Source organism: Mauremys mutica, chromosome 3 (assembly GCF_020497125.1).
Source record: "Mauremys mutica isolate MM-2020 ecotype Southern chromosome 3, ASM2049712v1, whole genome shotgun sequence".
NCBI lineage: Eukaryota > Metazoa > Chordata > Testudines > Geoemydidae > Mauremys > Mauremys mutica.
This window is the reverse complement of record NC_059074.1, coordinates 66,116,876-66,405,233: the sequence shown is the minus strand read 5'-3', so window position 1 is coordinate 66,405,233 and position 288,358 is coordinate 66,116,876. Positions and strand designations below refer to the sequence as shown.

Below are 288,358 nucleotides of genomic sequence, written 5' to 3'. Positions count from 1 at the left end.
AGGCTTCAAGTGACATATTTGCTCTGCTTAATCTCACTTACTCATATTGTATCATATTAAAACTAATTGTTTTTCACATTTTATTATTAAAATGTGCCATGTGCCAAAGGTTGCCGATCCCTGATCTAACACATAATCATAATAATCCTTCCAGTAGTCTCTATCTTGGGCATGTAGTTTTAGGGCCTACTCTGCAGCAGTTAATCCCTCTCAAAGTTCCTGGATCTGTGTATTCTCCACAGATTAAGGGCTGTTATAAAGGGGATGGTGATCAATTGTTCTACATGTCCACTGAAGGTAGAACAAGTAGTAATGGATGTGACCTGCAGTAGGGGAGATTTAGATTAGATATTAGGAAAAACTTTCTAACAATGAGGGTAATTAGCTCTGGAATAGGCTGCCAAGGGCAGTTGTAGCATCCATATCACTGGAGGTTTTTAAGAACAGGTTGGACGAATGCCTGTCAGCGATGGTCTAGGTTTATTTGGTCCTGCCTCAGTGCAAGGGGCTGGACTTGATGACCTCTCAAGTTCCCTGCTAGCCTTACATTTCTACGAGTCTATGAATCAGTGTATACCTTTAAAATAGTAATGTACTTAGTTTGAAGGACACAGGAGGGCCCTTCCCTTGTCTAGGGTTAAGCCTCATCTCCTACTGAGAATTTGTTTCACGCATCCTCAGTGGGGAGCGCAGCAGTGGGAAAGAGGTTGTAGCTGCTGCCTGAACATAACAGGCTGTTACTACCCATAGCAGCAGTTCTAAGGGCAGGTCTACACTAAGGGCGGGGGTCAAACTAGGGTACGCAAGTTCAGCTACGTGAATAGCGTAGCTGAACTCGAAGTACCCTAGTTCGAACTACTTACCCGTCCAGACGCCGCGGGATCGAAGTCCGCGGCTCCAAGGTCGACTCCGCCACCGCCTTTTGCAGTGGTGGAGTACCGGAGTCGACCGCGGCGCTTCCGGAGTTCGAACTATCGCATCTAGATCAGACGCGATAGTTCGAACTCCGAGAAGTCGAACTCACCGCGTCGACCCGGACGGTAAGTGTAGACTAGCCCTAAGACTTGCACAGGTTTGGAAGTACTCTGTGGGCGTGAGCAGGAGAGAAGCACCATGTCTCTCCAGGATAGATATGGGCCTGGTGGTAAGAAGGCAGAAGGGAAGTACTGCTGAGGAGTTCGGTGGCCATGCAGTGAAGCCGACACAGGGCAATCAACTGCTACTTTAGCGAGTCTCCTGCCTGACTTTAATCCCCTCCTGATTTTCCAGAGCAGTAGAAGGTGCTGCACTTGCAGTAAAACCCACACTCTATCTAGATATTAATCTCTCCACACTTCCAAATAACAGACTTGAAAGCATAAGAATTAGATTCTGAACACTGCACTGTTGGTAGAAAATAGATCCACTCACTGACCATTGTAACCCTAATTTAGAAAAAGCTTTGCATTACAGCTTCAGTCTGTTCTGTTTTCTCTCTCCCTGTCCTCACCTCTCTCGTTTTTGGCCAGAATACTCCATTCCTGCATAAAAAAATAACCAAAGCTGGAAAAAATGAAATTAAAATTATATTTTTAAACTTGCATAAGCAGAAACATCTGTGAGAAAGCAGGAGAAGAACTTATGAAGCAGCAAACTATGATCTGCATTTACAGGGATGAGAGACAGGGCCAACGCTGCATAAAAATCCCTTCAGACCAGCACACATCAACAGTCTAATGTGGACACCTCTGCACCAGTGTTTCCACCAACCCCCTTCGCAGCCCCTTCTGGACTCATATGGGCTTTGTCAAAGTGTAGAAATTGTATGTGCCTAAATTGGTATCCCCAAGATCAGTTCAAGGAAGGCACGGATACTTTACTACCACATAGCCAGTGATCTGGCAGACTGCAGCAGCTGCATTTCACAGCATAATAGAAATCAGAGCTAGAAAAGACCCGTAAGGTCATCCAATTCATTCCCCTGCCAATAGTTCCCCTTCGGTACATTAATTTGTTCATTGTCCTATCTAGTTCTAAATCCCCAAAACGGGGTATAGATCATTTCCACATCACACACCAAGTACATCTACACTGCATGCGTCTTTCAGTGGCATATAGCGAGCAATACTCATATAGCCCCTTAGCCTGGGTATAAATAGTGCAGACTGAGACAGAGTAAAGACATGCCTGAAGGGTGGGGGTATGTAAGCGAGTACATAGCTGAGCCCAAGCCATGCTTCTCCATCTAAACTGCTATTTTTAGCTGTGTAGTGGCCTGTTGCTGGAGCCTTTTCCCTACAGCAGGGAAAGACTTCAGCAGTGCAGAAAGACTCTGGCAGGGAGAGGCAACAGAAAGGCTGAGCCTTTCTCCATGGCCTCCCCTCTGCCAGAGCCTTTCACTGACATGTGTAGCTACACACCACAGTATGGATGCAGCCTGCTTTTTACTATGGCAGGCAGCCACGCCGCCAGTGGTATATAATGTAGCTGTAGCCTTATAGTTAGGAAGATCTTATCATTGGGAAGTTTTCCTATTCAAATGTCAACCCCTTATTCCTAGCTGTAACACTTTGGTGTCACCCGACTTCCTTTATAGTATTATATCTTCCAAACTCTCCTTAGTCATCTTAGTCACGCTACAATAGAGCCATGCTATCTTCATAAATCAATCCTCCCTGCCCTCTAATCATTTATTGCTGTCCTTTAAAAATTCCTCCAGTGTGTGACTACCTGAGAGCTCCAGAAATGAATCCAGCTGGGGTCACCAAAGGTCTGTGACACGATCTCTCTGCATACGTAATGTGATGTCTCTTCATCAGCTGTTCTTGCTGCCATATCACATTAGAAATGCAGTAGGAATTAGTCTACTACAAAGCCTCTTTCAGCAGTAACACTTTCCAGATTTTTCCCTTCCACACCATACCATTTTTAAATGAAGAATTGTACGTATTTAACTGAAGTTTTTAAATTCTATCATGAACAGTTGAACGCTCTCTTTCCCATTGCTTATTACTTCCTCATTGTCGCTGATCACATTTGCCTTTATTATTTTAAAACACAGGGTATGATGTGATGCAGTGACAGCAATCAACTTTCTTGATGACTTAAAAAGCTTTATAGTAAAACATTATAATAAAAATATCAGAGGGGTAGCTATTTAGTCTGGATCTGTAAAAGCAGCAAAGAGTCCTGTGGCACCTTATAGACTAACAGAGGTATTGGAGCATGAGCTTTCGTGGGTGCATGCATCCGACGAAGTGGGTATTCACCCATGAAAGCTCATGCTCCAATATGTCTGTTAGTCTATAAGGTGCCACAGGACTCTTTGCTGTTATTATAATAAAAGTCACCCATTGCCAGGCAGGCCAGCTGCCATCACCACACCAAAACCACCAGTAACAAGAGAACCTTTCCAAAACGAAAAGCAAAGCACATGAACAAGTGGAAACAGTAAAACCACATACAAGACAGAAACCTCCTACCACTGCATGTCACCTGGCCTCCTTTCTTCTTCCCTTCTTTCTCCATTTGCCATGTACTTGATGCTGGGGAAAAAAGGGTGGAAGAATCCACAGGAGAGGGGGAATCAAGAAGGAGGACTGCATGGGACTAAATTGTCCTGCCCAACCACTCATGGGGCCCAATTGCATTGGCCTTCCCACCATGGAGTTTTCCAGGCTGTTTCTGGATTGCATCCCAGGGTATGGCACAGGGGACTCAGGCTGTGATGTGGGTGAGGCAGCAGGAGCTGCTTCTCTTGCAGCAATTATTGATACCAGTCACTCAAACAGTTCTGTCTGCTGAGCTCTGCCCTCCTCCCTTAGCTGCCATTCCTGCTCCAGGAACTGCAAAGCAAGTGCGGGCTACCGCACTGAAACCCTGTCCTCAAGCTGTGCAGCCAGCCTCAGCCTTTCCTCTTGGCTCCCAGCAAGCCTGTTCTCTAGCTGGAAGTCCCTCTGGTTTTGGTACTAGCACCTGCTTATTGGCCCTGGATAGAATTTTGGCCATGAGTTCATCACGGAAATGCTTCCTTCTGGAACAATCCGTGAAGGTGCATTGGGCCAGGCTTGTACTGCCCTGTGGCTGAGCTGCAGAGGCTGCAGCCAGTAGAGGTGGAGGGGCCTGCAACAAGATACAGAGGGTTATTGTCTCAAATAGCCCAGTGCAGAAGCACAGAAAAAAATCCTTGTGGAATTTCAAGGACACCAAATATTACTTTTCCAAACTGAATTTCAGTATACTATGAGAGGGATGCCTCAGTTCCCAGAAGCACCTTGGACACCTGGTTAATCTTAGTGAAAGAAGTGCAGGCACAATGGTTAGTTAAAATTGCAAAGTTGTCTTTTTGATTTTAGAAAACTGCAGAACTACTTGGGTTTGTGTGTGTGTGTGGGGGGGTGTTATCAGTGGCTGATACAAAAAAAAGCTACAAAGGCTTTTTCTGTCATCTCAAGTCATCTCAGGTCTTCCATATTTTGGAGGACATAATAGTTCTTTTGGTGCCCAATTGGCAAAGAGAGATGTTATTCCAAGCTGCTGATAGGAAACCTGCAATTTATGCAACCAAAATATTCAAATGTATAGCGACTGAATAGCACATCTGTGAGCAGAGTGGGCTGGTTAGCCTCTGAGGTGACCCTGGAAAATACATTCCTACAATGTGACTACCTATTTGGAGCTCCTGCAAACTCTTCCTGAAGCAGCTATTGGCACCCGGGATTAGGTCAGAATTCATGAGGGAATCAACAGAATGCCGCGTTAGCTTCCACATGGCTTAGCCTCTTATGGCTACATGCAAACATGCAGAACTCCACAGCCTTCCTCTTTTCTCCACCCCAGCACATTTCTGGACAACATTTCAAATTCCAGTCATTATTTGGGACAAATGATTTTTTCACCTGTGGATGGCGTGAACTATATTTAATTGAAGTGGACTAGATTTGTTAATGGAGCACATTTCCACTTCTCCCTCACTGTTTCCAGGTGGCTCAATGGAGCACTGAGTGTTTACAGTGTTTAGATTTTCATGCATGGCAATGTAAAGTTATTTTTAAGGAACAGGAATGGCCCTAGCAAAAAGTGTGCCTTTCCAGTAAAAATAGACTTTAAAAGGTGTCCTTTACTGTTTGCATTTCCCAGTCGCCATTTTGAATTCCACGTGGAAGGGGGAGGATTGAGAGGGAGGATGCCAAGGTGCCAGCATACAGTCCTCCACACTGCTAGCTGAGGAGTGTCATAATTTTTGCATTGGTTCATAGAGTGGAAATCCCTCTCATTACTGTATTAATAAACATTACAATGGAGACAGAAATCTACCTGGTTCAGGGGCAGTTTCTGTCCCATCTGTGTCTGCTGCAGGCTCTGCAGTAGCCTGTTTCTCAGGGGGAGCATCAAACAGCTCCTCCAAGTATGGACCCAGAATGTGCTGGTGTTCCTGTTCCAAACCCTGCTCTGGAACCGCTTTCAGCAACAGAGTGATTTCATTGTTCTCACTTGGTGCCTGCTACTGGTTGCCATATTTCCTCATGCTGGACTCTGGGGCCAACAGGGCACCATCCCATCTGACCAGATCATAATGCATCACTGTTGGCTCTGTGCTGGGTGCAGTGCCCAGCACCTGGTCAAACTCCTCGTAAAATGGACATGACGTTGGTGAGTTGCCCGAGGTGCAGTTCTGGTCCCTGGTTTTCCAGTACTCAATCCTGAGCAGCTTAATCTTCTCCCTGCGCTGGTCACTGATCCAGTAAATTTGCAAAGCTGCCAGCTTCTTTTCTATTTGCTGGTTTGTGTGGTTGTTCCTGGCACTCTTACTGACGTCCACAGTTTTGCTGGCCTCACAGCAGAGAGTCACCAAAATCTGACTGTGCTCCCATGGCCATGAAACATCATGATTTGCAAAGGGCTTGTTCTGTTCAGTCCCCATTGCAAACAGAGAAGGCTCGCTGAGGGTGTGTTTGCAGCAAAGTGGTCAGAAGACAATGAAAGAGTTAACGCTGATTCACTGAGCTGCTGCTGTATGCCAAGGGGGTTTGCTTCCATTTTCACTGGAGTTGACTGGTGATTCTTGGGATAGAGAGGACAAAGGAAGTTGGCCAATGGGATACTTTTGGTGGACTCTCAGGACCCAAATTTACACTACAAAGCTTGAACCCTGGGTAACAGCTTGACTCAGGCTTGGACCCTCTAGCCCTGCAGGACCAAGCCTGAGAAATTTGTGTGTAGATGGTATGGGGGATATAGGCTCAAGCCTGAGTCTGAGCCTGGGTTTCTATTGCGGTGTAGATGTACCCTAAGGGACTTAGGAGCCTAAGAGGCAGCTTTTTAAAGGTATTTAGGTGCCTAGCTTTTAATGAAATCAGGTGGAGTTACGCACCTAAATTCCTTTTAAAAATCTGGCCCTTGCTCAAGTCAGCAAGCATTCAGGACCCAGGTGCTAGGACCCACAGGGCAGGCGAAGGCCAAGTCCCACAGACTCAGGTTCAAGGCCTTGTCATTTTGCAGTGTGGATGCAACTCAAGCCGCGGACCTGAATCAGAAGGTCTGCATAATAGCGTATGGACACGTTTCCAGGTTTACAGAACAGTGCAGATGCTCAAGCACAGACTTGGAAACACCAGGTCCACAACCGCACGACCCACAGACCTGAATCTAAAATGCAGTGGAGACATACCTTTAGGTGCCTCCGTGTTACTGACAGTCATTTGGGTTTAATCAAATTTAGGCTTCCAAAATCCAGATTGCAATCAGTGGGAATTTCCCAGAATTCTTCAAGATATCTACCAACTTTATATTAACTTCCTTTCCCTAGCATCCTATTCCCTGCTTGTTTTCTTTGTCTGGGCCACAGCTGTATCAGGACATGTTCCTCACTCTGAAGTCACCAATGAGCATTAGTAACTTCTGTTTACTCTTTCAGTGCTTTGGTCTTGGTCACTGGTCAGACTGCAGAGCTCCATAGGGCCTTTTGTATCAAGGGTTAAATGGCTCTGTGCACATTTCCCTTCTGCCCAGTTTCTCTTCTTCCTTTGCGCCACATTCTTTCATCTCCCTGTTCATTTTCCACCTGTCCAACTGGGAGTAACAGTTGTCAGAAGGTAGGTTGCATCCTTTTGGTCATTATGCTTTGTCTCACTCAGCGACTTCAGCTGCCTTTCAAGCCATCCATTCTTTCCTCCAAATGGAAAATATTTTTCACTTATACATATGTTGCCCTCCTCATCTTCATCAGAAGCAGAAAAGTCACCCATGTTTCACATAATACTGTCTTGGATCCTTCAGTAGCCATTGTTTATAGCAACTGTTGCTTCTTACCTCCAGATCTCTCTTCACTTTTTGGAATCTATTAGGGTCAGGCCACTGTGGGTATGTCTACATTGCAGTTATACACTCAAGTGTGGCCTGTGCCAGCTGACTCGAGCTCATGGGAGTCAGGCTGCAGGATCCCAGAACTCCGGCTCCAACCTGAACCCAAACATCTGCATCTCAGTTTTATAGCCCTGCCGCCTGACCCCCCATGAGGGCCAGTCACGGGTGTTTAATTGCAGTGCGGACATACGCTGTATTACCTCAGGAATTCTCTAGCCCACAGTTCCCTATTCACTGCTAGGCTAACTTTCCAGTTGTCCTAGATTTAAGGACTCCTACCTCAACTAGTCACTAGATATTTACCACTCAGCGGCTAATTCCCAGAGAAGCCAAACTGTTTGGTTGGACTTATTCAAAGTGCCGTACTTAGTGGCTGCTTCCCCTTTGAGCTAGAGTCCTGGTGATTTTTTTCATCCACAACTTTGTGATTCCAGCCTGTCACAAATGTAACATGCTAGGTGCCCGTCCATCCAAACAAACAAACAAAAAGGATCCAAGTCACATTCTGTCACTCCTCCCTGCTGGAGTCAGGGAAGGGGTTACTACAGCTCTAGAGGATTGGGAGAGGGAGGGATAAGACTAGGATTCATATCAGAGCTCATTTGTATGAGCATATTCCTCCCACCCTGAGAAGCATTGCAACTCCTAACTATGAAGCTATTTCCCCTTTCCACTATTTCACCCTGGCTTGATTGTCCCCAGAATTGATTGACCCAATGTACTGCCAGTTTATGCACCCTGTTCTCTGTTGCTCTGTAGTAAAGTTAAAATGCTAAATAAATCTTTTGACAGCTAATAAAAACACCAACCGAGGCTCTGAACATTGAGGTTTTTCATTTACCTCATAACTTTCCTGGCTCTTTTCCCATGCTTTTTTCTACACCTCTTTTAAACTAAGTTCTTTTATACGGCTCAGTTAGTGAAAATTTCCCCTCCCAGGGACTATTCAGGTTTTCAATCAGTTGGGCTAACTGGCAAGAGTTTTTTAACACATTCCTTATTTATAACTGATAACAGTTTGTTAGAACAACACCCAAAACCTTTAAAAAATCATTGGTCTTTCAAATCTTTTTTAAAAAAATACTATACTGTAAAGAGGAAAGAAGATTCCAGGTACAAGAGAGCACCCTCTCAGAATAACCTCTTCCCTAAACCGATGAACTGTTACCCAGCCTTGGGGATGCTTGCTGGCAATAGTATTCTTGCCGGTAAGTTAAAGAAGTATGGGCTGGATGAATGGACTATAAGGTGGATAGAAAGCTGGCTAGATCATTGGGCTTAATGGCTAGTGATCAATGGATCCATGTCTAGTTGGCAGCCGGTATCAAGCGGAGTGCCCAAAGGGTCGGTCCTGGGGCCGGTTTTGTTCAACATCTTCATTAATGATCTGGAGGATGGTGTGGACTGCACTCTCAGCAAGTTTGCAGATGACACTAAACTGGGAGGAGTGGTAGATATGCTGGAGGGCAGGGATAGAATACAGAGGGACCTAGACAAATTAGAGGATTGGGCCAAAAGAAATCTGATGAGGTTCAACAAGGATGAGTGCAAAGTCCTGCACTTAGGACGGAAGAATCCCGTGCACCGCTACAGAATAGGAACCGAATGACTAGACAGCAGTTCTGCAGAAAAGGACCTAGGGGTTACAGTGAACGAGAAGCTGAATATGAGTCAACAGCGTGCCCTTGTTGTCAAGAAGGCTAACAGCATTTTGGGCTGTATAAGTTGGGGCATTGCCAGCAGATGGAGGGATGTGATCATTCCGCTCTATTTGACATTGGTGAGGCCTCATCTGGAGTACTGTGTCCAGTTTTGGGCCCCACGCTACAAGAAGGATGTGGAAAAATTGGAAAGATTCCAGTGGAGGGCAACAAAATGATTAGGGGGCTGGAGCACATGACTTATGAGGAGAGGCTGAGGGAACTGGGATTGTTTAGTCTGCAGAAGAGAAGAATGAGGGAGAATTTGATAGCTGCTTTCAACTACCTGAAAGGAGATCCAAAGAGGATGGATCTAGACTATTCTCAGTGGTAGCAGATGACAGAACAAGGAGTAATGGTCTCAAGTTGCAGTGGGGGAGGTTTAGGTTGGATATTAGGAAAAACTTTTTCACTAGGAGAGTGGTGAAGCACTAGAATGGGTTATCTAGGGAGGTAGTAGAATCTCCTTCCTTAGAGATTTTTAAGGTCAGGCTTGACAAAGCCTGACTGGGATGATTTAGTTGGGGATTGGTCCTGCTTTGAGCAGGGGGTTGGACTAGATGACCTCCTGAGGTCCCTTCCAACCTTGATATTCTATGATTCTATGCTTCTGAAACATAACATTTGCCACAGCAGATATGGAATGGCAAATAAATTGCGGATGGGGATTGGAAGGTTCCTCCAGTCATTTCCCTGTCTATATTCAGGATTTTTTAATTTAAAGTTGAGATGAGTAGACAAGTGGCTTTCTCACAACCAAAACCATCAAAGATAGCAGTGGGTCTGGTATTGGAACAACAGGCTACAAGAACATGGCGTGTCTGACTTTTTCAAAGTTTCCTTTGCTCTTTTATTGAAATACTCTCTTTTTCACAATCTGATTGATGGGATTCTAAAAAAGCCTGGGTGGAAAAATTCAGATCTAAATCTACACCCAAACTGATGGGCATTCAGACACAGTGAGTGGTTTTGATTGGCGCTCATATCTAGAAAATACAGCAGATAACCTGCACAAAAGAAGTTTCTCACACCCACTGCCCGCCAAAATGATAAACTGTATCATCTGAGTTTAGAGATTTTCCATTAATCCCCTCCTTACACCATTCTACTGGTTGGCCTACAGCACGTTATTGTAGCTATTAAGATGTGGAAATAAATACTCATGTTGTTGTTGGGATAAAAAAAACTTGTTAAATGTTCAAATGTGCAAACATTAAGCCATTTAGACACAGCTTCTATAAAAATGTATTTAAAGGGATCATGGAATAGCTTAAGGTTATAGGTAAGGGTGTGGCAGGGTGCTAAAATATATTTAAGCAAGAGGCAAAATGTTGTGACTAACAAACCCTGCAGTGTCCTTAATGGAGCTCTCAGCTCAGCTCTTCTATAACCATTTTGTCATTCCTCTTTGCAGTCTTTGCTATTTGAAAAAGTGTACCATGTTGGATGATTTTAAAGGCAAAACCACAGCAATGAAGCAGTGCATTCTGGGAATGTTTGGGTGTCTTTTTCTTTGTTTCGTTTTTTTAACAGAATGAAAGGCACACCAAATGCACATTCCACTGAGTGTTTCACTGAATTCTGTGGGGGACGAATAGCAAGTGTGTACATAACCACACACATATGTATGTAGAAATTTACAAGCTACAATATCCAGACATCATGAGGCTCTGCTAATAATTTTCTTAACTTTGCCCAGACTGTAGCTACATTTATGATCTGGAGATTTATTGATTTTAGTTATTTTATCCCTCCCATAATAGGAAACTACCCCTTGGACCATTGACCTACACTCGTTATAAATATATTTTAGTTCGCTCTCATCATAACAGTATTCCTAGGAGTCAGGCATCTGAGGTGTTGTTATGAGGTGGTGTAAGGAAGATGACTATAATGGGGTTTTAAAATCATAGACTTTAAGGTCAGAAGGGACCATTATGATCGTCTAGTCTGACCTCCTGCACAACGCAGGCCACAGAATCTTATCCACGCACTCCTGTATCAAACCCCTAACCTATGTCTGAGCTATTGAAGTCTTCAAATCGTGGTTTAAAGACTGCAAGGTGCAGAGAATCCTCCAGCAAGGGATCCATGCCCCACACTGCAGAGGAAGGCGAAAAACCCCCAGGGCCTCTGCTAATCTGCCCTGGAGGAAAATTCCTTTCCGGCCCCAAATATGGCGATCAGCTAAACCCTGAGCTTGTGAGCAAGACTCACCAGCCAGACATCCAGGAAAGATTCAGATCCTACCCCATCTAACATCCCATCACAGGCCATTGGGCATATTTACCGCTAATAGTCAAAGATCAATTAATTGCCAAAATTAGGCTATCCCATCATACCATCCCCTCTATAAACTTATCAAGCTTAGTCTTGAAGCCAGATATGTCTTTTGCCCCCACTGCTCCCCTTGGAAGGCTGTTCCAGAACTTCACTCCTCTGATGGTTAGAAATCTTCATCTAATTTCAAGTCTAAACTTCCCTATGGCCAGTTTATATCCATTTGTTCTTGTGTCCACATTGGTACTGAGCTTAAATAATTCCTCTCCCTCCCTGGTATTTATTCCTCTGATATATTTATAGAGTGCAATCGTATCTCCCCTCAGCCTTCTTTTGGTTAGGCTAAACAAGCCAAGCAATTTGAGTCTCCTTTCATAAGACAGGTTTTCCATTACTCGGATCATCCTAGTAGCTCTTCTCTGTACCTGTTCCAGTTTGAATTCATCCTTCTTAACCATGGGAGACCAGAACTGCACACAGTATTCCAGATGAGGTCTCACCAGTGCCTTATATAATGGTACTAACACCTCCTTATCTCTACTGGAAAAACCTCGCCTGATGCATCCCAAGACCACATTAGCTTTTTTCATTGCCATATCACATTGGTAGCTCATAGTCATCCTGTGATCAACCAATACTCTGAGGTCCTTCTCCTCCTCTGTTACTTACAAGTGATGCGTCCCCCAGTTTATAACAAAAATTCTTGTTATTAATCCCTAAATGCATAACCTTGCACTTTTCACTATTAAATTTCATCCTATTACTATTACTCCAGTTTACAAGGTCATCCAGATCTTCCTGTATGGATATCCCAGTCCTTCTCTGTATTGGCAATACCTCCCAGCTTTGTGTCATCCACAAACTTTATTAGCACATTCCCACTTTTTGTGCCAAGGTCAGTAATAAAAAGATTAAATAATATTGGTCCCAAAACTGATCCCTGAGGAACTTTCCTCCAGCCTGACAGTTCACCTTTCAGTACGACCCGTTATAGTCTCCCCTTTAACCAGTTCCTTATCCACCTTTCAATTTTCATATTGATCCCCAACTTTTCCAATTTAGCTAATAATTCCCCACGTGGAACCATATCAAATGCCTTACTGAAATCGAGGTAAATTAGATCCACTGTGTGTCCTTTGTCTAAAAAATCTGTTACCTTCTCAAAGAAGGAGATCAGGTTGGTTTGGCACGATCTACCTTTTGTAAAACCGTGTTGTATTTTGTCCCAATTACCATTGACCTCAATGTCCTTAACTACTTTCTCCTTCAAAATTTTTTCCAAGACCTTGCATACAACAGATGTAGTTACCCGGATCACTTTTTTTTCCTTTCTTAAAAATAGGAACTATGTTAACAGTTCTCCAGTCATACGCTACAACTCCTGAGTTTACAGATTCATTAAAAATTCTTGCTAATAGGCTTGCAATTTCATGTGCCAGTTCCTTTAATATTCTTGGATGAAGATTATCTGGGCCCCCGATTTAGTCCCATTAAGCTGTTCGAGTTTGGCTTCTATCTCGGATGTGGTAATATCTACCTCCATATCCTCATTCCCTTTTGTCATCCTACCATTATCCCTAAGCTCCTCATTAGCCTCATTAAAGACTGAGGGAAAGTATTTGTTTAGATCAGTGTTTCCCAAACTTGGGACGCTACTTGTGTAGGGAAAGCCCCTGACAGGCCGGGCCGGTTTGTTTACCTGCCACGTCTGCAGGTCCAGCCGATCGCGGCTCCCGCTGGCTGTGGTTCACTGCTCCAGGCCAATGGGAGCTGCTGGAAGCGGCGCGGGCCGAGGGACGTACTGGCCGCTGGTTCCAGCAGCTCCCGTTGGCCTGGAGCAGCGAACCGCGGCCAGTGGGAGCCACGATTGGCTGGATCTGCGGACACAGCAAGGTAAACAAACCAGCCCAACCCACCAAGGGCTTTCCCTACACAAGAGGCATCTCAAGTTTGGGAATCACTGGTTTAGATATTGGGCCATGCCTAGATTGTCCTTAACCTCCACTCCATCCTCAGTGGTTAGCAGTCCCACTTCTTCTTTCATTGTTTTCTTCTTCTTTATATGGCTATAGAACCTTTTATTATTGGTTTTAATTCCTTTTGCAAGGTCCAACTCTACATGACTTTTGGCCTTTCTCACTTTATCCCTACATGTTCTGACCTCAGTAAGGTAGCTTTCCTTGCTGATCACTCCCATCTTCCACTCCTTCTAGGCTTTCTGCTTTTTCTTAATCACCCTTCTGAGATGCTTGCTCATGGTCTACAATTCCTGCCTATGAATTTTTTTTCCCTTTCTTGGGATGCAGGCTTCTGAGGTTTCTGCAACTTTGACTTGAAGTAATTCCAGGCCTCCTCCACCTTTAGATCCACAAGTTCTTCAGTCCTATCCACTTCCCTAACTAATTGCCTTAATTTTTTAAAGTTAGCCCTTTTGAAATCAAAAACCCTAGTCCCAGATCTATTTTTGTTTATCTTTCCATTTAACTCTTCATAATATGAGATTTCACCCCTCCGCCCATTAAACACTGGCATAATTAGATACAGCATAATGCCATCCCCAACCATGCACAAAGCATGTGGTGTCACTCAGAGTCCCAGGCTTTAGGGTCGCTGATATGTCAGCACCCAGCTACAACATCCACCCCACACTGCTCACTCCACCACCACCATCTTTAAAGATGAATTTGGGAGTTCATTTCTCTTCAGTGGCCCCATTATGACCCGAACCCTCCATAGCAGACCAAAACCTCTCCATATTCCTATTGACTGACAAGGGTCCTACACCCATCTCAGTTATTGCACATTCCCTACCCGTAGAATGTGCTACATTGGCTACTGAACTCTGCCTGGGGTAGAACATATCTTACTTCATACAGATTCCCACAAAACACTGAAAACCAATAAAACTGTCCATCAGTACAATACTATCTTGTAATAGATTTATTTGTCTTGCTTATGGTTGGTTCTGGGGTAGCTACATCCATTTAAATTATGCCACCTCCTGCATTTGGTCTTTTAAATATTTTATTCTTTTAAACATTTAATTGTGTTTTATTGATACTTCTTCAAGCAGCTGGAGCATGTTGGTGAAAGGGAGTTCTTTATAAATAAAGTTATCATTATTCATTATCACTATAAAAACTTAGGACTAGGTGTGAACTAACACAGGAATTTAAGAAATATGTGCTTTAGAAAGACCCGACAGCTTAGCAAGCTGAGAGAATAAAAGCAAACAATATTATTTTTATATTACTCTAGCTATAGAAAATGACTGTAGGAAAAGACTTAAGGTTTAGATCAAGAAATTCCTTTTACCTTTTCTCACAATACAAAGCAATTAAATCAATGAAATTAAAAACAAGCCAATTTCATAAATTTCAAAGCCAGAAGGGTCCATTGTGATCATGTAATCTGGCCTTCTTTATAACACAGGCCATAGGCCTTCCCCAAAACAATTCCTAGAGCAGAGCTTTTAGAAAAACATCCAAATGTGATTTTAAAATTGTCAGTGGTGGAGAATCTACCATGACCCTTTTTTACGCCTTCTTTTCAGTCTGAATTTCTCTAGCTTCAACTTCCAGCCACTGGATCATGTTATACCTTTGTCTGCTAGACTGAAGAGCCCATGGTTAAATATGTGTTCCCAGTGTAGATAGTTACAGACGGTAATGAAGACATCTCATCACCTTCTCTTTGTGAAGCTAAATAGATTGAGCTCTTTGAGTCTATCACTATGAGGCATGTTTTCTAATCCTTTAATCACTCTCATGGCTCTTCTCTGAACATTCTCCAGTTTATCAACATCCATCTTGAATTGTGGGCTCCAGAACTGGACACAGTGTTCCATTGGCAGTCACCAAATACAGAGATAAAATAATCGCTCTACTCCTACTCAAGATTCCATTGTTTATGCATCTGAGGATCCTGATAAGAGAGAGACTTTCTCACATAATTTATAATTAGGCTGTGGAACTTCTTACTACCACGTATCACTGAGGCCACTGAGCTTAGCAGGATTCAAAAAAAGTTTGGACACTTATCTAGATAATAAAAATATACATAAATATAATTATAAAGATTGAAAAATAAAGCAGAGTTCCAGAAGGATATGTGTGTGTGTATATATATGTGGGATCGAATGGGAATTAGGAAGAAATTGTCCTTGGGCTTGGTTATCCCAAAACTACCTACTGCAAGGTTTCTTCTTCTTCTGAGGCAGCTCGTACTGACCATTGTCAGAGACTGGATTAGATGGACCATCGGTATAATTCCAGTATGATCGTTCCTTCAGTGATTTGCAGTTACTGGGGTCCAGATTTTTACCACTGTTGCTCATTCTGTGCAATACTTTACTCTGTAAGTAGGCTCCAGGCCCCAAATCCTCAAAGACACCCATGATGAGGTGTTCATGTTGGGAAAGAGTTAATATGGGCCTGAGAGGCCTATTAACCTTCCTGCTCACCCCTGGAGGGTGGCCCAGTCTAGTTAGAAATAATGTTCAGATGGGGGAGAGCAGGGCTGGTCTCTATAAAGAGCTGGGTGAGCCCAGTTAGGAAGAGGAAATGAGGTTGAGAGTTCCCTCTCTCTGGGAAGCAATCTGAAAGAAGGCTGAGAAGGAATGCAGACCAGACCTGACCAGACAGCCTTCTTCAGAGGTCTTCTGGAAGCCTGACTCTGTGGCACCAGAAGGGTCAGCACTGAGAAAAGTGCTCTGGACAGAGGGGCAGAATAGTCTTACAGTAGGATTTGGCCAGAGGACAGTGGGGGGGAAACTGAGGCACATCTGCTGTAACTCCATATCTGGTCACAAGTGGGTGTTTTGGAAAGTAACTTTGCCATAAGTGGGCCTTCTCCAGGAGCTACTGAAACTCCCTATGAGAAAAAGAGGGATCTGGGAAAAGATGGAGCCAAAAGAGGCAGATGTCGTCTTTAGAAGAGCTCTGTTTACTTTCCCAAGTTGGGGTAGAGGAGTCACAGACACTAGAGGTCCTGTTCCAGTTGCAAGAGGCAGCCAAACAGTCAAAACAGATCCAGGCCATCCTCCTGCAGCTCCTGAAACATAAAGGAAGCTTGTGGGAGGTGCAGTTGGAGCTGTAAAGGCAACTTTCCGTATTGGAGAGGACAGAAAAAAAGCCCACTGGAAAGCATGAGAAAAGAATTACTCAGCAGACACAGATAGTGAGTAAAATAACTATATCAGAGGTCTGAGGTCCAGCCCAGAGTACGCTTGCCCCAGCCCTATGTGAGCTGTGATACAAAGACTTATTCTGGAGAGGCAGATCATGGGAGAACCCACAGATGCTCAGCCTGTTGCCGAACTATGGACAGGGACTATGTCATTTCTTTGTGGAAAAGTAGGGCATTTAACAAGGTATTGCCCTCAGCAGACAATGAGCTGCAGCCAGACAAAGGACCAGGGTTCCAGCAATTGGAAAGAAAAGGAGCAGTGGTCTTATAGCACCCCTGTAGTGGAGATCAGTCAGAAAGATGTGACAGTGGGGATGGTGGACCTCACAGATATGCAATGGATTCACCTCAGTAGGAGACTGGAGGGGACAGGAAGGGAGGAGTATGACTCCTGTGACAAACCCTGCTGAAGTTGGGGTACAGATGGAGGTGAAAACAATTCACTGGGAGAGTACACAGTCAGAGTCCCTAATGGAAATAGGTGATCTGGGGACAACTGTTGACACCCACGAGTGGTCTGAAGTTCAAGCAAAGAGCTGTGTGAAAGGCACCAGCAGCATAAGTGGCAGGAGGGACAAAGGAAATTGACTGAAGTGATGGAGACACAAAATCGTTGGGAGAAGGTGGTGAGCAAAGCTTGCTGATGGCCCAGCTAGAGAAGAAGCAAAGGCCTAAAGAAAAGTCCAAGTTGAGGAGTGTTTTTGGAAGATGAGAAGGTCGGACTTCATTTGCAGTTGGAAGATGCCCAGCAAGAAAGCAATGCAGAGAGATAGGCAGTTAGTGTATCTAGAGAATATTCTGTATTCCCCACCCCCTAGACAGAAAGGCCCCAGTGCTAGGTGAAGTTCAGTCTTGTTCACCCCCACACATGCTGAGAAAGGGTTAGTATGGGCCTGAGAGGCCAATTAACCTGCCTGCTTGCCCCTGGAGGGTGGGCCAGGCCTAATTAGAAATAAAGACCAGCTGGGGGAAAGCAGAGTCTAGCTCCATAAACAGTGGGATGAGCCCAGCTGTGGGGAGGAGAACCTGAGAAGAGGCAGAGTGGTCCCTGTCCCTGCGGCAAGATCTACACAACAGACTTATATTGGTATAACTACGCTGCTCAGGGGTGTGAAAAACGCACACCCCTAAGCAATGTAATTGTACCAACCTACCCGCCAGTGTAGACTGTGCTGTGTCAACGAGAGGGCTTCTCCTGTCAACATAGTTACCACTTCTCAAGGAGGTGGATTAACTACGCCAATGGGAGAAGCTCTCTTGTTGGCATAAGAGTGTCTTCACTTAAGTGCTACGGCAACGCAGCTGTGCTGATGCAACATTTTAAGTGCAGACCTGCCCTGAGAAAGCGGCCTGTAGTAGCACGGCTAAGAAGGAGCGCAGAGGCTACTCCAGGGGTGAGCTGGAAGCCTGGATGGAGGCAGGGGCCCTGAGGGAGCTGTAGCCTGTCTGAACCCTGAGTGAGGGAAGGAGTGTGCCAGCCCGTGGGCTGTGGGACTGAGCAAGGCACAGAAGCCTTTGGTTAGCCAGGAGGCCAGTATAGAGCAGCAGAGGCATGCCTGGGATGTTGTGGCTGCCAGCGGAGCACAGCCGGGCTGAAGCTCTGGTTTTGTTTACATTGCTGTGGGGCTTTGGGTAAAGGACTTTGCAAAATGATCTGGCTGAAGGGCCATAGGACAGTGTGGCGGGGAACTGAGACACAGCTACCACAATGCCAACTCTGGCCACAGAGATGGTCTGTGGTGTCGGCTTTGCCATAGCGCTTAATTCCCAGTGATTTCAATGGGAATTAGGTGCCTAGGATCTGAGCCACTGTGATGAAAGATGACAGAACCTGGCCTTTTAGAATGAATTGCACATTTACAGAAACTCTGGATCTGCTGGATTGTATATTTGTTGATCTATCTAGATTGTAAGCTCCTCAGAATGGGGACCTGTGGTATATACAACCATGATTCTGTTTTCTTTGTACTACACCTTTAAATGTGGGAAGTGTGACTGCCCGTCTGCCAGTGGCAGGGTTTGGAGAGGGTTCGAGTTAGAGAAACTTAAAGAGAACCATGCTGAACTGTCACTCAGGCGGAGATTTTCTATTCATTCTTTCTTTGCTGCTGTCTATAATCAAAACCAAAAATATATGTTTTATTTTTTATGTATGGATAACCTAATAGGACTATGTCTTCTTTTATATCTTGTACATCTCTGAGTAGCCTACTAACGCTTAAATAACTCACAGCTTTCGCTCTTGCGGCTGACAGTTCCATTGTCTCAGGGAATGAATGCAGTAACTGGGAGTAGTCATGACTGTACAGTATCAGACAGTTTGAGCTAGTTCCATGGACAGCTTTGAAGTGCCAGGAGTGAAACCTTGAACTTGACCAGCTATTCATTGAGTAGCACATGTAAGGAGTGCACCACTCGGGTGATTTGTCCTCAGAAGCCTGGGTTGATCACTAAGCTAGATATTGCACTTTGAACCAACTGAAGCCTTTTTTTTTTTTAAACCTGGAGACTTCATCTCTAAGCACATTGCATTGCATTGCAATAATTGAGGTCATGAATAAGTGGGCCCCTGTCTCAAGATCGGAGTGTGACAGAATGTCTCTGAGTTGATCATAGCCAAATTTAGGGTCCAGTACTGTGAGGTGCTGAGCAGAAGTTAATGGGAATTAAGGGGACCCAAACACTTACAGGATCAAGTCCTGTCTAGGTAATGTGAGTTTTGCATCATTTCCATATTGTGAAGTAATTGAGACTGTGTAATTAACTGACATTGCTTCATATTATTACTGGAGTTAGATTACCAAAGTTAAAAGGAATATCACCATTGATTGTAAGCCCCTAGGCAAGGGCTGTCTTTTTGTTCTGTGTTTGTCCACAATGGGGTCCTGGTCCATAACTGGGGCTCTTAGGTGCAAAGGTAATAATTACAACAACAACAGCCACATAAAATAGGAGAGAATGAATTAGATAAACATTATTCACAGACTGCAGTGACTGGGCATCAATTCAGTGCAATTATGGTCTAAAAACCAAAGCACAGAACTAGTTTGAATTATGTGACATAATTCTGAGAGAGAGATGAAAAACCCTCATTTCAAACTGGGACAGCAGAGATTTTGTACATGCTCTCAAGGGGGAGGGATAGCTCAGTGGTTTGACCATTGGCCTGCTAAACCCAGGGTTGTAAGCTCAATCCTTGAGGGGCCATTTGGGGATTGGTCTTGCTTTGAGCAGGGGGTTGGACTAGATGATCTCCTGAGGTCCCTTCCAATCCTAATAATAATCTATGAAATGAAAAGCTAACATATCTATGTAATTAAACCAAGTAGTCCCTGTACTTCCTCCTTGGAAAGTCACATATACAACAGGGTTTGCAAATTACTGTAATTCCAAAGCTAGGAAGATTTAATCCAAAATGGATTTTTAGAGTACAAATCACTTCATTTGATTCTGCTTTAAAAGTCTGTCTGTACTTGGCAATGTTATTGTTATTTCCAAATCGAGACCCGTGGAATTTCTGTAATGTTAGTAAAAACATATCTGAAGATTGACATTTCAGAATTATTTCATCATCCTTTGGGTCTTGTTTGTATGGGAAATAACTTTTGTCTGAGCCAATTACAGTATGGTTAATGGTTAAATATATTAAGAGCAGTAACCGAAATCTGACATTCCATTGTTCACAAACTTCCAAAAACACATCAACTTTTTTACTTGGAAAGCCCAAAAGAGGTTTGAGAAAATATTTTAAAGAGACGTCCATTTACATTTGGTAAAAGCTGATTTGGAGCCAAACCAAAGATTAGAAGAAATAGTTCCAAGTTTTCTTCCTGTTGTAACAAAGGAAAATAAATGTGTTTAAAATACTGTAGGAGAGTTTTAAGTTTATATTGTCTTTTGTATAAACCTTGCCACTGAATATGTAAAAATATCCCTGTAATGTGTAAGGCAGTAAAACAAAAAGGCCACTCAATTAAACTGAAACATTAAGGGCAAAGCTGTGGCTTCCTGCACTCCATGCAATGGAAAGTGAGGTTCCTGAGCTGTAGCAACTAAGCAAAAGCAGCCTGAGGGCCTTGCCTGCACTACTTCACAAAGAGGCACTCAGCATCTGCCCATACTAGCCCCCATGAGTGTCCTCAGCCCCAGATATCAGCAGGCAGACAGAGGAAAGGCTGGTCTGGACACATCCCATTGTGGTCTACTGATCACTGCCCATTGCCAGGCCTCAGCCTTGTGCTCAAGAGAGCACTAGGTCTTTATTGTGGCCACAGCATACCCAACTATTGAATGGAGAAAAAGATTGTCTCTTCTTTTCTTTTAACACACGCTTGCAAGTGAAGCTAGAATGTGGATCTTAATATGAAATCCACTGTTGAAGAGACAAAGGGAGGATCAATTGCTGCTAAAGCTCCTGAGAGGGCAGCTGTAATGTACAGAAGCAATGGTAAAAAAACCAGACATCTTTTTTCCTTCCTTTACCCCTCCATATTCTCAGGGCCGGCTCTAGATATTTTGCCGTCCCAAGCAAAAAAAATTTGCTGCCTCCCCCCGCTTTTTTTGGCTTTTACACGTTTGCACTTTGCAATGTTTTGTTTTGATTTGTTTTTGACTGGCGGCACTGACGGTGTTATTGGCCACTCGGGGCTTCCTTCCCGGCCCTGGTAAGATCTCGGTGGCTTTCTCGTTGTTCCTCGGGGGTCTTGGGCTGTAGGCCGGGCTGGCTCCGGGCACCAGCAAAGGAAGCAGGTGCCTGGGGTGGCCAATAGAAAGGGGTGGCAGTCTGTGTTTTCTTGGAGCGGCACGTCTGGTCTGCGGCAGGAATTCGGCTCTTCCATGGCACTTCAGCGGCACCTCAACTCCGCTTCAGTCTTTGGCAGTAATTTGGCAGTGAGTCCTTCACTCCGTCTCGTCCTTTTCGGCGGCACTTCGGCAGTAGCTCAATCGGGGGGGGGGTTGTTGGTTTTTTTTCGCCTCTTGGGTCGGCAAAAAAGCTGGAGCCAGCCCTGGCTTTAGGAACATGAAGTCGCTCTTGGTGGACTGCGAGGTCAGGCAGACTTTGTAGCAGTAGGCTGGAGGGTCACTGCCGTAGGAGAGCTGGGGCTTGATGTTGGAATTTTTGAAGACGTTGGCCAGAATGCCGCCCCTGGAAATGTGCCGCCCCTAGCACGTGCTTGCTTTGCTGGTGCCTAGAGCCAGTCCTGCATATTCTGGCTGTGGAAGAGTTGTGCTTGTTGTAGGTAGCATTGTCATCTCTCATAATTTTATTGCAAGTCTCATGATATCTGGTGGCTTTGTTAGCACCCCAGCTGCTGGAATCAGGTTATTACTTGAAAATCTCAGCTATTTTTTTATTTTAAAAAAAGTAGATGTCTAGCCCTCACAGCTGCAGATAAAAGCTTGAAACGGTAAACCCCAAATAGTCTAGCTACAGAACTTTCCAATGTGAAGGGCCACGTTCCTGGATCTGTATGCTGAGCTTACCCCAGCCCTCCAGCGCAGAGACACCAGATTGAGAGCTTCACTGACAGTGGAGAAGTAAACCTGGCAAACTGGAGTAATAGAAATGGGATGAAATTTAATAGTGCAAAGTGCCAGGACATGCATTTAGGGACTAACAACAAGAATTTTTGCTATAAGCTGGGGATGTATCAGTTGAAAGTGACAGAGAAGGAGAAAAACCTGGGTGTATTTGTTGATCAAAGGATGACTATGAGTTGCCAATGTGATGCAGATGTGAAAAAGGCTAATGCAGTCCTAAGATGCATCAGGTGCAAGGGCAGATCTAGGGATTTTGCCGCCCCAAGCACGGCAGGCAGGCTGCCTCCGGTTTGCCTGCTGGAGTCCACCGAAGCCGCAGGACCAGCGGACCCTCCGCAGGCACGCCGCCGGAGGCAGCCTGCCTGCCACCCTCGCAGCGCCGGCAGAGCGCCCCCCCCCACGGCTTGCCATCCTAAGCACGCGCTTGGCGTGCTGGGGCCTGGAGCCGCCCCTGATCAGGTGAGATGTTTCCAGTAGAGAGAGGGAAGTGTTAATATCATTATTCAAGGTACTGGTGAGACCTCACCTGGAATATTGTGTATAATTCCAGTTTTCCATGTTTAAGAAAGATTAATTGAAACTGGAACGGATGCAGAGAAGGGCTACTAGGATAATCCGAGGAATGGAAAATCTGCCATAGGAGAGCAGAATCAAAGAGTTTAGCTTGTTTAGCCTAATCAAAAGAAGGCTGAGTGGAGATATGATTGCTTTCTATAAATACATCGGAGGGATAAGTACCAGGGAGAAAGAGGAGTTATTTAAGTTGAGCATCAATGCTGACACAAGAAGAAATGGATATAAAATGGCTATCCACAAATTTAGGCTTGAAATATGATGAAGTTTTCTAACCATCAGAGGAGTGAAGTTCTGGAACAGCCTTCCAAGGGGAGCGGTGGAGGCAAAATACCTAACTGGCTTCAAGACTGAGCTTGATACATTTATAGAGGGGATGTTATGATGAGACTGCCTACAATGGCATGTAGCCGATCTGTGACTGCTAGCAGCAAATATCACCAATGACTGGTGATGGGACACTGGATGGGGAGAGCTCTGAGTTACTGGGGTGAATTCTTTCCCAGGTGCCTGGCTGTTGGGTCTTGCCCACATGCTCAGGGTCTAACTGATTACCATATTTGGGGTTGGGAAGGAATTTTTCCCTGGATCAGATTGGCAGAGACCCTGAGAGTTTTTTGCCTTCCTCTGCAGCATGGGGTATGGGTCACTTGGAGGTTTAAACTTGTATAAATTGTGGATTCTCTGTAACTTGAAGTCTTTAAACCATGATCTGAGGACTTCAGTAACTCAGCCACAGGTTAGTGTCTATTACAGGAGTGGGTGACTCAGGTTCTATGGCCTGTGATGTGAAGGAGGTCAGACTATATGATCATGATGGTCCCTTCTGACCTTAAAGTCTATGAGTCTATGTGAGTGGCGATCATGCCCTGGAGGCTTGCAACACCAGATTGCTAGCAGTCAGTCAGAATCAAATTTGGAGCTGGAATATCCACAGTGGGGGCCATTGTCATCTAAGGGTACAAGGTCATTAAACCTATCCTGCTGCACCAGACTGTGGCTCTTGACAATGTGCAGCAAATAGTAGATGGATTTGAAGCAATGGGGTTCCCAAACTGCAATGGGGCAGTGGATGGTACAGATATCCCTATTCTGCTATTTGAGAACACTTCACCACTGAGAACACCAACAGAAAGAGGTACATGGCCATGCAAGCATCAGTGGATCGCCAGAGATGTTTCACTGATATTGGTGTGAGCTGGTCAAAGAAGGTATGCAATGCTTGCTTCTTTAAGAACACAGGAATTGTCTAAAAGCTGCAAGCAGGGACATTCTTCCCTGACTGGTTCATTCCCACTGGTGATCTTGAAATTCCAGTAGTGATATTGGGGGATCTATACCTGGCTCCCCTGGCTTGGAAAGACATACACTGTTCACCTTGAGAGCACCAAAAAAGATTCAGCTACTGACTCAGCAGGTGCCGGATGACTGTTGAATGTGCTTTTAGTAGATTAAAAGGTTGCCTAGACTGGATCTAAACAAGGCAAACATTCCCATTGTGATAGTTACATGTTGATATCTGCTCGGGGAAAGGGGAAAGGCTACTGGCAGGGTGGAGGAGCAAGGTGGTCTGTCCGTCTGCTGAATTTAAACAGCCAGACACAAGGGCTATTGGAAGAACCAACTATGGTGCTATATGGCTGAGAGATGCCTTAAAAGAATATTTTAACAATCAACTATAGTAGGGTTGTGTATACTTTTTTAAACTGCTGTGCCTTCATGTGTATAGAGCTTAAATATGGGTGGCTTATTCACTCCTGTTATGACAATTGTAATGTGCCAATGGTGTTTGGTCTAAACGAATAGAAATTTATTTCCCATTTCTTTGCACACAATAAAGTTAAAGTGCAAATACAGAAGTTAATAACATTTTAGCAATGCTGTAGAAGGATGACCCATATTTAAAAAAAACCCAAAACAATAAACACATATTTACATATTAAAAACGTAACACAATGTTTCATGTTACAAAACGTGTAGTGCATTGTGCTTGGTGGCTGATCCCCTGGTTATCTCAGGTCAGTGTAGTTGTAGTCATGGTTCTACTCATTTTCACCTGGCATGGAGTGGTTGGGGTAAGAGTTTGTGCCATGCTGAGGAGTACAGGGAGCAGCAACCATGGAGTTTTCCATAGATTGGAAAGACTGCTGTGGCAAGAGTCTTTGGGCACATAGCTGGATAATGCTCTACAATGTCTGCATTTGCCTGAGCAAATCCACAATGTCCTGGTGCATTTCTCGCTGCACCTCTTGGCTCCTCTGCTTCTCCTGCAGCAACCACTTTCTCCATTCTTAGTCCTTCACCCTGGTCTCGGATAGTCAGGCCCTCCAATCCTTTGTTGATAGGCAGCAGCTGTAGAGAATTGGAAGATCTTACAGAACATATCCTCCCTGGTACGCTTCTTTCTTCGCCTGATCATGGTCAGATGTTCAGCAGGTGTGGAGGGGGCACCTCTCAAGGCCACCCCAGCAGAGGTTGCTGATTATGGTAGACAGAGACACTGGTCGAGTTGCAGTCACAATGGAAAAAGGAAGGGATTTTTGAGACTTATCTTACATTAGTCCAAAAAATACCTCTAATAAGAAAAGTTAATTGTCACTTTAGCTTTGGAGCACCTCTCTGCAGCTCAGGCCATGGTGAGTATGGCCTGGTAGGGTGGTGGTCTGTTGCATGGAAGTGTTAAACACTGAGTGCCCCGGGTATGAGCATAGACAGAGTGTCATGAATATTGGCAATGTTTTCACAGGCAGTGGTGATCTTGGCTGCTGTTTCACTCCGGAGGGTAACAAAGGCACAGGATGCAACTGTTGCTGTAGTCCTGAAGCTGCCTGGGATGCGAGCAGAAGTCATTAGAGTGGCATGGGAAAGTCTCCTATCACAGGGGAAGAAACAAGGCTGCCATTCCTAGAAATATTTGGGAGAAGGTTGCAGAATGCCTCCATGGAAGCTTCAAGATTGTCCAAGGGATAAAAGAAACATCCCCGTTCAGCTAAATAAAGTACTGGGCATGGGGAGAATTGTTGTGATCATAGAATCTCAGGGTTGGAAGGGACCTCAGGAGGTCATCTAGTCCAACCCCCTGCTCAAAGCAGGACCAAACCCAACTAAGTCATCCCAGCCAGGGCTTTGTCAAGCCTGACCTTAAAAACCTCTAAGGAAGGAGATTCCACCACCTCCCTAGGTAACCCATTCCAGTTCTTCACCACCCTACTAGTGAAAAAGTTTTTCCTAATATCCAACCTAAACCTCCCCCTCTGCAACTTGAGACCATTACTCCTTGTTCTTAACCTGTCTGCTCATTCCGTTTGGGGCACCTGCCATTGGCCAGTGTCAGAGGACAGGATACTGGGCTTGATGGACCTTTGGTCTGACCCAGGATGGCCATTCTTATGTTCTTATGATCAGTAAGTGGCATGTGACTTGCAATGTGGAGAACTTAAGATGGTAAACACTAGTTAATTAGCGACAAAGAGTCCTGTGGCACCTTATAGACTAACAGAAGTATTGGAGCATAAGCTTTCGTGGGTGAATACCCACTTTGTCAGACACATGTGGTGGTCCACCACATACATGCATCTGACGAAGTGGGTATTCACCCACGAAAGCTTATGCTCCAATACTTCTGTTAGTCTATAAGGTGCCACAGGACTCTTTGTCACTTTTTACAGATCCAGACTAACACAGCTACCCCTCTGATATTTGAGACTACTTAATTAGTGCAGTGGAGAAATCTATGCAAGGGCTACAGTGCAGTAAAGATGCATTAGAGAACAAATCCAGGGCCATCTGTTTCTGTTTTGCCAGCACACTCAGTTGGAGATCACAAGCATTCCCATGAGCATTGATTAACTGGACATCTGGCAATAAAAAACGTGACTGTTAAAAATATGATAACAATAGAGGAATTACAAAAATATATATATAAAGTGATTTCATTGTTGAAATCTCTATCAAGGCAGGCAACTTGGTCAATAAAGTTGATTTAGAAAAATATTCCTTTCCTAAATTTTTCTTTACTATGTGTTCTGATATGTAGGTAGCTAGGTACTTCAGTGCAATGGAAGACTTTTTATCTTACCTCTTGACCTGTTCTCAGAAGGCAATCAAAACAAATTAAAGCATTTACAAGGGGATGAAAGGCATTAAGGCAAGACTGAAGCTTTGATTAATTTTCTGTTTTAAAGAAATGAACATATTCTTGCCATATGTTATCAGACCATAGAACATCTACAACATAGAAGCAGAGCTAAAAAATCAGAGCATCTTAAACTATTGGCAAAATAAGGCATATGTATTGCATGATAATAATAATTTGCACAAGTGAAATGTTGCTCTCACTGAAAGTTAGTGGAGTTACTCCTGATTTACAGTGATGTAACTGAGAGCAGAATTTGATCACAGAATTTTAATCAGCAAATAACTCAGCCTATTTACAGCTACTGTTTGCCATGGAGTTGAACTCTAATGAGTAAGCCACTCTAAGCCCCAATTGACCCATGAGTTTAACTTTCTGCTCGGCTGTTGGGTGTGAAATTGGCTGTCTTGCTACTTTATGTTCAATTTATCTCATTGCTTTAGACTGCTCTCACAGAGGCCCTACTCACGTTGTGGCTGAGTGCTCTACACTGTGTTGCTTTCACTTCAAAGTAGTTAATATTTGATGACAAAAAGCGAGGCAGCTGGTGTACAAGAAATGTTGGGAGTGGTTGGCTTTGTTAAGAAATAGACCTCCTCCACTAGCTTGGTGCTTTGTATATGCATATGTTGGTATGCACTATAAATATATAGAGCATGTAAATAGAAGCCAGGAAGCAAAACATTATGGGTCACATCCTCACCAGGTGTAAATTGAAATGGTTTCATTGATATCAGCACAGCAATGCTGACTTAAACCAGCTGAGGATGTGGCCTTACACATCTCCAGGACAGACCTAGGAGTCCAGTGTCCGCTTCAGTGGCCATTAGTCTTCCTAACGAGAAAAGAATCTGTTTTGATTTTATTTTCAAGGGGATCCTAAGAATGAGGGCTGCTAAAAATTGATGATTATCTTCTGTTCGGGAGCAGATGGTGTCCAATGGAAAGGGGATAAATTTCACTCTCCAGTAGAGAAGAAGGCTGATTCTTGAGAGGAGTATTTGCATATAGTTAGTGGTGATTTCCTTATTTTCTTTCTTTTCTTATGTCAAAGGTCCTGTCTACATTGAGTATAGAAATTATATTAGCAAGAACCATGTTTAAATCTATGTTGCTTGCCTCATCCATCACTCCTAAGCAATAGTAGAGGCAACCACTACAGGTCTTTACAAACTTCTGATAAGTTGTGCTTCTTAGCAGTCCTCGGCCATGAAATAGTGAGTCGCCAGGCCCTGGAGACTCATCAGTCAGACCCTTTGGTATATGCTGAAATGAGATGCAGCTTTCAAAAATGAGCAGGAAAAGGACTGCTCTTTTTCCTTGCTTTTTAGTCTCTTCTGGGTCCTTTTCCTCTGAATGATCTGTGCCCACCTAGAATTGCCAGATATTTTGAAAGGAAGGAGAAACAAGAGATATCTACCCTAGAATTAACACCCTCTGTCCAGTACAACTGTCACCTTATCCAGTCGCAGTTGATGACACACAGTTTGGCTGTTGGTGTATTTCAGCATTCTGTGCTGAAGACACAACTGACTTTTAGCTAACATAGGTTGATCATCCTCTCTACATCATAATGTGTAGTGAATCACTTAAAGACAGTATATGCATACAGGCCCCAAGATTCATGCATAAAGCACAGAGTCTATGTAAAGTATTTATTTTTCCCCTTTATCCCTAACCTTCAGATGCGTAGGGCATCCACCAGTTTCCACCATTTATTTCGGTCTAGTACTGATCTGTTCAGGCTTTCGAGTGTCATGTTGCTGGATCTGGTTTCTTTCTTTACTGTTCTCCATGCTTTTTCTCTAGGTTGGCCTCATTGTCTCTTTCCAGGTAGTGTCCATTTTATCATTTGCCATGGAAGTCATGTTGGTGGCATCCTTAAAGCATGTCTTAAATATATCCCTTGTTGCCTTCTTACAATATTTGATGCTTTAGATTGGTTTTCTCTATTTAGGATTGCTGATGTTGCAAGAAACTCTTTCCAATGGACTCTGAAGATCTTCTGCAGGCACTTATTTTGGAATGAACTGATCTTCTTATAAATTTCTGTTGTGGATTTCCACAACTCTGGTACATAAAGAGGACGGACACGCCAGTGTTAAAAATTCATAACTTTATTTCAGTGCCAATCATGCTATTTTTCCAAATCTTTTCAGGTTTATGAAAGTTGTTTGCTGCTTTTGATAGTCATTGCTTGACATCTAGCATGGTGTCAACATCATTGCACTTATCACTCCCTAGATAGGTAAAATGACTTACTACTTCTAGTGTTCTTTCATCCATTCTGATGGTTACTTTGAGGACATTGATAGCCATATATTTTGTTTTCCCCTTTTGATGAATAAAACAATTTGTTTTGCTGTATCTGCCAAAAGCTGGGTCTTCTCTTACATTAAACATAAAATTCCTTCTGTGGTTACTTTCCTCATGACATAGTCAATGTCCACTGCAAACAATAGTGGGGACTTAATATAACCTTGCATTATGCTAGTTGTCACTGCAAACCATTGGCTGATGTTGTCACCATCTCTGACTGCACATTCGGCATTATCATATAGATCCTAAATTATTCTTATTATTTTTACTGGTACTTCATAATATGCCATAATTGTCCAAAGACTGTCTCTGTGTACACTGTTAAAAGACTTCTAGAAATCTAGAAAATGTATCACAAGGCACTTGCCACTCCATGCCTTGTTCTGTAATACATCTGAGAACAACAATATGGTCTGCACATGATCTCAGTGGTCTAAAACCTGCTAATTTCCAAGTTGAAAATCTATTTGTTTCTTGATAAATTCCAGATTGATTTTGCACAAGATTTTCACAGGCACTGAGTTTAATTGCGGATGGTAAGGTCCCCTTTCTTTGGCAATTTTACTATATGGCCTCTTTCACTCGGTTTGGTTCTTCACTGCATACACTCTCCAAAAACACAAGGAAATCCTGGAGGGCTGTTTCATCACTTGCTTTAAGCATTTCTCCAGTAATGTTATCCTTTCCAGGGGCTTTCTCTTTGTTGAGTTTACTGATGGCTTTTCTAACTTCTTCCATCATAGTATCTCTTAAATCAATTTCAAGCTCTAGTGGTAGGTCTTCATCGCTTATTTCTAGTAATTGTCTTGGGCTTGGTCTGTTTAAAACAGCCTGAAAATGTTCTGTCTGTCTTTTCCTTTGTACTAAGAGTATTTCCTCCTGTACTAAGAGTATTTCCATTTACATCTTTAATAGGGTTTCCTGTACTGCTGAAGTTTCCTATTAGCTGTTTGATTCTTATACAAGATTGTAAGGTTACTTCTTTGGCTAACATTTTCATCCTCTTGAAACTTTCTAACAATATATGCCTTTTTTATCTCTGCTGGCACTCCTTTTTTACCTCCCTGTATACAAAACTGTATTCTTCTTGCCACTTGCCTGTCTTTTCACATCTTAGCATTCATGAGTTTTTGCTTTACACTTTACCCAAGTAAAATTGCTAATCTGTTCTTCCCTTTTAGTTCTAATAACAACAAAGTCTGTCTTTGCACTTTCTAGATAGCGCTATCTGATGTTTTCCCACAGAGTAGCAATGTCTTGATTTTCTTCAGTTAACTCCATTATAACACAGAACCTATTCTTCAGTTCAAGCAGAAAAGTGCTTTTTGCGTTGGGGTCTCTTAATTGTGCACGGTTGCTCCACAGTTTTCTTGTAACCTTCTTCATCCTCTCTAACTTGATCTTCAGTTTAGCAATACAGAGGTTATGGTCACTGCCCATATCTGCTCCCAGTAAGCACATACATCAGCCAAAAAGCTGCAAAACTTTTGTGAGTTGCAGAAGTGACCAACCTGTTCTTTTTTTAATAGTACCCTCTGGGAAATTCCATGTCACTTCATGGAATTCTTTGAGGGAATTATTGTTCCACCTATCAGTAGACTGTTTACACTGCACATTTCTACTCATTCATCATTTTGGTTCATGTAGAAAAAAAACCCTGCCACAATTGCCCATAATTTACCAAAACCCATCATAGTTACTTCCAACTTCTGCATTAAAATTACCCATAGTCTCTATGATACAATGTTTTGGAACCTTGGTTAACCCATCTTGTAATAAATCATAAAAAGCATCTTTTTCTTCATCTGACTTTCATTGGTTGGTGCGTTGCATTGTTTGATTGTTAGTTTGAAGAATCTAGTCTGAATGTGAGCTCTAATAATTCTGTCATTGACTAATTCCCAACTCAGTCCGTGCCTGCTCTACTTCATTCGACATTGGGGTTGCTATGTTAGCTTCATGTCTACCATCCTCACTCCCGAAGTAGATGATGGTCTTATTTGTTTCTCTAATGTGTAGTTTGTTCAAACCTGGCCATCTACACTCATTGATTCCAAGGACAGCAAGACCCATTTCTTTAATTACTTGAGCAATTTTTGTAGCTTTGTACATTGTTCTCACATTCCCAAATAAGATTTTCATTATTGATTTGGCCTAGAACAAAGGACTTTTCAGGAAATGGGCTTTCTTATGGGTTTGACCAATGCCCATCATCTTCTTTCACATGATGTTGATCTCTTGTTTGAGGCTGTTGCATACCAGTATGGCTCCTGGTGTCTGTTTCTGTAGTAAGTTTATTTTTACATGGCAGGGTTACCAGTCCCAGGCACACAACCTTAGGTCCACAATTCCTTATCCATTATTTGGAGCTGTCCACATGTGAATGGTCCCCAACCTGCTATCCAGGGTAATGCACTGGTCATTTTGGATGTCCCAGGTAGGTAGATTATTCTTTTGGTATGCTTTATATTCTGTGTTTGCTGTAACTGTATTCAGTGGTATCTCTGCTTTTGCAACAGGGCAAATATAACTCAGACCTTTTGGCTGGTTGCAGCTGTAAGCCCAATGGCCTGAAGCTTTAGAGGGTAAGGAGTGCTCTGCTTCCATTACTTGGTGAGCAGGGGGAAGAACAGCCACAGAGCTCCTTCATCTGCAAAAGCTATTTACCCAGAACTCCAGAGGGACAGAAGCTCCTGTGGAGAAGGAACTTTGTGACATAATCTATTGCTAAACGGGGAAGTATGGTTACAAAGAGTTAATTTTGCATAAGCTTTTTATGCAGAATTTTTCCAGTAACATTTTGAGAGACACCAGAACTGAACACAAATTCAGAACTGGTTTGATAGTGGAACTGAATTGAGAGGGTGGAGGGGTGGGGATGGGCTCCTATTTTGTGGCAAGGACTCTGCTCTAAGGTCCTCAATGCTACTGGTTTTACACTTCTGAGGATCCTATGCTATTGGGAGTGCTCTTGGACTGGAGGCAACTCTAGAGAGCTCCTCAATGGGGTGCAATGTAGAGAAGGCTTTTGCTGAAGATGCAAAGGCCAGCAGCAGGATTGACTGCGCTCTGGTCCAGCCTCCCCTACCCAGCCATTAAATGAAATCATAATATCTGGGTTAGGTGTTGGAGCCTCAGGAGAGGACCAGGCAGCACTTCTCAAGGGACTTGAAACAGGCCTGCCTGAGTGCACCTCAAGACTCTGGGATTATGCTGCCCACTGACACTAAACAGTGAGTGGGTTTTAGCAGATGGAGAAGTGATGCGATAGACATATTTGCCTATTGGACATTCGCACCCGCAGCTCGGGAACTAAGTTGACCTATTCCTGCCAAATTCCTGACCTATTCCTGACTGTTTTATTTATCATGTATATCAAGGGCATTGTTGTGTTTTCCCAAGCCAATGCTGTTCCCTTCCCCACCTCCATACAAAGTTTTCCTTGTTTCACACATAGTTTCAATGCTTGTGAGTGAGGGCAGTGTTTCCTGTTAAAGGCACCCAGGGAAGATATTTAGAGATCTCAGAAATGCTGGTGGGGACTCAAGCAGGCAGCGTGTGTTACTTTTACGATGGTTCCCCAGCTATTTGAACCTGCCCCTTTTTGCTTTCAACAACACCTGACAGAAGGGTTACACAGAGGTTTTTTTTTTTAATTGTCAGCTATAATTTGAGATATTGCTACATCTACTTATTGTTTTATCGGGGATTACTGCTGCTGCCAGTCCACAAAGATTAGCCACTCTGCTGGAGTACTAGAGGAGGGTCAAGAGCAGAGTAAAAGCTCTAACAACCGTTGGGGATAGGGTGATGCGGACAGACCAGGTGTCAGCTCATGCCTAGGCCCCTCAGCTTCACTACAGTGCTGTAACTAGGTATTTTAGCTCCTGGGACAAGCAAGCATATTTGTGCCCCCTACTAGAGCCCTGCATGGGACTATTTTTGTAATCCTGTCCCACCCCACAAACCCACTCCCACCTGCTCCCACATTGTTTATTGAATGTTTATCCCACTCCTGTTATTATAGCAGCAGGTCCTTTGGGGACCTGCAGGATCCCAGTCCTGCTGCGGGGCTCTACCCCCTACCATTTTTTTCGTACACACCATTTTTACACACACACCTACCCAGCTTCGAGCCCTGGGAGGCTGCCCCACTCACCCTATCCCAGTTACAGCCCTGCCTCTCTGAACACTGACAAATGCATAGCTAGAAACCAGTCTGGCTCACCTGTGTGCTAGAGTTATAAGAATGAATTTAGTGTTTGGACTTTATGAAATGCTTGTGAGATGCTGCATGCATTAATCTCACTTATAATATTTTATCACATGCTATAAGGTAATATTTAAGTGTTTTGCTCTGTAACTATAAAAGTGTTTGCTCTAAAACTCTAAACCCCCACTGTCAGGATATACTAGATCGCCACAAGAGAATAGGTGCTGGAATTGGGGGTGTTGCCATACCCCCCTGGCTTGAAGTGTCTTTCATCATATACAGGGTTCACAGTTTGGTTCAATGGCTCTCAGCACACCCCATTATACAAATTGTTCCACCACCCCTGCATATCTCCTGCCCAACAAAAGAAGGCCTGTAGACATTAGAGAAGCCATTGCAAAATATCAGTGGACAAAAGACTTTGTTGACTACTCCTCCCACACCCATGAAGTGGAGACGTACACAAACTCTCACCCTGTCAGCTTAAGCTCTGTGGGAAGGAGATAAAAATCTCTGTCAAGAAAAATGATCATTAAGCTACTTGGAATTTGCAGGGGGTAATATTTCTCAGCATAAGCAAGGATCCCCAAGCTGCTTAGCTTGGGTTATCCCTAAAGGAAATATAGAGCCTGCACATTACAGCAGCTTCTAACGGTCTTAGGTTTCAAAAGATGAAACTCATTTGTATATATGTATCTTTATGTGCTTTAACTTTGTAAATAACTCTCATTTATTTTTCCTAATTAATAAACCTTTAGTTAGTTTATTATAGGATTGAACACAAACATTGTCTTCGATATGAGAGCTGAGGTACACTTGACCTGAAGTAAGTGACCGGTCCTTTGGAACTGGGAGTAACTTTAATATTATTGTGATTTTGGTTGTAGGGACCATCTATCACAAGGCAAGCTTACCTAGGTGGCAAGAAAGACCAGAGTACCCAAAGGGACTGTCTGTAACTCAATGTTAACACGGTTATAATGCTTGAGGAGTTAACATTTGATACCTGGTTGTTGAAATCTAAGCATAGAACACCCAACTAATTTGGGGTTTGTGTGCTGCTTCTCAGCAGACTGCACTGAGGTTCGTAGTCATGGTCAAGAGCCACACCAGACAGCTTATCACTATGATCATGTCTCCCTTTAGTGGCTGCTCCAGTAACAATAACTGTCTCCTACTTACAGCTAAGCACTTTAGCTCTAGTGTTAGAGGCTTAAGTTTTGGTGATGAAGGTCCTAGGTTTGATCCCTGCTGATAAACACAGTGTGTCTTCAGCCACATTATAGGAAGGTTCCTCACTTCAGCAGTCAATAATGGTGCTTACTTGTGCCTCAAGAACATTCGTTTCCTACTGGAGATAGTGGTTTGACAGAATAGCCACTCAACGACCATTTTGAAGCTTGGGGGTGTTTTTGACCTGTTGTTCTGACTACAGAGTCCCTTAGCCTCACCAGGATGCTGTAAACAGAGGTAAACAGACACCCTTCTCATTCCTCTCTGGCTTCTCTGCGGGGTTGAAGTTCCCACATCTTTTTTAGTACTGTGTTCCCACATCTTTGTAGTACTGAGATTTGGATCAAGGTCCTTAGTCTTCCTGCAGCTGTAACAACATCAGTAATGTAGTGGTCAATTCTGTCACACAAGGATTATGAAATTCATTGACAAATGTTCCTGAATTGCATGTCAGTTCTGAAGCACTACCGAATGGGAAAACAGTTTTATTCCAAAAAGAGTTAAAAAAACATTCAGTATGTGACAGACATTTGTTCTCTTTTATTGCTGTAGGAACAAACTGCAGTTATATTTATATTTCTGTTGTCATTGGGTTATTTGATTGGATTATTTGTTGTGATTGACAGGTCTCTTATTTTCAATTTATTTTTATAATATTGCCAAGGGAGCACAGTGTGTGAGATAGTGCTCTTTTATTGTAAAGTAGTAAAATCTGAAAGAAGACATAAAATAAATGGCTGGTAGGAGATGGAACAGGGGTACTTAAAATGTTGTTAAATTTGGTTTTAGATTTGGATTAAGAATCTCACTTGGTGTGTGGGTGTTTGTTTGTTTGTTTGTTTTGTTTGAAGTCTTCCCATTGACTTCAGTAGGCTTTGGATCAGGTCCTCGGGATTCCAGAATCTTGCGCTTAATTTGTTAAATTTTTCAGAAGCTAGTGGTAAAATCCCAGTAACAATAATAATCCAGCTACAGTAGTTTGTATCAAGCACTAACAGCTATATAGACATCAAAATGCTTTGCTAAAAATGCTAGAAAAATAAAGCCAAATCTGGCTCACTTGTTTCACTAAATGAGCAAGGAGACCAGGACTTGTTCCACAGTCATCCAGATGCCTACTTCACATGAGCTTTGTTATTTGTGCTGAACATAAACTCAACTGCTTTGAAATAGCCCTTCTAATTTTTCCAAATAGAAAGTGCAACAACAGCATGCTGTTACATATACATTAGGGGGTTGGGTCCCTCCCACTTTCCCAGTGAGGATCCTGAAAGAAAAATTAGAACCACTCTTCCCAATATCCTATGTGCATTGAATACTATACCTACCACGAGTAATATCTCCATCCCATCATAGTCAGGCTTGGAGCTGCTACCGACACTACCTCTCCTCCACCCCCATTTATTATGGATCGTCTTTATAAATCTTGTTGCAAATGTTCCTTCTTATAGAGCTAAATAGTTACAGCATTGCTCAGTATACTGCAAATGCTTAACTAAATCTATTTGTCTCTGATCAGTAACTTCACAAAGCACCATTGTAATTCATATGCTCTGCTGAAACCTTCCCCTATACTATTTACATCTGTGATTTAGAGTGTCAAACCGTTAATCAGCTAGCATGCTTGAGATAAAACAAGCAGATTATTTTGATACCTTCAATAATATATTAAAAGTGAAATGTGATACTTAAGCGGTTGAGGTCTCCGCACAGGCAATTATGCAAGGAGTTCCCTGTAAAAGTAATCTGGGAAGCTGAAAAAAAGTGAGTTCTTCCCAGATGTAGTCTTAGCAATGGTCCATAATACATGACATCAATGAGTTAAACTAAGGAAACTCATAAAGGCCAACATCTCAGTTTTAAGTTTCAGATGAGTTTTTTTGCTTATGCCCACCGCAGGAAATGAATATTGCATTCATAAATTGTTTTTCTTATCCAGGAGATGAACCTTAACATTTTCATTCAGCCCTGGAGTATTAGATTTCTTTAACACTTTGCCACATTGGAATATGTTTTCCATCTGAATGTGATGATGCAATATCTGAAGAAAAAAGTTGGCCAAGTGGCATTCCATAACAAGCAATAAAAGTTTATGATGCACATAGTATGATGATTGGCACAATATGAATTGAATGCTTCCTTATGGATAATATTTGATAAGATATAGCATGTGTAGCTATCATAACATTTCAATCAAGTCACGATTGCTACTTTAAACAGTATTTATTTTATTGTCTCCATAATGGATTTTACAGTGCCAAAAATTGGTCCAACTTCACTAGAAAGATGAAAAAGCTGCATATTCCCTTGTGCTTTAATTTCCCACTGAAATCCTTTCCCTTATATTTTCTTTCTTATTTTTTTTCCTAACCTAGCTCTCTTGCCATGAGCTGTTGACATATGATTTGTTGAAAGTCAAAGCTAGTGGACACCAATGGTTTATTTCCCCTCCTCTCCCCTTCTTCCATCCCCCCTCCCTCACTGCATGGCATTATTTTTGCATAGCTGCTTTTACAAGGTTAATTAAACTATAATGGGGAAATCATTCACGGACAATGTCCTTTTCCAGTCTCCAGATTTTATAAACCTCACACCTGTTTTTCTTAGGTTTTTGTGAAACATCAGCCTATAAATCTTCCTGTATTTCCCAGTATAGTTTCTTATGAAAAAAGCTTTTTTTCCTCCATTTGCCCAACTGTTTTCAATACTTGCAGTCAGGCCTGAAGTTGTCAATCAAGGAACAGCTTATCAGTCTGAGCTTTTTCTTTTCAAGCTTATACTCAGTGACTTTTGAGACTTGTCAACACCCAGTTGATTTTAGTCCTAACAATAAAGTCACACTCTATCTCCCACCTAGTAGCTTTAGATTAAATTCTGATGTCATATACGTCATATTTACATAGTTAAAACTCATAACAAAGCAACCCACAGGCAATAGGATGTAATAACCATGCAACAGAGCCATTTCCTGTCCCCTTTTTTCTCTCACACTATGTTTTGTGCAGTTTATTGGATGTGAATGTTTTGAAAATGAAAATCGTCTGGGAGAAAACTGCTAGCCAGGCGTGAGGTTTAGAAGAATTCAGCTAAAAGAATATATAGAGTTGTAAATGCTTGGCCACCTCTGGTATTGTAAAATAGAAAGTCTTTCAATATTCCTTTCATTTCCACAAGAAGAATAGATGGGAGGTCACAATTATGTGCTACAACTGCTGATTTTTAATATATGTAATTCTGCTCATACTAAAGGAAAACAATTAACTTGGAGTCAGAAAGCCTTAAACACCAAAAGCATTACAGATTTCATTTTAAAGCGTAAAGGACTACTTCAAATTCAGTTCAAAGTAAACTTTAACCATGGGCTATGTTTAAAAGACAAATCCACCATGGCACTCTAAACAACCAATTTAGGCAAGTTAAACTTTTTTATGGCAGCCTGAGAAATAGCTCCATTAAAAGTAACAAAAATGGAAACCGCTGTCTTTCTCTCTCCATTCTTAAACCACAGTTGCAGCAAGAGATTATGTTTTATCTAAAAACACCAAGAGGAAAATAAGCCTTTAATGGGAGAACATTGTGTAATGTAATGTGGGTACTTTTTGCAAACTGGCTATTTAAACTGAGATGGAATTAAATCCGTTCCTTAATTTGGTTAGTACTGAGCCCAAGTAAAGCTGAAATAAATATTATAAATTGCTTGGAAATTGATTTGGAGGATTTTTTTATTGTCATTTTGGAAAATGGAATCCAGTCAGCAAGTAAGGACAAATATAGGGCAAGATTCACTGAGTCTGGCAGGGGGAGTTAATTTACACTTCCCTGCACCAACAGGGACTCTTTGCATTTGAAGCATACTGGCTGCCTCAACTTGGTGTTTCCAGTAAGGGAAAGCAGCTTTAATTCCTGCCAGGACCTGTAAAGGAACCCTGCTTATGGAGGTTGTTATGTGGTTAGCTGAATCAGCATATCCCCGTTTCGGCCTTTGATTATTATTATTTCCTTTACTGTGGTGCCTAAGAGCCTCAGTCATAGACCAGGACCCCATTGCATTAGGCACTGGTCAAACACAGGACAAAGATGGTCCCTGCCCCAAAGAGTTTACAATTTAAGTATGAGACAAGACAATTGACGGATACAGACAACCAGGGGAGTAATCAGTGACACAGTATTGGTCACCAGGATAGACAGTGGTCTCTGCACACCTGCAGCCTAACCATTGTCAAGTTTTTTGTAGGCATCATGGGAAAGGATGGATCCATTTCTTAGATGTTCTGCTAGGGAAGCAGTGAGACATCTAATGCTGAGGGAGGCACTCCAGGAGACCATGCAGCTGCTGGAAGTATGTGAACAGGGAGTTCTGGAATGCATGGGTCTGCTTGCTTTGCACAAGTAGGAGCTGGAAGAGGACCAGCATCAGATGCCACACACAAGGAGGCTGCATTGAGCTTAGCCCAGATGTTTGGCCTGCAACCTGCTCCTCCAAATCCTGCTACTCCCATTCCTGCTGCTGGTGTTGCTACATCAGCTGCGCTGGCTGGTGCTGCAAGGGCTGAAACAGAGAGATCCCAGGACGAACCACTTTCCCATGGAAATGGGAGAATAAGTTTGTTTAGGTTCAGTTTTTTTCCAGTTTTGTTTAGTAAATAATGTGCTTTTTTCAAAGTTAGCCATCTTTAAAGCATCAGAGTTATAGTTTCATGCTTAAAGCTGTAGCTTAAATTATTCCAAATCATTTGAAACAAATGTTAGACGGGGGGAGGCAGAGTAGGTGTGTATCACTATGTATCATAGTTCCAGCCCCAAATCACCCTTGAGCTGCTCATACAGCAATGGGTTGCATTGGCAGGCCCAACAATGGTAAACCTGGAGATATCCCTCTGCCAAATGATGAATCATGCTGGAGGTTGTGCTGTTCATATAAAAGCACAGAGAGCTTGTATTTAACAATTAAATTATCTTTATTTAAAGCTTACATAACTTTAACCTAACAGCCACCAGAGCAGTTGCTGATTGCAGCCTGCAGCTCTGAGCTCCACCTTCCAAAATGGAGGATGACCTTCTGAGCTGTGCTGCCCCATCCCACCTTCTTATACAACCATCCAGTTAGCTCATGAGCAGTGCTGTTGAGCCCAGCATCCACAGACCTTCCACCTCTGAACTGCTACTGTGGCTGCCATTCTCTATGAACAGCCCGGTGCCTTCTGGCTTTCGGCTCAAGAGTCTATTAAATACAGTCAGCCACTGTGTTGCTGTTATTATTTGTATTATTTAGGGCCTTTTAGGCCCAACCAAGACTGGGGCCTCACTGTGCTACAAACCTGGTAGGAGACAGTCCCTACCTCAAAGAGTTAATAATCTAAACATAAGACAGAAAGGATGGAAGGCAAAACAGAGGAACAGAGAGGTAAAGTGACTCACCCAATCTCACACCATAGGTCAGTGTCCTGAGTCCAACCTCATGCCACATCCCCTGGTCTGCACAGCCTCTCCTGTCACTTAGTTGTTCCTTCCAAGGTTTGTCTGCATCTGCGTCATGCAGGAGGGATAAACTCTTGGTATTTTAAACATATGTAACTATAATTTGGAACATATGTAGCCAAAATATGTTCATGTGTCTGCTGGAGTGATGATTGCCTCAGCATGCACCCACATGTTGTGTACCAGGGCTACATCTGTCTCGCCTGGTTGCTTGCAGTGACTTTTTCACCATTGAGGTAACTTTCCTCCTCCAATAAGCCCATGAATGAAATGTTCTGGCTCATGCGAGCATTATCCCCACCGATGAATGAGCCTTCTCATGTTGTGAGGATGTCACACTCACGGTCCGATTTCAGAGTTGCTGAGTACTCCCGACGACAGCTGAGTGAATAACTGATGTTTTTGCTCATTGGCCAAACTGAAAACATTGATTTGTTTTGAACTGACATGGAATTGTTTTGATTTTTCGCCAAACGAAAAACCCCAAAATGATTGTTTGTCAAACTAAATATTTCAAACGTCAAACATTGTTTCAGATCCATGTTTTGTTTTGACACTTGACGGGGGGGGAGCAATCCAAAATTATTGTCTAATTCAATCCAAATTCACAAATCATTTTGGGGCCCCAAAAATGCATTTTTCAGTGCAAATTATATTTGCTGGGGGGGAAAATCACTTAACTTTACTCACAATTTGCACTGAAGTTAGTGGGAACTAAAGGAGTTTTGAAAATCAGGCTAAGAAGCCTTGTTAGTGGTCAGTTGGATGGTGAGAAGTGCAAGTGGCTGTCCTTCTGGGCCTGAATGGAGCCATGCTGGTAATACCTTAGCTGGCAGCCCTCTGCTCATGGACCCAATCGAACAATCTGACGTGTGAAACTCCACCACATACCCACCACTTGCTTCTGCTAGTGGCATAGGGGTTGATTCTGTAACTGAAGCTCTCAAAGAACATGTGTAATACAAGATTGGATGAAGTGGGCCGAGATCTTTTAGGACATGCCGAGAATAATTCCCACCTTTGTCAAGATCATGAGTAAGTCCTTCACAACTAGGCCGAAGTAGCGCACAAAGTAGGATATGTGTGGGAATATATGTGTCATGCACTTCCTTTCTCATAGTTTTGTCCACTGTGTAAGATGACAAATCCAGATGAGAGAACATCTGTCAATGTCAGTAGCCATTTCTTCCAGTACATCGATGGCAGTAGGTTGCTTCTCAGATCCACATGTGCACAATGTGGTATGCTGAGGCATGATGCTTAAACTGCTCTTGCTGCTAATGCTGACCCAGTGTGTACTAATGGGTATGTAATCAGTGGCTGGAACCCTGGCACACACGTCTCGGGTCAAGCGTACCATCCCTATCTCACAGCTATCAAAGGTATTTTATACTTCAGCCTTCACTGTTTGGCAAAACTTTGGCATAATTTATTTTTGGGAGTGCTGTGGGGGGATATGATTTGGCATTTGCCACTCTGGAGCAACAATAACCAACAGTTCCTGGAAACCACCACCCTCCATACAGAAACAATCAGCATATATGAACAGTCAGCATTCAAAAAAAGATACTTGGCGTGTGCAAAGAAGTGGTTTGGGCCTCTCACAGTCTTCTCAACAAGGATCGGTTGCAGCAGGACATCACTGGGTCTTACAGAACACTGTGCATGGCAGTGGTGCTGCTGGGTCTACTGCTGTGCCTCACCCCTGGCTGCACTTGTCCTGACATGGTGCTGAGAAGCCATGTTGCTGCTTACCATGTTATTGCTGAGTGGATCTGGTCAAAAAACGGGAGGATTTTAGGAATTATTTTTACTGTGATTTCTTTTGCTGTTAAAATGTTGAATTTCAAAAGTGTCAACCATCACGCTTCTTGGGTCCATCCCTTGCTATGACCATGTCTCCACAGGCAGTGCTGCAAGCCAAATCCATAGTTCCTGTAGCATTCTATAGCTGCAGACTGGAAAGCCTGAGGCAGCTTCACTGCAATTTGAGAACTGAAGATTTTACTGAATGAATGTAACAATGAATCATACAATCAGTACTTCACCCTCATTGCTATTTCTTTTCATATTAAATCCAATTAATGTTGTGCTATTCTTACATTTTCAGTTTTCAGTGTATTGGAAAGACAGTTCAAAATGGATAAGAAAAAGCCCAGTTGTAGATAGAGATAAAAAAATTACACTATCCTATTAAATCTTTCATAATTTTATATTGTACCAATCTGACACAATATTGCCCGAAATCAAAAGGCTAGATCTACTCAGCTAAGTGATTAGGATAAGTAACTTTGACTTCATTGTAATTTCCATGATACCACTATGCCCATGTCACTGCCACTGCTTTTTGAGGAGTCTCACTCACCAGTGAGGTTTGGAACCGCTGCCATCCATCTGGCTGTTTGGACAAATATGTCCATGTTGATCTCCTTTCTGCATTATTTGACAATGATCACTTTTGGGTTACAACAGAGTTGTGTAACTGTCCTTTATCCAAACCTCAAAGCAGGCCAAACAAACTGGGAAAATCATTACAAGCCAAAAACCTGGGCCCAAGCTGTTGAATATTCACTCAGTTTGGAGAAAATGTGGGACAAATTTCAATCTAGCCTGCACTGATTTATTATCTCTGGAAGAAACCTTTGGAAACTTGCTTGTTTTGTGTGGTTCTGACCCTCAACCCAGAGAGAACTAAGCCATTTCAGCTGAATGAACCCAAAACTCAAATCAAAGCTCAGATGTTACCCACACAAACATAGAGCAGAAAAATGTGTTTTGAAGAATCCTAATTCATTAAACCTCACCTAGTTTCTATTTTCGACAAAAAGTATTTTTATCAAGGGATCTATTCTGCTGCCATTGATATCAGTGGCAAAACTGATATTGATTTCTGGCTCCAAGCCTTCTCTGATCAATATTTGTTTATGATCACCATAGTGTAAATAGTCATCTCACAGTACATCTCCAATGAATCTCAAAGCATATTTCTCCACAAATAATAGATTTCTCCCGACAAGGGAGCCTTTAATCTAAGGGCTATTGGGGTTGCAACTAAAAAGACAGAATGACCATGTCATGAATCTATCCTTGGCAGAGCACCCCCTTTCAGACCAATGCGGGGAGCACAAAGGCTTGGGTCAATTTACCTTCACCCCAGTGGGCACTGTGGGGATGTGTCCTTCTAGTAGGTTGGTGCTCAGTCCTCTGGCTGAGGCCTCCTGGCTGTTTCTTCCCCTCTCAGGGTCCCATGTGATGCAAACAAAAGTCTGCAGTCAGCAAATAAGGTTTTAATAAAACCACAAAGGAAAAGACAGAAGAGAAAACTTATAGGCAGCTTTGGTCAAGATATAGGCCTCTTAATTCAGCAGGCCTTGGAAGCTTGCTTCACAATCCTCTTCAGAGTTCACTGGGTGGCCAATACAAGTCTCGGTCCCCTTCTTAGCTCAGAGGATCCGTGCCCTCCTTCAGTGAAGGCAGGGGCTCTGATGGCTGTTAATCTGTCTGTCCGTTTCTTTCTTTCTCTCTCTCTCTTTCTCTCTCTCTCTCTCATTCCTGGGAAGCACAACAGCCTTTCCCTTCCCAGAGTTGCCCTCATCTGTGTGGAGTTCCCTCATTTTAACTCCTTCTCTGGTCCTGACATGATTTGCAGGTGTAGAGGGGTGCAGCCACATTAGCCCACAGCACCTCCTTAACCCCTTCAGTGCTGATGCAGGATTCATATACCCATCACAGACCACCCAGGGTTCATAGTTACTTGAATGGTTCAGACAAAGTAGTTTTTCATAATGTTAAATTACGGAGAGCAGAAAAGTGATAGGCTATTTGTACTATCAATGTGAAAACTGAAAAACCAGCTGCTAAATGTGATATTTTTTGAACTCCTGTCCATTGCAATTTTTATACCAGGTCCTGGTAATTAATTATGATCTCTAAGTGATTTTTTTTTAGTCAGAAAAAGTTTTGGGCATCTAGGCTATAAACAATTGTTCTCATTACTACATTCATATTTGCATGCATACTTAGCTTCCCCGTTTTGCTTAAGTAATAATTCATTTTAAAGAATAATACATTTTTACCATGAGGCTGATGCAGATGTATTATGGAAAAATTAATATTAGCGGAAAAACTGCAGGAACAGGGGCAGCTAATACTGAATTTTTTTTTCAGATGGCCAGGTTACAGATGACAGACAAGGGTATAGAATGTTGTTTCCTTAGAGGTTTAAATTGTAATATTCAGCAAAGCAAACATATTTTAACCTTTTGAGCCACAACAAATTCCCTTGACTGAAAACTACATTTTTATTTATAAATCTGTGATGGATAGGAGCAAAGACATGGTTTGTTTTGTTGGGTTTTTCTTAACTTCAGTATAAATGGACAAACCCTTTACATAACTAGAGGAGACGGTCATAATACCACTGTGATCATGTGAAAAGAAAAGTCACTTGGCGAGACACCCTTGTAGCTGACAATAGAATTAAGATATTTGTCTTCAGAATGGGGGCCATTGCATTAAATTAAGAGGTGACAAATTCAAAATTGATAAAGAATTTCTTTTTCACACAATGCAAAATTAGACTGTGGGACTCTTGATACAGGATGTCATTGAGGCTAAGACCTTAACAACATTAAAAAATGGATTAGATGTTTATATGGGTAACAAGAATATCCAGAATTACAATACTTAATGCTAACAAAAGGAGTATTATAGGAAAGATAAAACCTCATGTTTTAGAATTCAAACTATTCTCTATGAGGAATTAGGAAGAGACCTTCATGGGGTTCAGACTATTCCAAATCTGTCTACTATGGAGTTTTTTGCTCCTTCATCTGAAACATCAATTGTTGGCCACTGTCAGAGACAGGGTAGTGGATTAGATGGGCCACAGGTCTGGTCCAGTCTGGCAATTCCTAAGTGTTAATACAATTAATTACAGTGTTTTGGTAACAGGACTGCAGGAATTAAAACAAGAAGGAAGATTATACTAAGTGTCAACAAAGCAACTGAAAATATCATAATATTAAGGGTTCTACAACGAATCAGATTCTGATACCCTGACTCCTGCTGACTAGAACCTTACTCCACAAGTAGTTCCATTGGTTTCAATAAGACTAATTATGATATAAAGTGCTATTGAATGTGATGATCACCCAAAATCAAATTTTGATTCTTATGGGTCAGTCCAAAATTAAATGTTTTCAAAGTAACAGAGTAAATGTGTAAAGTAAGATTATTTTAAAATTCCACCATAATAATATCTAAATTCTATTTCCAAGTTTAAAATGAACAAGTGAATAGATGTAAGTTCATATTTTCAATTAAGCCCCTGAAGTTTAGAAATTTCATTAATTAAAAACAATTCCTTGTTTCAGTATACAACATAAAACACCCACAGACCACAGGAAATCACTAGGCTAATTCATCTCGACCTTTCACCTCTCACACATTCTAACATTCTGCTTTCTTCCTTCTGTCCATCTGCTTTAATCATTAGCAAAATCCTTTTGCAACAGCTCTAGCAAGTAAAGTCAGCTGTCATCAGAGCATATTTAAACTCTGACTGTTAGTTTCCACTGAATCAGCTGTATGCCCACAGGTCTCATTAAGTACAGGGAAGGGCAGTAAGGCAGTTTTCAAAAAGCTCTGGGGGAAATAAACTTTTCTATATAAAAGGATGGTCCAGAGAGTACTTTGACCAATTTTTGTCTTTTTCTGAATTTTCAGGTAGCTTTCAGACTGAAATGTAGGAGACATAGAAAATAGTGAACAAAAAATGTGCTAAACATAGATCTAAGGAAAGTGAGTTTCTGTTGTGGTAAGTATTCAAGTACCAAAATATACTACAGTGGGGGAGGAGAAATGAAGTACAATTCTTGTTAGTGTCTTTATCGAGTAAGAATGAATGAAGACTGCTGCAGAAGACCCAGACAGAGGCTGATTTATGCTTAGGAAATTAATCCACCATTCATAACATTCTTGGCTTCCCACAGAGAAAGATCTGAAGGAGAGTCAGGTCAGGTGAATCTCATTGGTAAAGAGGTTATGAAAAGTTGCAATGCCTTGTTTTGAAGAAGCAAGTGCAGACTTAATTAGTCAAACAAAATGAAGATCCCGTTCTACCTTCCACACAAAGTTTACATGCTTGAACTACTTCAGAGGGAGGATGGTGTATGTAGCTTAAAGATGCAACTGAAATGACTGAGCCAGGCCAAGAAGCAATTGATATGAGCTAACCAGACAATCTGAAGGGATATCAGGGCACTTAAGATTCCATTGTCTGAGCAGAAGGATTGGCTTTGGAATGGGCTGTTAAATGCCTTTCATTCTCATAGCCATCGTACTATATATACTGCCTAGACTAATAAATCAATCATAATGTACGATGTTCTCTCAGAGGCTAAAACCTAGCACATTGACAGAACAAACACAAATCAAATACTGATGCGCTGATCCTGTGCAGTCACTGTAAAATCTATCAACCAGATTCTAAGCTTTTGTTAATCAGCATAGCTCCATTGATTTTGGTGGAGCTTCATTGATTTATACTAGCTGAGATCTGGTCCTATATTCAGTTAAAATAGAGAAGTAAGCAGGTCATATACTGAACTACTGCAAAAGGGAGCAAAAGACTAAGCAATGATAACTCATGTTACTGCTATAGGGTTTTCAAGTTATCGCCTGATGGATTGAATAATATTTTAAATTGCCTGAATATTTTACTTATGAGTGCATGGTGAGGTTACAAACCTACAGAGGAAATTACCTTGAGTTTTAGAAAATAAGGTACATTCCTCTCAGGGCAGTAACCTGATCAGCTTACCCTGACTATATGCCCTATCTAAGATAATAAAAAAGTAAGACTATTTTAATATAGCTGTATCACTGACATTATGTCAGTCCTCTGATGTATGCCACTAAACTGCTGACAACCCCCATAATAAAAAGACTTCTATAGGTATGTCAGCACTGCAGTGTAAACCCAGGGTTCAAATTCAGGCTCAAGCCTAATCCTCTTTCTGTCTACACAGAAATTGTGCTACCCTATGGTCCCAAGACTCCATGGGAGTGGAGGATCTGACCCTGATTCAAGCCAGGGCCCAGGGTTCAAAACCTATTGTTTTGCTGTGTAGATACAACTTCACTGGACTCGTGCTCTGGGAATCCACCAAAAATATCCCACAATCCCATGTGCCGACTTACTTGGTCCTCTGGAGAGTCAAGTTTGGTGAAGAGTAAAGCTTTCCCACACTACATGACAAACAAAGGGCTAAAACAGCCACATTTTGAGAGGGAACCAGGAAGTTTGGGATACAGGGGGTTGGACTGAGCCCCAGAAAATGCAGCGTAGATGCCAGAGCCCTAGACTGAGACCCAAGGTTCAGCAATGCCTAACCTGGGGTTACAAATGAGTGTAGATACTCAAGCACTAGGTTAACAAACCCAGGTTCTGCTAACTCATGTTCTGCAAACCCTGGGCTTACACTGCAGTGTAGAAATACCCTCTGTGAATCGCGACTGACATAGCCTACAGAACTTAGTGCTGCAGTGAGACATATTTGATCCCTCAAGGTGCATGTGCACCTCTCCTCATATCACAGTAACAGCTCTACCAACCCGTTCCAACTAATTCCACCACCATTCAGTACAGCCAGACCTTACACCATGGGTGCAGCTGGATTGCATGCAGATCACTACGTAGAACACAACACAAACAATGGCACACTGCCTTAGTCATTCTTCATGTCTACTTATGATAGCACCACTTATTGCACCATTCCCACTGGATATTGCCAGCTCCAGGGGGCAGAGTTAGGGTTGTGTTAAAGGATGTTGTGTATCTTAACTCTGTATTTCTAGGTTTACAGAGGTTTGAGCATAGCTGAACACATCATTCTGAAAAGGCACGAAGCACCACTGGGCAATCTTAACAAAGTTTTTGGACGATTAATATATTGAGAATGCCAGTCTCCAAGACTAGTGAATCAACACCTATAACGGGTTAAGTTCACGTACAAACAATGTACAGAATCATTTATTTGATAGTTCAATAGCCTGTTGGTATGTTTACCAACTAGAGGTAGATGTACCTCAAAATTTTGCACAGGGAAAACAGTGTCCAAGAAGAGCAAGCAAGCAGGCCCTGGGAATTAAAATAACTATAATTTATAATTAAAATAATTATAAAACTTCACAAGCTGGGTGCAATAAGAGAGTTTTGAAATTTCTATCTTATATCAAATTGCTCTAATAAAAGTCAAAGTTGTGCATAGAAATGTCTATGGCCCTTATGTAGGAAAAGTTTATAACTCTAATGGGAGCCATGGCAGACCAGCATGTTAGTAACTAGAGAACAAAGAGAAAAGCAGTAATATGTTAATTACCTCTCCTGTATTTTCTTGATTGTCACCCTGGATGTGGCTCCAGTAAAACATGTGTGTGCATGCTACAGATGTTCCATGATGAGTAAAAGGCATGAAGACTGGCAATGTGTGAGAGAGAAACAGATATTGTTAATTATAAAAATTCAATATGTGTCCATCCAGAAATAGACATTACCTTTTTATGTTCTAAGTGACTGATTCAGATTCATCATTTCAGGAGAGAGACAAGGGAAAGGAAAGAGAGAGCTGTCTGAAGCTGAACTGTTCTGTGGGGGAAGGCTTGATACCAGTCAGCTTTGTGTTCTTGGGGAACCAAGGTGCAGGATCCAGCCTGTCTGACTTATGAAAGACACCCCCCCACACACCAGCCTCTGCTTAAACCAAAACCCATCAGAGAAAAGACTTGCAGAGAGCAATGAAGGGCGGTGGGAGACACACCTAGACCCCTCCTGACAAGGGTGACAAAATTAAGACATCTCCATTAGCATGCAAAATGGAGAGCAGAGACAACTCCCCTAGCCTCATCTGCATGAGAGATGGGACAGGGACACATCTCAGTTTGCATACAGAATGGAAAACAGAGAACTGCACTGAACTCTGGGACCAGAAAAAGCAAGGAAGTACTGCATCATGGGAATCTCTGCTCCAGATATTAATGAACCTATGCCTGCACACACCCAGCTCAGCAATTATCAGATCAATTCTAGTAATGAATCCTTGATTGATACCCAAAATACTGAAGCAGACTAGTTGCATTGTGAGCTTCCTGGAAGAAAACACCACCCATAGCCAAAAGTGATCAGCTCCTATTGTGTAGCCTAAAGAAAACCCTTGAGTCATCAGCTTACCTATAAACAAATCTAGTGGTCTCCCTTAAACCACTGTATTTTCTCTACAAAAGTCCCTACTCACACTCCAGTCAGTGTTCTGATGCTTAGATCCAGACTATGCATCAGTTCCACTGGGACTCCATATTCTCCTGAATGATCATGCTGGGGGACTCTGCCTGTCTCCTGCCCTCAGGACCCTGAGCTACCACCATCACCTGGGAACCCCGACCAGTTCAAGCTTCAGGGAACAGTGAGATCCCCTTCTCTTTCTCTCTCTCTCTCTGTTTCCCTTTCTACCTTAGGTATTAACCTTTAATAATGTATGTTATGTTGGTTTAGGCTCTCCTTGTGTAGTTATCACTATTATTCAATAAATACATTTTATGATTAAGTTGGTTGCTTCTCTCTCTCTTGCTGAACTTTACTCTTTTGTTTTTTAGCTTCCCCCATTCACTCTACAGCAACGCTTCTTTTACCTAAGGGTACGTCTACACTACGGGACTATTCCGGATTTGCATAAACCGGTTTTGTAAAACAGATTTTATAAAATCGAGTGCGCGCGGCCACACTAAACACATTAAATCGGTGGTGTGCGTCCACGGTTCGAGGCTAGTGTCGATTTCTGGAGCGTTGCATTGTGGGTAGCTATTCCGTAGCTATCCCATAGTTCCCTCAGCCTCCCCCGCCCCTTGGAACTTCCGGGTTGAGATCCCAGTGCCTGATGGGGCAAAAATCATTGTCGCAGGTGGTTCTGGGTAAATGTCGTCAGTCACTCCTTCCTCTGGGAAAGCAACGGCAGACAAGCATTTCGCGGCTTTTTTCCCTGGATTGCCCTGGCAGATGCCATAGCATGGCAATCATTGAGCCTGTTTTGCCTTTTGTGAGTGTCACCGTATGTGTAATAGATACCGCTCACAGAGGCGATTCAGCAGCGCTACACATAAGCATGCTTTTGCTTTTGCATGATAGCAGAGATGGTTACTAACCATACTGCATCATCTACCATACCATAAATTGGTAATAAGATGGTCATGGTTACCAGTCCTTTTGCACTGTGCCATTTGCTGCTGTCATAAGTGCCCCTGGCCAATCAGCCAGGGGCGCAAAAGCCAAAATTGGGAATGACTCCCTGAGTCAATCCCTTCTTTTTGGTATCTAAAAATAGAATCAGTCTTGCCTAGAATATGGGCAAGTGTACTAGAGAGCCACTGTATCATAGAGCCAGAGCGCACAGCTGCTCTGTGTCAGATCCCACAGAAATTATGAGCTGTATGCTATTCACAGGGGGTGCTCCTGCAACAACCCCACCTGTTGATTCCGTTCTTCCCCCAGCCTTCCTGGGCTACCATAGCATTGCACCCCCACTTGTGTGATGAATTAATAAAGAATGCAGGAATAAGACACAGTGACTTGTTAGTGAGAAATGAGTGGAAGGCAGCTTCCAGCTGCTATGATAGTCCAGACAGGACAGTAAGGAGTGTGGAGAAGAGGAGCCCAGCATCCCTCTGCTAGTCCAGGGGCAATTGAATCTTTTCTTTACACATGAAGGGTGGGGGCTGATGGAGCTCAGCCCCCTGTTGCTATTATGAGGATGGTTACCAGCCATACTGCACCATCTACAAGGAAAAATTAGGGCCAGGCGCCCTTGATTGACCTCACTGATGCTAGTTGGCATGGTTACCAGCCCTTTTGCACTGCCCCATGTGCCAATAGACTGATGACAAGGACGGGTATCAGTCGTATTGCACCATCAGCCACCCATGGCGGGGGAGGGGGGAGTGAGGATGTTAGTGTTGACGGCTGCAGCATCGCGTCTATCTGCAGCATTCAGTAAAGATAGGGTGACATGTAAAAGAGTCAAGAGAGGATTGTTTTCCCTTTCACTTCTGGGGGTCGGTGGGGGGGTGCGTAAATTGCCGAGCTATGCCCTGACCCACCGCGGACACATTGTTTGACCCTAGAAGCATTTGGAGCTCAGCCAAGAATGCAAATGCTTTTCGGAGACTGCAGGAACTGTGGGATAGCTTGAGTCCTCCAGTCCATGAGCGTCCATTTGATTCTTTGGCTTTCCGTTACGCTTGTCACGCAGCAGTGCGCTGAGCCCCTGCTATGGCGTCTGTCTGGAGATTTTAAAAAAATGATTTTGAATTTCGTCTTCTGTAACGGAGCGCTGATAGAACAGATTTGCCTGCCCTTACAGCGATCACGTCCGCATGGTCCATGCGGGAGCTCTTTCTTTATTTTGATTTTTAACTGCATCGCCACACGTGCTGATCAGAGCTCCATGCTGGGCAAACAGGAAATATTCAAAAGTTCGCGGGGCTTTTCCTGTCTACCTGGCCACTGCATCCGAGTTCAGATTGCTGTCCAGAGCGGTCAGTGGTGCACTGTGGGATACCGCCCGGAGGCCAATACCGTCGATCAGCGGCCACACTAACCCTAATCCGATATGGTAATACCGATACTAGCGCTACTCCTCTCGTTAGGGAGGAGTACAGAAACCGGTTTAAAGAGCCATTAAAATCGATATAAGGTGCCTCCTAGTGTGGACGGTTGTGGCGTTAAATCGGTTTTACGCTCCTAAAACCGATTTAAACGCCTAGTGTAGACCAGGCTTAAGTTAAAGATCCCTGCAGCACCCAAAATACTGTGGGGTTTGCTCATCAAGTAGGTGACTGTCAGTATAATTGTGGTGTGAGAGTGGGGATAGGGTAACGGCTTGAAAGTGCAGCTTGACCCAGTCCATGGACTGGGGCTGGGGGAGGTATAGCTCAGTGGTTTGAGCATTGGCATGCTAAACCCAGGGTTGTGAGTTCAATCCTTGAGGGGGCCATTTAGGGAACTGGGGTAAAAATCTGTCTGGGGAGTGGTCCTGCTTTGAGCAGGGGGTTGGACTAGATGACCTTCCAACCCTAATCTTCCACGATTCTATGGAGCCCAGGGGCATATGGGGTGGGGGAGCTTGAAAGTGCTGCTTCATCCAGCCCAGTGAGTCCAGAGACATATAAGAGGTCAGCTTGACAGTGCTGATTGACCCAGTCTGCTCAGACTTGCTCTGTTAATGTGTGTGGAGAAACCCAGCCCTAGGGAACCTAAGTCCTGCAGGATAGCTCCATTGGGAGGGCACTTGCATAAGAGAGGAGTAGAGCTCCATATGAAAACACACGTTACACAAGCAGTACATTGATAGAATTACAGAACCCCCACCCCCCAAAGAGTAACCCTAATAAATGAGCATACCCCAAAGTAACGGGCAAATCTGGTAACAGGCTCTTCTAGTAACAATAGTGGGATTGTTTCCAAAGTTAGCAAAAGCAGCTCAGGTAATATGCCAGGGCAAAGTAGATGTCCACAGATTTTTCCCTGGTCTTCAGTTGGAACTCTTGTCCAGGCTCTGAAATCTGTGACATCGGTGCTGAGGAATACAAGAAGGGCTTAAATGTCCAGGCCCTTATTTGAAGACAATGGACATGGTATCCTTTTCTGTGATCTGTGACTTACTGCCCAATGAAAGGAGTAACAGTGCCAAAATAAATCTTTGCAATATTCCAGTCCCATGGAATATTTTGCAGATTGTCCAGAACCGTCTTTGTCTCCCAGATGAGCTGAGATTTTATTCTGTTCCTGTTTTCCCCAAAGTCATTCACTTTTGCACTCATTGTCCTTATTAAACCATTTAGGGCCTAGGAGGGTTTCTTTCCTTCTGTCTTTATTGCTTAGATGTTTATTAGAAAGTGTAAACACACAACAGTAAATGTTTTAATTCTTTTCCATCTTCCACCTCCTCTGGGTGATTGTCTTACTAAAGGTGCTAACTTTGAAACCAATTCATTTTCAGACACTTAGGCTTTGGCTACACTTACACTTCAAAGCGCTGCCGCGGCAGCACTTTGAAGCGCTAAGTGTAGTCAAAGCGCCAGCGCTGGGAGAAAGCTCTCCCAGCGCTGTCCGTACTCCACCTCCCTGTGGGGAATAACGGACAGCGCTGGGAGCGCGGCTCCCAGCGCTGGGGCTTTGACCACACTGGCGCTTTGCAGCGCCGCAATTTGCAGCACTGGAGAGGGTGTGTTTTCACACCCTGCTGCAGCGCTGCAAATTTGTAAGTGTAGCCAAGCCCTAAGGCCTGGTCTACACTACCATTTTAGGTTGAATTTAGCAGTGTTACCTCGATTTAACCCTGGACCCGTCCACACAATGAAGCCCTTTTTTTGGACTTAAAGGGCTCTTTAAATCAATTTCTGTACTCCACCTCCGACCAGGGGATTAGTGCTGAAATCGGCCTTGCTGGGTCGAATTTGGGGTAGTGTGGACGCAATTCAACGGTATTGGCCTCTGGGAGCTATCCCAGAGTGCTCCATAGTGACCACTCTGGACAGCTTCTCTCAACTCAGATGCACTGGCCAGGTAAACAGGAAAAGGCCTGCGAACTTTTGAATTTTATTTCCTATTTGGCCAGTGTGGCGAGCTGATCAGCACAAGTGATCCTACAGAGCTCATCAGCAGAGGTGACCATGGAGTCCCAGAATCGCAAAAGAGCTGCAGCATGGATCGAACGGGAGGTACGGGATCTGATTGCTGTATGAAGAGATGAATCCGTGCTAGCTGAACTCTGTTCCAGTAAACGAAATGCCAAAATATTTGAAAAAGTCTCCAAGGGCATGAAGGACAGAGGCTATAACAGGGACTCACGGCAGTGCCACATGAAAATTAAAGAGCTCAGGCAAGCCTACCAAAAAAACAGAGAGGCAAATAGCCACTCGGGGTCACAGCCCCAAACATGCCACTTCTATGATAAGCTGCATGCCATTCTAGGGGGTGCAGCCACCAGTACCCCAACCCTGTGCTTTGACTCGGTCAATGGAGTAGGACGCAACACAGAAGTGGGTTTTGGGGATGAGGAAGATGATGAGGAGGAGGTTGAAGATAGCTCACAGCAAGGAAGCAGAGAAACCGGTTTCCCCAACAGCCAGGATCTGTTTCTCACCCTGGACCTAGAGCCAGTAACCCCCAAGCCCACCCAAGGCAGGCTCCTAGATAGAGAAGGGACCTCTAGTGAGTGTACCTTTGTAAATATTAGACATGGTTTAAAAGCAAGCTTGTTTAATGATTAATTTGCCCTGGCATTCACAGCCAGTACAGCTACTGGAAAAGTCTGTTAACGTGTCTGAGGATGAAGTGGAAATCCTCCAGGGACATCTCCATAAAGCTCTCCTGGATGTACTCCCAAAGCCTTTGCAAAAGGTTTCTGGGGAAGGCAGCCTTATTCTGTCCTCCATGGTAGGACACTTTACCACGCCAGGCCAGTAGCATGTAGTCTGGAATCATTGCATTCAAACAACATCTGTTCCTTATCTCTCTGTGTTATCCTCAGAAGAGTGATATCATTCATGGTCACCTGGTTGAAATAGGGTGATTTTATTAAGAGGACATTCAGAGGTGCCCGTTTCTGCTGGGCTGTTTGCCTGTGGTTGAACAGAAATGTTCCCTGCTGTTAGCCATGCAGTGGGAGGAGGGGTGAAGCAATCATCCCAGAGAATTGTGTGTGGCAGGGAGGGGTTAGTTGAGTTTGTGCTGTATGCTAACTTGCAAACCTCAGCCCAACCTTTTAAATTGCCAACCTATTTTAAATGGTCAACCCAATGGCCACTTGGTGTGGGAAATGAGGTCACTGCTGTCTGAAACCATTCCCACATGTCATGAAGGTTAAAGAAGCCAAAAGACTGTAGCTTACCATGGCTGCTTGCAAGCCGAATTCTGTTGCCCAGCCCTGCGTGAGTGATCTCTCACACCAAACTGGCAGGCCCTCCCTCAATAAGAGGCAAAATGCAACCTTGTAATGAAAGCACATGTGCTATGTAATGTTAACAGCAAGGTTTACCATGAAAGAGTGTACCCATTGTTCTATAAAATGTGTCTTTTTAACTATCACTCTCCCTTATTTTTTCCTCCATCAGCTGCATATGTTTCTCCTTCGCAGAGGCTAGAGAAGATTAGACGGCGAGAAAAACGCACTCGGAATGAAATGTTCTCTGAGCTCCTGCTGTCCTCCCACACTGACAGTGCACAACAGAATGCGTGGAGCCAGACAATGTCAGAGTGCAGGAAAGCACAATATGAACATGAGGAGAGGTGGCGGGCTAAAGACAGTAAGTGATGGGCTAAAGAGAGTAAGTAGCAGGCTGAAGATGATAGGTGGCGTCAGCTTGCTGACAGAAGGCAGGAGTCAATGCTCAGGCTACTGGAGCATCAAACTCATATGCTCCAGCATATGATTGAGCTGCAGGAAAGGCAGCAAGAGCACAGACCACCACTACAGCCCTCCTCCCCAGGTTCCATAGCCTCCTCACCCAGACAGCCAAGAATGCGGTGGGGGGACCTCCGGCCACCCAGCCACTCCACCCCAAAGGATTGCCCAAGCAACAGAGGGCTGGCCTTCAATAAGTTTTAAAGTTTTAAAGTGCAGTGTGGCCTTGTCCTTCCCTTCTCCCCCACCCCACCCGGGCTACCTTGGCAGTTATCCCTCTATTTGTGTGATGAATTGATAAAGAATGCATGAATGTGAACCAACAATGACTTTATTGCCTCTGCAAGCTGTGATCAAAGGGGAAAGGAGAGAGTAGCTAGCTTACAGGGAAGTAGAGTGAATCAATGGGGGATGGGGTTTCATCAAGGAGAAACAAACAGAACTTTCACACCGTAGCCTGGCCAGTCATGAAACTGGTTTTCAAAGCTTTTCTGATGCACACCGTGCCTTCCTGTACTCTTCTAACCCCCATGGTGTCTGGCTGCACTTAATCAGCGGGCAGGCGATTTGCCTCAACCTCCCACCCCGCCATAAATGTCTCCCCCTTACTTTTACAGATATTGTGGCGCGCACAGCAAGCAGTAATAACAATGGGAATATTGGTTTCGCTGAGGTCTATCTGAGTCAGTAAACTGCGCCAGCACGTTTTTAAATGTCCAAATGCACATTCTACCACCATTCTGCACTTGCTCAGCCTGTAGTTGAACAGCTCCTGACTACTGTCCAGGCTGCCTGTGTATGGCTTCATGAACCATGGCATTAAGGGGTAGGCTGGGTCCCCAAGGATAACTATAGGCATTTCAACATCCCCAGTGGTTATTTTCTGGTCTGGGAAGAAAGTCCCTTCCTGCAGCTTTTGAAACAGCCCAGAGTTCCTGAAGATGTGAGCGTCATGTACCTTTCCCAACCATCCCACATTGATGTTGGTGAAATGTCCCTTGTGATCTACCAGGGCTTCCAGCACCATTGAAAAGTACCCTTTTCGGTTTATGTACTTGCTGGCTTTGCATCAAGGAGAAACACAAACAACTGTCACACAGAATGGCCCCCTCAAGGATTGAACTCAAAACCTTGGGTTTAGCAAGCCATTGATTTCATGGAGGGAGGGCAGGAGGGGGAAGCAAATGAATACAAAACAAATCTGGTCAATTTCTTGTTTTGATCCACTCCATCTCTCTTCTACATCTTAGGCTAGCAGCAGACGGTGCAGTACGACTGCTAGCCATTGTCATCTCCTGGCTGCTTGCCGGAAGACGGTGTAGTACGATTGCTAGCCATCGTCATCTCCTGAGTGCTCGGCGGAAGGTGGGAATGACCTCGCTGAGTCACTCCCATGTCTGCCCAGGCACCCCTGATGGACCTCACCAAGGCTGGCTAAAAGAGCATCCAGAAATACAAGGACAATGGCTACCAGTTGTAATGCCCCATCTGCTGCCAAAAGGCAATGAGCTGCTGTTGTGTAGCAATGCAGTTCCATATCTGCCAGCACCCAGGAGACATATGGTGATGGTGAGCTGAGCGGGCTCCATGCTTGCCATGGTATGGCATCTGCTCAGGTAACCCAGGAAAAAAGGCGTGAAACGATTGTCTGCCGTTGCTTTCACTGAGGGAAGGAGGGAGGGAGGGAGGGAGGGAGAGGGGGGCCTGACGACATGTACCCAGAACCACCCGTGACACTGTTTTTGCCCCATCAGGCATTGAGATTTCAACCAAGAATTACAATGGGCGGCGGAGACTGCAGGAGCTATGGGATAGCTACCCACAACTACCCACAGTGCAACACTCCAGAATTCGACACTAGCCTCTGTACTGTGGGCGCAGTCCACTGAGTTAATGCACTTAGAGCATTTTGTGTAGGGACACACACAATCAACTGTATAAAAATGATTTCTAAAAAACCGACTTCTATAAATTTGACCTAATTTCATAGTCTAGACATACCTTTAGGGTGTGTCTGCAGAGCAGCTGGGAGGGATAATTCCCAGATTTGGTAGACATACACATGCTAGCTCTGCTCAGGCTTGCATGTAAAAGTAGCATTGTGGTTGAAGCAGCACAGGTGGTGGCTCGGGCTAGCTGCCTGAGTGTAACCCCATTCAAGATCCTAGGTACATACTAAAGCAGCTAGGCTGAGCCACTGCCTAAGATGCTGTGGCCCCATTGCTATTTTTAGCACACTAGCTCAAGCAGAGCTAGTGCGTGTACATCTGCCAGAGCTGCGAATTACACATCTCAGCTGCTGTCTAGACTTGGCCTTAAATCCATTATTTACAGGTATCAGTTCATTTCTTACATGCCTAAACTTGATTCAGGAATGAAATGTTACTCTATCCTTTATGGTCTTCATCATCACAGAAACTGAATGCATCCAAGGTACTCATGTTAACTCTTCACATCATACCTAGCATAGAGTCTTTCCCAGTGGATAGGAAACATAGAGGCAGAGGTGAAAGTAAGCCGGTCCGGTCCGGTAAGGCGTACCGGCAAGAGCCAGTATGCCATGCTGGACCGCACCGGCTTCCACGGCACGGATTGAAAGGGCTCCGGCGGCTGGGCTGGGGCCGGGATTTAAAGGGCTCAGAGCTCCCCACGGCTGTGGGCAGCCCAGAGTCCTTTAAATCCCGGCCGCGGCTGAGATTTAAAGGGCTCAGAGCTCCCCGCCGCTGCAAGCAGCCCAGAGCCCTTTGAATCCTGGCCACGGCTCCGGTGGCTGGGATGGAGCCAGGATTTAAAGGGCTCAGAGCTCCCCTGGGCTGCTGGCAGCCCAGAGCCCTTTGAATCCCGGCCACGGCTCCGGTGGCTGGGATGGAGCCAGGATTTAAAGGGCTCAGAGCTCCCCTGGGCTGCTGGCAGCCCAGAGCCCTTTGAATCCCGGCCACGACTCTGGCGGCCGGGATGGAGCCAGGATTTAAAGGGCTCGGGGCTCCCCTCAGCGGCAGGAGCTCTGGGCCCTTTAAATCCCTGCCCCAGCCCCGCAAAGCTCGGGGTTCCCTCCAGCGGCCAGAGCTCCAGGCCCTTTAATTTGCCCCTGAGCCCTGGGGGGCTCCCAGCCACCTCTTCAGCTGGGAGCTCCTGGCTGATTTAAAGGCCCTGGGTCTCCCAGCCACAGCTGGTGCCCCAGGGCCTTTAAATCTTGAGAGGCCACGCCTCTTCTGGATGAGGCCACCCCCCCCTCAGGACTCCGGCAGTACCGATAAGTCCTGTAAGTTACTTTCACTCCTGCATAGAGGAGAGGCCAAACCATCTAATTTGCATTTTTATTTTTGTGGGATAATGCCTTTAGTGATTAGAGACTGCATGAATGTAAATTTGAGATATAAAACAGGTCAGTTTAACAGAGTAATTTAAACAAAGTGCTAAAAAGAGGATCACTCAACTTTTCTGATTTCCCCTCTTCCCATCTCACCATAAATGGATATTAACTTCCATAAATGGACATTCTCATATTCTTTTGATAAATATTTCTTAAAATATGCAGAACCACCAGGACTCTTTTCTTCAAGGATTATGGAGAGGCCTTTTGCGAATTCCCATTAATTGTACTCCACCAAGGCTAGAGGATAACCAAATGGCAACATTTCTCTGTCAACGCAGTTCTCTTACAATGACACTCAAAAAGTGTTGATCTTTACTAGAGAATAAAATGTAATATGAGGAAAAAATATCTAAATGGTGATCCATTTCCTAGATAATTCTCCCATATGTTTCTTTGCAATGGCATATGTGTTTTGGGAGGCAGCCAATGTTAGAAATATTATAACCTTCCTAAAGCAAAGTTCAGTTAGGCTTTGCTAGAATACAGTTGTGACAGCCACCTTTCACCCACTCAAATCTATGTCATTAGGAGAGTAGGGCTCAGTCTACCCCACCAACTTAGGTTGGTAAAAGTATATCACTCAGGGGTGTAGAAAATCCACACCCCGAGCAACATAGTTATACCAACCTAACCCCTGACGTAGACAGCGCTTTGTCAACAGGAGAACTTCTCCTGTTGCCATAGCTACCGTCTCTTGGGGAGGTTGAGTATCTATACTGACAGGTCTCCCATCAGTGTAGGCAATATCTTCACTAAGTGCTAGAGTGGCGCAGTTGCAGAACTGTGCCAGTGCAGAACTGTAAGTACAGAAAAGACCTGACACATATTTTGCCCCAGACCACAGTCTCCTGGCCTTACCCCAGCAGTGGAAGCATGTTGGGGGCAGGAGAGGTTGTGACCACAGCCTGCTATGCTCTGATGATCCCTTGGGCTGCCCTAAATTACAACAGGGGCCAAATTAGCCCCTAGCATCCCTAGAGATTAGGAAGAGCGTAAAGAGGCTGGAAAATCACTAGTATCCCCCAACTTGGTGCACTAGATACTGTCTCATTGCACCTGAGGATCTGGTCCCAGTTTTGTAGATTGTCACTTGTTTTTTAAACCCTTTATAATTTCAAAAGTCTCTGCTTGGTCACCTCAAGTATTCTGCTTTGCCAGTGAGAACAAATCTAACTCCTTTAACCCTTCCTTATCATGTGTATTCTTGAGACCAAGCATGCTGTGGATTGCTGTGTGCTGCATTGTTACAAAAGGACAATTATATCTCTTTCCTGCGATATGGTGACCAATACTATATAAACAAGTATTTCCAATAGGTACAAACACATTATGCGAATAACAGCAGGCCAGACCATCCCAGTGTGCAAATAAAAAAATCCACCCAACACTCTAACAACATTTTCCTTATGTTGCAGTGTGGAAGGGAGCAAAATGAGGCAGAAAAGCCCAAAAATATGCAGAAAGAGGAAGGAGCACCTCTTTAATTTCACTGTGGACTCTAAGTCCACAGAAACTGCTTTACATGCTCTATTCTAAAAAGGTTCCTATCATGCTCATCACTGTAGTATCTGAGCATTTTCCAGTAGTTCATTAAGTGATGAGGTCACATCTTCCACATGTGGTTTGCTTTCTCATCCTCTTCACCAGGGAAGAAGTGTGTGTGCAGTGAAGTGCTTTGTTTTGGTAGGGTTTTTTTTTATGTACATACTGCTGTGTGTTCATGTTGGAGAAGGTAAGGTCAAAGAAGTGCACCTTGCACTTGGAGCAGAAGGTGGTGAGGTTTGTGATGGTCCTTAGTTCCACTGGGAGTTTGTTTCACATTCTGGGACTGCCCCCAAGAAAGCTTTGTCACTACACAGAGGGACTTTGTTCCTCTGCCATAATAAGGGTAGAGTTGTCGACCTATGGTCTTCATCCTAGAGCATGAGGTGTTCTTTTAGATACCCTGGGCCCAGGCCATTGAGAGCATTGAAGATCAAAGACACTGAATTTGACTCAATATTCTATGGGAAGCCAGTGTAAGGCGCGGAGGACAGATCTGATGTGCTCACGGCAGCCTATGCTGGTGATGAGACATGCTGTAGTAGTTGGAATTTCCTAAGGGCTGATGGCTTCAGCCAAGGTATATTGCATTGCTATAGTCCAGATGGAAGGTGATAAAGACATGAATAATGGGGGCCAGCTCATCCCATCCTATTGGATGATGGAGTCTCTTAGTCAACTGGAGATGGTAAAAAACATTGCTCACAGATGCTGTCATGTTAGAGATTAGTGTCAGCAAGGAATTAAGAAACATTTTGGACTAAATTGTGCACCTTCAACCAAGGAAGACATCTCTGTGACTGCAAACTTTTCAAAATAGTTTCTTCTGCTCATCAGCATCGCCTCTGCCTTGCTCAAGTTCTGCTTCAACCAGCTCTTCCTCATCCCTGAGATGATCTTGTCCAAGCTGTGGGTCAGCTTGATAGCAGTATTGTGCATGCAATTAGAGCTTTGTGTGGGCTGGTGTAGACATAGAGACCACCTTTCTGCATTGTATTCCCTTCTGTGCCACACAAATTTCTACTAGAAAACCATGTTAAATTGCTGGTTGAACCAAACAATAACTGTTTTTGATGCCTGCAACCCATCTCAAGCAGGGGAGACTGTGAAGGCACGAGGGGAGAGGAAGTGTCAGTTTGCTGTTAGGAGGAGGAGTACAATGATTATTTTGGAAGGGATGGCCCTTATCCAGGAAATTATAGGGTCCAGGTCAGTTTGGACAGATTTCTTTACAGACCCCCCAGAATCTTCTGAGTTCCACCATCCATGGCCCTTCCTCTTTCTACACAGATCATAACTTCCTGCAGACCTTTCACCCTAAGATTTTGGGGCACACATTTTACCCTATAGAAGGGATGCATATGACCCTAAGATAGGCAGAAAAGTGTTTGGTTGAGAGGAAATTAGGCAACATCATACACTCAGTTAGGCACCCCATTACTTGTGGGCATGGCAAAGTTAAAGTGCCTAATTCCCTATAAAGTGCCAAGTGTGCGGCAGAGCCTAGACAGACAAACACTAGGATATGTAGAGGGACCAACAAGGGCCAGGTCAGTAGGCCACATTCCCCCAGCAGAGCAGCAGGGCAATCCCCTTTCATCTGCAATCATACAGAAGGACCAGTGAATTACTTGGCCACAGGTCACCTTGATATCCTGGGAATCAGAGCTTGGGCCAAAGTGCCAGAATCTGCATTTCACATCCTCCTCTGGCTCCCCATTCTCCATTGCATCAAATTTAAACTTCTGAGGTAACATTTTCAAAAGTGACTTGGACACTGTTTCATTGAAAGTCAGTCGGGTTTAGGCACTTTTGAAAATATATTCTGAGTCAAAATGTTATTTAGTAAGACCTTATGTATAACTTACACACAGGCTTTAACAACAGATATTTCCTATTCCCCTGGTTTCTACTCTTCCAGTTAATGAGGAGTTAACATTTCCAGTTCATGGCCCTGTGTGAATTAGGAGTAGGTGACTTACTAAAATTTCCTTCTATCCCAAATTAATTTATGAGTTTTCAACCATAATGACTTAGGTGATGACTTTTGACTTAGTGAAAAGAAAACCCAGCAAAGTGGGGGGTGGGGTTAAGAAACTTCTAGAACTCTTCAAAATGTTCCAGAGGTTTGGTGACTTTTTAGAGCATAATTTAGAAAAACTGCTTTTCTTCCACTAACCCCCACAAAAAGAAAAAGAAATATCTGTCACAGAAGGATCAAAAGGATAAGAAATATTATCTGTGGTTAAGGCACTGGCCTGGAGATCTGCTTCCACTCTCATCTCTTTCACAGACCTCCTGTGTGACCTAGGGCAAGTCATTTCCAAGGTCTCAGTTCCCCCCTCAGTAAAATTGGAATAATGATACTTTCTATCTCCCATCCTTTGCCTGCCTCATCTATTTAAACTGCTACCTCTTCAGAGCTTGGTCTGTCTCTTACTATGTGTCCGTACAGGACTGGGCACAACAAGATCCTGTTCTCAGTTGGCACCTTTAGGTACTATTGAATTCAAACAGATAATATTTTTTTTTAAATGTCTACAAGCCTTTGAATTCTTTAACTCATTAAGTCCTAAAAGAATTTTAATTACTGTACTTGTTCCATGTACTTCCATCACTAATCAAAATGACTTAACTGAGAATGCTTAGCAAGAAAATCTGTTTTTAGAATAACAAGAGGAGTAAATTAATGGATGACATTATGACAGTCAGCTGCATTGTACTGACTTTAGTGAGCTATGATCCTGACCCCTGTACTTCAGAAGCTTAACTGAAGACCACAAACCAGATCCACAGATGGTGTGAAATTAAGTAGTTCAGTTAACTACAGTTGAGCTACAACAATTTACCTAGAGGATCTGGCCCAACATTTCTACTCAAGATGATGTGGCTCTCTATTGTTTACACTTGCAAGTGGTTTGTAAGAAGCAGAAAAGTACATGCATTGTATAATGACTAATCATCTTATTTACATTCATATCATACTGCCACTTGGTGAACTGGTCATCTAGCTGCCAAGGAGTTCTCTGGCAGAGTACTTTTAGAAGTGAAAATAGGAAATGAGTGAAAAAAACATTAATAAACCTTTTAAATGATTTACAATGTTTTACCCTGGAAACAGGAACTATAATTATATGAAAGGAGATTGCAGAACATATGAAAAGAATGGGTTTGCACAACTAGCTTTGAGAAAATGGCACCTTCCTCTTGATTTCTGGCATTTATTGTCTATGTACACTGCCAAACATAAAACAGGATCTTGCGCTTTCACATAGTGTTTAACCTGCTTTGTCAGTTCTGCCATCCTTCCCTCCATCTAGTGAATTTCCTTTGAAAATATATTTGCCAACCTGATATCTCATCAGTTTATTTGAATTCATGCACAAATCATGGACAAATTTATGCACACTCACTCTTCCCACTGGCTCAGCCTCTGTCCCTCATTCCCTTGTCATTTAACCTTTGTTTTAAATGTTTTTCAATTTCTGCTTGTGCTGTAGGTTTTGCTTATTAATTGACCCCAGCAGGTCTGTCATGAATTTGGTACTGGTGTATTTCAGTGTCCTGTGGCAAAGGTAAAATCATATTAAGGGGAACTGGAAAGATTATATTTTAAAAGGGAAAGAACGAAAGAAAGCGATTTAGGAGCTCAGAGTAGTAACAAAATACAAGTATGAAGACTGTGTCTATAAATGTTTGGACTAATTGGAAAGTCATGGGACTTACGCTTCTAAGTCACCTAGGTGTATTTGGAAATGTTACTCTACATGTAACAATAGCTGTAGCACTACAGTTGTAACATGGGAAGTGTGAGATGTAAGACTCACTTTAGTGGAATGTGAGGAACAAGGACAGGGATAAGTCAGGATTCTGAATTGCCGTCCTGCAGATTTTTTTGAGAGGATGTGATAACACCTACTGTAAGTAGACAGAATTTCAAGATTTTTCTGCCCAAGAGAGCACAGCATCTCATTTATAAATCACGCTGCAGTTTTCTAGCTCCTTTTTTTATTATTTTTACATCCAAGCATATATATATCAAATATGCCATAAAACAGAATAAAAATCTGCAGCAAGTAACTCAATATGGTTTAGAATCACAATTCTGACATATGAGTAAGGATATAATGGAACTTAATTTACATTCTGTTACTAAAAGAATTACATGCCATTTTCAAAGGGAAATGTATTTTTTACTGAAGAAAGGAGACTCTGTCTCTTGGATTTGGTAGTATTTATGCTTCTAAGATGATGAGACTCTGCCAATATATAATTGCATAGTATAACCCATTTATTTTTTTCTCATAATGCCACAACATGCTCTGCTCCTCTTCTGGAAAAATTGACTGCCTCTATATTTCACGATATTCTGGGGAATACAAAGTGAACTCTTTTATGGAGTTAGACAGAGGAGCATTGGAACAGTATGTACAGGAAGTCACTGCATGACCACTGGGGATACTTAGAAATGCAAAAAACTTGCTTTTCCACATCTACTATCGTCCTATCTAAGAAGTAATTTCCCAATAATAGAATAAGATATATGGATAGTCTGACCTTTTTTTTTTTTGTAGAGACACACTGCAGCTGAATATTTCCTGTACTGACCTGGATCCAATAGCATAGAACCTAATAAATCAGTTAATAAATATCTCAGTTAACTAACATATTAAAAGATGCTTTAAAGATTTTAAGTTTTTTCACATATCATACTCCAGCTTTTCTAAAAACAGAAATTTGAAACATTTAAAAAGTCTCCTCCTTTATTGATTTTTTAATTCTTTTTTTCCTTGAAAACTACCTATCTCAGGGCAGTCATGATCTTAAAAAGTGTTTTTCTCTTTATATGAGTGTTCTGAGACAATGCGTGTGGCACACACAAGCAATCTGTAATCCATAGTCCTTCCCCTTGCTCGCTGAGAACAGAAGCTGAATCTCTTGTTGTGGCAGGTGTGCTGCTAAAAAATACTATCCCTAGAACAAAGATTTGATCTGTTTAATGCATCTAATGCTATTTAGTTATTCAGAGTTCTGTTCAGTTAAGATCTCCCCTTCCCTGACCCCCAAATATGGAATATTGTTCTGTGAGTTGACATGAGGCTCCAAATCTTCATCAATGGTCCGTAAATTACACTGCAGTGGCTCCATGGAACTTGGAATCTAGACTATCACTCCACTCCTTTATGTATGGAGACTCCATCCACATACCCCAGTAATTGTTGCATTTGGAATATGCCCAACTCTTCTGATGCTGCAAGGGTTCTTTCTCCATGATATTGTTGCACAGTGGAAACGTACAGGCTGCTGTGAAGCTGCTCAGTCCAGGAATATCTTTCCATTAAAAATGTGAAAAAATCAAAGAAGTTCTTTGAGGGTACAGTGTCATTTTCCTAATACAGAAGGAGCTCAGATAGGTAAAATTGAAATTTTCATTCTAACCCAGTGGTTCTCAAACTTTCTTTTTCGCGGACCACTTGAAAAGGGGTCTCGGCGGACCACTTAATGATCTTTCCAAATGTTGTTTGTACCATTAGCTAATATATTGTAAAGCGTTTTGGATAAAAGTGCTATATAAAAAAACCCTTAATAATAACTAACATTTTTGTTCTACAAATAAAAGCACACAACTCATATTTTAATATCAGTAGTCTTACCATTCTAATGTGATAGATGTGCCCTCTCTCCCCCGCCGTGGCAGCTCCTGAGCTGGGGCTGGGAAGGAGGGGGGGTCTTGCCTGCTCTTCCCCACCGCAGCAGCCCACAAGCTAGGGCTTGGAAGAAGCGGGGTCTCTCCCCTGCCACAGCAGACACAGAGCAGAGCCTGGCAGCCACAGCCCTGGAGCTGAAGAAAGTCACCTCTTTCTTCGGTTGCTGCAGCCCTGCACATCCCAAATTCCCCCCACCCCCTCTCCTCACCCCACTGCCCCCCCCACCTACCCCATAATCCCCCCAAGGCCACCACCTCACCTTATATGTGTGTCTTCTCCAGGGTCCAGGCACCTAATTAGTGAAGCCATGCCTATGCGGCTCCACTAATTAGATAGGTGGCCCTTCATTTTCTCATGTGCGGCCACCCAAGCATGCACCTTAGAGAGAACTATCCGCGGACCACCTAAATGAGCTCACTGACCATTCTAACCATAGTCTATCGATCTTTGCTAGCCATGAATCGGGTGGATGTTCCATGGGTGCAAGGACAGTTAATTCAGCTGGATATCAAGAAAATATTCTAATACTAGGAGAGACTCAACTTGAGTAATTTTTACTAGTCTAATTCATTTTATACGCAACAAATATGGTGACACATTTTATGAAAAAAGTCATAACTTCATTCTTGGCCATTTTGCAACTGATGAATTTTAGGTTTTGTGTGAATCTTTTGTAAAATAACCAGTTTCACATACAAAAGTCCAAAAATTCAGAATTTTGAATGTCAATCTTTGTCTAAACAAACCTCTGAGTTAAAAAAAAATTGGGGTCTTCGCTCCAATACAGGACTATTTTTGAGTGAAATGGACCCATTTCTGTGAGAAATGGTCCAGCTTTCAAGTACAAAACTAAGATTTCAAAATAATTTCACAAATGGAAATTCCAAACAAAATGTGAAAAAACCTCAAATTTCCAGAGTTCTGACTTTTTCTGAACACACTTCTCAAGCTACGCCTTCTGTCTGAGTTTGGTAATTCAATACCTACACACTAATGCTAAGCACACGAGCTAACCATAGTTTATTTGATGAGTTTAGCCATTTTTTCTAATCAAAAGTCTTCTATAAATAATGATTTAACAAATGTGCTCATTCTCATTAATTCAATGAATGCTTTGGGGTGACTACATTTTGTCCCATAGATTGATTACAGACTGTTCATTATAAGTATTCATTGCTGACAATCTGATATTTGAGCTGAGTGACTGGTCACCATGATTAGGGTGACCAGATGTCCTGATTTTATAGAGACAGTCCTGATTTTTAGGTCTTTTTCTTATACAGGGTCCTATTACCCCCCACCCCCTGTCCCGATTTTTCACATTTGCTGTCTGGTCACCCTACCAGTGAGGTAGCAGTACACCAAGCCCAGGTCCAGCAAAGCACTTAAAAACATGCTTAACTTTAAATTGCAAAGGAGTGCTATTGGCTTTACCAGGGCTACTCAGTGCTTTAAGTTAAATATGTTCTTAGGTTCTTTGCTGGATCAGAGCTTTGCCACAAGGAGCAGATGTAAAAACAGCTTCTCAGTTTTTATTCTAGAATAATCTCAACAAAAAGACAGAGCTGTTTCAGACACCAGGCTGGAGATGCCTTTCAACCAGATCCTGTGATCTCGAAAAGATAGGAATTCAATCCCATCCCATCTTTCGTTACGATGGCCTGTTCCCTACCAAAACTCCCCAGTGCAGAATCTCTGTCTGTTAGGAACTTTGTGCGGCATGCTTTAAATTCGGCAAAATTAAGTAGCTATAATCCTAAATTAGTCATTTTGCAACTGGCTTGATCCTGCAAACTGTTATGTACATAACATAAGTTATCCTTATATGCAGCCAATTAAATCTTGCAAACATGTATGCTTCTGAGTAGTCCTTGAATTCAGTGAGGATATGTTTGTTATTAAAGGTTTTCAGGTTCAAGCCCATGGACCCAATCCTCCTAACATATATGGGAATTCAGCTCAACTACTGGAGGTTTGGGACATGATTACTTAGTGCCCAGTTGGAGAAAAAATACCTTTAAAATCTGTATGTAGTTAACCTACCACTGTTCACCTGCCCTCTAAGTAGCTTTTCACTTGTAACCTCTAAAATTTTTGCTTTCTCAGTGATAGATCTACGACCGCTGTAGATTTCACTTGCCTTAAAATTATCCAAAACACACACACTAAATTTTAATTACCAAGCAACATAAGTAAGGATGGCCCAGTGTTACATTTTGTTAAATCATCTAGAATGAAGTTGTTCTTTCTTATTCCAGTCTGAAGCCTACAGAGTATATAGATCTATAACATTATTTAGTCCGACTATAAAAATACTTTTCAAAGTAAATATATATTTGTTTTAAACTAGGTTTGTCTATAGAGGACTACTGAGGATTGATTGGGATAAAAAAGAAATTATGTACGTTAAAGGTGTCACATGTACAGAAAGACTTTGAATGTCTTTTTCTTTTAAGTCCACACAAAACACATCCTCTTGCTTAATCCTGTGTGTCCAGGGAACAAAAAGCCACTTCACACAGTCTGGCTCATTTGGATAATGCAATATCCAAAGGAATTATGTCTGGGGAAATGCTCTGATTTGCAGTTGTTTGAAGGTAGAACAAGTTAATAGTGTCACTGGGAAAGATAATCTGAGGAATTTTAGATGTAAACAGTGGCTTCCATGCCCCTGGCTTAGTGGACATCTGATGTTACACCTTGTTATTTTTTAGTTGTTTAAAAAAAAGTCTGTACTTTATAAAGACTCTTTCAGTCATGGGCATCATTAGGAATGGATACTGTGAGCAAAAGACTCCTCACTTCCATCAGGAAACTGAGTTTTACCAAAGAATCGTATATTCTATGAATTGCAGCTACTTTTTAGTAGATGCTGTTAAATTACAGTATCGGCCTAATTTGACAGACTAGCCTTATTTCAATGTGTATGAGGGTTTACATAGCAATGATAGCTACAAATAAGACAAAGTCCCTGCTCCAAATAGAGTACAATCTGGGCCCCTGGTCCTGACTCATGTGCTTAACTTTACACACTGTGAGTAGTCTCATTGACTTCAAAACCCCACTGAAATGAATGAGCTTCTGCATGAATACAGACTTCTCCCTGAGTAGGGCAGAAACAGGGTCTAGATGGACCACATATACACAAGGGCTGGGAAGCAATGAAAAACATTGTTTTACCTCATTAGTTCCATGAGTTTTGTTTTGTTTGGGATTTTTTTGAAATATATTTTCCTCTGAATTGTAAATGCTTCTTGGATGGGAAGACTGGGGTATATAGGCCTTTTAGGAAAGGGTATTTTAAGGCAGGACTTGAAGATGGAGAATACAGAGGTGTGGCAGACCCATTCCCTCTAGCCAGGGGTGGCCAACCTGAGCCTGAGAAGGAGCCAGAATTTACCAATGTACATTGCCAAAGAGCCACAATAATACGTCAGAACCCCACCCCACCATCAGCTCCCCACTCGGCTCCCAATGCCTCCTGCCCACCGATCAGCGCCTCCCCTCCCTCCCCGCACCTCCCGATCATCTGTTTCCTGGCATGCAGGAGGCTTGTGGGGGGGAAGAGGGAGGAATGAGGGCATGGCAGGATCAGGGAAGAGGGCGGGAAGGGGTGGAATGGGGGCAGGGCCTGTGGCAGAGCCACGGGTTGAGCAGTGAGCACCCCCCAGCACAGTGGAAAGTTGGCACCTGTACCTCCAGCCCCGGAGTTGGTGCCTATACAAGAGGCCGCATATTAACTTCTGAAGAGCCGCATGTGGCTTCAGAGTCACAGGTTGGCCACCCCTGCTCTAGGCATAAGGGAACACATAGGAGGTTTGACGTGAGCTTTTTAAAAAGCAGAAAAATATATAAATTGACTATGTTGTTCAGTTAATTTCTTCTGGCCAAATAGTGATTCAATAAGATATGTGAGAGTATGTATTTAGTCAGCTGCAGTTAGAGCCTAATTTATGTTTGTATTCATCCTGACTGTTATAGTTATATCCTTGTGTAGCTAATTATATGGCCTCTTAATTTTTATTTTATTTTATTTTTGGTTAGCACCAGGATAAACAGAACTTGTATTGGATTGTCTCAATATGGTAAAATGCCTCAAACATTTGAGAACATGCGGAGTCAGAATTTTAAAAACAAAATTAGTTTATAAACAAGAAACTCTGCATACCTTACCTCCCAACCTCTGCTGGCTTTGTACATCAGCAAACAACCAAATATGAACCCTTATCCAGAAAAATTACACCACAGCTGAGTTCAACATGCACGTTAACTTGCTCTAATGAGACTAAAGTGTATCGGTAATGCAGCTTTCTAAAATAAATCATCCAGATAATCAAGGTATAAATATGTCATCCTCGATTTCAGGTATATGCATCTATATCACACAGTGTCAGTATGACCTTCTATTTGCAAATATACATCATGTAGTTGGTTTGAAAAATACTCAGAAAAGCAATGGCAGATTAAAAGAAAAATGCGGTGAAGCAGAGAGGAGTTGTTTTGGGACTCTGAAGTTCTTTCTTTCTTTCTTTCCTTTATCCTACATCTCCTCTCAGTAACAGGCTTTTCTGTACTCATGTTGATAGCAGCTTCAAATTGTGCTACTCTACTGCTGGCTTCCTCCTTCCACTTCCCATCCATACACATACACTGTGCATACCCACACCCCATGGTGTCTAGCAATGCCAGCAAATATTCAGTGGCTTGGCTTGGGCTGCCCACCCAAAAGGAGAAAAGCGATTGAAATATTCCCTATAGACTTTTCCTTGAGCGCTGAGCTCAGGAAGCTTTCTGCTCACAAAAGGCATTGCTGGCACCAGGAGTCAAGCAACAGTCTTAAGAGCAGGGGCTCTACACTGTAGCCCAAACACAACTTATTATAATCCCTTGCTGCCTTCTGTGCTTATATAATACAGGCCTTCTTGAGTTACAAGACACTTTGAAGATCTCACCTTCTCCCATTACTTGTCTTTTACATAAAATGTCCACAGATGTGAGTCTGCTAGTGTGTCTGAGAACTGTGGTTAATAATTTATAAACCAATACTTCCTATCGGGTATATTGTTTAAAATACTTATGTATGCCAGAGGGAGCAGGCTGTCTCGCTACAGGAGCACCCCCTACTGATTATTCTAAAGAGCAACCTTAATAGCAGCTCTGAAAGGAAAAGATTGAGTCCAGAGATAAGGTGTCAATTAGAAGCTTCTGGAGGAGGAAGAGAGAGACTATAAGGAAGCTTCTCCTGAATGGCAGCAGCTTTCAGGAAGTGGGATGAGCCCATGTGGGTCACTCTAAGTAAGCCTGGCTGGGAAGGAATACCATCATGAGGGAAAGTACAGAACAACTGGCTTTCATGGGGCAGGAGGGTCATTTAAAATATCTGCTCTTTCTCTAACTGATGACTTAAAAATACAGTTCTAAACCAGGGGTGGCCAAACTTTTTGGCCTGAGGACCACATCTGGGTTAGAAATTGTATGGCAGGCCATGAATGCTCACGAAATTGGGGTTGGAGTGTGGAAGGATGTACGGGCTCTGGGCTGGGGGTGCAGGTTCTGGGGTGGGGTCAGAAATGAGGAGTTCAGGGTGCAAGAGGGGGCTCCAGGCTTGGGCAGGAGGGATGGGGTGTGAGGGGGTTGGGGTTCAGGAGGGTGCTCCAGGCTGGGACCGAGGGGTTTGGAGGACAGAAGTGGGATTAGGGCTGGGACAGGGGGTTGGGGCTTTGAGGGGGTGGCTCAGGGGTGCAGGCTGTAGGCGGCACTTACCTCAAGCAGCTCCCAGAAGCAGCAGCATGTCATCCCTCCCCGCCCAGCTCCTAAGTGGAGGCGCAGCCAGGTGGCTCTGCTGCATGCTGCCCCATCTGCAGGCACCTCCCCTCCAGTTCTCATTGGCCGAATTCCCAGCCAATGAGAGCTGCAGGGGCAGCACTTGGGGTAGGGGCAGCATGTGGAGTGGAGCACCCTGGATTCCCCTATGTATAGGAGCCAGAGGAGGGATATGCTGCTGCTTCCAGGAGCCATGTGGAGCAGCCCCCGACCCTGCTCCCCAGCTGGAGCACCGGAGCAGGGCAAGCCCCAGACCCCACTCCCCAGTGTGAGCTCGAGGGCTGGATTAAAATGGCTGGTGGGCCGGATGTGGCCCGCGGGCCATAGTTTGCCCACCCCTTTCTAGACTATCAAAACTAAATAACTTTTTTCACAGCAAAGCCAAGATATAACAGAACCTAATAGAAACATACTCATTTATAATCATGTAAAACACCGCTTAGTAAGCCACTGACAGAGCCTTGTATGGCATCCCTACCTTTGGTTTGTGTTCCAGCAATTACTCTAAAAAGACTCTTGAGCCATAGGCTAAAGGAAGTGGTCTAGACAGCTACACTCTAAGACTATCCCATTGCATGTGATTGAGTTTGCCCTGTACATCTAAGTCACAAAGAAAAAGGATGGTTTCAGAGGGCCACAAGGTAGGATGTAGGCAATTATATTTGTGCTAGGGATGGTGACACTGTACATCTGGGAATGACATTAGGTACCAGCTAGTCAGCAGTCCAGGAAACAGGGAGCCAATTCTATGCTGACAGGAATATTCACTAGATAGGTCTTCTCCATTTCTGACTGCCGTCTGTGATTCTATCTTGTGGAGCTTGAACTTTTGCTAATGGTGAGAAACGTGGTACAGTCACTTCATGTAGGAAGGTATCAGCCATATCATCAGACCAATAATTAATTTGGCATCATCAGCAATGTCTGCTCAGGAGAGACACAGGAATGGAAACATCAGTGTTGTAGCTCAAAAATATCATGGGGGGGAAGTTTTCACAATTCTTCAATTTTACCTATGCATCAATTCTTCACTTTTATGACCTTTAAAATAGATCAATTCCACTCTAAACCTGTTAAAAATAATACCCACATATCTGCAGGGTGGCAGTTGCCTCTGTATTGAAATAGTCCCTGAAATTAATTAATTATATACATTTCATGATTAATTCAAGAACCTAGTACACTTTTGAACCAGGCCCAAAATTCATTAGGTGCTAGAAATGCTTCAAGAATACTTTCCAAGAACCCATGCATCAGCTCCCTACTGAATCTCGTTTGTGATTAGGCTGATTCTTTCTCAGAAATGAGATTGTAAGAACAAAATCCTGGACAACAGATTGAATGCCTTTACTAACCAACATTTTGTAAAGGTTATTTGCCACAGGTACTTTGACACTTAGGTTAGAGGGACAGGTTTGAAAACTGCCCCCAGGGATGTCCACATCAGCTAAAAAGCAGAGGTGAAACTGCTGAGTACAATTTAAATGACTGGTAGATAGGATCAGTCAGAAACTTTAGATGGCCATTTTAGAGTCCCTGTGTTTCATATTCGTTATAGAGGGTTGCAGGCTGACTTAGTATTGTTCTTCCTGTCCTACCCAGGCATTGGCGGTCCTTTTCCCAGGCACTCCAGATCTCAGGGCAGTCATTCCTCCCTTTTTTTCTGTCAGCTGAGAAAGTGCTGATACTTAATGCCAGGTATTATTTCCTACTTTTCTCATCAATGTAGAGGTTACTGGTTAATTAATAATAGGGTACTGTACAATCTGGACAGTTGATTGGATATTTTGAAGCTGCTGTGTTTATTGTCATCAGTGGAGAGGACCAATGTAGATTCCTTGACGCACATATCCCAGGTTCTCACATAAGGTATTTGCTGACTATCTTCTGTACTTTGTAATTCCAAGACTACTCTGAGGATTTCTATAATCTTTTTCAGATTATTATCAGACATAGTGTTTATGTTGCTAACCTGCAGTCTATGTAGTTGGGACAAATTCAGAGCCGATGTGTACAGTGGTATAAGAGAGACTCCCTTATGCTCACTTAGACTCTACTTCGGGGTGATACAATACTTACACTGAATGCAGGCCTGAATTGATTAAAGTATGTTCTATTAAACAAAGAGCTGCAGTTTATGAGAACATTGTGTTTGCCATACTAGAACAGATCTAATCCCTTATGTGACTTTGCCAGTGCTTGATGTTTCAAAAGTACCATAATGCACCAGCTCTGCTCCACTCTTCACTCCATTTGCCGTCCCGTGGGCTGCTCCAACCATCCCGCAAACTGTCCACTCTGCCAGCCACTTAGCAATATATCCTCAGGCTCCCCCACTAGTTAACACACCACTCAGCTCTTAGTAATTGTAGCTCTTTAGTGCTGGTACCCCACTGGCCTAAAGTGAATTCAGCACAGCAGTCTGTAACTAGACTCTTAATGGAATTAAAATTAGCACTGTTATTCAACAGTGGAGAGAGGAGGAGGTACAATTGGTGTTTCAGGCCCTCAAAAGGCACCTACACCACCAGGTACTCATACCTATCGCCGGCCTTTCTATTCACTGGGTTTTGGAACCCATGTCCCTTGTCTAGCGAGTGCTACTTTGTTGATGGCGAGTCCCTCTATCATAAAACAGTTCCACTGGCCTTGATTCACATAATCAGGGTAACAACGTTTTATTCTTCCTGCCCCAATAACAGAGAAACTGGGGATCCTACAGCAGCCAAAATGACCATTTGGGTGGCTGTGGGCTCATGCTAGGCGGAGTGGGTGTACCTATGCAAACCAGACCAGCCTCTGAAGTTCTTTTGCACAACTCACCACAATTCACCACCAGATGTCAGGGTAGAGCTCATCCTGACTCCACTAAGGCCTGGTCTACACTGGGGGGGGGGGGTCGAACTAAGGTACGCAACTTCAGCTACGCGAATAGCGTAGCTGAAGTCGAACTACCTTAGTTCGAACTACTTACCCATCCTCACAGCATGGGATCGAAGTCCATGGCTCCCCCGTCGACTCCGCCACCGCCGTTCGCGGTGGTGGAGTTCCAGAGTCGACGGGAGCACGTTCGGAGTTCGATATATCGCGTCTAGATGAGACGTGATATATCGAACTCCAAGAAGTCGATTGCTACCCGCCGATCCAGCGGGTAGTATGGACGTACCCTTACACTTATCATAGCCGATGTAACAGCAATTGGCACCACACGCTCCTTTTTCACAGCTAACTAAGGAAACTTGCCTTTTTCCTCTTCTCGATGCCTTTTATCTTTTTCTTTTCAAATTTCTAATTTTTTCTCCTTTTAAATATGGAACTGGGGTTTACTTCCAAGGCACAATCTTTCCTTTTGTTCCTCCTGGATTGTTCATCTAACAGTACTCCATACTCAGGTCAGCAACTAAATGCTGCAATCTGGACCGTATACAATATGAACATAGTTGGGGTGAAGTGTGTTTAAAATGTATCACATTTCTGTTTTCTCTTTGACTGAGAAATAACTCCAGTAGTAATCTTGGCTTGGGTTTGTTCTCCTAATTGCACACATGCTCTGCATGCGTGATGAATTACACCATGTTCTTTTATGTTCTATGGCCTGGGTCCTACAGCAGGTCAAACGAGATTATTACAATGATCTCTTCTTTCCTTGGAATCTATGATTCTGTGTGGCTGCTTTTTTAAAACTATGGGCTGATCAGACTTCCAGTGAAGTCAATCGGGGTGTTGCCATTGACTTCAAAAGAAACGGGGGCTCCTTTCTGACAGGTGCAGAGCATTTGCATCTCCCATTGTTTTCATTTTGAGCTGTAGGTGCCCAGAACCTTCTGGATCAAGCCCTGTATTTGCTTCAGTTCTTGGATCAGAAATTCTTACTGAACAAAAGCGATGGTTTCATTCTGGAGGTATTTTCTTGATATCCACACTATGAGTAATGGGTCATTGGTGCACTTTTATACGGCATGTTGAAACTGTAGTGCTTGTTACAATGAAGTGTCTACATTGTTTGAACTTCCTGACTCATTCAGTTTATATCTATGGAGAATAAGGTTTATGATATGAGATATGGTAGCCCCCTTACCTAGGAACAACAGCCAGGAAGAGGATACATTTCAAAGTTCTTTTATTTAAGAAGAGGATTAAAACACTGAGTGCCAAGATTTTTCTTTTATATCTAAATCCACTCATTTTCGATTTTTTTAGGTCAGGCACCCCTGAGGTATGTGTTTAGGAAACTGCATTGTGAACTTGTCTTGCACTGAAAAATGAAACAGATCTTCAAAATCCCATGAGTAAAGGGTGCACATAGTTTCTCAAGAATAAGCCCTTTGTGTCTTTATTATTTTTACAACGAGTTTTAATGACCCAAAACATGTGTGCGCTTTTCTGAATCCTTGCATTCAAAAACTAAAATTTGACTGCAAAATATATTAAGACTTGGATAGAGGAAGTTATGCCATGTGTGGTATTTTTTTTCCTAGGACAATCTCTGTTTTCAAAGCTGATTTTGGGCCATATTAAAAGGCCAAGTTCCAAAAAGACAAAAGGGGTAATATTTTTTTTAAATAAATCCTAGCCCTAGACATCAGTGCTACAAAAGTCATCCTTACCAGATGGCTAACATAGACAAGGGAAAATAGCCAACTTGATTTCAAAGCTAAGAGTGATTTGTAAAATGAATGATAGAAACTATTTCAGATTCATTATTTTAAGCAGGGGAACTCGTGTTTAGCTTATGGGTCTGGTTTGAATAAAAGTTTGTCTTTCTTGAATAAAAGTCATATGTGATTCCAGGCAGTGGCCTGGACCATTTGCTAATACTAATTGTTGTTGGTTGAAAGTAAGGTAGAATATTGTTAAAGTCTTCCCTGGCAGTAACTTGATCTGTGGAAATGTACTTTACAGGAACTGTGATGAGGTTTTCAGCTGGCAGCAGCTTATGATAATATGGTCACATGACTACATCTCCCCTTTAATAATGGAATAAAAGTTTGCATGATACAATTTTTCTAGTTTGTGATGGCAAGAAATGCATATGCTCACATTTAATTTATTTTCCACATCAATCTGACAATAACAAAATCAAAAGAGATATACACTTCCATGAACATTTTACATTTTAAAAAAATAATAGTTGATGATGTGGCTAGTTTGAAATAATATTAGTAAAATATATGTCAGCAGTAAGATTGGCAAGTTAGAAAATGACCAAGTGAGGCCAGATGTACTGCCTAAGGTCTAATATGAAGTACCAGCATACACAAATTACAACAGCTTACCTCAGCACATTTTTACCAGAAACCTAATACTTTGTTTATCGTTAAGAAATAAATGTAAATTCACATATTTTTACTCTGATTATACAGTATAGTGTATGTATATATATATATATATATATATTAGCCTCTGTATTCTGGCCACGTTCAAACTGAATTATATGCCCTCTGCCTACCTATACTCACTATGTATCATGGCTACATTTTTCTTTAACCTATCTCATAAACTACAGACCAGCGTTGCTGTGCACTGTTAAACACTTGCCACATTCCCCCAGAGTTAACTGTATTTCAGTGATGGTGAAATGATTCAAAGGATCCTGTGGCACCTTATAGACTAACTGACGTTTTGCAGCATGAGCTTTCGTGGGTGAATACCCACTTCTTCGGATGCAAGTGAAATGATTGTCTGCAGATTGCAGTGTAAACTTTGTGAACCACTTTGAGATCAGGGACTATATAAATGTAAACATTTATTACAATGCTGCTGTTGTAGGTTTCATTACCTTTCCTCTTAAAGGGTCCAGGTAGACCAAACTAGAATTGAGGGTCTAATAACTCTCTTCTTATTTTGATGCTATTCTTTCTTCTCCATCTTGCAAAATGTTCCAGAGTTTTATAAGGAAAGTTCAATCCCAGTGTCATTTGGTTGGTGTTAATACACTTAATACATTACTAGCTAGCTATCACCCAACAGGAAGAAGTTCAGCCTGGAATTTCCATTTGGTAAATCACACATTTATTTTCATTGCATAGCCAATCAGCATCAGAGTGTTTTGCTATAGATTTGTCATGCTAAATTAGATGGAACATATTCTTTAGAATATTATTTGTATTGTTTCACATCTGGTTTATAATATTTCCTATGCTATTGTCAACATAATTACCCAGTCATTTCCTTACATGATGTGCTTGATGCCCGACCCCTATTGCCCTGTGGAAAATAGTCTGTTTATAAGTTCAAGAAGATGACATTGGGTAAATTCGGTCCTTGGGAAACCATGAAAATGCCTTCTGTAGTTTTAAACACTGCTTAGTTTAATGTCTATATTATGTGCAACTATTCACAGAGGTACTCATTACCTAATGTAAATAATTTTTAAATGGCCTTCCACCAGCTCAAACTAAACATAGCAAAAACTGAGATTCTTTGGGAAGGAATTGTGGGGAAGAGAGATTGATAAAGCTCTTTATTTCCTTAATATCTCAGTACCCAAGTATGGTGTTGCTAGATCCAGTATTGCATGCTGGGAGTTGTAGTCTTTGAGTTTAGAAAAAACTAGCAGGAAGCACAGTGCATGTGGTTGAATGACACAGCAGGGTGGGGCTGTTGCTGCTCCAGCAGCTTCTGGAGCTTCATGATTACTGTCTTAATGAAAAAACATGCTGGATTTCACCATGAAAACTATAAGCAATGAGGTGACAAAATTTGCAAATGATACAAAACTACTCAAGATAGTTAAGTCCAAAGCAAACTGCGAAGCGTTACAAAGGGATCTCACAAAACTGTGTGGCTGGGGGCAACAAAATGGCAGATGAAATTCAATGTTGATAAATGCAAAGTAATGCACATTGGAAAGCATAATCCCAACTATACATACAACATGTCGGGGTCTAAATTAGCCATTACCATTCAAGCAAGAGGTCTTGGAGTCATTGTGGATAGTTCTCCGAAAACATCCACACAATGTGCAGCAGCAGTCAAAAAATCGAACAGAATGTTGGGAATCATCAAGAAAGGGATAGATAATAAGACAGAAAATATCATATTGCCTCTATATAAATCCATGGTATGCCCACATCTTGAATACTGCATGTAGATGTGGTTGCCCCATCTCAAAAAATATATATTGGAATTGGAAAAGGTTCAGAAAAGGGCAACAAAAATTATTAGTGGTATGGAATAGCTTCCATATGAGGAGATATTAATAAGACTCGGACTTTTAAGATTGGAAAAGAGACATCTAAGAGTGGGATACGATAGAGGTCTAAAAAGTCTTGACTGGTGTGGAGAAAGTAAATAAGGAAGTGTTATTTACTCTTCATAACACAAGAACTCGAGGTCCCCAAATAAAATTAATAGTCAGCAGGTTTAAAACAAACAAAAGGAAGTATTTCTTCACACAGCGCACAATCAGCCCATGGAACTCTTTGCCAGAGGATGTTGTGAAGGCCCAGATTATAATAAGGTTCAAAAAAGAACTAAATACATTCATGGAGGATATGTCCATCAATGGCTATTAGCTAGGATGGGCAGGGATGGTGTCCCGTGCCTCTGTTCACTAGAAGCTCAGAAGGGTGACAGAATGGATCACTTGATGATTACCTGTTCTGTTCATTCCTTCTGAAGCACCTGGCATTTCTCACTGTCAGAAGACAGGATACTGGACTAGATGGACCTTTGATCTGACCCAGTATGGCTGTTCTTATGTTTTCATTGCTCATATAGACAGGGGGCAAAAGCCGCCCTGGGAAGTCACAATATCAAAAGTTAAAATGTGCATCTCAGCCCTGCCATCCCCTGGGCCAGCTTCTACTTTTTCACATTTGTTAATAACTATCTCTCTTGTGATGAGAATAACCGTTAGATGAATACATACCTAACAGCAAATACTTTTAATCTCCTTTCAGTGATGACTCATTGAAATAAGAGGAGTGGGGAAGAATATAAAAAACAGAGACATCAGTTTTTCTTTCTTGTCTGAGCACTGCATCCCTGTGCCATGTAAATCTCTCCATGGATAATCATGAAATCATACACATTCTGTTTGAGTGGATCTCAAAGGGAGCAGAGATGGGGGGCCTCAGGGAGCTGGCTATGGTCCCCTGATTTAAAGTCACCTGGCTTTGGTGCATGGTAGAGCTGCTCCTGTGTAGTGCTAACTTTTACCACTGACATAATGTTCTTCATAGACTGTACAATAGTGGAGAAATGGGCATAGCAGAATTCCATTCTGCCCTATCCCTGGCACATCTCCTCTTTCCCCTTACACCAAAGGAGGTAGAGAGGGTGGGTGGCAGGTGGTGAAGGAGGTAGCTACATCCTCTTCATGACCTTTATGCTGGTAGAGAGTTTCCCTGCATGGGGGAATTTTCTCCTGGCCACCTCCAGCCACTGTAAGGCTGCTTTGCAAGCTTAGGAGGTGCAAAGTGGCCTCAGCAGAGTGGAGAAACAACTCAGCAGAGTGGAGAAACAGACCCAATGAATCCAGTTGTTCACATCTGATTAACAGAATTTTGGGGCACAGTGGGCTAAAATGCAGAAGTACATTGAAAATATATAGGGTGAGAGTCCCACACTCTCCATCCCTCTCTGAACCTGTATGCCAGGTAAAGGGGCCAACACAGTATAAAGTGGCTCTAAATCGAGCTCTGGTTTAGCGGGGCTGTGATGGGGTGAACTAGGTCATGAGGCCCACTGCAGGAGTACTTGTGGCCCTGCGACACACCGCCCCAGAAAAGGGCAGTAGAGAGGTCCTCCAAGCTGCCTAGAGCGACTGTGTGGGAAGCAGCCAATCAGGGCCCAGCAGGTTAGTATAAGAAGAGCTGCAGGGCCAGACTGAGAGTAGTTCCTTACTAGAGCTGGAGGAGAGTGGATGGTGCTCTAGGCTGGCTGCTGGGATTCCACAAAGACAAGGCCCTGAGATAAGGGTGAATAATGTGTGGGAGCCATAGGGAAGTAGCCCAGGGAATTATAGCAGCAATGTGGTTTATTTAAAGGGACATTGTGGATGGCTGCTATCTATAGGGTCCCTGGGCTGGGACCTGAAGTAGTGGGTGGGCCTGCCCACCCTCCCCCAGCCACTGGGAAAATGGTCTGGACTTTGAGGCACCCCAGAAAGGGACTGAACTGTAGTGGCCCAGCTGAAGAGCTGGGGCCAGAAAGGCCCTGTAAGGGACAAAGACATTGCCTCCAGGGAAGGAGCCCTGGGGTTCTGCTCTATTCCAGAGCAGGGACAAACAAAGACATTACAGAGGGCACCTGTTGGACTTGTATCCTGAACGGGGTTTGTGTTGCTTTTATCTCACAGACAGACACTGTATAACTTGGCTGGAGGGCTGAGTCAGCGAAGATGCACCACAAACAGGTAGAGAGAGAGTGCAGGCACACATACTCAGCCAGGGGGACTTGTGAGAGGTGAGTGCAACCCCTTTACAGGGGCATACTGAGGGTGTGGCTGCAGGTGTTAGTGGCAAGGCTGCAGAATGCAGCACTGTGGAGATTCTGGGCAGCACTGATGCCAAAAAGCAACTGGGGGCAGACTGCTGTAACTTCAGACCCTAGGGCTCTCTAGGTTATTCTAGAGGCCACTCTAGCCCCCAAAGCAGTCTAGAACCAGGAGAGCACCAAGGTAAATTAAAGCCTCCTTAACTTATCTCACCAATAGCAACAATATTAATCTTCAAACAGTGATTCACTGTGAATCCTGCTCAGACTTTGGCCTTTGCCAAGAATATGTTTGTCTTAAATATCTGGGCAAACTTTTAAAATGATTTCACAAAATACATACAAGTTGGAGGTAATGGAATTCTTCAATCAGTTCTTCAGTTATAATCGGTGTGTATTTTAAGTAGAACTAAAATGTGGCCCAAAACAAGTTCTCAGATAGTGTTTTTTGTTTAATAGAAATAACAGCTGATATAGTAAAGGGTATGATTCAGTGTTGTATTCTCTTCCTGTACCTTATATACAAACGTCATTAAGTTGGCTCTCATCAAATTCCAACTCTCCGTTGAAGTTTCAATTGTTGATATTCATAACTAAATCAAAGAGACTAAGTCCTTGAGCTTATCTACTAAATGTGTTGGCTCTGAGAGCTTTTTACAGAATTAGGTCAGCCTACCACTTATCTTAGTACCTCCTGCAAATACTCCTGTTCGCAACACGTTGTACACACCACTGGAATTTCAGAGGCCATCATAGTATATATTAAAACCATTCTAATCTGGTGCTTTCACACTTTGCTACTCAGTAACAGCTCATGCTGATTCCAGTCACCAAGTTCATAATCTCCATAGCACATTAGCTTAAAAAAAAAATCCGTTTCCATTCTATCTTATCCGCAACATGTGCAAATGTTACCTCATCCATCCTTGCACTGGCTCCAGAGATTAACCCAAAAACCGACACGATAAATGTGTAGTATAAAAAATAGTCCGTTTCCTCAAAGTTGATTGTCAGTTTTGTTTGAAACTTCAGCAGAGGGTATGACATTGCTACCAGAAACTGTCATATTTTTAAATTCCATTTCATTTCCAAGGGCTAGAGCCAAATATGATATAATTTGTTGTAATACCTCAACACTTATCTGAAGTGTGAGACTTTCAATTTTTTTTAAAACAATGTTTTCATTTGTTATAACAACTCCCAGGGTAAGTAGGAAAATATATTTTCCTGGAAACCACCATGACACAGAATTTAACCTTTGGATTATGTAAAGTATTATCCAGTCTCTTTAATTGAAGAGATGACACTTGAAGGAGCATATTGGGCATGAACAGGTTTCTTTTAGTGCAGGGACCTAATGTTTAAGGACAGAACTTTTATCTGGAATATTTTATCTCAAATAAAAAGCAAACCCAAGAGTAATGTTTTCCTCACTCCCATATTAATGTTGTGCATGATAGGCACAGCTCTGCACTGGGAGAGAGACCCAAAAGGGACAGCAACTCAGAGAGGCACAATACTTCCCCGCCACCCCCGCCTCTGTTTAGAGGGAATGCACCCTCCCTTTGGGTGGACAGCACAATGGAAGGCAGTTAGGCAACTCAGACTCCAGTTTCTCTTACCTTGCATGAGGTGAAGGAAGAGGTGCAGAGGAGGAATGGGTCGTGCACACTTCTTTCCTTGGACAATTAGCAGCTGGCTACATTCTGGCCTATTAGGGGAACATCTCATGTCCTTTTGTGCTAAAAACCATGACAAGGGGTCAAAGAGTCCAGGAATGCTCCTCTCAGGAAAGAAGGAGTGAGGGTTATAGAGGAGGCATGAGATTTGATCCAATGCCCTTTGAAGTCAATGGAATGACTTTTATTGAACTCACTGGAGTTACTCAGTTTGTACAAATGTAATTTTGAGCACAATTTGACTCCTGGTTAGTGGGATTCCTAGGGATGAAGGACACTGTCTAATGAAAAATAGCATGAATCCTTTGCCTAATTTACAGGAAAAACTCCATGTATGCAATATTAATCAGAAATGACACATTATTTTTAGTGAAACAGTTTGTCCTTACTAATCCAGTATTATTGTTACACACATGTTCAATCATAGGACACACATGCTTGTAAAGCTGATTTATTGTCTAACTAAGAATGAAAATCATCCTCCCCCAGTACCACTCACCATCTGCAGGGACTAATGTCCCTTAAAAAAGTCCCTTGTGTAATTAAATGTCAGACTCATTGGTATACGGTCAAAAACAGGACTGCCAGCTGGTCAAAAGGAGCAAAAGGCAAACAGGTTTTAGTTTATATGCTACAGTACTCTGTTTGTTTTCATTAAACACTCTTACTGGTTTTAAACATCTGCATTTGTTAACTTGTTTAGTTCTTTTCTACGTAAAGAGTACAAACAATGCCATATGTGCTCACTGCTGGTATTTCTGCTCTTCATGCTGACATTTACCTAAATGGCTAGGTTTACATTTGCCAACTCAGTGGATCTGAATCACTATGAAATTTGAAATATTCAAGGTATTACACTGACAAATAAAAGAGGAAAAGTGCATGGGACGCATGAATGGCCTAGGAGAATCTTTACTAAATCTTGTGTAACACAATGTAACAACAACCAGATGTGATGTTAGTCAGCTGAAGCAAATTTTCTACATTTAGGTATATGTCACTAGATGAGACACAGAATCCCACTGCTCTCTCTCTTACAGGGGCAGCTCTATGTATTTTGCCGCCCCAAGCATGGCAGTTAGGCAACCTTTGGCCGCGCGCCTGTGGGAGGTCCGCTGGTCCCGCACCTTCGGTGTACCCGCCGCCAAATTGCTGCCGAAGCCGCAGAACTGGTGGACCTCCCACAGGTATGCTGCCAAAGGCTGCCTGACTGCTGCCCTCACAGCGGCCGGCAGGCCGCCTCCTGCAGCTTGCCACCCCAGGCATGCGCTTGGTGCGCTGGTGCCTGGAGCCGCCCCTGCGCTCTTATACTTAGATTTTTGTTTGTTTGTTTGTTTGTTTGTTACTGGAGTTAGGAGAAGCATGTGTAACAGTATGTATTATTTAGTACCTCAGCACTGCATGTACAATAATATGATAGCAGTATGTACAAGTACACAGTGAACCTAGTTACTGTGAACCTGCTTGTTCTAACTATAGTAACCACAAAAAAATAGAAGCAACAAGTTCTTAGTTTGCATCTACAAAGCAAATGGGGGACATGCAATCTAGATTAAATTACTATAAAGCAGGTGCACAACTGGTTGAAAGACCATACTGAAGAAGTAGCTCTCAGTGGTTTCCTGTCAGGCCATGGGTCATATTTAGAGGGCTCCTGCAGGGAGTTGTCCTGGATCTGGTATTAGTCAATATTTGCGTTAATGACTTTGATAATAGAGTGAAGAGCATGCTTATAAAATTTGCAGTTGACACCAACTTGTGAGGGGTTACAAGCACTTTGGAGGACAGGATTAGAAGCCAAAATCACCTGAACAAACTGGAGAATTGGTCTTCAATAAACAGGCTGAAATTCAATAAAGACAAGTGCAAAGTACTAAACTTAGGAAGAAAAAAATCAAATGCAGACCTATAAAATGGGGCATAACTGACTAGGTGGCAGTACTGGTGAAAAGGATCTCAGGGTTATAGTGGATCACATATTGAATATGACTCCACAAATAGATGCAGTTGTGAAAAAGGCTAATATCATTCTGCTGTGTGTAAACAGGAGTATCCTATGTAAGACATGGGAGGTAACTGGTCCCATTCCACTTGGCAGTGGTGAGGCCTCAGCTGGAGTACTGTGTCCAATATTGGGTGTCATATTTTAAGAAATATGTATATAAATTGGAGAAAGTTCAGAGGAGAGCAATACAAATGGTAAAAGATTTAGAAAACCTCACCTACAAAGACAGGTTAAAAAAACCTGGGCTGTTTAGTGTTGAGAAAAGACAGCTGAGGGGGGACTTGATAACAGTTTTCAAATATGTTAATGACTGTTATAAAAAGGATCAATTGTTCTTCATGTCCACTGAAGGTAGGACAAGAAGTAATGGTCTTGAATCTGAAGCAGGCAGGTTTAGGTTAGATAATAAGAAAGATTTTCCTACTATAAGGATAGTTAAGTACTCAAATAGGTTTTCAAGGGAAGTTAGACAGTCTCCCTTGATGGGATTTCTATAACGTGTTCTTAATAAACACCTGTCATTATATTTTAGCAGCACTTTTTCCTAATTTCAGTGCTCATTATTCTTGCAAATGAAGTACCATAAATGTGTTAGGGGCTGATTCACAAAACAGCTGTATTAGCATTTGCCCTGCAACTTGTGCAGTCATTTACACTAATGTTGAATGAGTGCGCAATACTATAACATCAGAATGCCCTTTGTGCTGGTGTAAATGACTCTAGAAGGTGCAAAGCAATGCTGAATTGGGCCCACAGTTGCTTTCCTGGGAAAATTAGAGCCAGATTCTGGCTGTGCTTGTGTTAAATGCACAGTAAGAGTGTGTGTGTGTGTGTGTGTGTGTGTGTGTGTGTTGGGGAAGAAGTACTGGACACAGACACAATCCTGTGTCCCTGGACACTGGGTTTAGGGAATGTTATTGATGCCAATTGTCCTAGACATCCCAAAGGAGATGGGCTGGGACAGAGGGTGAAGCCTGGTCTTGGCCCTGTTGGCACCTGCTAGAGGCTAGAGTCCAGTGCTAAGAGGATCACACATTATACCTTTTCAAAGGGTATAGTAGATAACACCTCAAAGCCACTCCTGGAAGCATTCTACCTGCCTCTGTCCCTCCTGAAACTCTGCAACATTATCAACCTCCCACAGAACACTATTCTTGCCACCATGGATGTCTCCTTCCTATAAACCAACATCCCTCACCATGACGGCATCACTGTCTGTCTCAGCTATCTACAAGACAATGGACAACACTCAAATATCCACCCAAAATACATTGCTAAACTCATCCATTTCATCTTCACCCATAACAATTCTACATTCAACAACAAACTCCTTGTCCAAACCATGAAAATAGCCTTGGCTACTAGGCTGGCTCCTCAATATGCCAACCTCTTCATGACCTACCTCGAGGAAGAATTTCTGTACAAAACTAATGATACTCCTAAGATACATTAATGATATCTTCATCCTCTGGATGGATGACTTAAACTCCCTCATAGATTTCCACCACAATTTCAGCCACCACCACCCATCCATCAAATTCTCTCTAGAACTCTCCCACACCAACATCAACTTCCTGGACACCATGATCAGCTTTGATAATGAAATCCTACAGACAACTATATACAAGAAACCCATGGATCACCAAATGTACCTCTACAGATCCAGTAACCACACCAAGAAATCTGATATCTACAGCTAGGCCTTCAGATACCACAGAATATGCTCTGAGGAGAAAGTCCAAGCTACACACCGTAACACACTTAAAATTGCCTTCACCAAATAAGGACTCTGTCAGAGAAAAGATCTCATCATGGAACAGGCCACTCAAATATCCCAGGAGAACCTGTTTCAATACAGGAAAAAAACCTCTGACAGTACACCTCTAGTTGTCACCTACTACCCCACTCTGGAACCTATACAGGGTAGCATTAAACAATTGCAACCCATACTCAGTGGGGACCACATATGGAAATATTTATTTCCTGAACCCTCTCTTCTGGCCTTCAAACAACCCCCCAACTTTACCAAACTCATCATTAGAAGCAACCTCCTCACAGACCAGGACATGATAACTCAAAGCAGCACCAGATCCTGCCATAATAACAGATGCAAAACCTGTAGACAGACATAGCTCCACTGCTACAATGATCAATACCCCCCCACAACACACCTTGCCTATGCATGCCTGTCATAAAGTGTGGTGTACCTCATCCAGTGCCAGGGGCAGCTCCAGGCCTCAGCACGCCAAGCGTGTGCTGGGGCCGGCATGCCGCGGGGGGCGCTCTGCCGGTCACCGGGAGGGTGGCAGGCGGCTCCGGTGGACCTCCCGCAGGCATGCCTGCGGAGGGTCCGCTGGTCCCGTGGCTTCGGTGGAGCATCCGCAGGCACACCTGTGGGAGGTCCACCGGAGCCGCGGGACCGGCGACCGGCAGAGCGCCCCCCCACGGCATGCCGCCGTGCTTGGGGCGGCAAAATGGCTAGAGCCGCCCCTATCCAGTGCACTGAATGCCCCAATAACAACTGTCTGGCTTCACACATATAATCACTATGCTCTCGAATGAATTCACACAGAAAAATAATAAAAGACAAAAAAAACCACCACATCATCCGTGGGTGAACACTTTTGATAAAACAATCACTCCATTAGACCTCTCAATCGTCATCCTCAAGGGAAAAAACCTTCAAAAGATTAACCTGGGAGATTACATTTATAAGTTTGCTAGTATGTGTCTGTACTACAAAATTATGTTGATGTAAAACCACCACAATAAGTAAAGTGGTGTTCAAGTCCACACTATGCTCCTTCTGTCGGTGCATCCTCACCAGGAGTGATTCTATCAACTTAATTGTATGGGACACTGACAACTGGAGCTCCCCTGTCAAGGGCTGACAGCCTGAGCCTCACAGCTGGAGCCCTCCTGCCCCAGGGCTGACAGCCAACAGGCAATGTAAGTAATGCAGAGTCTACATGGATGCTGCATCACTCTAACTACATTGACTAAAGTGCTCCACCTCTCATGGAAGTGGAGTTAAGTCAGTGTAGTGAGTGTGTTACATTGGTTGAAGCTACATTACAGTGTAGACACTTACAGAATCAGGTTGACATAAGTTGCCTTATGTTGACCTAACTCTGTAGTGTAGACCAGGTGCTAGACACTAAAAATCATGGTCTTAATAAAGACACTGGATTTATGGCTTATTACAATAATCTGTAACTCCCTAGCTTCCCTTTTTTTTGTCTTATGACTATAGGAGTGTTAATGGGCTATTTCACCTTGAATGGTCCCTTAGAATACGTGTTAACTACTTATGCTAAAAAATCTGTTCCACCTGGTATTTAACTTTGACACTCTGAGACCTGGTCTACACTACAGAGTTAGGCTGACGTAAGACAGCTTACGTCAACCTAACTCTGTAAGCATCTACACTAAAATGTCGCTCCACTGTTGTAAGTTACCAACTAAACCTACTTAATAACTCCACCTCCATGAGAGGCATAGTACTTTAGTCAATGTAATTAGGGTGATGCAGTGTCAGTGTAGACACTGCGTTGCTTACATCACCTGTTGCTACCTTTCAGAAGCCATCCCACAATGTCCCACACTGAACTATGGGCAAGTCTACTTTACAAAATTATGTCGACCTAAGTTACATCAACATACAGCCATAGCAGTAATTAAATCGCTTTTGTGTGTCCACATTATGCTCTTTGTGTTAGCGGTGCACATCCTCACCAGGAACGTTTGCACCAGTTTAACTGTCTGTGTGGGGCATTATGGGATGGCTTCTAAAAGGCAGCAAGAGTCAATGTAAGCAACACAGTGTTTACACTGATGTAGTTAGGTCAATGCAGCGGCAACCTTATATGTCTACACTACAAAATTATGTTGACCTAAGTGCCTTTCCCAGACCTGAAGAGCTCTGTGTAGTTCAAAAGCTTGTCTCTTTCATCAACAGAAGTTGGTCCAATAAAAGATACTACCACACCCACCTTGTCACTGCTCCAGAAACATCCTTCCAGCTTCTGGCCTCTGTCATCAGACTGTCTCTGCCAACTGCTGCTGGAACAGTATACCTTGGCATCCCACTTAGAGTGTGTGTGGTTTTAAAAGCCACAGTACCAGAGCAGCACTTAGTCTGTACCTTCTAATAAGCTTCAGGACTGTAATACATTCCATTAAAATGTGGCTATAGACATTTGAAAACTTATAAATACAGTGAATATAGTCTGGCCTCAACTTTGAAGCCCTTAACTAAGTCCTTATTCGGGCAACCCTCTGCTAAATAAAGCCTGAATGATGACATTAGGACAGATACCTCATAGCAGTGCACATACAGTAATGCAATATCTTGTTGACATATACCTATAATATATTGAGTTTTGGCTTGGTACACTTCCCCTAGGAGGAGCTAGTAGGGATAAACTGTACCACTCAGTTTGTAGAAAGGTCGCCAGACAGACCACTTGCACCTTCTTCTGTCCCCCTGCCTGCAGCACCCATGTTGCACCACCCTCTACATTAACTTGAACTTTCTTCTGACTCTTCAGCAAATGACCAACACCAACTTAAACTCATGTAAACATTGGCAAGTAGGTGTAAGTCAGTCTAAGTGAATGCAAAGGCCAGGTTGTTAAAGGTCTTTAGAGAGATGCCTAGGCTCTTTTGAAAATCCCACTAGTTGTCTATCTGCATTTTTAGGTGTTTAAATACCTTTAAAAATCTGGACCCAAGGCTCTTCAGAGCAGGGATTGGCTTCCTATGTGTTTGTGCACACAGTGTAATAGTGGGCAGGAGCCTAATGGGGCCTTTGGGTACAACTGCAAAACAATGACATATGGAGTTTAATTTACGCAGCCTTACACATCCCACCTGAATTTGGCCCATTGTCTGTGTTAAGAAATACAGAAAAAAGGTATTTTTTGTCTGATTATATTCTAAGCTAGATATCATGAAACTGGCAATATCCAGTCACCATTTAACTTTCCAAAGGCTGTTTCTGTGTGTGTGTGTGTGTACATCACACATGTGATGTATGTTCATGGACCTGAGTCTCATTGTAAATGTTATATACTCACACTTTAAGACCTTTTACGTGGCTAGAGCAGTATGAAGGGATCTGAGTATAAATGAGCATCTGGCGCATGAGATTTTCAAACCACATCACACATTAGGGGCATAAGCAGCAATAGCTTCTCATTGTAAATTGTACCTGCTATTGTAATTTATCTATTGGGATCAAACATTCGTTGGCAGCACTTTCCGCAAGATCCGGTTGCAGCATCTATATCAGCATCAAGCAAAATCAAACATGGCTTGTGAACAGAGGTTTAGTGATAGATAAATCATTTGGAGAGCTCTAGAGAAACAACTCTTCACACACACCAGTGTTATGGTATGTTTCTTTATTTCTCTTCCAGCTTTTTTTTTAATTTGATTCACAGTGTTCTGGTGACATGTGTTTTTCCTTATTCAGCCATTTGGAATACAGGTGTACAACTGTGTTTTTGATGGAGTGTTGCTATTCTGGAGTGCTCCATCCAAAACACAATCCCACACATGTAATGCAAACCGCTGAAGATGAGTCAGACATCTTCTCATTGCTGTGATAATTAGACATCTTTTCATACTAAGTTGCATGGTCTTTATTATTAGTTGCAGATGCAGAATTTAAGCAATATTCCTGAAACGTATGAGGCCTCAGTGCTGATTTTTTCCCCCTGAACTTTAAGGAAGTTCTGATTAAAAAATCCAAGCACTATATGAACTCTAACTATGCCAAATCAAATTTTGTTAGGTTGCAAAGTACCCTTAGTGCTTAAGTAATTTTACTACACATTAAAAACACTATAGATACAGATATATTCCAAAGCAATAGTTAAATAATCTATTAAGGAAATATAAGAGCTAAAAGAGAGAGATCATCAAATTTAAGGTATTCATTTAACTGCCACTTCCAGTTTTACTAATCCGCACTGGCTACACAGCTAAAATTTTTGTTTCTTTGAAAATGTTTCAGTTTATTATCACATTAGGGAAAATGACCACTTTCCAAAAGCCTGAAACAACAAAGAACTCCACTAGGTTTTAAAGTCTTAATCTAGGTATTATTTTCAAGACACACGCCGAGGGAAAGGCAGACTTCACAGGTCTTAGCATACGCTGTCTGAACCTTGTCTCTGCCAGTGTTTATTTCTTGAACCTTAGGAGCTAAGAGGTGATTAGTGGGAGAGATGGGGAGAGAAAGAGAAGACACAGGAGAGCAGATGTCATACTCTTTTGAGCCCCGGCTTTATAGCCTTGTTTAGTGCTTTAACAGCAGATTTCTTGGTGGCATTTTTGGCACTAATGTGGGTGACAGCCTGATGTCAAATGTTCAGCTGCTGAAAATCTCTAAGTAATGACAGGTCATCTCCCTGTCGTAGGAACTATTGTTAGAAGATTTTTTGACAGACCATATCTGAGAGTCTTGTACTAATTTCTTATCCTGTATTTTGTTTGCTTTTGTTTTCCATGCACAAACAGCGCACATAGACTTGGAGGCTGGGTGACCTTTATGGCAGGTTAAGGAAAACAACAAATAGAGAACAAATGTAAGGGCCTGATTCTTGGTGCCAACAAGTTTGCTTTGCCAGCTGGTATTGAGGAATCTCAGTGTGGCATAGAGCTGTCATGTGTAGGGTGACCTTATTTCCCTATGCTGAATACGGACACTTGGTAAAATTACTGATATTCAAGCGAGTTCAATGCCAATCAATCATACAAATATTCAAATTATCATCAAGTTGACTGAGTCCCTGTTAAAAAGAAATACTGTGTAGTTGGATCCTTTTTATTTACCTTCTTATCTTTAAGGCTTTAGGGTTCACACGGGGAGGGATCACACACACTCCTGTATACCCCTGTCTCACATGGGTGGGACCAAGTGACCTGGCCCTCCCTGCCTGGCACTCTCTGCCCTCCATGCCTGGCTAGGCCCCTGGAACGGACCCCCTTCTCCTGGTACTTGGCACCACATCTTCCTGAGGTAACACGTGTGTGTGGGGGGGGTGCACACAGGGTCACATGCTCCCTCCCCATATTTCTGCCAGGGTTCACAACAGAATGTGGCCAGCAGCAGCCTTTCGGCCCTGTATGGGAGAGAAGGGATGGGAGCTGCTTCTAGCTGCAGGGGAAGAGGGTGGGGAATGGGATTACCTGGCTTGTGTCTTTGCAGAACTCATCTCCTTCCCAGCCCACTGCTCCCATGTGGCTGGGAGCAGCTTGTCCCTTCCTGCCTGCACAGTGTCAAAAGGCAGCTAATACCACCAGGCTGCTGCTGATCACCAGCATAACCCAGCCACCTCCTGTCCCCCAGCTACAGGGCAGGCAGGAAAGGGTTAAGCCCTAAGGATTCATTGTGCACCAGGGCCCAGGGAATTTGACTGCAGGGGCTTCAGGGAACCCAGCCAGAGAGGTGGCTCAGCAGCAAAGGGTGCCTAGGGGACGGAGCAGCCCCACGCTCCCTGGAGGCAGTACCCAGGGCTGGGGGCGGGGGATGAGTGAAGAGGGTGAACAGTCTGGAAATAGCTTCCCTCCTCTTGCAGCTCCAGAGCTTAGCTAAGAGGCTTCCCTGTGCCAGTGCTGCATGGGGCTTTGGCACACGCAGGGCCCCAGGCAGGACGGCCTTGGAATTTCCCAGGGTGCTGGCCCAGCCAGAGGCAGTGGGGAAAGGAAGGAGCCTGGCAGACAGGCTGTTGGTGAGCTCAGTGCTCCAACCAGGTGTGGGTTCTCCACACAGCGCTGGGAGCAGGACGTGTTCCGCCAGGAGGGATATAAAGGAGCGGGGGGAGGGGGCAACGGAGCAAAGCAGGGAGAGAACAGCAAGAGGGAAAGCAGGTAAAGGGCCAGTGGGTAGGCAGCAGAGGTGACATGTAACCAGCTGCCACCTGCCCACACTCACCAGCCACCACAGCTCACAGCCAGTGCCAGCTGGAAATGGGATGGGGGCAGGGCACTGCTGGCCAGGAGCCAGCACGCAGCGGGAGCTGTGCTGATGGACCAGAAGTGGGAGTGGCCAGTCCCACGCACTGCACGTTCACCCTGCCACCAGCCTTGCCCACCCACCCCCATCATCAGCCACTGGAGCCCCCACTCACTGCTGGTAGGCAGGCAGCTGGCAAGCAGAAAGGCCCACCAGTACTGATGGGGCAGGGGAGACAGAATATAAGGACAATTTGCCCATTTTTAAGAAAAAGTCAGAACACTGGAAGGAGGACTTAAATATGGGACTGTCCCTTTAAAAATGAGACATCTGGTTACACTAGTCATGGATCTGGGAGGGTAGAGGCAGTACAGGCAGCCCTGAGGCTGTTCTAACTTACATCAGATGGTTGAACCAGCCCTTGGCAGTCCTGGGGATCAGGGAGCAGAGCACACAGCTGGCCTACAGCCACTGTTGACTCCCCCAGCTTCCAGTTCTGTACCAAATGCAGTTCTGCTAGACCTGAGGGACTGGGACCTAAATCTTCATGAGAGAGAAGGCAAAGAATGTTACTTATAATGTAACAGCTACCTTCAGCTGATTAAAAGCTATTGCTCCCCAACAGAGAGACAGGGAATCTCCCAACATTTCAGGCTGCATTGCACAAAAACAGACTCATAATAGCTCTCCTGTATTTACATAACTTCACACCTCCAGGTTTCCTGCTGTTGCACAAAAACCCCAGTAAAGTGCAGTCAGTTTGGGGAGGCACAATCCTTCTTCCAGCTTACAGAAGTCTGCCCACTGCACCTATCTAGTCTTTCCCACTAGCTAAGCCTTGCTTAATCCCTACTGTATTTAGACTGGGAATCTACCAACTTGGATCAGCCTGAAGAATTGGGGCATATATTTGTAACTGTTTCATTTTGATTTTGCATGTACAGATTTCTTTCCCCTCTCTACTTTGCAGGCCCAATCCTGTATCCCTTGTCCAGGAATTCAAGATTGAACCCAATAATACAGTTTAAACATACACACATGCGCGTGTGCACACACACACACACAAAGCAGATGAAGTTATAGTGAAATTATAATGAGGCAAAAGTTTGAATGAAAAAAGTAATCAGAATTTTCTGCTCAAGTTCTTTCACACTGATGACTGCTTTCATCTTAAAATACCAGAGAAATAACAATAACAAAACATTTTGTTCACAGAGATACTATTTATAATAGACATGAAAGGAGGAAAACTGCAGAATAGATTATTGGTAAGAAGTTAAGTCAGGCTTCTGGCATATACACTGATATCCTTTCCAAAAACTTTTTGTAAAAATCTAGCATAGCATATGGCAAAGCAAATAATGCATTAGCAAGGTGACTACCTTTAAATCCCAAAAATTATTCTATCCAATTGTAACTCTATACAGTGAAATTAACAAAAAATCAGTTTTGTAGCTACAGCAGGCTTTTTTCCCAGAAATCTGGGGTGAAATCCTGGCCTCACTGAAGTCAATAGCAAAGCTCCCATTGGCTCCAGTCATGCCAGGATTTCAAACCTGAACTCTGGTGCTCAGATTCCACGTCCTCTACACCAAACTGTAGTACAAATGACACTATATTCATTAAAAGTCACTGGTTAGGCACAAGAGACCATTTCCTGAAGGGTGCTAAACATCCTCAACTCCCATTGGCTTCAATTACAATGATAAATATTCTACAAAGAATTATAAAAAGAATAAAAGCATGAACTTTATCGCTTAGAGCATTTGTAGATGGCATCTGAGGCCTTTCAAGCCCACTTTGTCCAGCAGCCAGTTACTACCATTGTATTTGTGTGAGGGCATAGCCCTTAACCCTTGGGACACATATGTGAATCCATATTAGGATTAGGACATGACAATTGGAACAAACTAAATACGGTATAATGTTAACAGGTGCAAATACACATTATTTATATACATCTGTATGCACCATAATTCTTTATATCTATTCCAAGGAAGATATGCCTGGAATTAAGGGAGAGGCACCACAATGAGCAGGTATAGCAATGGTTTGAGTGAATACTTACAAAACACCATGATAGTGGGTTGTGGTCCCTAAACTGTGCTGGAAATGCTTAGCTGCAGTTTTTAAACATGAAATGGTTCAGCCCTCTAATGGAGACAAATCGCAACACTGTGGATGTGTTAAACTGGCTTTGAAAACATTTTTACTAGATATAAGGCTAGGATGGACAGATTCTTCATGTCTCCTCACTTTGATGGAGCTTGCGACCTAAAAGAACTATTTGGAAAAGAAATGAAAAGAAAAGAGAATTTGTTGACCAGGTGGGTATTCCAAGTTCTCCCAGTTTTAATACCAGCTCATCTTTTTTAAATCAAACCCTGAAGACCTCCTAGTTGTACTAAACATAACACCTTATGTGTTATTCAACAAGTGGAATTAAAATATGACAAAATGTTATCCTTGGTAACATTTTGTGGGGGAAAACTACTGGGTAATCCTGAAGTAACGTGATTTTTAAATGAGAGATTCTATAATTATGTGATTTGGACATAATCTGGATTTTTTTATTCTGTTCCTGAAACAGTAAGTGCACTGGCCTTTCTAATGTCAAGCAACTAAGTTACTGAGGCAGTGATAGCTACAGAAAAACAATGTTCCCCTCAATAAGCTTTTTAAGATAAACACACATTCATGTGCTGTTTATTGTACTTTAAAAATACAAAAAAATAGTTGAGTGCAAAGCAAATTCTTCAAACTGCATTTGGAGAGTGACCTAAGATGTGGGAAAGTTGTCTATTGCTTATGTTATTTTTTTCACCCACTTTTGAGTGCTTTGAGGCTACATTTCCCCTGAGTTCTGACAGATATTGCCACCCACCTTAGTTCTTCCTGCCTCTGCCCTTATAGAACCTCTTTGTTGTTTTATCTAATCAGATTCAGAGGCCCTGCTATAGTTGGCTCTTTCAGACTGTTCAAAGCGATTATATTTCTTATTTCCCAGGCTACAGAAGAACTAAAAATAACCAAGTGAAAATTTGAAATGCAAACCAAGTATTTCTGCCAGCGTTGGGAGATGTCAGGATTAACAAAAAATTGTACAGCTCTAATTTTGGTATTAACATATTTAATTTTTACTCATTATTACTTGTGATCCTTCTGCTCTATGTGGTTAATATCTTTTCCAAGTCACATACATGCATTCACATACACAAAAATATTTACCGCAATACTTTTCTCTGACGTTCTTCATACAAAGGAGAAAATGATTTATAGCCGAGGCTCATGGTAAGAAGGAAACTTTAAAAAATGTGTAACTGAGGAATCATCTTGGACAATGAGACTCTATGGTCCCAGTCCTCTGGACTGCGCTGATTCCGCCTGCAAGTTGCTGAGCATTCTAACAGAGAAACAAGGAGCTGCAAGGTGAGGTGATAAAAGTGAGATGATGAGCCAGATCCATGTTAGCCTTTCCTGACTCCAAAGGGACTACTCCTGAGAGGAAACCAGGATTTGGCCAAGGTTTGCCCAAGCTGAGAGCTCTTAACAGAGAGATCTTGCTCCACTAATTGGAGTTACCAGTAGACCAAGCTTGTAGGCATGACAGCCTGAACCCAGTGGACAATGAGCCAATGGAGGTTCAGAGTACTCAGCACCTTGTAGGAGTGGCTCCTAAAGTTGTAGCTCAGTCCATGGGACATTAGTATGAGTCACAGTCTAGACCAGTTATTTTAAGCCCCCAGCATAATCTTAAATACCATGCAGAATTTAATTATTAACTAGGGCAGTGATTGAACAAGGGAGAAAGGAGGTAGTGAGGGAATGGGAGAGATACTAAATTCAATGGAGCTACAAAATTTATACTACCTAAGAATTTGGCCCTTGGTGTTTGGAGGGTCTTGAAGATTCTGGCTTATCATTTATTATTTGTAGATCACTATAAGGTCTACAGTGAAACAAAAATGAGAACTTTTTTAAAAAATGTGTCATTGCATTTTTAAGCTGAAAACAAGATCTAGTTTTAAGATGTCACAAAGAAAATATTGCTATTTAACTGTTAGATGATTTTTCTCATCTTATAAAATTTCTTCCATACAGCTACAGCAAATTTTGTTTTCTATACAACTTGTACTTGTATGGCAAGCTCTTTCTTTTTCTGATGCATACACTATGGTATTTTTGCTGCACAGTCATGTAAGGAAGTGTTATTACAGTGGGCATGAACAGAAAATAAGTTTAAAGAAAGTTCTTAATTCAGCACTGTTTGTTTACTTTTCATCCAGTATGAAATTGTTAACCTTTAAAAAAAAACACAACTAAGAATATAGCTAAATATTTATTATCATAATCTCCTATTTCACATATTTGCAAGTTCAGTACTGAAATACTATCTAATCTGATGCCTCAGCCAAAGTAGATGCAGCAGACTCTTTTTATTTGAACTTTTTTCCATACAAAATTAGAAGTATGGATATTTTATACTTTTTATTGTATATTCAATAGTTTGACACTGTTATTATACTAATATATGAAGCCATACACTTAAGCTATCTTGAGAAAAAGTATTTATAAAAAAGAAGCCATCACTGAACTACATGGGTGAAAGCCTGGCTTTGATGAAATCAATGGGAGCTTTGCCATTGCCATCGGTGGGGCCAGAATTTCATCCTATTAATTGGTACTCACTCCTGCCAAGGTGTATATCACAGTGGATAGAGAGCAACTCTATTTTCTTAGAACCCTCAGGCATATTTTCTTGGCAGTAGCTCATCTTCATGGCTACCCCTGCTCTCTGTTTTTGTTAAATACTGCAGTTACGTGCCCTTGAGAATGTGGCTGCAACTGGTTGCAGTTAGAAGGAAATGAAAATCGTTTAAATGGCGAGTGTGCACATCATTAGTATTCATGCCATTTAAACACCTAAGCCAGAGCATATCTTTTCTCTCATCTCCATCATCATGTGTGCTCATTTCCATAGGGGCTCAGAGGTTTCCATAGTGCTGAGCCCAACGAACATTTCTCCACACTATGTGGGAGTCTCTCTGAACAGATATTAAGCAGAGAAGTTAACTTCATTGCTTCAGCTTGCAACACTGTTCAGCAGCCTATAGCACTGTAAGCTTGTATAGTTGATTGCTAATGAAATAACTCTCACTGCCAGCACATCCCTTGGCCCACACCACTTCCCGCAGCCCCCATTGGCCTGGAATGGCGAACCGCAGCCAGTTAGAGCTGCGATCGGCCAAATGTGTGGACGCTGCAGGTAAACAAACCTTCCCAGCCCGCCAGCAGATTTCCCTGGCGGGCCACGTGCCAAAGGTTGCCGATCCCTGCCATATACTGTCCTACCTTGGCTTGCACATTTCCCATGACTATCAACAGCAGTTGTGCATGTAGATGAAATGCTATAAATGGCCCTACATATGCAACTGGAAATATAACACCCATGTGTAGATAAAGAGCTGTTGCACCTCTCGCAAAGTGAAAGTCCCCTCCACACCCCTGGGAGTTCAGTGTGAACTGCAGAAGACCATATAGTCCAATATTTGTCTGCTCCCTCTAATTTTAACTACAGTTTATACTTGTATAAAACAATCTGGGATATTTGGCATAATGGGCCCTTTGTTAGCATAGGATTTATACCTGAGATTAAATAGGAAATGAGAGAAATGAGTGATAGTGGTAAAATATTAATTAGTTTCTCACTTCTTGGTATATGGTATTAGTGCTCTTTGAAGAAAACTGCCTTAGAAAATCTTTTTGTTTCAAGAGTTTTCAGCAGAGAGGACCAGAATGCATCTGTGTGAATAATGTGTATTTGTATTCTTAACTGACCTTTGTTATATTTTACCATTTACTATATATTGGTATAAAAATTCCTAAAGCAACATGACTCTCACAACAAACACAATTGACAGCCCTTAGGCTGGACAGCATATGCAAGCACAGACTGCTATTGTTCTGAAGCTATTTGAGAGTCAGTGGTCAAGGAGACAGGGGTCATTAATTTCTCTGCATATTTTAAACATTTGCAGATATGTGCTAAAATATATTTAAAACAAAGTAACCAAAATTTGAAGCAGAAATGTTGGAAAGGTTTTAGAAAGGGTTTTTTTGTGAATGCAAGAAGGGGTTGCTTGTTCTTGTCACTACTGGCACCAAAAAATGTACTGTCTTTTGTTTTTTGCTAAATATTAGCAGTTTAATTCTTCAAGTGATATGTCTCTCATATCCTTGACTAACAGCTCTTTGGTTAGAAATGGCCATCACGTTAGTCCCAAAAGTCGACTTGAATGGAAGCCACGAGAGTCTCTGCAGAGACCTGAAATGGCAACTGAATGAAAAACTGTGCACTAAATTCCATTTTGGCTGAGTATTCCATCCACAGGCTCCAGCACAGCTTCTGGAATAAAGGAACAAAAAGAACAGTAAACTTTCTGTACTTAGAAGAACTGCCAACAATGGAATGAAAAACAAAGCTAAAGTCCTGTATCTCTGTTCCTGCTGCTCAGTTCCAGCGTCCGGCTTCAGGCAGCCTAGATAACAAGATTTGCCAAAGGACCACCAACTCTGTCCCTGATGAAACAAGCAGAGATAGATGGAGCGGCTTTCAGAGGTGACATCAGAGCATCTATGCCAAAACCCATCTATTTACAATTCTCAGATGCCGCCTCTGAACACTGCCTGCTTTTTATTCATTTGCCAATAGTCTTCCTGCAGTGCCTGCCCTCCCTTACACCTATACTTAGCAGCAGGATGTCTCAGACAGTAAGTCTCAGAAAGCCCAAGCAAATCTGTGACCTCAGGCAGCTCCGCTGGTTCCCAGCCATGATCTTTTTGGGTCAGTGTAAGCCCTGTAGAGTTTCTCAGTGAAGTACTACAGTCTTCTTTAACTAAAAAGTGTGGAAGTTGGTAGGCTAGACATCTGAACCTTTTTCATGCATTTTACAAATGCACTTTAGTACTTGTTTGTTTTTTTAAATCCAATGTTGTCTAAGATAAGGGATAATTGCCAGAAGCCCAGTAGTGCATTTATGAGCTATACTCTAATGATACAAATAGCTAGGTGCATGATGGACATCTTCAATCAAAACCAGATTTCAGTTTACCGCTGAGGACCACATTCACCCCAGCAGTACAGGGAGCACTGCCCTAAGCTGGGGGAATAGATTCCATACTCCCATGAAGGACAGTTGTATAAAACCTGATTATTTTGTAATTATGCAGGACTCAAGTCAGGGACATCATTTCAGAAACATTGGAGGGAGATGGGCAAAGGTGTATCAGCATACAGAACATATGTGATTACATCTGCAAAGTTGTGGAGGGGGGAGTGGAGCATGTAGACCTATGAAAAGTCTGGGTTATGGGGCGAGGAACCAAAGTCTAGAGGGGGCAACTTCACCCCAGGGTCAGGTTTCACGCGCACTGAATAAAAGAAGCAGTAACAGTCACTTAAGCATACCAAACTGTTATATTTTCAAAAGATTTTAAATTAGCACTTTGCTAACAGATTCAAGTTATATTATGTAAAAGAAGCAAAGAGTCCTGTGGTACCTTATAGACTAACAGACGTTTTGGAGCATGAGCTTTCCTGGGTGAATACCCACTTTGTCGGATGTTATATTACTGCTCAGTTATAACAATTGTATACTCTTGTTAAAGGGGCAGTTTTAGCAGCAAAGCAAAGGAAAAAGCCCATTTTCAGTTTTTATATAGTCAGCTTTTTGTAAGGAAAAGTTTGTAAAACACACTAGCTAGTACATGCTGGAAAAAATAACCCGGTGTAACGATCTGAAACGGGGTAAGTAAATGAAATGCTGCACCGGTGACGGCTCGCTAACGTTGTGCCTGTTGTTCTGTTTGTTTGGCTGTTGCGTGTGTGTGTGTGTGTGGGGGGGGGGGGTTGTGACTGATCTGTCACTACTCATTGGGGAGTTGGGGGCGGGGCGCGCGCGGTAACCCGGCGGCACCGGCGGGACGCCAGCCAGCGGATCAGCCGGCGAACACCTGTAGCGCAAGCGGCTGCGATTAACTCCGGGGCCGGGCCGCGCGCTGCCGCAGTCCCCGCGTGCCCCTCCCGCCCCCAGATCGCTGTAGCCGGGCAGCCCTGGCGTCCGGCGCGGCAGTCGAGGGGGGTGGGAGCGGGGCGGGTCCGCACGGCCCATGGCTGTGATCCCCGCTCCCTTCTCCTCTCTGCTGGGGCGGCGGCGCCGCGCTCCTCCCTGCGGCAGGGGGCGCTGTTCCCCGTTCCCCCTCGCTCAATCCCTCCACTCCGCCTGTGGCTCTAGGCACACGCAGGTCACATGACGCCCTCACGGGAGGGGGGACTGGATCACGTGACCCACTAAACTCGCGGCAGCCCCCTCGTTCAGCCCGGTTAGCGGAGCACGGGGAGGCGAGAGGCGCCGATGCCCCCACAGGGCGGCAGGGCAGGGGCACGTTTGCCTCGGTAGCAATGGCAGCCGCGGCACCTGCTTCCTCACGTGATCCTCTACAGGTCCGAGGAAGACGTCATGTGACTACTGCCGCTGAGCCTGGCCGTTGGGCGCGGGAGCTACGGTGGCCGAGCTGAGCTAGGTCTGTTACCTAGGTAACCTAGTTCCGGCGCCTGAGACAAACCTGCCGGTTTTTCAAGGGAAGCGGCCGCCGGCGGTTCGGCCCGGCTTAGGTAGGTGGCCGGCCGGAGGCAGCGCCCTCTGGGCGCCCAGCAACAGAGCTCCAGCTGCCACTGACAGACGTGTCCGCGCGGCGCTTGCGGGAGCCCGAGGCCGCTCCGGCGTGCACCTGCCCTGGGAAACCGGGAGACCTGCTGCCTGAAACGCCGCTGCCCTGCCCCGGCCCAGGGGGAGAGAGGCGCCCGCCTGCCCAGGGGAGCGTGCGGCTAAGATAAGCTACCCCGCCTTTCCTGATGCTGTGGGCCTCGTGCCTTCTGGGCGGGCTGAGGCCTAGGCATCCATTCGCCGGGAGACTGGGAGTTTCTCCTGCTGAGCTCTTGGGCCCTGTTGGGATGTGTATAAAGGCTGTAGCTCGACCCACCTTGCTGGGTTGGAACCTTTTAAAAAGCGAAATAAATAGGTACGGGCAGATTTAGACTAAAGGGACACTGCCCCCCCCCCAGACTAAATTTCGTGCGTTTGAAAAGCGACCTCCCCACTTGTGCCATCTGTTAAGAGCCCTCCTGATCACTTGAAACTGAATAGATTTTAAACATCCCATTCACCTATTACCATTGCTGCTGTTTACTTCCTGCAGTTTATTCAGCTGAGGCATTGGAAATGGACTGTGCAGTTCATGGCTTTCAAATGTTAGTTCACTGATGTTGAGTTTGGATTTCAGGAATGTGTGAATTCAAACACAAAACAGCATAAAGTACAAGTTATGCAAATGTTTCTATTAGGTCTTATAAAAATATAAAAACAGGTTCTATCTGTTTGAAGATTTTGACTCCTTTGGTGATATTTTTGGATTAATAGTAACATAAACATGTGCCAAGTACATCCCCAAGGCAGTGAAATAAACAAACAAACAAAAAAAGTTCTGTTTTGAGCAGGGGATTGGACTAGATAATCTTCTGAGGTCTCTTCCAACCCTGATATTCTATGATTCTGTGATCACAGCTTCAAATCCCAACAGGGTTAAGTCAGTTTTCCATCATTCCTGGGAAGATAAACTTGAGTTCCATGTACTCTTTGTGTGTCTTTAATATGAGATATTAGAAATATTATGGCATTTGCCATGAGAAAAAGGCTTTTAACAATCCTCTAGTCAAAGTTTCCCCTTCCTGCAATGATGCAGTATGCTGCCAGACAACCACCCTCCATTCCAGAAATGGCTACGTTTTGTGATATTGTGTGTGTATGTATTGTTTGCAGAGCACTTTGGGATCCTTCTACATTAAAGTCATAAATATAAGGTGATTTCTTATTAAGGGTGAAATTTGCCTAAAGTTTATTAAGGAAGTGAGGGCTTGATTTTAGTTAATAACTGGCATTACCTGTGGGCAAATGGATGTTAACTGATTTTAAAAAAACTTCTTGAAAAATCAAACATCAGATGAAATTGTATAAGATGCAATGTAAATATTTATAAGAAATGTGTGCGTATATATGTATGTAATGCACATGAAACTACGGTAACATGTAAGACGATCAGGACTCATTTTTCTTAGCAAGCTTGCAAATAAATATTCTCCACTTAAGCAGTTGGCATAGCTAGTAACATGAAAATGTCACAGCTCACAAGACTCTTTGTTGTAAAAATATAAAATCATACTGGATTATGTGTGTCATGAGAGGTAACATTCTTAATCCTCTTACTGTGTTTTTTTAAGACTCTTTCCAAGTGCTTACATAAGGGTATCTTATTTAATTCAAAGACTGGGCAGTCTTTGCAGTAGTTTTCTTTAGTACTGCCAAAGTGTTGGGTAGTCTTTGGATGAAGTAAGAGTTAAAGCAGGAAACAGTTATCAGAACTCGCCTGTCAAAATCAGTTTACTAGTTAGGTGAGAGTTCTGTGTTCTGAAAAGGATCTATACTTGAAAAAGTTCATATTTAATAGTAAAACCTTATCTGAAAATCCTTAATCTTTGAATTTATTATATCACTTCTCACTCTGAAGGATCCCAGAGTACTTCGAAACTATGTATGGCACCACTATAAAACAGCCACTTTGAGTCTGCAGGGTGATATCTAAAAGCTGCATAATGTTGAGAGGCTGGGGAATATTTGCTGTCAAAAACCAACACAAATCCTCCATTCACAAAAAGCACTATTGACTTTTCAGTGTGAATGCAGAACAGACAGAATTTCCGTCTATAAGAGCTAACCTGAAAGACTTCCACGGATTACATTATTTATTTGTTATGCTCTAGCAGTGTGCTCAGTGCTGGACACACTATAAAGAAATTCTTCCTGCCCTAGAGCGTTCACAATTTTGGAAAACAAACATAGACAGCAATTAAAATACGTCAAACACTGTGCAAGTATACATGGTATAGATGCAAACTGATGTTTATGGTGTTTTTCTCCCCTTTCATTATAAATGAAACATTTCCTTCCTGATAACGTTGGTGGAAGAGCTACATTTTGAGGAGGAATATGAAGGATGAGAAGATGTTCCTATTTATTAACCTCACAAGGTTTAAGGGCTAAATCAGTCCTGTTGGTATTTAAGTCTGTGGTTTTAGGCAATCTAGGCAATTCAGATGTGGTGCTGTGACCTTCGTTTGCAGTAAATACAGTATTTAGGAGAAATGAGGTATAGTTTAGTCTTGGTAGACACCAAGGCTGTTTATGATTTCAAAAGCACTGCCTCATTAACTGCATTTTTATTTTTAATTTTAGTATTTTCCAGTAATTGAACTGTTTTGGAAGTTAAGTTGGAGCTGCTGACTATGGCTCATCGGTTTTCAAAAGCAGAACTAGATGAGCAGTTTGAACAGTTTCTGAAGGAGGTATGTTTACCTTTTTACATTTTACTATGAAATTGATTATATTTTTTTTTACTCCATTAAAATGTGTGTTAGAGCAGGAGAGACATGACAGATTTTATGATATGATTAATTGTGATTACATTATTCAAGGTATTAAATTTGAGAGCCACGCTCAGCACTAGTAGAAGATGTTTAAAATTGATCTTCTTGATTTAAAATACATGGAATGAGACCAATAGCAACTTTTCCATATGCGTATAAAATTGCAATTTGCATTTAAAACTACTTTCATCTGGTATTTTTCCTATATTATTTTTAAATATATAATTTCACTTAAAAACTGCTTTAAATTCTAATAAAATTATTGCTATAAAATAAACCTGACAAAAGGGGAGCCAACTATAGTGGTTTGAAAGCTTTAGGCTGAAGGGTTTTATCACTGCTGATGCCCAGTGTTTAGCGAAGGGTCACATCTAGCCAAAAGTATCCAGATTTTCCAGACTTCTGGTTCTGACAAATCAAAACACCATAAATCTCCAGCTCTGCATTTCTTTTACTGGAGCTATATTATGTAGTCTGTTACTTTCCCAGCATATGAATGAGAACAAATTGTCTTAGGGTCAGTCCAGATAAGATGGAAATGGTGCTCGTTAGTAGTGGGGAAACATCTGGAGGATTTGGCAGGGGTTGTATGCTCTGTTTGTTGAGGTATGCCTGTCTATTGTCAAAGCAATTCATAATTTCTCAGTATTTTACTAGATCCATCATTGCTTCTGGTTAGCAGCTCTGAGTGTTCTTTGGCTAGCCAAGCAATTGTGGTCTCTTCTTTCTGATGCAGATCTTGCTACAGTTTCCATTCATTTTTCTCTTCTACTTCACTACTATTGTATGTGTTGAGCACTCTTGAAGGACACTTGGAAGCTGTAACTAATGGAAAATGTTTTTTCCTGCCTTTTAAGCAGGGAAGACTGTGAGCTCATTTTACCGTTGCTCTCCAGTGTCTTCCAGTTTGTTTCTGAGAATAGTTCAATCTTTTGTTTGCCCTAATTAAGGCCTCGAATGGTCTGGATGTGGCTATCTTAGAGATTGTCCATATTTTTCCCTATTGCCTCTTTTGGTAATTGAGATCTACTGGGGTGCAATTAGGGTTGATCTCTTAGGCTCTGGTGGCTGGATTCAGGGCTTGCGACTTTGGAACTCCCTCTGTGGTTTATTGACATTTTAGTGTGGTGTACATAAGAGCATGATGTGAGCCACACTTACTTAATCAGGCCCTTTTCTGACTAGGGGTGCAGCCATGGTACATGGGGTGTACGTGATGTAAGACAATGGGCACCAAGTAAAATGATACATAATATGTTAATATTTTAAACGTTCATGTAAGTAATTAAACTACATGGCAGAGTTGCACTAGTCAGGAGGCTCCTTCTTGGTAGCTCTGAAGCTTTTGATTTTCAGAGGCTGGTTTCTATCTCTGCCTGGAGTATGCAGGTAGGGGGAATCCCTACAGCCCTAGGGATTGAACAGCGTTGTATAGAGAGATTGGGAAACCAAAACGGCATTTTTGAACTTAAGGTACTCCATCAGCTTTAAAGGCCAAATTCTGCTGATTCTGACAGTGTGAATAAATAGTTACTACACTGCTGTTTTTAGTAGTGTTTTGTTATGGTGAATGGTGGGGAAAAAAACAAACATCATTCTGGGATTTATTAGCAGGAGTATTGTAAGCAAGACACGAGAAATAATTCTTCCGCTCTACACCGTGTTATTTACGCCTCAACTTGAAGTATTGTGTCCAGTTCTGGGCACCACATTTCAGGAAAGATGTGGACAAATTGAATAAAGTTCAGAGAAGAGCAACAAAAATTATCAAAGGTCTGGAAAATATGACCTATGAGGGAAGATTGAAAATAATTGGGTTTAGTCTGGAGGAGAGAAGACTCTGACAAGTTTTCAAGCACATAAAAGATTGTTACAAGGAGGGGTGAGAAAAATTGTTCTCCTTAACCTCTGAGGATAGGACAAGATGCAATGGGCTTAAATTGCAGCAATAGCAGGTTAAGTTGGACATTAGAAAAAACTTCCTGTCAGAGTGGTTAAGCACTGAAATAAATTGTCTAAGGAAGTTGTGGAATCTCCATCATTAGAGATCTTTAAAAGCAGGTTAGACAAACACCTGTCAGGGATGGTCTAGATAATACTTAGCCCTGCCTTGAGTGCCTTCCAGTCCTACGATTCTATGATTCTGTGTTTTACTGAAGAAGTATGGTGGTTTGCTTTTGCTTTTTCAGAAGCTGATAGTTGTGGCTGGAGTTAAGGCTGTTTTGTTGGGAGGCAGAGGCATATATGCTGAGTGAAAGAATGTGGAGAAGACAAAATCATAATTGCAAGGGTTGTGTGAGCACAAAATTTGTAATTTCGTCTTTTTTTTATTATGGTGTTGCATGCCCTTGAGCAGCTTTAACTGGCTATCAGTGAAGTCTTTGGGGGAGATTTTTCAAAATTTTAAAGAAATTGTAGTTATTCAAATGGATTGCTACCAGTGGTTATATATGTATTCTCTTGCATATATTGTCACTTGCCCCATACAGTCCAGTTCCCTGTGCAGGTTCCTCTGCACAGTTGTATTAATTCTCCATGTCCTACTGTAGAAACTTGTTTTCACTCCCGTAGCCTCCTATAAACAGGCTAGGTTGCCCCATACACCTCCGTGTCCAAGTCCTGCCTCGTTCCATGCCCCCACAGAGTTTTCCTCCTCAGTGTGCTTCCCTCATCCACCGCATCCCTAGTTCCTGTCAAGCCTCTCCCTGCACATTGAGAAAACTGACTTGCGCTGTATCAGTGATCCTTACCGAGATTTCTGTGTGTCACACAATATGGAGAGTGTTCCCATGCTCAGCACTCCAGTTGCTTTGCTTAAGGCTTCATGACAACTGCAAGTGGAGCTCTAAAGAGCCATAGCTTGATTTTTTTGCTGCTCTACAGTGATAATCAGGGCAGCTGAAAAGAGAGATTGATTCAGAAAGGGAGGTTTATTCACTTAATTGGAGAACCTGCAGAGTAATGTTTGAAAGACTAATACTACATATTGAGAGAATCCTGATCCTTTTAGAAGATTGTGTGTATAAAATGGTGTGTGTAATACAAGCTTGTGCTAAAAAAATAATTAAAGAAGCCTAATGTAAAAATTTCAAGAAAACAATACTTTGATGTATAGCATTAAATGACTGGTACACTCTTACTCTGTGAAGTGTTAAATGCTAAGGATCTGATCCTGCAGGCACTTCTGCATTTGCTTAATTTTACTGCTGTGTGTAGTCCCATTGACAATGGACTGCTTCATAGTAGTAAGTTAAGCAAGTGTTTAAATGATTACAGGATTGGTGTCCAAATTCCTAAAGAATTGGTCTGACTTTATGCATGTTTTTTAAATTAATCTTTTTTTAGCTGTCTGCTAACTATTAATAAGTACCATTATCGTTTAGTGGGAAATAAAATAATTGATTCTGCTTGACGACTCTACCTTCTCAGTATTTTTGAGAGGCAACATTAAGTTTATTTAGCCATCAAAACTAGTATTGAGAATTCACTGTTCAGAAAAAAAGGTTGTGAGGGGTTTTTTTGTGGTTTTTTCTTTTGTTTGTTTCCTGTCTGTTTTTTCTTTTTTAAAAATAAGCATTTTCAGTAAGTCTTGGTGATCAAACAAATGTCATTATTGGGGAAAATATGTAGTGATTTTTGTGTAAGAGTTTGCTATCCCAAGTGTTACTTTACTATTTGCAGTTGACAAGATGACTGGACATAGAAAGTTTCCAGATCTGAATCACAACATCTGGGGGTTTCAGTTTCTTCAGTTATGATACTCCAAGGAGTATCAGCATCATACATGTCCTGCTTGCTGAGTAAAGGATACAGTTAGTCATAAAAGAAACAGCAAGTGATAACAGAACTTGCATTGAGCACCTGTCGATCTCTCCCAGCTAGAGAGAGACACTCATTCCTTGTAGGACAGTGGTACTATAATACCTGTGTTATGACTAGAATAAGGAAATTATTTCGACTTTGTTAAGGGCATATATTAAAAATATGTTTTATTCTGTCCTGTTGAGCAATTCAGCCAAAAGAGTTTACAGTATGTGCTGTCATTTTTTAGCTTTATAATTTACAAGTTTTTATTAAATTGCTTAGTATTCATGCTGCAGGGCTTTCAGTATTTAAAGATTCTCTCTCTGAGGCTATTGAAAATATGATAGACTTTTATTTTTGTAAAACTTAATTTTTAAAAAATTGTTCAGAAACAATGGTGGGTTTTGGAGATGTTGGTTAGAGTACTGTAATATTATTATGTTTGTGGAACTGTTCCTTCTGTTAGCATTTGCTAAAGGATTGTTCATTTTAGACCATTCACATTTGATTTCTGGAAATTCTCAGCTCATTTAGAGCTTAATATATGGGTGGCCCTTGTAATAATTATAATAATGCTAACTGCCTCTTGGCTTCATTCTTATTAAGTACACAAAACTTGGTTGATTCCAGTATTAAGGCTCCACTGATAAAATGACCAGAAGTCCAGAAATATAAATATAAAAAATAAGATTTCTATAATGGTATTAATTTACCCATGTGACACATCCTGGTATATTTAACAATATAAGCAATAATATGCAGTGTTAACCTACACAGTTAGGAGAGAAAAATAGGAATAGTATATACAGTAGTGTCCGCTACAGCTCTGGGAACCCCCGCTTCTTGCATTTCTGGTCTTTGCTGACTCTTACAACTGTATAAACTTAACATTGCTGTAACTTTTTTTTTCTTGCAGTTAGCTTAAGTTTGGTTTAGTTGTTATTATTAGTTATTATAACATTATTGGTTTAGTTCATCATATGAGACTATGAAGCAGCACATAAAATCTACACTGCACTGAATCAACTGATTGGGAGTGTATTGTGGAACTACTTGAGGGTAGCAGTGATAAGAGAAATTCATGAAGATGAGGTTCTGGTGTGGATAGGGATATGTGAGGCTTCCTCCTGCCATTCTTTCTTCCCCCACTCAGCATCTGAAAAGTTCACTGTGACCCTGTTTCTGCCATAACTCCCCCAGAGCTGTCCTGGGAGTCGGAGGAAAGAAGCAGAAGTTGGCTTTGTGGGAATGGGTCAGGTCTCAACACAGCCTTGTGACCTAGTAGACTGGCTGTGGATCTTTCCTCTCCACACTCCTTCCCAGTTATCTCAGTTAGCCGGAGTTTAGAACTTTGCTGCAGTGGTCAGACTGGCTCTGAGTTGGACCTACCAGTCCGAATCCCTATGGCTAACTGTTAGTTGTGCATTGACACCAACTTGATAGTCAGGGATGAACTGCTCAGGCATACTGTCTACCTGATGTAATTCCCAAGAGTATGGAAAGCACAGAGTGGAGTTCTGAATTCTGCCCACTATGAGAGAGGTGAGGAAGGCTTCAGTTGTTATTCAGAGGATGGGGGCTGGGGAATGACTTACCTTTGGGACTTTAACAGTGCTGCTCAGGGTACAAAGTCAGGCCAAACTATACATAATCTTCTGTGAACTGGAGGAACGCGATCAGGATTTGGCTCAAGTTTTTTATTTAAAATAATTACTATGCATAGGTTCTTACACTGTCACAAAAATAAAATAAAAATCTAATTACATTATTAAATTGAAAATGTATGCTGCTGATCAGATAATTTTTGCAGAACCAACTGTCATCAATTAAACATCAGTGCTAGAAATATAGTACACGGTATTACTCCATATCCTAGTACAGTTATTGTTCTCTTGTACAACCTTATGCTACAACTATGAAAAGCCAAAAAGGGTGGACTGTGTGGAATCAAGGGAGATTCCTGGACAACTCTACCAAAAGATCATGGATTAATTTTCAGTTATGTTGAAAACACAATGGAAATGTTTCATTATGCCCTTTTTATAATAGTCTGAGCCTCAATTAAAAATATAATCTAAATCCAGAAAAAATTTAAAAGTATCTAAATTTGTAAGTACCCAGAGGAGAGTAAGGTTATAAGTAACAGCCATCATGGATTTGTCAAACATAAATCATGCCAAAGCAACCGGAGGTAATTGTCCTGCTCTACTCTCGGAATGGTGAGACCTCAGCTGCAATACTATGTCCAGATTTGGGTACCACACTTTAAGGAAGATGTGGAGAAATGGGAGAGAATCCAGAGGATAGCATAAAAAATGATAAAAGGTTTAGAAAACCTGTGACCTATAAGGAAAGGTTAAAAAAAAAACTGGGTATGTTTAGTCTTGAGAAAAGAAGACTGATGATCTGATAGTCCTTAACATATTTGAAGACTGTTGTTATATAGAGGACAGTGATCAATTGTTCTGTGTCCATTGAAGGTAGGACAAGAAGTAATGGCAAGGGAGATTTAGGTTAGAAAGTTTTTCCTCATACCCACGATGATAATTAAACTAAACTATCCCCATCATTGGAGGTTTTTAAGAACAGGTTAGACAGGCACCTGTCAGGGGGATGGTCTAGGTACACAGGATCCTGCCTCACCACAAGGGGCTGGACTAGATGACATCCCGAGGTCCGATCTAGTCCTACATTTCTGTGATTTTAAATCAGATCAAAATGTACACAGAACTATTTTTAATTATGTATACTCCTGATTCAGTCTCTTTCAGATGATTCATTTGAAAATTCAAAGAAAAAATCCACCATTCTTGAGACACTGGGACAGCCCAGGAGAAAGGAATTGAAGAAGAAAGATCCTGTGCCATGGTGGATATCCGAGGATGATTCTGATGATGGTGGTAAATACTGTGCATTTCTGTATAACTTCAGTTCTTTTTGCCACAGTGTGTCAGTCAAGATCTTTCTTTTTTTCATAATTTTTTTGCATCCTGAGGAAAGTTGGTAATGTGAGTGTAGTTCAGAACAGTTTACAATTTTTGTAGCACTCTAACAAGTAATGTTTGCAGAATACAAAATGAAATGAATTCATTAAACTTTTTTTATTCAAATCTTTATTGGAAAGAAAATTCAAGATAGTAAGCTATATGTATTCTATTGTGTTTTACTTTTATGGTTAGCTTGAAGATAATAAAATATTGAGATACCCTTATAGCAGATGAATAAATTCCGAATCACAAAAAGATAATTTATTAGAAAATGTAGTGTACAAATATTAAAAGGGGTCACAATATTATTAGTAATGCATAATTTCTTTCTTACTCAATACCTGTAGATCTCCATTTTTTAAAAATGGAGAAAGGAAAAAACTTCAATAATTTTGAAACGATAAGAGATCTGTATTCATGATAATTATACTTGCAGCTATTCATATGGTGGGGTGGGGAAAGTGCAGGAAAAAATCCACAACAAACACAAAAACATGCTACCATTCTCCCATCCTCAATCAGGTGGAGGTTTTTCACAGACCTGTAGTGTATTGGTAAAACCTATGGACTTGGCGGGTCTGATGATCTCTCCTGCAGTAACTACCTTGATCACATCCCCCTACAAGAACATATATATTGGTTGCAAACCTCCACCTCACCTTCCTGACTCAGTCTGGTTCCCCAGTGACCAGTAACTAACTAACTATCTAGGGAGCCAGCTTTCACAGGGTGATTGCCACTCACTTTCGCAATGGTGGCTCTTAGTCTCATAATCCATTGCAGCAATATAAGGGTGAGCTCAGCAGAAAGTTCCTGAAGTATCCCCTGTAAGTTATGCAGATGCTGCTGGTCATCTACAGCTTTAAGAATGACTCTGTCACATTGATGGTGGTCATAGTCCAGACCCAACTACTACATATTCACTTAATCCACAAATACAACATGCAGACCTGAACTCAGCAAGTGTCTGGCAGTTGTCTGATGAGTTCTACAAGTTGCTCATCTTGGTCTCTGGCTTTTCACAGGTTCTACTGGAAAACTCCTATCTCAGATGTTTCCCAATAGCTTTTCAAAAGCTCCGAGAGAGAACTTTCTTGCTGAGCAATGAGTGCAAGCTGAGCATTCCACCTGGCAAATCTTTTTGCAAAAATAGCTTTGAAAGGGTGTTAGCTGATAATTTCTCAAGGGATTATGAAAGTTTGACCTCTTCTTTTACAATTACTTTTGGTGTCCTTGAGATAACCCACAAAGCCTTTTGACAATTTTTCTGAAGCCACTACTGGGAGCTGTATGGGGAACTGTGGGATAGGTACTCGGAGACCAGTGCAACCAAATGATGTTGAACAGCACAAGTCAGCAGTTAGTATGGACGTACTGAGCCATTTCTGCTTAAACCAGCTCTATATCACTGGTTCAGCTAAGAACAGTTCAGTTGTCTAGAGTAGATGCAATCTTAAAGCCCAGGTTGCAGGGCAGGGAGGAAAAAAAATCTTTATAAACCAAGCAGATTTGATTTGCTATGCATTGAGGTACAATAAACCTAGAGCCCCACCAAACAATTTTAGATTCACTTTTAAGAGTAGATCTTCGCTTAAAAGCTGTAAACTAATAGGTAACCTAGACCAATTTTGCCAGTACAGAATCTTCCGTACACTGTGTGCTGGTTTCTGGCTCTCACTTTGGCCCCCTTGTTCTAATCCTGCATTGTAAAGAGGCCATAAAGCTGCTGTAACTGGGCATTACCCTGACATAGGGAAATTTCTGGATGGCGTAAAGCAGTGCATCTGTCTCTCTGTGATCCCTCTCTGAGTATGGGGCCATGTTTAGAGCAATGGGCACTATAAGACAGCAGAAGTTAAAGGCTGAGGGTGCTCTAGTTTGCACTCGAGACTGAACTGGCCCTGTTATCTGTGGGAATCAGGGAGCAGAGAGGTGACTTAGAGCCACCTTTCTTCCCTACCCATTCTTGGGTCATTTGTCAAGTGTAGTTCAACAAGATCCAAGGATCCAGGCCTATATTCTCATATAGATTCTCCAATACGTTGTCATATTATGCAACTGAGCAGTGGCTGAACAGTGCTGCAGTACTAAATTGCTGCAAGGGATAAGTTGAACGAGTGACCTACCTGTAGTTTCTTATCATCTATTTTTTTTGCAAGTCAGATGTACACTTATTAATGTGCAGCATAAGGAACAAAGTAATGGTTAGCATTGCTGAAAAATAAATTATGTTGCTTCAAAGGTAACAAACGTGGGAATAAACTTTGAATTTAACGTGTGAAGTCTAAGCCTAATGTTCCATGAAATTCTGCAGGGCTTTGTGTTCCCTTAGGCCTGATCTTGCCGTTCATTTGCAGACAGCACTCTTGTTAAAGTCTAGAGGAGGTACCTGCATGAGATCTGCCCCATTAAGCTTATAGTGCTTTAGGCACTCTGCTAATTGCATTATTTCTTTCAAAAGTGATTGACAAAAGTATTTTGTCAATGTGAAGCAAACAAACTCATATGAAAATCTGTAGGAGTGTTAGTCTTTCTGTCATCTATCATGTAGTGTAAATCTCTAGTCTGATTATCTTTTCCTAGCCCTCTCATCATGGAAAGGCCCTGACATTGAGTTTAGTATCAAATAATAAGCAATTCAATTGGTTTTCTATTTTAATTAATAAACTAGAAGATACAGTGGTTTTCACTGATTGCTGTTCAGTTGGCTGAAAAGAAAGTAATGGAAATAAAACTTGTAGTGTCTGTATATTTTGCATTTGATCTCATCTTCCTTTGGCTTTATGCTAAGGTTGAATTAATTTGTGGAGTATGTTTCTAGCTGTTGACTTTCATGTTTGGTAGATTAAGAAACTGCCCTTATTCCTATGGGCTGTTTTCCCCCGTTCTTGGATGCATTTGATGCTCATTAATCACATAACCCTTCTAGTTCTTTTCACCATATTAGTGATGAATCAAAGAGCATGATAAGAATTCCTGTCTAGTCTGTGTCCAGCTTGCATGTCTATTTTTGCTGTCTGTCTTGTTTCTCAAGATCCTCATATAAGATTTGTCAAACTGGAGAAAGAGAAGAAAGTAATGGAAAATAATGCTGAAATAGCTGGAGATAACAGAACAGAAGATGCCTCACTGAATTTTCCAATCTGGTACTTGATGTAATCAAGTTTTCTAATATTTATTGACGTCAATTTGGTGCTACTTTTGTATTTCCAATAGAATTTCCTTTCCTTAGTTTTCCAGTTAATCACAACGTACTCATGAAACCAAGCTGCCCGTTATATCATTTGCATTGCCAAAAGTAACTAGAGCAACTGCAGACTTTATGATGTTGCAATAGTGTAGTTCGGTAACAATGTCATTTTTCATTAGAATACATTTAATAGTTTGGCCAAATATGGAAAAAACACTGGCATAGAAATCATGGGAAGAACTTGTGTATGTATCACTGTCTAGCTATATGTAAAATGAATATAATACATTTACATCAGTTCAAAGATTCTAATCCAAATGACATTCTGCAGATTTTTATGGGCCTACTACTGTACCCCTTACTCATGTTGAGTATTAAGTTATCTCATGAATAGTGCCATTGCAGTCGCACCAGCATAAAACTGCTGTAACAGACTGAAGAAAAATCAAGCAGTTTATTTCTAAGGAACAGATTGCATCTTTAGGCACAGGCCTATGCATGGTGCAACATAGGGTTTGCCACCCTAAGAGGAGTCCCAGGGACGACTTGTGTCTCTCATAGCTGCAACTAACGATGGATGGGCCATGGCATTTGTGCGTAAATAATAATGGCAGTGAATAATTGGCAAGTACTAGGCTAAGTCCTTGTCTACACTAGAAAGATGTACTGTTTTGATTATAATGACAATTAAAACATTACAGCCCATTAGTGTAGACACAGTTATACTAGCAAAAATGGCTCCTCAGTTCTACAGGAAATCTCCCTCCTATTACATGTCTAGCTTCATAAATGACTGTGCTGTTCTGTGTTTGATCAACCTCAGACCTGTATGATGAACTGTAAAGCATCTTGGTCTGGGAGATGAAAGCACTAAAAACTGAAGAAATTTCTCAAGATACAATGGCAAAATTTGGGGGCATGGGAAATGAGGTATTTTTTTTTCTTTTTTCTTTTTTTAATTAAAAAAGAAAAGGAAGTCGTAAAGGGATGTCTTGTTTGTGAGTTGATATAATGAAAGGGATACTGTCATCTCTTTTAGCCTGGGAATCAAGGTCTGGTTCAATTTCCAGTGTTGTCACTGATTCACTGTTGACCAGAACCAAGGCCCATCAAAGTCAATGGAAAGTCTCTCATTGTCTTTACTGGGCTTTAAATAAATTCCTATGACATTTTAGGTGAGTTGTAGGTGTGCAGCTCTTATAATCAAGATATTGAAATATCAAGACTATTACTACTTTTTTATCACTTCTTTTTCACTGTTATGTTGCTTCAACAGATCCAGATGCTTTCTTTGAAAACTGGTATTACAAAACTTGCTTTATTGTTGGCATAGCTACATTAGTATTTGTTATCTTCAGACAGTCTGACATCCCCTTCCATTCATGTTAGAATAAAACTTTTGTATAAGATAAGATACCTTGTAAGTAACAACTGAATCCATTAAAAAAAGAAAATAGTATAATAAATCTCCACGAGCAACAATTACTATGGCTGCTGTACTGCAACTTTATTGTTTTGGTAGCAGCTATAAAATTGATATAGTTCAACCTGCAAGAAATAATCAAGGTTTTTTTTAGCGTTGTAACTTAAATTCTCATGACTTATTTTTCTCTTTACTCCCTGTTACATTATACCTAAATATTGATGAATGTTGTGTGTGAGCTTAGTCGTTTCTGCAAAACCTTTTTCCAGTGCATCTTGCAACAAGACATTGGCTAAATACAGTATACCTGAAAAATTTCATTAGGTCAAAAAAGATGCATATTTAAACAAAGAAGGAAATGCCGCTTCTGACATTCCAGACAGTTGTGAGGGTAACATACTTACTCTATTTCCTATCCTGTAGGTGACTTTACTTTAAAAAAAAAAATTGTTTGAAAAATTCTTGTCCAGTTATAAAATAAAATAAAAATAAAATAATGCAACCTTTTTGGATGTGGCCGACTGCCAAAAACAGCTGAAATTTAAAAGCTGTAATTCAGCATGAAAATAGCCCTTGTTGAGAAGTAGTTCATTGCATTGTTCCAAAGGAAATTGATTTTGATTTGGCCATGTTATGAGGCTCTGAAAATTACATAGAGAGCACGTGAAATCCTCTTTTCTTATTGGTTAAGTTTATTAAACTCCTGTCCTGCATTGAGAATCAAGTTAGGCAGGTCCCCATTTCAATGGGGGTTCTCTGTGGCTCTCAGTACAGAGCTGCAGTATTGGTAAGCATTCACAAATCGTATGTCAACCCCTCCAAATCATGAGATTTAAAAAAAAAATCATAAATTGTAGGGTCTTCTATTTTTCTCCTCGATTTTTAAGCCTTTAGGGTTCATGTATTCAGTTTTTTCTCTGCATCCATGATGGATAGAAAAATTATTTTTAAATTAAATCTTGTAGTTTCATGTAATTACATGACTCCAGGTGCTGGGGGTTTAAGAAGAACACCAAATACTGTGAGATTTGCAGAACATTTGCAAGAGTTTGCATTGGCAAGATCAGGGCTCAAGTGATCACCTACAACTGAACTACACTTGCTTGAATAGCTCGGTTCAACAACAAACAAATAAGTTCCTTAGGTCCTGGTCCAGCAAAGCACTTAAGCAAGTCTTGTTGAAGTAACTAGGACCACTCACATGCTTAAATGCAGATCTTTTCTCACAGGGTGAGTCCAGACTGGCCTGGATGTACTCTGAACATTATGGGAAACCCAAGATCTGATAAATAGGGTCCTTCTCTAGTACCAGCAGCAGTACCCCCTGTGGTTAGGCTAGGAGCTTGAGTTATTTGTCAACCGCCTTCCATTATTTAGTGAAGGCCTCACCATTTCTGCCCTATAAGATGGTAATGTATACTCCCATTTTCCAGATGGGGTAGTTAAGGCACAGTGTGATTAAATGACTTGTCTAAGGTCACATAGGAAGTTTGTGGCAGAACTGGGATCAGATCCCTGAATTCTGTTGTTGTAGACCAGGGGTCGGCAACCTTTCAGAAGTGCTGTGCCGAGTCTTCATTTATTCACTCTAATTTAAGGTTTTTGTGTGCCAGTAATACATTTTAATGTTTTTAGAAGGTCTCTTTCTATAAGTCTATAGTATATAACTAAACTATTGTTGTATGTAAAGTAAATAAGGTTTTTAAAATGTTTAAGAAGCTTCATTTAAAATTAAATTAAAATGCAGAGCCCCCTGGACCGGTGTCCAGGACCTAGGCAGTGTGAGTGCCACTGAAAATCAGCTTGCGTGCCACCTTCGGCACCCGTGCCATAGGTTGCCTACCCCTGTTGTAGACCCATATCTTGTCAACTGAATTACAGTCCCTTTTAGACAAATTGCTCCAGATATCAGGCTATTCATGCTTACCCTTTTGAACAGCACTTTGAGAATTATAGATGGAAACAATTCCATATGGAAGCAAAGTGTGTCTTTACCTTATCTGAAATATATGGCTATTAAGATTCCGGGGTTGTGTAAATAGGAGCCACTGTTGCCTAGTTAGGTATTGACCTCAGATTGAAAAGACTTGAGTTCTAGTATTTGCCCTGACATTTACTTGCTACATCACTTAACCACTCTGTGTTTCATTTACCTCATCTGGAAAATAGGACTATTTGCCCAGACTTCCCGTTACAAAGTGATTGAGAGCTGAAGATGTAAAAGCATAATTTTCCTTTGCTTATATTGTTGTTGACCACATTTTACAGGAGTAACTTAGGCACAAAGAGGATGAGTGACTGTCTACAAGGCATTGCGGAGACAGTGGCAAAGTGTGTTATAACCAGCAGGAAATGTTCGGCATCCCACAGCTCCCATTTAGGGCACCTAAATAAGTGGTCAGATTTTCAAGAGTTGAGCTATGTTGCTCTCAATGGGAGCTGCTGCCTGCTAGGCACTTGTGAAAATCTGGTCCTGTTTATGTAAATAATTAATTTTAACTTTGCTGTGAACTGATTTGTCCCAAGTATATTTCCATACTGCTCTGGAAAGCTTTCCAAAGTATTTTTAGGAAGCCCTTTCTTCTTCTGCTACTGTAATACAAATATATAATAGTGAAGAGCATCATGGGCTAGTATAGGTGCTTAAAATGTTATTGCAAAATTAGGCCTCAGTCGTGCAATCAAATCAGCACAGGTGAACCGCAGCCACTTGAGTGGAATTCTTTGCAGGTGCAGAGATGTACCCTTGCATATCCGAATGCAAGGTAAGGACTTTTACTTTTAAAAAGTATGTCCATATTGACTGCATCATAAAAACATTTCATTGTAAATATACTATTGCTGTTTAATACAGTTAAATTCCTCCCCATTTTTGAAGAGGGTAGAGCAGGCATAGCCAGCTTTTACACCACTTTCTTCCACAGTCCCTGTCAGAGTGCATTGGGGGTGAAGAGGAATATGGTAAGGGGAAGGAGAAATTTGGCTAGAGCACGCTGTGGTCTGGCTATTCCAGCTGGTGAGCTGTTCCCAGCTGGCTCAGCTCAGAGAACTGTGTTTGTGGCCTGGCTGGGTAGAGATTTAGTGTAGCTATACACAGCAAAGAATCTGGGCCTAAAAGTGTACTTTGTTGAGAAACATCTTGTCAGACACAACAATAAGTAGGGTTGTCAACCCTCCCGATTTGGCTGGGAGTCTCCTGGAGTCAGGCTCGATCTCTTGGAGGCTACTGAAGCCAATCTGGGAGATTTTAGGCTGATAAAGTCTGGTGGCACAGCAGGGCTAAGGCAGGCTCCCTACCTGCCCTGGCTCCGTGCTGCTCCCAGAAGCAGCTGGCATATCCAGCCGCGGCTCCTAGGTGGAGACGTGGCCGGGGGTCGCTACGCATTGCCCCTGCCCCAAGCGCTGACTCCGCAGCTCCCATTGGCCAGGAATGGGAACCGCAGCTAATGGGAGCTGTAGGGGCAGTGCCTGCAGGCAGGGACAGTGCGCATAGCCGCCTGGCCACTCCTGAGCCTAGGAGCCACTGCCGGACATGCCACCGCTTCTAGGAGCCACTCGAGGTAAGCGCTGCTCAGCCAGAGCCTGCAGCCCAAACCCACTCCCAAATACCAACTCTCTGCCCCATCCCTGAGCCCCCTCCTGCACCCAAACTCCCTCCCAGGGCCCGTACCACCTCCCACACCCCTGCCCCAGGCTCAGCCTGGCACACCCTCCCACACGCCGAACCCCTCAGCCCCAGCCCAGAGCCCACACCCCGTTCTGCACCCCAACCCTCTGTACCAGCCTGGTGAAAGTGAGTGAGGGTGGAGGAGAGCAACCGATGGAGGGAGGGGGGCTGGAGTGAGCAGGGGCGGGGCCTCTGAGAAGGAGTGGAGAAGGGCCTTGGGGAGGGGGTGGGGCAGGGGTGTTTGGGTTTGTGCAATTAGACAGTTGGCAACCCTAGCAATAAGTTATTAGTCAGAGCTGTATTTGGCTCCAAAGGAAAAACATATGAGAATAAGTGGCTTAGAGAGAAGAGAATTCCTATAAAAATCTGTCAAACATACTGGACTGCTGGGACAAGGACATTGATGTAAACATACAACAAAGAAATATTTTAAGATACAGACATGTATATAAGGTTTTGTGTGTGGAAGGAGAAGTATGATATAGTGTGTTACTTGGAAAATTAGTATGTGATCATTTAATTAAAGGCTATTGTAATACATAAAATGTGCATGTTCATCCTTAACTTTCTTCTTTCCTGACTTTTGAGTACTTTACTTGCAACCTGAATGTTCTTTTATTGTAGTTATTTAAAACAACACATTTCATTTAATTAAAAAATGTAAGTTGCTGCTGAAGCAATGGGTGCTATTTAAATCTCTCTCGCTTTTATTTATTTTATATATATAATAAATACAAAGCTACATTTTCTCTGGGCTGCCAACTATATTTACAACTAAATATAAATTTCTTTATACCACTTCTGGATATAATGGGCTTCCATGAATGCTCTTGTGAAGAGGTTACAAAATATGCTCTATGTATTTCATAACATCTGATGTTCACCTAAGCCGAATCTCAGGCTGGTGTTAAAAACATGACTGTGAAAATAAAAAAATTGTAAAGCAGAGAGTAACTGAGCTAAACAAGACATGCAGAGGGCTGAGTCCCACACCTTAATAGGCGCTAAGGGACACAAACAAGTTGAATATCTTCACTACGGTGATAAAGTATATAAATGTCACTCATTCTAAAAAGGTAACTGTAAGACTTAACCATACAGTACAAATTGTCATTTGTAATTAATCTCTGTTGTGTACAAAACTGTCTTTTCTAGGAATGCTAGGGACAAATGGAAGCTTTCTCAAGTCACAAAAGGATTCCCACCCCACTGTGGAGGTGGATGAGGAAACTCACCCGGGAAAAATGCAGCTCCAAAAAAGTGATGGTGTTTCTGTATCCTTAAGTAGAGACAGCCTGGAACCTGATGGTAAGAAATAACAGAGAGAGGAACCATTTAATCAGATTATTAGCAAATTGTTGGCCAAGTTATTATGAATGAAGAATATATTTTTCTAAAAATAAACACACTAAGTGGTGAGAATTGGTGAAACTGTTATCTTAAAACATTGTTCTCAGCCCTGATTCTGCAACTGACTCTGCATGGAATCAGTTGCAGGATCCTGTACACTATTTAGTATTTCTTTAATACCATTAGCACTGTATGTGGCTGTCTTTTGTTATAATTAAACTTCTATGATTATTCCATGTACTGAGATTGTATTATTGTAATTAGATTGTGATATGTTTTTAAACTTAGATTCAGTTGTGGCCTCTGGACCCAATCAAAGTATTTTGGGAGCTGGATTGGATACTTTGGAAGAACAAGAAGAAAAAGAGAGATTCTTTGCTAAACTTGAAAAAGGAGCTTCATATACCATTGATTATTCAAGATTAAACAAAGAGCTGGACTCAAATGATTCTATATTACTAGCAGCATTTGCCTGGTAATGTGTGTGGGGGGACCCTACGCTGAAATTACTACATTACTTTTAATAAATATATGTATATTATGATGGTGCTTAGAAGCCCAAATCACAATCAGGGCATCATTGTACTAAGTACTGTATGAATATACAAAATGATGTGGTCATTACTCGGAGGGTGTGATTCCCAGGTCAAGGAGACATATGGTAGCTGCGATCAAGCTAGCATGCTAAAAAGTGTGATCATGGCCGCATGACTGGTGGGTGTGGCTAGTCATCCAACTACATGCTATGGTCTCAGATGTGTATGTAATCGGGATGTTTCCCTCCTGCCAGTCATGCTGCTGCCATCATGCTCTACTTTTAGTGTGCTACTCAGATAAGAGCTAGAATGGGTATGTCTCCTCAAGCTGGGATTTGCACACTCAGCTCAAAGTGCAAAGGTACCCCAAAAACCTAGGGCAGGACACACATGAGATTAGCAAAAGGAGAGAATGAGGAGAGGGAGGATGAGAGTCATAGTGATTGATAGTTACACAGACCTGTACACAACTTGATAGTTACAAGTTATTTAATTTTTTTTCTTAACTATAACATGTAAATAAAGATGTTGGTAATCCATACTAACCTTCCACTTAGCCATTTTCTTTTGACATATCCCTATAGAAATTACATTAAAAGTGAGGCTTGGGGAGGGATTTGAAGTAGTGACTTCATAGACTAGATCTGGGAGGTCATTCCATGTGTAAGAGGCAGTGTGAAAGCTGTGGGAGAAGTAGACAAACGGGCAGTCAAGGCTGGCATAATTGGGTTTGCTTAGAGATTGAAGAAGAAACTTCTTAAGATATAAGAGCAGATAAGGAAGAAGAGGGAGAGTTCTGAAAAGCTTTAAAAGTGCGGACAACAACCTTGAATTTGGAGGGAGCCAAGAGAGGAACTCAAAGGGTGGAATGTGGCAAAATCAAAACAAGAAGCAAAAATAATGATGATAGGCATGTTTGTTTTGAGGGCTATGTGGGTGTGGAGGAGGCGGTTGCAGTAAACAATTAAGAGGGAAGAGGCTTGAGGGGGAGAGTTCTAGCTGTGTGGACAACTGTAACAACACTTACAGAAGTAGAATGTAAAATAGAATATCAATGATTAGTTCAAAAGTGTGCACATATTATTACAATTACTAGTATGAGGCAGGAAGCTTTTATGAAGAACAGGTTAAAAAAAATCTAAACTGGTGCTCATAAATGACAAGAGAGACAGTAACATTCTTGCTTTTTTTCCCCCCCAGCAATGAACAAAATGTAGAACAAGTGGAAGATGAATCTAAACATGAAGAGAAATGTGGTAATAGTCTTCACACATAATACACATACATTTTTTTGTTTAATTTGTGGAGTTTTATTTTATACCCAACAGTAGAAGCTACTGAAGTCGTCAGAAAAATGCATTTTGGAATATTGGAGCAGGATCTCCACATTTCCAATGGGCCACCCTTTGAAGACCTGGAAAGGAAAAAATACAATTTAAAACTTTTGTTTGTCCCCTACTCCATATTTCTTTGAGAAGGTGAGCCAGAAAATTTGAGGCTGCTCTCCTTTTGCGTATTCCAAATACAGGAACTCCTCACTTAAAGTTGTCCCGGCTAATGTTGTTTTGATGTTAAGTTGCTTATCAGTTAGGGAACATGCTCTTTTAAAGTTGTGAAATGCTCCCTTCTAACCTCGTTTGGCAGCCGCCTGTTTTGTCCACTGCTTGCAGGAAGAGCAGCCTGTTGCAGCTAGCTGGTGGATGGTTGGAACCAGGGTGGACCAGCAGCCCCCCATCAGCTCCCCACTCCCCTAAGTTCCCTGTGCAGCAGCTGTCCCTCTCCCCACTGCCATGTGCTGCTCCTGCCCTCTGCCTTGGAGCTGCTCCCAGAGACTCCTGCTTGCTGTACGGGGGAAGGGGGGAAGAGAGGGGCTAATGTCAGAGTGTCTCCCCCTCCTCCCAGCTCCTGCACCCTGCTTACCCCATCTTCCACAGAGCAGGGGGGACACACGACAGATGGAGGGAGATTCTAGGCAGTAGCTAGGGGGTCTCAGCAAGCTGATTTAATTAACAAGGCAGTGTACTTAAGCCTGGAGTCAGCTACTTTTAAGGGGAAATGCTCATTTTTTCTCTCACACACAGGGTGTGTGTCTCTGTTTGCCCTCCCTCCTTTCCTGCTGCCTTGCTTGTAGAGTGTTGTGAGAGTTAACCCTTGAGGGCTCAGTCAGTTGCTAGTTCATTTAACAGTAAGGCATTCCCTGGGAAATATCCCACCTTCTGACTCCTCCACCTCAATCAAGCTTAACAATCATCATCACTCTGTACCAGTATTAAATTGTTTGTTTAAAACTTATACTGTGTGTGTGTGTGTGAGAGAGAGTATGTGTGTATATATATGTCGATGTGTATGTATATATGTGTGTATGAATATATATATATATATACACACACACTCACTCACTTTTGTCTGGTGAAAAAAATTTCCCTGGAACCTAACCCCCTCATTTACATTAATTCTTATGGAGAAATTGGATTCGCTTAACATCGTTTTGCTTAAAGTCGCATTTTTCAGGAACATAACTACAACGTTAAGTGAGGAGTTACTGTAGACAAGATAGTATAGCGACATCATTGAAAGGTAGAGTAGTGGGGGTATTAGGGGAACCAGGTGATCTTTCATCTGGCTTTCTTCCACATCAGTATTCATCCCAATTGGTGCAACCTGTTTTTATTTGAATGTCAAGGTGATTTTCTTCTTGTATGTACTAATAAGGACTTGGGATCTGCCTTTTTATAACTTTACAGTCCTTCTGTCAGGTGATTCCCAGATCAGCCTCCTCAGGTGATCAGAACTTCCCAGGTAGCTTCGTTTCCAGGCAACATCTCCCCTGACAAACCATCGCAATTACAATATGTACTCATTTTTAATTTGGAGGGACTATACATGACTTTTTCTTCATGCTAATTTTTGTTACAAAATAAGTTCTGTGAGCAATACAGTATTTGTTGTTAGCAAAGCATTTTCCTGACACTGCCTGTATCCTTAAAAAAAATCATCTTTATTCCCTGCTTAATTATACTTCAGGCAATTATAGTGAAGATTTTGAAGATGAGACTGAATCTAATTATCCTTCTAAAAATGAAGATAACCAAGTTGAGCAAACTGTCAGATCAGATGCTGATTTAAGTATTCAAGGACAGGTATAATATTTAAAATATTGAATTTTGTGGTGTCAAACATTTGCTGCTATGCTTATCTGCTTTAAAGATGTTCATAATTCTTACAAAGACCAAACTGCTAGTTTTTAAAAGCTTCTTAAAAATCTATCATTTTAAACTAATTGTCTGAGCATTTAAACTACTTGTTTGAGTTTATAGAGATCTACAAGTACACAAATGTACATGTAAAAACACAAGTAGCGATAGTTTTTTAAATGTACTTGCATTACATACAAGGAAGAATAGAATTATTTGGTATGATATTTTTCCATGAAGAATGTACTCTTCCTGATGGTTTGATCTTGATGGTCAGAATCAACCCTTGACATATCTACATTACGTGCTTATTTGCATTTTGAGTCAACGATCACAGATGGTAAGTGCAGTAACTTAAAAGCACTGCACAGAACTTCAGAATGACAGGTAGCGTTTCTCTTTATTTTGTGGGGAGGCCTGGGGGAGGGGCAAAACAGCTATTGAGCTCTTCAGGAAAAGGAAAGGCCCTGACCCCTAGAACTTTCAAATGAAAAGGGGAATCAAACTTTTCCTTTCCACCCCTTCTCCCAAATAGTGCATACACCTCTTGGTTAGTGACCTGCTGAATGACTTGTGAAGGGGTGGTCAGGACTATCTGTATCATCAATCATGAACCCAGTGGATCTAGCCACCTGGAATTCTGTCACTGTAGGGAAATGCCGGAGTGTCATGGAGAAGGTGCAGTAGCTCTATACCTGTTCCCAGCTGCCTTTGGTATAGAAGGCATGGCTGGAGTGGCTGTATGTTCTGGCTATTTCTGACTGCTGCAACAGCTTTTTTGGGATCACTTGGCAGAGGTTAGAGCAGTTCTGAGGCTGCTCTAGTCTTCACCAGGGGCCAAACCATCCCAGGATCACCCTCAAAATCCAGGGGCCAAAAATGTGGTATAAAGTCACCTTTTCCTACACTTTGGGTCCAAGAATTGGACCCAGTGTGTCTTTTATGTAAGCAAAACAATGAGACCAAGAGGTAAGCCTTCAATGCAAAATTAAAGACAATAAGTCTTTTGTAAGGATATTTTGTGTGGTATCCATGTATTGTACCACATCTATAGAAAATGAGATAAACGTATTTTCAGATACTTCTAGTCCCTTAAGACTGAATAACAAAACACTGGTGCATAACATGATTCTTATTTCTGAGCAAAGTTTTTAAAAATTCAGTGCAACATAGCAGAGGTCAACTTTATTTAGTAGGGTGTACCATGTATGTGATTACAGCTTATCTACATTACTTTCTGTTGTCTAGAACCGCTCACATTCATCTCCAGTTGATGACCTTCAAATTTTTGTAGCTTTTTTTAAAAAAAAAAGTATTTGTTGAAATGCTAGTCCTAATAAATGCAAAACCACAAACAAACAGTACCTCTGCCCATGTTCATACCACTTTAAGGCTTCAAACTTGAAGGCAAAGGAGTTAGGAAATACATAATGAATGCTGTAATAAGGACACTAACTTGGTGTTTTCTGAGTTTCTTGTATTGTAATTTGCAATAACAACATTTTGCTAATGTAATTTTTAGCATCTAGTTCCATCTCACCCCAAAGGGGGAAGCAGAGTAAAAGAACGGGGAAGATGTATGGTTCCTGTTCATCTATTGGTATCATAACTACATAGTGCTCCAAGCAGTTGCACAACTTAAACTCATACTATAAATATTGAACTGCAGATGAACTAAAGCAAACTTTTAATCTCTTTAAATACAAACTTATTTTGTTTTTTCAAATTCACAAAGTAACTATCCTTCACTGTTTCAATTGTTTTAGGACGAAAAGACTGGCATGCTGGCTAAAGGTAAAAATTTAAACTTGCAGTAGCATGAAAATATCTGTAAAACATATAGCAAGTAAATCTGTTTTATTTCTGTATGTGAATTTACTACTCCTTAATCATGGACTGAAGTATTTAAGAATGATCCATATGTCTTAATTTTTAAATAGGCCTCAACACAGTCTCTAATTTTGCACCAAAAATTCAATATCCATATTTTCACACCTGCAAGCTTAGGGCCAGATCCTGCAGTGAGCTCCATGCGGGCACTGCAGTCCTCGCATGTGGAGCTCACAGAACTGGGGCCTTAGTAGCCATGTTTTGGAATCCTGCCCAAAGTGTTGAAATGTAGAAGGTGATCCAGTGGATATAGTGTACTTAGATTTTCAGAAGGCCTTTGACAGGGTCCTTCACCAAAGGTTTTAAGCAAAGTAAGCTGTCATGGGTTAAGAGTGAGGGTCCTCTCATGGATTGGTAACTGGTTAAAAGATAGGAAACAAAGGGCAGGAATAAATGGTCAGTTTTCAGAATGGAGAATAGTGGTGTCCTCCAGAGGTCAGTACTGGGACCAGTCCTATTCAACATAAATGATCTGGAAAAAGGGGTAAAATAGTGAGGTGGCAACATTTGCAAGTGATACAAAACTACTCAAGATAGTTAAGTCCCAGGCAGACTGTGAAGTGCTACAAAAGGATCTCACAAAATTGGGTGACTGGGCAACAAAATGGCAGATGAAATTCAGTGTTGATAAATGAAAAGTAAAGCACATCGGAAAACATAATCCCAACTATACATATAAAATGGTGGGGTCTAAGTTAGTTGTTATTACTCAAGAAAGAGATCTTGGAGTCGAGGCTAGTTCTCTGAAAACATCCACTCAATGTGCAGTGGCAGTCAAAAATTTAACAAACTGTTGGGAATCATTAAGAAAGGGATGATGATAAGACAGAGAATATCATATTGCCTCTATATAAATCCATGGTACACCCACATCTTGAATACTGCGTTCAGATGTGGTTGCCCCATATCAAAAAAGATATATTGGAATTGGAAAAGGTTCGGAAAAGGGCAACAAAGATGATTAGTGGTATGGAATGACTGCCAAATGAGGAGCGATTAATAAAATGGGGACTTTTTAGCTTGGAAAAGAGACAACTAAGGTGGGGATATGATAGAGGTCTATAAAATCATGACTGGTGTGGAGAAAGTAAGTGTGTTATTTACTCCTCATAACACAAGAACTAGGGGGTCACCAAATGATATTAATAGGCAGCAGGTTTAAAACAAACAAAAGGAAGTATTTTTTTCACACAAGGCACAGTCAACTTGTAGAGCACCTTGCCAGAGAATGTTGTGAAGGCTGAGACTATAACAAGGTTCAAAAAAGAACTAGATAAGTTCATGGAGGATAGGTGCATCAATGGCTATTAGCCAGGATGGGCAGGGATGGTGTCCCTAGCCTTTGTTTGCCAGAAGCTTGGAATGGGTGACGGGATGGATCATTTGACGACTACCTGTTCTGTTCATTCCCTCTGGGGCACCTGGCATTGGCCACTGTTGGAAGACAGGATACGGGGCTAGATGGACCTTTAGTCTGACCCAATATAGCCATTCTTATGTTCTAAAAACAGGACTTGATTATGGAAGCCCCAGCTTCCTTCTCCAAGCCCAGCTGATACTTGGTAGGGTGGGAGCAATTGAGCATTTTTTAACCTAAAGTTAGGGACCAAAGCAGAAAAGATACCAGCTTAAACTGCCTCTCTCCTCCTGATTGTAACCCCTTGATAGTTTGAAATATTATTTTTGGCCCTGTGCTGGAAGATTGGACACCAGTGTTTTACATGCGTTTTGTGACCTACCTGTTGAAAGCCAAAGCCACCAACCCAACAAACGTGGGTTGAGTTTTTTCACAGCCAGCTAGGGATCCAGCCTTATTCATTTCAGTGGGAGTTATAACTAAATTCCCTAGTTGTCTTGGAAAATCTTAATCTTGTTGTCTAGCACTCTGACCTCCAGTCATAACACACCCACTTCTGGAGAAAAGGATATTTTATTACTGGTCACTTCTACAATGATCTCCTTCACCAGAGTGAAGAAGAAAATCTGTAGCTTGTTTACCCAGCTGTCTGGGAGTGAAGTGATCATGAGGTGCACAAGAAGTCTTGCGGAAATTAACAGAATGTTTTTCCTATTCTCACTTGTTTCCTCCCTCCAAAAAGGGGGGTTTAAATAATTCAGAAATTGCCAAATGGGTTTTATTTTGGCAATTAAAAAAAATTCTCGGCTCTCTGAGCTAAGAGGTGAAAACATTATCTAAAAGTTATACTGAGGCAAGATTTGGTGTGTCTACAAAACATGTGAGGGTCTAACAAATGAACTGTAGTTAGCCAGTTCATAAGTGCAGAGGAATGTTGTTGTTAGAGCAACACTGTCAAGGTTGCTAAACTGTTACAGCTGCTCGGTGCTTCTGTTCTTGGAGCTTCGGTGTTACCAGCGCAAGCAGAAAGCTCAGCCTGGTAATTCAGCAGACCTCAATGTTACTCAGAGAGAAAGACCACAGGCATGGTTCAGTGACCAAGGCACTCAGCCAGATTTATTGCCCGCTAGGCACAGTCCTAATGACTCTCACAACTTGCACAAGTACATTAACACATGAGTACCCTGTGGCAAGGAGTGGCTCAGACAGCAGCGGGAATTTCTGTTGTCCCCTTGGCCACACAAAGGATTAAGGCGAGGTGCCCTGACATTTATAGACTGAGACAAACAACTGGGATAAACAATTTATGTACTACCTTACTTGTTTCATGACATCAGTTTGTTACCTCCCCATGTACCTTGCTCCTGATGTCTCGGACAAAACACCCCTATTCATTACTCTGTCACACCATTTTATCTTGTGCTAGGTTGGGGTGTATTTGTATTAACTTCCTGGAATATATTTACGTAGTTACTTGAGAACTCTGTGTGTTCTTGTACCATCCTCTCCAGTCAGGAATGTGCTTACTTGGTTAGCCAGTATCTAGTGTATTAATTATTTTGCCAAGGCCAAGCCTACTGTGGTTCATAGCCTTTGAGTCACACTGTTAGCTATGCCTAGGGCTCCAGCAAGGCCTGCACCAGTAACAAAATACCTGCCGGTGAATTAACAAAATATTAACTACTCTAACAGTCTGTTTTATGTTCAAGTATGCTAATCCTGAATTTTAAGGGATAATTGGTAAAGGCCTATTAGTAATAAAACCAAGTGAGGGCTTAATTCATGAGGGTTAACTAAAGGGCTTACTCATGTGCCTATCTGTGCAGTGTAATATAAGGGTGTGTACAGTGGAGTCGCATCATAGGCGCATTTAACGTACGTGATTTTAACTATACGCACTTGGCAAAACTAAAGAGAGAGAAATAACAATTTAGATACTGTACCTGTAGTGCGAGCGATTCCGCCCGCCATTCCTCTCCAATGAGCATTTGACTATAGGCGATTTTCACCTTATCCACTGACTTCAGAGTCGCGTAAGATGTGACTCCCCTGTACACCCATTTGGCTATTCACGTTGCTTGTCACAGCATGGTGGGGAAATAGCAATTGCTAAGCCACTACTTCCTCTTCCATGCAGGTGGGTAGGCAGTAATGGGGTGTGGATTGAGCCTTAGCTCCTCTTTTCTAGTGTGCCAGCCAGCACAACTAAGGTGGTTTGGAGCAGAGTGGGCAGGGAAGCTGCACTGGGAAAAGAGCTGGAGCAGCTTGCTTCCCCCAAGGAGCAAGAGGGAAGCAGAGACTGAAAAGGCCTGCTCTGCTGCTGGTGGAAGTGCAATTAGGACCTGTCCCATACACATGACGGATCGCAAGGTGCCAATCTATTCCTAACTGATTAAAATTGTATTCTGCATTCACTGGGCCAGGATGGAGAAAGTATAATATCACATCAGTGACAGTGTTCTCTAAAGTCCCAGGTTTATCTTTTTGTATCCTTTTAGTTGTGTTGCTTGATTCACAAGACTCCACCTTGGAAACCCAAAAGGTCATTGAACAGCAAGATGCAGCAGTGACTGAACATCAGACACCTGAAGTCACTAAGGATGAAATAAATGGAACTGGTAAGGCTGCTTTGTCTTTTTTGTTTGTTTGTTTTGATTTAGACTCTATTTTAGCTGGAGACTGGATCCAGAGGATTGGATAGAGGAAATAAAGAAATTCTGTGTTCCCTATGCAAATCAAGCCCTGGTTGGTAATCACCAAAATCTTGAGGAAGGAAATGTTTTTTTCTTTTCAGGCTTAAATTTTTTTTTCATAAAGGCCCTTTCTAGACAACTGATACTTAAGTTTTAAATATTTTCTTCTATTCTTTCTTGATCATTGCAAGCTGCTTTCTCAAACAAACACACACACTTTAGCAATTGAATTTCATTTAGAAGTCAGAAATAGACATTTACAGCAGCTAAAATTTTAATTGTACTCAAAACTGTCATGGGAGAGAGAAGTCAAAACAATGAGAAAATATATAACTCCATGAAGATTTGCAATACACTTATTTCATCATAGGCGCACTGTATTTTATCAAACAAAATATACTTCTCATTTTTGTGAGTTTTAGTAGTGAAAATATAATTGCAGAGAAAAGACTGTAAGAAGAGCAAGTATTGTTTAATAAACACTTTCCTAGTTAAAATGAAGTTTGCTGTTTTCAGCAATAGTTGCTCCCTGTAAATTTTGAAATTTGTGAATCAAGAGAGGAAAAGTAAATTGTTGGATTTCTTTTCTTTTTCTCATTACTTTGTCACAATGTTGTTACATTTATCTGTTAATAGATCATGCTGGTAACTGAAACTTATGCTTCCAATGTGTTGAGTTTACTAATTGTTTCTCTAATGAATTTCCAGTTCCCTGCATTTTGTGATTGTTAATTTCCAGCAGGTATTTCCTATGGACAAACTAACAGTGATATTGAAGCATTACAGCAGGCCTATTGTCATATTGATCAGTCTCTAGGAGACACAGATGAGCAAAGAATTAATCTTAGTGCGATGGAAAATGCAAAGTGCCCAGTCCAAGATGCTTCACAAAACAACGAAGACTGTGCAAAAAACATCTCAACTACTGAATCAGGTAGATACTGCACATGGAAGGAGAGTTGTGATTTCCCATCTATTGCCTTTCCATAGTTAACATTACCACATTATGGAAATGATACATTCAAACTCTATGGATAGAACCAGTACAGAGTGCAGCTATTTGCCATTTATTTTAGGTTAAAAGAGCTGTGGTTTCTGGTAATGTGGACTGTATTGCTCATGCTCCACTAATCTTTAGTATATAATCTTTGTATAATTCCTTTCTTGTTCAAATTATGTAAAATCAGTGTATGTTTTGGGTTATGTTCAAGTTACATGTGAGAAGTATATTCAAGTTACTTAAAGGAATTATTTCAAACGAAAGAGCTAAAACTTAAAGCATTTATGCATTTACTATTGACTCCAATATTCTCTCCTGCATAAAACAAATCTCTTTTTAAAAATTGAAAAAACAAAACTGTAATATCACATACACAAGTGAAATATATAAGCCTAGGGGTAAAATTTTTCAGAAGTCTGAGTCCCATTTTCAAGAGCATTTTAGGCAGAGGTAGCTGGGAAACCTAATTACAGTTCTGAGAAAACTTTAGAGTTTTCAGAATTTTTTTAAATTCTGATGTGGGACAAAAAGTCATTCTCCAGAATTTTCACAGAACTGAAATCCTGCAACATTTCATTTTGGAAACACAAAAACCTGGTGTTTCTGAAACAACATATGCTCCTGGGATACCCAGCTGCCTCTTTGGCAGGCTGCAGGGAAGCTGGGGACCCATGATGCCTTGGCAGTTGCAGACTGAAATTGACATGATTCTTATCAGGTTCACTGCTGTCCATCACTGAATAACAGCGGTGAAACTGACCAGACCTTTTAACTTGACAAAAGTCTGGTCAGCTTCACTGCTGCCATTCACTGAAGGGCAGCTATGGATCTAACAAAAATCATGTGAGTTTCAGCCTGTGGTTGCCAGCATCCCTGGCTTCATTGCAGCCCATATGGTGATCTGCTTGGACCTGAGAAGCCGTGGGTGCTTTCTAACATGCTTGGTGGGTTGAAGCTGGAACCCTGGGTGTGACAGCTCTGAGGCTCCTGGCTGAGCTGGGTCTTCCAGGGTTCTAGCTGCACTTCATCCTACCCGCAAGCCCCAACTGCTGAGAATCCAGGCACATGAGATGACAGGGAACCTTCCTGGGTTCTATCAGAAGTTTGTCAAATTCAAACTGCTTCCTTGAAATATTTTGATTTCCATGTATCAGAAAATTATGACAAAAAATATTTTGTTGCAATTTTTCTGACCAGCTTTTCTCCTAACTGCCTAAGTCTGTCTTACTGAGTGGGACTTGAGTTTCTAAGTGCTTTTTGAAAATGGGACTTGAGCTCCTGAACCACTTAGGCACTTTTGACTCTCAATCTTCTCCCTGAAATCTAACCAGGGAGTGGATCTTCAGTGTGTGAATCTCTACTCCCACAAGATGGGGGATCAGCCACATCAGTGGCACTATCTCTTCTCTTCTACTCAAACTCTTAGAGAGTGCTATACCAGATCATGATCTACAGTGGTAGAGAGTGGGTGAAGACTACACAGGTGATAGGAATGAGAAGGCAAGTTGCACATTGCCAGCAAGGATAATATAGTCTGATACAGTTATCTTTCTATTAAGCACCCTCCTTGCATCCTAAAGGCATCCAGGGTGAACAGAGTTCTCCAATAGCATTGTATTGCCAAGGAAGAGCTAGCAGGGGCCAGAGCTGATGCAGAGGTAAAGGATCTCCATGTGGATGGCCTCCTGCAGATCCCAGGGGATCTGTCATGTTCTGGGACAGCTCTGATTACCTTACCCAACACAGGTTCAGACTTGAATGAGACAATACAGAGAAATCTACAGGAGCTAATCTTTGCAAAGATCTCCTTCCCCAACAGCTCTCTCCCATGGGTTTTACCACAGGAGGGTAGGATCTGGCCTACAAAGATTATACTACATAAAGTTCTATTTTAAGAAAAGATTTTACTTTGTTTTGTATTTGTAACACCCTTTGTAAAGCTTAGAAACAAGATCTTCTCTACCCACGTTTTCTATGTGACAAACATTAACAGGCTAAGTTCTCTGCTCTTAGTTACACCAAGGAATTGAGGAGAGTTATTCCTAATTTACACCATTTTCCGAGATGACCTAGTATGTCTTTTCCATCTCTATTTTCTGTCTGTGATTTCTTTTCACTATCTTAGAAGCACTGGAGATTTTGGAGAATTACACACTACTGTTTGTCAGAGTTTAGCTCAGTATCTCTTTTGTTTGCTTTTTAATGGTGTTCAAGTTAACAGCTTTCATTTATTACTGGTTTTATATTACCCTTATCAGTGTGTTCAATACAGCACTTAAAACGTAGTTAGTGATTTAAGTTAAAAATGCCAATAAATACTTTATGCAATATTCAAGCAGAATGATACCCATTTGGAATACCTGTGTCTAACTTAAAATATCTGAATAACACCTGAGAGATTGTATGTAGTTTCTTGACAATGATGGTGCTTGTAAAAACAAGACCCAAAAAACCCCACACACTCAAAATTAATGATTCTGACAGTTTTGTGTTAGAAGTTACTTTTACAGTTGAGACAAGGGTTTTTTTTTTCCCCCCCTTCAACATCAGTGAATTATTTATATGGTAGATATCTTGGAATCTGTTTGATGCCAAGTTAAATAAGTAAGGGGCATGTTTCAGAAAGATACGTGATATTATTGCCAAATACTCAGTTATAGCATTTGATACAAATATGTTTTCTAAATCTATCACCCACTCAGAATTGTAATATTTTTTTAAAACTAGTTTATTACTATGTATTAAATATTATACTTAAAATTAATAATTTATTCCAATCCTTAGATTTGCTCACTGGAGAGGAATTGATGAAACCCATTAGAGCAGATTCATCTCATGCAAGAGGCTTTGACCTGGAGCCTGTAAGGTATTTGTTTTAGAAAATGCATGTTTTAACATCTTAATACCCATAATTTATTTGTGAAAATCATCTTTCTGAATAACTAGGGTCATTTTTGAGCTAGGAATCTAGATTTTATTGCGCTAGATAATTTAGTACTAGTGTGTGTCATTTGTGCTGATGTGTAAAGTGAATATGTATTCTGAGTTGGTCTGGCCACTTTTGAAAATAAGATCTATTTCCAGTAGACTTACTCCATTAGTAAATACAGTTTAGAAGTATTGCAAGTAGCTATTTCAAAAATAAGTAGTCTTTTGACCTGGCAACGGAAATAACTTTGCATTTGTGTGTCAATTTTAGGAAAAAAATTGTAAGCAAATTGCAAGTCTTGTTAAATGCACTTTTATTTTTCTTTAGTCCAGTAAAACTAACAGACAGCAGAGCAGCTGAATTTATCAGCCATTTGCCATTTAAAGAACACAAAAATGATGCAGTTCTGGAGAAGCAAAGTTTAGATTTTTTGTTTGAAAAACATAGTAAAGAAGAAGAGAGTGTTTTTCTCCAGGCAACTTCAAATGAAGGTAGTCATCAGAAAGGGACTGATAAAGACCAGATTGATAAAGAGCAGCTTGACCTTTTGAGACAAAAAATACTACAAGATTCTGCATTGTTGCATCAGGACAGCAAAATTAATAAGGTAAGCAATATTTAGCTCTCTTTTATCTGTTTTAAAAAAATAATTTTAAATTACATACAGGTTTTTACAAACATATTTGCTAGAAATATTTTTAGGAGCTTAGAGTCTGCCCATAATTTGGGGATTCCCAAGAAAACATTATTGCTATCTATTGATTAGGGTCATGGCTCCAAAGCTGAATGCCAATTTCCAAGATGACCTATTAGGTCTTTTTCATCTCTATCCTGTTGTCCATTCCACCTAATAGGCAGTTTTCTATTCTCGGTGTGATATCTTCTTTTCACTACCTTAAAAGCACTGTAGATTTTTGTAGAATTACACATTATTCATTTGTTTGGGTTTGGATTATTCATTTTCAGATCCAACAGAAATTTTATTCCTGTTTATTTAAGTATAACTCTTGTAACTGGCCTAGTATTCTGTTACTAGAATTATATTTAAATAAACAGGAATAAAATTGAAGTTACCTTCAGATTTTATTATAGTCTAATGTGGTTGTTACATACTATACTTATTCTACACAGGCATGTCAGTCCAGCTCCTGGAGGAACAAGGGATTGGATTCAGTGATTAATAAGCAAATAATGCACAAGAGCACTAGAAGTACAGCTCCTTTACATAAGAAGAAATCTCCCATTGCACCTCATGTATTGGTTAGGAGTTCTGGATATGGTAAACCCACTTCACCCTTTAAACAACTTTCCACAACTAGTGAAAAGAGAGCATCAAAAGAAGCTCTCAAAAAGCCAAGTTTGAAAGCCAAATCACCTCCAGATAAAGCAAGGCAAAAAGGTAAACTGATAAAATTATGTGTATAAAACTGTCTTAAATGAAGAATTGAGAGGTTAATTTTTGTTTAATCCAGAGAGCTTTTGGTTTTGATGTTACACACACAAAATAGTGTTAGTTTTTATGAGATGTACTTTTTCCACTTCCTAAAGATGAAAGTCTTATAGCAGTGTTAATTTTTCCTGAAAGAATAAATCAGTGTGAGATTCCCAGGATTCCTGCATGTTCCTGAGAGGTGGGCCTAGCTATCATATTTTCAAATTGCAGTCAGATTGTATGACTGATGCATTTTGATATCACTGACTCATGGATATCATAGTCAGTCCAAAAGTAAAATAAGAAAAATAAATGTAATCAGTTTATGCTTGAATAGGCCTACCAGAACTTGTTGTAGAAATGTAATCTTTCTTTTGTAGCATATTTTACATGTGGATTTCAAACCTTCCTTTACTGGGCTAGTCAAAACTTCTGTCGATTTTTGACGACATGCAAGTTTTTAGGGAAAGTGCCTGCTGTCCTCAAAAACCATTGTGTTTTAATTAAAAAAAAACCCACCTTTTTTATTAAAAACAAAAAACAAAAAAAAACCCACACACACATTTTCAATTTCCTTATGACAATTTCAAATTTTTCCATAGAAAGGAAAAAACCATTTTTTGACCTGCTGTACTTCCTAAGTAAAAATTACATTTTACTCTAGTCATATGTAATTATTCAAAGCCCATGCTCCACCACTAGATTTATTTAACTATTGCTGACCAACTAAACAGAAAATAATTTTGCCTTCAAAAACATATGTACATCTGTTTATAGTTTTTACTTTGGTAAGTATAAATATTCTCTGCAACTAAAAAATCTTCATTTCTATTAAAGTTGTTTTGGATAGTTCAACTTATTGGAGTGATATCATAGCCTCTTTCAGTGTAGCCTGTCCTGTTTTTTATATGAGTTTATCTTTATCCTCAGTTGGGCATTTTGGAGCTTGTTAGAAAATACAAAGAAACAATTGCTTTTATTTCCAGAATTAGTTTTTTCCTTAATGCCAATTAATCTGACATTGAGGTTGCCAACTAAGAAAAAACCTCTGCCAGAATTCTCTGCTTCCACGTGGCTTGTACAGTGGAGACTGAACTACAAATAAAGACAGAATTTCAGGATTTGGTTCATTTGAACTTTTAAAATTCCTGATCAGTTTTGGCATCTTGTGGGCAATATTTGTTATTTCTGAGGCACTGCAGGCATCCACTCTGTGGATGCTCTCAGATTCTCGGCACATTCTATAGCATCTAACGTGATCTCCAGGAAGCATATGGAGCACACTCTAGGGTAAAACAGCTCCTGTCTATGTTCCCTTATTTTGAGAGCCCAACAGTTTAGGGAGCTTCTGGATAAAATGGTGACAGAGGTGGCTAGTAAGGAAAAGTTTATTTGTCCTACTTAAAATTCCCAGGAAAAATACTTCAGGTAGTCTTAGAAGCAAACAACCATTTCACAACCAACAGTACCAGAGCTAAAACCTGAAAGAGACCAGCTCTTCAGAAGAGCAAAAGGCATCTGATTTGCAACATGGTCACTTACCAATATATTCTCCTGCACTATAGGTAGAAACTCCTGTCATCAGCTCAGGGTTTTTTTTGGAAGGAGCATATGTAGTCTGTAGTATTGGTAGTTACAGAAAACCACCATGTTCTAGGCTACCGAGCTATAAATTATTGAATGTGTGTTGTTTCCTACCCTAGGATGAGTTTCACTGTTTATGTCCCAGTGTCAAGTTAGAAAGACAAGGTGGGTGAGATAATATCTTTTATTGGACCAACTTCTGTTGGTGAGAGAGACAAGCTTTTGAGCCCACACAGAGCTGTAATGAAAGGTAGTTCCTCACTCATCTTGTCTCTCTCATATCTGGGAACCAACATACCTGCAACAACACTGCATATGCCAATGTCATGTTGGCTGTTACGAATAGATGCTGAGTTTCTCAGTTAAACTGTGTTGTTGTTTTTTTAGTTTTGCTACAGGGTCTATTTCTAAGATTGGTGTTGTTTTTGCTGTGACTGGTATTCTGTAGTATCTTCACATATAAGTGGGTGGCTTGGTGGTTCTTAAGGAAAGTTCACAAAATGAACTGAGCTAGTGTATTTGCTGTCCAATTAATGGATAAATTATCCTGGTCTTTTGGTCTACAGGGCATTATGGTTATTACAGTTATACTTCTCATTGTTTTTTATAAAAATTTTATTTATACTTAAAGGAAATGATGGCTACTCCATCTCCAGTAACATTGCACATAATTTGTTGTGGACGTTCTTAAATTAACTGAAAATCTTAACTACGGAGTGCCTAAATTGTGAGCCAGAAGCTTGAGGCTTAGCACTGGGGGATCATATGAATATATTTGACTTTTTGAGAGCATGTACATACAGTATGTATTGTTCACAAGTAGAAAATAAGCATTTTCATTGGTTTTATAGCCTGAAAGCACAGTGCCTTCACAGTCTGTCACTCACTGAATTTTGTTCTGTTCTGCTTTTTCCTCTCAAAATGAAGAAACATTATTTACTACTAGGGTAATAAGATCTGCCATAAATGAATCAGCTTCTAAAAAGGTCAACAATATGGTTATGTCTAGCCAGTCAGTTGTTAATGCCCTTGGACAACAGATTAAGGAAATGGATTCTTGTGTGCAGTCTCAAAATGTAAGTGTAGTATTTTAAGTTATTACTGCTCAAAACTAGAACACCTGTGATGAAGAATTTTGCATACCAGTTTTGTTAAGGCTTTTTGTAACACCTTTTATAACAAGATCAACAAATGCTGAAGCTTTGGATTAAGAGTTTGCTTTAATCAAATGTTGATGTTCTTCTAAAAGATATTGCTAAAGTCATATTGCCACTTTAGGTTCCCAGATCAGCCTGTTTGGGTAGTTTTATGTCAATGTTATTGTGAAAATGCTATACATTATTTAATTTCTAAACATTAATATTTCAGTACCAAATGGGTTTAATTTAAATAAAACTTCCAAATAAAACTATTATACTTGGCATGTAAGTTAGCACCTGTATTTGTCTGTCATTGTATTAGTACTGTGTATTGTGCTTGAGCATATAATAGTATCTTCTGATGTCAACAGAAAAATTACTTGGTTGACCTGGCAAAGAGTTTTTCTCTTCCTTTATTCAGGCAGGCAGTGGGCAGCCAATAAGAAAGCAAGATTTATTTATTTATTTTTGCCTTATAGGAAATTATATGCATTTATTGGTATTTATCCCTAGATTCTTCCTGCTTTTCTGTAAGCTAGACATGGAGCAAGGCAGCTCAGGTAGCTGTGGATGTTCGCTACCATTTTTTGGGATTCTATTCAGAGATCTTTTCAAGATGGAAAAAGGCTCATAAAAGATCCCAAAGGAAATCTTGAAAGCAAAGAAAAGAGCATAAGATGCTGCACTACCTGTCAGAGTGCTGCTCTTCCTTCTTCTTTGGCACCTCATACCAGGAGGATGAGCCAGCTTCCAATGAGTGTATGGGCCACAACAAACAGAATATTTTTAAAATATTAGCAAAAATAATTTTAAAGTGCTTTTCTTTTCTGAAAAGTGACTAAATGGCATTGTGAGGCTTCATGTTTGCCTCTTGGTGATTTCCATATTAACTTTGTTCAGTTTAGAAGTAAACCTTTATTTTTAATAAAATGTATATGCCAGTGCTGCAGTTTTGCATGGGTTCTGAAATTTGTGTTCACTCCTCCTTGGGAATAACTGTCAATTCAAGTGATTGCACATATCCATTCCGCAATAAGTGTGGGCACACCCAGTGAACTGCAGAGAGATTTTTCACATAGCAGGACTCATCAGGGCTGCTTGTGTGCCTTGCATCTATTTGAAATCCCAGCCAAGAGTATATATGGTGGAGACACTCTGATCCCCCTTTCTCACTGCCTGTGTCCTGGGTCTTGAACCTAGTATTACTTCTAATGGCCCACCTTGTGAGTCACTTGTTGCATGCTCCTGATTACATCCCTGTCAGTCAAAGTGGCTTTCCTTGTGGCTACCATGTTGGCCAGGAGGATGGGGGATCTGCAGGCCCTCAGAGTAGGGCCTCCTACACTTTGTCCTTATGTTAAAATAATAAAATAAAATAAGTCTCTACCAGGTCTCACCCCAATGTTTTTTAAAGATGATGATGGAGTTTCACCTCAACCAAACAATTTACTTACCAATTTTCTTCACTGAGCTACATAGTCACAAGATGAATAGAGGCTCCACACTTTAGGCATGCATAGAGCCCTTGTCTGCTGCTTTGACAGAAATAAGCCATTCTATGCATCCCTCAGTTGTTTGTCTCCTTTGCAGACAGAATGAAGGAGCTGGCAGTTTCCTTGCAAAGAATTTCAAATTAGAGCACCTTGTACATATCAGTGTGTTATGAGATTGCTGAGACCACTGCTCCTTCAAAGATTTCTGCATATTCCACAGGAGTTCAAGTGACTTCAATAGCATTTTGGGAAAATATCCCAATTTCTGACACATGCACATTCCTTTACCAAGTATTATGGTATTGCTGCAGTTTCTAGGGATGATACCAGCTTTGGAAAGGCAGTTCTACAAACCCTTTTCAGATACAATCTGAGCTCTGCCTCCATTTCAAACTGCTTGGGAGTCACCTAATGTGGAATGGACGTGTGCAAACACCTGAAGGAAAACCAGTGACTTATCTGTTCTGTCCAATCCACACCCCACCCACCTTCCCCTCTGCTTCAGAGTCTAGCTTGTTATGGATTCCAGTGCAAAGGAACTGAAAAGTGTTGGGGTGGCTCCAGGTTTTGTACCTTGGGCCAGGAGTACATGTAGGCATAGGCACTACCTCACTGGATACCACTAGGGAAATAAAATCCCTGGCTTCAGTGCACTTGGCATACATGCCTCACATGGAATGGACATGTGCAATCATTTGAAGAGCAAGTGTTACAGAACAGGTAAGTAACATCTATTTTTTTAATCCTACCCTACAGAAATATATTAAAAGGTCCTCATTATCCCATCATCCGTTCATGTTCAACTCCTGCTGAAGTTGGTGGGAACTGCATGTATGTGCAGCTAATAGAAAAATCTGGCCCTAGAGCTACTACAACTCAAAAGTGCTTTAACAGCTTTGTTCACCTTGAAATATTTATTTTGTTATTGGGATTTAGCCATTCTGAAGTATGAGTCAGACTAAAATCCAACTGATTTGCTCTTAGCAGAATTAGCTCTTTATTGCTAAGAAGAGTAAAAGTAGTTAAAAATTCATTTTCATCTCTAAAGTAAGATTATAGGATTTGTCGCACATACAAGGAGAAGCTTTTTGAAATTGGTGCCATTTTTTACCAGAACCGTAGTATAAATATTATTTTTAAATTGCATTTTAACATGACTTGCTTAAAAAACCCCACAAAAACCTAAAGACAATAATTTTATAACTTCTATTATATATTTTACCTGCGAAGATCCTTCCCAACTCTTTTCTCCTCAACCCTGATATCTGCTGGCACTGGACACTTAATCTTGCTTAACTGTATTAACACTCATGTTCAGCTCTTTATATCTTCATAGTGCTCAGTGAAATAGTTCACAGAAAGAAGATGTAGTATTGGCTAACCTTAAATCTTCAATTCATCTTATTGAAATGAAATGAAAATGAAAATGAATGATTAATGATCTCAATGCAGTGTTTCTCTGGTAATTTTTCTTCACCAGGATTCCTCACTTTTCCCTGTCAAAAATTGTGAGAGAGAACTTTATTTGCTAAAAAGAGTCGAGGAAGCAGAGGAAAAGTTGAAAGCAGCACATGATTTAATTCAGCAGCTGAAAGATTCATTTTCACAGAAAGAGAAGGAAATGGAGAATAAGATGGTAGAAATGAAAATGCAACATGACAAAGAGCTTTTTCGGCTGAGTCAAGAAAACTATGTGCTTCAGACCAAGGTACTGTACCTTATTATCTTCCACCACAGACAAAGGGAAAGTCTTGCTTAAACTTGCTTCTGAAAACAACACTCAGTATTTCTTAGTTCAGTTATTCCTGCTCTGAACCAATTAACAGGAAATAAACAGTGGGGGTGGGGGTAAGGTGCACACTCACACTGTTGCTGTTCCGTCTGAAATCAATCATAAAGTTGTTTGTTTTTCCAGAGAGTAAACTGAGTTATGCTGTTCCCTCACTCCTTGTGGCTACCATGTTGGCCAGGAGGATGGGGGATCTGCAGGCCTCAGAGTAGGGTCTCCTACACATTTTTTGTTTTTGTGTTTTTAAATAAGGACAAAATCTCTACCAGACCTCACCCCAAGTTTTTTAAAGATGGTCTTGGACTTTCACCTCAACCAAACAATTTACTTACCAATTCTCTTCACTGAGCCACATAGTCACAAGATGAATAGAGGCTCCTACATAGAGGCTTTGCTACTTAGGGGTTGCCTGTCTAATTCCTCTCTGGATACTTGTCTGCTTCATGCTTCTTTTGGCAGCATGTAGAGTACATATCCCCATAGTCCCCCTACCGTGGGTATAAATAACAGTGTAACTGGTGAGGCCTGGCTTAGACAAGTAAAGACACCTGAAGAGTGTGTGTATGTATGTGAGTACATACTCTACCCACGCTACTTGCCTCTACACTGTTGTTTTTAACTCCTCCAGTGGGGAAGAACTCTGACAGTGAGGAGGCAGCAGGGAAAGGCTGTGCTAACTGTCTGCTGCTGGAGTCATTCTCTGCTGCAGGGAAAAGCTCTGACACCGGAGAGGTAGCTGGGAAAGGTTTCACCTTTCCCCCTGCTAGAGCCTTTCCTTGCCTCAGGAAAAGACTCCAGCAACTGGGAAAGGCTGAGGGGGAGTGGGGAAAGGCTCTGGCAGCAGGAAGCTGCTGAAACCTTTCCCCACTACCTCTCCTCTGCCAGAGCATTTCACTGATATCTATGGCTACATGCTGCAGTGTGGATGCAGTATGCTTTTAACTGCAGCATGTAGCTATATGTGTACTACATGCCACCACCAGTGGTGTACGGTGTATACGTATCCTATATTACACATTCCAGAGCAGCATTCCAATTATAAATCCTTACACTAGAACTACAAATAAAAGTTTAATATAATGTCAGTTTCTGGTAAAATAAAAGCAGAATTATATACACTTTCTGATGTGTTTTCTACAAAACTATGCTTAAGGCTTGTCTCTCAGGGAAAGTTACCACCAGAACTTTACCAGTTCAAGTATACTGCTACAGTTATACCATGTGAACTCTCTTATTAAGAGAGTCCACATGGAGAGTTAGTAGTATAGTTCTGCTGGTAAGTTTCCCCATGTAGACAAGCCCTTATACTGAACAGGGCCTGTTGTGCATATTACTACAATCTTTCATGTGCTTCACTTTTTCAGATAATGCTTCTATGATGACACCAGTATTTTTGAAGGCTCAAAGTATTCTGTTTCCATGTGTTTTATGGACTATAGATGCCATCTGACTTAGTGTAAAGCTTTCTCCAGAGAACTTTGTCTAACAATTGTTTTATTGACATTTTGTGTACTTTGTATATTTTAAAAGGTAAATAGTATGGAAGAGCTGAGCAAAGAAAAGAAATGGCTTCACCTTGGGGCAACAGAGGCTGTCACTGAAGAAAAGTTAAAGCAAATCCAAAAGGAAATTCAAGATCAAGAGAACCTTCTTCATGGTTATCAGCAGGTAGAGTGATATTTTAATGTGGTGGTGTGAACCCTGGTTAGCTGTAAAAACAAAAAGATAAGACAAACTATTGGTTGTTTTTGTAACTTTAAGATGGGATTTTCTAAAGCACCCAAGTTAGACTCCCATCTACCGTGGTCATTGTATCCATAGTTGAGGTTAAGCGCTCCTGCGCTCCTCCACATACAAGATGCATCTGTGTTTAACTTTAAAACAATTAGTTGAATTGTTACAAAATAAAACTTTCTGGGGTTTCCTTTACTTCTTCAAAATTTCAAAAGCTGCCTTACTTGGGCCTTTTGTAAATAAAAATAAAAAAATAATGGAGCTATACCTATCTCCTAGAACTGGAAGGGACCCTGAAGGGTCATCAAGTCCAGCCCCCTGCCTTCACTAGTAGGACCAAGTACTGATTTTGCTCCAGATACCTAAGTGGCCCCCTCAAGGATTGAACTCACAACCGTGGGTTTAGCAGGCCAATGCTCAAACCACTGAGCTGTCCCTCCCCCTCTGAAAAGCTGTGAATTATTAAACTGATTCTTCTGAGAATGAAACTTTCATAGGTGAAATCCTTGACTAGTTGCTCCTATTCTACTGAAGGAAGATATCTTTTTCTAAAAAGCAGTAGAGGTTTAGGTCTGAAGGGCATGAATAAATTACACACATTTCAAAAAAGCTTATATCTTTCTAGTTTTGAGTGAGCTCTTCCCAAGTTATATAGTGTTCCCTGGCATTAAAAGAGTATGACCTGTGAGCTGAAAACTTTAATAGATAAAATACAATTTGGCCAATAAAGAATCAAAATTTCCATCCGCAAAACATGTGGAAAACTAGTTTTCCCAAGGAAAACTAGGCTCATGGAGTAAGCTTGGCTCTGCTAGCGTGCATCTGCATCATCTCTCCATCTTCTTCTCAGCCCAGAGGTGCAACTTATGTCTTTGACTGCACTGGTGAAAGGTAGAAAACTTAGAGAACAGAGTTTGAAACTTTTCTTCTGGGATTGGGTACAACTCAGAACTAGGGCTGCCAAGCGATTAAGAAAAATGAATTGTGATTAATTCGCACAATTAATCGCTCTGTTAAACAGCAATAGAAGACCATTTATTTAAATATTTTTGGATGTTTTCTACATTTTCAAATATATTAATTTCAATTATAACACAGAATACAAAATATACAGTGCTCACTTTATATTTATTTTTTATTACAAATATAATCTGTATAAAAAAAGAAATTGTATTTTTCAGTTCACCTCATAAGGAGATTGCACTACAGTACTCGTATCATGAAAGTGCAAGTTACAAATGTAGATTTTTGTTTGTTTGTTACATAACTGCGCTCAAAAACAAAACCATGTAAAATTTTAGAGCCTACAAGTCCGCTCAGTCCTACTTCTTGTTCAGACAGTTGTTCAGACAAACAAGTTTGTTTACATTTTCAGGAGATAATGCTGCCCGCTTCTTGTTTATGATGTCACCTTAAAGTGAGAACAGGCTTTCTCATGGCACTGGTGTAGCTGGTGTCATAAGATATTTACATGCCAGATGCGTTAAAGATTCATATGTCCCTTCATGCTTCAACCACCATTCCAGAGGACATGCGTCCATGCTGATGATGGGTTCTGGTCGGTAATGATCCAGACCAGTGTGGACTGATGCATGTTCAGTTTCATCTGAGTCAGATGCCACCAGCAGAAGGTTGATTTTCTTTTTTGGTGGTTCAGGTTCTGTAGTTTCCACATTGGAGTGTTGCTCTTTTAAGACTTCTGAAAGCATGCTCTACACCAGGGGTGGGCAAACTACGGCTCGGGGGTCACATCCAGCCCTCCAGACGTTTTAATCTGGCACTTGAGCTCCCGCCAGGAAGCGGGGTCTGGGGCTTGCCCCACTCTAGCTGTGGAGCGGGGTCAGAGGCTTGCCCTATCTGTGCAGCTCCCAGAAGAAGTGGCATGTCCCCACTCTGGCTTCTACTCATAGGGGCAGCCAAGGGGCTCTGCACGCTGCCCCCGCCTCAAGCGCTGCCCCCACAGCTCCCATTGTCTGGGAACCACAGCCAGTGAGAGCTGCAGGGGCGGCGCCTGCAGATAGGGCAGCATGCAGAGCTGCCTGGCTGCGCCTCCGCGAAGGAGCCGGAGAGGTGACATGCCGCTGCTTCAGGGAGCTGCTTGAGGTAAGCACCGCCCAGAGCTTGCACCCCTGACCCCCTCATGCACCTCAACCCCTCGGTCCCAGCCCGGAGCACCCTCCTGCACCCCCAATCCCTCATCCCCAGCCCCACACTGGAGCCCTCACTCTTCCCCTTCACCCCCCGCACTCCACCCCCCTGCCCCAGCCCCCTCCTGCACCCTGAACTCATTTCTGGCCCCACCCCAGAGCCCGCATTCATGGCCTGTCATACAATTTCCATACCCAGATGTGGCCCTCGGACCAAAAAGTTTGCCCACCCCTGCTCTACACTTTATCCCTCTCAGATTTTGGAAGGCACTTCAGATTCATAAACCATGGGTCGAGTGCTGTAGCTGTCTTTAGAAATCTCACATTGGTACCTTCTTTGCATTTTGTCAAATCCGTAGTGAAAGTGTTCTTAAAATGAACAGCATGTGCTGGGTCATCATCCAAGACTGCTATAAAATTAACTATGGCAGAATGTGGGTAAAACAGAGCAGGAGATATACAATTCTCTCTGAAGGAGTTCAATTACAAATTTAATTAACTCATTATTTTTTAACAAGTGTTATCATCATGGATGCTGGATACTATCCCAGCTAAATGTGTACTAAATTTAGTTGAGCATACTGTATAAAAAAGTATTTGATATTCAGATGTGCTCGAAAAACAAATTGTTATAAACATCAAGGTCTCATCCAACATAAATATGTTTGCCTATGTGTGAGTATTCAGTGATTACAATTATATGACCTATTATTATTATCACTGTTGTTGTTTGTTGTTGTCTAGTATTTTTATAAATTACTGTAATTTATACTTAGTCTGTGTTATATGAATAAGGTAATAGAGTATTTGCTTTATGAAATCTAAGTATTAAGAATGTGGTAGAAGCAAATTACACATGTAAATTACCATAAAAATGCTATTGAGCCAGATAAAATTATTATTAATAAACGAATGCAGGTTAAGTTTGTCTTTTTTGTCTTAGGAAAATGAAAGGTTATACAAGCAAGTGAAAGAACTTCAGATACAAAACAAGAAAAATGAGGAAAGGATGTTTAAGGAAAATCAACATTTAACATCTGAGTTAGCGTCCTTAAGGTGAGTGTGTTTAAACTTCTAACCTAAAGACATGTAAATTCAGAGTTAGTCTGAGGGCTTGTGTGTTAGTCTGCACTAGTGAGGTATAAATTTGTCTACACTAGTATTTTGTGCTCTAACTGGCCCGTGTGGACCTTGCTGGTGTGCACTTAAAATTCCCTACTGTGCATTAACATAATACTCTCTGAAACAGAACAACATTAACATGCACTAGGGAACTTTTAGTGCACACCAGGGTCCGCACAGGCCAGTTAGTCTGCACCAGCATATCATACACTTAACTCACCATGTAGACAAGCCTTCAGTAAGTAGAACCATAAAAACAGAACTAGCAAGCCTGTCGGATATCCTGTTGTTCGGTTTGTTTTGTCATAGATGCTGATAGGTGATGGGTGAGCTCCTATTCCACTGAAATTGGGAGAGGTGGAAGAAGAGTCCAAATTTGGTTTTTAGCCTTCTCTTTTCTCTTAGAGACCTACTGGAGTAAATAGGGCTTGTAGCTTAGACGGTTGTATTCTAAATCTCAAGAGTGAATGTTTGTTCATACGCAGAATGGGCCACAGAATTAAGTGAAGGCCTGGGGGAGAGCGTGCCTTTTTGTAGCATAATTTTATTTACCATATTAAAATGTGTTTGTTTATTATTATTATTATGCATAAGTATTCTCATAAGATGAAATTCTCCAAGCAGCTCAGGTCACGGAAAGCCCCAGTACAAAGGAATCATTGTGCTGAGGGATGAGTGACTGAGCAGTGGTTACATAGGGGGAATCTCCCCCTCTGTAAAACTGGGACCTGTGTCTAACAGGTAGTGGATCACCAACCATGAAAATCCAGTATTTACAAATCTTTGTATAGGAGCTCACAGCTGAGCTTAATTTGTGGGGAGTAGATTCTATCCCCAGACTTGCATGTAGTTTTCCTAAGCAAAGGTGGCTTACTGGAGTTTATGGATCTATCTACACTGCCAAAAAAAACCCAAACAAACCACATCACCAAATCTTGGGAGTCCAGGTCTCCAGACTTGGGTTCATCCTGCAGTGCTACCAGTGCTGTGTAGACATTCCTGCTTCAGTTGGAGCTCAAGATCTGAAACTTGGGAGGAGGGGTGGATTTCAGAACCTGAGCTCCAACCCAGGCGGGAACATCTACGTGGCTTTATTTAGTATGAGCCCAAGTCTGTTGACCCGGGCTCTGAGACTCACTACTGCAGTGGGGTATTTTTTTTATTATTATTATTATTATTGCAGTGTAGACATAGTGGTTTGTGCCAGAAAAGGGGTAGATGTCACCTTTACTGATTTTGATCATATAATGACTTGTTGTCGTCTTTTGTTTTATTTAAAATCTTTGCAATTATCATTGTGACTGTTGCCTGGGATGGGCCACACTGAGAATACCACACTCAGGGCAGACTGCAAGAAATAGGCCAGACAATCCCCCAAAAACTAGTGGTTTACTCTATAATTAGATTCACCAAGCCAGTAGCTAAAGAACTTCTGCAATACCACACTGTTTAACCAGAAGCCAAACACAGTCCCCTTTAGGCATTCCAGCCCTGGGCTCTATCCAGTCAATCCCGTCTAATATAGGGAGAGGTTATCAAAACCCCATTTCACCATATGTGAGGTTCTTCCTAATCCCAATGGATCAGATACACATCCCCAGGTCACTATGAATCTCAGATATTACCCAAATATCACGCTGTCAGCCAATCCTTAGTAAACTAACTAAAGGTTTATTAAGAAAAGAAAAAAAGGGTGTTATAAATGGTTAATAAATCATACACATACAAATGATTGCCAAGTCCTTATATCAGGTGTGTAGTAGTGGTGGAATAGACTGCTGGTATGTAAAGGCTCTCTAGCAACTTCCAAAAGATTGGAAGGTCCTCAGTCCATAGTTCAAAAGGCTCATTTTAGTTGTAAATCCACAGTCCAGAGAATTAGAGCAGGAAAGAGGCAACACGGCGATGTGTCAGAGGTCTTTTATTTCTTTTGCCATGTGCATGGAAGTCCCAAACAAAGCCCACAGCACCTGTATGTGGAAAGTTACTGGCCCAAGATGGAGCCCAAGGTCATATGAGCATATCACATGCCATTACATGTTTTACGGAAGCACCGGGGTGTGGTCATTGACTCCTTGCCGTCTATGGCATCCTCAGGAAGAGCCATCTGGACAGGATGAGTTTCTTCAATGGTCCATTCTGAGAATGGAGTGTCCTTGATAGGCCATCAACACACAGCTGTCTAACCCTAATGTAAATTCTTTCTGGGGAGTGTCACCCAGGAATACAACACATGTGTAAGACATAAGTACATAGCCAATCTTCATAAATTCAGATACAAAGATATGATACATAATACTTAGCAAATCTTAACTTTTCCACTGACATCTGACATGGCATACTTTGTATACAATTGTATAACAATGGTAGCAACAATGATAAAAATGGTCATCTTTTTCATACACAGCATCACAATCATCAAGTTAACATTTATGAAGATGGATGGATTGGTGTCTGATATCCCAGGAGTAATTTTGGGCTTTGTGTTTTACCTATAGTATTTATTTCAATGCTTATTCCTTTTTTTAATGATTTAAAACAAATATTTGCCAGAATTTGTAGAGATGATCCATTCATATGGAAACCACTGACTGTGTTAATGAAGCAGAAAGTTACATAAAATCACCAAACTGCATAATGTTCTCTTTTGTTTTTATTACATTAGAGAACAGATGGATAAAAATAACTTCCTGTCACATTTAGAGCAGGATTCTAAACCATCAAGAAACCAGAGTTTCACCGAACTGATTTCAGAACTTCGAGTAGCACAGGTAAGTGGATTTTGTGTTCCAGAAGTATATGCCGGTTTAAATATTAATCTCTTCATGTAAAATAAATATATCCATTGGTACCATAGACTTATTGTGTAAAGTAAAATTGGAAATTTTGTAGTATATTTCCGTATACTAAAATGACGTACCATTTTATAGTATTTATTAAAAATTTGTCTTGTTTTAGTACTTGAAAATAGCATGAATGAATAATCAATTGAACCCACAAAACTAGCTTCCAAAGATTCCTTTAGCCGCTGTCATCTCTGTGGGGGCTTCAGTGGTTATCCTGAAATGTTCTATGAGAATGATGGCAGCCAGCAAGGTGGTATGCAGACATTTACAGGTGCACATTTAGTTGAAACACTGATAAAGAACACACGCTAGTCTCAGGCAAGTTTAGTGTAGTGTTTAAGGAGTGTTTTTCAGTTGGGTTCTAGATGATAGCTGGTGGACAGATCCTTAAGGGTGCCTTTGCCAGTTCAGAGTTTTTAACTGTTTCTGTATTCTGCAAGGGAAGAGTTTTTGCTCTTGTGATAGACAGCCAAAGATGTCATCTCTGAGAAAATAAATTTACAGATACAGGATATCCTCCGGATTTTCCAAAATCCTATTGTTTGAACCTTTGCTTTATCCCTTCCTTGTCCACCAGTAGAGCAGAGACCTCTGGCGAGAAGGGAGGCCATCCTGCTGCTAAATAACTCCTGCAGCAGCGCAGGAAGCCTTCTGCAGTCCTGCTGTCAAGGGAGTGGGGCCATGACAGCAGAGCTGCAGAGGGCTCCCTGCACAGCCACAGGACAGCTGTGGTCCTGATGCAGAGCCTAGTCCCAGCTGGGGTTCTCTGCTGTGCTCTGCCAAGACCACAATGCCCCTGCACCTTTGGCCTCTTGTGCCTGCAATAATCAAGAAGGCAGAAGAAGCAGTGCAGGGAGCCACCTGCACCCCTGCTGTCATGGGAGGGAGTGAGCAAGGCCATGACAGCAGAGCTGCAGAGAGCTCCTAGCATTGCCACTCCTGCTCTCTCAATTATCCAAACTCTCCATTATCTGAATAAAATCCATGTCCCCCATGTGATTCGTGTAATCGACAGTATACTGGAATGAGGGCAGATCTCCCATTTTAAATATGGAGAAGCTGAGGCAGGAAGATTGTCACTTTCTCAAAGCAAAGGAAGGAACAAGTCTCTGTCGGGTGGTCAGTGTGTGAGGCCACATCTCATTCAAAGGGAAAGACCTGGCATCTTGAAAGAAAACCAGTAGGTTGTAGAAAGAACCACATCCAGACAGCAAGTATGCATAGATCTCACAAGGAGGAGTGTGGATTTCTGAGAAACCTTCCTTCTCATTCGTTTCCCTTTGGACTTGGGAAAGCAGGAGACCTAGAAACAAATTGTTGGTTTGAAGGGTCTCCATGAGGGCATAGCCAGAGTAAGGCTAAAGGTTAGTGCTCACTGATACAAATGAACTAGACTAAAGTTTGGGAATGGGTTTATGTTCTTGATATATGTAAACTCAAATTTTTCCATTGTGCCTAGACTGAAAGAGTTTTTTCTTTAACTGTGGTCTACTTACAAACTGAATCTGGATTGTTTGGCTTCTACGACTGATTTAATAAGAGCCTGTTATGTTATAAGAGACCTCAGATTCAGCCTGTATTGTGTGACTAACTTCATATAGTCTTCCTGCACTGTATCGTAGAAAGGATACTATCCAACGTAGACAATCACATCGGCTGCTAAGGGACCAGTGCAACAGCTGTGATTCATCTTATGATGGAAAAACACCTGTTACTTTTTTTTTTTTTTGTATAAAACATACGTTCTGTTGGTTTATTTTTCTTTACATGTTTTCTGTGAAAATTAAGAAGGAAGAAGCCAAATTGCTGGAAGAGAGAAAACGGCTTAAGCAAGACAAACAAGCTCTTGAAGTAGATTTGGGACAAATGAGGAGAGAGAGAGATTTGGCAAGAGCCCAAATTGTTTCTACTTCAGGTAAAGTACTCATTTGTGGAGGCTCTCATTCCAATTAATAATTGGATAATTGCTCCTTACCTGTGTTTTATTAAATAAATGTATAAAACTTAATTATTTGTAATACAAAAGGGCTTAAATAAATGTGATATAAAGGTTTTTGAAATGCTCTTATATTTGAAAACTTAATTTGAGTCACACCTTTAAATTTTAGTAAAGAAAAAGTAATGGCAAAGTGCTGAAATGTATCTGAGAATGATGCAATATCAGACTGATAGCTTTGTTGCCGATTACTAAGAGGAGTATATTGAATCAAGTATTTTTGCCTTCTAGGTGAAAAATCTTATGAGATAAAGATTATAGAAGAATCATACAAACAGGAAATCAGTCTTTTGAAAAAGAGACTGCAGTGGTATGCAGAAAATCAGGAGCTTTTGGATAGAGATGCAGTTCGTCTTAAAGATGCAAAAGAAGAAATTGAGAAATTGAAACTACAGGTAATCACAACAGTTCAAGGTTTATTTTGTGAATTAGTATTTATAGAAATAGTGTCCATAGAATGCAACTTGGTTCTTCAGCATAGGTTATCTATCATATTCTAAGTGCAGTAATGGAATACATCAAAATCTTTTACTTAAATACTGAGGGCCTGATATGCAGAATGTACATTTATTATGTGTGACATGGAGGATTTAGATTTATGAGAGCTTAGAGCTATTTTTATTTGCATTTGGCACTTTAGTGGCATTTCTGGAAATAATTCTAAATTGACAGTTCCTTAGGCCATGCAAATCTATTGACTAAGACTACCAGCTAGCAGTTACGTTATTACACTAACATTTAAAAAACACACCATACTGTGTAGTGGTTAAAGTAGTGTTACCCAAAAGTGCTTGGCATGCATGCCTCAGAGGCTGAAGGAAATAGATGTAGGGGACATAGACAGGCTTCTGAATCATTCTCCAGAATCAGAGGAAGCTTTTATTTTCTTGAAAGAAAAGTAAGTCTCTAGCTGTAATGGTGGAAAGAAAACCTTTCAAAACATGAAACAAGTTAAACCAATGCAGAGAGCCTGAAACAATTTCTGTGAGTGTGAACTGCCCCATTTATGTCAATGGATGCTAATTCAGATGCCAGTGATACTCCTTCCCAGCTCATGAATGCAATAGAAAACAGAGGAAGTATTGTATTATAAACATCCCAAAGTGTTGAAGGAGGTTGCAAGTATGTAAATTAAGATATATGTTGGCCTTTAACAACACATGGTGGGTGGGGAGGAACTGTCATGATTGGTTTCATTTTCCTCAAGGTAGGCTCATTTTCAAATGTTTGGGAAACAGACTGCTCTCTCATTCGGGTGAATAGTTTTGTGTATCAAAGGTTAAACTTTACAATGAAGCGTTATTATTACCCATGTTTTTAAAATAACATCCACCATTGATGCAGTAGATAATGGGAATGTGTGTCCATTTAACGATCCAATATCTCTCTAGCAGTGCATTGCAATATTAATATTAGGTGAGAGTTCCAGATATTAAACTTGAACTTTGATGGCCAAATTTTCTCCTGTGACAGAGCTTTGCTTGGTAATGGGGAAAAAGGGAAGTGTCAGGGAACTGGTTCTGGCTCCCTGAACCTCAGAGCCAGCCCATCTTAGACATAATTTAGAGCTGCTGCTGGGCATCTCTAAATTGCATCACTGAATGCAAAGTTGTGAATGCTTAAATTGTGCCCTTAACTGATCATACATCAGTGGAAGACATCATAGCTTAGCTCTACCATATCACCTCCCCTTCCCACGCCTCCCACCCCCATGTCGAGAGTGGGGGGCAGAGGCTCAGGGCACAGACCTGGCAAAGATTTGCTCGCAGGGAGTTCCCTTTATAAGGTAATTCTCTGCTAGATCTCTGCAGCTTGGTTACAGTTCCATTACCCCTATCTAGCACAAAGAGGCCATAGCCCAGCATGAGAATATAGCCCCTAGACTTCTGTCAGAAAAAACATACTGATAACTAGGATAAACTTCTGCACTAGTCCTGTTCAAATATGGAACTCTTTCATTATAGTTAATTTGACATCATTACAAATCTTTTCAAATGTGCTAATGAAGTGAACCTGTTGCATATACTTTTTGTAATGTACCACTGAATATGTTGGATAGGTTGATAATCTCAGAACTGAAGCTGGGAATCAGTCTGTGCAACAGAAGAAACGTTTAAAGGACAGAGCAGCAGATGCAAAAAAAATTCAAGATCTTGAGCGACAAGTATGTAATAACATTACTTTTCTCAGCGTTTCATAGCTTGTGAAAAAATGCAACAATGCTAATTGCTGTTGAGAGATCTTGGCAGAAATATCAAGATTAAACTATGTGGTATTGGAAAAGTCTTATGATAAAGTAAACATTTTTTGTCCTTATCGAACTGTTTTATCTTGACATTACAATATTTATTCGTTTATGAGAAAGTGTTCTCATGCTGGGACAAACCCTAAAAGTGATAGTATTTCAAGCAGCAACTAACTTTATCAGTACACTTCTGAGTTCTTATTTCCATGTGTAAAGATTTTGTTTGAATATTTTCTTCCCCTCACATCCAGGATGAATGTTCTGGGGCCTACAGTGAAGTAATAATGGCATTAGTCTGTTGCTCAGAGAGTGATTTGGATATCATATGACTAACATTGAGATCACGGTATAATCAAGTATTAGTTGGCGAATAGGATGGAAGAGAAAAGGGAAAAGAGCCCAGAAAGCCATGAATATTTTGTTTTATATGGCCCTGAAATTTTAAAGCCTCAAAAAGCAAATGGAGGGTGCATTGACGTATTGTCCTTCTCTATCTAAAATAATCTGAGTGTAAGAATAACCTATTTAAATCAAAAGGCATCTTAGGAAAAGATTGTTTAAATCAAACTATTAAACCCACAGTGCAGCTGAATATTTCAAAATCTAAAACAAATCCGTGTTGGTGGGGTGGGGTGGTGGTGCATGCCTGCATGTGCATGTACCTTTGTAACTTTTTAAACATTCCAATAAAAGCCCTTGTGTCCTTTTTACAAATCTTCCCCCAGCAAATTGCCACCTTCATCTTTTTAAATGAATGGTAATAAAATAGATTTTTAATTCAAAATCCAGGAAACTGCTTTTTTATATGATCAATGTCTGACTGTTGATCACAGAAATGTAATTATATTTTTTTAATGAAAATTTATCCTGTAACATTTTTCTCTAGATATAAATGTTAAGGGTTGAAAGTATACTGGTGGTAATGCCTTCACATAAATAACCCCGTTAAATGTTTTCCTTCAAATGCTTCTCTGTATATATTCCACTGATGGTGTACATGGAACCAGTGCCCCGCAGTGTCTGCTGGTGGCCACTGTTTGTACCCTATGTCCTCATGCCACGAACCGAAGGCATAAAGGGTAGGGGAGAGCCCAACTTTGGCAATTCCTTCTCTGGCTATAATTTGGAATTTTCAGTGTTCATGTGACCTCTTCTTATGTAAATAGTTAGAAAAAGTTATAGATAGTTAGGTACTTAATAGTTAATAATTAATGTTAGAGATTTTGTAGAGTGTTTCCTTTCTTCCCTTTAGAAGGAAACTTGGTTGGTTGTTTTGCCTCAGGGCTAGTGGCTTATCCAGGTATCAAGACTGTCTCTTCACTGCAGAGTTAACTTAGGTCATGTCTACACTACCACTTTTTTGGTGTAACTTATGTCGCTCAGGGGCATGAACCCCCTTCCCCCCCCCCCCCCCGAGTGACATAAGTTACACTGACAGAAGAGCTAGTATGGACAGTGCTATGTCAGTGGGAGAAGCTCTCCCACCAACATAGCTACAGCTGCTCATGGAGGTGGTTTTATTATGTCGACAGGAGAGCTCTCTCCTCCCGGCATAGAGCAGCTACACGAGTGATCTTACAGTGCCACAGTTGCATTGGTACACTGTGCTGCTGTAAGCTCACTAATGCAGACATGCCTTTAGGTTCTTTCTTCGGTGTTATCCCTTTCTGTCCACACACAAAATACATTTACCTGCATTTGGTGGTGCTTTAAACCCAATCTGTCTGGCCTAGGTAGGGGGAATAGGCTAGAAGTGGCTCTCAACCTTTTCAGACTATTGTATCTCTTTCAGAAGTCTGATTTATCTTCCATATCCCAAGTTTCACTTAACTTAAAAACTAATTGCTTACTTTTGTATTTTTATGTCTGATTATGTATCACAACACACTATTACTGAAAAATGGCTTATCCATATAATTTAAAAATAAATCAATTGGAATATAAATATTGTACTTCCATTTTATTGTGTATTGTATAGAGCAGTATAAACAAATTTTAGTTTCTACTGACTTAAGAATGGCCATACTGGGTGTGACCAGTAGTCCATCTAGTCCAGTATCCTGTCTTCCGGCAGTGGCCAATGTCAGGTGCTTCAGACTTCGCTAGTGCTTTTTATGTAGCCTGTTGTAAACTAGGAAATGTCAAGATGAGTTGATGTACCCCCTGGAAGATCATTGCATGCTCCCAGTGATACATGTATCCCTAGTTGAGAACCACTGGGCTAGAGCTTGGGTGCTGCTTTTACTTGGTCTGGGAACCTGCCCACTTTGTAGTGAGGACACCGGCTAGACCACTCTGTCCGAAACCGATTGCGGTTCGATCAGCTTTGGTATTGGGAGAGGAAAAACCAGGCTGGACCAGAATTAAGTTTAAAGCCAAGTGGCTGCGTTTATTGGGGGGATAGTTACAACGTTGGCCGAGGAGGAGGCAATTCTTAGCTGGGATGTTATTAAACAATACAGACACACCCAAAAATCATTAACAATACAAATCTATACTGCTCACTGCTTCACACTGAGTAGGCAGACACACCAATTACACAAGGAGGAAAGGGTTCGTCAGAGCGGTGCCCGGTGCAACACAGAAAAGAGACCCACAGGCCACTGCCTCAACCGCCCTTGTTTTCACACTAAGGGATTTACCCAGAGTGTGGTGCGGCTGTGATTGTGCAGGTTCCACTCACACAGACCGCGGGGACAGAAACCCCTTGGTCAGCTAATCCTCAGGTGGAGACAGCACCCAGCACCAAACACTCTACACAAAGACAGAGCAGTAACTCACACAACTTAAAACAGTCTATAATTAACTATCTACTAAAACCCAGAACAGATATACAAATACAAACTAAACAACTGTGCAATTATGAGCTCAATAATTCAACTCTCATATACTGTATACACACTTGGTACCGAGTTAGGGAGGGGGAAAAAGAGGAAGCTAGGTAAGCAAACTGTCAGAAATTAGAAAGCAAATACCGCACTCCAGGCGCAGCTGACCAGCAGAGCAGACACTAGAAGCATGACGAGCTGATGGAAATAGATCCAAAACGATAAATCCAAAGCGATAACGAATCCAAAACGACACGACACGAGCTAGCTATACCGGGAGGAGACCCTGGCTGAAAGGTTGATCAGGCCCTTCAGCTGACACGCGGACACTCCACAAAGATTTTGGGGGGAAACCTAGTTTTATTCGAAGGGTCTCACTCACTCGTGTCAGCATCTGATTGGTCCCTGGCTCCTACACCCTTCAGGCTCTGAACTGTTGCCCCCCACGCCAACAGGATCTGCACACGGCACACTGGCGTCTCTGCACAAGGCACTAGCCTGACCCCTAGATGACCAGGCCAAAAGAGCGGGAAAATGCACACAGCACTAGAATGTTGCACACCGCACCTCAGGGTTGCACACGACACCACGGTGTTGCTGGGCAGAATTAGGTCTCTGCCCTCTCCTGTGGAACAAGAACCTGGTCCAAGATGGAGGCTGCCTTGTCCTTTTAGCAGAACAAGATGGCCGTGGACCGACAATTGGCCATACAGAGCCATAACTATGTATAGGGTTGCAACACACTCAAGTTCTGATACTCCTCTAGTGCCTTCTCAGAATCCCCCCCTTTGTGCCCAGAGGATAGTCAAGTTCTCCCACAATTCACTGAGAAAGAATTGAAGAATAGCTCAGTTTACTGAAGCACAAAGAACTATGGAATATGCGTCCAGAAGTCATAGCAACTTACCTGAGTGAGTGAAGCACTAGTGAGGACACAGTAATTCAGATATGGCTTTAGTGTGGCTGTTCACAGCCAGGCTGGGCTAACTTGGGTACTCAGACCCAGGTGCTGATGACCCAAGTAAACTTTTTAGTGATGACAATGACCATGACTGAACATGAATCTCCAGGCTTTAAAAATTGCCCTTTTTGTGAGGCCAGCCTTTCTCTTAATGATTCAGTTGCTTGCATACTAAGTACTTGTTGTGTTTGAGTGAGGAGCACATTAGAAGGAGAGAGATGTGCCTTCTGTAAATCAGTTTCTAGGAGAACCTAGAAAGCTAGGGAGTCCTGTTGGAAAATGTTCCTTTTGGAGGGGATAATGCATCCCACTTCAGATCCTGGGATTTCTGGGGCACAAACGTCTGCGCACTCATCATCTAAAAGTGCTCCACATGTGGATCTGAAGTTCCTACTCCTAAAGATCCATCGTCCTTGCTTGGTAAAATTTCAGGGGACCGAGGGAGGAAAGAGCCCACAGGTGGACGAGTTCTAGGTCAAGCCATAAATCTTCTCAAGCCTGAGACAGAGTAGCTCAAGGCTCAAAATGGGTCTGCTGTTCCAACCTCTCACTACCAAGGACCCTAGTACCATTGTCTTTCCTGGTACCAATGTTATCTAATCATCTGTCTTCAGTACCAGTGTATTCCGTACCAAAGTCCTCTGTGATGTCAAAAGACCTACTGGTCTCTTTGGTACCAGACACCTCTCTGGTACCTCTCCTTAGTGAAGGAGCTTAACTCCAAGTACCAACCACTGCTCCTATACCAGAACTAAGTAATCAACACTTCCATCCAAAGCACAGTTTGAGGGCAGTCCCAGCACACCAGCTGGCAGTTTCTTCTTTGCAGAAGGACTATTCATTTTTGTCAGACTCTGAGGGAGGTAGGGAAGTTTCACTGTCTCTAGCGGTCTAAACATTCATGTTAGTAAACACCCAAGGAGGAGTTGAGGGCAGAGTCTTATTACAATAGAAGTTCAAACTCATGGGTTTCCTGGAGCCACTCGACCTGGAATCCCCAAAGGGAGAGGAAATCCTTGTTTTAGTCCGAAGTGGCACACCTGATCTGGTCCAAGAGGTGAATCTAGCTGAACTACATGGTAATAGCAACCATCATGTAATTAATTTTAACATCCTTGTAAGGTGGAGAATACCAAAGAAACCCACCACAGTAGCATTTAACTTCAAAAAGGGAAACTACACAAAAATGAGGAAGCTAGTTAAATGGAAATTAAAAGTACCAGTCACAAGATTGGTTTCAGAGTAGCAGCCGTGTTAGTCTGTATCCGCAAAAAGAACAGGAGTACTTGTGGCACCTTAAAGACTAACAAATTTATTTTAGCATGAGCTTTCGTGAGCTGCAGCTCACTTCTTCGGATGCATAGAACGGAACACACAGACAGGAGACAAGATTGAAATGCCTGCAAGCGGCATGGAAACTTTTTTAAAAACACCATAACAGAGGCTCAGACTAAATGTATACCTCAAATTTAAAAAAACAGTAAGAGGACCAAAAAATGCTACCATTGCTAAACAGAGTAAAAGAGGCAGTTAGATACAAAAAGACATCCTTTAAAAGTTGGAAGTCAAATCCAATATTGCACAGTTCCATCATCTTCCTTGCCCCTTCTCCTAACTAGGTACTGCTTGTTAATCACCCTCAGTGGAATACAATAGGTATCATCACTCAAAGAACAGGAGGAGGCTACTTACCTGTAATTGGAGTTGCTTCAAGATATGTGGTCCCTATCTGTATTGCAGTCCCACTCTCCTTCCCGTTTACTGCGGATCTATTTGATTTGTGGTGGAGGAGGCACTGCGGGCACGACTGGTCTGCCCCACCCTTACTTGTCTTACATGAATCCATGACGTGCACCAAGTGTGCACACGTGGACCAACAGACACTACTATTTTCAAAATCTCCAGACACATGGCACATGCATATAATCCTCAGTGGAATTCAGATAGGGACCACACATCTCAAAGAACCGCCAGTCACAGGTGAGAAACCTCCTCTTAGAAACCATTAGAAAAGGGATAGATAAAAAAACAGAAAATTATATAATACAGAAATCTGTGATATGCCCACTAGTCAAATACTGCTTGCAATTCTGGACACCTCATCAAAAAAGATATATTAGAACTGGAAAAAGTACAGAGAAGGGCAACAAAAATGGTATGGAACAGCCTCCATACAAAGAGAGATTAAAAAGACTGGTACTGTTCAGTGTAGAAGAGAGATGACAAAAGGGGAATATGATAGAGGTTTATAAAATCAAGAGTGATGTGGAGAAAATGAATAAGGAAATGCTATTTACCTCCTCACATAATACAAGAACCAGGGGGACACCCAATGAAATTAATAGGCAGCAGGTTTAAAACAAATATAAGGAAATACTTCTTCACATAATGCAAAGTCAACCTGTGGGACTCATTACCAAGGGATGTTGTGAAGGCCAAATGTATTACTGGGTTCAAAAAAGAATTAGATAAGTTCATGGAGGATAGGGCCATCAATAGCTATTAGCCAACATGGTCAGGGATGCTACCCCATGCTCTGAGTGCACCTAAACTGGGACTGGATAACAGGGGATGGATCACTCAATAATTGTACCTTTCTGTTCATTCCCTCTGAAGCATCTGGCACTGGCCATTATTGGGAGATACTCGGGAAAGATAGACCATAGGTCTGTTCTTCTCTGGCCATTCTTATGTTCCTATTGATAGTGAGAACCACAATTTTTTTTAACCAAATCTCTATTTAATGGGTTGTTTGGGTTTTGGGGTTTTTTTTCCCACAGATTAAAGAAATGGAAACAATTCTAAAAAGAAGGCATCCAAATTCTTTGCCTGCTTTGATATATGCTGCTGCTGCAGCAGCTGAAGGAGGTGGTGACATTTCGGCTAAATCCAATACAATTGATTTCCTGGAAAGAAGAATAAAAAAGTTAGAAACAGAACTTGAGGGTAAAGATGATGAAGCTAAAAAAAGTCTACGTGCTATGGAACAACAGTTTCAAAAAATAAAGGTAACTAACTTAAGGCTATCAGCATCAGGCCCTTTTGCATGTTGAGTAGCAGCTTATTCCACAAGTAGTGAAGAGAGGTTTTACTGAATGTAACGGTATCTGTCTCTAAGGTAGTAGCATTGCAAATTGAAAGTAAGATAACATTTGAGGAGAAGAATATTGAAAAAGATTTGAGGGGCAGAAATTTCAAAGCTTTGGGCATTTAAATATAGTCACGTAAAAGCATTTTGAAACTGACACAGGAGAAATTAAATTTGCAGGAGAGATTGCTTGGGTCTTCTTAAAAAAGCTTTCATAAATAGAGGAAGGGGACTTACTTGGTCCTACAGGATACAGAGAGAAGGTGCACACATACTGAGCTGCACACACAAGCAAAATAAGTGTGTAGGCTGCAGCAGTATAGTCCACTTACAAATTGCAGTCTCTTCTGCATGTTGAGCCAGAACCCGTTCCCCCCACCTTTTTCTTCATGGATGTCCAGGACACAGAATTGTTAGTTGGGGGTTCGTGGAAGAATTCCTGCAGAAATTGTCCTGGGCTCTGATCTGCAGTATGACAAGTAGGTGCTAGGTTGCCATTGCCCAGGAAAACATATTCTTCTGCCAGGATCTTGGCACCAAATCTGAAATCCTGTGTTTGGAAGTCCTGCGTATGGCAGTGGGCTTTGTCCCACAAGACCAGTTTTGGTTGCTGCTTACGTAGAAGGGAAGGAGAACATGATCTTGGAAAGACTGAATCAGTTGGAGATAGACCCCTTTTGAGTAAACCCTGGCACTCACTTGAATGAGAAATTACCAGTCTTCTGCTCATGACACCAGGAGAAGAAAATACATTGCTAAGGTTTGCCTTCTCCATACAATTGAGAGGAAGCTTCCTTGTGTATCTATCTACTAGTACCTCTGGAACAGAATGTCCTGACAGAGCTCAAAAGAGACCAGGGTTTAATTATCTTGATTGCCCCATACACACCCAGATGGCAGGGACCATCTGTTTTTTGTTCTATTTATACGTTCTGGTCCATGATGCTAATTTCCACTTTGCAACAGTTGAAATGCTATGTTTAACAAAAATATGAAATGCTCTGAATTTCTTAGTGAGCCAACGTGCTCTTAATGTTAAACTGAGAATGGAATGTTAATTCGTCTGTTCAGACTGATAGCTGAATAGAATAATCCAGCACAATAATGCAATGGGAAACACTCATTTTCCCAATAATTGGCTTTAATTATTTATTCTCTTTCTAACTGTTATAAGGTGCCTATCTATCCTTACTAAGAATAGTTCCTTAGTTTGCTGATATACTTTTTTGTTGCAGGTAGTCTTAATGAGTAATTACATTCATGAGGCTGCTTTCTGAACTACCTAATTCATAGTATTGTAAATATTACTAGTTTTGTTGTATATAATGTGTTAAACATTTACTTAAGGTGCTTAATCCCTTAATTTTTACAAAAAAGAGGGAGTAATAGATGTGCAACTCTGTAAATTGCTCTTTTTTCCAGCTTCAGTATGAGCAAAGACTTGTAGAGCTTGAAGAACTCCTTGCCTATAAATTGATAAATGAACCACAAAAACTGCATGACAGCAAAGCCAGTTTTACGGCAATTGAGCAAGAACTTCGTAATCTAAAGGAGAACCATCAGATCACAGTAAAAAATCTTGAAACAGAAATTGAAAATCTTAAAAATCAAAACTCCCAGTTAGAACTCAAAAAATTTGAAAGAGGTGATGAAGACTTACAAACAATAGAATACCAGGTGGAACAAGCTCATGCTAAAGCCAGGTTGGTAAGACTAAATCAAGAATTAATCACCAAAAGTAGAGAGATACAGGACCTAACAAAAACTGTGGAGAGACTTCAAAAAGAGAGGAGGACAATGTTGTCAAATCATAACTCAAGTGACAAAACTGACGATAAGGAGAAGTCAACAGAAATTTTGAAAAAGGATATTTTAGCAACAAGTAAAAGGAATGCCAGCACCAGTGAACCCTTCCCAGACACTCTTGATGAGAAAATATACCAGCCACATAACTTTGCTGATTCCCATATTTCAGAAGTTCTGCAAGAAAATGCCAGGTTAAAAGATGAGCTAGAAAGACTGTCTCTAGAAATGAGCCAGCAGAGAGTGAAGTCTCAAGCAGCACTGGCTCATTCTGAAAGTAACATACGAAGGTAAAACAGTCATCTCATACATTTATTAAAACATTGGAGTCTTGGCGGGAGATCAGTAATGATACAGTGCCTTTTGACAAATAGATCACGTGTATGAATCCAGCTCACATTAGTAATGACCTAAAAGCCGCTACTGTCTAACTTAGTTGGCGGTTTCTGTACACACATTCAAGTGTGTACGTGTCACAAAAATTGCCACCTAAATTGGCACTAATTGGCATCTCTCTGGTCATAGGTGACTGGATAAAATTGATGCTTTTGAGTGGACGAGAATGTGAGGCAATCACTTCCATGAGTCCTTACCCTCATTTAGGAACAATATGCTGAGAAGAGGACTTAGATCTTCTGTGTAGTATATCACTGCTATTAAGCCCTCAGGCAGGTCCAGATGAGTGCATTTTAATAAATCTAGAATTTGTCATGGCTTTGAGTAAGAACAAGGTTATTTAATATAAATTGTTGCAGCTTGGATGCGTTTGTCTTTTCATCTAATAGTGTAATACTAATATTTATGGCCCAATCTTCAAAATTAGACACATGCATAATTTCATATACAGTTACCAATATTGTGGGTGCAGTTGGAGTAATTGCACGCACATGGTGTTTGCATATACAATCTTTGTAACGTCTAAGAAATGAAGTGTGTGCAATTTTGAAGTTATGGGGGCCTATAATTTAATTATTTCAAATGTATAAGCATATATAATTTTGTTGGTACAATTTTGGGGAACAGCTATATGCATAGCTTTCTTTTACAGGACAAAAGAAGATACAGCAGAATACATTGCAGCTCTAAGAGCATCCCATCAGAGAGAAGTAGAGAAAATTCTTTGTCAGCATGCAGTGGAACATTCGGCTTCTAAAGTAGCTGAACTAAATAGCAAAATTTCAAGACAAGAAGTAAAATAACAGTTATACACCTATGGTCCTAATGAATGTGAAGAGTTATTAACTATGACTTTAACAGAAAATGGGCAAAATCTGTGGTGATGTAGAAATTAAATATTTTTAAAATAGGTCATATTCTTTCAGAAATGGGACTTTCTCAACAAATAATATATGTATATTACATAATAAAAATGTAGAGAGAATATACAGGGCATAAAGATATCATGGAAATATTTTAAATTCAAATCCAGTACACGGCCAATTAATTGCTTCACTATTGGCTTTTGTCTAGTAAAAAAAAATTTGTCTAGTAATACAATTACTATTAATATTAAGATTCAAGAAATGCTTTCATATATTTTCATTCTAAGATTCAAGAATTGATTTTATGTATTACTTTGAAGGTTTTAAAATCTGTCAGTGTTAATGAGGAATATTTAAAATATTTCCTTAGATCTTAATAAAACATCTACAAGAACAAGTTAATGAGCTGCACAGAGATCAGGAGGCCCTTGCAGTTTCACAAACGCGAGAGGAAATCTTGCAAAAAGAGGTAAATGAAAGGTTTGTTGTGATCTTTTTTTTTCAATTTTGAGCTATCTGATTATAAAGCAAGAAATCTTTGTTTTATTTTTAAAAAAGTTCCAATAATATAAAATGAAAACAGCCTGCAAAAATCCAAGCTTGTGACCACTTTCCTTACCTTAGACCTTAGTCCATCCCATGCTTTGCTGCACATTGGGCTACCCACATTTGCCATCCTTGCCTGTCAATTGCCCTTCCCTCCAAATCTTACCATTTCATATTGAGGTGCTTGATGTCGTTCATGGTCTTCCTCTCTTTCTTCTTCCATTTTCTGGCTTCCATTCAAGGCCGGTATTTGGTAAGCGTTCTTTTTCCATTCTCAGCACATGTCCCAGCTACTGAAGTCTTCTTTTGTAGATTATTTGTGAGAGGGTGCCTTGTCCAGTAATTTTTCTGACTTCTTCTTTCGTCTTCCTATATCTATATGTTATTCCCAATAGTCTTCTCAGACATTTGTGATTAAATGTATCCAGCTTTTGCATATCTTTCTTGGTAAGTTGCCATGTCTCACTGCTATATGTTGTGATGGCAATAACAATTGCTTTGTACATGTTCAGTTTTGTCTTGAGGGAGATGTTTTGAGTTTCCAGATGTTTTTAAGTCTTCCAAATGCAGCGTTTGCCTTCCCGATGATTCTTCTTATTTCCTTGGAACTAGTACCATCTTGGCTGATGGTATGTCCAAGATATCTAAAATTGTCCACCTTCTCCAGTTTCTCCTCTTCAATTTTGATTTCTGTCCCTATAGTCCCCATTAACATGTGTCAGAGTCTACCCTCACTTGAAACTGGGCGGTTTCAAAGTGAGGACCCGCATGTCTTCCCCCCACCCCAAAATCCTAGGGTAGGTCTCCCCTTCGGCTGCCACCACCCGGTCAATTCCGTGGGCCGGGACACCCCTGTTTCCCCCCTTGGGAACACAGATCAATTCACAGAGGAGGAACCTCCCCCCCTCTTCCCTCTCTCCAGCCTGCTCCGGAGATAGAATGCCTGGATTCAAATGCCTTGAATCTCTACACACAGGGAAGCAGCCCACTTCCCCCTCCCCTTCCCCTGAATTTCCCCAAGGGAAGGAATTAACCAAGTCCAAAGAAAAGAAAAGAATTTATTAAGAGAACAAAAAGAAAGTACAGAATCTCTATGAGCCCAAGCTGGACACTCATAGGGTATAACCTTATTAATCTCTGGAGAGAATCCCCTCTCCCCCTTTTCTCAGTAAAAGCAATATCAGCAAACAGGAATAAAGCATTTCCTTTAGCAAACACACAATTGCAAATACAGAAATCAAATCATAAGACTAATTTGCCTTTCTAATTAATACTCACTATTAATTAGTAGAAACTACTCCAGGAGAACTTGGAGACATGACTGTCCTCTGTTAGATTCAAGAACAGTTCTCACACAGACAAAGGCTTCCCTCCACAGAGATTTGAAAAAATCTTATCTCTGATTGGTCCTCTGGTCAGGTGGTCACCAGGTACTGCATGTTAACCCTTTACAGGTAAAACAGACTTTAACCCTTAACTATCTGTTTATGACACGCCCCCCAAATCGCCAACAGTGGGAACTACTGGTGGTGATTTCCTCCTAGCACTGTAACATAAACAGATAAACAAAACACATGCACTATTACATATACTACTAAGTATGTAAACAACAAGATATTTGACATTGAAGAACACTTTGTATGCATTTGACCGGACATACTTGGCAACGTCCTTGCCCATCCCCTCCCAGTGGAAGGAATGTTTTTAACCTGTTTTTGCTTTGTTGACCCCAGAATGCCCACTGGGATGTCAGGGCCCAAGCTTAAGAGCTTGTCCCAGTACTTAGTTGGAACTACCAACTGTCTTTGAAGATGCTGGCCTTCCTGGTGTTGACCAGAAAGAATGTCCTTATATAAAAGTCCTTGTTTTACAACAAACTGGAATTGGGTAGAAGAGCTGAGAGGCGGTGGGTTGCTTCGTGCCGCCGCCCATGCTTTCTTGAGGCTGTCATCAGCTTCCTGCTCTCTCTGGAACTGTTCCCTTGAGGCGGGAGACACCAGTTCCTCTGGGAGCGATGTAGGTGATGAAGTTGTTTCCATTGACTGTGGACCGCTCTCCGCTGGTGCACAAGGTGATATATGAGGCTCTGGCTGAGCCTCTTGGGTAGAGTTGTTTGCTGCTTCTGCCAGTTTAGGCCCGTTGGCGCCCCCTGGCGGTGGAGTTGCAAGCGCTGGCGTCAGTGCTGGCGCTGGTTCTGCCGCTGGTTGCTTTTCCAGTTCCGGTCCTGGGACTGGATGTACTATGGCTGCTGTAGTTGTTGGCATGAGATCCGGTTCCACCACCTCTGTCTGGGTCTCTGGTAACACAGACAGGGTCCTGGTGGATGGCTCAGGAACAGGGATGGGAGTGCCTGCTTGTTTGGCCTGGCCGCGGTTGACCACTCCCCCCCTCTTGGCCAGCTGCACATGGTTGGCCAAGTCTTCCCCCAGTAGCATGGGGATGGAATAATTGTAATAGACAGCAAAAGTTTTCTTTCCTGACCAGTCCTTGTACTGGTCTTCAGGGATGCTGTACCCATGGCAGGTCCTTTTAACCTTTTTGAAGAAGGCCTGAGTGTCCTCACCTGCCATGTAGGTGGGAAATTTCTTGGGATGGGGAACAGTGCCTTCTGGTGCTGGCCACACCCCTCTGCAGTCAGTGAATTTTATGTGTGGCTTGCTGGTGTTGCTTTTTGGTGCTGGCCACACCCCTTTGCAGTCAGGGAATTGGTTTCCCCAATTCCTAACCCTCTCTATTCCCGAGAGACTGAATAGAAAAGAAACAAAACCTTTTCATTTGCAAATGTGTAGTTGCTGTTTGCTGATATACTGAGAAGACCCAAAAAAACTGGTTTGTCCTGTTTCTAGCACTTGCTAAGTACCTCACAGTGGGGGTCCTTTCTAACAAGCCTCCTAGAAAAACTTGCACCTCTTTCCTAGCTGTTTTTAAGCAGACAGAAAGAAAAAAGGAGAAAAAAGAAAAGAAGAAGGAAAAAAATCCTTTTCTAACACAGCCTGTTAGAAACCTTATGCCTCAGCTAAACCCAGCTGAAAATCTGTTTCCAAAAAAACAATCTTCCTAATAAGCCCAGCTGACCGGCTGGTGCTACTTAGTACCTGCAGAAAAGTGTAGTAAATCCTCTCAGAGATTTGTATTCCCTGGCTCCAGAGGATTTGAAAAGACACAGGGAAAAAAAATCTGGCTGGAGGGTTTCTGTCTCCCCCCCCCAAACCTGTTTTCCCTGTTGGATGGGAATGTACTTTGTCGAGCACTTCCCCCCACCTTAGGAATCCTGAGTGATACCTGATATCACAAAGGAAGGACACACCTCTAGGGAAGAGTTTTTCCTCAGCATAGCCAGCAGAGAAAAAAACTCCTCCTAACCCTGAAAACTGCTTGAAACTTGCCTTTTCCTCAAGCTGCCTGTCCAAGCAACAAGAACGAAAATATGCTTCCAACAAAGCCTGCTGGAAAACTAAATTGCCTCCAGCCAACCTGGCTGAAACTGTAAACTCCCTCTTCTCTCAGGTTGCTTTGCTGCTAAGAATAGCTTCCTTCAGCGTAGCCAAGCTGAAAAAAACTCCTTGTAACAATGGGTTCGAAACTCCGCTGCCACCATGTCAGAGTCTACCCTCACTTGAAACTGGGCGGTTTCAAAGTGAGGACCCGCATGTCTTCCCCCCATCCCAAAATCCTAGGGTAGGTCTCCCCTTCGGCTGCCACCACCCGGTCAATTCCGTGGGCCGGGACACCCCTGTTTCCCCCCTTGGGAACACAGATCAATTCACAGAGGAGGAACCTCCCCCCCTCTTCCCTCTCTCCAGCCTGCTCCGGAGATAGAATGCCTGGATTCAAATGCCTTGAATCTCTACACACAGGGAAGCAGCCCACTTCCCCCTCCCCTTCCCCTGAATTTCCCCAAGGGAAGGAATTAACCAAGTCCAAAGAAAAGAAAAGAATTTATTAAGAGAACAAAAAGAAAGTACAGAATCTCTATGAGCCCAAGCTGGACACTCATAGGGTATAACCTTATTAATCTCTGGAGAGAATCCCCTCTCCCCCTTTTCTCAGTAAAAGCAATATCAGCAAACAGGAATAAAGCATTTCCTTTAGCAAACACACAATTGCAAATACAGAAATCAAATCATAAGACTAATTTGCCTTTCTAATTAATACTCACTATTAATTAGTAGAAACTACTCCAGGAGAACTTGGAGACATGACTGTCCTCTGTTAGATTCAAGAACAGTTCTCACACAGACAAAGGCTTCCCTCCACAGAGATTTGAAAAAATCTTATCTCTGATTGGTCCTCTGGTCAGGTGGTCACCAGGTACTGCATGTTAACCCTTTACAGGTAAAACAGACTTTAACCCTTAACTATCTGTTTATGACAACATGACTTTACATTTCTTTGAATTGTATCTCAAACCCATCTTCTCCATTACTTTGTTTACTTGATTTGTGCATTTTTGTAGTCCATTGGCATCTTCATTGATGAGAGCGATGTCGTCAGCAAAATCTAGATCAAATAGCCTTGAATTGTTCCAGTTTAGGCCATATGTATCCCTGTCGCATTGTTTTAATCCATAGTCAATGACTAGTATAAACAAAAAAGGAGACAGGATGCACCTGCTTTGATGCTGAATAGCTTACTCAATCCAGTTTCCATTTTAATGCAGCATTTTGAATTGATGTAGAATGCCTTCATAATGTTAATTAATTTTTGTTGGAATTCCATATTGTTCCACAATTTTCCACATTGTTTCTCTGTTTACACTATCGAATGCCTTTTGAAAGTCCACAGAATTGATGGCAAGACTGCCTTGGAATTCAGTTGTGTTCTCAGTAATCCATCTCAGGGTGAAAATAGCATGTGTGCACGATCTCCCTTGTCTAAATCCAGATTGTTGTTCATGTAGGATGGTATCCATCTTTCCTTTCATTCTGTCAGGAGGACTGCTGCTAATACTTCTCCTGTGGCCGATAGAAGTGTTACTCCCCTCCAGTTTGAACAATTGTTTAGATCACCTTTCTTTGGTAACTTGATTATGATACCAAGGGTCCATTCTTCCAGCACTTTCTCCTCCGTCCATATTTTGTTGCACAGCGAACAGATGGCTGATTCCATGTCCACTTTAGATCTTGGTAAATTAAGTTGGTTAGAATTTAAGTTTAATAATTGCTCTTTATCTCAAGTAAAACTGAATTTTAATTGGTTGGGACAAGCCAGGTATTTATTGAGGTATTTATTGAGTAAGGAAGCAGAACATGCCACAGAAAATTTAACTAACATAATGCTTGTTCATTTCACTTTGATCTCTAGTACTTGATTCTGTGAAATCATGATTAGAAGTGACTGACGTGTGTGAAAATTACTTCATTGTGACAATTCAGATGCAATTAATGTTTTAAGAGACTGTTCGTTAAAAAACAACAAACCAAGTGGGAAGAGAAATTGATTGGTCAGATAATATACATTTGCAACAGACTCCTTCCCATCTAAAGATACTATAATTTGTCATTTTTAATAGTCATACTTTAATCTATCTCAGAGATTTTACAGAAAACTCTATTAGGTCACCTAGTACAGTGCTTCCCGAAGTGTGAGCCATGGCTCCTTTGGGGAACCACAAAGAATTCATGAGGGAGCCACAAATCTTTGGAAAAAGATTTTAATTGACATGCCTGCTTTTGTTTTTCTAATTAAGAGATTGTTAACCTCGGCCTAAAAATCACCTGCATCTTATCTATGAGTCTGTGTCTTATGAAGCTGCTGCTGCCGGACTGTTAGCCTCTCTTTGCCCTCCATTCCTGTTGGGGAAAATGTTCACCAGGAAGTCTCTCAGCTGTAAAGGCCCTGCTGGAGCAGAGGGCAAAAACAGGCTTCTACTGCTGTCAGCAACTGCATCAGCACATACGGATCGGGGGATCCGTAATTCAGGTATTTTGAACGCTAATCTGCCTCTGAATTGCTGTGCACAGCCATGCTGCATTAACGACGCCAATCTGTTAAATAACAGTTTCCTAGCTTCACTAGAAGACAACTTTGACTTAAAAATTAGAGACTAACCAGGTTGGGGACCACTGGGCTACTCCATTAGCATCATGGACCATTCTGGACGCCCCATCATCTCGGGCATTGGCACTCTCACTGAAGGACTGTCTGGATATGTGGACTCTCTACTCAGACCCTGTGCCACCAGCACTCCCAGCTATCTCTGTGACACCAGTGATTTCCTGAGGAAACTACAATGCATTGGTGACCTTCCAGAAAACACCATCCTAGCCACCATGGATGTAGAGGCTCTCTACACAAACATCCCACACACTGATGGAATATCCCTGATGATGCCACAGCACAACTGGTTGCTGAGCTCTGTGCCTTTATCCTCACACACAACTATTTCAAATTTGATGACAATATATGTCTCCAGATCAGTGGCCCCACAATATGTCAACATTTTTATGGCTGACCTGGAACAACACTTCCTCAGCTCTCGTCCACTCACGCCCCTTCTTTACCTATGCTACATTGATGACATCTTCATCATCTGGACCCATGGGAAGGAGACTCTGGAAAAATTCCACCACGATTTCAACAGCTTCCACCCCACCATCAACCTCAGCCTGGACCAATCTACACGGGAGGTCCACTTCCTAGACACCACGGTGCAAATAAGTGATGGTCACATTAACACCACCCTATACCGAAAACCTACCGACCGCTATGCCTACCTTCATGCCTTCAGCTTCCATCCCGGGCACACCACACGATCCATTGTCTACAGCCAAGCACTGAGGTACAACCATATCTGCTCTAACCCCTCAGACAGAGACCAACACCTACAAAATCTCCATCAAGCATTCTCAAAACTACAATACCTGCACGAGGAAATAAGGAAACAGATCAACAGAGCCAGACGTATATCCAGAAGCCTCCTACTGCAAGACAAACCCAAGAAAGAAACTAACAGGACTCCACTGGCCATCACATACAGTCCCCAGCTAAAACCCCTCCAACGCATCATCAGGGATCTACAACTACCATCCTGGACAATGATCCCACACTTTCACAGGCCTTGGGTGGCAGGCCAGTCCTCGCCCACAGACAACCTGCCAACCTGAAGCATATTCTCACCAGTAACTGCACACCGCACCATAGTAACTCTAACTCAGGAACCAATCCATGCAACAAACCTCGATGCCAACTCTGCCCACATATCTACACCAGCGACACCATCACAAGACCTAACCATATCAGCCACACCATCACCGGTTCATTCACCTGCACGTCCACCAATGTAATATATGCCAGCAATGCCCCTCTACTATGTACATTGGCCAAACTGGACAGTCTCTACGGAAAAGGATAAATGGACACAAATCAGATATTAGGAATGGCAATATACAAAAACCTGTAGGAGAACACTTCAACCTCCCTGGCCACACAATAGCAGATCTTAAGGTGGCCATCCTGCAGCAAAAAAACTTCAGGACCACACTTCAAAGAGGAACTGCTGAGCTTCAGTTCATCTGCAAATTTGACACCGTCAGCTCAGGATTAAACAAAGACTGTGAATGGCTAGCCAACTATAAAACCAGTTTCTCCTCTCTTGGTTTTCACACCTCAGCTGCTAGAAGAGGGCCTCATCCTCCCTGGTTGAACTAACCTCGTTATCTCTAGCCTGCTTCTTGCTTGCTTATATATACCTGCCCCTGGAAATTTCCACTGCATGCATCCGATGAAGTGGGTATTCACCCACGAAAGCTCATGCTCCAAAATGTCTGTTAGTCTATAAGGTGCCACAAGACTCTTTGCTATCTTCATTAATGATCTGGATGATGGGATGGATTGCACCCTCAGCAAGTTCATGAATGACACTAAGCTGGGGGGAGAGGTAGATACGCTGGAGGGTAGGGATAGGATCCAGAGTGACCTAGACAAATTGGAGGATTGGGCCAAAAGAAATCTGATGAGGTTCAACAAGGACAAGTCCACAGTCCTGGATTTAGGATGGAAAAATCCCATGCACTTCTACAGGCTGGGGACCGACCAACTGGCTAAGCAGCAGTTCTGCAAAATAGGACCTCGGGATTACAATGGATGAGAAGCTGGATATGAGTCAACAGTGTGCCCTCGTTGCCAAGAAGGCTAACGGCATATTGGGCTGCATTAGTAGGAGCATTGCCAGCAGATCGAGGGGTGTGGTTATTCCCCTCTATTCTGCACTGGTAAGACCACATCTGGAGTATTGTGTCCAGTTTTGGGGCCCCTGCTACAGAGAGGATATGGATAAATTGGAGAGAGTCCAACGGATGGCAACCTAAAATGATTAAGGGGCTGGGCACACAACTTATGAGGAGAGGCTGAGGGAACTTGGCTTATTTAGTCTGCAGAAGAGAAGAGTGAGGGGGGATTTGATAGCAGCCTTCAACTACCTGAAGGGGGGTTCCAAAGAGGATGGAGGTCGGCTGTTCTCAGTGGTGGCAGATGACAGAACAAGAAGCAATGGTCTCAAGTTGCAGTGTGGGAAGTCTAGGTTGGATATTAGGAAAAACTATTTCACTAAGAGGGTGGTGAAGCATTGGAATGGGTTACCTAAGGAGGTGGTGGAATCTCCATCCTTAGAGGTTTTTAAGGCCCAGCTTGACAAAGCCCTGGCTGGGATGATTTAGTTGAAGTTGGTCCTGCTTTGAGCCGGGGGTTGAACCAGATGACCTCCTGAGATCTCTTCCAACCCTAATCGTCTATGATTCTACTAGAGATTAGGCTTTTGCAGCATAGAGGAAAGTAATAAGAGGCAAGAACCTTCGGGCTCTAAGATAAGCTTGGATTATAACAGTGAGCTAACATTTAAAATACTGTGAAAGAAAATGTAAAGCCATTTTGATGAGAAATCCTGTTTGTTTATACAACACTTAGTAAAGTTGGCACTACTTCATTACAAGTAACAAATAATACCTCAAATTTTAGATGACAAAATTATTGGAAGAACTGAGAGAGGCTAAAGAGAGGCAACGTCCTGAGATGAAACACTTCTTGTGTCTAGAAAGGAAAATCAAGTATATGGAGATCAGACATGTACAAAGAGAACAAGAACTTCAGCAGGTAAAATAGAGCATCTCTGTACCTATCTCCTGTGTATTTTGACAGAATTTGTACAAATTATTGCAGACCATACTGCAGGGATCAAATACATTTTGACCGATGACATGATAAACCAAAGTCGTCGTCCTTTTTTGTGCCCGCTGGTGCATATAAATGTGCATGCAATCCTGTACCCACAGTTATTTACAGGGGCAATTAAAATAACTTGTACATTGGATCTCAGATGAAATACATAGAAATCCAAAGTGACAGCAGTTATAGGTGCCAAATTGCCATATATGGGCACAAACAGGAACACTAGGTTTAGAAAATGAGGACCGGTGTGTTTATAGACTAGGCTCAACTTAATATTGACCGAGTTGAGTCTGAGATCCCAAATAGAGCTCAACAACATAAGATGTTTGCTCAATTTCTAAACATTACTCAAACAGGAAAAAACTTGCAAAATATTTCCCACATGCTCCTTGTACTGTCACAAAAAATCCCCATAGACTTCCTTTACTACCTTTACCCCAATCCACAAAAAAGCTAATTAAAAATAGTAGACAATTGTATAATCCAGTGGTTGTTTGGTGAGTTGGATCTTTTTCCTTCTTATAGTGTTGCTTTTCTTTTACTATACAAAAAAATCCTTGCAGTAAATATTGAGTCAGATTGTTTATTCCAATGGAGTTACACCAAAAAAGAATTTGGCCCTATGGCGTAGATAGCAAGGCAGTAAGGAACTGCCAGTGAAGTCAAAGCATAAACGCTTCCAGACTACTTGTAGCTGAATTAAGGTTTCTTTTTAAAACCTAACGTACAGCCATATATAATTTCAACTAAGTAAAGTAATTTCTCAGTGATTCCTGTACCTCATTTTATAGAAGGATCTAGCCTGTGTTCTTAGTAATCTTTATAAGGATCATTTTGTATCCAAAGAATTACTTCTACTTTGTTCTGTATAGGTTCTTTTATTTCCCTTGTCACTTTCGCATCTTAATGCTTTTCAGTAGTGCATTAAGCAGTGTGATTAGTATCTGTCACATGTGCTCTCCCAGGGATTATATGTGTAATGAAGTGGTTTGATTTGGGGAATATTTTTTGGTAAATGGAGAAGGCAAAGTTGAAGTGTACCTTGTACTTGGAGTAGAAGGTGGTGAGGTTTATATTGGTTTTTAGTTCTTCTGGGCATTGTTCCATAGTCTTGGACTGGCCCCCAACAAAGCCCTGTCTGCTGCAGAGACAAGCTTTACCCTGATGGTAGAAAGTTCCATTGTGCCAGAGAAAGTGGAACTGTCCACATAGATTCCTTTAAAGAAGAAAGTTGTTATATCCTATCAAATATATAAGACCTGATGGCGGAGCAATTTATTTCTTCATTAGCATGAATGTGAATGCCCTATTTCTATTCCTGTGCTGTCAGTTTTTAAAAGTCAGAACAGCAAGTTAACATAACACATTTTGTTTTCTTCTTCCCCTCTCTCATGCCCCCACCCTTTCACCTCTACAACCTCAGGTAGTGCGTAACTTCCCTTTTTTTCAACTCTAGAAAGTGCCTCAATTCAGATACAAGTGGGGGCAGGTGGGATTTATGCTTTGACTTGATTGGCAGTTCCTTGCTGTCTGGACCACAGGGCCAAATTCTTTATTGGTGTAACACCACTGAAATAAACAAGCTGACTCAATATTTATTGTGAGGATTTTTTTTGTACAGTAAAAGAGGAGCAACACTCTAAGAAACACCAATCACTGTTAAGTAATTTTCCTTTTGCTGAGTTGTGGGGCTTGTTTGTGTTCATTTTATTCTGTTTTTTTGTGTTTTTAATTTTTGCTTATTTCCCAACTTATAAATTTAATCTTCTGCAATGGGACTCCTACGAATCAGTACAAATACATACATAAAATAAAAAAGGGACAGTCTAATGTATTGAATGTTAAGAAGCATCAGCGTCCTGGTCCATGACTAGGGCTCTTAGGGTACATCTATATCAGTGGTTCCCAAATTTGTTCCACCACTTGTGCAGGGAAAGCCCCTGGCGGGCCGGGCTGGTTTGTTTACCTGCCATGTCCGCAGGTTCGGCCGATCACGGCTCCCAGTGGCCGCGGTTCGCTGCTCCAGGCCAATGGGAGCTGCTGGAAGCTGCGGCCAGTATGTCCCTCGGCCTGTGCCACTTCCAGCGGCTCCCATTGGCCTGGAGCAGTGAACCGCGGCCGCTGGGAGCCACAATCGGCCAAACCTGCGGACGCAGCAGGTAAACACTGGTCCGGCCTGCCAGGGGCTTTCCCTGCACAGGCGGCGGAACAAGTTTGGGAAGCACTGATCTATATGATAAGCAGCAGCCCACAACAGCAAGTCTCAGAGCCCGAGTCTGCGGACTGGGCTCACACCACAACGCTAAAAATAGCAAATGTTTGGGTTTCTGAAACCCAGCCCCCATTCCTAGCCTTCAGAACCTGAGGAGTCTGAACTTCTTACTGTAGTATGAGCCCCGTGAGCCTGAATCTGTAGTTCTGGGCTCTGAGACTCATTGCCGTGGGCTGCTGCTTTCCATGTAGATTTACCCTTCAGCGCTACGGTAATACACATAAATAATTAAAATAACTGGCAATTTATATCTTGTTATTACAGAGGATTGAAATTATGTCTTTGCTTATACAGCACATTCCAAAATAAAATATTCTGTTTTCAGAATGGCATATGGATTTTTATTTCCTTTGACAGTAACATGTTTAAATTAGCTTGTTGGAATTTGGTGAGATTAGGGGTGAAAACTCATTCAGACCCATATCTGCAATAGCCTCAGGGCAATGTCACTATAGGCTATTGTTGGTGCATTTATAGAGTTCATTACGCAGTTTTTAAAAGTATAGCAATAGCACAGGGTCTCTGTACCATAAAGAGAATCCAGATTTGGTCTGTCTTTGTTGCAGACTATTACTAATTCAATTAGTGTGTATTTATATAGCAAATTTTGTAAAAGGCTCAGAAAGGCCTGATGTATTCAAAAGTGTTAAATATTTGTCATAAAGTTTTAAGTGCTCAAACTTTTAATTGGGACCTTTGGAAAAAATAAATTAATCTCTTGTGAGGCTTCTTTAATCTGAACTGGATATTAACCCCCCTTCCTCTCCCCACTAATGTCTAAAGGAATTTATTGCTACTATCAAAAGTACATTTTCCAGTGTTCAGAACAAATATTTCCATATAATAATTAGCAGTGGGCTTTGGGATTTAACATCAGAAACTTAATTAAAAATACAATAGTATGTATTTTGCAAAGGGACTGTCTCAACTAAGGAACAATGTTCAGTGAACTGATGACTGGAAATCAATATACTTCTTGTTAAACAACTTATCATTTACAGATAGTGCAACAAACACGACATGTTGCTGAAGTGCAGCAAACCCAGGAAGTTGAGAAGTGGAAGAAACTTGCCCAATTAAAGAATCAGGAGCTGGAGAAGTTTCAAGTGGAATTAGATTCAATATTAGATGTTTTACGGGAATTGCAGAAACAAGGGGTGGTTGTTCCAGTACCTGTTTCAAGTGGATTAAATTTACCAGAAAGATATTGGAAGATGTGACTGGGTAAGAACTGATCAGAGAAATAGAATTTTAACCTATACAGCTGTGAATATAAAACAATCACTGGTGTAATTCTTGCAAGTTCAGATACTTTCCAGAAATTCATCTGAACTTTCACTCATCTAAAGGCAGATTTTTACTGAACAATTGATTGATCATATTGTGTCTCGTAATTTCTTAATAATAAATGATCTTGTATATTAAAAAAAATTAGGAATTTTGAGCCAGATGATTTTTCCCCCCCATAAACTGAATTGTTAAGAAATTTGCATTTCGTATTCTTCCAACAGCCTGTGGAACATTACTGAATACTTTTGAGAGAAGATGTACAATTCTGTTTCATATAGCATAACTGATTGCTCAGTTGTATTTTCCTATGTCAGATCTATGAAACTCTTGAATAATGTGGTCTATTTTATTACAATAATTAGGGCACACAATCCTGTTTACATCTTTCTAACACTTCTCTCTTCTCATCTTTTCACCCAATACTCTTTTCTTTCCTCCCTCCCCTTTTTGGCCCCTAAACTTCTCCAAATGTTTGGAGGACTAGGTCAGGTTCTTTTTATGACAACAATGACCCCAGACTTAAGCCTGGTCTACAGTTAAAATTTAGAAGGACGCGGGGGGTATGGAAAAAATTCACACCCCTGAGTGCCATAGTTAAGACAACCTAATCCCTGGTCTAGACTCACCTAGGTTGATAGATGAATTCTTTGGTCAACCTAGCTAGGGGAGGTGCATTACCTACATCAACAGAAAAACTCCTTCTGTTGGTATAGGAAACGTCTGTGCTATGGCGTAGCTGCAGCAGTTCCGCTGTAGTACTCCTAGTATAGACGTAACCTTAGAAAACTATTTTCTTGAGTTTTGAGATCTTTCTTACAAAGCCATGTCATTCATACTAATGCTCTATTTAGTATAATCAGTGGTATTTGATTGCTGACTGAATGATGCTAAGAGTTAGTTTACAGGTCTACAGCAGCACATATATTAGCTATAGATCTATGCCTTTTTGGAGGGACAATGAAAGAAGACACGTTTTCATCAGTAAATTATGTGCTCACATGAGTGAGTGTGCGTGATTTAAATAAAAAGTAGTTATGTACCAATTTGTAGCTTGTAAGTTCCTGTTAAAATGCACTTGAGTGCCCATAATTGATTTGCAGTGCAATATTTGCTCATAGTTATGCTATATATTTTATATATACATGAAAAAATACACACACTGTATGTAAGGGCATGAACAGTTAGACCGCAGCAGGCTGGGGTGTGAAGCTCCCGGGCACTAGCCTGTCATGGTCTGACTATCCATGTTGTCCCTGCTGCTGTATATTAACAGTTAGTTAGAATGCTTTGATCTGGTCCTCTTTGAAATGTGACTAGCTCAAAGTGCTCTAACAGACTGCTAGAATGTAGAACAGGGTCCACAAGAACAGGTAGTGTGAGGTATATTCACACCCCAGCTGGCTGCAGTCTCATGGGTCATGTAGACAATCCCTAAGTGTTTGTACGTGATATCTGTATTTAAAACATGTATTGAGAGTGATAAAGTTGGGATTAATGCAATCATTATTTTGGGTATCTCATTCAGATATTTTCCAAAACTCCATAAAAGCTTAATTTTCATTAAAAAGGATGATTTTGTCCAAGAATAATCTGGAAGTGTTAATATATAGTCATAAACTATGTAAATAGGACTATAAAGTTTTGTATATAAAATGTCAATCATTAGTAAATATGTTGTATTTTCATAATGTACAAGCTCTTGTGATTTGTTTGCAAATACAAAAGTTTAAAAAAAAAAAAAAAAAGAAAAGAAAAAGAAACCAACGTTTCTTCTTCAAGTAGTGTCCCTATGGGTGCTCCATTGTAGGTGTGCTTGCATACCTGCGCTGCTGATTGGAGAACTTCAGTAGCAGTGTCCGTTAGGCTGGCACATGGGCTGTCTCTCCTCATGCTGTGCCACAAGGTTAATCAACACGCCCAGGCTAACCCCACCTCAGTTCCCTCTCAACCACCCTTGGCTAGAGACAGAGCCATTAGCAGTCCATTAAGATTATTGTTCTCTTGTTTTACATACTTATAGTTAGCCTCCTATTTAAGTTATAGTTGTAGTGGGGTTTTTTTTTCTTCGTCTTGCTTATTTTACCCTGCTTTTTTCCCCCTCAATGGGGTATGCCCAGTTTGCCAGGTTTCAAGGAGTGCCACACCAGTACAGAGGCAATCCTGGTTGCAGGTAAACACTCTCAGTGCATTCGCTGCCTTGGGGAAGGCCACATACAGTAGAAGTGTAGTCTTTGCCAACAACTCCGGCCAAGATTCCATGAAGACAGAGAGCTCTGCCAGAAGAGGCATCAATCTGGCCCCAGTTGCCTGGTAGACATGAGTCTTCATAACCTTCTTCATCTAAGGGATGTGGGTTGAAGAAACAAGCTGCAAACCCCTCTCACAAATCATCTAAAAGGAGAATGGGAAGTCCCCCTAGTGAACCCTGAGATAGCCATTTGTGATCACCATCTCGTTTGGTATCTCACTGGCTCCAAGACCATCTCATTCTGGCAACCATGCCTCATGAAGACCAATGGGTACTGGTACCACTAACAGACTCACAGACCCGATGGACATGGGCACCAAGTCATTGGTACCGAAGGACAAGTGTTAACACACTAAAAAGTCCATACAAATCCACTTCACCATCGACAGCTCACCTGGTACCTGAAAGATAGCTGCAGACCAAGATCACCGTCTCTGCCCTCCTTCCCCCAACCCCGGCACCACTACTGACACTGGGACAGTTGGTACCAGCGGAATTCCACTATTCCAGAGACCTCTGCATGTCGGGTGCACCCGAGTCCCCACCTCTCGGTACCAAGATCTCTGCATTGAGCTTCTACCAGCCACGGGAAGTATTCCCACTGCCATGCCATGTTATGCCCCTTCCCTCTGCTCTCTAGTGAAGGTTCAGACAGCGAGCCAGTAAAGGTAGTGTCACAATAGTCCTCCCAAGCTCCATATGGTGCTCACTACCAATGGAGTCCAAGGATATACCCACAGATGGTCCCTCCACCACCACCAGCTTGGTACGGCCACCCATAGGTTCCACCACCGGCCTCTCTGCCATCCCAATGACAATTTTGGGATCTTTGGGTGGTGCACCGACAGCATGCCTCTCAAGCTTTGAGCCTCACTCAAGAACCATCCAAGCACACTCCCTCGGCCACAGCATCCAGGATTTTGGAACCACCTCAAGAGATAGAGGAACAGGAAGCCGGTACTGAGGAGGAATGACATTGAGGACCATATCCTCTTCTTCTCGAGACAAAGCCATCATGCCTCGCTTACCATCTTTGGCAGACAACTTTAGTCTTTTCCAGAAGCTCGCAAAAAGGGTTGCAGACATCCTCCAGATACTATTGAAGGAAGTCAAGGATGCCCACTATCGGCTCTTTGACATCCTCCATTCTTCTTCGTCCTCAATTATTGCCCGCCTGATTATTGAGGCCATCTTGGACCTGGCAAAGACCATGTGGCAAACCCTGACATCAGTGGCACCAACCTGCAAGTGAGTGGACAAAAAATACTATATCCCCACCAAGGAATCTGAATTCCTGTTTTCCCATCCACCGCCCAATTCCATCGTGGTGGATGCCATCAACTATCATGGCCAACAACACCAGTCAAGGGCTACACTCTGATAGGGATTGGAAGTGCCTTGATCTTTTTGGCAGAAAAGCATACTTGGCCACTCTACAGTTCCATATCATCAACTACCAAGCCCTCACAGTGAAATACGACTACATAAATTACTCTAAACTGAATTACTTTATTGAAAAGTTGCCAGAGGCACATCGCAAGTCTTTTAAGGCCATTATCCAAGAGGGTCAATTAGTAGCAAAGACATCGCTGAAATCTGCCCTCAGCGTGGCCGACACGGTGGCTAGGTCCATCACCACAGCCGTGGTAATGCGACGAGCTTCATGGCTTCATTTGTTGGGTTTCCCGAAAGAGGTGCAGTCTGCCTCCTATGAAGACAGGATTATACCTAAGTTATCTGAGGCCTTGTCTACACTACAGAGTTTTGTTGACACAAGTTATGCTGACAATCAAAACCCAGTGCATCATGGGTGTGAGCTCAATGTCCCATGATGCAGTTTTTCCATCCCATCATTCCCTGGGCTTCCAACTGGATTTCATGGGATTTTTCAGCAACCCCTGTTTACTGTGCGCCCACCATCTGTCTGAAAGGATGGATCCTGCACTGCTCTCTACTGTTTGTAGTCAGTGTTATGAACACATCTGATCATGCAATATATTATGAGCACCCACTCTGAACAGGAATCAGAGTTGTCTGACCTGCTGTGTGCCATGGAAAGAAACAACACCAGATTAATTTTGGCATTCACAGAGCAGCTGAACATGGACCATCACTTTTGAGCTCAGGAAACAAGCACTGAGTGGTGGGATCACATCGTTATACTTGTCTGGAATGATGAGCAGTGGCTGCAGAACTTTTGGATGCGGAAAACCACGTTCCTAGAACTGTGTGCGGAGCTTGCCCCAGTAGTGTGGCGCAAGGACACCAAAATGAGAGCTCCATATGGTGATCACTGTGTGGAAACTGGTAAGTACACAGCTAAGTGAACGCCCTAAGCATGGCGAGTTTGGCCTGGGGGGAGGGAGTGGCGCTCAAGATGGGGCAAAAGATCCCGGTGGTTTTTTAAGGGTATCAGTGCAGGTGACTAGGGCCAATATTGTGAATTCTGCCACCATTTTCCACAGGCAGGGGATCGTTGAAGCTGATATCTCACTCCTGGGGGTAAGCAAGGGAGCATCTCCGGCATGCATGCGGCTTCAGACCAGGTCCCTATGCTGCTTGCCTGTGTGCTGCTTTGGTCCCTGCACAAGTGAGTGCCGATTGACATAGGAGTTTTCTACAGCAGGGGAAGGAACAAAACAGCTCTGCCAAGAAACCTTCAGCAGAGGATTGGCGAGTATCTCCAGGAAAGATTCCCATGATATCTCGGTGTGCATTAACATGCTATTCTGCCACACTGCTTAGCTGCACAGGGGAATGTGAAGCACACACAAACACAGCTAGTCTTGTATATTTCTATCCCTTCACCCACTTCTAGCGTATAACAAAGCAAAGGACAGCTCTATCTCATATAACCGAGCATCAACTCAAAAAGATCACTTACCAGAGCTCCCCTCTCCTCTATCATCCACGTCAGACATGGACTGCTGGGATTGGCTAGACCCCTCCGGAGTGGAAAAGCAGTCCTGACTTACTGCACCACTGGATGACCCTGACGTGTGCTCCACATTATGCTGCATCTCAACCTCCTTTATGGGGCTCTTGGTGGCAGAGGTGGGGTTGCTGCCGAGGATGGCATCCAGCTCCTCATAGAAGCAGCAGGTATTCGGCGCAGCACCAGAGGGATGGTCCTTGTCTTCTGGTATGCGTGCCTCAGCTCCTTTATCTTCACACAGCGTTGCACTGTGTCCCATTCATAGCCCTTATCCAACATGCCATGAGAAATCTGCCCATAGGTATTGAAGTTCTTACAGCTGGAGTGGAGCTGGGGCTGCAAAGCCTCCTCTCCCCGCAGTGCCAGTAGATCCAACAACTCAGGTGTGCTCCAAGCGGGAGAGCGTTTACTGTGTGGAGTCACCATGATCAGCTGGAAGATGCAATGTAAGCTGCCCACGCTGAGCAAACAGGAAGTGGAATTTCAAAAATTCCCAGACCTTTAAAGCAGGCAGGGCAGAAGCGAGTGTACCTCAGCAGATGGTAGTGGAGTTCAAACTGCTGACCAGAGTGGTCAGGATGGGCATTGTGGAACACCTCCTGGAGGCCATTTACAGCAACATAACCAAGTGCAGTGTCTACACTGGCACTTTGTCAATACAACTTTGCCACAAAAAGTTCTATGCCTCTTGTCGAGGTGCTTTTATTTTGTCATCAAAGCCAGAGAGTTTTATCAGCAGAAGGAGCATTGTAGTGTGTACACCTCCACTGTTTAGTCAACAAAAGCTGATTTTTGTTGACAAAACTGTAGTGTAGACAAGGCCTTATGGTCCATCAAGCAGCTATAGCAACCTTTCACCAACCTGTAGAGGGGTACTCAATGCTGTCACACTCAACCACTAAAAAGTTTCTGAAGGATACAGTAAACCTCTTCCCTCAACCTCAACTTTCTATCCCCATGTGAGATCTAAACCTGGTACTGAAATGGCTGTCTAGGCCTCCTTTTTAACCTATGGCCACCTGTTCGTTGATGTACCTATCAATGAAAACTGCCTTCCTGGTGGTAGTTACTTCAGCCAGGAGAATAGAAGAGAGAGAGCATCTCGGATCGTGCATCCACCTTACACAGTATTTTTTCCAGACAAGGTTACGCTCAGGTTGCATCCAAAATTCATCCCTAAGGTAATCATTCCATTTCACATGAATCAATTGAATCACTTTCCAACCTTCTATCCCAAGCCTGACCAAGGCAACAGGGAGGCTATACTACATACCTGAGATATCAGGGGAGCCCTGGCCTTCTACCTTGACAGGACAAGGGTCTTCAAGAAGTCCCCTAGACTTTTTCACTCATTGCAGAAAGATCCAAGGGCTCAGCAATCTCAGCCCAAAAGCTCTCTAAATAGCTATCGAATTGCATCAGACAGTGTTACCAAATTGGCAATATGACCCTTCCAGGCCCTATTCATACACACTCCACAAGGTTGATCTCATCTGTCACCTTCAAGAATGTCCCTATCTCAGAGATCTGTAGCGCGGCGATACTGGCGTCAGTCCACTTTCACAGAACACTATGCAGTCACTTGCATCTCTGCCTTCGATGCCATCTTTGGCTCCACAGTGCTGTCATCTGTGACCCAATTCTGAAGTCCTGACCCTCCAGAAGGGGAACTACTCAGGAGTCACCTACAGTGGAGCACCTATAGGGACACTATTAGAAGAAGTTATTCACCTTGTGCAGTAACAATGGTTCTTAGAGATGTGTGTCCTTATAGGTGCTCCACAACCTGCCCTCCTCCCTTCTATTTTGGGATTCTTGTTAATGATTCTGAGGTAGAGGAGGAGCTGACGGGTGTTAGCCCAGGCGCGCTGAGTAGCCTTGTGGCACAGCACGAAGAGAGACAGCACATGTGCGGCCTAACGGCCACTGCTACTGAAGTTCTCCAATCAGCAACACAGGGACACAAGCACACCTGCAGTGGGCACCCAGCAGGACATACATCGTGAAGAACTATTGTTACTGCACAAGATGAGTAACGTTTTCAGTCCATCCTCTAGTTCCTATGTGGATTTGCCATAAAAGTACGGTATCCTCTTTTGAAGTAGCAATTGATAGGACATTCTGACAGTGTGGTGAAATGTTTTAATTAGTAAAGAGAGCAAAATCTTAACTTACTGTAAGATGCCTTTTTTTGATAAGTACAGTAACTCCTCACTTAACATTGCAGTTATGCTCTTGAAAAATGTGACTTTAAACAAAACGATGTTAAGCGAATCCAATTTCCCCATAAGAATTAATGTAAATGGAGGGGTTAGGTTCCAGGGAAATTTTTTTCACCAGACAAAAGATTTTATATATACACACACTAAGTTTTAAACAAACAATTTAATACTGGTACACAGTGATGATTGTGATGCTTGGTTGAGGTGGAGGAGTCAGAGGGTGGGATATTTTACAGGGAATGCCTTCCTGCTAAATGATGCAAGCAGGAGTCTCAGGGAGCAGCTCCAAGGCAGAGGGCAGGAGCAGCCCATGGCAGTGGGGGGAGAGACAGCTGCAATTGATAGCCTGCTGGGCAGCAGCTGCACAGGGAACTTAGGGGAGCGGGGAGCTGATGGGGGGGCTGCCAGTCCACCTTGGTTCCAAGCCTCCACCAGCTAGCTGCAATGGGCTGCTCTTCCTGCAAACAGTGGACTAAGCAGGCAGCTGCCAAATGACGTTAGAAGGGAGCATTGCACAACTTTAAATGAGCATGTTCCCTAACTGATCAGCAACGAAACGACGTTAACCAGGCCGACTTGAAGTGAGGAATTACTGTATATGTACATCTTTAGCTTCTCAGTTACATCACGCCACAGTTGATTTCCTTGGTTTCTTTTTTTCCTAAAGAAATACACAACTCTACATACTGAAGCATTTTTAGTGTATGTAATTAAGTTCTAATTACATAAAGGGGTTCAGATAACATAATAAACCATTCATGTGTTGTGGCGTTACCTTCTGGAGCCAGTATTTGTAAGGTTCTGAAAGCAGGTACTCTGGGGATGGTAACTAGGACAAGAATGTCTAGTAACAAGACGGTTCTGGATTTTGCCTGAAGCAAATTAGTACTTTCTGCTTGCTATTGGAAACCCTAATGTCTCCAAGCTGTCAGTGTATACTCCCAACAAAACTCCTCTCAAGTCTGCTGCTTCCCAGGTCATCAAGAGAGGAAAACCTTAACTGCATTTTTAAAGACAATACTAACACAAAAACAGCATTGTTTCTAGACATTCTAATGTTTCATCTACATAGTCCAGGGCCAAAACTGCTACCTTTTGCCCTGTTGGAAGGAATCTAGTTTTGAAATTAACTGAGCACATTATTAATTATATTATATTTATTACTGCTCTTTATTATAAAGACGACATGTATCCATGTGTGTCTAATATGTCATTATTTGAAGACGCATTCATTGAAACACACCTTCGGGAAAGGAATGAGAGAACTTACTACCTCAGGATAGAGAAAACGTACTTACTCTCTACAATATGTGAACTTATTATGTGAAATGCTCAGTTATGCTGTGATGTAATATCTCCCAGGTACTTTGTAACATCTAGGGTGACAGTAAGGCGTTTCTATTATATGAAACAGCATTTTTAGATGCTTTCTGCGTAATGGCTAAGTTAAACTGAGAATGTTTAGCCCTAAAATTGAAGCAAGTCAGGGCCGCCCAGGGGGGGGGCAAGAGGGGCAATTTGCCCCTGGCCCCGAGCCCCACAGGGGCCCCCACGAGAGTTTTTCGGGGCCCCTGGAGCGGGGTCCCTCACTCACTCCGGGGGGCCCGGAAAACTCTTGCGGGGCCGGGCGCAGGAGCTTCTTTGCTCCCGGTCTTCGCCGGCGGGGGGTCCTTCCGCTCCGGGGCGGAACGACCCCCCGCTGGCGAATTACCGCCGAAGACGGAGCGGGACCCGCCGCCGAAGTTCAGCTCGGTCTTCGGCGGTAATTCGGTGGCGGGGGGCCCTTCCGTTCCGGGACCCGCCGCCGAAGTGCCCCGAAGACCCGCGGCGGGGCCCCCCTCCGCCAAATTACTGCCGAAGACCGGGCTGCACTTCGGCGGCGGGTCCCAATTCGGCGGAGGGGGGGCCCCGCCGCGGGTCTTTGGGGCACTTCGGCGGCGGGTCCCAGAACGGAAGGGCCCCCCGCCGCCGAAGACCCCGGGCCCCCGGAATCCTCTGGGCGGCCCAGAAGCAAGTTGGAGCCATGTGTTGCAACAATACCTCCTGAGTGTAGAGAAAAGGGAAAATGTCTTGAAACAGAGCAAAAGCAGACTGAGAAAACAGCTCATTGGCTTTTATTTTAAAATCCTCCTTTAGTGGAATTATCTGTCAAATAAGTAATTCTATATGGTCATGTGGTGCTTTTGTCTCCCTTTACTTTCTACATTAGAGAGATCATCATTTAATTGTGATTACAAGTGAAGATATTTCATAAAACTAAATACTTAGAGTCCTTTGTAGTATCATTGGAAACTAGGAAATACTCCTGGACATTTAGTACAGATTTATAATAAATTTCCACAATCTATTACTGTAAATGGATGCCCTGATCCTTAAAAATGTTCCCCTGTAGCAGATTTTACATTTTTAAATACGCAGCGCCTTGATTCCTTATGCTAGTAGCCATTTTCCACTTTAAACCCTGTGGAGGGAATTATTCTCATGTACTGGAAATGTTTTGAAAAGATAGAGCAGCTGGCCTGATGAGTCACTGACCTAGATTAGAATAGGCAGTCTTTAAAGAGAGAAAATCTGCAGCACTAAAGAATAGGATATGCAGCAGAGTATATCACCTTGTGATGGGAGTTGTGACAAACAGTGGCTAAATAAAGAGAATATATAAAAAGGAGCCAAATACACAACTGGGGGCGGGGTTTTCCCTTCAGATTGTAATTGAAACAAGTGCCTGTTTATATAACTATAGTTTTTATAAATCATGGATACAAGTTTAAAATTCTGCATGTGCCATTGCTGGGGCTTGGGATTCAGGTTTTACACCTTCAAATTAGACTTATCCCCTTTATTGGTTTTGAAAGACAATGGGGAGGACATAGACCATTGAAGAGCTTAATTACTTTAAATAGGCAGGAGATAGGCCCTTGCTGAATAAGTCAGCCCCTAATGTTATGAAGTACCTTGTCTGAAACCATCTTTTATGGGAGAAAGTATCCAGAAAGTTGTAGCAGGCCACTCCAGGTATCCTGGGCTGCTGCTAACTAGATTTCTAGACTGGGAGTATCTCAACCACTGAATTGATATACTTGATCAGTCTTCTGGGGATGGAAAACTTCAGGTTGCCATACTAATGTTGCTAGACAGAGTATAGCAGTAGCCTTTGTCATAGATAACCAGCCAGGTGTGCCTTGGCAAGGATGGCTAAGGTAGCACACTGGTGGCTCCATGCTTTACTTTCTAGGTTTCCGAGGTTGTGTTATGTATTTGCTCACTTGCCCTGAGGGCACTTGGGTGCAAGCTTCCACAATTCCATCCTGTCCCATTTGTATGGGAAGCTGCTAGATGGTCTCATAACTTTGGGCTGCAGTGCCTTCAGGCTGCTTATTACTTGGATCGCTTGCCTCTCCTCCAGCCCATCTTCCACAGCTGGGGATAGGGCACTAGCCTCAGGGGTAGGGAAGTCTAAATTCTATTTCTTGCTTTGCTACTGATTTGTAACATCCCCAAAGTCACACTTAACCATTTCTGCCTTAATTTCCCCATTTTCAAAATGAGGATGATACACCCCTGCATAAGGCACTTGGAGAGCTACAGCTGAAATGTATTATGGAAAAATAAGGAATAAGTTGCTGCAGCCTTTAGACTTGCTGAATGAGTGCCAATGTAGAGACGGGCAGGAAAACACAGGTTAATGGTTTATAAAACTAGAGTAAGTTTTTGCCTCAGATTTTATTATTAAGATAAAGACCAAGCAAAAAGTACACACAAGCACATCGCTCTAGCTTTACTACACATGAGGACATACACAAAGAGCCATGTTTGAAAACCAGGAAATACGTAACACACACACCCCCCCCGCAGCTCCCCAAGTAGTAGCTGGTTTTACCTTATATGTAGTATAGGGACATAAAACATATACAAAAATATACCGTACTGCTTGGTAACATTTAGTACTGCAAGTTGTAAATTTCTTGAGATTTAAGAATTGCTTTTATCCCATAATAATTCCTTCATTTGTATAAGAAGTTTCATTGTAGTGTGTTATAGTAGCACTTATGAATTTTAGCTTTGAATCCTACGTCCCAGAACCCCACAGAAAAAAAAAGATGCTGTGAAATATACAGCACCAGAAGCAAGGAAATTGTTTTCAGGCATCTTGGTGGCTATTCCAATTAGCTGAATTTGTTTCAAAATATAAAATGAACCCTGTAGTCAATCTAATTAGGACCAGGGCCAGATTAGATGATCAAAACTTTGGATAATCCAGAGAATGGGTAAGTGTGAGGTTACAGTACTGTCTAGCAGCCACAGGAGAAATCAGCACACAGGACCAAAAGTGGGTGGTGGTTCAGTTCATGCAGAGAGCCAGATAATGGAAGGTCGGATAAAAGGGGTTCTACTGTATTAAATTCTCAGTGTCCCTATAAAAAGAACTTTTTAAAAATAGGTATTCACAAACAGAAATGCAGTTTGTCATGAGTCTTCTCCTTGCGGGTATTGCTGGGGAGTTGTCTGATCTGGTTTTGGGTTGCTACACAGAATTATTCAATCTAACTCAAGTCATACCTGGTAGCTTATCTAGTGGTTCAACTAACCAACATAGTCCCCTGTCACAAGATAAATCTTATAATTGTACTAATGTACATATAAGAGGAGCTGGGCAAGTATTTTTAAGTTTGCATTTTTTTTTTACGTACCACAATGAGGGGAGGAGGGAAGAGAGAGAGAGAGAATGAGTGCACACATGTGCATGGCTAAGTCAAGTCTACCTTACACATAGGGCTCTTATTTTTCTATGTACTGCTCTAAACGCTCTGTACCATTCGGACACAGAAATCATACGTTGCATTGGAGAAAGTGCTTCTGTGTCACTACCCACTGTTCCTGCCCACAGACTCCCAAAGGCAAACTCCAGCAGGGCCATGCCCAGTTGGCAGTCAGGGAGGGATGACACAGAGAGCCAGTCCACAAGCAATTGGCTGGCACAATTCCACCCCAATGAGAAGTAGAAGCATAGGCCTGCCACCAGCAGGAGCCCAGAAACAGGCCCCAGAAGAGACAACCTAGCCTTTTTTTTGGTCCCTCTTAACTGGAACACCTACAGCAATTTTGAGGTCTTTTATCACATAGCTATAAGCAAACTACTTTTAAAAAAAATATTTGGAATGTAAAAATATTTTTACATTCCCTTGCTGTCCATGAGTAAATCTCCTTCATGGCAAGCAGTCACACAGTGAGAGGATAGATAAGCTCTAGGCAGGGCTACACTAAATTCATTGGTAGGAAATGGTTTAATTGCTTAATGGCAGTCAATCAAATATTGCTATCAATGTCTTGCTCCTCCACACCTTGTTCAGCAACAAGTGCCGTCCATCACAGACTGCTTGTTTTGCAAGTACGCTGCAGAGACGCAAATATGCTTAGCTGGACATGACAAATTCTTTTATACTTAGGCAAACCTTTTTCCTAAGCAAAATGGAAATTACTTTAGGGGCTGGGAGCTAAGGTTTAATGCTTCCCAACTCAAAAGCTACCTTAGCACTTATTAAATTATGAAGGCTTGATATTCTGTGCTAGAAGCCTTTAATTTTATCTGAAGCAGCTAATACTTGTCTCAAAAAAGAAAAAAAAAACCCACACAGCTAGAGGCTGCATCCAGTCCCCAACCTATGCAGGCACCCCTCCCAGTGGGTTTGTAACTGAGGACAGCAGTTGGCCATGAATATTTATACAGCTGCTGGCTTGGTCTATGCATCTGCATTAAATCATCCTAGCTATGTTAGTTAGCAATAAGGGGGAAAATACAACTTGATTGACCTAGCTATTCCACTTGACCACCGTGAACACTTCCTCTGCTGGAGCTAGCATGGCGTGGGGAGGCAGTGTTCCCACACCAACAGAAAAACCCCTTTCTCCAGCAGTGTAGGCTGCACACAAACCATGTCCTTATGACAGCATAGCTATGGCCGTGTATTGTCAACATACCACTTACAGCTGTTTGCTGGGGGCAGTCTGACCAAAATCACAGCTAAGGGTTTGGCTGGGTCAGACTTCAGATAGAGGGCTGTGCAAGATGCACAGAGGTGTTCATGCAAGATTAACATTTTTCCTTTTGATTTAGTTTTAAACCAACACTGCCACATGGTGTTGAGGCACTGCTTGAGCGGAGGTCTTGAAGTTGAGCACCTGGAGTATTTATAATCATTAAAGAGCCACTGACTTGTTAGTGTCAGTATGCGGCTCAGGGACCAATTATTACATGCAGTTTACCTCCAGCAGTTTCAAGGGGATGGGTATCTTTCACTTCTTAATCTCAGCTGCTGTTACACTTTCTTAAACTGCTACCAACAATTCACTGCAGACATAGCTGCATTTCACTTGTGATATCCTCCATTCTATCTGTTTGTAATTTTTTTTTTAAATCGAGACATTATGCATCATATGCAGCACAACTACACTAATCAATCATTTGCTACAGGGGTGAATTTGGAAATATTAGGAAATAGTCTTTCAACAAATACTAGTTGGTACCTGAAATAGCCTTCCCTGTGTGTCTGACCCTTCACCATTCCACTTTGAAATCTAGGCCATTTATTGATTTCACAAAGATCTCAAGAGCCTTTCAGTCACTGTAACATTCTCCTCATCACCTCTGAAGAATCCAGGTACAAAAGGTTTTGATCTAACAGCTCCAGATTTAATTCAAACAAAATTAATTAAATCTTTTAAAACTGTTAACATTGGTACAAAATAAATGCAGTATCCACAGCAGACCTTGAACACAAGCAGGCTCTGCATCCAATACAAGCTTCACAAAACACAGTATATATCCCCCTTTATCACATGAGATGGAGGGAAGAGCTCACTGCCGAACCAACACACCTTCCAGCACACAACAGGATTAGAGCACACACATGACCTACTTTGTCCATGTCCCCTTCCAACATCTTAGGGCCCAAGAAATCTTGTGGCTGGTCCTACCACTACCCACTGTATAGCCTGATAAATATGCAGTCCCCAAGTGACTAGACTTTTCATCTGGGGGCCCCACACAGATTTTGTGGATATAGCCCCCTGCAGAAATCAACAGCTTATTTTTATAGACATGTCCCTTCAGTATTTTCTATGGTGGATGTGGTGGTATAAGGTAGTAGCAAGAGATGCCAATGCAAGATTTTTTACCCGCATCTAAACAACCTTTTGTGCAAGTGAAAAGTCCCCAAAAATGTATTTAAGTTGTCAAGACAAGCGGGAAAGAAAAAATGAATAAAAGGGGATTTAAACAATTTACATAAAAAAAAAATTAGAAAGACAAGGTGGATGAGGTAATATCTTTTATTGGCCCAACTTCTGCTGATGAGAGCGACAAGCTTTTGAGCTACACCGATCTCTTCTTCAGGTCTGGAAAAGATACTCAGTGTGTCAACTAAATACAAGGTGAAACAGAAAACGTGTCTCTCTCACCAATGTAAGTTGATACAATAAAAGATATGTCACCCACTTTCTGTCTCTAATATCGTGGGACTGACATGGCTACAACACTGCATACAAAAAATTAAATTGAGTCATCCAGATGGTTTGACACAAATTAATAAGGCTCATTACTTAAAGAAAGAACAGTGGCCTTGTGTTGATCAGTGCAGAGATAATTCATTGACAATTTTAAATAATGTATTCATTATATTAGAAGCCAAGTATACTATTGCACAGCATGGTGCTAGCAAAAACACTAATAGCTAGGGCCCTACCAAATTCATGGTCCATTTTAGTCAATTTCATGGTCATAGGATTTTTAAAATCGAAAATGTCATGATTTCAGTTATTTAAATCTGAAATTTCATGGTATTGTAAGTGTAGGGATCCTAACGCAAAAGGAGTTGGGGGAGGGAGGGTTGCAGTACTGCTACCCTTCTATGCTGCTGCTGGCAGCACTGCTGCCTTCAGAGATGGGCAGCTGGAGAGCAGCAGCTACTGGCTGGGAGCCCAGCTCTGAAGGCAGAGCCACTACAAGCAACAGCGCAGAAGTAAGGATGGCATAGTATGGTATTGCTACCCTTACGTCTGCGCTGCTGGTGGTGCTTGCGGCCCCCCTGCAGCTCCCTTTTGGGGCAGAACTCCCAATTTCAGAAATGCTGGTCTCCCCTGTGAAATCTGGTCTCTTGTGTGCTTTTATATAATATACAGATTTCACAGGGGGGGGATATCAAATTTCATGGTCTGACACACCTTTTTCATAGCCATGAATTTGGTAGGGCCCTACTAATAGCCAATGGACTCCCTCTAAGTGATGGGCAATGAGACAATATATCCATATCTAATCTTTTTCAATATATTTGCCATATGGTACTTGTTTAAGTCTGAACCATCTGAAGTTGGGCTCACTTAGATTATACTCATAAAATTGTCAGCGTCAAACAGTCTTCGCCACCACTACACAAGCAAGTCAAAGTGTACGCCATGCTCTGTCTTGAACAACTACAGTTGCCTCCACACTTGGCTTTCTACATGTAATGAGTACCAGGAGGGCTTCAGTGGCAGGTGTCTGTGTCATTAGTGTTGGAGAAAACTGTCCATCCTTACGATGCCAGCTATTTCCATGTGGGGGGAAGGAGGAGAAAGATGTCAGGTCAAGCCTCCATGGCATGGTTCCAGATAAAGGTCTGGTAATCTGAATGCTTAGTATGTTGCACAAGACTATCATAAGTTGGGGGGAGGGCCCTGTTCCAGGTCTGTTTGTGACAGAAAAGCTTATATCGCACACCATTTACATGTGCTGAGTTAACCCTTCTCTATGACTCAATGGCTATCAGAAGTTCCTGCGCAGTTGAAATCAGCACATGTATCTCCACCACAATGCCAGAATTGGCAAGGCTTCTAAATTTGTGTGGATTTTTCCTGATAAACTTCCATGGCTTTAGTTTGCAAGCCATGCCAGATTGCTGGTTGAATTACACCCAGTCAGTGTGTGTACTGCTAGCAACATTCTGCATAGTTGTCCAAGTGCAGCTGCTTTGGCACGGGTTGGTTTATCTTTCACACCAGTACATACCCAAAGCTTGAGTTGTTTCCAACTTGTAAATAAAATTACTCCAGACACTGGCACCGCAGTTCTCAGAGACCGCACCACTACATGAGATTATTCTTATGAAAGCAACATGAAGTAGATGGAGAGTACCTGGTTCTTTGCGCAATGAGAATAGATTTTCTTGGTCTACAACTCCCTCTGAAGTGAAAGATATCCCCTGATCCAAGTCCCTTGTGGCATGACTGAGGATAGGCAAAGAACAAGTTGAACAGCACTAGAGCAAGTACGCAGCCTTGCTTCACTCCATTCGAGATTTCAAATGTGTCAGAAAAGTCACCACTGGCAAGCACTTGCATTGTCATGTGGTCATGGAACAGATGGATGATTTGTATGAACCCTCTTAGGCAGCCCATTTTATGTAGAATAGCCCACAGACCCTCTCTGTTGACTGTATCAAAAGCTTTGGTCAAATCAATGAAAACTGCATTCAGGTCCATGTTCTGCTCTAAACATTTTTCCTGGACCTGCCTTACGACAAAGATCATGTCTATAGTACTATGACCTGGTCTGAAACCACACTGCTCTTCTGGCAGATTCTCCTCAGATATGTCTATAATGAGTCTGTTCAGTAGAATGCAAGCTAGTATTTTCCCTGTTGTACAGAGAGCAGTGCCTCCGTAGTCAGCTTTGCTGCCTTTGTTTTTGAACAATGATACAATACGGTAATAGCATCTTTGACATCTGCTGGCATTTCTTCCTCCCAAATGCTAGTCCAGGTATCATGGAACACCTCGATGCCTTGGGGTCTGCTACTTTATACAGTTCTACTGGAATACCATCCTTTCCGGAGGCTTTGCCAGTGTTCTGTTGTTTGATGGCTTTCATAACTTCCTCAACTGATGGAGGGAGATTGAGATCATCTTTGATGGATTTCTCACGTAAATGATCATTGTGTAAGCAGATCATTAATTACACATATAGACAAAACAAGCAGAGGCAATATTTAAGATAAATTTGCCATAATGAAATTAATGTATAGTTATACACGTTAAAAGAGGCATTACTTTGACTTTTCAAGAAATTTGTGAAGGCAATTTGACATGATTTACAAAAAAAAGTATCCATAATTCTCAGCATTAACCACTGCATAATAGCACATCTCCCTAAAAGTCACTTAATCCCACCCTAAAAATGTGTTGGGATGCTACAAATTTTAAATTTAGGCAGGGTTTTCCATATGGGCTCCAGCTATTTATTAGTTTTCTGTAAGTAAGTGTCACCTCAGAGTCAATACCTCTTCCAGTTTTAAAAAGGTGGAAAAAAAAATATGTTGAAATAAAACTAAATCTCTCCCAAATTCTTTATTTTGTTACAAAATAGGTCGCAGTGGTTTTGCAGTTACCCAAAAAATATCAGAATGCACGAGCAGTACAGCTGCAAGTACTGTGCAGCGACTTGCTTGCTTTCTCTGAGTACAGTACAGTAGCAGCAAGTATCAATCAATTACAAACACAAACTATAGTAATTGGCTATATCTGTTGTGCTGTGGGCAAAACAGGAATGTTTTCAACCCTGGTTCCTGTTGTTTCTGTATTAAATCCTGTGCTCACCATGTTAAAGGCTCACATTGACAATCAAGTCCACAAAACTGAATGTTATTAATTGAATTGAATAGAACACATTCATTCTAGGTCACCCAGCCACCCACAACTGCAAGAATATGAAATTTTCTGAAACATTAAATATGGCCACATATTTTGTTTTTGTTTTTCTTCAGCAGCAGATGGTAACTGTATTTTGTAAACACTAACTGAATATAATATACAGAACAGCATCACTAGAATTTTGATAGGTGGGGTTTCAGCAGCCTCTAAAAGCTGCTAGGAGTCTTTGGAGGAAGATTAACGGCAATTTTTTATTATGCTGGTTATGTTTCAAAATAATCTGCCTTTTGAATAGGGGAGAGGGGAGGAGATTCAGAGCCCGAAAAGGTGCTTCCTCCTCTTATTCCTCCATTCGGTCTTGATTTGAGTTTACTGTCCTCGTGGCCAAACAGTTCCACGCCACTCCTTTCAGAATCCAATGATACTCCTCCCTTTGCAGCTGCAGCAATCCCCACAAAGCAAAGTCAAGTGCATTACAACTCTTGTATCATGTTAGTGTATTCTGCTACCACAACACAGCTGGGCATGATGGCTAGTTAAATAAAACAAATAACAAGCAACAGCAGCAATGCTGAAGAAGGTTTTGATCTTAGGAAACACTTGGAAGTGACATAAAATAAGTTTTGACATAAAATATTAAGTATTTCACTTTATACAAAAGTGAGATCAGTCAGTTCAATATTCACAACAAAACACAAGGCATAAGATATGAAATATCTTCTACTGAAATAGGCAAAAAGGTCTGATGTTAGCAGCTGAATAAGAGTTCCTGATACCACAGAAACAATAAAAGAAACCAAGCTTTAGAAACCAAGGTTTTTCAGTCAAGGATCTGACGTGAGGCTTGGATAACTGGTTTGCTTTCTAAAATGATTGGTGGCTCTGAAATCAGCAGATCATCTTCACCCAGTGAAGAATTCTGGTCAGTGTTCACAAAGTTGGGGATGTTAAATTTTGTAAAGCAATTCAGCTCCTCCTCCAGCCTTCCACTGCTCCTAGCTACTTCCTGGAAGTGAATATTACTGTCCAGACCTGGGGCTTTATGGCTTTGTTTTGCTTTGTCCAAATGCTCCACTTCATTAATGTAAAAGTGAAAGAGTGACCTGGACTCTTCAGCTACTTGACGCGAAAAGACCTTGTCTGACTCCAGAGGTCTTCCAAAGTCTGCCACAAAGCTACTCACATGAAATCTTTTTTCAGAAGGTTCTGTATTGCTGGGGGGGAGGAAAAAATGCAAAATTATATGTACTAAAAGAACCGTGGAAATAAAAATAGCTATTAGACTTCAAAATGTTTACCTCTGAGTATCAAATGTAACTTCAGCAGGCATCAAAATTGGGAATAAATGCAAAAAATATTCATTTACCTAGGGCATGCTTAAAAGACGAGCTATCCACTTCATATTTTCTGTTGTAAAAGGTTTGTAGGTGTTTATTTTTTATAGATGTTGTAGTGCTGGAATAGATCATTAATGCCAGCATTCCTACATTGCACTTTAATATGCCAGGCGTTAGAAACCCCTGATCCTCCCATTTCATTTAATCTGCTGCTAAACACTCCTCGTTTAGTATTATGAGTAATAACACTAATAATTAGAGCAGCACTTAACATTTTCAGAGCATTCTACAAAGCATTAACTGACATCTGTGGGATGTATGTAATGGGTACTGCCCCCAGGTCTCTTTTGTGACTAGTAATCACTTGACTAGCTGGTGGTCAGCGGAGGCATCTATGAAGCTGAAGTCTAGGGGACTAGATCTAGAAAGGGGACTATACTCACCACTGCAATACCTAATATTTAGGAGCCCTTGCTGCCTAGTGGAATCCACAGCCCCAAGTTAGATGCATTGGCTCTCCGAACAATACCTGGGGAGGAGTCAGGTGCCTAAGAATGGGATTCACACAGGCCAGCATGCTGAGCAGTGAACCGCCTAAGCTAGGCAATAGGTAAGGCCCTTCGTTATTGGTATTTACTGATTTTCCCAGAAAAATTCTCAGGGTTTCTAAAAAGCCAGTATTCAGGTGTTGCTGATATTCTTCCAAATTGTGGCTTTTCTGAGACCTGGGAATTTTTCGCAGGGGAAGCAGATGAGGCCGTGCATAAGGGCCAGTGGGGTTAGCAGGAGGCTTTGCCCAGCATGGGGGCTAGTACTCCTGGGAAATAGTCTTTCACTCCCCTCCTGATCCAGCCCAGGGGTGGAGAGAGATATGAGCAAGGCGCTGGGTCCTGCAGCTGAGACTCCTGTCTGCTGCAGGACTGGAGCAGAACCTTCCTCAACTGCCCCTTGGTGTGTACACCCCACTCCCCTTAGCCACAACTGCCCTCCCACCACCCTTGGTTTGTTTTTTTGTTGGTTTTACTGATTTTTCTTCCAATAAAAACCAATACATTCCCAGGACATTAAAATTACCCAAAGCAAAGGGACTTCCTCAGAGGAAATGACATGAGGGGTGTGGCCTATTCCCACCCCTCGAAAAGATGTAGGTGCCTGTGTCTGAGCCAGACGGAAAATGCCTCTCTGTGCTTGGTATTCACAGCCCTAAACCCTCTCCTGCAGTTCGGCACCTAAGCCCTTTCTCACCAAAAAAATGAGGATCTGGTGTCCCCCCATTATAACCTTATCCCAGTGGTTAGCGCACTCACTGAAGATGTTGAAGTCATTGATTCAAATCTCCCTTCTGCCTGATGTGGAGCAGGGATTTAGACCCACATCTCCCAAGTTTCAAATGAGAGTATCGTAACCACCGGGCTGTGAAATATTCTGGGGTAGCTCGGTCTCTCACTGTCCCCTGATGCAGCTGTTCTATAATGTAAAACTATTATGGGCCAGACAGCGTGAGAATGCTCTATAGCCCTATGGTTAGGGCGCTCTCCTGAGAGACTCAAAGTTCAAGTTCCTGTTCCAATGACTATTTAGTTATTTATACAAACTGGAACAGCTTCAACATGAGACACAGAGAGATCGACTGTAGAATACTCTATAGCCCAATGGTTAAGATGCTCACGCTTCTCAGATTCTGGGTAAAATCCCAGCTCCATCAAAGCCAAGGGCAAAACTCCACTGATTTCAATGGAGCCAGGATTTCACCCATTGTTTCAAACTGAGGACAATATAAAAGGCCAGGAGGGCAGCAGGATAGCTATGAAGACTGAACAAACAGCTAGGAGACCCAGAAACTCAGCACAGAAAAGCAAGGGAGCCTAAAGAGTAGTAGAAAACCATCCTATGCAATAAGACTTTTATATGATCTATCAATACTGATAAATCAAATAAGCAGTGTGAAGTTTAAACCCTATGTTACACAGAGATGATCTATATGGTATATAATGCAGGTGTATTCGATTCCGTATGATTTAAAAAGTTTGCCCAAGAGCAAAAAACATTGTCATTTTAGAGTGTATTCTATTAGTAGAATTTCCATTACAGTAATATCCTGTGCTTTACAAAGCCAGTAAGTGTGTTCTAATGGATTTTAATAGATTTTCACAGGGGACGTTAAACTCCGTAAAGAAGAGAATGTACAGTTAAAAAAAAAAAAACCACACACACACCCCCCTAGGCTTTACTATATTAAGGCCCTTTGTTATTGATATTTACCCATTTCCCCCCCAAAAATTCTCAAGTTTTTCAAAAAGTCATTGTTCAGGTTTTACTGATACCCCCGCCCCTCCCCCCATTTTTGGTACCTGGGGAATTTTTGAAGGAGAAACAGATCGGGCTGCGCTGAAGGGACAGGGTCAGGAGGGGGTTGCATCTGGTGGGATGAGTACTCAAAGGATATAGCCTCCCCTCCTGACCCCAGCCCCTCAGTGAGGCCCCGTTCACTTCCCCTGCATGGGGGCTGGTGGAATGAGATGGGCAAGGAATTGAGCCCCTGCAGCTGAGACAACTCAACTACTGCAGGCAGTGGAAGGCTTCCTCAACTGCCACATACAGAGAACACCATCACTGTCCATTGTCTTCAGTTTTTAAACCAATTTGCTCACGCTTTTTAAATTTTTGAATAAAAACTGAAATTCCTGGGAAATTTAAAACAAAATAAATATGCAAAACAAAAGGGCTTAGATGTTTACCGGCTCCCCAAGCTTTTCTTCCTTGCCTCGGAGGACGCCGCCCAGGAGGCGGTGGAGAAGGGCCTGGCGGTGGGGGGCGTGTTCGTCCCCCTGGAGCCGCTGGAGCTTTTCACTATTGGGCACAATATAGGCTACAATGATTGATGCAGATATTCTTTTTCTGTTTATATTGGTCTGCCTTGGTAATTCTGAGAGCAGTTTGAAGCTGTGCAATTATATTAGTCAACAATTTGTAAGTACAGGTTACAAGAACAGACTCATGAGGTACATATACTGGTTTTCCTAAGGCCATTTTTAAATGAGCTATCAATGAAGTCTGGACATCTAGACTAATTTTCATGCACAGATACAGCAAGCCTCAGCAATCTTGTGGCTTGTTTTTTCCCCAACCTGATTTTCTGAACATGGATAATTTACAAAAAACACAGACAAAAACAATTCTGGCCTTATTGCCATAATTATCAAAATAGAGTTCTTATTTTTCCCTGCCCTCTACATTTTCTTTCTATTCTGTCCTCACTCTTTATATTATATCCTGACTGAAGACCTCAGGAAATCTGGTTTTGGACATCCTGTACAATTCTACTCAGAACATGCCTAGAGCTTATTTGTCTGAGGTGGTAACCAGCCTTTGATGCACATACGGGAGAATTCTGCTACCTATTCTGGATCAAGTTACATTTGTGCCCACATTAAGGCCCCTTTAACGCTGCCAGAGTGGTCTAAAGGGACAACAGTATAGCTGTGCATCAGGGTCTCTTCCAAGACCTGGGTATCCCATTAACATCAACTTGCCAGTAAAGTTCTGCAAAACAACTCACTACTGGAACTGTGAGTCAGGAAAAGGTCCAATGAGGTGGGAGGGGCGGGAAAATACAGCTCAAACTAAAGCCACAGCCTGCATTGACTTTTCCAGTAAATATTTACTTTTCCCAGAAAATGTTATATTCTTACACATGCATCAAAAAGAAAAAGGGAACAATAGCATTCATTGCCTTCAGAGAACATTGATGAATAATGTTTCTAGCTCAGTAAGCAATATGTTATCTGAATCCATATAAAATAATAATGCTCTAAGACACTGGAACCAGGTCACTCCAGACACAGCTGTGATAATAACAAATATTCAACCATCCTACACTCAAATCTACATCCCATAGCTCCAAAGGACGCCAAAACTAAAGTAGGCACAACTGAGAGACTACTTGGGGAATGAGGAAAAATACTAACAGAGAGCAGCAGCACACTGGAAGGCTTCTGTAGGCCTTCCTTTCTCCCTATAGGCATCTTTCCCACAATACAAACACTTACTCATGCTGAGAGACACCCATATCATTGTGTGTTCATTGCACCATGCTCACTCCAATCATTCCTCTCCCCCCACTATTTACTTGGATTACAGTAGCACATGGCGGATCAAATCAGGGATGACTGCTCCAACAACCCAAGCACCATTTAGACATTTAAGCAAAGAGACTCTTAAGCTCTTTTGCGGCAGGGACTGTCTATATTATGACAAAACACAGCAGGGACAGTTAAACAGAAGGAGGGGGGGCATGATGAGGTAACTGTGGAACAAGCAGTAGTCAGACTCTGAATAACAATGCTCCCTCATGTATGTTATCTTCCCTCCTTCACTGCACAGACACAATTTCCATCTCATGGGTAATTTCGACATATCAATATTTGTATTCATTCTGAATCTGAAGGAAGATCAGCGTTTTAAAAATTTCCCATGAAACAGAATTTCTGAAAAATTTTGATTTAAAAAAAATGAACATTTTGGAATTTTGAAATTTTATTTTTATATCATTTTTACGTTATTTCATGACATAATATGCACCACTCCTACTACTCCTGGGAGCATTCTGCGCACAATATTTTAAAATTCTGCACATTTTATTCGTCAAAATAACACTACATAATCACGCCAGTTTCAATTATTTTGGTAATTTGTTTCAAAATACCTGTCAGCAAGTATGTCTGTAACAACACAGACACACAAAAATTCCCCCAGGAATAGAGCGTTAAAGAAACCCCTATGACAACCCAATTCCTGTTTCTCTGCCCCCTTTCCTCTCCTAGTGCCAGGGGCGGCTCCAGGCCCCAGCACGCCAAGCGTGTGCTTGGGGCGGCATGTCGCAGGGGGCGCTTTGCCGGTCGCCGGGAGGGTGGCAGGCGGCTCCGGTGGACCTCCCGCAGGCGTGCCTATGGAGGGTCCGCTGGTCCCACGGCTCCGGTGGAGCATCCGCAGGTACGTCTGCGGGAGGTCCACCGGAGCTGTGGGACCGGCGACCGGCAGAGCGCCCCGCGGCGTGCCGCCGTGCTTGGGGCGGCGAAATGGCTAGAGCCGCCCCTGCCCAGAGCCCAGCCAGGGGGCCAGATACCCACAACCCCTCTCCCCCAGAGCCCAGCCGGCCCAGATACCTGCACCCCCTTCATCCCAGAATGCAACCAAGGAGCCCCCCCTTGCCCAGACACACCCCCCCCACCTCAGAGCCCAAGGATCCAGAGGGAGAAACAGCCTGATGCTCAGTCCCAGTCATGCACAGAGCTTCCTCTGCACCGCTCTCTCCTCCCCTCAGGGCATGCCGGGAACTGCAGCCGCCAAGAACCCTCTAGCTCTCTTCCCATCCCCCCAGCAATGTCTTCTATGTGCGAGCTGGGAACTGCCTGGTCCAGCAGCCCCTAGTGGCAGCCAGAAGCACTGTAGCCCATTTCTGTGAGGGAAAGGAAATTCTGTGCACACAACATTAATTTCTGCAAAATTCTGCATTGCGTAGTGGGCAGAATTCCCTTTGGAGTATCCTACTGACAAGAGTTGAAATAATTATTTAAAAAATAAAACACATTAAGGGCCGCTGGTACTTAGTACTGATTAAAACGTCTCTCGTTTGTGTTATAAATAAAACACTGACACTCCTTAGCCCATTGTTGCATGTGTGGATATGGTTTAACTAGGCTGCAACTTTATTAACTCATCTGGGAACTATCCAGCAATAACTCATTTCCACCTGACAGGGGGCTGCCATCACCCCTCCAAAGCTGGTCCAAGCCAGTCACTGAGACTCCATTGCCCTCTCCTCAGATGAAAGTTAAGGGCCTGGGGAAAGGGGGTTGTCTCCAGATATTAGAAGCCTCAATCCCATTACCCAGCTTCTTTAGTGGATGCCTTCTCCTAAATCCACTTTCAGTTTATCAGAGAACTGGACCCCCTATAGAATAAGTAACTGCTCAGGACACTTGCATCCAGGCATGAGAGGGGACTCAGGACTGGAGAGACAGGATTTAGATCCCCTCCCACAGGTGCACAAGGGCCAGTGAGTTACCTGAGTCCAATGGGCCCACCCACCAGCTCAAGTGATGCCTTTCCATCCTCCAACTCTCAAGTGATGGGGGACTCTTAAAGGCGCCACTACCCTTTTCCTCCCTGCCAGTTCCAACAAAGTGCAGTCAGCTTCACCACCACCTTCAGATGGACAGAGTTGAGACTGAAACAGTCCAGAGAGATCTGCAAGTGATGTGAGATGACAAACACTATGAATATCTAAACAATCAAGGAAAAGAGCTAGGCAGGAGCAGGCAGAGTGCTCAAGAAGGAGAAAAGCAAGTATGATTCTTTCACAACCAATTCCTCATCCACTACAACAGAGACCTCACTCCATAGAGACGGCCTTTTATTTCACTTGTGGTTTGTGAGCTGAGCTCACATAATCTATCGGTGCTGAGTGGTGGAGTCTGCATGAGCTCACCATGTCTGAAAATCAGGCCACCTATTTTTTCGTTTATTTATAATCTTTCAATTTAGAATAAAATGTTCCTGCAACACAGGCTCTAAAATTATTTAAAATTATAAACCAAATAGGCAGGCCAGTCAACTCACCCCTTTTACCAAGTAGAAACTCGTAATCAAAAGGTATCAGCCCATATTTTGGCCAGCACCTCTATCCCCCGCCTCTGTTCAAAAGGCGGATGAAGGACAGGGGCCCTGCAGGATTCACAAAAAAATAAATAAATAAAAAATAAAAAAAGAACAAATCCAGACTATTTCAGATCAGGGGCTAAATGGCTTTCAAGAACCCATAGGCCCTTATGCTGAACATCCTGCCAGGCACCCTGTATCCACAGTAACCTTGCATCAGCACCTCTCCTGACTGCAACTGTGGCATGGTAGCATGGGGAGAGTGATGCTCTCTCAGATCAGCAGGCCCAAGGTATAGGAACCAAGCATCAGGTGACCACGATTGAAAAAATTCAGCTGAATCAGTCACCTCTCTCATTTTAAGCCACAGGATCAGTATTTTCATCTAATTTCACTCTCTTGAGGGCAAGCTTCTTTACCTCCCCTGAAGGTAGAAGGTAACGGGGAATGTTTAGGGGTTGGAGTGCACCTACTGTTAACATGTGAAGAGACAGCAATGGCTGGAAGGCAGTACTTGTGATGTTAGATTCTGGTAATGCTGGGGAACTCACGCACAGCAGGTAGAAGCAAGGCTGCCCCACACTAAGTGCATACGGTAGAGAGGTGCATCACAACTCTGGGTACCCCCGGGAAGCATCAACTCCTAAAACCCTCCGTATCAGATTGTAACCCTTCAGCTTCTTAGAAGAAGCCATTAAGGTACATCAGCTTTAACGTAGGCTACATCTACACTGCATTTTATTCATGTATCATTTTGCCACCCTCCACACGTCCCTATTTCCCCAACCGTCTGCTCTTGTCACTGCACCCCACTTACAGTGACTTATGCAGTAGATGTAACCTAGATTACCATACATTACACACCTCTTTAGGCAGCACGTAGGGCAGGGGTGGGCAAACTTTTTGGCCCGAGGGCCACATTGGGGAATAGAAATTGTATGGCGGGCCATGAATGCTCACAAAATTGGGGTTGGGATGTGGGGGGGGGGTGAAAGCTCTGGGGTGGGGATGAGAGGTTTGGGGTGCAGGAGGGTGCTCTGGGCTGGGACCGAGGGGTTCGGGTGTGGGGAGAGGCTCAGAGGTGCAGGCTCCGAGTGGCGCTTACCTCAAGCACAGTGCGGCCCCTGCGCCCCAGCTGGAGCGCCACAGTGGGGCCGAGCCGCTTGGTGCGGCCCCAACCCAGCGCCCCAGCCGGTGTGGGACGAGCTGCATGGTGTGGCTCCCGGGCTGGCTTAAAATGGCTCATGGGCTGGATCTGACCCACGGGCCATAGTCTGCCCACTCTGACGTAGGGTATATGTAGCTACATGCCACAGTAAAGAGCAGGCTGCATCTGATCTGCAGTGTGAAGCCAAATGTGCCAGTGAAAGGCTCTGGCAGAGGGAGCTGCCTGAGCCTTTTGAAGCTGCCTCTCTCCTGCCAGTCTTTCACTGCAGCGGTGAAAGGCTCTGGCAGCTCTGTGCATTAGGGAAAGGATGCTATACTGCTAAAAATAGCAGTGTAGACAGGGGGAGGCATTGCTTGTGCAAGTACAGAGCCCTGCAGTGTACATACTCACACGGTTCAGGAGTGCCTAAGCCATGCCTCACTGACTACAACGCTATTTATACCTGTGCTGAGGGGCTCGTAATGTGTGTACTCTATATGCTGCCAAAAGGAGTGTGCAGTGTAGATGTACCTCTAAAGCAGGCCTGCACAACATGCAGCCCGGGGGCCACATGTGGCCCGCGTGGGCTCACTGTGCAGCCCGTGGGGGGTGAGTAGGCAAGTGGCGGGTGAGGGAGGGGGGCTGAAGAGGCAGGTGGGCAGTGGTGAGGGGCTGAGGCAAGCGGGGGGGGCAGGTCAGCCGGTGGCGGGGGAGAAGGAGCTGAGGAGGTGGGCAGTGGCGGGGGCTGAGGAGGTGAGCCGGGGGTGTGGAGGGGGGCTGAGGAGGCGAGTGAGGAGTCAGTGGCTGACCTATTCTACTGATCTGGTCTGGCTCCCATCCCCTCTCCAAGGGTTGCAGCTGTCTGGAGGTGCTGCCTTCCACGCCTTCCTCATTCACACCTCATTCATTCAATAGGGCAATTGATTACAAAGTTGGTGGAAGATCTTATTCTACTTCTAGCAAAAAGACATTTTTCTTTTACCTTAATTATACTACCTTAGGGGCTCGCTATAACATATTACCAAGATTCAATACTGCTGTTTCGGTGGGCAGCACTGGGGAAGGAGGGTTTGTTTCTGCAGGGTGGGCAGTCCTTGGGGGGGTGGCGGCACTGGGGGTGTGTGTATTGTGTTTCAGGGGGGCTTGGCGGTGCTGGAGGGGGGGGGGTCGGCCCTCAGCTGTTTTCTTTGGAGTAATATGGCCCTTGCTGCTTTCCGAGTTGTGCAGGCCTGCTCTAAAGGAATACAACAAAGAGTCCTGTGGCACCTTATAGACTAACAGATGTATTGGAGCATGAGTTTTCGTGGGTGAATACCCACTTCATCAGAGGCCTAAAATGTAGCCTATCATCTTTCTTTTAGGCTGAAAGTGTGCGCCTATGCTCATTATGCTGTCCTTCCTCTCTACTTGCGTACTGATTTTGCTAAGCAGGTGGAGGTATTAAAATATTCTATACAGAAGTGCTCTCTCAAATGAATTCTGAAAACAAAGATGCTTGAATATTTTGGTGCCATCAACCTGGTCACAAGAACAAAATAGGCAGGCAGACTAGAATGGTGGTATAATATCTACACTGACAAAACACATCCTGGGACCACACAGAAACAAGCACACTGGATTTGTTGTCTGGTCTGCCAAAGATGACTGATGTTAGAAATTATGCTGCTCCGGTTTCTGAATAGGCAGATGTTTTAGTATCAGCTGGAAAGTATTAAAAAAAATCTCCTTTTTTTATAGTAGGTAAAATTCTGGGCAGTTTAGCCTTGACAGTGTCCCCTTTACAAACAACTCAATAGAAGGGACCATCACTGTAATGGGAAAAACATTTGATCAGCACATCACATTGCTGTCGGCCTCTGATCAGACTCACTCTGGGTGCGGTGCTCCTGTCTTCGTCAGCAAGGTCAGCACAAAGAACATGAAAATGACAAAAACTGCCAGACCGACCCAAAATCCAATCACAATGGAATCTGCAGGAGAGAGGTAATAAACTGATTAGTATTCCACCTTCGCTTGTAAACAGGTTCCATTCCACATAATGTGTCATGACTCAGAGTTCAGAAAGGCTTTGTTTCTTATTACAAGACACATTCAACATCCTGACCGGCCAACGTACCAGGCACTATGTCTCTGGAAAAAGCCAATGGATATAAAAGTGATTAATTCAGCATCAGATACACCAAGCATGCACAGCACTGAATGCAGAAACAATTCTTTATTTAATTTCCACTTTTATAGCAATAAAACCTCAGGACAGGCCAATGTTTGGCATCCTAGGTTCTTGAACTCCTCCCAGCCACTCAGTCTCCAGCAAGTGCCCTGTACTGCTATCATTAGTGCTTAATTACAGCCAATTTGTGTGTTATTGTGGCTGTACTCAATAGTCATAATTGATTGGAATAACTAGAAATGCTATTTGGTCAAAAACAGGTAGTGGATAGAGCAATAAGTGAATTAAATGCACAGCATTATGGTAACAGGCGCTGAGAGCAACCCCTATATTTAACTTACCTAACACTTTCCATTAAAAAAGGATTCTTACAACGATTTCTTTAAGAAGCTCTCATACTAGGGTGACCAGACAGCAAGTGTGAAAAATCAAGACAGGGGGTGGGGTGAAATAGGAGCTTATATAAGACAGACCCAAAAATCAGGACATCTCACACTTTCATAGTTTTCAGCAGGCCTTTGATACCTGACAGGGAGAATGCCCTCAAACTACAGAAGCACCTGTTTGTCGTCTCAAAATCCATTCAATTTTTGCTAAGAAATCGTCATTTCCCCTTCTCTCTGATGTGCCTTAGGAAATTTTTGGCAACCTGCCAGAACTACTACTAAAAGACAACATTCTAAGTGGGGCTTGCAGCACTGCCAAAGCAGCAGCAGCAGCAGCACCACATGCTGTACTGAGCACACCAAAGAGCTACTGGAATAAGAGGAAGACAGCTGGGCCAGGATCCCCCCAACCCCCAGACTGGCCCCAGTTGTCCACACCTCCTCTGGGGTAACCTATTGGGCAGGTGCTCCCCCAGCTCACATGGGGGATGGGGGGAAAGAGCATGTGAACACCAGGCCAGGCTCCCCACAACCATCCCAAGACCCAGCCCATGGTCGTAGTGACCGCCACCCCAACATAATAGCCCTCTCTTGTTGCCAACCTTAATTCACTCCCTGTGCATATATATGCATGATGATAAAATGTTTAATTACATGATCACTTTTTCATCCACAGGACCCCTGACTCATTCAATGCACAGGCTGGATGCACAAAGAGGCAGAATTAAGCCTGCACAGGCAATTGTAAATTTGGCTTTTCCTAACATTAAAGTGCTTTTAAAAATTGCAAATTAAACAATATTTTAACACAGTGTAATTGTATTTACTGTATATACTCATTCATAAGCTGAATATTTTTGGTAAAAAAATGACGCATCAAAGAGCGGCTTATAAATGGGTCTACACCAAAATTTGATGATTTTAAGTTCTGTGGAATCATTGAATTGAATAGCTAATACATTGCTGTTTTGTTTACCTGGAGCATCTACAGGCATGGAGCCCGTCAGCTCCCTGTGGCTGCGGTTTGCCGTTCCCAGCCAATGGGAGTTGTGGGAAATTCCCATTGGCTGGGAACGGCGAACCGTGGCCACCGGGAGCTATGGGGCTCCATGCCTGCAGATGCTCCAAGTAAACAAAATGTCCCATCAGCATCTTACCCTAACAGGCCGGGAGCCAAAGTTTGCCAACTCATTTACTGATGTCAATACTGCAGCCTTTTAAAGTTGCAAAGGCTTTGTTTAGTGGACTAGACTGGCTTGAAATGGACCTCATAAGTCTCGAGCCAATATGAAAATATAACATGCAGAATCAATGGAATCTCTAATAAAATTGAAATAGCCTGTTATCCCTACAGATATGCCAATCTACAGGGCTGCTCTGAAATAAACAAAGAACAATAATAATTTGACAGTGATAAAGCAGGTGACATTCCTATATAAAGTCCTTCAAAATCTATAACTACAATAATAATAATAATCTATTTTCATAGTAGTATTTAAAATGAACAGTGAAATCAAAAGAAAAAGGTTTTATCATGCAGTGTTCAAACTTAAACAATAATTGTGCCGCTGCTCGTGAATTATGTATCAATGAGAAGCAATTAAGAGAATGGCAAAAAAATAAAACACTAAAAGACATGCTAAGAAGCAAGAAAAAATGTCCAACGAGGTGTGCTTCATTTCCTGAACTAGAGAAAGATCTCAATAATTGTGTTGTTGAAAATTGACAAAATGGGTACATTGTCACCAGAACTGGAATTCGTCTGCGTGCTCTGCAAATGTCGAAAGACGACAAATACAAGTCAGTAAAGCTGTCAATTTTTGTCGCATCAGCGGGTTGGTGTATTCACTGCATGAATCGTCATGGTCTCCATCTTCGTCAGCGAACAAAGATAGCGCAAAAACTGCCTAGAGATCTGGAAGAAAAAAATCGAATCTTTCCAAAGCTTTATTATAAAATATCAAAAGGAATATGCATTTGAACTGTCACAAATAGGAAATATGGATGAAACACCAGTGACATTCGATCTCCTGAGCAACAGAACAGTAACTGGTGTTGGTGAAAAAACAGTTTTAATTAAAACCACTGGCTATGAAAAAATCCATTTTACAGTGGTTTTATCATGTTTGACAAATGGATCAAAGCTCCCTCCTGTTGTTCCTTTTAAAAGAAAAACCTTGCCTCAAAACATGAAATTTCCTGCTGATGTCGTCATACATGCACATGAAAAGGGATGGATGGATGAAAGTGGGACTATTGAATGGCTGGAAAAAGTATTGAATAAGAGACCAGGAGCACTTTTCAAGAAACCTGCTATGCTCGTTTGGGACATGTTCAGGGCACACAAGACGGATGAAGTGAAAAATGTGGCCAAAAATATGAAAACGACTTTGGCTGTAATACCGGGGGGCTTAACTTCAGTTAACGGCTAACCGCGAACACTGGGAGCTGTGGGTCTCCGTGCCTGCAGACGCTCCAAGTAAACAGTTCCCATTGGCTTGATGTCTGCCTGAACAAACCCTTTAAACCCTTTAATGGATGTGCTCAGGCATGACAAAGTTGACAAAAGGTGGGAATCTAATGAAGCCCGAAATCAATCTGGTCGCCCAGTGGATCAAGGACACGTGGATGTCCATTCCCTCAGAAATGGTAGAAAAATCATTTAGGATATGCTGTATCAGCAATGCACTCGATGAGTCAGAAGATGATGCCATATTTGATGATGACACAACAGAGGCTGATGATAAGAAGGAACCTGAGTTGGAAGAAGACACTGCCGACATCTATGATGACAATGCAGGTGCAGCTGTGACTGAAGCTGAGTGTAATGAACTGTTTGGTGAATCAGAGACTGATTCAGACTTTGAAAGAATTTAAGACTTGTTAACTTAGCACAATATGAGACTTAACTTGTTTTAAATATCCATTTACTGATTTTAAATATTGAATGTAACTTTGAAGGTGAATACATATTTGTTCAGTTATTATAACAGGTTTTTCGTTAGATTACATTAAAATAATTCTAGCAAAACTTCTGAGTGTTTCTTGTAATGCCAGCTTTTAAAATATAGCAGAGGTCGGAAAACATTGGCTCCCGGCCCATCAGGGTAAGCCGCTGGTGGATCGGGATGTTTTATTTACTTGGAGCGTCTGCAGGCACGGAGCCCCTCAGCTCCCAGTGTTCGCGGTTTGCCGTTCCCAGCCAATGGGAACTTCCTGCAGGGCTCCGTGCCTGCAGACGCTCCAAGTAAACAGTTCCCATTGGCTTCTTAATCACTGTGGTGGATCTGCCGCTTTGAGCCTCAGTTAGATGATCTAGCTCAAAGGCCGCAGCACGTGCACATACGCCAAAAATCTTCAACGCTTGCAGCTGTTAATGTCCCCCAATGAGTGGCGATATAACCAGACTCCAGTTCCGTGGATTTTAAATACAGAGGAAAAAATGAAGGAAAACAGACAGAGCATTAACAGTACAAGCATGACTTTATATAAAAGCGATTTCAAACTGAATTGCTGTTTGGAAAGTGATGAATATTTATGGAAACCTAAAGCTGAACAGTGGTTAAAATACAGATGCCAGTTGCCTGGAGGATTTCTACATACGCTTTCCAAATTTAATCAGTAGTTGCAAAAAATATATTGTTCCCTTCACCCAACTGGGAGTAGTGAAAAGTAACGCAATGCTAAATAATTGCTCTAGGAAGCCTGCAGGGCTTTCAATTGCATTATCACTTTGGGATAAGATTTTTCCTGTTTTACTAGATATTCTCCCCTTTTCTGGTCCCCCAGCTACACCGCACATATGCAAGCTAAGCCATTTTAAAATGGAGGACATCCCCCTCAATCACACAAAAAGAAGAATTCGAGTGTATCAGAGCCACTACCCTTGCCTGCCTTCTCTTACATCCCTTTACACTCTCATAATACCTTTAATGCTGTAGCATTCCATTGAGAAGGCTTCACCCATCAATCTCAAGATGCAGAGAGAATGAACAGTTGTTCCAAATTTGCTTCTTTATCTGCATCTGCCAGAAGGCACAGTGCTCCTTCGCTGACTGCTACATCTTGACACCATGAATCATATATACACAATTTAAGTGACTAATGGCCAAATTCGGCGCTCAGTTGTACCACTGTAACCTCGGTGAATTCACTGGGGTTGCACTGATATACAAAAAGTTGAATCTGGCCACATATTTTAAGGTGCGTGAGAAAGCCTGGTCACTTAGCATCTTTTAGTAATTTGTAACAGAAAGTCCCAACCGACAGATACATATTCTAGGAACTAGGAAATTAAAATTAGAGACAAGTCCAGGCTGCAACGTTCAGAGCTGGCTCTGAAAGCCATAATGCTCAGAAGGGTTCCAACCCAGTTCATTACAGAGATGGGGCTACTGATATTTGAGTGTCAGTCAGAATTCCCACTTCACCACCTACTAACGTGCAGGTGTGCGGATATCCAGGTTTTTGTATTGGGGCCCATCTTCAATTAAAATACCGTATTGTCCCGAGTATAGGCCGCACTTTTTTCCCCTAATGTAAGTCTTTAAACTAGGGGTGCGGCCTACAATCGGGATGTTGCAAAAAGCGGGCAGTCCAGAGCCCTTTGAATCCCAGCCGCGGCAGGGAATCAAAGGGCTCTGGGCTGCCTGCAGCCGTGGGGAGCCCAGAGCCTTTTAAATCCCAGCCGCGGCCGGGAATCAGAGGGCTCTGGGCTGCCTGCAGCCGCGGAGAGCCCAGAGCCCTTTAAATCCCAGCCGCGGTGGGGAATCAGAGGGCTCTGGGCTGCCCGTTGCGGCAGGGAGACCAGAGCCCTTTAAATCCCAGCCGTGGCCGGGAGTCAGAGGGCTCTGGGCTGCCCGCTGCGGCAGGGAGACCAGAGCCCTTTAAATTCCAGCCGCGGCGGGGAATCAGAGGGCTCTGGGCTGCCTGCAGGGGCAGGGAGACCAGAGCCCTTTAAATCCCAGCCGCGGCCGGGAGTCAGAGGGCTCTGGGCTGCCCGCTGCGGCAGGGAGACCAGAGCCCTTTAAATTCCAGCCGCGGCGGGGAATCAGAGGGCTCTGGGCTGCCTGCAGGGGCAGGGAGACCAGAGCCCTTTAAATCCCAGCCGCGGCCGGGAGTCAGAGGGCTCTGCGCTGCCCGTGGGGGCAGGGTGCCCAGAGCCCTTTAAATCCCAGCCGCTGCCAGGAGTCATAGGGCTCTGGGCTGCCTGCAGCCGCGGGGAGCCCAGAGCCCTTTAAATCCCAGCCGTGGCCGGGAGTCAGAGGGCTCTGCGCTGCCCGCGGGGGCAGGGTGCCCAGAGCCCTTTAAATCCCAGCCGTGGCCAGGAGTCATAGGGCTCTGGGCTGCCTGCAGCCGCGGGGAGCCCAGAGCCCTTTAAATCCCAGCCGCTGCCAGGAATCAGAGGGTTCTGCGCTGCCCGCAGGGGCAGGGAGCCCAGAGCCCTTTGAATCCCAGCCCCTGGCCGCTGATTGCCCCCTCCCCAGACCTCTGCCCCACTGCCCCCCAGGACCGCCACCCCCTATCTAAGCACCACTGGTCCTTGTCCCCCGATTACCCCCTCCCGAGACCCCTGCCCCTAACTGCCCCTTGGGACCCCAGCCCCTATCTAAGCCTGCCTTCTCCTTGTCCCCAACTGCCCCCTCCTGAGACCCCACCCAATTTCCCCCCAGGACCCCACCCCCTACCTGTCCCCTGATAAACCTCCTGGACTCCCATGCCTATCCAATTGCTGCCTGTCCCCTGACTGCCCCTCCGAACCTCTGCCCCATCCAACCCCCCCGCTCCCTGTCCCTTGACTGCCCCCCGGAACCCCCTACCCCTTCTCCAACCCCCAAACCGCTTACTGTGCCACTCAGACCAGCGTGTCTGGCTCAGTGCAGCTCCAGACAGTTGCTGCCATGCTCCCCCATGGAGCCCACAGCCCTCTCCCATCCCCAGCACCTGCCTTCCAGATTTGAACACCTCAAAATTCATGAGTGCTCAAGCTCGGTTTGGGCAGCTTTTACTTCATTTCTCCCAAATCAAATATACTGATCCACTGTAACTTGCTGTAGAAAAAGTAGGATAAAATTGAGCAAGAAATGCTTATTAGGACTGGAATTGCTATTTTCAAAAGCCATTGCCTTTTTGTTTGTTTGAAAGGAAGACAGTGATATTGCATTGGCAAATTCCCCATAGAAAGAAAGAGTGGAACAAAAGAATAATAAAGGCACCTCAACTTTTCCTCATTTATGGAGGACAGTCTTATAATATGCATCCAGATATCCTCCAATCACACAAGCTGAAAATTGTTCCACTTTACTGCAGCTCTGTAACCATATGGGAACCAATCCTGTCTGTGTTTTGTGCACATCCAAAATTCCGGCTGAATGACCCGCCCTGGGAGCGAGTTACCAGTGACCCAGGGCTGGGGTGGCAGGAGGTGTGGGGGGGCACTGGTGGGGGGGAGCCCAGGGCTGGGGCAGCAGCAGGGTGGAAGGAGGGCACTGGTGGGGAGGAAAGGGGGAAGCCCAGCGCTGGGGTGGCAGGGGGTGTGGGTGGGGGGAGAGCCCAGGACTGGGGCAGCAGGAGGGTACCGGGGGAGCCCAGGGCTGGGAAGGGGGACAGCCAAATTTTTTTTTGCTTGGGGCAGCAAAAAACCTAGAGCCGGCCCTGCCGGGTTCCCCCAGCCGCCGGAGCCCTGGGCCCTTTAATTTGACCCTGAGGGCTCCCAGCCACCTCTTTAGCTGGGAGCCCCTGGTTGATTTAAAATAAAGTATCACCTCCCCACCCCCAACCTTCCTTTTTGGCCCACAGCTGTTTTGGTGGGGCGGCGCTGGGGAAGGAGGGTTTGTTTCCGCAGGGCTGGGCGGCCCTGGGGCGGGGTGTTTCCTCAGGCTGGGAGGTTTCGGCCCTCAGCTGTTTTCTTTGGAGGAATGTGGCCCTCGCCACTTAACGAGTTGTGCAGGCCTGTGTTAGAGGGAGGGGTTCGGGCACACACCAGGATTTCTTGAGACCCCGCCGGCCACCGCCGACAACCGAAGCCCCTGCAGGGATGATGACCACGACCCCCCACTCAAAAAACACCAACTGGAGCAGCGAGTTCAACCGGAAGATCTGGGACACAGCCGGACAGGAGCCACCACGCCAACACACCACTGCTGGAGAAGCCCACAAGTTACCGGTATGATGTCCCTGTGAGGCATCCGTAGCTCCCCATGCTGACTTGGGAGCATTACGTCCCTGTGAGGTATCCATAGCTCTGCACGCTGACTTGGGAGCCGAGGGCGTTTGTTTACTTTTACCAGTATTATCTCTGGAGGATATGGTATATGGTATACAAGTACCGGTATTTCCAGCGGTCAATATTAGATCAGATGATTCTATGAGTCTTTGGTTTTTATGATTCTTGTATTTACGGTACCGGTATTTACCATACTTGTGAGCAGTTCACTGTGGGGGTGAATAAAGGGAGTGGGAGGGGCTTAAGTTGAGAGCGGGTTATCGGCTGTGACACAACGTGAGATAAGTGGTGAGGAGGGGGTTGTGTGATGAAGAAGGGGGCTGAGGGGAGGTTGTTAATAGGGTGAGTAGTGGGCACTGTGTGAGGGAGAGGTAGGCTGAGAGAATAAGAAGGTGGCTAAGAGGGTAAGGAAGGGCCGTGTAAATGAGAGGGGGCTAAGAGGGTGAGGGGGCTGAGAGTTGAGGATGAGGTTGTGGTTTTTTTTGTACAGGGGCTAACTTAAAATACCAATATGGCTGATCATGTGGAGATTCGAAATTCAACCAGCCAAGGGAAAAGGCGAAGTTACGATTCAAACTTTAAGATAAAAGTCTTAAAATACGCTGAACAAACAAGCAATAGGGAAGCTGTCAGAAAATACGACGTAGATGAGAAAAATGTATGTAGATGGAAGCTGATGCAGAAGAAACTAGAAAACTCGGCTTCTACGAGGAAATCGTTCAGAGGGCCTAAGAAAGGCAGGTATTGTGAAGTTGATGCAGCAGTGCTTCCCTTCATTCAAGAGCAAAGAAAAAATGGAATGCCTGTCAACCGAAAAATCATACAATTGAAGGCATTAGAAATTGCCAGTGAATTAAAAATTCCCAGGCATGAATTTAAAGCAAGCCTTGGATGCTGCCGTAGATTTATGCTCAGAAATGGCCTCTCTCTAAGACGCAGGACAACACTTGCACAAAGACTACTTGTTGACTTCAATGAAAAGCTGCTTGCATTCCAACGGTATGTCATAGAGCTCAGGAAAAAGCACAACTATCCATTGAGCCAAATTGGAAATGCCGATGAAACTCCCGTTTTCTTTGATATGCCAAGTAATACAACCGTGGATCAAAAAGGAGCAAAATCCATTCTTATGAGAACCACAGGCAATGAAAAATTACTTATCACAGCAATGTTAGCTTTTACAGCTGATGGTCAAAAGCTGACACCTTATGTGATACTTAAAAGGAAAACTATGCCTAAGGAAAGTCTTCCAAGAGGCTTAATTGTCAGATGTCATGAAAAGGGATGGATGAGCAAGGAGCTGATGAATGATTGGCTATCAGTTGTTTGGAAGAGTAGGCCTGGCGCTCTTCTTGCAAAAAAAGCAATGCTGGTATTGGATGCATTTAAAGGACATTTAACACCTGATGTAAAAAGTAAGACTGCATCCTTGAAATCAGATCTGGTAGTAATACCAGGGGGTATGACATCCCAACTCCAAGTGCTTGATGTTGTTGTCAACAAGCCATTTAAAGACCATCTACGGCAGCAGTATTCTGAATGGCTTGTGGCTGGAGATCATGCCCTCACACAAAGCGGCAAAATTAAGAAACCATCAGTGGCTTTGCTGTGTCAGTGGATTATTTCTGCGTGGGCAATGATATCTTCAGAATCAATCATCAAAGGATTCAAAAAATGTTGCCTGTCAAATGCATTGGATGGTAGTGAAGATGATGTATTGTGGGAAGATCAGAAAGAAGTGGATCAGGAGAATGATGAAGAAAACAGTGGGAGTGATGTAGAAAGCATTGGAAGTAGTGATGAAAACCTGAGCAGATACCGGTATTGATGGAGAGACAGGCAGTGAAAGTGACTAAAATTTCTCAGAGGGATGACTTAAGAACATTTGCTAATGTTGTTGATTGTTGTGCAGGGGAGAGGGTGAGAACTGTTCCCATCAGTCTCCTTGTTGTCCATTCCTTTTCCCTTCTTTATTTACAGTATAACTACAAAATACCGGTAGTTTTCAATATTTCAGAGTATATAACATATGCCGTCAAAAGCAGGACTACCAAAAGTGTTAAAAGTGTTAAAAATACTGGTACATGTCTTCCTATTCATTAAATAAAATACTGTTTTACTGTTCTACTAATGTGTATATTTTCTTTAAGTTAAAAGAAGTTAAAAATTTATTTTTTTTAAAATAGCACCAAACTTTAAGGGTGCGGCTTATAATCAGGAGCGGCCTATACTCGAACAATACGGTATTTACTCCTTTTGTTTACAGTTTCACATTTTGTACCCAACTCAATGCAGGCAAAACTTAACACTTAAGGATCAATAAGGTATCTTGCATTAAAAGGGAACTGCAAGACAGACATCTTAGTTAAAAAGGCTGATAAATTTGGCAGTCATCAAATTAAAAGAATTTTTTTGAGGGGAAGGAGGGAGATAATGGGATTGGGTATGTCTGAGAGCTTAAAAGCACCCTCACTGTGGGTTACAAGAGAAAACACTTAGCACACCTTACAAAAGGATCTGGCAAAGATTTAATCACACCATTGTTACCTCCCACAACTTCTGCTACTACCTTGAAAGAGGACAAATTCCTCACTACCATTAAAAAGATTCCATTAAACCATTTGTTATTAGTATCCACAGTTATTAACAGCCACCTGGCATGAGGGTGATCATGACTCCTATTAATATATTCCATGCAAAGAACTGTTTAAATTCCATATTGCTTTAGACCACAGGTAAGCAAATTGGCAGGCATACCACAGTTGGCATCCATTTTTCATAGCGTAATGCTCCAGGATATTCAAATATAGCCTATCTGCTAATAACATCAAGATTTCTAGATTAATTTGGCTATGATCACTGTTTGGAATCGATCACATTAGTATGAATTCAATATATAACTGTTCCCACGATAGGTCTCCTCCTTCACCAAAAGATAACTAGCTCATTGTAACCAGCTCTAACAGCTATCACTATTAATAAACTAATGAAAAAAGAGGAAAGGTGCCAGAGAAAGCATTAATCCAGTCCGCTCTCTAATTCTTCTTAAGGCAGTGGTAACTCTGAAAACTACTCCCATTAACTGGGACATCCTGCAGCACCACCTTTAGTTACTCAAAAAAAGGCTGGGGTTTTTTTTTGGTTGGGTTTTTTTTTGGGGGGTAGGAGGGTGCTTGAACTTTCCATATAAATCCACCTTTGGGCAGAAACCAACACTGGGAAGATTTCATGCTGAAACGTAAAAGTTATTACTTTGAAAAAGGAGGTTAGAATGGAAGCACCTATGAAAAGTTCAGGTTCATAAATTGGGTCCCGCCTCTAGTAAGAGCTGGAGGAAACAGATGAAAAATAAATTAAACCTAAACATGATCTTAATACAATGCTTGTAAATTACATGATTCACCACAGATGAAACAGCAGGAGCAAATCTTTATCAGTATAAATCAAGTTACCATTATCAAACACATACACAACCAAACGCTTCCGCAGGTTAGGGTTCACTAACCACTTGAGAATGGAACCATCATCATCATCATCATCATGTCTTTCCACTTCTCTCCCTCCTGCAGCCCTATGCAGGGCAAGGGAGAAAAGGAGCTAAAGTTACCCTGCATTCTTGTCAAACTGTTGCATTCACATAGTCCTGCCATGCTTCCAGAATCAACTAAAGTGTAGGGCTACAAAGGTCAGGGAAGATCCTTCAGCCCTTAATCACTCAAAAGTTCCTTCAGGTGTCAGTGGACACAATTCAGTATTGGAGAAAGTGGATGCAATTCCACTGAAGTCAATGGAGTTGTGTCCACTTTTCACCAGTACTTCAAAGGAATTTCATCCATTACCATCCCAACTGAATCAGGGCCACACGATTGGGTCCCATTTATACATTTGGTATTATCAAAACACTGGGTTGCTTTGACACACACTAAAGACAGGTGCCTATGGCAACTGAAAGTTAATTTAAATTGAGCTGAATTAGTTACCCAAGAACTTCATAAAATATCTGACAGTGAAACCAGCTGGTTTGCCATGTCATTCATGATAATTAGTTTAAATAGAGCTCAGCAAAGGTCTGTGCTGCTAGACTGTCTGAGACCCAGAGGCAACTATCAGTTATATCTCGCCTCTTTTACTTTTGTCTAATATGTGACTAAATGTGATAATGTAGCAAATCTTCAAAATCAGTACCTTCAGGATCAGTCTCTGGATGAATGGAATACAAATTAGGAAGAACATGATTAAAGTGAGATATCTTTAAGAACCTACATTTGTCAAATATCTAGTCTTTAAAAAATAAAAACCAAATAAGAACATAAGAACGGCCGTACCGGGTCAGACCAAAGGTCCATCTAGCCCAGTATCTGTCTACCGACAGTGGCCAATGCCAGGTGCCCCAGAGGGAGTGAACCTAACAGGCAATGATCAAGTGATCTCTCTCCTGCCATCCATCTCCATCCTCTGACGAACAGAGGCTAGGGACACCATTCTTTCCTGGCTAATAGCCATTTATGGACTCAGCCACCATGAATTTATCCAGTTCCCTTTTAAACATTGTTATAGTCATAATGAGTCATAAGGGTCTGACAATGACAGCAGGCACAGTGAAGCATGTTTAATTAAGGCTGAAATGCAAGTTCAGGTATAGCCCTCTCCCTTTAAAGTTGTTTATATTCCCTGGCAAACAAGTTTTGTTTGACACTTTGGCATCCATCCACCCAGACAGTGGTGAGCTGGAGCAGGTTCCCACAGGTTCTCAAGAACCGGTTGCTAAAATTAGACCTCCGTGGAGAACCGGTTGTTAAAGGGCCAGGGGGTGGGCAAAGAACTCTGGTCTGTGGGCCGGACCATCCTGTTGCTCCCAGGATTCCCAGCTGGGGAGGCTGAGGCTCCCCCAGCCCTTTCCCCGCTTCCCCCCAGCTGCAGCGTGGCCAGCCGCCGGCACCAGCTGGGCAGCTCAGCTGAGCTCTGGAGTCGTCCTGCTGCCACTTTTTGAATGGCCCTGCAAGGTGGGGGTGGGGGGTGGCTGCTTCAAGCTCCAGGACTGGCCAGAGGAGAGGGGAGGGGGCAAGTGGGGCAATTGGCCCAGGCCCTGCAGGGGCCTCCGGCCCCATGAGGATCTCTCCCCTGGTCCCTCCCCCGCTCCCCTCCCTTAAATCAGAACTTTTTATAGGGAACCGGTTGTTAAGATTTTGGCAGCTCATCACTGCACCCAGGTACTTATATGGCCCTCAACACTGTAATACCAAAACACCTACTCTTATCTTGAGGCCCCCATGCACCCACATTAATGTTGCTTTTGCAGCACATGGGTGTGCCCATTCAGAAGCTTTTCCTGAAGTGGGCAAGAACCTAGTGCATATTTTAGCTCTGCAATACGGTCCTGTAGCCTTAAAATTCTACCTGTCTTGCAGCTGATTTCCTGGCCAGACGGGGAATTCTACTGAATACAGTTGAGTTGCCATTAAAACCTACTTTCTCTTCATGTAAGAACTTTAAGCCTCTAGGACTTTTCTCTACGCAATAGTGTCAAGAATCATCGGGAATTACAGTATGCCCAAGCATGAGTCAGATACTGCAAAATCACCAGGAATATCAGAATTAAGTCCACTGAATAGATTTTGTATGTTTCCCAGTTGTACTACCTTGTATTTGTTCAAGTTGAAACTAATTTTATTTCTAACCTCTCTGCTACACCTTTATATGATTTTTTTTGTCTGAACTGCTGGTTAACAACTTTCACATGAGCATAATATGGGAATAAGCATGTGGTTTAGCCCACTCCATATAATTAAAAATGTTAATTAATAACAAACCTAATGCAGAGCTCTGCAATAGCCTACTATACAGCTCCTTACCTTGATATATTCCTATTTATCAAATAATGTTTCAAAATACATTATACAGTAAGACAGTAGAACACAAAGGACACTGATTCCATTCTGATGACAACTGCATAAATATGAAATACATGACATTTCATACTGAGTCAGCATGCTGTCCGGAACGGACTAGTCTCCCTATCCGCCACTACTTAATTATAATTACAATCGTTTATGGTGAATTTGAGCCTTCTGACTAATGACTAAATACAAACCTATGGTTTGTAGACTATAAAGTAATTCTAAAATTTAAAAAAGTTCCCTCTATTTGTTTTATATAATTGATTTATAACAAGCAGTGCAGATTATGATGCTGACATGGACAATGGGAACTACCTGACACCACCCAATATCTTTGACACAAGCCACCAAATAGCTTTCAGAGGGCAACATCTATCACTATCAGTAAGTCAGATCTCTGTATTCTATTCCCATCCCCTGAACCCTTGAGAGCCTTACATACTTGTTTGATCTTTTCTTATTTACATATACTTGTTTTAATGCTCACGACTATTAGCAAACATATAATGATAAAGGTCTCACCTGAAGAGAATTTTCTAAATTTGTTTTAATGTTAATAGTTTTTCATTAACATATTTTAACAAGAACAAAGCAGCCATGTTTCTTTTCTTATCAGTGAGAACTTTTTTCTTCTCCATAAAGCAACTGGATGTTGCAGTGCATCATGAAGTATGGGGAAATTTCATTTGAACCAAAGAACTGGTATCCAGGATATCCCAAGGTACTGATATGAATAAGAAAAAAAATACTTCAACAAAGATAAATCAAAGATGCTATTAATTCAAGGAGCTGTGTGTGGGATAATCAATTCACAGAAAAAGATTTTTGAAAAGCTATCCATTAAGAATACACCAGGAACTTCAAAGCATAGAATACAGAACTGCCAGATAGGACTTACATTTATGAGCTTTCAGTCCTTCAAAGGAAACTGGTCCATACTCATAGTACTCATACTCCCAAGTGTAATCAGAGTTAGATAAAGCCTGTTGAGATGTTCGGTTGGAAATTAACCTATGGGCAGACATCGCTGACCTGTACAGATATATAAAATGTGAACACAAAGCATGTCAGTATATAGAAATATTTCTAGCAATGTCTTTATACATTTTTATAATCATGTGCCATCTTTTGGCTTTCCCCCTCCTCTGTCCCTTTCATAGGCAGTGTGCCACCCTTGCATAAAGGGCCATCTCCCACCTGTTCCTTTCAAAGCCAATTCCACCACTCCTTCAGACAGAGTCATCATGTTCCATCCCATTCCTTCCCTACTCTATCCCTTGTCCAGGCCAATCACCAACCTGCAAAGAGCTTCCTTTTAATAGAAAGGTGGAATATATGAGGACCTCCACAAATGTTCCTATTAACTGATAAAAGTACCAGAGCACATCAGTCACATAGACCATGCCTCCTCTAGGCCGAATACAGTAAATACAAATGCTCATCAGTCATGGGAATGGGAGCCCAGAGGTTTAGGGAGTGTAGTCTTAGGGTATGTTTACATTACAAGCACTACAATGGCACAGTTGCAGCTATGGCTCTATGGTGTAGACAGAGAGACAGATTCTGTCACTATAGTAAACCTACCCCCTCAAGAGGCAGTAGCTAGGTTCTTCCATTGACCTAGCAGTTCCTACACTAGAGCTTAGGAACTGTTCACACCTCTGAGCAATGTAGGCAAGCAGACCTAAATTTTAGCCTGGCGTAGACCAAGTCTCAATTGCACCAGGCTTTGTTTTTGGTAAGTCTCTACAACAAGAAAATATAAAATCAAGCCTAATAATCATTCTGAAGGAAAATTCCTGATCAGTTCTAAATATTGTAGAGTGGGAGGGAAGTTTCTTCAGATGGGAAGGAAAACAGGTTCAGTTTTCACATTATGGCCCTGTAGTGAGTCGGTGTGGCTCCCCTCCTGCCCTGAGGAGGGAGCTCCCTTACAAACACCCAAGTGGGTGGAGCCACCACCACCAGTCCCCGCCCCCCGGAAGTCAAGGGGCGGGACAGGAAGTAGAAAAGCCGGCCGCCAGAGCTCAGTCAGAGCCCAGCCACCGCCGGGAGCAGACGTGCCGGCAGGAGCTCCTGACTGGGAACCCGCCGGGGCCCGCAGCAGCTGTCCTGACTGGCCAGAGCTCCCTCGCGCCCGGTACAACGAGGAACCATCGGAGCTTCCCCGCGACCGGTACCCAGAGGAGCCGCTGGAACTCCCCCGCGCCCACTACAAAGAGGAGCCGCTGGAGCCTCTCCGCCCCTGCTGTTACCCGGAGGAGCCGCCTGAGCACACCTGGCCGGACTATCCGGAGGAGCTACCGGACCTGCCCCCAAGCCCCGGTCCCGAGGAACCTATGCAGCTCGACTGGCCTGGATCCAGTGCGACTGATGAGGTAGGCGCTGAGGGGGAGATGGAAAGTAGCCCGGGGGTAGCCGACCCCTGTCAGGCTACAGATACAGAGGTCCCGATGTCAGTGTGTTGCGGTCAGGACCCCACTGACCAGCGGCAGTGATAGCCGCTGTTAGGGCCCCGGGCTGGGACACAGTGGAGTGGGCGGGCCTGTGTCCCCCCTGCCACCCCTCTCACGGGTGGCAGTTCTCCCCCTCACCCAGGCGAGGACCTGGGCCTATATGCGTACTGTTCGTTTGCTGCTCAGCCCCTGCCCCATAGGGCCTGAGCTCACTGTACTGTATTGACTGCTCAGCCCCTGCTCCATAGGGCCTGAGCTCACTGTACGGTTTATTTGCTGCCCAGCCCCTGCTCCATAGGGCCTGAGCTCACTGTACTGTATTGACTGCTCAGCCCCTGCTCCATAGGGCCTGAGCTCACTGTACTGTATTTGCTGCTCAGCCCCTGCTCCACAGGGCCTGAGCCCACTGTACTGTATTTGCTGCTCAGCCCCTGCTCCATAGGGCCTGAGCCCACTGTACTGTTTATTACTGCTCAGCCCCTGCTCCATAGGGCCTGAGCCCACTGTACTGTTTATTACTGCTCACCCCCTGCTCCATAGGGCCTGAGCCCACTGTACTGTTTATTACTGCTCAGCCCCTGCTCCATAGGGCCTGAGCTCACTGTACTGTATTTGCTGCTCAGCCCCTGCTCCATAGGGCCTGAGCCCACTGTACTGTTTATTACTGCTCAGCCCCTGCTCCATAGGGCCTGAGCTCACTGTACTGTATTTGCTGCTCAGCCCCTGCTCCATAGGGCCTGAGCCCACTGTACTGTATTTGCTGCTCAGCCCCTGCTCCATAGGGCCTGAGCCCACTGTACTGTATTTGCTGCTCAGCCCCTGCTCCATAGGGCCTGAGCCCACTGTACTGTATTTGCTGCTCAGCCCCTGCTCCATAGGGCCTGAGCCCACTGTACTGTATTTGCTGCTCAGCCCCTGCTCCATAGGGCCTGAGCCCACTGTACTGTTTATTACTGCTCAGCCCCTGCTCCATAGGGCCTGAGCCCACTGTACTGTTTATTACTGCTCAGCCCCTGCTCCATAGGGCCTGAGCTCACTGTACTGTTCGTTTGCTGCCCAGCCCCTGCAACCGAGGGCCTGAGCCTCTAAACACTGATTACTATTGTTCAGCCGGTTCCACAGAAGACGTGGAGTGAGTCGGTGTGGCTCCCCTCCGGCCCGCAGGAGGGTTGAGCCCCGACGCGATCGATTACACGCCCCAATCCAGCAAAGCGCTTACTTTAAACACTTTAAACATAGTGCCATGGAAGTCAAAGTCCAGCATGTGCTCTAAGAGCTGAATTAAGCCCTTTGTGTATTTTGAAATTTTTTGTCTTGTGCAATGGATAAAACAAATTAAAGTGAGATACTCCCTTTAAAGCTCACAGAGGTGCACATTTTAATGAAATGTAGAAGAAAGATTTTGTATTTTAACAGAAAGATCTGAAAGCCAACTCCTGTCATGATTAAAAAAATGATATAATCTGTAGACTTCCAGAACATGAATTCAGTGTTGCTATTCCAAAGAAAGTTGGCACTCTGTGTTCATTTTGATAGGAGCTAAGAGTTGAATCCAAGTAGGGAGCTGACTCATCTTTGAAATAAATGATATAATCAGGAAATTATATCAAAACCATTTTTTAAACGGAAAGAGATTTTAAATTGTCATGCTTTTGCTGTAAAAAAAACAAATTCCTTTGTTCAATCATTGAAATTAGCTGTACTGTTTTGGTTCTATTTAAAAAGCAGATAAGCTGAAAATAATTCATACACTGCACAAAAGATTCAATAATGTATTAAAGACATCTAAATTCATGATCCATCCTTTACTCACATGGAGCAGTTGCTTTGGCTCCAATATACTGCTCGTATGAGTAAGGGTAGCAGGACTTGGTGCTTACTTTGGCTTCAATCCTACAACGGAAATCAACAGGGTTCCACATGGAAGTAGAGCAGGAGTAGACAACCTATGGCACGCATGCCGAGCTGATTTTCAGTGGCACTCACACTGCCCAGGTCCAGGCCACTGGTCCAGGGGGCTCTGCATTTTAATTTAATTTTAAATGAAGCTTCTTAAACATTTAAAAAACCTTATTTACTTTATAGACAACAATAGTTTAGTTAGACTTGTAGAAAGAGACCTTCTAAAAACATTAAAATGTATTACTGGCATGCAAAACTTTAAATTAGAGTGAATAAATGAAGACTCGGCACAGCACTTCTGAAAGGTTACCGACCCCTGGAGTAGAGGTTTGCCTGCATGCATCACATTGCAGGATCAGGACAGTACATTGTTACAAGTATGTTAATTGTTCTTTCAGATTTAGGTAATTTCCTACAATGAGCACATACAGGGGCGGCTCTAGTATTTTGCTGCCCCAAGCACGGCAGGCAGGCTGCCTTCGGCGGCTTGCCTGCGGGAGGTCCCCGGTCAGGCAGATACGGCGGCAGCCTGTGGGAGGTCTGCTGAAGCCGCGGGACCAGCGGACCCTCCGGAGGCATGCCGCCGAAGGCAACCTGCCTGCCGCCCTTGCGGCGGCTGGCAGAGAGCCCCCTGTAGCTTGCCGCCCCAGGCACGTGCTTGGCGTGCTGGTACCTGAAGCTGTCCCTGAGTACATACTGCACACCACCTCAAAGAGAGAGTTGCCTGCATCTATTCTAATAGATGAGACTTCTACCAAAACTGCCAATTTCTGAAGTATTAAGAAAAAGGACTAAAGCATTTTTAAGGGTTATACCGGAATAACAGAAGGCAACAAATATTTGTTCAAAAACAAAACAAACAAACAAAAAAAAGCCACCACTCATCTTGCCAATGTAAGCTTTGAAAATGAGGCAAACTTTCCATCCCCGAGATTCCTCACAAACACATCTGCATCACAGAGCATACTGTATCATCTGGCCAAAAACTGTGATATTCAAACAAACACTCCCTTATAATGATGCACGTTATTCTAATTCTGGGTGATGGGCAGTATCAGTGGATCACTGGGAACTTCGGTTCCTTAGTCTCAGTACTTTTTTCTTTAGCTTTAGACAGGAGGGAAATGCAACTTGCTGAATACAAAAGAACAGGAGGACAGTGAGTGGGCAGAATGTGAGTGGGCAGAATGTGCACTGTGTCCAGCATTTTTGGACACAGTGCACATTCTGTTCTTTCATGCCAGTCATGCTGTGCTCTACCTCCCTCTCTTGGGCCACAAGCAGAGAGATGTTTGCTATGCATCAGTCTCACTGAAATTTTGGAAAGGAAGGAGTCTCAGGCTCAAGCCCAGCTTGTATGAAGTGCTACAGAAGGCTATTGGATGAGAGAGAACTGCAAGATGGCTTTTGCTCTCAGGAGGTGACACATGTTCTCTCACTCTGCTCATTTATATGCATTTTCACACACTATAATCCTTTCCATCTTCCCCAGTATTTTTCCCCTTTAGTTCCCTATAAACCCCAGCACGTACAGATTGAGAAAGAAAAAGCTGCCAAGATTTATATTTTATCATGGAGCATAAGGATTCTCCCCAAAAAGGGGGATATTTAAAGAATAAATATCTAGCCCTGTTATCGTTTTTTTGGTCAAGTAAGGATGCAAGCAGCTTGCCAAGAAAATGTTCCTCTTGATCATATTTCTGTGTAATTGGTATCCAAATTCCACTCCAAATGCAAATATTAATCTTCATGAACAGCTCAACTGAACATCAGAGTAATTTATTTTTCTTCGTTAGTATTTGCTTGCTTTCATCTCTTTCATAAAACAAATAAGTGCAACAAAATGAATTGGTGTAAATAACAGAAGGCATAAGGCTTCCCTTTGTTTGAAAGGTAGAAAAATAGCTGATACTTGGTACTGTCTCAGTTTCACACTGAAGTGGATGTCTGTATAACACCAGATCTGCTTCAATTAACTCGAAGAGCTATTTTTATTGGCCCAGGAAAGGTATTGGATAATACTCATCATGTTGTTATTGTTTAAGTAAACATGATATTCTTTTATTGACTTTCAGGAGTGTGGGGGTAAGGTCATTCTTAACCATGGTTTATTTTTTTCGAGATAAAGTAAACTCCTAGCCAACTATCGCCTAGTGTCAAACCTGTCATTCCTGAGCAAGCTCATAGAGGAGCTAGTCAAAGGCCACCTATCAGCTCATCTAACTGAAGCGAAGATTCTAGACCCGGCACAATGTGGGTGTAGGCCAGGACATGGACCTGAAACAGCTTTATGGAACTGATAGATGATCTCCTCCAATCAAAAGATAGAGAATAGACATCCATTCTCATCCTCCTGGATCTCTCTGCAGTGTTCAACACTGCTGACCATGAAATACTGCTGTCTGACCCGAGAGAGATAGGAGGGGTCCGGAATAACATGCTAAAATGGTCTGAGCCCTTCCTGGAGGGGATACACCCAAAAAGTAGTGATGAGAAAACGCATCACTACTAGACCCCTCTCTTGTGGGGTTCCACAAGGATCAGTTCTCTCTCCAGTCCTTTTCAACATCTACATGCAACCACTAGGTATATGGGTCAAACAACATGGATTCACAGGCCAGCAATATGCAGATGACACAAAGCTCTACCTGTCCTTCACCACATACCCCTACCACCAAGGTGGCCCAGTAATTGGATGAGATCAGCTCATGGATGAAGAACAGCTGGCTGAAGCTGAACCCAAGCAAGATCAGGTGATGCTGGTGGGCAGAGGAAAGTATTCTGAGGAGTTTGCAGCCATGCTGACTCCCCTTTGGTTGAAGGTTCACATCCACAACTGGTCAGTTCAGTCCATAGTCTAGGAGTACTCTCAGATTCCTCGCTGATGTTGAGCTCCCACATCACAACAGCCACGAGTGATGCTTTCTACCATCTCCAGCTGGCGAGGAGATTCCATCCCATACTGGCAGACAAAGGCCTCAGTTATTCATGTTTTCGTCACCTCTTGGCTGGACTACAGCCATGCAGTATACTTGGGCAGGAAGCCATCAGCACTTAGGAAACTCCAGCTAGTACAATACACTGCAGCATGTCTCCTCAGTATGCAAGCTACCATGAACACATCACACCTGTCCTCTTCTCCCCATAGAACTCTGAATTAAGTTCAAGGTCTCAGTCTTTATCTTCAAAGCACTCCATGGCCTGGGCCCAGGACACCTAAAAGACTGCTTAAAGCTCCAGGACAAAGACCGAGGTCAACAACATAGCTCCTCTGGCACAATGGCATCACAACGGAATCAAGTCCTAAAATGTCAGTAATAAATTTTTTGCTTTTTATTTGGAAAATTTTATATACAGACAGTTACAAATATTTTTCTGTCTCCCTACAGAAGCTTACAATTACTGTATGACCATTATCTGAGCTTTTTGATATATATAAATAGTGTGTGCAACCTGACATATATAGTAACTGGGACAAATGGACTGAGTTAACATGCTGACAGTAAAGCAAAAAGCATACAACAGAGAAACATTTAGTGCTGACATTTTCCTCTATTTCTACTTTCTCTGTACTTCTGAGGGGAAAAAATGAATATAATTTAAGTGCCTCTGTTTCAGCAGGACTCTAACAATCTCCACAGTCTGAAGGAAGCATCACAACCAAGCCATTATTTTTTTTCCCCTTAGTGCTTTAAAGGAAACAATATCTTATGGTTTACATAAAGAATTTGACTTTTTAAAATGCTGAACTTTCTGAACATATTATAAGCAAAGCTGGTAATAATCCCATTTTTTTAAGGTTTCTTGATACTTCCCATAATAAAATATTGTTTTCAGTTGCTTATAACTTTGCCAAACTTTAACCTGTCAGTCCAACATTTCCCATGCTGGGCGTCCACATTAGGCTGAATTGTTTTGGAAAGTTTCAGCAAATATGGATCAGCCATTTCCAGGAATGAGATGAGAGAAAAAGAAACAAAAACATTGTTTTGTCCACGTTAAAAAAAATTCTTACAGCTGTTTCACTGAGAAGCTCTAGCACTTCAATATTTTGGAGCAGGGACTTTAAATTTGGCAGGTGAGTGGCTTGTGTGTCAGGGATGTGCCTTTTGCTACTCCTGTGAAAATCCACCCAAATTTGGCTAAGTTAAAATTCTTAGAAAAATATCAATTTGCACATGCTCAGTAGAGATTTGTTAGGGTTTGGTAGCTAAATTCTGATTCCATCTGCACTAAGCACATTCCAGTCCAGGGTTTCAGGACTTCCCCAGCATTTGCTGTTCCTAGTCACTGTGATGCCAGGCACCAGAACAAAGTGGGGAAACCGTCTCTACTGAGCGCTCAACACTCACTACTGGTGCCCAGGCAGCATAGAGGAGGAAACAGTCTGACAGTAAGGCCTGGTCTACACTGGGGAGGGGGGGTGGGATGTCGATGTAAGATACGACGCATCTTATTTCAACTTACCTCCCGTCCTCACGGCGCGGGATCGACAGCCGCGGCTCCCCCGTTGACTCCGCTACCGCCGCTCGCTCTGGTGGAGTTCCGGAGTCAACGGGAGCACGTTCGGGGATCGATATATCGCATCTAGACAAGACGCAATATATCGATCCCCGATAAATCGATCATTACCTGCTGATACAGCAGGTAGTCTGGCCGTACCCTAAAGCAGACAGAACAAGTACTACACCTAAACAAAACAAAACAAAAAGGAAGCAGAAAGGCAAAGAGAAAAGCCAAGTTACAAGAGTGTGTTCTTTGCATTTAAGCAACAAAAGCTGCTCTTTAACAGTTATTCCTTTATTCAAAGCATTAATCACCACATAACCAGTCTGCTGCAGTTCCCTAATCTGTCCCTGCAGTCCAGAATCCCACTCCCATGATGAACAGGAGTACTTGTGGCACCTTAGAGACTAACAAATTTATTTCAGCATAAGCTTTCATGAGCTACAGCTTACTTCTTCGGATGCACAGAACGGAACACAACAGACAGGAGATATTTATACATACAGAGAACATGAAAAGATGGAAGTATGCATACCAACAGGAAGAGTCTAATCAATAGACATGAGCTATCATCAGCAGGAGGAAAAAAAAAACTTTTGAAGTGATAATTGAGATGACCCATAGAAGGTGTGAGGAGAATTTAACATAGGGAAATAGATTCAATTAGTGTAATGACCCAAACATTCCCAGTCTCTGTTTAAACCTAAGTTAATTGTATCTAATTTGCATATTAATTCGAGTTCAGCAGTCTCTCTTTGGAGTCTGTTTTTGAAGTTTTTTTGTTGCAAAATTGCCACCTTCAAGTCTGTCACTGAGTGGTTAGAGAGGTTGAAGTGTTCTCCCACTGGTTTTTGAATGTTATGATTCCTGATGTCAGATTTGTGTCCATTTATTCTTTTGCGTACAGACTGTCCGGTTTGGCCAATGTACATGGCAGAGGGGCATTGCTGGTACATGATGGCATATATCACGTTGGTCTATTGATTAGACTCTTCCTGTTGGTATGCATACTTCCACCTTTTCATGTTCTCTGTACGTATAAATATCTCCTGTCTGTGTGTTCCATTCTATGCATCCGAAGAAGTGAGCTGTAGCTCACGAGAGCTTATGCTGAAATAAATTTGTTAGTCTCTAAGGTGCCACAAGTACTCCTGTTCTTTTTGCGGATACAGACTAACACGGCTGCTACTCTGAAACTTCCATGATGGAGGATGAGCACTGGTCTCTGTAGCCACATCCTTGCACAACACCTGCTCCACACAAAGATGTTATTCAATCCAAACAAGTGTCCTTGGAAAAAATGGAAATCCAGCCCTAGTAAAGCCAGTAAGTAATCAACTACAGAAGGTAAAATGTAGAACAGAAATGAGTATGGCTAAGAGGAATTTGAAGAGTAAATAGCTAAAAATCAAGAAAATCTTAGTCAAATAAGGAGAAAAATAAAACAAATTCCGATCGCTTATTCATAGGCAGATAAGAAATCACATGGCTGCCCAATAAGAAACATGGTTGTTCCAGTTTTGGAACCAAGGTCTTATTCTTTCAATTAAAGTACACTGCAATAATGTTGCTTTAACTGTGTAAATTCTAAAAGGTATTTCTCTGCAGTCTGCTTGTTCTGTTTTGGACCATCGTACCAGGGTTCTAATTGGTATTTTGTTTTAGCATGTCCAACTCTCACATCATATATTTACTTTTCTCCTTGCAGGGACTATAAATTAAAATGTCATTGTCACCTCCACCACTCTGAGACTGAGCCAGAATTGAGACTTGTCAGAGAAATAGTCCAAATGACAATTTAGGGTTTTGTATAACTTATTAATATTAAACAGAATTTATGTTGATAAGATGTAAAAGTAGTTCTTTGGCTCTAGGATAAATGTTCCGTGTATAAGTACAGTCTTTTACACTGGTGAAACCTGACAGTTATTTCATTAATTTTCTTGCTTGATGCAAGGACATGACAGCTTACCACAGGTTAGTTTATTTCCAGAATGCTGAAAGCACTCTAGGAGTGAGAGTATGGACATGACTAGGTGGTTAGCTATTACTAAGGAACAACTTAGGCCTCTAACAGAGCCTGATGCCACATGGGCTCCAGGACTGTTTTCCCTAGACAGACGACTAAGGTAGCTTCTCCTGAAGTGGGCCCCATGCAGCTCCTATTCTGGGGAACCATATGGCATGTGGCCATAACAGTGATCTCTCCAGACCAATGATCCCCAAACTTTTGAGGGTCAAGCCCCACCTTACCTAGCATTGCCAACTTTCCAATTTCTCAAACCTGGACACTACTGCTGTGGTCAATATTTTCTGCACCAAATACTTACCAGCACATACACTATCAAACTGGCACATCACAGACTTGCCAGCAGTAATGGAGACACTAGCAAGATACAATTACAAATGGGATGGACGAGGGGGGCCAGAAGGAGAAAGGAAACTGGCTTTGACTTGCCATTGTTGGCATACACTTCAGAGCAAACTAATCCTTCCATTTGTTGCAGCACTTGCTTTCCGAGGCAGAACCCATGCACCTGGGTGGCGCTCCAGCCATACATTCTCCACAATATCCTGCCCTAAAGTGCCACTTGGATAGATTCGCTTCAGATTGAAAGTGTAGGGGCTTCCTTTAGCAATCCCCCACCCCCACAAAGCAAAACAACTCTGAGCTGCTGAGACCAGGTAGGGGAGTTTCCCAGCACGAGGGGCTGGTAGCTTCACCCTTTACCCGAACCCCATCCCCAACCAAAGGCTCAACTCACCAGAAAGAGGGAGGCTGAAGAGGACTATGTCTCTCCTGCTCCGTCCAGCAGCAGCAGCTCAGAGCAAAGCATTTGCAGGGAGTGATGAGGGCAGGAAGCAGTGTGGGAGGCAGCTTCCTGCAGCCAGGGGAGGTTCCCAGAGGTGGGTCTGACCCAGCCCCGGGAGCAGCCAAAGCAGGGGAAGAGGAAGTGTCTCTTCCTCAGCCTGGCCGGGACTAGCAGAGCAGGCACCTCCCATAGGCGCTGACTCCGTGGGTACTCTGGGGCTGGAGCACCCACGGGGAAAAATTGGTGGGTGCTCAGCACCCACCGGCAGCTCCCTGCCCCCCGCCCAGCTCACCTCCACGCTCCGCCTCCTCTGCTGAGTGCGCCATGTGCCCGCTTTTTCCCCCTAGCTCCTAGCGCTTGCGCCATGAAACAGCTGTTTCACACGGCTGGGATGGAGGGGGGAGAAGGGGGAACAGGGCACACTCGGGGAAGAGGCAGGGCTGAAGCGGGGATTTTGGGAAGGGGTCCAATAGGGGCAGGGAGGGGGCGGAGTTGGGATAGGGACTTTGAAGAAGGGGTTGGAATGGGGGCAAGGTAAGGGGTGGGCGCGAGCGCCCACTGGCATCGGGGAAAGTTGGCGCCTATGGCGCCTCCAGCTCTGCCCCTCCCCAGCTCTGGCGCCAGTGCTCGGGGTTAAAAGGGGCCTTGGGTTGGCTGGGGTTTGCGCGTGTATATGACAACAGAGCTGCTGTAACCAGACTTCTATTGTCCGATTAATATTTCTGATTGGAGACTATACAATCGCCTTGAAAAATTGGACTTTCCAGTAAAAAACCGGACACCTTGCAACCCTACCATGACTCCTGTCCACAGCCACCCCCACCCCAGGGCCAGGAGCATGGCCGCAGCTCGGGGAGGAGAGGGGAGATGCTGACAGGGGTAAGAGGGCCAAGGCTGGTGCCAGGAGTGGGGCGTGGCCAGGGACTGATGCTGGGGGCGGAGCCACAGCCAGGTGCAGCTCTGCTCCTGGCCTTGCCCCCAGCCTTGGCCCCGGGCCAGGAATGGAGCCACAGCCAGTGGACAGGGCTGGGGGCTGGCATGGGGCCAGAAGTGGAGCCATGTCAAGGCTGGGGCCTGGGCCAGGTGTGGCACTGGGAGGCAGGGACATGGCTGGGGGCAGGACCGGAGCAGAGCTGGGGGCTGGCCTGGGCCCCACCGCAGCCCCCTCTCCCACAGATGTTCCTCCATACCCCCCTGGGGGCATGCTCCATTCTTCGGGGACCTCTGCTACAGACCATAGTTATCCTGAACAGGACTTCCCACAATAGCCTCAGGCCAAAGCTTGCTCACCTTGATGGAGATTGGGCCACACTGACTGCATTCAGTGCCTATGGATCACCTAAATGTCTACAAAGCTATGAAGGCGAAGGGTCGTAAGAACATAAGAATGGCCATAATGGATCAGACCAATGGTCCATCTACTCCAGTATCCTGTCTTCCAAAAAAGTAGAAGCATATGTGCTGCCCCAGTCCACTAACATCTGAAAGGAACACTCCTATTTCCCTTTGGGAGGTCGCCTAGGAGAAGAGGAGGTAAAGGACTGGTCATCGGCAATACCAGCCTGACCAGTCTGATCCTGTCCGAGAGACTCCCACTGGTGATAAGATCTATGACCAAGCTTCTCAATCACCTAGTTCCAGTAACACTCAGAACCCCACTCCATGAAGTCAAAGGTCACAAAAGCACAAAGCAGAAGAAACTCAAACCTTTATCTTAAGTATCTCTGTAAGATGCTAAGCTCACTCACCAGCCTGGGGGAATAAATAGCCACGCCCAAGTCAGTCTTTAGCTCCGTTGCCTCAGGGCTCCGTTTATTGTTGAAACACCAAAAGAACGTGTAAACAACATCATAATGTAACTGCCCCGCTCCCCAGTATAGGTTGTGGGTCCCCTGGCCACTAGTAATCTAGTGATTAGAGTCTTCCCTCAGCACAGGGACTTCTCCAGGGTCTCCTGGCCCATGCTGTCCTCCACTGCATAGTCTGCAACTTGGGCTTTTAGTCACAAGCAAGTATTCTCATGGCATTAGAATAGTCCTAGGCTCTACTTAATGGAGCTGGGGCCCACTTCTGTATCATCTAATGGTAGTTATCAGACCCAGTCACCTGACATTGCCCAGCTGGGTCTGATGATTCCCAGCACCTGCCTGCTGGGCTCTTCCTTGGAACAGAGCTGGTTGTTTCCTAGCCCCCAACCCTGGGACTTAAAGGGGCAAACCACCCCGTTACAGTCTCATTTTTCCTGTTTTCTACCTTTAGTTCATGGGGAAATGTTTGTTGGTGTATTAAGGTGTCAGTGTGTGGACTGAGTGTACCTTGGGAATGGCGCCAGGAATGCTTCCCTAACCCTAAATCCTAATTCTTCTTTTTGAACCATTCCAAGTGCTTCCTCAGTAAGGAAGAGTTATCTGAAGCTTTAAGGATCCTTTAGTAACCACCTATGTTCTGAAATCAGTTGGTAAACTCTCATGCTTTGTAGGTGGGGGAGTAAGAAGAGGACACTATTAGTCACCATAACAACGGTGAGATTTAAGAAGAAACCATGCAAGAGCACTGAAGTTGTAATTTAAGAAACCACTTTGGTATCTACTTCCTTCAGACTAGCTACATGATTCTATCACTTCAGGTTCTCTCTCTTGGTTGGAGTCTAAAACCAGAACAGACAGTGATGTCCTTCACCAGCTAAGTTAATTTAACTGCCATGGGCAATATCTTTTAGTTGGGGGTTGGGGGAAAGAGAGGTGGTTAGACTAATCAAGACCTCCTTCAGTCTCCTGTTGCAGGATCAATAGAAAGTGATTCTTTGTTGCATCAATCTCATTTGATTACCCATTATATCAATTTGACCAAATGATGACTTAAACCATATATCATTGCTACTCATGGACTGGACTTCAATTTGACCTTGATTTGATAGTTTTATTGTTTTAATTCCTAATTAGTTTAGTGAGATTTCTAGTAGTTTTCATCTTAGTGATATTAAATTTTCATATCTGCTTGTTCTTTTAATAAAACCCATCGAAGTATACAGAGAGAAGTTGTTGAGTTTTTTTCACATAAGCAACGTGAATCAGACCCTACAAGAATGAAGGGTAACTTAGCTGAGGTATTTGACAGCCACTTGCTCTCACTAAATTAAATCCTTTGTTTCTTGCACTATGTTAATATTTATTCCAATTTCAAGTGAAGAGTCTAATCTCTAAATAATGTTATACACACTGTCCATCTGGTTTAAAATCTAGATCTGAACGTACAGATTAGCACTGGTCTAGTCTCCTCTAGTGCTTCCTGCTGAGTCCTCATTATAACAGTGTCCATAAATAAGTATGGTTCCTGGTGCCCTTGAAGCCAGGAGAGAATAAGCTGATGGGGCTGAAAAACAGCCACACTTGGACCATTCACTTGTATCTGCATCAGTCATAGATCACACATGGGCAACCACATTCTAGGATCCCCTCTGCAAATAAACGGTGAAGTCACAATCTGGCCCCATAGTATCTGAATATTACAGTATAGGAAGTTAGCTAGGTATAACACACTCAAAATTCAATAACAAATTAAAGACAACAATAAAGCTACATTTAGCTTTTCTTGGAAAGTGTTATGAACTGTAATAACTACAAACATTTAGACGTTCTAGCATTATTACATACCATATGATGGTGAATTTAAAAAAAAAAAAGATCCAATATGTGAGGATTTCAGGCTGCCATTGCAATAGAACTGAATTTTTTTTTAAAGCAATTCAATTTGGAATGTTTCCACAGTAAAGCTGCCAAGCAATTTAACAAGTTCTCTCTCTCTCTTCCTACCCCCCCCACCCCGCATCTTCAGGGGACATTTTTCCTTCCAGCTCTGTTAGAGAAGATAAGATAATTTATTATACAGTCTCTAATGAAAAATTCAGTTGAGGCTGAGCTCTTGGTGAAACCTGACAGTGATGTATGAAAACGAGTGCCAGGGAGAGTCAATTTCTTAATCTTAATCTCTACTATTTCTCTGTACAACACTCTACTATACAAAGGTAGCTAATAAAGGGCTTCATCCTACAGCCCTTACTCATATGAGTTAGACTGTAGGATCGGGTTCAAACATACTATGCTTACCTCTCATTTCCTTGGTCTCTATCATAGGCTGGGAAGAAAACAAACAAAAAAAAGATTGGCGAATACCACCATCCTTGCAGGACAGAAATCAACTGCATTTAGCAGGCCAAATTGTATATCATCTGCCATACTTTACCTACAAAACATCTTCCATTGCAAAACCTGGAACAATACTTGATAAAGGGCAGAGTGGTCAACCTTTTTGATGTTATCACAAGCCTCACAATTTTTGGTGGTCTTTTTTGGGACATTAGTGATCTCCTGATATCTTCAGCTTCTTCGTGAATATCTGCCCTTACACAAAATGGCCTCAAAAGCCCATTACTTTAAGCAGGAATGAAGCCAGATTGCCTTCAATCAAGATGGCTGCCATTTTCCATGTGACGCTGCCTCTAGTAAAGATGGCTGCCACCTTAGGCTCTACGGTTAGAGAACTGGACAAAAAACTGAAGGGAAAAGGGAATGAAAAAAGTGCAGAAAGGAGGCTAAGGCCTGGTCTACACAGGGAAATTGACCGGCATAGTTATAGCAGACTAGTGTAATTAATCCACTATATCTATACTGGTCAATTTCCCCACATAGACAAGCCCTAAGAGGGTCATGTTGCAGCATGTGGACCAGGGCAGAGAAGGAGACTAAGGGTATGTCTACACTACAAGAGTAGTTCGATTTAACTTAGGTCGAATTTGTGGATTCGACCTGATGAATTCGAATTTGTGTATCCACACCAAGGACACTAATTCGAATTTGTGAGTCCACACTAACGGGGCAAGCGTCGACATTGGAAGCGGTGCATTCTGGGCAGCTATCCCACAGTTCCCGCAGTCCCCGCTTCCCATTGGAATGCTGGGTAGAGCCCCAATGCCTTCTGGGGGAAAAATGTGTCGAGGGTGGTTTTGGGTAACTGTCATCATTCAACCGTCACTCCCGCCCTCTCTCCTTGAAAGCGCCGGCGGGAACTCTGTTCGCGCACTTTTCTGGTCAGTGACAGCGCGGACGCCACAGCACTGCAAGCATGGAGCCCGCTGCGATCATCGCTGCACTTATGGCCGTTGTCAACTCCTCGCACCTTATCGAACACCTCTTCCACAGTCAGCTGCTGAGAAATCGGGCGAGGAGGCTCCGGCAGCGCGGTGAGGACGTGAAGTGTCAGAGTGGCAGAGACCTCTCACAAAGCACGGTACGCCGCGCCGTGGAGATCATGGTGGCAATGGGTCACGTTCATGCTATGGGATGGCGATTCTGGGCCCGGGAAACAAGCACGGACTGGTGGGACCGCATAGTGCTGCAGGTCTGGGATGAATCACAGTGGCTGCGAAACTTCAGGATGTGTAAGGGCACTTTCCTTGAACTGTGTGACTTGCTGGCCCCTGCCCTGAAGTGCCAGGACACCCGGATGCGAGCAGCCCTGACCGTGCAGAAGCGAGTGGCCATAGCCCTGTGGAAACTTGCAACGCCAGACAGCTACCGGTCAGTAGCGAACCACTTTGGCGTGGGCAAATCTACCGTGGGGGTTGCTGTGATGCAAGTAGCCCACGCAATCGTTGACCTACTGCTCTCAAAGGTAGTGACCCTGGGAAATGTCCAGGTCGTCATAGATGGCTTCGCCGCGATGGGATTCCCAAACTGCGGTGGGGCTATAGATGGGACTCATATCCCTATCCTGGGACCGGCCCACCAGGCCAGCCAGTATATTAACCAAAAGGGCTACTTTTCAATGGTGCTGCAAGCACTGGTGGACCATAGGGGACGTTTTACCAACATCTACGTCGGGTGGCCGGGCAAGGTTCATGACGCGCGTGTGTTCAGGAACTCTGGTCTGTTTAGACGCCTGCAGGAAGGTAGTTTCTTCCCGGACCACAAAGTAAGTGTTGGGGATGTGGAGATGCCTACAGTGATCCTCGGGGACCCAGCCTACCCGCTAATGCCCTGGCTCATGAAGCCCTATACAGGCGCCCTGGACAGTGACAAGGAGCTCTTCAACTACCGGCTGAGCAAGTGCAGAATGGTGGTGGAGTGTGCTTTCGGACGTCTCAAGGGGAGATGGAGGAGCTTACTCACTCGCTCGGATCTCAGCGAAACCAATATCCCCATTGTTATTGCAGCTTGCTGTGTGCTCCACAATCTCTGTGAGAGCAAGGGGGAGACCTTTATGGCGGGATGGGAGGTTGAGGCAAATCGCATGGCTGCTGATTACGCTCAGCCAGACACCCGTGCGATTAGAAGAGCCCAGCGGGAAGCGTTGTGCATCCGGGAGCTTTGAAAGCTAGGTTCCTCAGAGAGCAGGGTAACCTATGACTGTCCAGTCTCTTTACAGAGAAGCTGAACCTGCCCTTGTTTCAGTTCCTATTGTCTTTTTTCAGCGGTTACATACCCCGTTCACCAGGTTTCCCCCCTTCCAGCAGACGTTTAAAAATAAAGTTATTGGAACATTTTTAATTAACAAAGTTTTCTTTACTAACGAATTCTCGTTCAAGGGTTACAACAGGGACGCAGACTGTGGTGGGTACGGTGTGCAGTGATGTACATACCGCTTCTACACTCGAGGACTGACAGGCTCCTGCTCCTACAGCGGTCTCTGGGGGGAGGACGGTTACCGGAGGGTGTGCAGGAAGGGGTGGGTTTGCAGGAAGAGGTGAGGGGTGTGTGGGAAGGGTTAGTAGGTGTGGGTGGATGATGGCTCTGGCTGGGGCTCAGGGCATCAGAGAGGTTCATGGCTAGGGTGGAAGGGCATGGTAAGGGCAGCCTGCCTTGCCATTTGTGGATGCCAGGCGCTCAGACCCTGGGGCAACATACACCTCCCAGACTGACCTGGGGCAGCAGACACCTCGCACAGTGACCCGGGTGCCTAGTGACTGCACTCTGTGTGTGACCTGCTGTTGATCCTGCCCCCATGTCTGTACCCTGTTAATGGTGGCTGTCCTATGCAATTAACAAACCCCTCCCCCACCCTTCACACAAAGTCTTCTGCAAAGAAACATGACGGAAACAGTAATGAACAGCAAACTATTTTTAATACTCAACTACACAGTTGGGGGATGAAACTGGGATTTGGGATCCGGTGAGCCAGGAAGGCAAGCAATTCTCATATTTTAGGGAATGAGAGCTGTTTGGTACATGAGCGCTCTGCTGGGGTGGAGTGACAGTTTTCACGGCCCCTAGCGCCCCTCCTTCTTGTGATTTTGGGTGAGGTGGGGACAGGACTTTGTGGCGGGGGAGGGCGGTTGCAGATACAGTTCAGGGGGGCTCTCTGCTCCTGCCTGTGGTCCTGCAGAACATCCACAAGGCGCCGGAGCGTGTCCGTTTGCTCCCTCATTAGTCCAAGCAGCGTTTGAGTCACCTGCTGGTCTTCCTGCCGCCACCTGTCCTCCCGTTCGCTGTGTGAGCGCTGCTGCTGAGAGAGGGTCTCCCTCCACTGGCTCTGCTGTGCCGCCTCGGCTCTGGAGATGGCCATCAGTTCAGAGAACATCTCGTCCCGAGTCTTTTTCTTTCGCCGCCTAATCTGCACCAGCCTCTGTGAGGGGGATGCCGGGGCAGTTCGGGAAAGAGCCGCAGCTGTGTGATCGGAAAAAGGAAGTGATTTCCTTCCAAAGATACATGTTTGCGAACACTGAACACAGTCTACTCAGTTTCTGTGAACAAGACCATACAGGGCACCTAATCTCATGTGCTCTCAGGACAAGTTCGAATTTTCGGCATTCGCTTTCATTGCCTGGGGTCTTGCACTGGAGATCGGACAAGCGGGGCAGGACAGCAGAATCCGTGTAGCAGCCAGGCCTGGTAAGCCGGAAACTTTAGGCTGCTTAACAGTTAATGGATAGCAGGGCCCTCCTGCTGCAGGCAATCTGGAAAGCATAAAGTCTGACCCTGTTCCAGCCCCTCGCGGCTGTCCCCGGGAAAGATCCCTGTATGCTTTTCCTCTGCAGCCTACAACACGTGGCTGTTAAACGACGGTCATTGTTATGCAAAGGAAAAGTCAAGCATTCACAATAGTAACATTAAAGTAATTCCCCTAATTAGATGCAGCAGTCGCCGAGCGAGATCACCCTGAGGCGGGTTTCCAGGACAAACAGAGAGCGAATGCTGCGTGAATCCCTGCACAGACCAGGGCCCTATGCTGCCATGCTGGTCGAGGCGATGCTCCCATTATACCTCCTGATGGCCTGGCATGGAAGAGTGTGCTTCCACGGAGCACCCAACAAGGCACCTCTCCCCAGGAACCTCCTAAGGAGGCTTTTCGAGTACCTCTCAGAGAGCTTCGTTGAACTGTCCCAAGAGGATTTTTGTTCGATACCTATATGCATTGACCTTTTTATATAGTTTTTATTCCTGTTTTGTTAAGAAATAAATTTTTACATGTTTATAGCACTTACCGACTGATCCTTCCCCTGATTCGGAGTCCGGGTTAACGGCCGGGGAGGGTTGGTAGGGGATCTCTGTGAGGGTGATGAAGAGATCCTGGCTGTCGGGGAAAGCAGTATTGTAACCGCTGTCGCCTGCCTCGTCCTCCTCAAACCCTTCCTCATCTTCCCCATCGGCGAACATCGCCGAGAAACTGCCCCTCGACACTATCCCATCCTCAGAGTCCACGGTCACTGGTGGGGCAGTGGTGGCAGACCCACCAAGAATGGCATGCAGTGCCTCGTAGAAGCGGCATGTCTGGGGCTGGGCTCCGGAGCGTCCGTTTGCCGCTTTGATTTTTTGGTAGCCTTGTCTCAGGTCCTTGATTTTCACGCGGCACTGCGTTGCATCCCGGCTGTATCCTCTGAGTGCCATGGCTTTGGAGACCTTCTCGTAGGTCTTTGCATTCCGTTTTTTGGAGCGCAGCTCCGAAAGCACAGACTCATCGCCCCACACAGCGATCAGATCCAAGACTTCCCGGTCAGTCCATGCTGGGGCCCTCTTTCTACTCTGAGATTGCATGGACTCCTCTGCTGGAGAGCTCTGCATCGCTGCCAGTGCTGCTGAGCTCGCCACGACGTCCACACGGGAAATGAGATTCAAACTGGCCAGACAGGAAAAGGAATTCAAATTTTCCCGGGGCTTTTCCTGTATGGCTGATCAGAACATCCGAGCTCGGACTGCTGTCCAGAGCGTCAACACAGTGGTGCACTGTGGGATAGCTCCCGGAGCTAGTAAGTTCGATTTGCATCCACACCTAGCCTAATTCAACATAGCCATGTCGAATTTAGCGCTACTCCCCTCGTCGGGGTTGAGTACCGAATTCGAACTAAAGAGCCCTCTAGGTCAAATTAAATGGCTTCCTGGTGTGGACGGGTGCACGGTTAATTCGAATTAACGCTGCTAAATTCGAATTAAAGTCCTAGTGTGGACCAGGCCTAATACAGACAGGGGAATGGGTAATGGCCATAAGGAAGATCAAGGGATGTTGGGAGCAGGGAATGGAGAGACAGAATGTAAGAGAAGGAGGTTCTTGAGGTAAAGGGAGCAAAAATATGGGAGGCAGGAGTTGGACTGGAAGAACATGGAAGGAGAACATGAGTGGGCAGGGAGAAAATAGGAAATGAAAGAGAATTGGGAGGAGGGGAAAAGGATAGCTCCTCCTCTCCAGTATTTGGAGACAATAAATGGGACCTCCTTCTGAGCAGGAATGGAGGACCCCTGCATGTTTGCATCCATTATAGGTTGAATTTTAACACACACAAATTAGAGTTGGGCTCAAGTGCTCAAAAGTCAGAAGGAAGACCAAAATATTGTGCTGTTTATTATTGGTTTAGAAATCATCATTGATTCTTGTCTACACCACACAACAATGCACACTGCAGGGGTGTGGTCTCACAGTAGAGAACTTTTAGTTCTCTACAGCAGGGTCGACATAGGCCAGTTACCAACTGTTGACCAGTTCTTTTCCTCACGACCCAGAATGCACAGGTTCACAGACAGACTCTTGAGCTGAAAAAGTATATCATTTATTTGCTGCTTCAGTGAGTGGTCACTCCACCAAAAAAGAGCACTGCAAACATAGGGTTAAATGCAAACACATTCAGGTGTTCACCTTAAATACATGGTTACAAAGCTATTCATTATACTTTCCTAACACTAAGATTAGTTTGCTAAACTCAGCTGTTTAACTGATTGTTTACCTGATCAGGTTGCTGACCAACCTTTTTACCTGGCTGTTCTCTTTCCTTGGCAGACAAGCAGACATCTTTTCACATGTCCCAACACCTAAAACATACATTCTACATATCACATCCTAGTACACCAACACACTGGTGCACTTTAGAAATCAGCCTGCATTGCTGTGCAGTGTACACAAGCTTCCACTCCCACCCCTGCCCAAAACCTAACAAACAAAAAAAAAAACAATTTCATGATTTGAGGAGAGTTTGATTGATTTTTTTGAACACCTGGATTTAGCAACAAAGAAAGAAATAGGTTACTTAACAAATACCCACATGTACACAAAGGGTAAAGTTTCCAGGAGTGCCTCTGTGCCATTTCCAAAGGTAATGTAGGCACCTGGGAACCTATTGACCTTCAATGACATTTAGGCTCCTAGTACCTAAGGCACTTTTGAAAATGGAACCTAGATGCTTTTGAAAGTTTTACCCTAAATCACAGTATATTTTCTAAACAGAATACAGTAATGAACTATCCTCTAATACCCAGTTACACAAACTCTGATACTTGTAGTATATTTATGACACACAACTGTTTATTTTAAGAGTTTAAATTCTGAAATAAGACCACATCCTGCTGTTCTTCAAGTAGAACTTCCACTGATTTCTCATCCTTAGTTCAAATGCTTTTCTCTTTCCATTTTTTATTATTTTTAAAATAATTTACCAGTTTCAAAAGATGTTTTCTCCTAGTTCAAATGCAATATGTATTTACATTTAAAACTGAATGGGAAAATTGCATGTGTTCAAAATTTACTTATGTCTTGAGATTTATCAAATTTGTGTTTGCTCTAGTCTAATCTGTAGCTATGTTACTAACATTAGATGTTTCTTTTGTTCTGAATACACTGATTTTGCTGAGTTTGCAGGAAAAAAATTAAAAAACAGATGCATAAAACTGTGGTGCAACTATTCTGAGGTACTGTCTAAACGCAAATGAACGTAATACACACAACCAAAAACTAATCTTGGTTCCCTGATATGGAATCTTTAATAATAAAAAAAAGCCACCCTCTTCCCTCTCAACAATTTCCTTCTTACGCTAATAAAAACCCGACTGACGAGAACCAAGGGCAAACCCCCACACACCTCACCCAAAAGCAAAGGGGGCAAGAGCTGAAATCTAGGTCTGCATTTCTCTCATGTTACTGCTATGCAATACCTCCCACGCGGCACACAGGAGGGCTGCAATGGCCATTTAAAAGACAAGAGTATCCCCCATTTAGTGCACCTGAGCCGCTCAGCACGGTTAAGTTTTAGCCTCCTGGGGCTGTTACGAGGGAGAGTCTCTCTCCGCCTCCCCCCACCCCAGTGCAGCGGGTAATAACGGATCGGCACGACCGGCTCCCAAGCCGGCTGCGCAGGCTGGAAGGCGACAGAGCGATCAGACTTAAACCGTTACCTGGCCGCGGCGCGCGGCTGGGCTCTGCTGCCTACCCCGTCCCGCTCGCAGCCGAGCCCGCCTTTGCAGCTCCTCCCCCGCTGCCTGGCGCGCGGCAGCAGCCCCGGGAGGGAGCGGGCCACGCGCGGGGGCTGCTGCTGCTGGAGTTGGCACCAGCCGCACCCAACCCGAGCGCACTGCCAGAGCCCCGGCGCGCGCCCCCTCCCCCCGGGAGCACGCGAACCGCCCCTGCTCACTGCACCGGGCTGGGTCCCGGGCTGGCAAGTTCTCCTCGGGAGAAGGAGTCCGCGCGGCGAGGAGCGCCCCTCGCCCAGCCCCGCCACAGCCTGCCTGCCTGCCCCGCACGCCGCCGGGGCGATCACGTGGGGCGGCAAAGCTAATCAGAGCTACCGGGGAGCCGGGAGTGGGCGCTTCTCTCCTCCTCGGGGCTTCCCGCAGCCGCTGCAGTGTCAGGCTGCTGGGAGCAGGAAGCGGCGGGCGCGGCGCTGCGCTGCGCTGGTTTTACTGACCGCGAAGGGCAGCGCCAGGGCCCATCAGGCACACTCCGGTGACATGTGACCATCCCCAAAGCTGGTACTGCCCCCCGCACCCAGCGGCACCGGGACGGGCAGGACCGCAAACCCCAGCACAACACTGCTCGTCCCAAAAGGCTGCCGCTTGGGCCCCTCCCTAAGCGGCGCCCTTGCTAACTGGCTCGGCAGAGAGACCCCGCTTTGAGCCGCCAGCCAGGGGCGCTGAAATAACCTGTCGGCTCCCCAGGGCAGGGGGAGGCGCACTGGCAGGTTAGCGAGTGGGCTGGGAAGATGCTTGGACACTACTGCACCACTGGAGACTGGTCTTGCTGCTTCCTATGTGGCTCCTGCTGCGGGGCTAGGCGGAGGATTTCAGTTGGGTGCTTTCCCCAGGCACGAAATTCACCCAATTGCGGACTAGGTTACAATAATTCCGTGCAGCTTTGCCAGCTGGCCACAGCCCCCCGCTACTGGTCCGTGCAAAACTGAAGCTAGTGGCTATTTCCTCCACCCACCCTGCGAAACGTTAGACCTGCTAGCACAATGGGACAAGCTCTGGTTGATGGATCTCGTCTGTCCACCTGTTCCAGATCCATTATTCTCCTTATCCCTGACCCCAGATCACATAGGTGAGCCAATTCATTGATTTAATCAGATCAATATTAGGAATTACTTTGCAGCCCATATTTCCCTCCCATCCATTGCCATTGTTACTCTTGGTAGGAGTAATTTTTTTTTCTAAATGTAGTATCAAAATTTAAAACCCTCATAGGTATACCTCAAACACACACCTTATTAGACCAGCCTTGGGGCCTCTCTCAGTACTATCAGCTCCCACCTGTCTTCTGCTGCTGACTCTGTTTTGGGTTTTTTTTAGACACATTTTTAGCTTAAAACAAAATCTTTATCATTCAGCTTCTCTCTGTGAGCGCTTAACTCATTAGTTGATACCACATTCCTATATGTTTTCTGTGCTGTGCATTTTGGGGGATTAATTTAAAGTTAGCCTTTATCCAAATACAATCAATATTAAAATCCAAACAAGAATGGGTAAAAATATCTTAAAACAATCAAAACAAATACAGATCCTTATTTGGTACTGGAAATTAGCAAGAATAATTTTCAGTTCTGTGCTTTCACCAATAGTGAGTGCTAGCAACTTGGTTGAGATGGCAATAGAAATGTGGTATCCTTATTCCTTTCCTGTGTGTTGATTGAAAGGGGTATACTTGTGACACCCTGTACCTGAAAGCAACACCCTGGTATCCCCACATTTACCATGATGATTTATGATATGTTTTGTACAAAGTATGCCTTGTGAGGTATCATTCTAAAAGGCTTGATCTGTTGAATATTAATATCCTGTTGTATGTTCTGTCACAGTATCTGAAGTTATAAAGTTTTGCTATGTGTATGTTACTGAAATATGGTGTTTGAAGTTGAAACACCCACAATCAGCCTTTCAGGTACAACAATGGGACAGCCAGACACTGATGATGGTCCATTAAGGGAAATCTACACCCACAAAGACTACCCCAGGAATTGTATACAGTGGAGATCTCTCAAGGCTTTTCTACACTTCCATTTTATAGCGCTCTAACTTGCTGGCTCAGGGGTGTGAAAAATCACTCCTCTGAGCGGAGCAAGTTTGAGCGCTTTAAAGCACTAGTGTCGACAGGCTATTCCCCTTGTGGAGGTGGATTACCAGGAGCACAGGGAGAGCTCTCTCCCAGTGCTCACATGTGACCACACTCACACTTCAAAGCACTACCATGGGAGTGCTCCCACAGCAGTGCTTTGAAGTTTCTAGTGTAGATGTAGCCTGAGAGCGAGCATGTAAACAACAGAGACTGTTTGACTCACATCATAGCAAAATATCTTTCCGGCAAGCTTGAGGAACCTATAAAGGAGGGGAAGTGAGATCATCATTTGTCCTTACTCCCCCCACAACTCAACACCTAGAAACGTGTGAGAACAAAGACTGAACTGGGGAGGTGGTCCCAGGTTGCAAAGGAGAATCCAAGCTTGTATACCATCAGGGTGAAACACTGCCGGATTGAAATCCTGTCTAGGTTGTAGAACTCAGATTGCAATTTTACTTTTTATTTCTTAGGTAACCAACTTTGAGCTGTATGCTTACTACTTATCATTTAAAATCTATCTTTTCTGTAGTTAATAAATCTGTTTTATATTTTACCTGGGGGATCAAAAGCTGATGCACATCCACTTTTCTTTGTAGAAGTGGCACACTGAGTAATAAACTTACACTGGTCAAGTTTCTGGCAAGGGGAAGATGGTACAGCTCTGGGGTCCTGAGCTGGGTGAATTGGCTGGAGCCTCTCTATTGTTAGTTCATGAGTGTCTAGAAGTGTTCATGTAACTCAGCTGGGTATGTCTCTGCCTATAGATGTGTGTGTAAGTGCAGCACCTGGAGAGGTTTGCAGCTTGTCACAGCATCACAGTGTGAGAGGGAGCCCAGATCAGTCAGACAGAGGGCTCAGTGGTACCCCCGGGGAACCCATCACAATACTATTTAGTCCTCTTGCAGCTGTTGTTGCTCAAGCTCCTGAGTACATCTAGTATCGGTTTGTAAATGCACACTCAGACTCACACTCAGATCTCTTTTTCTACTCACCCTTCCATCCTGTGCACACACACTCTCTCTCTCTCTCTCTCTTTCTCTTATCAACCCAGGATAGGGGAACTTCGAGAAACCAAGAGAATGCAGATGTGGAAGCGGGCAAGATATTGAAGTTACTCTTCCATTCACTCTGCTGCTGGACTGAGGGAGAGTGAATGAAACTCCTCCTACGAACCGAACAGTGTGGCTGCTCACTCACTGCTCAGCAGCTGCAGTTTCAGTTATGTTCAGTTCAGTGTTTGGAGAAATAACAGCTAGAAATCTATTTTAAAATACAAACTTAGATTCTGCTCAAGGTCATGGAATTAGTCATTCTCACTCAGTGAAGTGTCTTATTCTTGCCTTGATAACAGGTGTTTGGGATTTATTTAGTATAGTTGCCGTAAAAACTACGACTAAGGGAGTAACTATTCTATATAGCTTTAGGACAGATCTAACAAAAGAATTAGAGGAGTGCTACTAAAGTGATAAGGGACAGTGAGGATGATCTTGCACTTCACCCACTCAGGCTTTGTCTGCACTACACAACTTTTAGTGACATGGCCATGTCAACACAGCCATGTTGCTAAAAGTCAGGCAGTGGAGCCGCTGTTTGTCGTCACTTTTGCCGACAAAATACTTCCACCCCCAACAAACCGACAATGCACCATTCACAGAGGCACTTCTTGTGGCAAAACTTTTGTCTTTCGGGGGGGTAGGGGGAAGGGAGGTTTAACACCTCTGAAAGACAAAAGTTTTGTCCTTCAATTGCCAGTGTAGACAAAGCCTTAGTCAGATCTTCAGCTAGTTAAAATCAGTTTTGCACCACTGAAGCCAATGATTGCATTGATCTACAACAGCTGAGGATCTGGCTCATTTGTCTTTGCATAACAAACCCTTTAGGGTATAGAACAGATAGTGTCCTTCATGCTAGAGAAAAGACAGGATTCCAGTGTAGTAAACACAAAGAGACAGATTATAAAGGTATTTAGGCACCGAACTGCCTCTAAGTTCACTGTTTTGCTGCCACTGGCATTCTCAAAACCATCGCTCATCTGCTGGCTAACCCAATGAATGCTTAAGGGAAGGTCAACACTACAGCCTAAGTTCATATAACTTATGTTGCTCAGGGGTGTGAAAAAGCCCCCCACCCCACCCATGCTACAAGTTTCACACTGTCCACACCGGCGCTATATAGGCAGCTTCTGCTTCTCGCCGAGGTGGAGTAATTATGCCAACAGGAAAGCTCTCTCCCATCCGCATAGCATGTCTTCACTAGACATGCTGCAGCTGCACTGATGTAGCGCTGCAGTGTAGTGCACGGCCAATCCTGGCTCCACATCAAGCACCCAGCGTGCTGGACAAAGTTTGCACAGGCACATGCAGGACATTGTGGGGCCCCCTGATTGCGGAGCACCAGGTACACTGGCTGCCAAGGCACCCTGCAGGGCCTCTCCCCTTTCTTCAGTTCCTCCGGGACTCCAGCCCCCCCGGGGTGCGGTATCCACCCCTGCTTTGTGAGGTAGGAATAAACCTCCTCCCTAACCTCCCGGTGCTTACCAGCTGCCTTGGGTCAGGAAGGGGCTGCTCGGGGGCATCCTCCCTCTCGGAACTGCTGCAGCCTAAGGCCGGATGATGTACCCAGGGTGCTGAAAGTTGCCCAGTGGCACCCAGGGACAGCACTGGGGCTGGGTGGGAGATCCAGGCAGCTCCCTCCTGCTGGGTTGCGCTTGCTTTCCTCACCTGTAGTTCTCCATTTCCTGCTTTCTCACCTGCCTCCCCCCCGAGCTGCTACATGTCCTCCGCTGCTTGTGAGGCAGCTGGACACTAGCAGAAGCTACCATGCATGGCAGCAATAGGTGGGCTGGCCAATAGTTCCCACTGCATCCCTTCCCGAGGTAGTCAGTTGTGGGGACAGGGACACGAGACCCCTATTCTCAGAGTGATCTTTCCCATAACTCTTTGTGCATTGCATTTGATTGGCTAATTGGTGGCCCTGCATGTTCAAATACCGGTAACTTGTTAACGCACAGTGCAGCACAAGTGGCATCTATTTAAAGAAAATTGTATGCAAAATATTATCTATTTTTAAAGTTTGTTCACAACTCTTTCATACATTCTTGTGATCCCATTTTGGGTCATGACCCAGGGGTTGAGAAACGCCAGTGTAGATGGAACAGGCCAACATTCAACCTGTCTGCGTTCAATATATAACTGCACACAGGGGCGGCTCCAGGCAGCAGCACGCCAAGCGTGTGCCTGGGGCGGCAAGCCACGGGGGGCGCTCTGCCAGTCACCATGATGGCGGCAGGCAGGCTGCCTTTGGCAGCATGCCTGTGGAGGGTCCGCTGGTCCCGTGGGACCGGGGACCTCCCAGAGGCAAGCCGCCGAGGGCAGCCTGCCTGCTGTGCTTGGGGCACCAAAATACCTAGAACTGCCCCTGACTGCACATAAGGCTACATCTGGAACTAGACATAATACACAAGCTTCTAACAACAGGAAGGGACAAAATATGTTCTAACAGTGATAATGATGTGAGTGGTGCTATTATGTGGTACGTGTGCTGTCTTTGAATAAGGAAGGCAGTATGAGGATGCCATCTGTAAAACCTATGTTTACAAAGATAACATTAAACATCACAAGACGAAAGCTCAATCAATTTTTTCTTTTTCAACTAAAAAATGAAAGAATTTTACCCACAATTTAGTCAAGAAAAATAATGGGCAAAAAGACCCCTTAATAAGCTACTTTCCTTTCAGCTGTCAAAATGATATCCTGAAATAGCTTAAATTGATTAATGAGTCTCTTTCGGTTCATGCCAGGGGATATGCACAGATGCAGAACTTCTAAATTGTATGAGACACCCATTTGGGAAAAATGATCAGTATGCCACAAAAACTGTAAACAGTCTTACAAGTCATTTCAGGTTGTTTTAAGAGTCAAACCACAGACACAGATGGGCATGCGGTAGAATTTTGTAACAATTTTCCAACTGTGCTTTCTTCTAGCTTTACACATTTAGCCATGTGTTCAAAGGTAAGAGTCCTGTGATGAAGCCTTCTGTTATTATGACTGTCTGGAAAGGGCATCCTGCTTAATAATGAAGTGAAAATATTGGCTGCTGGTTATCAATGGCAAATCTGCCATGGACTTCAATGGCAGCTAATATTATATATACCTCTGTCATCTCTCTAACACTAAAACTTTACAAAACCAGACACTCTTGATTCTCCACTCTGTTATTCTAGTTTTATGCCAGTGCAATGCTACTATTACAGCAATGTAAATCTGGTGCAATACAGCAGAGAATCAGGCCTAGTTCTCATTTACATTAAGGCCTCTTTTATGCTGATCTGGCAGTATAAAGTAAACATAACTGTAACTTAAATGTGGTTAGTAAATTAATTGTTATGTAATTTATACCCACCTTAAGACCCCTTTATACTGCCAGAGTGGTATAAATGAGCTTAGTGTAAATGAGATTCTGTCCGTTGGTCTCTTAAATCTCCCTGGAACCCCCTCATGCAGGGCTGCCCAGAGGGGCCCCAGGGCAAAGCAATTTCGGGGGCCCCTTCCATTAAAAAAAAGTTGCAATACTATAGAATACTATATTCTTATCGGGGCCCCTGCGCGGCCTGGGGCAAATTGCCCCTCCCGCCCCCCCCCCCCCGCCCCAGGGCAGCCCTGCCCTCATGCCTTTGATACTTTTTGTTGACTTTTTCTGGATGCTGTTTTATTTCGGCTCTTTATCTTGAAATGAGGTGATAGAAGCTGACAGAAGCATTCAAAGGGAAGGTGTATTGCACCATCAGTTTATATAATGTCATTATAATATGTTGTATATTATTCTCTAATAAAGAATATTCTGAACTTTTTAATAAAGCCTAACATCTTAATAGGTTTTGGAGCAGCGGAGTTTGGACTACTGCTCTGCGTTCAGCAGACAGCGTCATTGAGTTATCCATAATGATAATTAAATCATTTTTCTGAGTGTTCACAACTAATTAAGAGTACATCAATATGTATCAGAATAATTTAAATTGTTCCTTTCAGAGTGCATTGCACCTTTGTAATGGTCTGTGCTGAACTTCATTAGAACACCATAATAGTTAGGAATTAAAAACTGGACCAGTGGACCACAAATTCAGTATCCCATCTTTGATAGTGGCCAATACCAAATGTTTCAGAGGAAAGCAGACAATTATGGATTAAGATACTCATAGAATTTTTTCTCCTAATCACATCAGTTAATGGTGGCTTATGCCCTGAAGCATTAGCAGTTATAGTCTTATATATATATATATATATTATAAGGGAGATATATATAACTTTTCAATCATCATATATATATATATCTATATCTCCCTTATAATGCAAAACTCTGGATGTTCTCATTATCAATCTAAATGTCTAATTTTTTTTGTATCCTACTAAATTCTTATACTCAGTGGGATTGTATGGAATGAATTCCAAAGATTAATTATGCAAGAGTAAAAGAGTTTCCTTTTATCAATTTTAAATTTGTTGCCTTTCAATTTCATTGCCTGGCTTCTTGACTTTGTACTATAAGAAAGCAAATAGAGGAATATCCAATTTGCCTTCTTTCCATTCATTATTTTGTACACCACTGTCATATCCCCTGTTATTCATTTCCTCACTAAACTACACAGTCCAAATTTCTGGGACATTCCCAGTATCATTACTGTAATTTGAGTACACGGTTAGTGCCAAACTCTTTATTTTCCTAAAGGAAAAAAATGAGGCAAACTAATTCTGGGGAATCTGCAGATCTGAGTTTTTATTTTTATGTACATCTAAAAACTCATGACAAAATTGTTTCATTGTGCGGAAGATGACATTTAAAAAACAGATTATTTATCATTTGTGCCTATAGTCTCACCGGCCAGGATGCTATAGGAGTGAAAAAAAATTTAGGCTGTGTATGTTTTATTATTTTAAGATGATTGAAAAGTTAGTAAAAACATTCAGAAGAAGCTATCTAGAGTATTTATAATTAGATAAAAAAATCTCTCTCTAGGTGGCAAATCTATAGGGGAACTACAATAACAAGCTTACTATTTACCCAGATAGTTATAAATTCACAAATATAGTGCTCAGGGGTATTCATATTTGGTTGCACATTCTGTCTTGCTTCATATTGAGTCTCAACATCAGTCCTATTCAGAATTCAGTGGTTTTATGATCTAAGAAGTCACATTTTAATTAATACATCAAGACTCTCTATACACATTACAACTAAAACTCTATACAAACTAGAACTAAAGAATGCAGAATGATCAACCACTTTCATCCATGCTAGGACTTCAGTAGGTCTTTGATCTCACTTACACTGAAGTCAGTGGAGTTACACTAGTAAAATCTATGTAAGCAAGACCTATAATATCACAGAGTTGGAAGGGACCTCAGGAGGTCATCTAGACCAACCCCCTGCTCAAAGCAGGGCCAATCCCCAGACAGATTTTTGCCCCAGATCCTTAAATGGCCCCCTCAAGGATTGAACTCACAACCCTGGGTTTAGTAGGCCAAAGCTCAAACCACTGAGCTATCCCTCCCCTTCATCTAAGCATCTGAATTTCTGTAAATGTTAAATATCAATTCAGTCCTTCTTGAAAACACTGTTTACCTTAATGAAAACTCACGGAGCTATCACTATGCCAAAAGGCAGGACTCGGAATTGGTAGTAGTGGTGTCCCACCTGGAAGTGGAGAAATTTCTGGTGGGCCGGGTGAATGTCGATGTGGAAGTAGGCCTTCATCTCAAGAGTTGCGAACGAGGCCCTGTTGGGGAGAAATGGAATAATAGATGCCAGCGTCACCCTATGGAATTTGGATGTTCTGATAAGGGTGTTTAGTAGCCAAATGTCAAGACTGGGGTGGCACCCTCTACCCTTCTTCGGGATGAGGAAGTGTGGGGAGTAGAAGCCTATTCCTAGGTAGGGAGACAGTACCTGCTCTATGGCGCCCTTCGCGAGAAGGACATCTGCTTCTTGTTGGAGAATGCATTGATGGGAAGGGTCCTCTGGGGCTATCCAGTGGATGGGGGGGACTGAGGCAGGGGAAAGGAAAGAAATTCTATGGAGTATCCATGGTGGATGGTTTCCAGTATCCAACCGTCCATGGTGATCTTGCCCTAATTGTGGGAAATATGGCAAGACAGCCCCCAATGATAACATGGGGCTCCATGGGTGGCATTCGGAGAGGTTCATGGGTCTTGATAGTCGTGTAAAACCTGGGACTTCAGTTGCTGGTGCAAGGGGGCAGAGAAGTGGGGAAGTGTGATTGCTGGGAACGATGTCACCGGTGTGGTGATTCCTTCTTGCATTGGTAATGGACCAGGTAGGGCGCATATGAGCAGGGACAGAATTGCTGCTGCTGTTGTCTGCAGTGTGGGCCCAGGGTATAGATACCCAGGGATCATAATGTGCCCCGGGAGTCCTTCAAAGAATGAAGGAACTTGTTAGTTTTGCTGGAAGACAGTTTGTTCCCGTCAAAGGCTAGGCCCTCAATTGTAGTTTGGATCTCCTTGGGAAAGCCGGAGGACTGGAGCCACGAGTCCTGGCACATGATGATTCCCATAGCGAGGGAGCGAGAGGCCATGTCGGCCACATCCACAGCCGTTTGCAGGCCCACCTTGGTGACCAAGTGTCCCTCATCCACCAGCGCCTGAAACTGCTGCTGCTGCTCTGGTGGCAGTTTGTCCTGGAACTCCGCTAGCCATGCATAGTTGTTGAAATCATATTTGGCTAGCAGAGCCTGATAATTGGCTATGTATTGCCGGAGAGGAGGACACCTTCCTCCCCAACAGGTCCAGATGATTTCTGCAGCTGCTGGCATACTTGTTCAGCTGCCACGTGGACAACAAAGGATCTGGGGGAAGCAGGGAGAAAAGAAAAGCTGCCCCTTTGGTAGGGACAAAGTACCTCTGCTCTGTCCTCTTAGGCATGAGGGCAGAAGAGGCTGGGGTGTGCCACAGCACCTGTACTGGATGGAGAATGGCCTCATTAATGGGGAGCGCCAACCTAGATGGTCCTGGAGGCTGAAGAATGTCCGGGAGCTGGTCTTGCCAGTATTGAATCTTCTCCAGTGGGATCCCCAGGCCCTCTGCCACCTGCTGGAGCGGGTCTTGGTGCTGGTGGTGATCATCTGGCAGAGAGAGGGAGAGGAGAATGATTGCCTCGTCCGGTGAGGAGGAAGTGGCTGTAGGGAGCAGTGGAGCCAGTGGTACTGACTCAACTTCGACCTCTTCCTGCGAGATAGATGATGCTGGAGAAGGAGACTGGGTAGTATAAAAGGGTGCCTGGGAGGGCTGATAAGAGCTGTCGATAGGGTCTCAGGTCACCCAGTATGGACAAGGGGAGAGTTGCTGGGGGTGTGGGGGGCCCCACGAGTACTGGTACCAGACCTGTGCCACTGGGTCATATGTCGGTCAGGGATGTGAGTCAGACCTTTGGCGAGACATTGAGGAGGAGCAGGGTTCCGGCTCAGGGAACTCCTCTGACTCAGAGGATAGTTCCAGTACTGGGGGAATTGGTGGAATGGGCAGGCCTCAGTGCGGTGCCTGCAGGGACCTGTCCGGCAATAGCAGGAGAGGCTCTAGCGTTGCCAACTGTCTAATCACACAAGCCCAAACACTCTTGCCTTGCCCTTTCCCTGAGGCCCTGCACTTTCCCCACCCCTTCCCTGAGGCCCTGCCCCCCCCTCACTCTGTCGCTCACTCTCCCACACCCTCACTCACTTTCACCGGGCTGGGGCTGGGGCAGAGGGTTGGGGTGCAGGCTCTGGAAGGGAGTTTGGGTGCAGGAGGGGGCTCAGGGCTGGGGCAGGGAGTTGGGGTGTGGATTGGAGGTGCTTACCTCGGGCAGCTCCCAGGCGGTGGTGCAGCAGGGCTAAAGGGAAAATAAAAAGGGAAATAAAAACAACCCAGGAAACTACAGACCAGTTAGTTTAACTTCTGTGCCAGGGAAGATAATGGAGCAAGTAATTAAGGAAATCATCTGCAAACACTTGGAAGGTGGTAAGGTGATAGGAAATAGCCAGCATGGATTTGTAAAGAACAAATCATGTCAAACAAATCTGATAGCTTTCTTTGATAGGGTAAAGAGTTTTGTGGATAAGGGAGAAGTGGTGGATGTGGTATACCTAGACTTTACTAAGGCATTTGATACGGTCTTGCATGATATTCTTATCAATAAACTAGGCAAACACAACTTAGATGGGGCTTGTAGTGGGGTGATGACCTGCTCCAGCCTGGAAAGGGTTGGAAAAACCCTGCAGAGGGCTGGGGTTGGGCAAGGTAAAACCCTGGCTGATTGGGGAAGTGGCTGAAGCTGGGGCTTAGGAAGGAACAATCAGTTTCACACATACAGAATGGGAAGAGACTCCGTAGGAAGGAGTACAACAGAAAGGGATCTCGGGGTTATAGTGGACCACAAGCTAAATATGAGTCAACAGTGCGATGCTGTTGCAAAAAAAAAGCAAACGTGATTCTGGGATGCATTAACAGGTGTGTTGTGAGCAAGACATGAGAGGTCATTCTTCTGCTCTACTCTGTGCTGGTTAGACCTCAAATGGAGTATTGTGTCCAGTTCTGGGCACCGCATTTCAATAAAGATGTGGAGAAATTGGAGAGGGTCCAGAGAAGAGCAACAAGAATGATTAAAGGTCTTGAGAACATGACCTATGAAGGAAGGCTGAAAGAATTGGGTTTGTTTAGTTTGGAAAAGAGAAGACTGAGAGGGGACATGATAGCAGCTTTCAGGTATCTAAAAGGGTGTCCTAAGGAGGAGGGAGAAAACTTGTTCACCTTAGCCTCTAAGGATAGAACAAGAAGCAATGGGCTTAAACTGCAGCAAGGGAGGTTTAGGTTAGACATTAGGAAAAAGTTCCTAAGTGTCATGGTGGTTAAACAGTGGAATAAATTGCCTAGGGAGGCTGTGGAATCTCCATCTCTGGAGATATTTAAGATTAGGTTAGATAAATGTCTATCAGGGATGGTCTAGGCAGTATTTGGTCCTGCCATGAGGGCAGGGGACTGGACATGATGACCTCTTGAGGTCCCTTCCAGTCCTTGAATCTATGAGTAAGGCAGGCTCCCTGCTTGCTCTGGCCCCGCATTGCTCCCGGAAGCGGCCGGCACGCTGTGGCCCCTGGGTGGGGGGAGCATGGGGCTCCATGCGCTGCCCATGCCCACAAGCGCCACCCCTGCAGCTCCCATTGGCCGCAGTTCCCAGTCAATGGGAGCTATGGAGTCAGTGCTTGGGGTGGGGACAGAGCGTGGAGACCCCCTGTACCTCCTCAGGGGCCGCAGGGATGTGCCAGCCACTTCCAGGAGGGGTGCAGGGCCAGGGCAGGCAGGGAGCCTGCTTTAGCCCTGCTGTGCCACTGGACTTTTAGCGCCTAAAATCTCCCAATTTGGCTTCAGTAGCCTCCGGGAGATAGGGCCAGATTCAGGGAGATTCCTGGTGAAACTGGGAGGGTTGGCAACCCTAAGAGGCTCACCTGCCAGAGTGGGGACCTTGCAGGTGAGCAGAGGTCCGGAGAGGAGTGGAGTGGTTGGGTAGGGAAGCACCAGTTTTGCTGCTGAGAGGAGAGGCTCCAAGCATCCGGGAATCCAAGGGGTGCCAATGGAAACACCTGAGGTAGCATCCGTGGGGCTGGCTGGTCCTGGGAAGTAGTTGGAAGGATGCTCACCACTGATGTTGATCACTGTATCAGTGGTTCTGACAGTCCCACATCCAAATGTGCATGTGGCTGCATTGCTTCCTCCATAAGGAACTGACAGAGGTGGAGCTTTCGAGCTTCCTGGGTCTGAGGTGGGAACAACTTGCAGATCAAGCAACATGCTGCAATATGAGCCTTGCCAAGACAATAGACACACCCCTGGCGTTGTCACTCACAGAAAAGAGTGTGGGCAGGGTACAGTTCTTACACCCCAGAATGTGGGGCATGGTCCTGGGGAAAGTGGGAGGATAGCTCCAGTGGGGATGATTAACTAACTTACTACTAATGCTACAACTACTAGCTACAACTATAAATAACTATACACAAATGGACAAAGTCACTCTGATAGTAAAATCTCAGAGCATGAAGGAACAGGAGTTCCAACTCAGGCCATGTAGCGGTAAGAGGGAACTGGAGAGGCATGGACCTGCACAGCGAATTATATCCTCGGTTGCTAGCAAAAGGGGATGCATGCATGGCTCTTCCAGCTTAGGAACATGACACACATGTGCACTCACCTTTGGAATACATATAGGGACCATCACTCAAAGAAGAATTAGGTGGAAACCACCAAACTTAACTCATTGTAGCTTGAGCTACATTTTCACTTAGGTCTTTCATCTCCCAAGCCCTAACACAGTACATGTTGTTCTAAACTTTATGAGCATTTGTGATGGAAATTATTGTTCTGAACAATTGTAGTCAGATTTTCAGGGGGGCCGAGCACTCACAAATAATAAAGCCACTGGCCTTAATCACCATCATTAGCTTTCTTTCACTGCTGCTGAATGAAAAGACAAGCAATATTTTTGTCTGCTTTCCTTGATCCAATAATAAAATGTTTCCCACAATTTCCTCTTTAAAATTAATGTAATTCATTCCATATTTTTTCTGTGCTTTTAGTTTTCAGCCTCTTTCCACAGTCTCCTAGCACTTTTGTCCATCTTCTCTCAATATACGTCATGCCCTTTGACATTAATTTTGTTTAACCTAGTAAGGACATCGCCCACCACTTTCTTTTTTTATTCATTGATTCGCTGACTCACTTGCTCATCCTTCTCCCTTGCCATTTAACTCCTAGCACACATTGTCCCGGGCACTGTTAGGCTGCTGTTATTCTTTTCCTTCATCTTGTTTGACTGGTGTCAGAGGCTATGTTAGTTAGTATAATGGTTTTCATAACTGTATGAATCCTTCCCACTGTTCTCCATCAACCTTGGCTTCCTTTAATGTTCTTGTCTTGGCTGGCATCCTCAGAAGGGTAACAATGTCAATATATTCATTAAGTAAAATAAAAACTAACAGAACCCAATCATGCTTTTCAATTGACCAAGATGCTTTGTGTGTAAGAATTGTACACCAATCCGTGTTCCTCACATGGCCATGAAGGTCATTTACCATTCTCTACGGCCCCTGAATCTCTGGTAATTTTTTCTTGTAAATTACATATCCTCTAGATGCTCATTGGCTCTCTAGGCCTTCTTGCTTGCTTGCTTCTCTCTAATTTGAGCATTGAAGAGGGTTGTTTCCATCTACACAAAGCAAAATGTGTACTCTGTGTAAATTGACTAACTTTAGATTAAGGAAAAACAACAAGAATGAACCAAAAAAGTCTCAGTGAAGAACACAAAGTACATGTGTGTCAACTGCAGTCAGCCATAGAGAGCACAAAATAGCTATTGAGAATTTAGCCATTTCTCTGGTTATAGACAAAGCTCTCATCCTGCACATGGTTTGTGAGCTGTTCATTTAGGGTACATCTACACATTGAGTGGGTGCTCCACTTCCTAGCTCAAGAACACATTCCCATGCTAGTTGTCATGGAGCTAGTGTGCTAAAAATAAAGTGTAGCTACAGTGGTATGATTTGGTGGGAGGAGATAGCTACCCTGAATACAAGCCTACCATCTTGGACAGACACATACTTGGAGTAGCGTGACCAAATGCACCCCTGTATTTGCACTATTGTAATAATCTTTGTATAAAATATGTATTGTGGGGTATCATTTGAAAGCTAACAACTCACTGTTCAATAATATCATAGTGAAATGTATGTAGGAATATTGCATGGATATTTATGATCATAAGCTGATATTATGACTGAAATGTGGTTATCAGATAAGTTTGGGGAATGGATAAATCTGTTTCTCAAAGACAAAAGACAAGTTGATGCCTATAGTCAGGTGTCATCAAAGTTGATGGGCAATGACCTGTCAAGTAGCATATTCTTTGGCAAAGAAGGGAGACAGGAACAGATCAATCTATATTTTAGCAAACAACAACATGGTACCTCTTTTACCATGAGATTCAATTACTCCAATCTCCCAGTGGGAATGAACTTTAACTAGGAGTAACCCTTAGGAAAATGCATTTCAAAGTGGGGGGCAAAACCACCCCAATGTGTATCTCCCTATCTAGATCTCTTTCACCTAAGATGACAAAGGAACCAGTCATTTGACTTTGGGAGAGATCCTGAGCTGAAGTTTGGTCCACCCTGTGGCTGGTAGCATATGCTAAGGATTTTACCTTGAACCAAGTCAAGTTTGTTTAATTTTAGCACTAGAAAGCATTTTATCTTTTTCTCTTGTAACCATTTCTGACTTTAATGCCTTGCACTTGTCCTCACATACACTTTTTCTTTGTACTTAAATAAACTTTTTATTCTTTTACCAAACTAATCCAGTGTTGTGTTTAAAGTGAAATATTGGGTAACTTCAATTAAAGTAGCAAACTGTTGTATATTGACCCCTTACTGGGGCAATGGACTTATGATACCTGAACTGTCCAGGAGAGGCAGAACACATATTCTGGGGAAAAATTCAAGACTGGGAATGTGTTGGGGTCACCTTGCAGGTAGTAACCAAGGCTGCTGTGGTCTGTGTTGCTGGCAGGCTGCAGCTATATACAGAAACTCAAGTTGTGACCTGTATGCTGTTGTCAGGGGCCCAAGTTGGGAGTTACAGCAGCAAGGCATTGTGAGGCTGCAAGGCAGCTGGTGACACAACCTCCTCACTGGTCTGGATTGCACCCCAGAATGAGACAAGTGCCTAGCCCCTCCCACCACCATGGCTATGTTATTTTTAGTGTGCTAGCTCAATCAGAGCTAGTGTGGATATGTCTCCTAGAGACTAGAGCTATAAATTACACCCCCAGCTCAAAATGTAGACATACTTTAGTTGGCCTAACTCTGCTCCCATTGAACTCAATGAGATTTTAATATTGATTTCAATAGAGGCGGAGTTAGGCTAATGATGAGCACTTTAGAAAATCTTATCCTGGAGGCCTGGTTCGCAGCCCCCTGAAGAGAATAGGAATCTTTCCATTGACTTCAATGGACTTTGGCTCAGACCTTTACACTATTTTTCTGTTTTTTGTGTGTGTGTAACTGTGCACCTAAACCACAGGGTAACGTTGTTGGTTTCCCACTGTATATTAAAGTGTATTTACTGATATATTGCAATCTTATGGATATTTCTAGTCACTCTTCACAAACTTACTATTTTGCATTCATCAGATATATTTACTGACCACAAAGATCCTTTGCATTGCATGGGACACTGCCACCCAGCTGGAAGGAGGACACCTGGCTTACAGCTTCATTTCTCTTATTTTTTTATGAGACTATATTGGCATTGTTACAAAAATCACCACCACTTTAAACAAAATTATTTCACTGCCAAACATCTCATTCCTATTCAGAAAACATTTATCACATGCAGTGTTTTAATTATAGTCTTTACCTGGTACTGCTGATGCATGGTGAGGGAAGACCTAGCATGTAAAATAAAGGTAAAGCTGTGTTTGCCAGAATTAGCAGAAATGTTCCAACAAAAACAGGGATGTTCTAGCTCATTCTGAGGAAGATATTTCAAGTCAGGATCTGAATGAGTCATCTGACAACTTGGAAGCTTACACATAAGACAATAAAATGGTAGAGAAGGGCCACAAAAATGAGCAGGTGTTCAAATGAAACAGCTTCCATATGAGGAGAGATTAAAAAACTGGGACTTAGAAAAGAAACAACTAAAGAAGGATATGATAGAGGTCTATAAAATCATGAATGATGTGGAGAAAGTGATTTACTCCTTCACATAGCACAAGCACTAGGGGTCACTTGATAAAATTAATAGGCATCAGGTTTAAAACAAACAAAAGGAAGTATTTCTTCACAGAGTGCACAGTTAGCCTGTGGAAACTCACTGCCATGGGCTGTTGCGAAGGCCAGAAGAATAAGTGGGTTCAAAAAAGAATTGTTAGTTCATGGACAATAGGTTCATGAATGTTTATTAGCCAACACGGTCAAGGATGCAACACCATGCTGAAGGTGTCCCAAAACCTCCAACTGGGACTGGAAGATGGGCTGGATCCTTCAAAATTGCCCTGTTCTATTCATTTCCTCTGAAGCATCTGGCACCAGCCACCGTTGGCAGTCTGGATACTGGGCTAGATGGACCATTGGTCTGACCCAGTATGGCCATCCTTATGTCCTTAACCTCTACCAAAGATGTTTTGTTCACAGCCTATACAGGTGTATACTAAACTCCATCAATTCAAGTGATTAAGGGCCTGTCATTTTGGATTAGATCTCAAGTTCTGTCCTTGCTGGCAGCTGAATATCTGAGTAACTACTCTATGGCTAATGATTTAAGGGGTAAGTGACACATGAATCATTACTCCTAGGAGCCTATTAATGAAGTATTCTGCTCTTACCTTCCTTGGAAACAAGAGGCTGAATGAGGGACCCTACATTTGATATATCATGTGATGGCAGGGCGCATGGCAATGCACTCTACCTCTCATGCTGCATTTAAATTAAATCTCTTTCCTTCACAGAAAGCTAATCATTGCCTTTTCATTGCTGCTGTTAGAATGTCATAACATTTACAAATAGCATTTTTAACCAAAAGAACATGCTGTAAAGCTTATGGTAATAAAAAGCAGATTTCTTCTATTACAGTTTGAGAGGAGAGTGACCACAATTTCCCATTGTTTATTATTGAAGCTGTGTTACGAAAGTAAAAGGATTTGTGTGCAACACAAGAGAGTGCTGAGTCTAATGACTCTACAAAATATTTAATTTTACAGTTGTCTGCCTTTTCAAATAGCCCCTTGATTCAGATACACCATATTACTTTAGGACCAATTCAGCATTAATCAAAGTGTTGCTATCAACCAGACTGTATGCTGAATATGATTAACATCACTTGAGACAGCTGTTTCTGGATATTACCTATCTGTAAAAACAGGCAGACTTACACCTATTACTTGCTAGAAATAATTACAGTATACAGCCATTATGAGATGAAAAACAAAGCTTCCAGCATTTAGTCTAAACTAATTGATGAAACAGTTGCAGACTTGGTGCTTTCCAAGTTTATATTTCCTCTGTCTAGCTTCCTCAGTGTCCATACTCAGCTGTGCTGTACTCACTCCTTTCTCTCTGGAGAAGACTGTAGGGATGATAGCTGGGAGCATGCTGATAAGAAGCTACAGCAGTAATTGTCAACTCCCTCTCCCCACTAGTTTTTAGGAAATGTGGACACTTGGATGTCTACTCAAAACTAAGCATCATGCTTGGTTATAGTGGATCAGAAGTTAAATATGAGTCAACAGTGTAATGCTGTTGCAAAAAAAGCAAATGCCATTCTGCAATGTATTAGCAGAAGTGTTGTAAGCAAGACACGAGAAGTAATTCTTCTGCTCTACTCCATGCTGATTAGGCCTCAGCTGGAGTAGTGTCCAGTTCTGGGTGCTACTTTTCAAGAAAGATTTGGACAAATTGGAGAAAGTCGAGGGAAAAGCAACAAAATTTTCTAAAAGTCTAGAAAACATGACCTATGAGGGAAGATTGTGTTTGTTTAAAAAAAATGGATTTCTTTAGTTCGGAGGAGATGATGGAGTGGGGATATAACAGTTTTCAAGTATGTAAAAGGCTGTTACAAAGAGGGAGAAAAATTGTTTTTTTAACCTCTCAGGACAGGACAAGAAGCTTAAATTGCAGCAAGGGCTGTTTAGGTTGGACATTAGGAAAAATTTCCTAACTGTCAGGGTGGTTAAGCACTGGAATAAATTGCCTAGGGAGGCTGTAGAATCTCCATTATTGGCGATTTTTAAGAGCAGGTTAGACAAACACCTTTCAGGAATGGTCTAGATACTTAGTCCTGCCATGAGTGCAGGGACTGGATTAGATGACCTCTCAAGGTCCCTTCCAGTCATATGATTCTTTGCTCTATGTGAGGCACTGAAGGGGTTTCTAAAGCCAAAATTTTCAAAACAACTCATCTCCAGTTCAGGCCAAAACTGAGCAGACAGATTTTCAAAAGTACCCTGGAAGCTTCTGGATATTAAGCACTTCTGAAAATCTGCCTCCTCCCCACAAAACATAGGAGTAATTATCTAATTTAACCTTTCCCTAAAACTAAATATACAGCTCTAGCCGCAAATAAGAATAAAAAAGATATGATGCAAAGTGCAGTAGAACAAATCAGGTATTATGGCAATAGGCACATAAGTACCTAAGTATTATGCTGATGTATACTGATCGATACTAAGGTCACTACAAAATTGCATGTGTCAGCAGTGTTGTTATTGCTGGGTGCCACAGAAAACACCATTTTTCTGTACAAAATAAAAACCACTGCTGAAAATGAAAATATTTATATTGTGTTAGTGATATAGCTGTAACTGGGGAATAGAAGTGAGGGGCAATGTAAATTTTGCTCTCGGCAGGTCTGATCTAGTATGTTAAGGATCTTAGTAACAGAGGAGCATACAGAGAGAATGGAATAATTGGAACAGATATGTTCCAGAAGGTGTGATTGCATAACAATAAATCCACACACTTGGGTTTCAGCTTCAAGAATGGGTTCAGAAGCTGATTAAGTGAGTTTAAGAATTTAGCCACCAGAAGAATAATTACAGTCAGAGGGAGCACATACAAGATATTCACCTTCTATTGTCAGGTCCATTTAACAGAACAGAGTGTTTCTTGACAGGGTAGTAATTCAACAATATATCAGGAATTAGCTGTGAAAGAGCTAGAAAATGTCCCAGAAAGGAAATGGCAAATCAACTGCTTTGACTACATATACGTCAAATTGTTCCTACACAAGTAAATTTAGCTTGCATTATATGAGATCATTGTTGCTTATTATTGTCTTCAAATGACATGGAAAGGAAAGGAAAGGAAAGGAAAGGAAGACAGAAAAAATAGGGATCCTTTCTGCTCTGCATAGTCAGGGCCATTACCAGTAAGGCAAACTAGGCGGTTGCCTAGGGCGCCAAGATTTGGGGGTGCCAAAAAGTAGTGCCCCCAATTTTTTTTTTTTACAGCAGTTCCTCCCCAAGCGCACGATCACTGCTCCACTTCTCCCGCCTCCCAGGCTTGCAGCGCCAATTAGAGCGGGGGCGGTGTGCTCAGGGAGGACGCGGAGCAGAGGTGAGCTGGGGTTGGGAGGTGCTGCATGGCTCCCCAGGGGGAAAGCTGCCACGTGGGGGGGGGCCCACAGGGCAAGGGGGGAGCTGCCACGTGCGGGGGGCGCCTCAGGGCAGGGAGCTGCTGCAGGGCTAGGGGGAGGGCGCAAGGTGGAAGTTTCGCACCGGCCCTGTGCATGGCCAGTAAAGATCCTGCATCTCTTCTTTTAGATAGATAGATTTGACATAGCCTTGTTGCCCTACTGTGCCCTCTCTGTCTTTCCCAGCTGAGAGTGCTGCACTGTATGGTGCCCTATTATCTTTCTGCTGCATACCCCTCCAACAATGGTGGCATTTCAGTGGTGAGGTACATATATACAGGGGCGGCTCCAGGCACCAGCACGCCAAGCGCATGCCTGGGGCGGCAAGCCACAGGGGGCGCTCTGCCAGTCACCGCAAGGGCATTGCCGTGCTTGGGGTGGCAAAATACCTAGAGCCACCCCTGCATATATAGAGCCCATTCCTGAAAGCTGAACCTTGGAGTCAGGTCCTTGAACCTGCACATAGCCCAGCTGAAGTCAACAAAGCCACACAGAGGGATCCATCCATGTGGATCAGGATCAGGTCCATAGTGGGCAGGGCACTTTGGGCTGAGAGTCATTACACATTGCAAATGTAAATTAAACAAACGTGTAAAAATGAGGGCTTTCAAACGATTAAAATAATTAATTGTGATTAATCATGCTGTTAAACAGAGAAAACTATTTATATAAATATTTTTGGATGTTTTCCACATTTTGAAATATATTTATTTCAATTACAACACAGAATACAAAGTGTACAGTTTTCACTTTATATTTATTTTTATTATAAATATTTGCACTGTAAAATTATTATTTTTTCAATTGATGTAATACAAGTACTGTAGTGAAATCTCTTTATTATGAAAGTTCAACTCACAAATGTAGAATTATGTACAAAATATAACTGCATTCAAAAATAAAACAACGTAAAACCTTAACGCCTACAAGACCACTCAGTCCTACTTCTTGTTCAGCCAATTGCTAAGAGAAACAAGTTTATTTACATTTGTAGGAGATAATACTGCCAGCTTCTTATTGTCACCTGAAAGTGAGAACATTTGTAAGTTGCATGGCACTGCTGTAGCTGGCATTGCAAGATATTTACGTGCCAGATGCGCTAAAGATTCCTATGTCCCTTCATGCTTCAACCATAGTTCCAGAGGACATGCGGCCATGCTGATGATGGGATCTGCTCCATAACTACCGAAAGCAGTGCAGACTAACGCATGTTCATTTTCATCATCTGAGCCAGATGCCACCAGCAGAAGGTTGATTTTTCTTTTTTGGCAATTTGGGTTCTGTAGTTTCCACATTGGAGTGTTGCTCTTTTAAGACTTCGGAAAGCATGCTCTACCCCACATCCTGATCAGATTTTGCAAGGCACTTCAGATTCTTAAATCTTGAATTGAATGCTGTAGCTATTTTTAGAAATCTCACCTTGGTACCTTCTTTGGGTTTTGTCAAATCTGCAGTGAGTGTTCTTAAAATGAACAACATGCTAGACTGCTATACCATGAAATATATGGCAGAATGGGATAAAACACAGCAGGAGACATACAATTCTCTCCCAAGAAGTTCAGTCACAAATTTAATTAATGCATTCTTTAACGAGTGTCATCAGCATAGAAGCATGTCCTCTGGAATGGTGTCCGAAGCATGAAGGGGTATATGAATGTTTAGCATATCTGGCACGTAAATACCTTGCAAAGCCAGCTATGAAAAGTGCCTCTGTTCTCACTTTCAGGTGACATTGTAATAAGAAGCCGGCAGCATTACCTCTCATAAATGTAAACAAACTTGGTTCTCTGAGTGATTGGCTGAACAAGAAGAAGGACTAAGTGGACTTGTATGCTCTAAAGTTTTACATTGTTTTGTTTATGTAACAAAAAAATCTACATTTGTAAGTTGTGCTTTCACAATAAAGAGATTGAACTACAGTCCTTGTATGAGGTGAATTGAAAAATATTGCTTATTTTTACAGCACAAATATTTGTAATAAAAATAATATAAAATGAGTACTGTACACTTTGTATTTGGTGTTGTAATTGAAATCAATATATTTGAAAATGTAGAAAAACATCTAAAATATTTAATAAATGTCAATTGGTATTCTATTGTTTAACAGTGTGATTAAAATTGCCATTACAGACCGGTAAGCCTAACGTCAGTACTGGGCAAATTAGTTGAAACAATAGTAAAGAATAATAGCGTCAGACACATAGAAGACATAAATTGTTGGGCAAAAGTCAACATGGTTTCTGTAAAGGGAAATCATGTCTTACTAATCTATTAGAGTTCTTTGAAGGGGTCAACAAACTTGTGGACAAGGGGGATCCAGTGGACATAGTGTACTTAGATTTCCAGAAAGCCTTTGACAAGGTCCCTCACCAAAGGGTCTTACATAAATTAAGTTGTCATGGGATAAGAGAGAAGATCCTTTCATGGATTGAGAACTGATTAAAAGACAGGGAACAAAGGGTAGGAATAAATGGTAAATTTTCAGAATAAAGAGGGGTAACTAGTGATGTTCCCCAAGGGTCAGTCCTAGGACCAATCCTATTCAACATATTCATAAATGATCTGGAGAAAGGGGTAAACAGTGAGGTGGCAAAGTTTGCAGATGATACTAAGATGCTCAAGGTAGTTAAGACCAAAGCAGACTGTGAAGAACTTCAAAAAGATCTCACAAAACTAAGTGATTGAGCAACAAAATGGCAAATGAAATTTAATGTAGATAAATGTAAAGTAATACACATTGGAAAAAATAACCCCAACTACACTTACAATATGATAGGGGCTAATTTAGCTACAACTAATCAGGAAAGAGATATTGGAGTCAGTGTGGATAGTTCTCTGAAGACATCCATGCTATGTGAAGCGACACTCAGAAAAGCAAACAAGATGTTAGGAATCATTAAAAAAGGGATAGAGAATAAGACAGAGAATATCTCATTGCCCTTATATAAATCCCTGGTACGCTCACATCTTGACTACTGCGTACAGATGTGGTTTCCTCATCTCAAAAAAGATATACTGGCATTAGAAAAGGTTGAGAGAAAGGCAATTAAAATGATTAGGGGTTTAGAATGGGTCCCATATGAGGAGAGATTAAAGAGGCTAGGACTTTTCAGCTTGGAAAAGAGGAGAGTAAGGGGGGATATGATAGAGGTATATAAAATCATGAGTGGTATGGAGAAAGTGAATAAGGAAAAGTTATTTACTTGTTGCCATAAGAACTAGGGGCCACCAAATGAAATTAATGGGCAGCAGGTTTAAAACAAATAAAAGGAAGTTCTTCACATCACACACAACCTGTGGAACTCCTTGCCTGAGGAGGTTGTGAAGGCTAGGACTATAACAGGGTTTAAAAGAGAACTAGATAAATTCATGGAGGTTAAGTCCATTAATGGCTATTAGCCAGGATGGGTGGTAAGGAATGGTGTCCCAGCCTCTCTTTGTCAGAAGGTGATGGATGGCAGGAGAGTGATCACTTGATTATTGCCTGTTAGGTTCACTCCCTCTGGGGCACCTGGCACTAGCCGCTGGCTGTAGACAGGATACTGGGCTGGATGGACCTTTGGTCTGACCCAGTATGGCCATTCTTATGCAATTAATTTTTTTGAGTTAATCGCGTGAGTTAACTACAATTAATCAACAGCCCTAGTAAAAAGTTTGTATTTTCTAAAATATAATATATATATATATATATATATTCATTCAGCTGGCCCCTTTCTTCCATGAAAATGAGGAGTCTGAACTGTGTAACTCTGACATCTTCCATCTGTAATAATTATAGCTCTTTTCATTACAGAATCAAATTATTGTTGTATGTGAGCTAAAATTTGTTATAAGATGATATAATCAAGCCCATACATTTTTGACAAATGTGACAAGAACAAGCATGAGAGGTTTCAGGCCAAGGATAATTTGGTTAAATTCTGTTCAGCAATTGTTTTAGCCAATGAAAAAACTCTGCTGCTTTCCTATGCTCAATTAAGAAATTTTTTAGAAGCTGCTTTTGCATTCAAATAACTCAACCAATGGAAAAACCCACTGACTACAATGGGCTGTGAATCAGGCCTCTATAATCCATACTGTGGAAAAGTGTCTTTGATATATGCATGCACAATACACAATTTTATACTATTTATTCTATTTTTACAGTTCTCTGGAGTGCAGAACATGTGAGAACATATTTAGTACATTGACCAACAAATTGCCATTTATTTCACTGATGTCTCCTTTTATGGTTGATCCTATATACATATAGAAATATTGGAATATACACCCAGTGCATTTATTAATCTTTAATCGCACCCTCAGAAAATAAGTCTGTTCTCCCCATCACCAGTGAGAAACTGACTTTACTAGGTATAATTATTTGGAAAAGTATATTTGAAAAACAGATGTCAAGAATCAAAGACACGCACAATTGAACTGTACAAGGATATCACTTAGCCCTAGATATCTTGCAAGTTCTTTGCCAGCAGGACCCAAGAGAGTGGACATAATAAGGAACAGAGTCAAATTGAGACAAAGTCCTTTACAAGGTAACATTTTCAAAAAGCCCTATCTCTTCAGAGTCGGGACATAAGAGTGGCCATACTGGGTCAGACCAAAGGGCCATCTAGCCCAGTATCCTCTTTCTGACAGCAGCCAATGCCAGGTGCTTCAGAGGGAATGAACAGAACAGGTAAGCATCAAGTGATCCATTCCCTGTCGCCCATTCCCAGCTTCTGGCAAACAGAGGCTTGGGACACCATTCCTGCCCATCCTGGCTAATAGCCATTGACACACCTATCCCCCATGAACTTATCTAGTTCTTTTTTGAACCCTGTTATAGTCTTGGCCTTCACAACATTCTCTGACAAAGTTCCACAGGTTGACTGTGTTGTCTCTTAGCGTGTGTTTATACAGCACTCAGCACATGGGGACCCTGATGCTAACTGGGGCCTCTGGGTGCTGCTGTAATAAAATAAAAGTAATAATGACATAACATTCAGGTATCAGAATTGTGTTTGGACAAGTGTAGTTACAGCTGAATAAGAGACTGGTCAAAGAAGTAACATTATCTCAGTTTTGCATAACCTCAGTCAGATTTTAATTTAGCTATACTAAAAACACAGGGTAGTTTGGATCCAGTTTCTATTTTAGGCAAACCACTAAAGCTTGGAGGTGTCTGGGGTAGCAGTAGTAAGCAAAACTTTCAAACTAAGTGCTTCACTCAAATTTTGAATTTTGTTGGGGAAAAACAGCAAACACCTCCCATTTTTTTCTCATTTTTGAATCAGCTTTAGTTTGGAGAAAAGGTTCCAGTATCCACATAGGCCCAGTAAAAATAAATTAGTAATTAAGATAATTACCAGGAGGAGTCAAGCAGTTAGCAATTTCTAGTATGAGAAAAAGCACAGCACAGTTAGTGTTTAGGAAGGTGGATTATTGTATAACTCTGCTAAATAAAACATGAAGGGAACTTTACTTTAAAAAAAAAAGATATTAGAAAGGTACATTCTATTCCACTACTTATTTAAAGGCCTTTTTATGTATTATAGATGTCTGGTAGCACCACCCATTAAGGTTGCCCAACACTTCCTATTATAAAACCCTATTTTCAGTTGTTTATAACTTTACCAGATTAACTATTTGAGTTGAAAATTTTCATGCCAGGTGTCTGCCTCAGGCTGAATACATCTGTCAAAATAGTGCAGCTGTTTCTGAGAATGAGACTAGGGGAAAATACATGGTTAATGGCTGGGCCCCACTATGAAGCTTCAGTGTTTCTTGTAGGCTGAGTGGATGTCTATGTGGATGCACCCATCTTTTAAATTGAGTTTCAAACCAGTTCTAAGCCTGAAGAGATGGGATAATGAGGCAAGCATTACCATCCTGAATCTGTTCAGTTTCCTCAGGTCTAGGATAGGATGAAGACCCCCTTTCTTCTCAGGATAAGGAAATATTGACAGTAGAAGCTTTTCTCCCTATAGTCTAGGGGTACCTCTTATATGGCTCTTGGACAAAGCAATGAGGACATTTCTGTTTGGTTCTTAACAAAAGTGTCACTTGAGGGATGGGAAAAGAGGTGGGTAAGGGACAAGTGGCACACCGAGGCTGCCATTGCTGATATTTTCAGTGCCAATGATTTTGCTGATGCTGAGATGGTCAGCGTCCAAGTGACTGGTGCTGCCTCCATCCACATCCACTTCACCTCTTCTCTTCCTGATCCCAGGGTACAATGCATGCTAGAGGGAGCGCTAGCCAATGTGAACTTATACAGCTTTTCATCATTACCATCCCCTCTGGGTCTGAAGCAACCTGCCTGGGCTGCTTAAGCAGGTGTTGCTTGAAATTAGTATCTCTATATATGGCAGAAATGGACTTTCACACAGAGCACCTATCTGGGATGCGTATCTCACCCATGCAGAAGAGGCATCAACTCCAACCAACCCTGAAGGGAAATGAATTCATCAAAAGGCAAGCAGGATTTGAACCCTGACAGTCTTGTGACCACCATGAGGTGTGGTGACTGGCATAAAGTGTCTTGCCTCATTGTATAGACAGGAAGGTCAGAGGTAGTTCTTCTTTTTCTGTCTTTTTGGAATGTCCACATTTCAGGAAGCGAGAGTGTGACTATAGAAGATTTAAGTAGTTGGAAACCAATTCTGAAATCTCAAAGGAGAGTAGCAGGTCAGAGACAGGCCAGATTCCATCAGGCTGCTATAGATGGCAAAAAGGGAACATCATGGTTGCTCCAGCTTTTATGACCTCACACACAAGCACAAGGAGGAACAGGGTGCATGTGCAACCCCAACAAAAACAGTTATTCAAAAGACTCTGATCTCATGCAGATGAGGAACACGTGCATGTACAGGGGGATCCACTCTGACATATACTCAAAGAAAAGCCCTCTCTTTACAGGGTTCTGATCTCTATCACATTCTGCTCCAAAGAGCTCAGCCTCCACACACTTTTCCGAAAGCATTTTTGTCATACTCAGAATCAAGGTAGAATGGCTCCACCAAGGGAAACTTCCACTGCAGCCAATAAATTATGCATTTTTACTAGCGTTTTCCAATCTGTGTTGCACAGTATGCAGTTTTAAAGGACATAAATTCTGAGCCTTACACTCTCTCCTGAGTGCATAAAATTAATTTGAAAATACAGTGTAGATGGCAGGTTAATATGAGAGGAAAAAATACAATTATTTTTAGGAGGCTGGCTATCCCTCCAAGATTTAATACACATCTTAGAAATGTGTCTACACACATGGTAGTAAAGGGGACAAACTTAAAAATTGTATTCTGTTCATTCTTCTGCAGGGAGATTCCCACATCTTCTGATTTTGCAGGTTACCTGTTTCATCTGGAACACTGACACCAGAACTGGAGGGGCAGAGGCCCATGGCCCGCCCATCATATCTTCTTATATCTGCTTTCTATGACAATATCTTTCACACCGGTGCGTATTATATAACTGGAAAAGTAGCAACACTAGGGTTTCTACCAACCAAATAATTTAAAATACTTGAGGACAATATTAGCATTAGACAGCTTGCAATAGCTGAATGTGCACATCATACATGGATACTTTTTTAAAGAAAACCAATCAATATGCTTTATTAGCATAAATGAGTCAACACATGATCTGCAAATAGCTAATGAATGTTAAGACAAAACTAGATTTTCATTTGTCCTCTGGGCAATTTCCTACATATTACAATTTCAGTAGAAATAGGATACATTTATGAATATAAAAATCTCCAATACCTCAAAGACAAGGTATTTTATAGATATATGTTCTGCAATTCGTAGATTTTATGTTACAGTTGATACTGGAATAAGTATAAAACATTCATTTTCAATAAAATGTTATTTATTACTCAGATTCATATTTGGTAGCAAGTGAAAATGGAATCTCTATTATTTAGTCATCAACAATAACACAAAAATGTGCTTTTCTGTAAATGTGTAGGAACTGCCATAAGAAACAAATATCCAATATACATACCTGTATATAACAGAAAAGATATAAAGGAGAAAATATATGAAGCTTTCATTTGAAAAATATGGGACAAATAACTGATATGATCAAATAGGGCCCATTTTCAGCATAATCTTCACCTGTATTAATGAATGCCTTTAAACTATTTTTGGATAAATGATCTCTCAACAGGGCAAGCCTACCAAAATAGCATAAGTGGCTTCCATGCAATTGTAAGCCCCCTTCCTTCTTATTTTATGGTGTTCAGCTGTGATGGGGTGTCTACCCCACACCAGCATGGAAGGAGTTAACCCCAGGAGGGAGCAGTAATGATGAGTTCTCTGAGTGGCCTAGAGCAGCTGCACTAGCCACAACCAGAGAGAGGTTGTGGTGAGCAACCAATTTGTTGGGCTCAGCAGGGCTCATGTAAAAGGAGCTGCAGGGCCAGTCAGTCATTTGCAGTCTGTGGCTCCAGGGATAAGGACTGGGTTCCTCTCAGGTCAAAGAGGTGCTAGCACCATGGACAGAGCAGTTGCTGGCAGGGACCGGGGGAGCGAGGAAGCTCCTAGCTGGCTGTTACAACTGAGTAGCAAAGTGACAGGGTGCAACCCGTGGATGGGAGGGCATTTGAGGGAAGTGGCTGGATGAATGGTCTATGAGATACTGACCCCAGGAAAGGGGAAATACAGAAGGTGACACAGCCAGAGGGCTGAGTCATGAAGAGGACACGGCAGTTCCTGGAGAGACTGTCAGCGGAAGCGGAGACAGAGTTAGGGGGTTCAAATCACAGATGGGGGGTGTTGTCCTTGAGCTAATCTCCAGAGAGACCAGGAGGAGGAGCCAGTCCAGCAGTGATTGTTGTACCCCATGATATCATCCAAAAACACTTAGGGCAGGTCTATACTTAAAAAGCTACAGCTATACTGGCGCAGCAGAGCCTCTGTAGTGCTTTAGTGAAGATGCTACTAAACCGATGGGAGAGCTTCCCCCATCAGTGTAGTTAATCCACCTCCGCAAGAGGCGGTAGCTACATCAACAGGAGAAGCTATCCCATCAGCATAGCACTGTCTACTCTGGGGGTAGGTCGGTATAACTGCATTGCTCAGGGATGTGCTGTGGATGTTTCAGTCCCCCGAGTGACATAGTTAAACGGATGTAAGTTTATAGTGTAGACCTGGCCTTATTGCTGTAATTACAGCTGCTGTTTCTACTTGCTCTCAGACAAGATGGCAGCCTTGAGCGACTGCTGAAATAACTACTTCTTTGCACACCAAGGGTGTGCAGGAAGTTGTTACCCTACTCAATAGTTGATTTTAAGTTGGTGTGGAAGGCTTCATTAAGGACAGACATTCCTGCATATATACACACACACACACACACACACACACACACACACACACACACACACACACCCCTCCACGTTAGAGGCTGTCAGCTTCTGGCCAGTCAGTAGAGAATTCTATAGAGAGCAGGGCTCAGATCTAATCCAGCCCTGCAGGGAGATGATAAAGCTGTCAAGAGTAACCCCGACTGATGTGTGGGTTGGATCTCAATACAGTTTCCTATAATTTTACAGGGTCAGTGGGATTGAGACTGGGAAAATACCATAAGGGAACAAATGCAAACTGGAGGCCTAATATCTTCAGGAGATGTACTAATGTCATTGAACCAGAGTGTGTGTGAGTGCTTAACAGCTGCAGTAATTAAGTGTTTTTTCCTTTCTTATTTGAAGTTTTGAATTTGCTCAACAATGTGGATGCTAAAACAACTGGTTATGTAGTACAACTGAATGTTTTACTGAAATGTCAATATAATACCCAGGATCAGCCTATGTGAAAGCACATCTCCGATTGTCAGGAGTCCCAAATTAATCCCTATATTTATTTTGTAAGATATTATAAATAAATATATATTTTGCAGGCTTAGGTTCTGTGTTATTTTCTCCATTTTAAAGGAAAAAATAACAAATCTCTAGTGAGTGATGTGAGTCCAGTAAGGGTGCACTGTAACTCCTGTGCTGTAATGGTTTACCTTTGAAGCTTTATTCATAAAATGGAATTTGAAATTATTAATTGTGAGTATAACTGATTTACAGTAAAGACTGGTACCGGATTCCTAAGAAGAGAAGGAAAGTGAATCCTATTATAATTTCCACTTTTAGTATTTGGAAAGGTTCCTATAGAACATCCAGCTGTAGTCTCTTGCAAGGATAGGAATTCATGGTCTGTAAATAGTTTAAGTCAGAGAGAGGAACTTTTTAGCATAGAATTGATAAACAGATTGACTTACCTCTCCTCTACATAAGTTACACAATAGTCAACAGAAACCCCATAACAACGTGCTTCCTGCAGCTTTTTATAATACAAGTGGCCTGAGCTGGTCTCCAAAGCTAAGATAAAGGATAAAATGTATTACCCCAGGTCATCAGCTGGTGCAAATTGGCATAACTACCTTCACTGAATTCAACAGAGCTATGAGAATTTACACAAAGTTGAGGATCTAACCCTTTACGTTAACACGCCCAGAAAGGGAGCTAAAAATCCCTTAGAACCATGCAAGTACACTAACAATTGCAACAGTTTATCTTTCATTTAATCTCTTAAGCCATGAATATTTTTTATGGCCAGGTCATCCCATATGACCGCCATTTCCATTTTTTGGCTTGTAACTCAGTACGTCTGGCCAGATGAAGAGTACTATACTGGATTCTTCTGCATCCCTGTGGTTGACATCAGCATTAGTATGAGTCTAGTTTTTAGCGTTTTCATAAGAACAACTTAAGCCTCTATTAAAGATCAATTTATCGTCACAAAAACAAGATAATTATTTGTCCTTATTCAGGTGATATCTTCGTCGTTCACTGGAGATGAGAGTTTCTTCAGAAAACTGGTCATTCTGTGCTTTATTCTGTTCTCAAACAGGCACTGTTTGACCTTTGCTTTCTTTTGCCTAACTAATTTGATGCTGAAACACATACTTTATTGGCCTATTATTTACAGTATTACTTATTCAGATTTCTTTAAAGGGACAAGAATGCAGAAAAGGTGCCTATATATGCAGTCTGTTAAAACAAACCCTTATTTATTGGACCCACCCAAAACAAATGCTTCCTTTACACCCGCCCTTAATTGTGCCAATACCTGAAAACAAGACCTTCCAATCTCTCCTAAAATCACACTCCCCTCTCATGCACTCCCACAGACTCAACTCTCCTCCTGAAGTAGCCAGACCCAAGCCATTTAGGCCTTACAGGTCGAAACGAACACCTTAAACTTCACTCAGTGAAGACCAATGAATACGAGTGTAACAGGCTTTGTGTGCTGAACACCACTTTAAGTGAGTTGGCGTGCTCTTAAAGAAGCTGCACTTTCACAGTAGTTATAAGATGTTGCCCTATGGGGAGCGTACTGACAGCAAGGATAGTCTTGCAGTAAGAGATACTGCATATTGGAACTCAGGGGATCAGCCCAAGGTTTCTTCTACTCCCATATGGAAATTGTTTCTGTAATTCTCCTGTTCTAACCATACCCTTCCTTTTATTTCCAGTTCTTCCGTAGTTATTGGAGAGCCTCCCTTTCAAGTTTGGCAGCCAGGCAATTTATGCAGGGTGAGGCTGTTTCCTCTTAGTTGTAATCAGTGGAGTATCTTAACCCCTTCTAATCCCAGAGCAGTGTGGGTGTGTCCCCCACCACAAGGAAATAAAACTTTATTTTAATTCACTGTGACTGAACTGATCTCTGGTCTTCCAGTACACTTTAAAGAGTTTCTTTAGTTAGGCTGTGCCTTCTGTCTCTGATATAACACTTGGCAGACTGTCAGCACTCACCATAAACATATGTAGACTTCTCATAGGCAACAAAAGAAGACTAAATATGGAGGAAAACCTGTAAAACTTCATTTTATCTTTATCATCACTTTTGCTTTAATACATAAACTAAATTTTTCTGCAATTTTAACATACTGCAGTTATTTGCACTATGGACACCTCTACACCTTTTTCTGAAGCAGCCACCATCGGCCCCCTGATGGAGGCAAGACACAGGACAAAATGAGCCATTGTTCAGCATTGATTTGACAGTTCTAATGACCCTAAATGAAGTTCTTATCTATGTTGCCACAGCAACCCAGCTTCCAGTTTGTGTGGGATGACAATAAACTGTCTCCATGGGAACCAAACACCTAAGCTTGTGTTGAAGCTTGAGCTTGTTAAATCCAAAATTGTGCTAGTAAGAAGGAAAGGGCAGAGGGGAGAGGAGATAGTAGGAGGAGAAATTATATTAAAAATACATCTGGTCCCCTGGAGGAAAGGACTGGGAATAGTAGCTTTGGTTAAAGGATTGAGCAGATTTGGACTTCAGCTAGGACACTGGTACATTGATGGCATGTACTAGGGTGGCTAGTTTGTGCTCATATTAGTTTGTGCTCTAAAAGGGTTTTCAATTATCAGCTAGACATGGAAACTAGACATTGAGGCAATATGGTCAAGAAGTTAAATGACAGGTGGTGGTGAAGGGGAGGGGGTCAGACAATTTGTTTTCTACTCTTGGCTCTCCATAGATGTATTGTGTGATCTTGGACAAGTCAATCACTCCATTTGTCCATATGTAAAATGGAGAAATTATTGTTGCCTCACAAACCAAAGCAAAAGGTATAGTGGAAGATTTGGAGATGCACACAGAATTTCATATGTACATGTTGGCATCATTCAAAATAGCAGTGACTATATACCTACCTGCCCAGAAATTCATCTGGGTTAGCGGCATTTGAGGAAAGGTGGCAAAATGTGGTGATAAAATCCATAGGCTGACTGCACCTAACACAGGAAGAACCCTCCTTTTCACTCTGGGGTGCAAAGTGCTGGGCATTCCTGTGGAATGAGCACCATCACTTTCAAGTGACTTCAACAGCAGTTGACAGTGCTTTGAACTTCACAAGTGTGCACAGCCCCTTCCTTGATTAGGTCCCAGGGTTATGACCCTTGAGATCAGTAACCATGCATTACCATTACTATTACTCTCTCTTGCCGAAAACCATTTACAATCCTTATGCTGTTAAGAAGCAGTTATACAGAATTTTGCAAATTCAGAAAAAAATATTTGAGACAGCCAGCAAAAACTCAAGTACTTGAGTTCCATCACACCTGATCCCGAGCACATACTCAGGTGGCTAGTCCAAGCAAACACCTGTGTTGCTGTGGCCACGCTATTTTTAGCACGCTAGCTCAAGCACAGCTAGCATGTGTCTCTACATGCACTGGGAAGCACAATCCCAGCTGCAGTGTAGACATACCAAAGATATTTATGGATGCAATTTCTGGATAATATGGGATAAAGTAAGACAAAAATAATCAGACTATCCACAATAGAAGGTTAGCTACACTAAACTAGTGGACATAAGAACGACCATAAAGGGTCAGACCAACAATCTATCTAGCTCAGTATCCTGTCTTCTGGCAGTGGCCAGTTGGAGTTGCTTCAGAGGGAATGACCAGAACAAAGCAATTATCTAGTGATCCATCCCCTATTGTCTGGTTCCAGCTTCTGGCAATCAGAGGTTTAGGGACACCCAGAGCATTGAGTTGCATCCCTGATCATCTTGATTAATAGCCATTGATGAACCTATCCTCCATGAACTTATCTAAGTATTTTTTGAACCCAGTTATAATTTTGGCCTTCCCAACATCCCCTGGCAATGAGTTCCACAGGTTGACTGTGCACTGTGTGAAGTATTTTCTTGTATTAGTTTTAAACGTGGTGCCTATTAATTTCATTTGATGACCCCCTGGTTCTTGTTATATGAAGGGGTAAATAACACTTCCTTATTCAATCTCTTGACACCATTCATGATTTTTAGACTTCTATCATATCCCCCCGCCCTCAGTTGTCTCTTTTCTAAGTTAAACAGTCCTAGTTCTTTTAATCTCTCCTCGTATGGAAGATATTCTATACCTCTAATCATTTTTGTTGCTCTTCTTTGTGCCTTTTCCAATTCTAATATATCTTTTTTGAGATGGGGGTGACCAGAATTGCACATAGTATTTAAGGGGTGGATGTACCATGAATTTATAGTGTCATTATGATAGTGGCAATGAAATTTTTTACTCTAAAATTCTCCCGGCATTCTGTAATAATACTGCCAAAGCTCTGAGCCTTTGGATATTTAAACTTTTTAATGTTTGTTCCTTTTGTTTATTATGCTATTTTATTGGTGTACAGTATCAAATGTTATTTCCTCTCAAAACATTTGTTAAGAATGGAAAAAGCAATCATGCAACAAAGATAGGTAATACCCATCCCATCACCCTGTTCAAAAAGGTGTTTGCTTCATGTTTAACAAGTAAGTGCCAGATGAAACATTTATATACCCCAAAAGGTATTGCTGCTTATGCGTTGCTGCTCATCTAATTGCAGGTCATGCCCAGTGCAAAAAAAACAAAACAGCAAAATTGAATCATTAGACCATAATTAGGAAGCAAAATGGCCGTTTGCTGCCCAAGTGTTATTTGCTCCTTTGACTTTTAATTTAAACTCACTGGATTTGTGATGAATCATAAGTTAGAATTCTTTATCACAGAACCTGAGACTAGAAAAGATGTATTAGTTCAGCTTGTCCCATTACCTGCATTGCAATGACCAGTTTAGATTTTTAAAAGATTCAAGCAATAGCTCTTTCACTACTTATCCAGGGTAAACACTTCATCAACAGAGCTCACCGTTAGAGAACATTTCCACATAGTCACTCACAATATCCAGCGGTCTGATTTCACTCTTTTACACATACTTGTAATGCACTGGACTGTCATAAGCATCCTCTCTCCCTCTTTTTGTTTACATATAATATAAAGTATACAGTATATTATACAGGAAAATCCCTGCATTTTCAAGATGACAGAGATGGAAAAAACCATTTAGTTCATCCAAATATTTGTGTGACTTTATAGTTGTCAGCACCCACCTCTAATCTCTCTGACAAATCCCTTCAAATATTTTTAGGTAAGCAAAACCCTTTCAGCCAGACACACTAAAATTTTGGTTTTGTATAAACTTTTCCTTTTACCAACTGTTTGTAGTTTCTTATACATATAACATTATTTACACAAATGTCTGGTTATTTTATATAGAGCGGTGCATGTATCAATTAGCAATTATAATTTCTAGAAGTTCTCTAAAGCATACATCTCCACCTTCTATTAATCCCTTCAATCTATTTGCATACACCAACACAGATAGGCAAGTGGCTATATAGCTCCATTAAAAGAAATAAATAGTTCAAATATCTCTTTCATACTTCATCTCAGCCAATGCAATTATCCTCTTTACCTTTATCAAGTACTTCCCCTGGAAATCCTGAAGAAAATTAATCAAAATCTCATGTTCTTATCCAATTTATAATTATGCCACACGTTATTTTATCACATGTAAAGGAAATTATGGGGAAAACACACCATGACTCAAGCAGACACAAATACACTCATTTACAATACATTTTGTTCAATAACTGAACAGTGCAAATTCCTTGTCATGTGCACTTATTATGCTAATGGAAGAGCCATAAGAGATAGCTACAAAAGCAGCTGTATGCTTCTGCAAAAAGACTGACTCAATATAGCCCTAATTATATGCAAATAGCTTATTAAATGAATACAAATGAGAATCACTAAGGAAATGGTACAGGTGTGTGATCTCTGTACCTATGTGGATGGGCTGCAGTCATTAAGTAATGGAATCTGCGTAACACTGAACTACAGATTCTCACCAGCACACACTGCTGAGAAAGAGGATGAAACTTGCTGATTCTATCTATTCAAGAATAGAATGTTAATTCTAGAGAGACTTACTGAACAATTTGAAGAGTAAGTGGAGTTCTCTGGAATGGTTCATAAACCGGCAGCAGCCATTTTGCAGATATTGTGCCCTCTGACCTCAAACAAAGAAGCAATGCTGGTAAATCAAAGGGGTTATAGAGAAGTCTCTTTAAAATGGATGAAGTGATCAAGTGGTAATAAACTTTATGATTACAGAGAACTAGATAGACAACAGTTAATTGTCTAGGTAACAGTCTGGGTAAGACTGAGGTGCGATGTAAGGAGAGAGAGCTGGAATGGGAGCCTCACTTGTCTTGCAAAAATTTGTAAAAATGTACTTGATTAGAAACCTCATATTAATTCCTACAGGCAATGGACACTAGCGGCAGTTGGTGAGTCAGGCTTAATTTATAATATTTCTGCCACTCTACATATTGAATTCTGAATTTTATTACATTTATTCAGCACTGTGGAGAACATCAAAAAGCTGCTCTCTGTAAAAATGAAAATATCTCTTAACTAGTTCTGCTGAGGTTTGATGATGTCATGGAATATTAGTTTATTATTGTACAGAATGAGAGCGCTCTGTGCCTTCTTGTACATTAAGATAAATAAAAAGCAACTCTCTCTGACAAATAATGGTATGTTAAATTCTTGCTGTACATTGTTATAGCTCTTGGTAAACATCCTTGGAGATCAGAATTGCAGCGCAGGAAAAGCCATGTCACCTGTGTATCAGGTAGGGTGACCTTTTCAAAAGGCAAAAATGGGACATATGCAGGAGCCCCGCCCCTGCCCCTCCTTTTTCCTCAAGGTTTCTCCCCCTAGCCAGGCTGGAAGCTGGAGCCAAGCCATGGTAAAAGCTGCTCAGAGAGCTCAGGAGGCTGTGGGAAACCCCAGATACTCCACCTGCCTTGCGCAGGGGGATGAGGTGCCCGAAAGCAGCCTCTTGCCTGGTCCCTGCCCCCCATGGCGCACCGCTTAGGGCAGGTGGAGGGTCTGGGGCTCCCCACTATGTCCTGGGCTTCCAGGGGCATCTTACTACTGCCTGGCTCCAGCTTCTGGCCTGGCCAGAGGGCGAGGCTTCATGCGGGGAGAGCAGCAGCGGGCAGAACCTTATGGCAAGGAGCTATGGCCCACTTCAGCCCACTGCCCCACATTGGGAAGAGGCTCAGGCAGGTGCAGAACAGTGCTGCAGGGAACCCAGGATAAATGCTGTCCCAGACTCATTCGGATGAGGACCAGGACTGGAACTCTGCATTTCAGGACTGTCCAGGTGGTCACCTTAGTGTCAGGTAGTATACATACTCACATTCTTTTATCTGCTTCTTGTTTCAGTGTCACAACAGTATCAACATTACATTAACTGTTTCATTATGGTCCTGCTTCCTCCTCCAAAATTGTAAGAATTTTGGTCCAGATCCTCAAAGATATTTAGGCAGACAAAGATCTGGGCCTTTGTCATTGAATTGATATGCTACAGGCCCAGAAAAAAATGGGGAGAGGAAGCCCTGAATCTGAAGTTATGGGAAGGAGACAGTCAGCCTGATATGATGGATTCTAATGAAGTCTTAAGTATTTTGGGGTCTAGACACCAAACTTCCACTTGGGAAGCTGACAAGGATGGTTCCCTAAGAGCACTAAGATCCAAACACTGTGCAGTGGCAGAAGATGGCTCACTCAATTTTGAGAAGAGAGTACATGTGTAGGGAAAAATAGTCAGAAATAACTATGGGTTATTTATGTAAGGACAAATGACAGTATAAAGAGGATGTTAATCTTGTCTTTCTGGCAGAGTCAAGTGAAAAGACTTTTCAATGACAGGCTGATTCCTGACTGTGAGTTACGAGATTGACAAGAAAAGGTTACTCACCTTGTGTAAAAAGCAACAGAGAGTCCTGTGGCACCTTACAGACTAAGAGACGTATTGGAGCATAAGCTTTCGTGGGTGAATACCCACTTCGTCAGATTGCACCTTGTGTAGTAACTGAGGTTCTTCGAGATGGTTGCCCCTGTGGGTGCTCCACTTTAGGTGTCTTGGCGCCCTGCACTTCTAGTTGGAGACTTGTGGTAGCAGTGCCCTGGTTGGCCGCTTCAAGCGGCTACTCCATGTGCGCAGCCAACCACCACCCAGTTCCTTCTCTACCCCAGAGGATCAAGCCGAAACTCCGAAGCAAAGTGAGGACTGGCGAGGAGGTACCCTGGATTTGGGGTCACGGGCGGGTTGGAGGAATCTCTCCATCATTAAGTTTTAATTGGAGGTCCCTGGCCTTTCTTGTCTGCGTTGTGAGTTTCTTGCAATGGGGACACTTTGGGGTAACATCCGTCTCCCCCAGGCAACAGATGCACTGCAAGTGGCCGTCTATCACTGGTATTGAGAGTCTGTAGGTCAGACAGCGCTTGAAACCTGGAGAGCCAGGCATGTCCGAGAGGCTAGCTGAATAAAGAATGGGAATAGTCCCAGTCTAATGCCTCTTCAGCGACTGCCCGCCTGAGGCAGGGAGAAAAAAGGGGGAAGGTTTTTTTTTTTTAATATGAAAACAAAGGAAAATGAATGGAGAGATAAAAAATGAGGAAAATTAACTGAGAAAAGGGCAGAGATTAAAGGAATATGAGAGTTGTGATGGGGCAAGGCCAGATGGCTACAGTAAAGTAGTGAGGAACAGGTATGTTAGCCCCAGGCTAAACAAATCCCTGGTACCATGGTAACCAAATGGCAGTAGCTCCAGGTTAATCAAGACACTTGGGGCGAATTAAGATCCTTCTAGAAGGCAGTGGAGATAGCTAGATTGATTGGGACACCTGAAGCCAGTCAAGGGCTGGCTGGAACTAGTTAAAAGCCTCCCAGTTAGTCAGTGAGGCATGGGTGTCAGGAGCTATAGGAGGGAGCTGTGCTGTTGGAGGAATGAAGCAGTACGAATCCATATCAGGTATAAGGAAGGAGGCCCTGAGGTAACGGTGAAGGAGATATTGAGTGGGGGCTGCTGTGGGGAAATGGCCCAGGGAATTGTACACGTCCTATTTCCAAAAAGTCAGCTACCATAGTTGCTAATTTTAGGGTCCCTGGGCTGGAGCCCAGAGTAGAGGGCGGGCCTGGGCTCCCCCCTCCCCTCCCTGATTAATCACTGAGACTGGAAGATAACAGACTGTGCGAGGGAGGATTGCTTCTCCTCACCTCCGTTGTTGGCTTATGATGAAAATGGCTCAGTAAGCTGTGACCCTTGCCTCTAGAGAGAGAAGGGCTACATGGAGGGTCACAGTGAACCTCTGAGGCTAGCAAAAATCCGCCAGGAAATGCAGGACTCACGGAGTCAAGGACAGAACTTTGTCACAGAGTAGATAATGGCGCTGCTGTCCTTTGAACTGAAACCAAGGGTGGTAGAGAAAGAACTGGGTGGCGGTTGGCTGCGCATGCAGGGTAGCCACTCGGAGCGATGTGAGATGGCTGCTGCGCATGCACGGCCAACCGGGGCACTGCTACCACAAGTCTCCGACTAGAAGCACAGGGCACCAAGAAACCTAAAGTGGAGCACCCACAGGCACACTCCTCGAAGAAGTAGTCTGAGTTCTGAGGGGGTGGGGCATTAGCAATGCTGAGGATACAGAAATATAGATATCTACAGTTGCCAGGTATTCTGACAAATCATTTACAAATTATCAAAATCACCTCTATTTTCACAAATTAAAAGTTAACATTTTATTTAGTGTGTCTAAAGACAGTCAGATGTTGGAAGGCGACTCTGGGAAGTAACACGAGCAAGGCCCCATTCTTCCAAAACTGAGCAATTATACTCATTATTCCTTCTCCAAATACCCTTGGCTACTTCTTACTTTGGCCTGCGATCCCCAGTAAGGCTGTGGGAACCAGTTCCCAGTGCTTCATCTAATCATAAGACTTTGTGCCAAAGGTGACTTTGGACAAGTAGAAATAGAGTCAAGGGCCATCCTTCCACTTAGGGAGCAGGAGAGGGCAGTTCAGAAACTCTGTCTTTAAGCACATGAGCAACAGTGTCAGATGAGATAACTGAGTGGGAATCAGAATAGCACTCTGATCCAGGCCAGAGCCAGCTTTAGAATTCTTAAGTAGTCCTGTGAAATATGTCCTGATCACATTTCCTACACCAAAATGTAACTAATTTCTGCCTACTATTGTCACAACATTGTGCAAAGGGCTGGCCTGATGTTCTTTGGAAGGATCTTTTTTCTCAACAATCTGTTTTACTCAACATTCTAATTTTTGACAAGGAAAAAAATCTGGATATTAAATTAGACTCCACAAAGAAAAATACATTATATTTAAGAGAAAGACAAGGCAGACTGAAATGAAGGAGGTTACTAGTGGAGTTCCTCAGGGATCAGTTTTGGGACCAATCTTATTTAACCTTTTTATTACTGACCTTGGCACAAAAAGCGGGAATGTGCTAATAAAGTTTGCGGATGACAAAAAGCTGGGAGGTATTGCTAACACAGAGAAGGACCGGGATATCATACAGGAAGATCTGGATGACTTTGTAAAGTGGAGTAATAGTAATAGGATGAAATTTAATAGTGAAAAGTGCAAGGTCATGCATTTAGGGATTAATAACAAGAATTTTATAGTTATAAATTGGGGACACATCAGTTGGAAGTAACAGAGGAGGAGAAGGACCTCGGAGTATTGGTTGATCACAGGATGACTATGAGCCGCCAATGTGATATGGCCGGTAAAAAAAGCTAATGCGGTTTTAGGATGCATCAGGCGAGGTATTTCCAGCAAAGATAAGGAGGTGTTAGTACCGTTATATAAGGCACTGGTGAGACCTCATCTGGAATACTGTGTGCAGCTCTGGTCTCCCATGGTGAAAAAGGATGAATTCAAACTGAAACAGGTTCAGAGACGGGCTACTAGGATGATCCGAGGAATGGAAAACCTGTCTTATGAAAGGAGACTCAAAGAGCTTGGCTTGTTTAGCCTAACCAAAAGAAGGTTGAGGGGGGATATGATTGCTCTTTATAAATATTAGAGAGGGAGAGGAATTATTTAAGCTTAGTACCAATGTGGACACAAGAACAAATGGATATAAATTGGATACTAGGAAGTTTAGACTTGAAATTAGATGAAGGTTTCTAACCGTTAGAGGAGTGAAGTTCTGGAACAGCCTTCCAAGGGGAGTATTGGGGGCAAAAGACATATCTGGCTTCAAGACTAAGCTTGATAAGTTTATCGAGGGGATGGTATGATGGGATAGCCTAATTTTGGCAATTAATTTGGCAATTGATCTTTGATTATCAGCAGGTAAGTATGCCCAGTGGTCTGTGATGGGATGTTAGATAGGTTGGAATCTGAGTTACTACAGAGAATTCTTTCCTGGGTGCTGGCTGGTGAGTCTTGCCCACATGCTCAGGGTTTAACTGATCGCCATATTTGGGGTCGGGAAGGAATTTTCCTACAGGGCAGATTGGCAGAGGCCCTGGAGATTTTTCGCCTTCCTCTGCAGCATGAGGCACGGGTCACTTGCTGGAGGATTCTCTGCAGCTTGAGGTCTTCAAACCACAATTTGAAGACTTCAATAACTCAGACATAGGTTAGGGGTTTGTTATAGAAGTGGATGGGTGAGATTCTGTGGCCTGCATTGTGCAGGAGGTCAGACTAGATGATCATAATGGTCCCTTCTGACCTTAAAGTCTATGAGTCTATGATTAACAGCCTTAAGTGGTCATGGTGGGGATGAAGGAGGAGTAGACAAGACTTTAATTGGCAAGCTTCTGAGAAGAATCATTTGGAGGGGGCCAGGGAGCCCTGTATTCTACCAACTGCTTGTTTGTATGTTTTTTTGTAATTTATGGTAGAATTACCTGGAGTCTTGGATAGATGTTTTTTATTTATGTAATTCCAAATACATTTCTAGATATGAAACTCTGGCTAATACATTTCGAATACCTAAAATGATGAAAATTTGAAAAAGCAGATAGTATGTGATTCAAAGGATTGTAAAGGGCACTGCTATAAATAGAAGTAATCCCGCCAAGCAGTGACCTGTTTTTTTAAAAAACAACTATATATAAAGAAAAGGAGAGATTTTAAATCTAAGAGCCAAAGAATGAAACACGTATAGAAATCTCTCTGTTGTATATGCCAAACATATATGGACTGTGGCCACTAACACCTAATAACTTCCAGATTTGTATTTGGTTGCTGGTACTGCTTGACCAAGGGGATGAATATTCCCTTTTATCCCAAAAACACTAAGATCTCAGCTATTTGATTCTCCCCAATTACTAATGTAAAGAAACAACCTTTTTAGCTTTCCATAAGGAAAGTCAATTTGCAAATTTACCGGGTTCTAACTCCAGAATGCTTGAAAATTCAAAGAAAAGTTATTAAGATTGGGCACAGAGGGACCACTATCAAGAACCATTGTATATATGATCATTTCTCTGCTGTAGCTTAAATTGATCTTTGTTATGTTCATTAAGGGAGAAGAAAATTACAAAATTACTCAACCTTGTCAGACAGTCCAAGGAATGCAGAAAAAATATCAATTATTCTGTAGATCCTGATTCAGAAATATTAACCAAAAAGAAACCAAAACTTCCCATTTTGTTCACTCAGGGTTTCATTCATTCTTGTGCATCAACAGCAGCTGCTTCACTCCAGGGGGGATTTGCCCTGGAGGACAGCAGGAAGCACTTATTTTGTTGCCTGCCCCCCCTGGATTCCACCAGGCAGGAGCAGATCTAAGCTGTTGTTGGGGATCCAGAGGAACCTCCTTGGCAGAGATGGTCTCCGTCCATGCCACAGTCCTTGTCCTTAGTCTCTATGCTGGCAATCCTACAGTAAGATTACACCGTTTTCCAGAAAAAATCCTTAGTTGCTAGAATGAATAAAAAAATGCGACTTCAAAAATGAGTATGAATTTGGTGTTTGAAGGTAATTGATTAAAGTCAGTGGCTTTATCCAGATACCATGTGAATTCCAACAAACCACAAACAACATACCTCAGTAGTGACCTGAAACACCTATGTCCTATACCAAACTATACTGTAGTTTTGCTAAGAAAATAAAAACAGAGTGCAGGGAAAGGGGAGTTACAGACATAGGCTTGCAACCTAAATTAGGATTTGAATTTAGGCCCCCACCCTACAAACACTACTTCATACACTTACCGTGGCATCAAATACCCCTGTAGACAAGTACCTTCTCTTTTTGTCAGGTCCAACTGCTACTCCAATTTCCTTCTTGCAGGTAGAGTAGTTTGTCTCTCTAGTCAAACTGAGAAACTACTCCTCTTCCAGGGTATACAGGAGTTCAGCTAAACAACAGAACCTTGGAGCTCTTTATAGCCCACTCCAAAGAAACCCATCTTCTGAAGACCTACAAGGTTTTTATACACCAGAAAGAAGCACAAAAGGATACAACTCTCAGGGCCACTTTAAGTAGTCCCTGAAGGAACCAGAATATTCAGAGAACTGAAGCACAGTTTCTTATATTGGTTTCAGTACATAAACAAGTCCATTATTTGTTCATATACACCTCTACCCCGATATAATGCAACCCAATATAACACAAATTTGGATATAACATGGTAAAGCAGTGCTCTGGGGGTGGGGGGCTAACGCTTCGGCGGATCAAAGCAAGTTCAATATAACGCGGTTTCACCTAAGATTTTTTGGCTCCCGAGGATAGCGTTATATTGGGGTAGAGGTGTATTAAATGAATTTCTCTCCTTCCCAAACCATGTGTTACTAACTGCCATCCTGAATACTGGGGTAGTAAAATATTCACAACTTGGAGAGAATTATTAGTTGTGTTTTCAACTGCAGCCCTTTTAAGAGATTTGCCATTAAACTGACATTTCGTAATATACTCACAATTTCAAAGCAAAGCAGTATCATGGCTCAAATAAAAGATTACATATTAAATATTTACATATTCCCAGGCCTTAATAATGTAAAGTTGGTTGTTGGGTTTTTTAAGTTTTAAGTTAATGTAGCAAGAAAAGCAATCCACATGAGGATGTAAAAAAAACAAACACACACACACGGAAGAAGAATCCATCTGCTTTGAATCTAACTGTGTGTCTATACTTTGGAGATTACATCGGCATAACAGTGTAAGCAGAGCCCCATAGTGCAGACGCAAGTTACCATACAGAAGGCATTTTTCTCAGTGTACGAACTCCATCTCCTCCCAAAAAGTTAGCTACATTGTGACTTAAGCCCTCTTCTGTCAACATAGCTGTGTCTACACTGGGGTTTTTGTCGGCATAGCTACATCAGGTGGGAATGTGGCTTTTTCACACCCCCTGACCAATGTAGTTATGCCGATGAAACTTTTCCATGTAGCCCAGGCCTAAATCAAAACTGGAAATCTTTCTAAAAGGTATACTCTAGTTCAAAGGCCAGCTATCAAGCTAGATGGGGGAACTGTTAAGCCAGCTGAGGGACCATTAATTACTATAATTAGAAAATGTCTGAAGCATTCTGCTAGTAGAGTTGGTCAGAACTGTAAAAGTTTTTATTGACAGGCTGTCACGATGGTCCAAAAACCTATCTTCTGCTAGGAAATGCAGTGTAATAATATTGTCATTTCCACTTATAGCCTTTTTATGTAAAGAAAGAGCACTTGCAAACTGACTGTTTCTTTTCATTTGTCTCAGATGGTTCAATTTGGGATAGCCAGTTACTGGCACG

General features: G+C 42.7%; 2 protein-coding genes across 15 annotated transcripts; one reads left to right on the top strand and one right to left on the bottom strand.

Moving 5' to 3' along the window:
* Positions 1-101,366: 101,366 nt before the first annotated feature.
* On the top strand, positions 101,367-178,951 carry CEP162 (centrosomal protein 162). 4 transcript variants are annotated; one of them, XM_045011571.1, is made up of 27 exons: positions 101,367-101,672; positions 104,347-104,456; positions 111,103-111,241; positions 120,764-120,916; positions 121,247-121,433; positions 122,695-122,750; positions 124,519-124,634; positions 126,455-126,482; positions 130,434-130,553; positions 131,371-131,562; positions 134,413-134,494; positions 134,885-135,164; positions 135,689-135,956; positions 138,501-138,649; positions 141,686-141,913; positions 143,525-143,662; positions 146,819-146,931; positions 149,663-149,768; positions 151,632-151,758; positions 152,071-152,234; positions 153,899-154,003; positions 160,654-160,881; positions 162,384-163,054; positions 163,813-163,954; positions 164,397-164,495; positions 173,528-173,662; positions 177,011-178,951. In XM_045011571.1, the coding sequence occupies exons 2-27, from the start codon at positions 104,397-104,399 to the stop codon at positions 177,227-177,229; spliced, it is 4,305 nt and encodes a 1,434-aa protein (XP_044867506.1). In that variant the 5' UTR covers positions 101,367-101,672; positions 104,347-104,396; the 3' UTR covers positions 177,230-178,951. The 4 variants fall into 4 exon arrangements, with proteins under 4 accessions (XP_044867506.1, XP_044867507.1, XP_044867505.1 ...); XM_045011572.1 differs by having other exon boundaries at positions 131,368-131,562; positions 163,813-163,918; XM_045011570.1 differs by having other exon boundaries at positions 131,368-131,562.
* A 15,977-nt stretch (positions 178,952-194,928) lies between these two features.
* On the bottom strand, positions 194,929-259,313 carry MRAP2 (melanocortin 2 receptor accessory protein 2). 11 transcript variants are annotated; one of them, XM_045008874.1, is made up of 7 exons: positions 259,184-259,313; positions 254,543-254,575; positions 253,610-253,832; positions 252,314-252,467; positions 221,108-221,241; positions 206,402-206,501; positions 194,929-196,601 (listed from the first exon to the last, which is right to left on the bottom strand). In XM_045008874.1, exons 5-7 carry the CDS (start codon positions 221,232-221,234, stop codon positions 196,208-196,210), a joined length of 621 nt encoding a protein of 206 aa, XP_044864809.1. In that variant the 5' UTR covers positions 221,235-221,241; positions 252,314-252,467; positions 253,610-253,832; positions 254,543-254,575; positions 259,184-259,313; the 3' UTR covers positions 194,929-196,207. The 11 variants fall into 11 exon arrangements, with proteins under 11 accessions (XP_044864809.1, XP_044864808.1, XP_044864810.1 ...); XM_045008873.1 differs by having other exon boundaries at positions 253,709-253,832; XM_045008875.1 differs by lacking the exon at positions 259,184-259,313 and adding an exon at positions 256,188-256,484 and having other exon boundaries at positions 253,709-253,832.
* Between the last annotated feature and the right edge of the window lie 29,045 nt (positions 259,314-288,358).

What these genes read in the sequence shown, in the direction of transcription:
- MRAP2 (XM_045008870.1), bottom strand. Translation starts at nt 244,099, where the DNA reads ATGGTCACATGTCACCGGAGTGTGCCTGATGGGCCCTGGCGCTGCCCT. An exon ending in CCCTGGCGCTGCCCTTCGCG is followed by an intron (nt 221,242 to 244,046) that starts GTCAGTAAAACC and finishes ATATCTGTACAG; the next exon opens with GTCAGCGATGTCTGCCCATA. An exon ending in AGGACTGAAAGCTCATAAAT is followed by an intron (nt 206,502 to 221,107) that starts GTAAGTCCTATC and finishes TCTCTCCTGCAG; the next exon opens with ATTCCATTGTGATTGGATTT.
- CEP162 (XM_045011570.1), top strand. Translation starts at nt 104,397, where the DNA reads ATGGCTCATCGGTTTTCAAAAGCAGAACTAGATGAGCAGTTTGAACAG. An exon ending in TTACTAGCAGCATTTGCCTG is followed by an intron (nt 121,434 to 122,694) that starts GTAATGTGTGTG and finishes TTTCCCCCCCAG; the next exon opens with CAATGAACAAAATGTAGAAC. An exon ending in ACTATGTGCTTCAGACCAAG is followed by an intron (nt 141,914 to 143,524) that starts GTACTGTACCTT and finishes ATATTTTAAAAG; the next exon opens with GTAAATAGTATGGAAGAGCT.